The 283,348-nt window shown below is 40.1% G+C and overlaps 2 protein-coding genes and 1 pseudogene across 2 annotated transcripts; 1 reads left to right on the top strand and 2 right to left on the bottom strand.

Moving 5' to 3' along the window:
- Window positions 1-111,524: 111,524 nt before the first annotated feature.
- Window positions 111,525-111,999, bottom strand: LOC121150913 (annotated as a pseudogene).
- A 5,064-nt stretch (window positions 112,000-117,063) lies between these two features.
- On the top strand, window positions 117,064-232,899 carry AGPS (alkylglycerone phosphate synthase). The gene is made up of 20 exons (XM_040971783.1): window positions 117,064-117,461; window positions 142,916-143,005; window positions 146,525-146,615; window positions 148,196-148,316; window positions 148,416-148,490; window positions 152,585-152,656; window positions 154,452-154,531; window positions 158,565-158,645; window positions 163,721-163,846; window positions 164,458-164,566; window positions 172,104-172,231; window positions 182,429-182,480; window positions 190,882-190,958; window positions 192,709-192,821; window positions 198,124-198,193; window positions 202,064-202,125; window positions 204,260-204,349; window positions 210,358-210,457; window positions 212,126-212,183; window positions 227,358-232,899. The coding sequence occupies exons 1-20, from the start codon at window positions 117,124-117,126 to the stop codon at window positions 227,477-227,479; spliced, it is 2,055 nt and encodes a 684-aa protein (XP_040827717.1). The 5' UTR covers window positions 117,064-117,123; the 3' UTR covers window positions 227,480-232,899.
- Window positions 232,900-237,644: 4,745 nt separating this feature from the next.
- On the bottom strand, window positions 237,645-240,800 carry TTC30B (tetratricopeptide repeat domain 30B). Its single transcript, XM_040971784.1, has one exon. It carries the CDS (start codon window positions 240,740-240,742, stop codon window positions 238,745-238,747), a length of 1,998 nt encoding a protein of 665 aa, XP_040827718.1. The 5' UTR covers window positions 240,743-240,800; the 3' UTR covers window positions 237,645-238,744.
- Window positions 240,801-283,348: the final 42,548 nt, after the last annotated feature.

Consider the following 283,348-nt stretch of genomic DNA (forward strand, 5'->3'; position numbering starts at 1 on the left):
TCCCGGCGTTAGCCCGCCCGGCCGACCGCGGGTGGGAGGGACCGCGCTCTCGCCGGAGGGATTAGGGGTTGTTTGCCAAAGGGGCCTTGAGACAGTTTAAACAGTTGGAAACAAACACTGCTGCGGAGGCGCGGGCATCGGCGCAGCAGGACCTTGCTCCGCTTTATCGCACCGCGCCGCCTGCGAGTGGCGCCAGCCCGCGGGGCGGGAACAGAGCAAGGCTTGGCTGCGCCTGGGCGCAGCGCCGGCTGCCCTCTGGCCTTGGGGCCCCTCCGGGGCTGGGGCCCGACGCCCTGCCGGGGAGGTGTGGACCATGCGGGGAACTCGTGCTCGCGTTGACCCTGAACGGCCTCCACTTCCCCTCCTGCGCTTGCTCGGGTTGCCAAGGGCAAACGGCAGCAGAGGGGTCGGGATCGTCCGGACCGCATCGCCGGTCCGCGGTGGGATGCCACGATGTGCTGTAATCTATTTTTTTTTTTTTTCCTAGACGTGTCTGCGATGTTGTTAAAGGGGGACGCCACCGAGCTATACAATGCTGGGTACAGGAAGAGCCCATTTGATGAAAACATCTGCCCAGAGAAGCCGTAGGGTCGCGACTGATTTTTATCCTTCTGTTTGTGATTTCAAATGTTTTCCATTCCCAATGGACACATTTTCTACTTCAAGGCATTTTAAAATTAATCACTCGTCACAGAAAATCTCAAGAATTTGAAAACACGAATATTGTGAATTCTTTCATAAAAGATTTAGGAGGGTAGATTTTTATTTTTATTTTTTTGGTCACGCACGCGGTCTTAGGCGTTAGCAATCTTCCTCCAACCCTCTAAGACTCACTTTTTGACTTCTTGGAATTAGGCAAAACCAGGAGAAACCTGGGGGGTGGGGGGGAGAGGCAGATAAAAAACACCTCCAAACTGCAAAGAACTTACTTTTTCTTTTCTTTTCAGGATTTATTTTATTTGAAAGGTAGGGTTCCAGAGGTAAAACAAATCTTCCAAAAGCAGGTTACCCCCAAAAACCAAAAACTCAGAGTTGCAGTCTGAAGCCAGGAGCCAGGAGCTTCCTCTAGGTAGCTCTTGTGAGTAAAGAAACCCAAGCACTTGTATCATCCTCCACTACTTTCCCAGGCCATTAGCAGAGAGCTGGCTAGGTGGTGCAGGAGCCAGGACACTCACAGGTGCCACAGTGGTGGCTCTGTCGGTTGTGCCACAGTATCTTGGTGGCAGTCATGTAGTAATCCACAACTTACGTGTAAATCTTTGTGTTCAAATATTCCTTGACAATAGTGAAGCCAAAATAAAGAGTTGTGAAGGAAGCAGACTTCTTCAACTTGAATGAAATTGTGTTACAAGCCTGCAAAACGATCTGCAGGTTGAACTCAGGCTTGGGTGAAATTATGTACAATGAATCTGCCGTGAAAGATACAGAGGCAGTGTGGCGAAAGGATGTTCTGCCTCAAAGATGGAGACAGGAGTGTATTGGTCACAATTCTAGTTACTTATTAAAAACTGCCAGAGCAGGGAAGCAGACAGTCTCCTACCCGGCTTAGGAGAAGCCAGGGTCGTTTGTGATACGGCTACACTCCTCAAGGAGTTTATAACATATTTGACATTTCCTCGTTAAGCAACCCAAGTTTCATTGGCTCTAGACCGAGTGAAATAACGATTGCTTTTGCAAAACTGCAATTTACTGGGAGTATATTATTTCAGGCACCTGTAGAGTACATATTTTCAAAGGGAGGAGAGCAGTGATGATAAGAGTCTGGCCATGTTCAAGGAAAATAAACATTAGGGAGAAGCTGTGTGACATTGAACCATGGCTCGGTCAGCCCAGGGAAGCTCAGTCTCAGGCCATGCATTTGAAGGAGCTCTCTGGTTTTTGGAACCACTGAAATGCAGTGTTTTCCTGGAAGGGCTGGCCTGCCCCTGCCCTTTAAACTTGCAGATTGTGTTGTGGAAGGACAAACACTGCTAAGATATTGTTAAGAAGTTGGGGGTGGGGTTTGTAGCACAGCTGACCAGTTAAGTCCCCAGCTCCCTGCTGAAGTGCTTGGGAAAGCAGTGGAAAGCAGCTCTGGCTGTTGTAGCCATTTGAGGAATCAGAGCATGGAAGACTTCTCTGCCTTTCAAACAAATGAATAATTACAACTAAATTTTTAAAAAGTAGCCTCACAGGAGTAGGAGGCAAGATTTGCTCGCCTGTCCAGGAACTACGGGAGCCTAGTGACTACCAGGCTGTCCAAGCTGCTCTTCTTAATTAAAAAAGGTGGATTTACAGCGAGAAGGACAGGCAGGTCTTCCACCCACTGGTTCACCCCTCAAGTGGCTGCAATGGCTAGAGCTGGAACTGCCGAAGCCTGGAGCTTTCTCGGGGTCTCCTATAAGGGTGCAGGAGCCCAAAGCCATGAGCTATTCCCCACTGCTTTCCCAGGCCCATCAATAGGAGGTTGGATGGGAAGTGGAACAACTGGGACTTGAATTGGGTCCCATGTGGGATGCTAGCATTCCAATCTGAGTCTTAACCTACTACTCCACTCTGCTGGCCCCCAAGCTGTTTTTATTTTTCCCCACCTCTATTGTTTTCACATTCTACTGACTTGTGTACATTTTCACTGTTGTCTGTGTTCTTTGCTAAAGACAACCCCTGTCCTGGCTTGAGCTGTGTCCGGCTTGGAGCACCTTGTCCAGAGTTCCCAGTGGAGAAGCCTCCGGATGAGGCTGCGTGAATGCACACAGCTAGCAATGGGGATGCACTGATTCATCCCTGCGTCCTCCGAGACCTGAGAAAAGTATTGACTCCTTCAAAACCTCCACCACCTGAGGCTTCTTCCTCCTACTCCCACTTCCCCTTGATTTTCCTTGGTGTTGGGGCCAGAATGTGTTTAGAATCTTTTTCGATTACATTTGAAATCCTACCTTGTGCAGTCTGTTGGGTAGCAACTTACTAAAGGTGACACCCCCATGGAGTTGACCTCTGTATATACTAAGGTGTTTGTGTAGTCACTGCACATCCGATCAAGGCTGACCCTGTGGTTTAGTTTAGCATAAAGAAGGAGTTTTAAAAGTGGCACCCTTCCAGGTCTTAGCCAAAGCAGAAAAAATGCTGGACAGCTGTCCATGTTATACCCTTGGAGTGGACCAATCTTGAGAGATTCTGACTACTGCTTTTTTTTTTTTTAAGATTTTTTTTTTTTTACTGCAAAGTCAGATATACAGAGAGGAGGAGAGACAGAGAGGAAGATCTTTCGTCCAATGATTCACTCCCCAAGTGACCACAACGGCTGGTACTGTGCCGATCCGAAGCCAGGAGCCAGTAGTTCTTCCAGGTCTCCCACGCAGTTGCAGGGTCCCAAGACTTTGGCCCATCCTCCACTGCTTTCCCAGGCCACAAGCAGAGAGCTGGATGGGAAGAAGGGCTGCCAGGATTAGAACCGGTGCCCACATAGGAATCTGGTGCGTTCAAGGCGAGGACTTTAGCCGCTAGGCCACGCCATTGGGTCCTGGGCTACTCTTGATAGAAAGACTTTAGAAAGCAGCCAAGGAGGATGAAACTCTGAGTCCAGAGAGAGGGACTGTGTGAACCAGGTCACCAGACATGGGAATGAAAAGGCCATCTAGGAGCGCCTCTAACCAGGGCCCAGGAACCCCAAAACCAGGAGCTTTCAGGAACTACCTCTAAGGGACTCAAATAAGACCTACAAAAGATCTGAGCATTGTCAACCCAAAGAACTGTGGAAGCCTGCAGTTTACTTTCAGCTGCTTGGTTTCAGGGTGGTTTGTTTCATGGTGATGGATAACAATAACAGTATATGCTGACTGGCAAGGGACGTCTGGGAAGACATACAGGGCTGGCTCTCTGTGGTCTGATGCAGAGTTAACTTCTCAGGGAATGAGGAAGTTTTCTCCTGTGGAATATACTTACGGCCAAGTCAAAAGCGAATGACTTCAGCTCACCACACATCCGCTTCCTCCTCTTGGATGGTGCTGAGACAGTCTCCTTATCAAAAGACACTTAAGGCACACAGACATTTCATCTTAATTGCAGACGGAGGTAGAAATGCATACACAGGTCCTGACCCTGACATGACCCTATTTATATCCGCTATAGAAGATAGTTACTGAATATCTATGGAGGGAATTTGAACTTGGGGAGCTGCCTGCCCACTGGATAAACTAAACTCAGGCTCTGCACTGTTCAAATAATTGATGCAGACACACCCATAACCTTGGTCCCTTGGTTTGCACACCCCATTATGCAAACTGCTGGTACAAAGAGCTGTGTAGCTCCAATGCCAGTTTTAACTGGCATGGTTTCCTGCTCATAATAGTAACAGTGTCCTCTGGGGACAGCAAAGCAGTGAGAAACGGGGGGTTGGGAATATAGAAGTTAAAGAGTCCTTTTGAATGATGCTATCTTTTATACATAAATATTTATTTAAAAGAGTGAACATATATACTCTAAAATGTTAATAATTATAAATCAGATTATTTGGAGATTGATGATTTTGCCTTTCATATTTTTGCTTGTCTACTTTCCTAAACAAACAAAAGGTGGGGTGGGGAGGGTGTAGGGTAAGGAAGCAGTCCTTGCGTTTCTTCCAAGCCACTGGGTTTGTTTTATTGCCAAATTGGATTTTTAAAAAGATTTTTATTTATTTTTCTTGAAAAGGTAGATCTATTGAGCCTGGTGCGATAACCTAGAGGCATGCATCAGGATCCCATATGGGCTCCAGTTCTAATCCTAGTGGCCCTGCTTCCCATCCAGCTGTGGCCTGACGCCTGGGAAAGCAGTCAAGAACTACTCAAAGCCTTGGGACCCTGCACCCATGTGAGAGACCTGGAAGAAGCTCCTGGCTCCTGGCTTTGGATCGGCGCAGCTCTGGCCTTTGTGGCTACTTGGGTAGTAAATCAACAGACGGGCGATCTTCCTCTCTGTTTCTCCTTCTCTCTGTATATCTGCCTTCCCAATAAAAATAAGTAAATCTTAAAAAAAGGAAAGAAAAGTAATGAGAAAACTGGGGCCTGTAGAGGCTAGACAATTTTATTTAGCAGTTACTAAATAACTAAAGTCACTGACCTTAAGGTTCTTAAGCATAAAGATATGCTTTGTCTCATGGAGGATTAATTGGAGAATGGAGAACTGGATTATAAATGTCTTCTAGAATGTTTTGATAAAAAGCGTGCTGACATTTTGTTGTTCATTTAAAAAGCCACCAGTGAACATTGGGTTGGGGATATTTATTTATTTCACTATATTAGAAAAGCAGATTTACAGAGAGGACAGACAGAGAGAAAGATCTTCCATCTACTGGTCCACTCCCCAAGTGGTCACAATGCCTGGAGCTGAGCTGATCCAAAGCCAGGAGCCAGAAGCTCTTTCTCTGTCACACAGGTGCAGAAACCCAAGGCTTTGGGCTGTCCTCGACTGCTTACTCAGGCCACAAGCAGGGAGCTGGATGGGAAGTTGAGGAGCTGGGATATGAATAAGCGCTCATATGGGATCCCAGCATTTGCAAAGGGAGGATTAGCCAGTTTGAGCCATCACACTGGGCCATGAGCATGGGGATTGGAGTTGAACACACGAATGCACACTGGGGGCATTTGTGGGAAAACATGGCTGAACTAAGTACTGATTCTACCCTCAAGGTCTTTCAGTCCAGTGAAAAGCATCGCACTGCACACAGCCTGGAACTAGACAACGCTGCGAAAGAGCCCAGCAGATCTACTCACATTCAGCCTCCCATTACACGGCCAGGGTTTTTCCTTTCCTTTATTTTTATTTATTTATTTATTTATTGGTGAAATTGACACAATTTAAAAAAACCAGCTTTATTGAGGTGCAATTTTCAAACAATACATGACAAATGTTTAAAGCATCCAATTTTAACAATTTGACAAGTATATATATATAAACACACCCACAAAAACATCACCATAGTTGAGATAATAAACAATCATCATTCTAAATCGCTTGCTTTGGCCACAATTTATTCTAATCACCTGAGCTTTCACTCAACTGCAGTCAGGAATAGTGCTGGGTTGGTACTAAGTATTAGATTTTTTTTTTTTTTTAGATTTATTGATTGATTTTATTGGAAAGGCAGATTCACAGACAGAAGGAGAGATCTATCCACTGGTTCACCTCCCAAATGGTCACAGTGACCAGAACTGTACAAATCTGAAGCCAGGGGCCAGGAGTTTTTCTGGGTCCCCACACAGGTGCAGATTCCCAAGGCTTTGGTCTGTCTTCCACTGCTTTCCCAAGCATAGAGGTAGATGGGAAGTGAGTAGCTAAGACATGAATTGGTGCCCATATGGGATCCCGGTATGTGCAAGAGTATGATTAATTACTAGGCTATTGCTCTGGGCCCCCTACTTTTTTTTTTTTTAATTACAAAGGAAAGATCTTCCATCCGCTGATTCACTCCACATGTGACTGCAACGCACAGTGTTGAGCTGATCTTAAACCAGGAGCCAGGAGCTCTTCTGGGTCTCCCACATGAATGCAGGGTCCTAAGACTTTGGGCCATCCTCAACTGCCTTCCCAGGCCTCAAGCAGGGAGCTGGATGGGAAGCGGGGCAGCCAGGACTTAAACTGGCGCCCAAAGGGGATGCTGGCTCCACAGGCAAAAGATTAGCATGCTGTGCCACTGTTGTGCTCCTGGGACATGGGTTTCTTTTTCTTTTCTGGTTTTTTTTTTTTTTTTTTTTTTGTCTATGAGTTATTCATTTTTATTGGCAAGACAGATACAGAGATGAGGAGAGAGAGAGGGAAAAATGTTCTGTCTCATGGTTCTCCTCAAGAGGCTGCAATGACTGGAGCTGAGCCAATCCGAAGCCAGGAGCCAGGAGCTTCTTCCAGGTCTCCCATGCTTTCCCAGGCCAAAAGCAACTGGGAACTGGATGGGTAGTGGGGATGCCAGGACACGAATAGGTACCCATATGGGATCCCCAGCACATGCAAGGTGAGGACTTTAGCCGCTAGGCCACTGTGCTGGGCCTGGGACATGGGTTACTTAACCAGTAACTTAATCACTAGGCCCAAAGCCTACCCATTGTGTCTCAATTTTTTTTTTTTTTTAGAAAGATGTATTTATTTATTTGAAAGGCAGAGTGATAAAGAGTAGGAGAGCAAGACATCCTCCATCCACTGCTTCGCTTGCCAAATGACCGCAATGGCCAGGTCGGTGGTAGGAGCCCGGAACGTCTGTGAATTCAGCATTGTGGGTGGCAGCCGTCCAAGCGCTCGGGTCATCTACTGCGTTCCCAAGCGTGTGCACAGGGAACCGGGTTGGAAGTGGAGTAGCTGGCCTTGGCACATGTTTGCTGTGGACATGGGCACCACAAGCTGTGGCTTAACTGCTGTGTCCCTATGCCTCCATTTCAATGCTCATCTCCCTGTCTCATCCTCCCCCCTCCCTTTTTCTTAAAGGGTTATTCATTTTTATTTGAAAGGCAGATGTACAAAGGGACACAGAGAGAAACATCTTTCATCAGCTGGTTCACACCCCAAGTGGCTATCATGGCTGGAGCTGAGCTGATCCAAAGCTAGAAGCCAGGAGTTCCTAGTTCGCAATCTGCTCTCTGGGTACAGGGCCCCAAGGTCTTGTGCCATCCCATATGGAATGCTGGTGCCTGAGGACGAAGGCTTAACCTGTTGAGCCACTGCACCTGCCCCTTATGTCATATTTTCTATACACTGACTTGGTAGTGATACATCCCCGTAATGTGCCTCATTATGTTAGAAACTTGTGTTAAGAAAATATTAAGTACTGGTGAAATGTCATTAACATTCTAGAAAACATAAAATATGTATCTTAATTTTGAGTTCCTACAGAATTCAAATTTTTTACTTTCAACTGGTACCTCGAAATTTTCTGAGATGTGGTTATTTGTAAAGACATGTTTGTTGAGCTCAGTTTCGCAAGCTGTCAGTCCAAACAGCATAGTGACGGCTCCAGCGATGGCCTCCAGGACTGCATCACCTCAGCGCAAAGGGCAGCACAGTGGTGTAAGCACCCGTGGGAGAAAGAAGTCACGCGGTCACACGGGAGGCCAGGCAGCCACGCTGATACCTGGCTTAGGCCAGGGTCCCAGTGTTGTCTTCCTAGGGTAGGGCTTCTGTTGAACTAAACTCGGTCGTGTAAGCCCCGCCTCTTAAAGGGCCCACCACTTGGCCTGGCATCACACAGGAGACCAAGCTTCAAATGCAAGAGGGGCAAACATATGCAAGCCACAGCACCACACACAGTTTGACCCACTCATGGTTCTAAAATTGTACCGAGAAGCCAAGACTTATTACCTTTTGGGCCCAGTGCCGTAGACTAGCGGCTGAAGTCCTTGCCTTGAACACGCTGGGATCCCATATGGGTGCGGGTTCTATCGCGCTCACTTGAGGAGCATTGGAGGGAAAATCTTCCTCTCTGTCTCTTCACCTCTGACTTTGCAATAAAAATAAATAAATCTTTAAAAGAAAAGAAAAGGCTACTACCTCTTGATTTTTCCTCCTTGATCATTCTTCTTTTGAAATTCTACTTGTCATAAACTATTTAGATCAAATTAGTTAAAATCATCTATCATTTACCTTGACAAAGTTGCTGCAGTTTTGTTATTTTTTCTTTAAAAACCCTAAACACCAATAGATATATCAGCGTTTTGTGGCAATAGACATGGGTAAGATGAGGGTTTTTTTTTTTAAAAAGTCCATTTACTTCTCTATAAAAGAAAATTACAGAAGTATATATCCATATCTATAGACATAGATTTTTTTGGCTAAAGTTTATGCAATCTAGCTTCCTGGGGAATTAAGTGCTGCATCAACAGCAGGAAATGCTTCTTTCCTAATGTCTGCTCCTGTTGGAAGGTCAGACAGTAACAACACTTGATCTCCTTATAATCAATTTAATAAATAAAAATATTGTATATTCTATATGAAGTGTCCCATTTAAAACTTGAGTTTATTGAATACTGACTATTACAAAATTCTGCCTCCCAATACCTTCTATATGACATTACGAATCCTCCCAATAACCTGCAGGTGATAGGGCTGAATCCAATCTAGTTCACCAACTTGGCCAAGGGCACATAGCTCACTGATTCAAGAACTTGGCCAAGATTTCAGGTGAGAGCTGATGTCAAATCCTAGGTCTAGCTTGTTCCAAACCTTTGCTCTTTTCACTGGGCCAGGCTAGGCCCCAAGATACTTTCCAATGCTTTGTAAATGATTAAACACCATGATTTACAATATAGTTTGCCATGACCCTCATTTAAGGATATGATATAATTTGAAGGGTGAAGCATAATATTATGCACTTGAGATATAATAAAGCTGTATAAACCATGCCATGAAATTCAGTTTAAGATTTCCAAGTATGTCTATTTCACTGCTTTTGTTTTGTTTTTAAAGATTTATTTATTTTGTTGGAAAGGCAGATTTCCAGAAAGCAGAGACAGAGACAAAGATCATTGTCTGCAGATCTCCCCCCCCACCCCAGGAGGCCATCGCAGCTGAGCCAATCCAGAGCCGGAGCCAGTAGCTGCTTCGGGAGCTCCCAAGGCTCTGGGCCGTCTCCGCTGCTTTCCCAGGCCATAAGCAGGGAGCTGGATGGGAAGTGGAGCAGCTGGGATATGAACTGGCACCCATATGGGATCTCGGCAGATGCAAGGTGACGATGTAGCCACTGAGCCATTGTATCGAACCCTTTTGTTTTCTTCTTAATCTTCAAATGGCAACTGTGTGTGTGTGTGTGTGTGTGTGTCTGTGTGTGTGTGTGTGTGTGGCAAGCAGTTCTGAGTGCAGTAGGGGAACCACCTGTGCCTGAGGAGGGACTATATTGGAAGTGTCTCTGGAGTCCTTCCTTCTTTCCTTGCCTCCCTCCCTCCTTCCTTCCTTCCGTTTTCTCTCTCATTCTTTCTCTCTCTTTCTCTCGTTTGAAAGGCAGAGCAACAGAAAAGAGAGTTTCAGACACTGACTCATACCCTGAATGCCACAGCTGCCAGATCCTGATGAGGCTGGTGCCAGGAGTTAGCAACTCCATTCTGATATTCCCCGGAATAAGAGGAGAGGGGCTCAAGACTTGCGCCATGTTCCACTGCTTTCTCAGGCGCTTTAGCAGGGAGCTAGATTGAAAATGAAGCAGCTGGGACTTCAACCAGCACTCTTGTTACAAGAGGTTGGCATTGCAAACAAAAGTTTAACTGTCTGCATCTTTAAGATTTAGGTTTTTTTGGACTGATCTTTTTTTGGACTGATCTCTATGATCTTTTTGTGTTTTGTGCATCTTTCTCTGCCTTTCAAAGAAGTAGACAGTAAATAATTGAATTTCAACTTACTTCACAAAAAGAAATGAGATGTAGCTACACCACTACCAATCCAGTTTCCTGTTATGACCTGGTAAAGATGCAGAGGATGGTTCAAGTTCTTGGACCACTGCATCCATGTTAGAGACCCAGAAGAAGCTTCTGGGTCCTGGCTTCAGATGGATTCAGTTGTGGTTGTTGTGACCACTTGGGGAATGAACCAGCAGATGAAAGATCTTTCTCTCTGTCTCTCCTACTTTGTGTAAAATCAATCTTTTCGATAAAGTAAATCTTAAAAGGAAACATAATGGAAGAAAACAATAACTTCACTTGTACATTGATAATTTTAATTTAAAGCATTGTAGTTGCAAAAACCAATTGTCACCCAGTGTGATTTCACAGTTTTCATATATATATGAATATATATGAATATATATTATAAATATGAAGATATATATATATGACTCAGAAATATATATATATGAGGTTTGCAGAAGAAATACAGTGCGTCTAGAGTTTCAGGGTGCTGTTTTTCTAAAGAATTCTCTTTGAAGCAACTTGCATTTTCACCAAACAATCATGGGGAAGAATCTTTGGCAAGGGGTTACGACTTTGCTTGGGACATTCGAATTCTATATTGGAGTGCCTGGATTCAAGCCCCAGCATCACTTCCTGTTCTTGTTTCCTGCTAATGCATAACCTCATAGGCAGCAGGTGGCGGGTCACGCTTGTGGGGTTCTTGCCATCTGAGACCTGGGCTTCGAGCCTCAGTAAGGTCCAGCCCTGACTGTGGGGAGCTTCTGAGGAGTGGGCCACCCTCTGGAAAATCTCTCTCTCCCTGTCTAAATTTCTTTCTGTCTCTCCACCTTTCAAGTTAAAAAAAAAAATTCATATGTCATCACAAATAACAATCATGTTCTTAAAAAAGCTAATTTATTGGAAAGGCAGATTTGCTAAAGAAGGAAAGAGAGCGAGAGAAACATTTTCCCGGTTTGCTCCCCGAATGACTGCTATATGGCCAAAGCTGAGCCATTCCAAGCCCAGGAATCAGGTGCTTCTTCAAGAATGCCCACATGGGTACAGGATCCCAAGGACTTGGGTCTTCTTCTGATGCTTTTCCAGGCCACAGGAAGGGAGCTGGATGGAAAGTGGAGCAGCTGGGACATGAACCAGTGCCCATAAGGAATGCTTGTGCTTGAAGGTGGAACATTAGCTGGCTGAGCCATAGTGCAGGCACCACAATCATGTACTCTCAAAGTATTAATACAAGTGACAATTTATCCAACCTATATTTTCCAAAAATCCCACTGAGTACTATAACAGTACTGAGTGCTTTGGCATAGAGAATATTAGCACGAGACACAGGTAGATCTGGGTTCAGTTACTGTGTGATTGGCAAATTTGTTCAGTCTTATGGAAACTTTCCAGATCTGTAAAACGAGAGCTGTTCTTTAGCTTACTGGTGTTGTATTTTAAGTTACTGGTGAAGATGGAAAGCAGTCAGATCCTTTGAAGTGATCACCCCAACCCAAAACTCCACCCTGTGAAAAAGAGTGATATAGCACCAGATTGCTGATAATCTATCAATATGAAATGTTCAGCTTCTTTCTTTTTTTTTCCCCCCTATGAACTCATGATCTTGGTCAGAAGGAAAAAAAAAATGTATTGTGTGAACTTCAGAGACCTAGAGATTCTGCAGGAATTAAAAAGCTAAAGGAGTTGGCTTACACTTGAGCTCCTTGAGAACTGCAACAGCGTGCTCCTCAGCGTCTTAGCCCTGTCGCTTTCTGCTTTCCCTAATGTGCACGGGAGACACTGAATAAGCAACTGGGGACTGACTGACTGTGTGAGTAAACTTGTTGATTGCTAAGATTTCTTCCAATGTCAACATACTACTTTTATAAGAAGATGGGAAAGAGAACGAGCTATATAAACACTAGTTTCTGGTTTGGCAAGAGAGGTTGGTGTTTATGTTAAAATGGAGAGGCCATATATTTTCCTTTGTGTATCATTTTTTATTAATAAATATTTATGAGATTTTCTACTCATCAAAAATTTTTCTGAGACAGATGGACACACGTTTTGAGGTCTGTTTATTCCATTAGTGAGATTTTAGGTTCCATTTGGGAAATTTTTTTTAAGATTTATTTATTTATTGGAAAGTCAGATATACAGAGAGTAGGAGAGACAGAGAGGAAGATCTTCCGTTCGATGATTCACTCCCCAAGTGAGCACAATGGCTGATGCTATGCCAATCCGAAGCCAGGATCCAGGAACTTCTTCCAGGTCTCCCACATGGGTACAGGGTCCCAAGGCTTTGGGCCATACTCAACTGTTTTCCCAGTCCACAAGCAGGGAGCTGGATGGGAAGTGGGGCACTCGGGATTAGAACCGGTGTCCATATGGGATCCTGGCGTGTTCAAAGCGAGGACTTTATCTGCTAGGCCACACCGCTGGGCCCAGGGAAATATTTTTTAATAATAGTAGTGAAAAATAAGGCACAAATTTTAGCATGTTTTACAACTCTATGTTCATAGCTTAGGAGTCTTTCCTGGCTGAATCTATTAAACTATTGGCAAGAGTCTACAGATCATATAAGCATTTCATTTCCTGTAGTGCTTTATTATTATTATTTAATTTTTATTTGAAAGGAAGTGATATAAGAGACACAGAAGATACAGAACAATCACCTGCTGGTTCACTGCCCAGGCGGCCTCAGTGGCTGGAGCTGGGCTGGTCAGAAGATAGGGACCAGGAGCTTGCTTCGGGTATCTCACATAGGGGTAGGGGCCCAAGGACCCAGGCTCTGCTCTGCTGCCTTCTCAGGCCACCAGGGAGCTGGATGGGGAGTGAAGTCGGTGGCCACATGAAATGCCGGTGCCATAGGTGGAGGTGCAGCCTGCTGTGTCACACTGTCAGTCCCATTTGCTGAAATGTTAATGTTATAATTTAAAATCTATATATTACTTAATCATTAGATCTCTTGGTTTTTACCATTCACTTTTTTTTTTTAAGAGTTAAGGTTACCAAAAGTAACAGCGGTAACAGATAACTCTTTTTTTTTTTTTAAGATTTATTTATTTTTATTGAAAAGATGGATATACAGAGGAGGCGAGACAGAGAGGAAGATCTTCCATCCAAAGCCAGGAGCCAGGAGCTCTTCCGGGTCTCCCACATGGGTGGAGGGTCCCAAAGCTTTGTGCCATCCTTGACTGCTTTCCCAAGCAGGGAGCTGGATGGGAAGCAGCGCTGCTGGGATTAGAACTGGGATCCTGACACATGCAAGGAGAGGACTTTAACCACTACATTATCGCCCGGCCCTACCATTCACTTTTAAATAGCTGCCTAAGGGGCCATCACTGTGGCACGAGGGATTAAGCCACTATCTGCAGGGCCTGCATCTCATATTGGTATTGGTTTGTTCTCTAGATTATCCATTTCCTATTTAGCTCCTTGCCAATGTGCCTGGGGAATCAACAGAAGATGCCTCAATTCCTTGAGCACCTGCACGCACTTGCCAGATCCAGATGCAGTTCCTAGCTCCTTGTTTTGTTCTGGCCTAGCCCTGGCCACTGTGGCCATTTGGGGAGTTAACCAGCAGATGGAAGACCTCTCTTTTTTCCTTTCTGTATGTATTTTAACTTGCAAATAAATGAGATAAATCTTTTTTAAAAATTGCTACCTAATTTGTAATCTTTTCCTTGTCTTGTGGAACTGAACTCCTATGGAATTGCATGTGCTCTGTAAACCCAGTGAACCGCTGTGCGCGTCCAGAAGGAGGACATTTATCTCAGCTGCGTATCTTTTGTCTAAGTGGATTAGGCAGTGTCACAACCACATGACTGACCGGACCTGGATATTAGAGCCTTTCTTGCCTATTAAGTGTGTGTGTGTGTGTGTGTGTGTGTGTGTGTGTGTGTGTGTGTGTGTTTTAAGTCTCCTACATGATCCTCAAAGATAAAAAGTCCTCAGGGTATACCAGCAGACCGACTGCCAGCCTTGACTTATCTCTGAGAACTAGATTTAGGGATAAGGAACATACTTTCTATCTTGTGCATTTTTATTTTGCTTGATTTTTCTTTTGCAAAAGGGTGGGGGGTGCTGGCATGGGAAGAAAAGACAGAGAAAAAGATCAATTTTACATCTGTTGGTGTACTCTCCAAATGGCTGCGACAACTCTGAGCCAGACCTAATCCAGGAGGCAGCAAGTCTACCCCTGTCTCCTGCATGGATGGCAGGGGAAGAGAATGCTCGGGGTAATATAATACTGATGAAAATAATGCTAGGGGCCAACAGAAATAGCAAAGCAGCAGACAATCAAATTGCAAGTTACGTAAAATCCAATTAAAACCCCAAAATATCTGCTGTATTTATTCATTAGGTAACTTAATATGATAAAGTATTACAAATCAACTGGTAATTTCCAGTTATCAAAATTGTAGATTTTGAAATCAACTGGCGATTTTCAGTTATGAAAACTGTGGATTTTGCGTTTTGTATCCTTTTCTCAATCAAGACAAAAAACAAAACAAAAAAACTCCTGCTTTTGAATGTTACATAACATTCATATAAAACAAGATAGAAAAATACATTACAAGGCTCGGTGTGATAGCCTAGTGGCTAAATCCTCACCTTGAATCCACCGGGATCCCATGTAAGCACAGGTTTGTATCCTCCCGGTTGCTCCACTTCCCATCCAGCTCCCTGCTTGTGGCCTGGGAAAGCAGCTAAGGACAGCGCAAAGCCTTGGGACGCTGCACCTGTGTGGGAGACCTGGAAGAAGTTCCTGGCTTTAGATCAGCTCAGCTCCGGCCGTTGTGGTCACTTGGGGAGTGAATCATTGGATGGAAGATCTTCCTCTCTGTCTCTCCTTTCTCTGCATATATGCCTTCCCAATAGAAAAGAAATCTTTAAAAAAAAATTACTTCAAAGAAATACATTACAATAACTGCAAATACATTATCTTATGAGTTTTTCATAGGCAATAGGTCGGTTATGGTACATATACAGAGAAATCCACTAAGATAATAAAGAATGGGCAAAATATATGTTATCTGTATAGTAACATGCAAACGACACTTTCAGTTACCTAGGCTAACGAATAAATAATAGTGCCAGAAAAAAAAAAGACTTATTTTTATTGGAAAGTCAGATTTACAGAAAGAGAGACGGAGAGAAAGATTCTCCATCCACCGGTTCACTGCTCAAATGTCCGAATCACACATTTATTCAACTAAGCAAACAAAACCAAAATCAATATGGCACAGCATATATTGTAAATAAATCAAAACAATGGTATGCGCAACAGAAAGACAAAGCAGTGGTATATTCAGCCAAAGATAGCAGAATAGAAAACAAGGAATCTTTATTGCCTAGTAAATAAACCGAAAATAGCTTCTAAGTGAGACATGACGGTGGACAGGTCACCAGCAAGCTGCTGACGGAGCTTCCTGTTGACCTTGCCTGTGGAGATGTGGGAAGTCCGCGGCCACTGGAAATTTGCCATGTCTGGTACTGAGCAGCTAATAGTTATTCACCTGGTTTTTAGCTGGACACAAAATGCTTCAACTGCGTAAACTATGTAGCTGAACTTCGTGAGCCACTGAAGTGTACTAGAAGTGTTTCTAGAATGATGGTTACCTTTTAAATGCTGAGGAAGAGGGGAGCTTACTAAAACCAGCGAAGAGAGGGACAAATACAAGTTCTCTGATACTGGTATAAAGAAATGTGATGAAATTGGATTCATTTTAAAACATTGTTTTTCAAAATGAAAACTGCTATGATTCATTTTTATGTAAAAGTTTGCTGGTCATACTACTTTTCTCCAAGAAACAGAAAAAGACACCATGTCTACCCCTTCTTCAAATAAAATAACGCTGTGGTTTTGTCTGACAATTGATACTCAGATTATTTTGAGCAAACATTAGAGATTATCATAGCCAAAAAAACTGAATTGTGATTTTTAAAAGGATGATGTTTTAAAACATAACTAGTCAGACACTAGAAAACTTAGGAATTTTTTTCACAGCGTTGGATTTGTCAAATTTGCATCCAGGTAATGTGGCAACAATCATACAAATCAAGCCACCAGATCATCTGTCTGGCCTCTACTGGGTGACTGAGGAACATGCAGTAAGTTTTAGTGTGAGACTGTAATTGACCTTCTGCAAAACTTGACCAAATGACCATGAAAAAAATTGCTCCTTAAAGACAAAAAAACCTCCTTTGGTCTTTGGTTCTTGCCAATCACCAGAAAAAAAAAAAATCATTTAATGAAATAAAGGGTTTTTATTTTTTTATAACACTTGAAAGTACAACATGCCACAAGAATATTTATATATATTTTTCTGCACTAATACCCTTACATAATCTAATTTTGTTCATTTGTTTCTATGCACTACACTGTATTTATCCTAGTTCTCATATGTTTTTGAAGGAGATGTAAATATTCGGTAACTTTAACTCAGATGCTTACCTTTCTGAAAAGTGTTGCATTTTTTAAAAACTTTGCATTAATTTTTGAAGCTCCTGGTTATGTTTTCTTCCCATGACTCATTTTCTTCTAGCACTTCCAATGCTGGCGGGCTGCTCGCCTTTGAGGACTCTGCAGTGATGAAACAGTATATCAAATTTCGAGCCCTTGTTGAAACCACTTCACAGTGACATTCCTCACTGAAGGTTCATGTGTGATATGTCATCACACAGTTCATGCAGATAAAGTTTGACTTTACTAGGAGAATAAGAAGATTCCTGGAAGTCTGTCATAGTAACTGCGTCTCAGAATGGGGATGTTAAGAGGTGTTCGGTGCTGTTGGGACCTTACTGGTTTTGTATTGGTTGACTTTCCAATACATGCTCTTTGAATTTGGATAAGTAATACGTATTCATGATTCAAACACTTAGAAAAAAAAAAAGGTGAAGCCTCTTATCCCACCCTATTTTCATACAGTAAACTTCCCTTTTCTACCCTTCGGTCCTTGGAATTTCAAAATTGTCTATGTAATACAAGCAAATTATTGTATCTATTCTGTCTTCCTTCTCACATGAAAGGCAGCCAATGCTGTGTACTATTCTACACCTAGTGGCTTTTATTAGAAATATCTTGGGGGCAGATGTCTGTCTTAATGTTCAGATACTGTTTAAGACATCTGTGTCTCACATTGCAGTGCCTGGGTTCAATTCCCGGCTCCTGCCTAATGTTAGCTTCCTGCCAGTGTAGACATGGGAGGAAGCCGGTGATGGCTCAAGTATTCTATATGGATCTGGATAGAATTCTCAGCTTGATTCCAGACACTTCAGGCGTTTAGGAAATGAGCCAGTGATGGGAGTTTTGTTTCCATACCTGCCTCTTTGTCTCTCAAAATAATAAAAGAAAAAAGTCATGTTTTTTCCTCCCATAATCAATATAGTGCATACCTTCTCATCACTTTTATGCTAACTGAATAATTTTATTAATGAGTAAATCATCATTTATTTAAATTAGTTTCACATCAAGAATAGGTTGTTTCTAATCCTGCAACTTTAAATAATGAATAACCCATACCTAGGTCACTTTAACATTTTTTATTTGTAAAATAATATTTATTTATTTATCAATTTATGAGAAAACTGGAGTTACAGGGAGAGAGAGAGAGACACCTTCCTAGATGGCTGCAATGGAAAGAGCAGGGTCAGGCCAAAGCCAGGAGCCAGGATCTTCTTCCAGGTCTCCCACGTGAGCAGCAGGCCCAAGGACTGGGGCCATCTTCTGCTGTCTTTCCAGGCCATCAGCAGGAAGCTAGATTGTAAGTGAAGCAGCCAGGACACACACAGGTGCCCTTACAGGATGCTGGCAAATGCAGATGGCAGCTTCACTCACTACCCGAAATGCCAGTGTCTAAATTTTCATTTCTAATTGGCTAATAATAACTGTGCATATTTGTGGAGAATAATGAGATGTGCTATCTGTATACATTATGGTCTGATTAAATCAAGTTAATTAATAGCCACTTTATGTGTCAAGTAGGAATTGCTGAGTCAAGGATATATGTGTACTTAAAACATTTCTGGATTTAGCAAAATTTTCCTTCTTGGTATTTCATCAACTCACATTTCATTTCATAATTATTAACTTTTACATTTTGAAAATATGAATAAATATATTCATAGTTGTTGACAGCTTTTTAGTCAAGCTTCATTTTTAAAATCTTACTTCTAGTAGTGTTTTATATATGAGATCTTAATGCATTTTTTAAAAATTTGTTTTTATTGGAAGAAAGATCTTCCATCTGCTGGTTCACTCCCCAAGTGGCCGCAATAGCTGCAGCTGAACTGATCCAAAGCCAGGAGCTTCTTCCGAGTCTCCCACATGGGTGCAGGAACCCAAGGGCTTTGGGCCATCCTCGACTGCTTTCCCAGGCCACAAGCAGGGAGCTGAATGGGAAGTGAAGCAGCCAGGACAAGAACCAGTGACCATATGATGTCTTAGTACTTGCAAGGTGAGGATTTAGCCTTTGAGCCACCATGCCAGTCCCAGATGTGGTATTTTAACAGTTTCAAACTTTCCTGCCCAGGTATGTCTTTCTACTTAATCAAAGCTCTCTTGGATACTTTGGGTTTGTTTTAACGATTTCTACATTATAGGGCTTGGGCATTTCTTATGAATTCTATTCCTAGAGTTTTTCTTTTTTTGTTTTGTTGCTGCTGCTAATTTTAGTAAGGGCCTTTACCCTTGTAAATTTGAATAGGTTTTTATGTGCATATATGAAACTGATTGCTTCTAGATATTAATTTTACATTTTTAACTAAATTGTCATATAGTTTACAATAGTTTTTCAGTTGAGTCTGTTGTGTTTGAAAGCATACAGTCATATTCTCTGTAAATCACTAAAGTGCTTTTGTTCCTTTCCTAGCTTCATACTTCAAGTTTGTATCAGATCTAATTGCGATTGCTAGTAACTTCAGCAAAATTTACAATAATGATGGTGATTGTGAGTATTCTTGTTTTGTTCGTAAATTTTGCCGGCTGATTCTAGAATTTCTCCAGTATGCAGAATGCTGCTTGGATATGTTTTTTTTTTTCTTTTCAGGTTAAAGAAGAATTTATCTGTTGCTGTTTCCGTGAGTGCTTTTCATTAGCTGTTGAAACCTTGAACATTTTAGTAAACAGCAATGACAAAAGGACTCTTCCTCTGCCCTCCCTCGTCTCCTGCTCCTCTGCCATCGGCTGATCCTAGCCAGAACGCGAAGGGGTGGGAGGCGGAGGGGAGGGAGTCCCGGATGCTCAGCTTCCTAGAATTCGGAGCAGAGAAAGAATGGCAGGGAGGGGTTCTGGAAAAGTGAAAAGTCCAGAGCAGAAGTCAACAACAGATGGCAAAACAGCTTATCTCTTCATCAACTAAAAACCAAAAGGTTATTATGGGTGGCAACAAGCCGTGCTCTTGAGGTCAGCTGCATTGCTTTTGCTTGTTAAAACAACAACAATAAACCCAGAAAAAAAAAAATGGGAAAGACAAATGTGGGGTTCCAGTCTGAAGCACTTTGACAAGAAAAGCTATCAACCTGTACTACACCTCCCCGGAACAGACCCCTGAGTTTTATTTTCTGGTCATAAACTCAGGTTGAGGATAATATTCTGGGGCATCCTTTCCTCCACATGCACTACCGTGGTTTTTAAAGCCTTGCCACTCCTTCAGACCTAAAAATAAAGTTCTGATAGGTCAACTGTCAGCACCGGAAGCAGACACTTATCTTCTGGGGACAATCCAGCAGGACACGCCTGTTCCACTGGCATCTTGGCCAGTCTCCAGCAGTGTTCTGTCTAGGCCTGCCTTTGAATGCCCTTCCATCTGCAGGCCCAGCTTGGCGGGCAGTGGTTTCAGCGGACTGTACCACATGGTACCCACTCCGACAGGCTGGTTCCTTTCTGCCAACATTTAGAGACTGTTCCAAATGCCACAGCAATCCTGCACCTCTTCTGCGCAGACTCTGTGTGCAGAAGACGTCATGGGCCAAAGATAGAGTTGCCAGAGAAAACACAGGATGGGCAGTTCAGTTGGATTTTGGATAAGGACTAATTTTTAGTTTAAGTAGTGTGAAGTCCAAGCAATTCTGTATTTTTCTTTCTTTCTTAAGATTTGTTTATTTTTATTGGAAAGGAGGATTTTAAGAGAGAAGGAGAAATAACAAGAAAAATTTTCCATCCACTGGTTTACTCCTCAAATGACTACACAATGGCCAGAGATGAGTGGATCAGAAGCCAAGAGCCAGGAGCTTCTTATGGGTCTCCCTTGTGAGTGCAGGGTCTCAAGGCCTTCGGCCATCCTCTACTGCTTTCACAGGCCACAAGAGAGAGCTGGATGAGAAGGAGCAGCTGGGGCATGAAGTGGCACCCATATGAGATCCCAGCATTTGAAGGAGGAAGATTAGCCAATTGAGCCATGTGCCAGGCCCCTCTGGTATATTTCTTTACTAAATTTGGCAACCCTCATCACAGAGCTCTTCCCCAAATAACCCTCCACACTGCTTTCTGCCACTACCCACACACCTGATTTCACAATCCTGCCATCAGAACTGTGCTCCTGAAGTATTGCAGTAGCCTAGGAAGGGTGGTAACTACCAAGGTCACCACTGAGATTCTCTTCTGAAGCTTTTGCCCATGACTTTAGCCCTCACGGGCAGGGATTAGCTTACCAGATTGATAAATCTGGAACTGTCTCAGTGGGGATCGAGAAACAAGGGTGGTGGATCATGAAAAACTTAGACTCTAGCAGATGTGTTTGTGTGTGTGGGGGGGGAGGGGGTACCTGAAGGCAATCCATGCCAATGCTGCTGAGTTGTCCTGCCCCCAAAGCTTGAAACTCTAAAATTTCTTTTTTTGCTCTTTCTTTTCCTGAATTTCCCCTGTCTTGTGCCTTAACTGTGGGCTTAAGTCATGTCATTTTCTAAGTTCCTGCTTTTTTTTGGAGGTGGGGTGGGGAGAGCAGGGTCATACTCTGCTGGCCTGATTCCAAGCCACTCTAATCAGAACTTGCCTTGCCAGCATTTCCACATACCAGCTGTCTTCGATCTAATCCATTAAACTTTCCCCGGCTCTCCAGTCGGGGAGTCTGAGTGAGCCCTGCTCCTAATCTCTTGGCCGCCTCACAATAAACTGTAAAAGGTGGTGACTTCAGTGTTTGGCTTTCCCATGCCTCTGGGCAGACTCATCTTGGCTAGCTAAGAAGAATTTTGAAGAGAACTTAAAATCTGATCATTTTGTCCGGCTGGGATATTTGCATCATTTCATTCTTACCTCTCCTTTTCCCTCTTCCTTTATTCAAAACCCACCCACCCCCAGATAGAGTACTTGGGTCCCTACCAACCCCTATGTGAATTTGAGACTGGATCCCAACAGAGGCAAGTAGGAAGCTGGTGGAACAACTATCAACCAACCAAAGTCCGGGAGTGAAATCGTCTAGGGGGAGAAGTAAAACCAAGACAATGTTTAAAATTAGCTACTTGACATTTAAGGGGAAAAAGTCCAAAGTTAGCCAAGGATAACCACTTATTGCAGGATTCAAAAACCTCTGAAGGATAAAACTTCTGAAAAAGGAAGCGAGGGCAACACGGATCTCCTGCTGATCCATCTCAGTGGTCAAGAACTTCTCCATTCCCTACCTCAACGCAGCTGCAAGCACCAGAGCTGCAGCAAGGCACTCCTGTCACAGGTTGTCAGCCACATGATGTCTGCCGCCACAGCAGCTCTCTCTCTCTGGGAGGAGACCACAGCAGTTCGCAGCCCTACTTTCTAAGACTGATGCAGTGTGACCAGCTTTCTCAGATGCTGTAGCCCAAGAAGCTGCGGGTTTAGTCAGTGATGATGCAGGGTACAGCTGCTCCTATGTGACATCCAAGAACATGCCTAGAGACTGGTCAAATTGTGTTTGAGTTTATTTCCTTACCTGGCATTTAAAAAAATCCGTTTGTTATTTATTTTTATTTGAAAAGTAGAGAGATAAAGACAGATCCACAGTGAGAGCTCCCATCGGCTGGTATACTCCTCACATGCCCCCAATACTACGGTTTATCCAAGCTGAAGCTGGGGGTCCTAGAACTCAATCTGAGTCTCCCATATGGGTGGTAGGAATCCAAGAACAAACCATTGTCAATTGCCTTCCAGGATGCACATCCGCAGGAAGCTGAATTGGAAGCAGGGTTGGAACTAGAACCCAGATACTCTGACATGGTCTGCAGGTGTTCCGTGTGGCATCTATTTGGTTTGTTTCAGATTTATTTGAAATGCAGAGTTACAGAGAAGGAGAGAGAGAAATCTTCCATCTGCTGAATCTGCCCCAGTTGGTCACAACAACTGGGTTGGACCAGGCCAAAGCCAGGGTCCATTCTGAGTCTCCCCAGTTGTGGCAGGGACCCAGGTACTTGGGCCATCCTCCATGAACAGAAAACTAGATTGGAAGTTACCCGGCCAAGACTTGAACCAATCCCCATATGGAATTCCAGCATAGGAGACGGCAGCTTAACTTCCAGAGCCATCCTGTTTAAGCATTGCACCAGATGCCAGCCCTCTGCCTTTCCTGTTTGAGCATTATCGAGCAGTCTTGGGCCCTTACTGCAAGGATCCTGTTACTCAAGCCTGGCTTGTCCGAAGAAGCAAAGAGATTTGGGCTTCCAATCCAGGAGAGTCATCAAATCATTATGGTTTGGGACTTTCTTGCTTTGAAAAGTCCCATTTGCCAGGAAATCCCTCAGGCCCAGCCACAGAGGAGTTGTTGATCACCCTAAATTCGTGACACCTAGGTTCTGGCATTTGAATATCAGTTTCCTACTTTGTAAAATGCTTGGCCAGGGCAATCCAACTTCTAATGTTACCACCACATCTAAGAGTCTGTGACTCACCCTCATGCTCCTGACCTTACGCCTCCACAGCCCAGCTCTCAGACAAAATTCACTTGATCCAAGACCCAAGTTCATATAATCTGATTCATTAATCATCAGCATGTTAGTGGAAGATGATGATACAGTTCACAAATGACTTTCCACAATGTCTCTGGGAAGAAAGCACACAGCCAAGGTTGAGCGGCTCTAATGCTAAAAAAATTCGGCTGGGGAGATGGGCTGTATGGCTCTGTGCCACTCTTAGAGGAAGATCCTTTCAGGCAGATAGATTTTAAGAGGATCAGCCTGCAAGAGGTGGACGAGTGGGCTGGTTTCAGTTGAACACCAGCAAATGGCTACAGCCTGGGCAGTCTCATCTGACTTGAGCCAATGTTCACTATGACCTGAATATACACAGCAGATGAAACCAAAGACACAAAGAAACAAAATAGTCTGCTGATAGCAAAAGTTTTTTTGCAAATGGATTTGTTTGTTGTCCAAGTATGACACCTAAAATATAGGAATTCTGGGGAGCTGATTTCAAACTTTGATTTTTGAGAAAATTTGCTGTTGATATCTGACCCTTTTATTGTAAGAGCTGTATGTTAGGGTTGATGCTATGGCATAGTGGCTTAAGCCTCTGCCTGAGGCACCTGCATAGCCTAATGGGTGCCAGTTCAAGTCCTGGTTGCTCCATTTCCAATCTAGCTCCCTGCTAATGCTAATGCTCTGGAAAAACAGTCTTTGAACCTCTGCACCCACCCACATGAGACCGGAAGAAGCTCTAGGCACCTGGCTTTGGACTGGCCCAATTCCCATTGCAGTCATTTGGGAAATGAACCAGCAGATGGACAATCTCTGTCTCTACGCACTTCTTTCTCTCTGTAACTCTGCCTTTCAAATGAATAAAAATAAATATTAAAAAAAAAAAAAGACATCTTGTACCTGCTGGTTCACTCCCCAAATGGCCATAAAGGCAGAGGCTGGGCCAGGCTGAAATCAGGAGCCTTGAAATGCAACTAGATCTCCCACGTGGTTGGCAGGGCCCAGACTTGCTCTATCATCTACTGCTTTTTCAGGCATATTTAATAGGGAGCTGGAGCAGAAGCAGAGCAGCTGGGGCTTGAACCGGCACTCCCACTCTGCCACAATGCTAACCTTGATGGTTGGCTTCTTCTGATTAGCAAAGACTCTCTCTCACATGGTGTAACCTTATCTACTTCCTTTTCCTTAGTCTTGTCATATGTGTAATACAGACATATACTAAGCACAAGGAGGCTATTAATAAGAGAAACTGCAGGGTGGTCAAAGTTGTGCTCAGGGACACCAGCAATTCTGTTGCCACTATTATTACTAGTGAAGAAGCACTGGGGGGGGTGTGTCTTAGAATCCATCAACTGAACTGAGGGGGCCCAGATTCCTCCTGGGACATGGTATTGGAACAACTCAAAATTACAGGCAATGCATCTCAATTTTTACTCCAAGTTCTTAATACCAGAGAGATCCAAATACAAAGCAGAGTTATAAGTAAGGTGCATAGGGCCTGGCGCGGTGGCGCAGTGGTTAAGGTCCTCACCTTGCACGCCAGGATCCCATATGGGCACCGGTTCTAATCCCGGCAGCCCCGCTTCCCATCCAGCTCCCTGCTTGTGGCCCGGGAAAGCAGTCGAGGATGGCCCAAAGCTTTGGGACCCTGCACCTGCGTGGGAGACCTGGAGGAGTTTCCTGGATCCTGGCTTCGGATTGGCATAGCATCGGCCGTTGCGCTCACTTAGGGAGTGAATCATCGGACGGAAGATCTTCCTCTCTGTATATCCGCCTTTCCAACAAAATAAATAAATAAATAAATAAATCTTTAAATAAAAAAAACAAGTAAGGTGCATAGATGAGAGGAGAATCCATTCAATGTCAGAGTAAGAGAGTGAATATACATTTGCTGTGTGGGCGACTCCACATGGAGAGACACTTGCTGTGAGTGGGCCACACAGTTGCCTGAGCAAGGCTGGGCAGGGTTAGTATTTTGATGGGAGGAGAGAGCATGGGAGGTAGCCAAAGAAGAACCAATAAAGGCAGGAAACCAAAAGGCAAAGAGGTCATTGCCGTATGGCACAGTCCTTTCTATAGGGACTGTGTGTGGGGGGGGTGTCCTAATTGAATACAGAGACAGGGTGGATTTGGCAGAGTTTAGTGTGTTTGTGAGGGTTTCTGGGAATTTCATGGTACCTCTGTACCGTTTATTTTCCATGTGACCATCAAGGCATTTTCTCCTTCCTGTTTTAGGAGAATCAGGTGCATCATGGCAAAGCGAGTGTGCTGAATTGACATGTAAGTGAAAAAGTTACAATGCAAGGCCAGAGGTCAGAAATTGTGAGAAAAGTGTTTCAACTCAACTATTCCTATCTGCTTCCTGCCTATTTATCCCTTATCATTGCTATACTGGTTCCCTCAGCTCAAGTGTGGAACTTCAGGGTGAAAAAAAATAGGCTCTTACCACAGATTTCTTTTTAGGTCATTTTGAGAATGAAAAGTTTGTTTTCCCTCCCAGGGAAGACAATCAATTCCAATGCTCAGCAAATCACTTTTCCAACAGGCTTTTGCTCTAAGAACACCAGGCTCCATCTTTAACCTTCTGTCTGTCCATTTCAGTTTAATTACATATACACATACATGTACACAGGCATGGTGATGCAGACAAACAACTGAGACAGCATTATGATCAGAGTGCAAAAAGTTACATTGGAATTCTCTCAATAACTAACAGGAAACAAACAAAAAAATAGAGAGGAAATATAAAGCATAGTAGTATCATCATAATTACATAAAATTTATTGACCTACCCAGATTCACTTAGGCTTTTTATAGCTCAAGGATTCCAAGAAATCACGTAAGGGACTTGACTTTTCAAGTTCATTCCTTTGAGGCTAAAGCAATCTGTTTGTGAAAGAATTGGGTACACTGTGATTTTTAAGTCAAATGATAGCTGAGGAAACCATCTGACTCCAAGGCTAGCCCTTCCCTGTGAGGATCTCACAGTATGATGTCAGAAATGTGAAAAAGACAACAGCCTTGGTCCAGACTTGGCTGGAACGCTCTCTCAAGGGCTCTTTCAAATGTGACAAAGCTTAACTCTCAACATGTATTAACAAAAGGTGTTTACAACAGAATGCTTGGTTATGCCTAATAATGGTTCTTGCTTTTTGATTTAATTACTTCCTGGTGACAAAGGCTGGGCTTTTGAACTCCAGCGTATGACTAGGCAGGGCATTTCTGCTTGGCTTGGCTTTGTCATAAATGGGTAGAAAAGGCTCGGTTGAACACCTGGTATTTTGTGACCACTAATTATGCTACAATGGTTACTATACACATTACCAAAACTTCAGTTTTTCACCAAAGGCCAACTGTACTCTTTAAAACAAACATCTTTTGAAAGGCTAGGGTGCTCTGCAAATGACTTAAAAACCAACTTCAAAAGGTACAAATCAGTGTGTTTCGTAAAGTCAGATTTTTCTTTGAGTTCAACTCAGTCTCTTTGCTTGTTGTTTGGTCTGAACTCCACTCTTATAAAAGATTTTAAAAAGACTTATTTATTTGGAAGTCAGAGTTACGGAGAGAGAAAGAAGGAGAAGAGAGAGATATTTTTTACCTGCTGATTCATTGCCCACAGGGTCATAACGGACAGGGCTAGGCGAGGCTGAAGCTAGGAGCTTCATCCAGGTCTCTCATTTGGGTGGCAGGGGTCCAAGCACTTGGGACATATTACACTGCTTTTCCCAGACACATCAGCAGGCAGCTGGATCAGAAATGGAGTTCATACAGACGCTGGCATAGCCGGCAGCTGCTTTCTGCTTTCCCTGGTACATCATAACACCAACCCCAGATCCTTTACTGTTAGGCGGCAAGCAGCATGTACTCTTTTGTGCCTGTCTCTTCTTCCCTTCATCAGTTCACATGTACACAGATTTACTTTAGTGTGTGTTCTTGTAACTGAGGCAGGCAGTGGTCAACACTTTAAATAGCAAAACAAAACAAAACAAAAAAAATCATCTTTCCTTTACTGAGAAGGTCAATACATCAATTATGGTTAGACGTCTGGTTCCCAGACGTCTGAGAAGACTAGATTACCAACTTCGTTTTTTAATATATATTTTTCTCTTTTTGAGGGAAAAAGAGAAGGGGAGGAAGAGAGGGAGGATAAGAGTGAGAGAATCCACTGACCCGTTCCCCAAAAGCCTGTAACGGCCAGGGATGGACCAGATTGCAGCTAGGAGCTGGAAGCACCATGTAGGCTTCCTATGCAGCAGGAATTTAGCAGCTTGAACCATTACCACCTGATGCCTCCCAGGGACTGCATTAGCAGGAACCTCAAACTGGGAGGAGAGCTGGGACTTGAATTCACACAATCACATATAGATGCTAGAATTCTAACTAATATCATCATCTCCAAGCCAAATGCCACTCCACCACTTCCCCTCTTAATTGAAAATCTGACCACCAAGTTTGTGGGGTCGTCAAGGGTACATTGGCAGGGAATTAGGTGGATGACGTAGGGGACTAGTACATACTCATGAAACAGGAGTCTTAGGTTGGTTTCCAAGCCTAAGAAACCCCCTCCATGCCTCTTCCCTTCACTGTTAGTTTCAGAAAAATGACACAGATGATCACCTCCCAAGGATCTGGTGAAGTTAGCTATGACCCACATGTGGTTAAGGAACGCTTTTGTTCCCCCATGGCATCCCCTAACTCGTGTCCATGTTTCCACCCCCAGTCACAGACCCTCATTATACTGTACTACCTTAAGGGGAGAAAATGACATGACAGGGTGAAAAGCAAAACAAGAACAATGCAACTTCTGTGAGCCATGTTCACAGTTACAAAAACTCTCAGAAGACCAGAGAGGATTTCCAATATAGAGAAGATATTTGAAGAAAAAGCTGCGAGGAGAGAGGGCAATTCTAGAAACTTTCCTTTGCTGAGGTGGTGAGGAGGGACTGGTGAAAGATGAGAGGACAAACCACACTACATGTTTCAGAGAGGTAGCAAGCCTAGGGAGGAAAATTCTATGTGTTGGAGGTCTATAGAATCCTCCAGACTCTGGAATGGTCCTACCAGACCAGGGAGCTGCTGGATTCAATGAGCTTATGAACAGGAAGAAGAGCCAACCAATACATCAGGGCCAGGAAAGGAAGATGGGAAGGAGCTGTGGTGGCCATGTTGGTTGGGACTCCCTCAAAGAGCTGACTGAAGGCACAGCTGGATCTTCCAATACATAGGCACTACCTAACTCCCTTTGCAGGTACCCCACTCTCATCCCACTCCAAGCTTTGACACATCCTTAAAGGATGTGGAGTCATTGTTGGCATCTTCTAACAGAGAATGGGGGCTTGACATGTCAATCAGGTTGATTTAGAGAGGGGTAAAGATCTGTTCCTTACATCCTTGAGTTTGTACAAGGAGATCTGTGTGTTCTGTATGAACTTCTGGGAAGTGTGATGTGTGGAAAGATGTTGCTTTGAGAGCAAGAGAGGCGCTGTCACTTGCTAGTGTGTATTTCAGACAAGTCATGTGATTATTCTGAGTCTCAAAGACATGGCCTATACAACAAGGGTAATCAAACCTGTCTGGGATGACTCATAGCTGTGTTGTGAGCAAGGGAATGATTTTGGTGGATGTCACACAATACAGGATGAGATGGCAAGACAGCCTGCTTGGTATCAAATGCGAAACACAAGTTCAGAATGTGAGGTAGGAGCTGGCATCATGGTATAGTTGGTTAAACCTCTAACTTTGACGCTAACATCTCACATGGGTGCCAGTTCATGTTCTGGCTGCATCCCTTCTGATCCAGCTCCCTGCTGATGTGCTTGGGAAAGCAGCAAAGGATGCTTTTTAATTTGTTAAAGATGCATTTATTTATTTTAAATATTTATTTATTGTCATTTGAAAGGCAGATTTTAGAGAAAAAGCAGAGAGAGATACAGAGAAAGCTTTCATCTTCTGGGTCATTCCTCAAATGGCTGTCACAGTTAGAGCTGAGCTGATCCAAAATTGAGAGCCAGCAGCCTCCTCTGCATCTTCTACATGGGTGCAGAATCCCAAGATCTTGGGTCATTTTCCACCGCTTTCTCAGGCCAGCAGCAGAGAGCTGGATGGGAAGTGGAACAGTTGACACACAAACTGGGACCTACATGGGATGCCAGTGCCACAGGGTGGAGGATTAGCTTGATATGCCACTGCGCTAGCTGGCCCTTAGTTCAAGGTTCTCAGGTTCAGGTGGACCCAGCCCTGGTTGTTGTGGGCATTTGGGGAGTGAACTAGAGGAGTTCAGTCTCTATCTGTCTCTCTCTTGCTTTTTGAATAAGATGGAAACAAACAGAAATTTTACTAAAGCCATTGGTTTCCTTACTGCCTTGCAGTTAAGATGGGACCATGTGATTGGGTTCTGGATAATAGGATGTGGCAGAAGTCATGGAGAGTGCTTATAGATGTAGCCACACATCCTGTGGTGTGGCCTTATCACTATGTACTCTCCGCCCTCACTATGGCAACTGTTGAGGCCAAATTGTTAAAGATGCAGGCACTGCAAGATGAAAGGAGTCCCTGATACTCAAGTCACATTAAAGAGTCTTCTAGGAGATTCCGTGCCTGCCCTGGGTTCTGACATGTCACACAAACTTATCTTGTGATGCCATCAACATTTGGGGGTTTCTGTATCAATCTTACCTGTTCTAATACTGTATTATATAAAACATGATAATAATGGAGTATGTTATTAGAACAGAATATTTGTGAATCATGTATGTATTCAGGCATTGAGATTAGATTGAGATCTAATCTTCAAGATTGAGGTATCTTGAAGCATGAAGGAGTTACTCAGTCATTATTTTCTATATCATGAAGGGCATAGAAGCTCAATTTGCACCGTTCTTGGGAAACAATGTCACAAGCACACGTTGTGGTGACGTGCAGGTGTGTGGCTCACTGTGGAAGCCCATTCGCCCAGGAATCTGAGGAGCGTCTCTTGCCTGGGGCCGACAGATACGCAGCCGTCTGTATTACTCCATCTTAGATGCTTTTCCCTCGAGTGAGGTGTAGCCCAGTGTGCCCTCCCTCCTCAACTTCTCTGTTGACACTCAGTATTGCAAAAGAGAGAACCCAGGAGATGCTCTCAGATCCATGCAATGAGATAAACCTGTTCTATTAGGGAAGCACAGCTGTTACAAAACACCTCAAGGCAGTAGGTTTTGTGTAGCTTGCTTACAGCTAAGTCCATTCCCCAAATGGCTCTAGCATATGCTGATTGGCTGTTGAAATTCCACTTCAATCATCAGAGCAGTTGGTATGATTGGCTGTACTCAGAGACCAAAAACCTCACCACAGCCCTGCAGGCTGAACAACTGCAGACAGCGGAGCAGTGCCTTCCTCACAAACCATCATTTCTGCCCAGGGCTGGCAAGCCAGCCCAGGTATCTTCCAGCCCTGAGGCTTCAAATTATCTTCACCATGAGCCTGGTTTTCAGCCCAGGCTAAAGTTTTATTTTAATATCTTTTAACCAGGGGGAAGGATCCCTAGGGAGCAATGGGTACGTCATTCCTCCACTAACAGACTTTCATCTTTTCGCACAGGCAACTGATTTCAATCCATGGCAAAGACTCCTGCCCAGGAGACATGCAGACTTGGGCCCCGGTCACACAGGGCACGTGAGGAGCTATGAATACGATGAGAAATCTGTCAGCATGGCTGAACAGTTTCAGAGCTTCCATCTGGTTGCAGGCCAGTAAGAGCAGCTGCAGCATTATCCTCGAAGAAACGGTGCTGTCCTTCCAAAAAGAAAACACCCTACACCTGCTATGGTGCTATTCTCTTGCATTAAGAATTGCTGGTCTGAAAAATAAAGATTTTTTAAAAAGATTTATTTATTTTTATTACAAAGATATACAGAGAGGAGGAGAGACAGAGAGGAAGATCTTCCATCCGATGATTCACTCCCCAAGAGACTGCAACGGCCGGTACTGCGCCGATCCGAAGCCAGGGACCAGGAACCTCTCCCAGGTCTTCCACACGGGTGCAGAGTCCCAAAGCTTTGGGCCGTCCTAGACTGCTTTCCCAGGCCACAGGCAGGGAGCTGGATGGGAAGCAGAGCTGCCGGGACCAGAACCAGTGCCCATATGGGATTCTGGCGCGTTCAAGGAGAGGACTTTAGCTGCTAGGCTACTGTACCGGGCCCAAACAAAGATATTTTAACTGAACCCTGGGCCTTCTAAAATATAAAATTGATATATGCTCATTGTACTAAATTTGTAAAGTAAAGAGATTTACAGTATGCTTTAATAAGACATTTACCAGCTTCTGCTTGGTCTTGCAGCTAGCCATGGTTATGTCTAACTCCCTTTATGCATTCTCTTAAATGTTTATATTTTTATTAATATAAAGAGAACAGACTTCATGAGCAGAAATTATGGTTTCTGGGAGGGCTCTGCTCTGCTAGTGTCTGCAGACACCAGAATAGAATTCTAAGATAACCATACTTCCCTCCCTCTCTTTTTTTCTTAATCTTTTCTCCCTTTTTTCCTTTCATCTGTTTAAAAATTTATCTGTTTTTATTGAAAGTCAGATATACAGAAAGGAAGAGAGACAGAGAGGAAGATCTTCCAACAGTTGAGTCACTCCCTGAGCAGCCACAACAGCCAAAGCTGAGCTGATCTGAAACCAGGATCCTGGATCTTCGTCCGGGTCTCCCAAGTGGGTGCAGAGACCCAAGGCTTGGGCCATCCTCAAATGCTTTCCCAGGCCACAAGCAGGGATCTGGGTGGGAAGTGGAACATCTGGAATATGAGCCAGCACCCATATGGGATCCCTGCATGTGCAAGGTGAGTATTTTAGCCAATAGGCTACTGCGCCATGTCCTTTCCTTTAATTTTTGCAATAATGTATTTTCAATTTACTTTATCATCACAGGCTTAATACACCACCAGACATAATGTTCAATGAATAAACAGCAGCAAAGCAATTGTTCCACAGAAATACAGTGGGTTAAGTCACGTGACAGATCCGTTTGCAGATGAGGGCTGTAAGCAATCATCAGATGAGAAGATGCTAGTTTCAGGCCCGGCGCCGTGGCATAGCGGCCAAAGTCCTCGCCTTGAACGTGCTGGGATCCCATATGGGTGCTGGTTCTAATCCCAGCATCCCCACTTCCCATCCAGCTCCCTGCTTGTGGCCTGGGAGGGCAGTCTAGGACGGCCCAAAGCTTTGGGACCCTGCACCCGTGTGGGAGACTTGGAGGGGGTTCCTGACTCCTGGCTTCGGATCGGCGCAGTACCGGCCATTGTGGTACCTTGGGGAGTGAATCATTGGACAGAAGATCTTCCTTTCTGTCTCTCCTCTCTGTGTGTCTGATTTTGTAATAATAATAAAAAAATCTTAAAAGAAGATGCTAGTTTCATTCTAATACTTGGTTTTTATTCTATATTAACTACCACATAGTAGAGAAAAATATTTAATACATGTCTTTCTGGTACTGGCTTATGTCACTAAGCATAACAGTCTCCAGTTGTATCCATTTCATTGTAAATGACAGGATTTCATTCTTATTATGGCTGAGTAATAGTTATGGAATGTTATGAATATTTCATTCCATTGTGTATACATGCATTCCCTTTATCCAGTCATTAGTTGATGGACATCTGGGTTGATTCCATATCTTAGCTACTGTGACTCGAGCTGCTGTAAATGTAACTTTTTCAAATGCTTATTGCATTTCCTTTGGGTAAGTTTCCAGGAGTTGAGGGGGCTGAGTCATACGGTAGATCTATTTGCAGATTTCTGAGGAATCTCCATGCTGTCTTCCATCACGATTTACTAGCTCACACTGCTACCAACAGCAGATGAGGATACCTTTTTCTCCAGATCCTTACCAGATTTTTTTTTTTTAAATTTCTGTATGATAGCTATTCTAACTATGCTAAGGTTGTATCTATCCTTCCCTGATGGCTAGTGACGCTGAGCATTTTCCATCTGTCTGCTGGCTTTGAAAACCACCGGTTCTTGTTCTTTGTCTATTTTTAAACCAGATTGCTTGTTTTGTTGTTGCTGAATTTCCTGGGTTCATTATATATTGTGGCTATTACTTCTTTATCAATTGTATAACCTGCAAATATTTTCTTTCATTCTGTTGGTTGCTTCTTTACCTTGCTGAGTGTTTCTTTTGTGCTTTCTAACTTGATATAATTCCATTTGTCTATTTTTGCTTTTGTTACCTGCACTTCTGGGGTCTAATCCAAGAAGTATTTACCTATACCAATATCTTGCAGAGTTTTCCCAATGCTTTCCGCTAGTATTTGGGTAGTATCAGTTTGTAGATTTAGACTCATGATTGATTACGAGTTGATTTTTGTATAAAATGTAAGTTGGAAGTCTTGTTTTGTACTTTTGCATGTGGAGATCCAATTTTTCCCATGCCTTTTGGTAAAGACAGTATCCTGTCTTCAGTAAGTGATTTAAGCTCATTTATCAAAGATTAATTGGTTGTAGATGCTTGGATTAATTCCTGAGGTTCCTATTTTGTTCTGTTGGTTTGCATATCTTTTTGTGGCACCACCAGGATGTATTTTTTTAACTGCCCAGTAACATAACTTGAAATCTGGTATTCTGGTATTGTTATTCTTCCAGCATTTTTTTTAAAGATTTATTTATTTTTATTGGAAAAGCAGACTTACAGAGAAAAGGAGAGACAGAGAGAAAGGTCTTCCATCTGCAGGTTCACTTTCCAAGTGACTGCAATGGCTGGAACTGAGCTGACCTGAAGCCAGGAGCCAGGAGCTTCTTTTGGGCCTCCCATGTGCAGGGTCCCAAAGCCTTGGCCCATGTTTGCTGCTTTCCCAGGCCACAAGCAGGAAAGTGGGTGGAAAGTGGAGTAACGAGGACACAAACCTGAAACCATATGGGATCTTGGCACTTGCAAGGGGAGGATTTAGCCTACTGAGCCATGGCACCAGGTCCTCCAGCTTTTTTTTTTTTTTTTGTTCAAGATTGTTTTTAAAATTATTTGGGATCTCTTGTGTTCTACATGAAGTTTAGGATTATTGTTTCTGTATCTAAGAAGAATGTCCTAGGTGTTTGGGTTGGGATCACACTGAAACATAAATTTCTTTGGGTAGTATGGACATTTTGACGATATTAATTCTTCCAGTTCATAGACATGCAAGCTTTTACCTTTGTATACTCCTGAGAGAAGAAGTCACAGCAATTGTTCATCTTCATAAAGTTCACAGCATCTAGCAAAAACATGAGTGTCATGTAGTGAATTTAGAAAAATTATTTTTCTCACTAACATTATAAACTAGTCTTCCGGCCTGGCACAGTAGTCTAGCAGCTAAAGCCCTTGCCTTGCATGCACCAGGATCCCATATGGGCACTGGTTCTAATCCCAGCAGCCTCGCTTCCCATCCAGCTCCCTGCTTGTGGCCTGGGAAAGCAGTCAAAGGCAGCCCAAAGCCTTGGGACTCCGCACCCATGTGGGAGACCCAGTAGAGGCTCCTGGCTCCTGACTTTGTATGGCACAGCTCTGGCCATTGTGGCTGTTTGGGGAGTGAATCAACGGATGGAAGATTTTCTCGCTGTGTTTTCTCCTCTCTGTAAATCTGACTTTGCAATAGAAATAAATAAATCTTTTAAAAAAACTGCAGTCTTCAAGGTTGAAATAAGCATTTTTTAAAAATCATTGCATTTTATGTTCTATCCCAGATTAAGGAAAATAGTGTGCCAAAGGCAAACCAAACCAGACCAAACCAAACCAAACAGAACCAAACCAAACCAAACCAAACCAAACCAAACCAAACCAAACAAAACAAAACAAAACAAAACATGATCTGTGAAATAAAGAGTACCAGGTAAAGTGAAGCACAGAACAACAATTTTTATCTCTGACTATGCAGACAGACCGTTCTCCATTATCGCTGTGATTACAGGGATGGAGTTGGCCATGTGCAGAACTGATGATAATGAGTATGCAGATAACTACCAGGCAGCCAATGAGTGCTGAACACTACGAGCCAGGTGTTGCACACTTTATGGATTACTGTACCTGACTCCTACAACAACCCTGTGGTTGTGTGTTTGGTGTGCACCGGGTGCTGTTCTAAACCTTTTACACATGGAAACTTATTTCATTCCCACAACAAACCCATGAGATAAGTACTTATATTATCTCCATGTCATAAGTGATGAATTGTAGGATACAGAGGTTAGCTTACTTCCAGAAAGCTAGTGATAGTGGTTCATATTTTTAAACCAAATATGCCTTTTAAAAAAAAAAATCTCAGCAGTAGAAGGTTGAGTTACTCACACTCAGCCACAGTGCCCTTTCCTCAGCAGTCTCTTCAAGGCTCTTTGTTCTGCTTATCTCCCTATTGTATTTCTGCTTATTTGTCCTTCTTCTCATCCACTTCTCCAGAAGCAATCATTCTTTTTTATTTTTAACATTTATTTATTTTTATCGGAAAGTCAGATTTACAGAGAGTAGGAGACACAGAGACAAAGATCTTCTGTCTGCTGGTTCATTCCCCAAGTGGCCACAATGGTTGGAGCTGAGTTGAACAAAAGCCAAGAGTCAGGAGCTTCCTCTGGGTCTCCCATGTGGGTGTATGGGCCCAAGGCTTTGGGCTATCCTCAAATGCTTTCCCAGGCCACAAGCAGGGAGCTGGATGGGAAGTGGAACAGCCAGGACAGGAACTGGTGCCTATATGGGATCCCAGGTATTCATGGCTAGGATTTAACCACTGGGCCATTGCAGAAGCAATCAATTTGTTGTATTTAATTTAATGTGTATCTTTTTGTTTGTGTAAGTTGTACAACCTGTGTTAAACCCAGGTTGTGTTATGTTGTATGTAGTTTCTTTTTTTATTATTTAATTACATTTACAGTTAATGGATGTACAACATGATGTTTGGATTCATGTATACATGGTTTGATTTTCACTCTTTGAAGTCCTGCAAAGATCTGTGTGCAAGGCTATTGTTAATACTGGCCACCCTAAAATGTTGAAGCATACTACAAAGTTTAAATAATCCTTCTCTGGTCATCTTAGAAGTCAGTAAGTCTGAGAATGTGGAGATCACAAAGTCTTAATTCATTTCCAATGAACAGGTTTAGACTACTGTAGTTAAATCAGATCTTGAAAGCTGAGCAAGATGAAAGAATAAACTAGACACCAACAGAAGTCCAAGAATTGGTTGGGAGTCTGTCTTCCCCAACCACTCAGCTCCTCTAATTCTATGTTGATCTAAATAATAACAAACTGAAAAACTGATGATCTTGTTGTAAAACTTGCCTCCTACTTTCAATCAGATGAGTGGCCAGAGCTCCTTCAGGGGACTGGGTCCACCTACACTGGAACTTTAAGAGTCTCTAACTCATATGTCCAAGTCAATAACTGATGGTTAAAAAATTAATGCTCCTATGGGGTCAGCACTGTTGTTTAACAGGGTAATCCTACACCCTATGGGACTGGCATCCCATATAGGTGCCAGTTAGTGTTCTGAGTGCTCCAATTCCAATCCAGCTCTTTGTTTAAGGCCTGTGAGGGAAACAAGATGGCCAAGTCTATGAACCTCTGTACAGCTGTAGGAGACCCAGAAGAGGCTTCGGATCAGCTCAGTTTTGGCTAGTGCTGCCATTTGAAAAGTGAATCAGTGAGTGGAAGATCTTCTCTTTGTCTCTCCTTCTCTCTGTAAATCTGCCTTTCCAATGAAAAGAAATAAGGTTTATCCCTCTTGGATTACCACTCCCACCAGAGAGCACGAAAACCAGGACAGAGGCAGTGGTGGCTAGACAGAAAGGCACCTGCCAGTATGTATGTGGGCTGAATAGTAGGGTTGTTGGGTTGAAGTAGGCTTCAAGACCCATTGTTGTGTGCAAGAGCTAAATGGGATGTGAGACAGACTGAACCAGTCTGTGATACATAGTGGCAAGCATAGGAACCAAGGTAGGCAGGCCTGATGAGGGTTATGGGGAGTTGTCCCAACTAGGCTGCAGTTCCCACTAGTTTGTGTGAGGGCCAAGTATGAAGTGGGCAGGATCGGTCTGGACTGCAACAACCATTGGTTCACGTGGAAGACGGGGCTGGGAACAGAAGAGACCCAGCAATTGCAACCACCAGCATATGCATAAGCTGATTGGGGCAATGGACGGTGCTGGACCCTGAACTGGCAAGCACACACAAGAATCAGGACTGGGATCACCTCAGACCAAGTTTCTTTGGAGATCCCTCCAACTGAACTGCTGATCTCAGAACCCCAACCGTGAATAGACTATGTCAGCCAGTGAATTCTGAATAGATTTCATCATGCTTGGAATGGCGAGATTGGCAGCAATTCAGAACTGTTGAACTATCAAATTGGGGACCTGGGATGGGTAGGAGGCTGGGTAGGGCTTCTCCCTTTGTTTCTCTGCTGACCTCAGATACAGAGGGGGAAAATGATGATATTAGTGTGGAACAATGGTCTTACCCACTTTCCTGTAGCCCTTGGCCCTTTGTGTGCTAATCAACCATGTAAGATTATAAAAAAGAAAAGTTGAAATGGAAAAAAATATATTTTCTAATGAGAAAAAAAAATGATGCTCTAATGCTGGAAGCATAATTAAATGTCCAAACCAAAGAAAAAATATATGTTCAAAGCAATATAGCCATCCCAAACTCACACTCACTGGAGTGTGTTCAGAGGTATACTCTCCACTACTTGTCACTCTGATCAGCCACCATTACTCCCTGACTCCCCATATTTAATGCCTGTTTTTTATGTTATAGATTGAATTGTGTCCCCGAAAAGATACGTTAAAATCCTAATTCTCCGTATCTCAGAATATGACCTGACTGGGAATAGTGTCAATGCAGATGCAATTAGCTATGATGAGGTCATATTGGCTTCAGTAGGCCCTTAACCTAACATGCCTGATGTCCATATAAGAAGAGCATAAGACAGCAGGGAGCATGTCATGCAAAAACGGAAGCAGAGGTTAGAGTGATACATTGACAAGTCAAGGACCTCCAATACCTGCTACCTAGCACCAGAATCTAACAATAGTTTCTTTCTCAGAGACCTCAGAAGGATTCAATCCTGTCAACACATTGGTGCTGGATTTCTAGCCTTAAAAACTGACAGACGTTAGACTTTGGTTGTTTTAAGTTACTTGGTTTATGGCACATCATTTGGCATCCTAGGAAGCCAACACAAGACTGACAGCCTTTCTGAACCTGGACTCCACTGGGAGACATCGAGCAGGGCTTGGATCGGCATCCGTGATCCCTTCACTCCTGCTTCTTGGAGCCAGTTTTGCCAATCTCAACTGTAGACCAAACACACCATTTAATTCCTGTGGTCCCAGGCTGTCAAGATGATAGTGAAATTAGATGAATTGGTTACACCGAAAGTCACTGTCTTCAACCGTAATTTGCTCTTCTCTGAGCCTGAGCAATCTTTCACCATATGAATGAAGCTTCACAGATGGATTCTTTTTTTTTTTTTAAGATTTACTTGTTTTTATTGCAAAGTCAGATGTACAGAGAGAAGAGACACAGAGGAAGATCTTCCGTTTGATGATTCACTCCTCAAGTGAGCACAACAGCCAGTGCTTTGCCGATCTGGAACCAGGAGCCAAGAATCTCCTCCAGGTCTCCCATGTGGGTGCAGGGTCCCAAGGCCTTGGACCATCCTCTACTGCTTTCCCAGTCCACAAGCAGGGAGCTGGATGCGAAGTGGGCTGCCGGGATTAGAACCGGCACCCATATGGGATCCCGGTGTGTTCAAGGCAAGGACTTCAGCTGCTAGGCCACCATGCCGGGCCCCACAGATCGATTCTGAACTAGTGGAGGTAAAAAGGCTCATGATTTGACATCAAAGCCTTTTCATTGCCTTATTTAATTTGAAACATTCCGAATTCTTAAAAAACATTTAGGAAGTGGGAATGTTTATGTTTTGCAGAAGACCTAAAGTATAGGTCATATATGCTTTTGTCCATGGTCACTTCCCTGAGGTTAATAAGTAGGAAAACTTGGATCTGGATCCAAGTGTACCTGACCCCAGAAATTTCCCTGTGCATGCTGTTCCATTTTCAGCTTCTTGTCTCTTTAGTCCACCAAAGTTAATCTTTGAATGATCACGAATGGCCCTTCAGTTGCCCTAATGTTTTCCTCATTCCTTGTTAATTCCTTTGTAGCACTTGAAACTGACAGTCTCTTTCTTGGAGCAGTCTCTTCTGCACTGCTGCTGTTAAAACTCTAAAATATGTTTATTTGAGAGGTAGAGAGGGAGAGAAAGCACTATTATCCTACTATCCACTGGTTCATTTCCTAAAGGCCTTCAACATGGTTGGGGCCACATGAGAGCTGGATCAAAGGGTCTGAAACCAGAACTGTAGACTCGATCCAGGTCACCCACATGGCTATTTGAACCATCACCACTGCCTCTCCGGGTCTGCATTGGCAGGAAGCTAAAGTCAGGAGTGAGTTGGGAATGGAACTTTGGCGCATTGATGTGGCATCTGGGCATACTAGCTGGTATCCTAGCCACGAGTCTAAATGCCTGCCCTATTTTGCTCTTCGGAGACTTTCCTTTCATTGACCGTTTCTCCTCTGACTCTACTTCCTCTTCTCTTGCTCCTAAGTGTGCTCCAAGGTAATTTTTCATCCTGTTTTTGCTTTTCTTCCTTCTTTCCTTCCTTCCTTCTTTCCTTCCTCCCTCCCTCCCTCCCTCCCTTCTTTCTTTCTTTCTTTCTTTCTTTCTTTCTTTCTTTCTTTCTTTCTTTCTTTCTTTCTTTCTTTCTTTCTTTCTTTCTTTCTTTCTTTCTTTCTTTCTTTCTTTCTTTCTTTCTTTCTCTCTCTCTCTCTTTCTCTCCCTCCCTCCCTTCTTTCCTAATTTTCTTTTCCTTTTCCCTTCCTTATCCTCACCCTTCTATTCCCTCCCCTTCCCTTCCCACATTTTGAGATCAGGTGCGTTCAGGGTGGTATGGCCGTAGATGGCAACTCCTTCCCACATTTTGAAAGGGAGAAACAGAGAGATATCTTCCATCTGCTGGTTTATTCTCAAGGTAGTCCCAATGACCAGGGCTGGGTCATGCTGAAGCCAGGAGCCAGGATTTTTTTCCAGGTCTCGCCCATGGGTACTGGGTCCAAGAACTTGGGTGATCCTTTACTACTTTTCTCAGGCACATTATCAAAAGTAGAGCAGCCAGGACATAAACAGACACTCATTCAGGATTCAGCACTACAGGTGATGGCTTTATTTATTATGCCACAACATTGGCCAAACTCTGTTCAATTATTGGCATATACTTGCAAGACATCTGAAAGTATTTCTGGCCATGAGATTTTAACTCAAGATTCAATTTTGTTCCTGCTTCCTGGGCATCATTGTCTGATTGTCTTACTATTACTATTATTATTTTTCCTTTTGAAATTGAGCAAGTTGGGTCCATTGCTGGTTTTCATTGAGGAAGAATGCACTCTCTTGGGCACTAGGGTATGTCTCCTGAGGAGGGTATTAAAGGGCATTATGGAATTTGAACTTGGTTTAGATGATTGATGGGGTGAGTAAGGATGCAGGGCTTTGCTCTGGATTGGATGCCTCTAGGAAGCAGAAGCAATTCCGTCATGTGGGCATCTTAATAAATCTCATCTGGGGCGGGGGCAGAAGGTCAGAGTGAAACTAACATTGTAACTGATAAAGGAGCAGAAGTCACTTATAGGAGGTGATGGATGTCCAATCACTTTTGTGATTTGGGCGACGTTTACAGACATAGTTACCCAGTGCTCTTGATTTTGTCATGATCCATCAAGGCCAGAGAATGATCTTGTCTACTGTTTTGTGAAATTGTCTATGTTAAACAAAAGTATGCCACAGTCTGGCTGAGAGAGCCAGCCCAGTATTTAACAACATGATGATTTGATGATGGTGAGACTAGTGTCTGCACATTAGGGACTTTTCTTATTCTCAGTCCCCTTCTTATCTGAGGGTAGTTGGCACATATGATATTCAGATTTTCACCCCTGCTTAGTGCTGATCGAGATCAATGCCAGAATAAGTGCCCAGATAACACTACCTGTTCTCCTTCTGTCTTAGCATGAGTCACTGAATCATCTCAGATCACTGTACTGGAACAGTCAGGGATTGTGGACAGGATACACCAGCTAACCAATCAAAGCCACTCATGAAAGAAAGAAGTTTATTTTTGGCTCCTAGCTTTGAATGTTCACAGGGCAACACTGGGTGGACTCTATGGATTTGATTAGTGAGGCTGGAGAATGGCAGGGAGGGAGTGTGTGGAGAGGAAGGGTTCGAGGGTAGGCAAGGAAGCTGGGAAGGCTGTCTCATTTCTTTAAACTTAGTGTTAGCCACAAATTAACTTACCAGTTTCTCCCCTTACACTTGATAGGCCCTTACTTTTATCTTCTCAGTCATTCAACTCAGAAAATTCTTCCTCTGCCTTCTCCTGCACCTGCAATCCATGACTCAAGTTCAGTCAGTTCTAACCACACCATATATTCCTTTTTCCTTCTATTTCTCAGTTCTCACCATCACTTTTGCCTTTATTACTCACCGCACCAATAGATCAGTACACTTCGGCACCTGGTGGGAACTAAGCAAGTGACAGCTACTACTATTTTATTTCTTCCTCTTTACATGGTTGTTGAGTTCTGAAAGCGTGGTGTGAATAAACCTTCAGTAGCTTCCTACTGTACACAGTGTTAGGTTCAAAATCCATTGTCTGTGGCCTGGTGTGATAGCCTGGTGGCTAAAGTCCTTGCCTTGCACGCACCAGGAACCCATATGGACACCAGTTGTATCAAGGCTGCTCTATTTCCCATCCATCTCCCTGCTTGTGGCCTAGGAAAGCAGTTGAGGATGGCCCAAAGCCTTGGACCCTGTACCCATGTGGAAGAGCCAAAATAAGTTCCTGGCTCCTGGCTTTGAATCAGCTCAGCTCCGACTGTTGCAGCCACTTGGGAAGTAAACCAGCAGATGGTTCTCCTTCTCTCTGTAAATCTGCCTTTCCAATACAAATAAATAAATCTTAAAATTAAAAAAAAATTCATTGCCTCATAATCCCAACTGACCATTACAGCTAAAATTTTCATCATTCATTTTCCTTCAAGGACTCTTTGGACTAGCTTAATGGAACTATTTCCGAGCGCTCCAAATCTCCTCATCCCCTTTCCTATTGCTCTGCTTGCAGTCTGCCTTTCTGGACAACCTCCTTTCTCCTATCTCTGCTTTTCCAAATCTTACTCATCCTTCACAGCTCCAGCTCCTGTGCCACTTGCATATTTCCATGAATGGACTGCTCTGTCCCACATTCTAACCACAAGTGATTGCTCTAGCCTCGGAGTCTTCTTAGTTCTTTTTCTAGACCTCTTCTAACGTCATGTTTCTTTTGAGTATTGAAATTATCTGCATTAGCACCGGCTGTTGCAATCACTTGGGGAGTGAAACATTGGACGGAAGATCTTCCTCTCTGTTTCTCCTCCTCTCTGTATATCCGCCTTTCCAATAAAAATAAATCAATCTTAAAAAAAGAGAAATTATCTGCATTATAAAATATATTCTTTGTTAAGATCTTAATGTTTTTCTCATTTACTTCTGATTATTTTTTGAGATGTAATAGTATCCTCATTTTTTGGATTAGGATAGTGAGACATGGAGAGGTTAAATAACTTAACCAAGGGTGAGTGAGTAAAGGAGGCGGGGTTCAAATGAACAGAGTCCTTCTGCCTCCAGAGCACAGCCTCCTCATCACAATTACACAACACACTGTGCTTGTTTACTAGAGTGGAACTTACTACATAGCAAACACCCCAGGATGTGTAATCTTTCACCTTCCCAAATCCCTAGTGCAATATAAATGCATTGTAAAGCAAAGTAAAGACTCATGCAGTTGGGCAAATGCTTCGCTCACCAGTAGGTGGGTAAATGAGTGACTATTTATGATATTTGATGCAAATACTGTAGTTCCTCATCCCAACTGCTCCCTTCACTTTTCTTTCTTTTTGTCCTTTTATTGCCCTGCACCTGTGGAGAGCGCAGTGTGACTACAAAGGGCAGAGGCCCCGCCCCCTCTCCTACTCTGTGCGAACCTGCAGGGCTGCGGTGCTCTCCTGGGCAGCTCTCAAGGGCAGCTCTCTCTTTCCAGCTGGCAAACTTCTATAGCTTGCAACCTCTGGACAACGAAGCTCTCAAAACAAACACAAAGGAATGAGACCTTTGATTACCTCCAGATGGAGTTGTACAGCCTTGGGAACTGTTGACATAATTCTGCCATGTAGATCATACTTCTGTTATCTTACAAAGGGAAAAAAAAATTCCTTCCAGTGAAAAGTGATAAATTAGGTTGACTACAAAGCCAACTGAGATTAAATTCTGATTTCCCTCCCAAGCCCAGATTTTTCTGATTTTCTTCTAACTTTGCTTCTCTTCACTTTCACTTATTTTTTACACCAAAGAAAATTTACCTGTTTTTTTTTTTAAAGAGTTATTTATTTTTATTGGAAAGTAAGATTTACAGAAAAAAGGAGAGACACAGAGAAAGATCCTTTGTCCACTGGTTCAGTCCCCAAATGACCACAACAGCTGGAGCTGAGTCTGTCCAGAGTTAAGAGCCAGGAACCAGGAGCTTCCTGTGGTCTTCCACATGGGTTCAGGGTCCCAAGGCTTTGGGCCATCCTCAACTGCTTTCCCAGGCCACAGGCAGGGAGCTGGATGGGAAGTGGAACAGCCATGATACAAACTGGTGCCCATATGTGATCCTGCAGCATGCAAGGTAAGGACTTTAGCCTCTAGGCTATTGTGCTGGGACCAGAAAATTTGCCTTTTAATTAACTTTTTCTGTGAACTGCATTCCTCAACCCCACTCCCCACCCCCCCGCCCAGAGAGGCAGAGAAAGAGGGAGAGAGACAAAGTCCCCAATATGGGATCTTGGTGTGTTCAAGGATTTAGTCAGTGAACTATTGTGCCAGGCCCAGGATGAAGTCTTTTAAACGCTTAGGTCAAACGTTCATGTTTTCACCCATTAAAATAAGATAGGAACAGGCAGAATGGCATAGTGGCTGAAGATTCTGCCTGGGACACTTGCATTTCCCATTGGAGTGCTTGGTGTTAATTCCCAGCGTCTACATTTCTAATCTAGTTAGCTGCTAAGGCACATTGTGAGACACGGCAGATGCTGACTCTAGTCCTTGAGTGTCTGCCACCCACAGGGAGACCCAGAGTTCCTGCTTCCTGGCCTGGCTGTCGCAGGTATCTTGGAAGATCGCGCTCTCTCTCTCTCTCTCTCTCCTTAAAGATTTATTTATTTTTATTACAAAGTCAGATATACAGAGAGGAGGAGAGACTGAGAGGAAAAATCTTCCGTCCGATGATTCACTCCCCAAGTGACCACAACTGCCGGGGCTAGATAGATCCGAAGCCAGGAGCCAGGAATCTCCTCCAGGTCTCCCACACGGGTGCAGGGCCCCAAAGCTTTGGGCCATCCTCGACTGCTTTCCCAGGCCACAAGTAGGGAGCTGGATGGGAAGTGGAGCTGCCGGGATTAGAACCGGTGCCCATATGGGATCCCAACGTGTTCAAGGCGAGGACTTTAGCTGCTAGGCCACGCTGCCGGGCCCTTTCTCTACTTATTATACCCTCTTCCAACATACTACATAAATAAAACATCAAAAAAAATTTTGGCCAGATTGATGAACACACATGGACACACACAGACAAAAATCTAAAAATGTGATTTATGAATTACAATGCAGGATTTGGATTTTATTTTCATAACTGAGGATAAAATCTGCAAGTGGAAATACATGTTCTTTAGGGTGTTATAGAAAAAGAAGGCATGATTGAAGTTTTTTTTATAAGATTTTTTTTTTTTTAATTGGAAAGTCAGATATACAGAGAGGAAGAGAAACAGAGAGGAAGATCTTCCGTCTGATCATTCACTCCCCAAGTGCCCGCAATGGCTGGAGCTGAGCCAATCCAAAGCCAGGAGCCAGGAGTTTCTTCCAGGTCTCCCATGCAGGAGCAGGGTCCCAAGGCTTTGTGCCATCCTCAACTGCTTTCTCAAGCCACAAGCAGGGAGCTGGATGGCAAGCAGGGATGCAGTGATATGCATCAGTAGCTATATGGGATTCTGGGCACATGTAAGGCAAGGCTTTAGCCACTGGGCTACTGTGCCAGGCCCTAAACTTTTGTATAGTTGTTTTATTTTTACTTTATTAGTGGTAGTCAACTGAGTAACTTCCACCTAAAAGGAGATCAATAAATATTTACTGAACAAACACCACAAATACTTACAAATTGGGGATATAATAATATAAAATATAACTTAAGACTTGATGATGCCACCTATCAAATACTCACATGGTAAGATGTTTCATGCTTCCTAGTCATTTTATTTTTATTCTCAGAGAGATTATAAGAGTAATTAACTGAGGCTTCAGAAGGTACAAGGAACCAATATCTTCAATTGCATTGCTCTACTGAGTGCTTTGCAAGTGCTCAGCATTTTGGAGAATGTTCCAGGAGGGAAGCTATAAGCACTGCCTTCAAGAAGCAGTTCAGAGACTTACCTACTGAGAACTATTGAACAATACTACAGAATAATAAACAGCCTGACATTAAAATATATTATGTCCATTCTGCTTATTTTGACAGGTCTTCAAAGAGTTTGTGGAAAATGGATATTATGAAAAAAATGCATGAATTTAAATTTTTTGTACTTATAACCTTATCTTTCAATTCCATTTTTCTACAAACTTTTTGAAGTAGTGTCCATATTATTATATGATAATTGTACTTTCTGAGCCCACAGAGTAGGGATAAGTTTTTTTTTCTCATCACTCATTTCAGACCTAGTATAGCACAGTATCTAGCATTTAGTAGGTAATTCATATATACTAAAGAATAATTGAATAAGTCATGTCTTATGATTGGATACATGTGCATTATATAATATATTCAATAAAGATTGGCAAAACATGTTAGAAAATGCATGTCAACACAGGAAGTCCTATTGAGAACCTGTCAGGTCTGGAAAAATCCTTTATGGATTGGAACCCTAATAACAGATGTTGAAATCAGCAATGCAGGGAGACCACTTAAACAGCAGTGGATTTGAACTTGAGATGTGTGATTTCCTGTGCCAAACCACGATTTCTTCTCAGGTAAGGTCTGAGAAGCAAAAAGAAAAAGTGTATTCACTGCTTCTGAAATTCTTATTGGCAGGAGTAATAATTTCTGGAATATGCAAGTAGCCCAGAGAGATTTTTTATTTCATTTTTCCTGCCCTCCAACACAAATATTTCTCTACCATTTGATAGTATCTATCAAGAGTCATATCATATTAAGTGGTCATATCTTTTGATCCAATACTTTTTCTTTTAAGGAAGTTTGCTAAGAAAATAAAACTGTGAACAGACTATCTGAAACACACGGGAAAAAAATCTGTACTCAGTATGAAGATAGTTATATTTAAAAATTTTTATTTATGTAAGTTTTGTTAAAGATGTAATTCTTACATGATAATAAAAATCCCACAGCATTTTCTATCTATTGGTTATCCTTGAATAGAAGGATTACTATTGTTTTGACTTTACTATAAGAAAGCTTATGAAAATATAAAATTTAGTGGTTGTTCTGATTAGTTAATCCATTACAGTTATTTCTGCTTTCAACTGTCCCCAGTTACTCTTCGATTTCACAACTGTCTAGACAGAAAGCTTGGCATATTGAAAACAGAAAGTGCATAATTAGGTAAGTGATTCTGGTCCTGTCAATGCAAATGAATTTTGTCTGGTAAATAACACAAATATCCATAAATCAAATAGTTTAAACTGGCTATAGCATCTTGCCAGTTTTCTCATTGATTAATGAGTTAAAGTCTTAGACATGCATTCCTTCTCTGTTTATAAGAGTCATACTTCTAAAAACTCCTCTTTAAAAAAAAATGTATTTATTTTTATTGGAAAGGCAGATATACAGAAAGAAGGAGACACAGAAAGAAAGATCTTCCATCCATTGACTCACTCTCCAAATAGCTGCAATGTCTGCAGCTGAGCTGATCCGAAGCCAGGACCTTGGAGCTTCTTCTGGGTCTCCCACATGGGTGCAGGGTCCCAAGGCTTTGGGCCATCCTCGATTACTTTCCCAGGCCACAAGCAGGGAGCTGGATGGGAAGTGGAGCAGCTGGGACATGAACAGGGGGCCTATATGGCATCTTGGTGATGCAAGGCAAGAACTTCAGCCACTAGGCTACCGTGCCAGGCCCCAAAATTACACTTAAATACTATTTCCTATATTCTAGATTTTCCATAATAAACACATGTTACAAATTCTAGGGACCTAATAACAAAAACAAACAAACAATAAATAAATAAATAAACCAAAAACAAATTATAGGGACCTTTATAGGTATAATATCCACACACACACACACACACAAAATCTACGTTTTACAGCTCAATGAGTTTAGACAGAATTAACATTCTTCTGTAATCAGTACTCAGATCGCGGGGCAGGACATTATTGAAACTCCAGTGCTGGTTTTGTGCCTCCCTGCTGGTGGCTATTACCACCCTCTCCATCGGGTAAGCACTCCCCTGACTCACAGCACCATAGGTTCACCTTGTATGATGTTAAACTTCACATACATGGAATCATTTAGTGTGTTCTCATTTGTGTCTGGCTTCCTTCATTGATCATTAGTGAGAGTTATCTGTGTTGCTACACACAATGTCAGTTCCTCCATTCTACTTGCAGGGTAACATTCCATTATTCTAATAAATCACAATTTATATATTCTGCTGCTGCTGAATATTCAAACTGCTTTTTGTTTGGGACTGTTATGAATATGTTGTACTTTTTGGTGAAAATATAAATGCATTTTTGCTGACTAGAGCAGGTATTCATTTAAAATATGAAAAAAAATGCAATCTAAAATCAGAAATCAGCTTTCCTTTTTCTATATGTAGATCATTTCATGATTTTAATTAACAACTTACTTTAAAAAAACATTTTGTTATTCATTTGCTTACTTTATTTGAGAAAGAGAGAGAGAACACATCTTTAGTGGTTTACTTGCCAACTGATCACAATGGCTAGAGTTGGGCCACCCTGAAGCCTTGAACCATGGAAGCCACCACGTGTGCCATCACTGGCTGTCTCTCAGACTGCATTAGCAGGAAACTGGAACTAGAAGAGCCAGGTCTCATACCAAGGCATGCTGATATGGGATACAAGAGTCTTAAGTGCTAAGCCAAATACCTACCACAACAAATTGTTTAAATATAGTCCAGAAGAATTAATCCTCATTTACACCTTATTGTGATTTCTATAATCTGATAATGAGATTGACAGGCAGTTAAGAAGTTTCTATTGGCTCCAGAAGGATGCACAGAATACTGGTGGTGGTGAGAACGAAGTGGAAGCTTTGGATCTTATAGAAGGTAATGCATCTTGGGCCTTTGGGATGGAGCCTGGGAGAAGGAATTAGGATGTAGGAGACGTTCTGACTTCCAGTCACTCAATATCCTGGCTATTTCCCAGTAAAAATAACCACTCAAGTGATTGCAATGTGATTTATTTTAATAGTTTACAGTCGGCAAGGTGCTTTTGTATTCACTATGGCAGTTGATTTCACTCCCACTATGAGGATATTAGAATTTTCATAAACGCCCTTGTTATAGATGCTTAATACTTAAAGCTGGGTATCATAGACTGAGTTACGCTTACTTTCCCCTACTGTGACCAGGCTCCATATTCTAGATGTAACTAGCTCATCCTCTCCAGGTCAACTTGGGACCTCCCTAGACCATCCTCACCTCAGAAGTAGGGAAAGAAGAAGGAATGAATGAGTCCTAAGGCAGAGAATACGTCTTTATTGCCTCTTTTATTATCAAATAGTGAATAAACTCTGAGGGACATGTCAAAGGTCTACCACACATAATTAAAAAAAAAAGACTTATTTACATATTTGAAAAGGCAGACAGAGAAAAGAGAGAGAGAGGAAGAGAGAGAGAGAGAGAGAGAGAGAGAGAGATCTTGCATCTACTGGTTCACTTCCCAAAGGACCCAAAAGCCAAGGCTGGAATTTGGGAATCAAAAACTCCATTCCTGGTTTCCCACATTGGTGGCAGGGGTCCAAGCACCTGGTCATCACTCACTGCCTTTTTAGGAACAATAGCAGGAGCTGGATCTGAAGCAGAGTAGCTGATACAGAATGCTGGTGTCACAAGTGCCATCTTAATATGCTGCACCACAACACTGGTCCCCATGTGTAACCAAAAGCTAAAAAGAGGGAGTGAGAGCGAGCAGTGACTCAACAAAGCCCTGAAGTGGAGGGGAGTGGATGAGGATGATGTAGAGATTTATGACAGGCCCAAGACAAACTGTGAAGAAATTTTGCATACTTCAGAGTTCGTTGGAAAATGGTGCATGTTGAGTTTGGGGAATGTGAGTGGGATGTCAGATAAGGATGTGGTTGCTGCAGTGACTTCAGAGCAAGTCAGCTGGTGGAGGGGATGAACAAGGAGTCCTAGATTGGGTGGGATCCTGCATCTTTGTGGGTCTGAGGAGAGGTGGAGACTTTTTTCAAGGATCTAAACTGTGCTGGCTGAGGTCTCCTGAGCTGGGTTCAGCAGAGCACCTTGCCACAGCCTGGGCTGTCCTAACCTTGGATGACAGGGACTGTGCTCTTCAGGGGATGGCCAGGCAGGGAGCTGAGAAACCCTGACAGGTCCTCCCTCTGGCGTGCTTTGCCTCAGTGCTCCGGGAAAGGCTTCAGGCTGCTCTATGCCAGCTCTGTCAATGGGCTCCCTCAGGCTTGGCAAGTTTATTGTTGCTGACAGCTTCCCAAGTGTGTGTTTTCTTAGAGATGGATTCCATACAAGAAACTGCTATTCTTGTTGCCAAGGTATTAATTTAACAAACAAGTTGCAAAATGCTAAAGGAGATCATGAAGATGTTTCCAGGCTTCCCACTGGATGAATCCGGAACTGTCTGCCGGCTACTTCCCACAATGAAAAGGCTCAGCAATTGTGCCATAAACAGGGTGTATCTGATCCTTTTTTTTTTCTTACACCAAAGGACCACAAAACTGTACACACATAAGGAGTCTCTTCATTCAATTTGCAGGGATAAAGTCATATTTTCATTTCAAATCCGTAAAAATAAAGTCTTGAAATTAAAGGAATTGTTCTGCTTTACATAATAAGGCATTAAGTGGATTCCTAACCTGTAACTAAGAGTCCAGCCAAAGATCTCGCTTTTTAAAATAATTTTACTTTTGATGATGTTTACATAGTTAACAAGGATGCACACTCATGAGGCCCACTGATTGGGAGGCAGGGTGGAGGCATTGGGGAAGATCAAGGATCTATCTTTGAGAGAAAACACACACTTTCTATTGACTGGGAGCATAAACCTTGAAATCTTTCCAGGGTACCAGGGTAGACAAATTTCCACAAGTCTAGGTACCAATTAGGAAGCCCTCAGTTGCTTCTTATCCCCATCTTCAGCCAGATCCAAAGCATTAACCCCACAGACCTCTGAGAAATGCTTGATTGTCCCTCATGATTTCAAATTAGTTCCTTGGGGATAACCCAACCCTGATTGCTCAATTGTGTGGGCAGAATCACAGATTAATCACAAGTATGTGAGTTCCTTTTCTAAAACATCTGAAGTAACTTTTATGATTCCTTTTTAAGAAGTAGAGAGATCTCCCATTTGCTGGCTTCTGTCTCCAAATTCTCAGATGGCCCTTGGCTGGCGCTGAAGCCGGGAGTCAGGAACTAAGTCCAAGTCTCCACAAACAGCATTTTCTACATTTATTTCAAGTTCTGAAAAAAAAATTTCTTCCTTACAAAAGAATACACATTTGAGTTTCTTACGATTTCACGAAACACCTTACACAAGGAAGAAGAAAAAAACAAGGGTAGTTATGCATACTACTTGATACAGACTGGGATGGAGTGAGATTCGTGTCTCGTGAACATGAAGTCGTACTGCCACTAAAAGTGCTCCAAGTGAGATGGCTGTTAAAACAGAATTGAGAGAAGGTGGAATGGACTGATCTGTAGTCTTGTTTCTTTGGTGCCTTGTAATGACACCCCATTCTCCATTTTCCTTTTCTAGATCATTAATGGGCAGGATAAAATGAAAAAAATATATCTATAGAATTGAGCCATGAAATCATATTGCCTTAGAAAAGAGGAAAGTTGCTGGGTGACTATTAGCCAGATGAAGGTGGGATGGCAGTGATGGCTATTATTTCAAAGTATTGTTTTTTATTTTACGTTTTTGAAGGTCAGGTTAAACATCCCTAATTCAAAAATACAAAATTCAAGATGTTCCAAAATCCAACACTTTTTTTTAGCACGAGCATGATACAAATATTTCAAAAATTCACTTTCCAAGTGGCTTCAAAGACCAGAGATGAGCTGATCCAAAGCCAGGAACCAGAAACTTCTTTCTGGTCTCCTTTACGGGTGGAGGGTCCCGAGGTCTTGGGCTGCCCTTGACTGCTTTCCCAAACTACAATCAGGGAACTGGATGGGAAGCACAGCCGCCAGACCATGAACGAGATCCTGGCAGATGCAAGGTGAGGATTTAGCCATCAGGCGATTGGATTGAGCCCTCAAGCTTTCTCCTGCTCCCCAGAGTTCTGCCTGTTTCCAGAGATAGAGGTGAGACCCAGAGTTGGAGTTGAAGAGAAATCAGGAGGACTTCCTTCTTGTACTTTCATAAGTTATGTTATTTGTGACTATCTGTGTTTGTTTTTAAAATCATTTTAATGAGATTTTGAGAACAAAGAGAGATTAAATGCATATACACACACTCAATTTACTTGTACCAGAAATCGTTTAAGATTTATTTTTAGGGGTCAATGCTGTGGCATAGCAGGTTACATTTCTATCTATAGTGCTGGCATCCCCTTTGGATGCCAGTTTGAGTTCTGACTACTCCAATCTTGATCAAGCTCCCTCCTAGTGTGCCTGGGAAAGTAGTGGAGGATAGTTCAAGTGCTTGGGCCCCTGCAACCACATGGGAGAGGTTCCTGGCTTCAGACAGACCCAGCTCCAGCCATTGAAGCCATTTGGGGAGTAAACCAGGGATGAAAGATCTCTGTTTTTTGTTTGTTTGTTTGCTTTAGTTTTTCTCTCTCTAATTCTGCCTTTCAAAAACAAATAAATGTTTTTTTTTTAAGTTTTTTTAAAACCACACACTTACATTTTACCAAAGTGAAATCACTAAGGATATATTGGTTAGCTACCTATATTTATCCCTAGTAAATTTTGGACATCTTGGCACAATAATAAATATTCATATGTAATATTACTTTACATATAAGTAGTATATCATTATATGGATTGTACTTCAACTTCTGTGGTTGGACACTTGGGCTGCCTGATTCTTCTGTGTGATGAACATAGCTTAGATGATCTGCCTATTAGCTAAATCTTGTATATATGCTTAGTTATTTTGTAAAGAAAGAGTTAAAGAAGCTAAATTTGCTTGCCAAGCAATATGTGCAAGATAAGGACTGTGAGTACCTGAAGCATTTGCTGTTGTTATAATTTAATTGGGCCATCTAGAAGCTAACAAAGGACTCTGCTTCTTTTCTAGATTGGGACACTATTTCAAAAGCTTTCAAGTCAAGATCTGCCTCATCTTCCAAAGTGGGAGTTCCCAGCATCAGGCTTTGGGGGTGGAAGACTTAATCCTTCTCATTCTAAAGCCACAGTGACTCACTGTCAGCTTCCTTTCTCCACCCTCACTGCCTCCATTCACATCCCTGCCTTCTTCTTATTATTATTATTAAAGAGGTAGTATCCAGCTTAGAGGTTCCAATGGAGCGGAATTAGACGGTCAATTGTTCAGGTAAAATTTTTTAAAAAAAGATTTATCTTATTGATCTTAAAGGCAATGTGACAGAGAGAAAGATGGGGAAATATATTACACCTGCTTGTTCACTTCCCAAATGTCTACAACAGTGAGGGCTGCATCAGGAACACCAGGAGCCAGAAACTCCATTCACATCTTCAATCTTGGTGTCAAGGACTCTGGTGCATGCGCCACCATCCACTGCTTTCCCAACTACATTAGCAGGCAGCTGGATTGGACGTAGAAAAACCAGGGCTGGAGCAAGCACTTTGATAAGGGATGCTGGCTTTTCAGTCAGCTGCTTAACCTGATATTCCACAATGCTATTCTCCTCTAGGATATATTAATTCCAGAATGGGATATATTTTCTCTCTTAAAAAATGTTTATTTACTTGAAAGACAAAGTCATGTATTTAAAAGCGGCTCTATAACTTTTAAAAGAGAATCCAGAACATGGCATTCCAAGGGGCAAGGTGAGGAGGAAGAGGCAAGGTAGCTGCTGCAGATGGCTGGCTGCTACCAGGAAGCACAAAACATGGAAAATTACTATTGCATTTGAACAGTAGTCCAGATAAACCAACAATTTGGAGCTATTTGTTTTATAGCACAAAAATTCACATAAATTAACTCTTTAAGATACTGTCTCTAGAATTCTTCTCTACTCCATAGTGTTATCCAAATTGATTGGAAGGGTCAAAATTATATTTTCTACTTTTCACTGTACATAAAAGTCAATATCATGGATTTCTGTATCTAAATGTGAACAGTAAAACAGTAAGAATTTTACAAGAAAACACTGGAAAATACTCTCATGCTGGCAAGGATTTCTTAAATTGGACACATAAAACAAATGAATTATAAAGGAAAACAATTGATAAACTGAACTGCATAAAATAATTTTTTAAAAAACCCAGAAAAACAAACAAAATAAGCCTTGGAGATGCAAGATATTCTTGATATAAACACCCAACACAGGACTCATCTCCAGAATAAAAATCTACAAATAACAACAAAAAAGTCAGACAAGACAAAAGAAAATTGGGCAAAAGACGTGAACAGGCATTTCATGGAGGAAGGTACCCAAATGGCCAATAAATACATGACAAAGACATTGAGGGGAGGGTGGTAACTAAAAACACAGTGTGAATTCAATTAGCAATGGAACTTCTGTGATTGTATTAGCTTTCCAAAGCAATGGCTACAATAAGACAGAAAATACCAGGTTTCAGTAAGGGCATGGAACAACCGATTCCAATAAAACTACACTAGTCCCCTCTTATTTGCAGTTTTCCTTTCCACAATTTCAGTTATTGTAGTTCTCTGCAGTTCAAAATATTAAATGGAAAATTCCATAAATGAAAAATTCATAGGTTTTAAATCATATACTATCCAGAGTATCAAGATGAAATTCTGCACAGCCCCACACTGTTCTGCCCAGGAAGTGAATCATCCTCTTATCTACTGTACCCATGCAGTATATGCTACCTGCTTGTTAGTCACTTCACAGCCCTCTTGGTTATCAGCTCAACTGTCACAGTATCACAGTGCCTGTGTTCAAGTTACCCTGATTAATAATGGCACCAAAGCACAGGAACAGGAATGGTGACAATTGAGATATGCCAAAAAGAAGCTGTAAAATATTTCCTTTAAATAAAAAGGTGAAAGTTCTTGACTTGATAAGGAAAGAAAACATAAAATGCTGAGGTTGTCAAGATCTGTCGCGGTCATGAATTTTTATCTAGGAAATTGTTTAGAAGGAAAAAAGATATTCATAATAGTTTTACTGTTGTGCTTCAAGCTTCAAAAGTTACATCCATGGTGTGTGATAAGATGGAAACATTTGTGCATGTAAAAGAAAACATTTGTTCAGGAAAAGAAATTTTGTATATAGGATTTGTTTTTTTTTTAAGATTTATTTATTTTTTATTACAAAGTCAGATATACAGAAAGGAGGAGAGACAGAGAGGAAGATCTTCCGTCCGATGATTCACTCCCCAAGTGACCACAACTGCCGGGGCTAGACCGATCCGAAGCCAGGAGCCAGGAACCTCCTCCAGGTCTCCCATGTGGGTGCAGGGTCCCAATGCTTTGGGCCGTCCTCGACTGCTTTGCCAGGCCACAGGCAGGGAGCTGGATGGGAAATGGAGCAGCTGGGATTAGAACTGGCGCCCATATGGGATCCCAACGTGTTCAAGGCGAGGACTTTAGCCGCCAGTCCCGCATATAGGATTTGAAACTATCCTCTGACTTTAGGAATCCACTTGGAATCTTGGAATGCATCTCCTGCAGTTAAAGGGTGGCTACCACACAGCTGCTCCCACTAATGATAAACTTATTACAGGTTGAAAATATTCTAAGTAAAAAATATGTAATATAGCTATCCTACTGCTCATGATGCCTAGACCAGCCTATTTTAAATAAACTCAAAATACTCACACAAGCCTATGGTTGGGCCCAAATCATCTAACACATAGCCTATTTTACAATAAAGTACTGAATCTATTGTGTTGACTATTTTATTGAAAGTTAAAGGCAGAATTGTTGTATGGATACACTTTCACACCCTTATTAAGTTGAAAAATTAGAAGCTGAACCATTGTAAGCTACAGACTCCCTGTATTTGGGAAAATTGAACCTATGCATCAGAGACATTTATCCCCTATATGAAGAAACTTTAAAAGATTTATAGAAAGATTACAGGATAACTTTATTTTGCTATCCCTCAATTTTGAAATTCACAATAGTTTTTTTCACAATACACATTTCCATGAACCATTTGGAGATCCTTCATATATCCAACTGAACTGCATATGTAAGTTGACCAATGTTCTTATTTGTAATACCCCAAACTGGAAACAACCCTAATGCCCATCTGAAGGAAAAGGGATGAATTTTTGTGTTCCTATACTGGAATATTATACAGTGAGGAAGATGAATATATTATGACGGAACACAATATGGAAGGTTCTTACTAATTAGAGTGCTGAGTAAGAAAAGTCAGTCACAGAAGAGTACATACTTAATCATTCCACTTCATGTAAGGCTTAAAAGTGAGTAAGATTGGTCCATGGTGTTGGAAGTCAAGATTGTGATTAATTTGGTGGAAGATAATGCCTACGAAAGAGCATCAGGAGGACTTCTGGCATATTAGTAATTTCCATTTCCTGATCTGGGTGCTGGCTTCATGTGGGCCTGTTCACTTTATGAAAATCCAGCAACCTCTCTGATTATGATGTGTGCATTTTTGAACACATTAATCTTCAACAAAAACGAACTTAACAGTTACTAAAAAGCCCAGTAATTAAAACTCTTAGGCTGCCCTGTTAATAGGATTTTGTACATAACTGTGATTTTGCCAACCAGAGGTAATGGTAGATTTGGAAGGTAAAAGGAAGATGGAAGTTATTTCTCCTACCTGTTAGTGTTCCCCTCCTGGTTATTGGTACACACACTGAGTGTGATTTTTAGAGGTAAGACTGTGTACTTCTGTCACCAACTCCACCACTGAGCAGTGACTGATGTCAGCAGTAGTCACGCCAGCTTCTGGCTTCTAGACGGTTGCTCTGTGATCTGGACTGGAAGCCTAAGGACAGCCCACTCACTTTCAGCCCTTCTTGTGGTTTTGTCAGCATAGAATTCACAGTGTTCAACACCTAGACTGGTGTCTGCACTGAACCTGACTAACAGATCAACATAACTCATGGGCAGTGTAATAGGGCTAAGGTTGGTTTTCAGACTTTTTTTCCTCACCCCGAGGAATCCTATCACCTTGGCTCGTCATTGCCATGAGAAATTCTGCTTGTGTGTGAATCTTCGCTGGTGCAGTGTAAAGCATTCATTTCAGAAGACATGCTGGCTTCTGCAACCATCTGAAACTGACTTCTAAACCATCCTTTGTCTCTTCTTCACAAGCAAACAATAGCAAGGCTTTTAACTTTTCTTTACATGCTCTGTGGCTCTTCCCAGTTGTGGGTATTTGAATAAAGTATTCATCTAAGGATCGTCTATTCTGGCAGGATTAGCTGTTCCTTTCTTTTGGTTATACTCCCAAGTTCACACTTGCTTATCTAACCAAAGCTCTGTATTGCTGAGTCAAGGTTAGCTTATGGTCCCAGCCCAGTATTATATTTTTATTAGCTAAGATTTCTCTTGGATTGAGGTAGATTGTGGAAGATTGCTGGCCATGAGGTAGACTGACCTCCAAATACAAAACTAAATCTAATGCAACAGCTTATAAAGTGACAATCAGAAGTCTAAAGAAAATTAAGTTAACAAGCAACAAGGGATTATTATTGAATGCCAAACTTTAGAGTGGACCTTGGCAATGCCTGTAAATGCCAGGAAACTGAGCTCAGATGTATATGCAGAGTCAGGGGTGAACACTCTTGCTTCTAAAAGTTTGGCTCAGAACAGCTGTACTGGCACTGCCAGTTAGAAATGCAGGATCTCAGCTCCAAAACACGTAAAATCAGAATTCTATCTTAGCAAGACCCCCCCAAGTGATGTGTAAACATGCTAAAATCTAAGGACTAGAAGCAATGTACCACTAGGCGTTGTTTCACTATTGAATATCTTGTCTAAATTACATTTCACAGAAAACATGATCTCTTTTGGGCAAGGCTTGTATTATACAGGTCCTATAATAATAGACTATTAGAATAGCTGGATTAAAGAAAAAGAAAAACTAATGATCTTTGGAGAAAGAAGGTATCTCTTTGAGCTGCACTGGTTTTCATTGTATTCATTTAGATTTTAATCCACTGCAAAAATTAATAGGCTCTTTGGTAGTAGCATGTCTTGCAAAAATAAATGCAATAAAATTGAAAGTATTTAAATGGATATTTAAGCTATGCAGTCATCGGTGATTTAGTTTTCAATTACACAAAGGTAATTACACCACAATCCATCTCATTCAACCTTCCGTGAGAAAACGCTCGAGTGTTGTAATAAGCTGATGCTTTCAGGTAATGACTGATCTCCACTCCTTTTTGGCTGGGACCCGAATTCATTTGCTTTAAGCAGTTTAGGGTGTATGCTAAGAATACGAATGCTGGAAACACCCTTTCTGACCCTTCTCACAAATGAAGTCTTACACTGTTCAGGGTGCATGTGAGGACAGAGGTCCAGCTTCTCAGACCGGAAAGGCCTCACCCAGCCAGCAGATATGGTCTGTGAGCGAAAGGTGGGACCGTGGAGAAGGAGACTGCCACGGCAGCAGTTCTTAGAGCTTGCAGGCAAAGGAGGCTTTTGAACTGTTGCATATATACACATGTTTAATTTATGGAAATTCACTGAGATGTTCACTTACGTTAAAGATACTTTTAAAAATAATACGCTAGATTGCAACAAAAATTTTAAATGCAGAAAATTAGAGTACTTAAGAACAGATTTCCATGTTCTCTTCCTCCCATTCAGATACAGGTGGTCTGTGTCTCCTACTTTGACCAACACTGCTCAGAGCAACCTGGTAGGCTGGAATCAGGGAAAACTGATGGGTGAAATTCATTAGCACTTATCAATGGAAATCTACAAATAAAACCAAACAATTAATTTGTTTTGCACAGTGTACCATGCAGTAGTGGCTAGATAAGTATACACTAATTCTTCTGGGCTTTCTAACATCCTCATGAGGACACTATTTTCATTATACAAATTAGGCACAGGTACCTACAGAGAAGGTTGGAAGTCCATTGCCAGTCTATCAAAACCAAAGTCTGAGGTTCTGAGCTTGATGGCTCAATTAGCTAATCCTCCCCCTGCAAGTGCTGGGATCCTATCTGGGTGCCAATTCGTGTCCTGGCTGCTGCTCTTTGATCCAGCTCCCTGCTTGCAGCCTGGGAAAACAGCAGACGATGGCTCAAAGTCTTGAGACCCCTGGAGGAGGCTCCTGGCTTTGGATTGGATTGCTTGCAGCCACTGTGGCCATTTGGAGAGTGAACCAGCACATGGAAAATCTCTCTCACTGTCTCTCTCCTCTGTAAATCTACCTTTCCAATAAAAATAAATAAAATCTTAAACAACAACCAAAAAAGCCAAACCAAAGTCTACTGTATCTTCACTAGAGCCACAAATAGGAAACTTGAAGAAGCAAGTAAGTCCAGGACAGGCCCAGGCAATGTAAATGGACAGAGACAGTACCTCAGACTCCTGGTCAAGGCAGTAGATTGTCATTAAGGGCAGAATACAAATTATGTTTTTAGAATCTCCAGCAAGTAGACAGCAATTTCTCAGAGATAATGTCCTAAGGCCAAACCCATGAGAATTCAATCATCTGAAGAAAGTCATGGAATCTAGACATTCTGGATTATGTTTCAAATGTGGCTGGACAGAGTTACCTTGAGAAGACTTCCCAGGGGTCAAGATTTGGTAGTTTGAGGTTGAGCCTGAACAAGCTCTTTAAAACCCACTCAGAGAATTCTAACAAGTTGGGAAACACCACCCCATCCACACTGATCACATGAAAGATAGCGATCTGTATCCACCTTGATAGTTGTCCCTCGCAGCCCAGAGGAAAGCAAAGGCTTATTGTGGGCGTGGGCACCCTCAAATTAAATAAATGCAATCAGATGTCAAGCCAAGAAACGAATCAGAAGGAAAGGAAACTCTATCATGAGACAGAAACTTGTGGTTAGTCTAGGCCTGAAAATGAGAAGGCCAGCATCTGCTGTGTGCCAGTTTTTATGTTGAATTTTCTCTCCAGTCTGTTGGCAAGGAAATTCTGTAGTTTCTTATTCTTCTTTTTAAAGCATTATGAAAAGAAAGCATAGGTATCTAGATTTTCATTTGAAATCCAGGGTATTGGATGTTTTTACCTCAAAATTTGAGAATTTTTAATAAACCAAGATGGCCATTGCAAAATTTAAGGAGACAGTGTTGCAAAGTTAACAAGAACCAAGGGTAGCCTTTTCCCACTGCCGTCAAGCCTAAATGGATTATTCTAGACTTGAACTATGAACTTAAACAGCCTAGACTTCCATTTGACTCTGGTGTTCAACGGTGAAAGTACAGAGGTGATTATGTATAGTCAATAATGTCTCTATCTCATCTGTCAAGTAGAAAAATAGCTAAAACTGATAAGTTGGTAAAGTACCTTTTTTATTGGTGAGTTAATGACTTACTCTAAAGTAGACTTTAATTACTGGACCTTGCTAACAACTGACATACCAATTAATCACCCTAAGTCACTGCCAAGTTCAACCTTCATACAAATTTAAAGGAGAACTTCACAGTTCTCAAAACTAAAGGAAATATTAATAATAGAAATAATAGAATAAAATTAAGTCACTTATTCTTCAGCATAAATGAGAAAAAAAATACACTGACAACTAAAATATGCCCAGAATTGGAATCAACCAGGTTTACAGACACCATCTCAATCCAAAACATGTTCTCATCCTAAGTTTTTGTCTCATTTGAGGAAACAACCCTTTGCCTCACTTTTGAACTTATAATCCCATGTTCCTACTTTTGCTACATATAAAAATAGGGAAAGAAATCTTTCAGTTGAAAAATACATTATAGGCTCAACACTAGAGAGATTATCTATTTCCATGAATTTAAAACATTTTATTGATTTGGGAGACAGATAAAGAAGACAGAAACCTTCTACCTACTCTTCTCTTTTTTTTTTTTAAAGATTTATTTTTATTATTTTTTTATTGGAAAGGCGGATATACAGAGAGGAGAGACAGAGAGGAAGATCTTCCATCCGATGATTCACTCCCCAAGTGAGCGCAACAGGCCGATGCTATGCCGATCCGAAGCCAGGAGCCTCTTCCGGGTCTCCCACGCGGGTGCAGGTTCCCAAAGCTTTGGGCCGTCCTCGACTGCTTTCCCAGGCCACAGGGAGGGAGCTGGAAGGGAAGCGGGGCTGCCGGGATTAGAACCGGCGCCCATATGGGATCCTGGGCGTGCAAGGCGAGGACCTTAACCACTGCGCCACCGTGCCGGGCCCCTACCTACTCTTAAATGTCTCCATTAGTTAGGGTTGGGTCAAGCCAAAAACAAAAGCTTATAACTCAATCTGGGTTTCCCATGTGGGTAGCAGTGACTTAAACACTTGAGCTATCACTTGATGATCCCCACGGTATATTAGCAGGAATTCGGATGGAAAGTACAGCTGAGTCTTGGACACTCAGGGCCTCTGATATGGGATGGAGCCTATAGCTTACTCCTTTTAGAAAATAAATGGTAGATACTAGGGGCCAATGTCATGAAGTAGCAAGTAAAGCCAATGCCTACAGTGCCAGTCTCCCATACTGGCGCCAGTTCAGTTTCAGATGCTCCACTTGCCATCCAATTACTTGCTAATGTGCCTGGTAAAGCAGTGGAGGATGGCCCAAGTGCTTGGGCCCCTATGTCCACATGGAAGACCTGAGAAAACTCTGTTACCCTGGCTTTTGATCAGCTGTGGTGGCTATCTGGGGTAGTGAACCAGCATCTTAAAAACTGATAGAGCTTCGTGTCTGTGGTCAGTTAATTTTTGACAAGATTGCCAAGCTAATCCAGTGTGGAAAGAACAATCTTTTTGAACAAATGGTTTTGGTACAACTGGATATCCAGAAATCTATACAGAATAGATCAGTAACCCAAGTATAAGCTAAAATGGCTATATATATATATATAGAAGATATAAACATAAATCTTTGTCATCTTGGATTAGGCAATAGTTTTTAGAATATGACACCAAAAGCACAAACAACAAAAAGAAAACAATAAACTTGACTTCATCTACATTAAAACTTTTATGTTTCACATAACACCAGCAGTAAATGGGAGAAAATATTTGCAAGTCGTATTTTTAATATATTTAGTTACATACACGCTCCATAAAGAACACGTATATATATGACTTTTATTTGAAAGGCAAAGTGATAGAGAAGAGAGACACAGAGTTCAGCTTGTTCTCCAAATGGCCACAGCAGCTTAGGCTGGGCCAGGCTGAAGCTGAGGGCCATGAACTCTGTTTAGGCCTGCCACTGTTAAAAATGGGCAAAGGAGCTGAACAGACATTTATATTAAAAAAAGATACACAAATGAGCAATAAGTACGTGAAATCTGCTCAACAGCATCAGCTATCAGAAAAATGCAAATTAAAATCACACTGAAATACCACTGCATACCCAGCAGTATGACCAGAATCAAATGAAAACAAACAAACAAACAAACATAAAATTACATGTTGGTGAGGGTATGGAGAAATTGGAGCCTTTACACACTGAGGGTGAGAATATAATATGGTACAATCAATTTGGAAAATAGTCTGGTGGTAGTTTCTCAAAAGGTTAGATGCATACAGTTACTATTTGATCCAACAATTCCCCTCAGGTATATAACCAAGGGAATTGATTACAAATGCCCATACAAAAACCTGTATATAAATATTCACAGCATGTGAATAGTGGATATAACACAAATGTCCCTTAACTGATGAATGGATAAATAAAATATGTTTTATTCACACAGAGGAATATATTCAGTAATAAAAGGGAAACACTGATAGACACTACATCATAGATGGCAAACTTGGTGCTAAGTGAAAGGCAGCCGGCCCGAAGGACTACATACACACTGCATGTTTCCACGCCTTTGGCTGCTCTACTCTCAACTTGGTAGCAACCACATACATTTTTGTTTGGAGACTTATTAGTAGATTGTAAACTACTACTGGAAGTATTTTATCATAAATTCTCTCAGAAGTGACAGGCCCCAGAAGTGGGGTTGGGGTATTTGAGCAAGGAATTCTGAGATGGTCCAAGAGATTAAAGGGTGTGTTCTAGAACAGAGCAATGTGGGTCCAGAACAGGCACCTTCCCTTGGTCTCCTGGGGTGATGGGCATAGCTGCGGAGGTCAGAGCAAGGTCTTCTAAAAGCCCAAGGGCAGAAGCTGCAGCAGCCCTACTTTCTGGAATGCACTCATTAGCATAAGACACGCAATTCTGGCACACTCCTTAGGCCTGCTCCAGCAGGAGGAGAGAGGCCAGATCAAGCTTGTCCAGACAGGGAAGATGGATCATACCTTACTCGCCTGTCCCTGGGGTGGAGAGGGGTTATTCACAGAAGCTTATCAATTCTTGGCAAAGCAGAACAGCCCAACCTTGGAAACTCTGCCTGGATTTGAGGGCTGGTTTAGTTAATAATTTAAAGGGGCATTCACCTTTTCACTTGATGGAGAAAATGTGTGGAATTTTGAATCTGGTGTTACTTCTGTCAGGGACACTGAACTGTGCTTGTTCCCTTTGTTACAGCTTCTGTTCCCCGTCCAGTGCTGTTCTGGTCCTGCCTACTTTGTCTGTTATCCATGGTGAAAAATTTAGCAACCATCTTAGATTCCAACAGCAGCCCTCACTATGTTGGTCCTTCATTATTTCTCCTTTCCTAACATTCTCACCAAACAAAGTCCTCCGTGTACTTTCAAGTAGTGCTCCCAAGCAGAAGGCACTGCTGGAGAGAGTGTAAAAACCTGATCCAAGTCAGTGGTGACTGACTGCTCCCATCTGGGGTTTACTGCCAGGAAATTCCAAGGCTTTCCAAGACCATCCTCCCCACTAGATTCTCCACGGCTCCTTTTCTAAATCATCTTTACTCCACCTGTTAGAGTCCGGGCTAAAGCCCCCGGACATCAGGGTGCGAGCTAGTCAACCCCCAGAGAACGACAAAGAGTCTCACTGGTAGTGAAACAGCAAATAGAGTTTATTGCGCCAGTATGCTAGGGCCAGACCGCGCTTGGGGCACGCAGGCCAGCCAAGCTGGGCAGTCGGACCCCGAACAGCCCAAGACAGAAGCTTATATAGGCCCTTTTGGGCTGGGAAATACATCAAAAGTAACAACCTTAGACATGTTCATTTTTATGGCCTTCAGGCACAGACAGCCTGTTCTGTTCCCATACCCATTATCTGTATGGCTCACCCCATTCTCACACCCTTATCTTCCTCCTGTTCCTGGGACCGGAGAAGAATTGTGCCCTTGCCCCCCTGCACCTGGGTTCACAAAGTTGCAGGACAGCAAAGAACAGATTTATCACTGAAGCGGAATCCTCCCAAGCTCCAGGCGCCTCCTGGCCTAGCAAAGTAGCAGTTTTCTCTACATAAAGGAACCTCACACTGCCCAACAATAGCATTTTACCCACACTCTAACCCCTTCCCCCACCCACCCAAGCACACCTCTGTAACATGACTTTCTCCTTTTGCCTATCGGAAGAAACCAGGGTTTTCCTACGTGAGCTTCTTCTTTCCGTTTCTCCACTAAGGAAAACTTCAAAGATGGTATGCTTTTTTTCCATCTTCTGACTCATTTCAGAGGGGGAAGGGATGCTTTCCAGGGCTTCCTTTCCTCCTTGATCTTGGATTCCTGTCACCATCACACAGGGCGTGGCCTCTACTTCGATCTGCGCTGTCTGTTGGTATGCTTCTTTTCTTGCTTATTCCTTACTCTATCTTTGACTCCTCTGGACCCCTTCTTTTCTTGTTCCCTTTGTTATTCCCCCTGTCTCTAATCTGTCAGTATGTCAGTACCAGCTCACTCTTATCCCTATGGAATCTGGATGTCATTGTAAACATTTGTTACAACATCAGTATTCTTGCCCCTTCCTCCTTATGTCTTACCTTCTCCACGAATCCCAGATCTTGGCTCAATCCACTATTCATTTTCTCAGTTCTTAACACTGGAAGCCCAAGTGAACAAGAATGTGGACTGGTGTCCACACCAGCTTAGGTAGCCAACTTCAGACTCTCAGGGAGTGCTAGTTTTTGCGCTTGCCCTTCTTTGTTTAACCCACCTCCTGTCTCCCTTGGTAACGATTCTAACCATTTATCACAATCAGTACCACCCTGTCACTCATCAATTTTACAACAATCCCCTCTCCCTGTCTTACTCTTTCCTTCTCTTGTGTTCACCCAAACGTGGGAGGTGCCCTATCTTTCTCTTTCCTTTCAACTTCACCCCAATCCAATCAGCAGTCACATCTTGTTGATCTTCCTCTCCAGACATCTCCTGAGCCCATCCTCTTCTCTTCACGTTGTCATTTTATTAATGCAGGCCCTCATCTCTGCCTAGCCTCATTCAACTGTTAGTTGGCACTCTTGAGACTAGCATCACTTCTCACCAATTCATCTTCCACCATCCTCTGAGAGTGACATCTTGGCCAAGAAAGTAAAGCCTGAATTTGGGGAAGGGGAGCCCAACGAAAGTAGGGTCATAAAAGCAAGCTCTACGGGCTGACACAGCGGAGTACTAGGTTACCTGATGCACCAACCATCCCAATCGTGTTGTGTGTTTGTATTCTAGCTGCTCCATCTCTGATCTAGCTCCCTGTTTGTGGCCTGGGAAAGCAAAAACAGAAAGTAGCTCGCATCCTTGGGTCCCTACACCCACACAGGAGATCCAGAGGAAACTCCTGGCTCCTTGCTCCTGGCTTCTGGCTTTGGATCAACTCAGCTCTTGCCTTTGTGAGTATCTTTGGGGGTGAACCAGGAGATGGAAGATCTGTCTCTTCTCTCTGTAACTCCATCTTTCAAATAAAAAGAAAATAAATCTCTTAAGAAAGAGGACGCTGAAACATCTGGAAGCAAAAGAGAGATACTGAGAGAATAGAAATTTCTACCTTTAAATCCTTTCCTATGTGTCTCCATGGACTCTTTAGGCAAATCTGTATTATATCTGCTTCAAGGAGTTGATTTGCCTTCGGACAAACATAATAAAATATGGAGTCTCTCTATAAGGTAAAAGACATTACACATGAAGCCAACTAATATCTGGCTTGCACATTGTATTTATTTTCCATTTGTATACTTATTCTTTATCAAATATTTTTTGAGCACTTATCAGTTGTCATTACATGCTATCTACTGTAACACTGATAAAGACAGGCACAGTCTTGCCTTAAAAGCATTTACAGTCTAGAGGGAGAGCAAACAAATGAAAAAACAAAATAGGATAAGTTCTATTATAACAGAAGATTATAAGAGTGTATAGCAGGGAGAGAAGCGAGAGGAGGTCAAGGAGGACTTCCAGGGGAGAGGGTATTTAACCTGAGATCAGAAGACTAGGCAAGAATGAGCCAGACTAAGAACAAGCAATAGAAAATCTTCTAGGAATGTAAGAAAGCCCAAAGGCAAGAGCCCACGGGTTTGAAAGAAGAGGGAAATTGTGGGAAATGAGGTGGGTGTGGTAATCTACAGACAGATCTTAACTTGTAAATCAAGTTTAAAAGTTTATGCTTTGTCCCTGAAGGCAGTGAGAAGTTACATATGGCTTTAAGCAGGTGAATGACCTAATCAGATTTGTGATTTAGAAAGAACATGGGACAAGGTGATGTGGGAAGTATGAATAGACCATATTCTCTTATCTCTGTCCTCAGGCCCTAGCTTCCCCACCCCCAGATTCTTGTCAAGACAGTGGAAAGCTCGTTAATTATTCCAGAATTTTCTCCTGAGAAACTAAAACTCTACGTTAAAATTGCAATTAAAAAATATTTATTTGAGCAGCAGCAGCAGCAGCAGCAGCAGCAAAGGGAGTGTGCAGGAGACAGAGATAGTTAGGCAGAGAGGGGAGGGAGAGAGAAATTGCTATGGTTCACACGCCAAATAATGCAAGGAATTGCTTGAACACCACCAAGCAATTTGCCTTTCCGGGTTTACATGGTCAGGAAGCTGGAGTCCGGAACCAGAGCCAGGAACCAAACTGGGAACTCTGAAGGGAGACACGAATGTCTTACTGGCTGGGCTAAACCACCTACCTCTAAATTACAGGATTCAAATACTTGAACTCAGAGGGGAAACCAATACACACATAGGTATACCTGTGAATTAGTTTCCCCTCTTTTTGACATGAGGGGAGAAGAAATGGCCTGGGGAGAGATGTGCTGGGCAAAAGAAAGGAATGTTCCTGGATTGTTTCCTGAGATTGCAGGGCACATGGCTGCCCCTCTGAGAGAGGAAGCTATAGTACATGGCACCTGCACAGGCACCCAGCCAGCCCAGCCCCATGTGATTGAGCAAGCAAGAGTCAATATCCTGGAGAGCACACTGGGCTCTGCCTCTGTTGAGAGCAGAGACAAAAATGATGCCAGATAAGCTTTAGGATCACCCCGATGAGACTGGAGTCACAACTGTCCCGCAACTTTCCAATCACAACATGGAGTCTCCGTCTTCTTCCCCATTTCTGCTGAACAGTTTGCCCAGGAGCCTCAAGAATAAGAGGCACAAAGAGGGGAGGAATGTTTGAAAGTGAATTCTGACCTGAAACATTCATACTTACATAATCTCAGTTGACAAATAATCATTGAATTCACTTGAAAGAATATACATTAAATTGTTGTAGTTGCATATCAGACTAATTCTCTGCCTGTGGCATGCACCAGCATCCCACGTGGGTGCTTGTTTGTGTCCTGGCAGCTCCAGTTCCAAGCAAGCTCCCTGCTTATGGTCTAGGTCAGAAGGTGGCTCAAGTCCTTGGGACCCCGTACCTACATGGGAGACCAAGAGGAAGACGCATGCTCCTGGCTTCAGATCACTTCAGCTCTGGCCTTTGATGTCATGTGGGGAATGAGTCAGTGGATGGGAGAGCTTTCTCTTTCTGTCTTGCCTTCTTTCTTGGTAAAATCTGCCTTTCAAATAACAACAAAAAACAATTTGCTAGGAAGAAGGCCCAAGGGTCAGATTTAGAAATCATATTTACCACAAGAAGAACTGATCTATTTCTGGATAGCTGCAGGTGTATGTGGACCCTTGTATTTGTGACATTCCTTGCCCAATACAGCCATCCAACTATGGCACGAGAAAGGGGTAAAGAGAAGGACTGAAAGCAGAGGTTCTGGTTAGGAATGAGGGTCAGGCAGGAGATAAGCAAAAGAGGAGAAGAATTTACAGGTGACAAAACTGGACATGAGAGATGATGAAGAGACAAACATCAGGGATGACACCCAAGTCCCTAGCTGTGAAAATGAGATCATGGTAGTGAACGGCACTTAGACTGGGGAGCTCAAGAGAAGGCATAGGATTGCAGAGCAAATGAATGAAGATGCCTTTGGAACCTACAGAGTTTGAAGCTCAAGAGAAGATTCAGAGCTAGAGAGACTTATTTGGGAGCAGGTGGATGGCATCATAGATGCTTGGTGAAAAGAATGTATCGACAGAAAGGAAGATCAATGGAATAGAATAGAAGCACCAAAAGGGAACCCACACAAATACAGCCAATTAATCTTTGACAAAAAGACCAATGACAACTCAAGCAAGTGGGAAGGCCTCTTTAGTAAATGTTGTTGGGACAACTGGCTGATAGCCTGTAGAAACAAAAAGATAGACTCACATCTATCACCATACATCAAGATCCAATCTACATGGATAAAAGACCTAAACCTACATCCAGAAACCTTCAAACTCTTGCAGGAAAATGTAGGAAATACCCTGCAAGACCTAGGAGTAGGTTCCGACTTTCTAAGAAGGACACCAAAAGCAATAGCAGTTGAGAACAGAATAAACAAATGGGACCTCATCAAACTAAGAAGCTTCTGTACAGCAAGGGAAACAATCAACAAAGTAAAAAAGCAACCCACAGAGTGGGAGAAGATCTTTGCACACGATATAGGCGATAGGGGGCTAATTTCCAGGATATACAAAGAACTTCAAAACAACCAAAAAACCAAAACGAACAAGCCACTCAAGAAATGGGCACGGGAAATGGGCAAACATTTCACAAAGGAACAAGTCCAAATGGCAAACAAACATATGAAAAAATGTTCTAGCTCCCTAGCAATAAGGGAAATCCAAATTAAAACATCGATGAGGTACCACCTAACACCAGCAAGATTGGCCCACATAAACAAGAACACCAACGACGCTTGCTGGCGAGGATGCGGGGAAAAGGGAACCCTACTCCACTGCTGGTGGAGCTGCAAATTGGTACAGCCTCTATGGAAATCAGTCTGGAGAACACTCAAACAACTCAAAATCTGCATACCATATGACCCAGCAATAGCACTCCTAGGAATATATCCAAAACACCTGTTTTACGACAAACCAACATGCATCCCTATGTTCATTGCAGCACAATCAGTAATTGCAAAAACATGGAAGCAACCGAAATGCCCATCAGCAGAAGATTGGATAAGAAAGCTTTGGTTCATCTACTCCATGGAATACTACTCAGCTATTAAAAAAAACAAAATGCAGTTCTTTTTGGCTAAATGGGCACAACTGGAAACTATAATGCTAAGGGAAATGAGTGAATCCCAAAAGATTAGATACCACATGTTTGCCTTGATTTAACCTGTAATTTTTGTATGGTTGTTTGTTATTTTTTGAACCTGTCATTGATACTGTCCCAACCCAGATGTTTCGAAGAAGGGAACTTGCATTATTTTTAACATATTGTTTACCCAATACTATGTCAATTAATTCCATAATGTTGTATATTGATACTGAGGCCTTGTTGGGGCTTTTAACTGACCGGATCTTTACTCTGTTAGACCTATCTTCAGACCATAGAAGGTCTCCCCAAGAGGCCACTGAACTTATCTGGACAATAAGACGCTGAACTTCATGCTAGGCATGTGTTTGCAAGCAATGAATCTCAACTGAACTTGAACTATGGTTATGCAACAAGGTGGAGGAATCCACCATGGGGGGAGGGGTATGGGAGGGGTGGAGGGAATCCCCAGTGCCTATAAAACTGTACTACATAATACAATGTAAGCAACAATAAAAAAAAAAAAAAAAAAAGAATGTATCAAGGAGAGGGACATATAAAAAGCTACTCTATAGGGCCCAAAGTGGTAGCCTAGTGGCTAAAGTCTTCGCCCTACATGCGCAAGTATCCCATATGGGCACCGGTTCTAATCCTGACAGCCTCGCTTCCCATCCAGCTCCCTGCTTGTGGCCTGGGAAAGCAGTCAAAGAAGGCCCAATGCCTTGGGACACTGCACCCATGTGGGAGACCTGGAAGAAGCTCCTGGCTCCTGGCTCCTGGCTCCTGGTTTTGGATCAGCTCAGCTCTGGCCATTGTGGCTGCTTGGGGAGTGATTCAACGGATGGAAGATCTTTCTCTCTGTCTTTCCTCCTCTCTGTAAATCTTTCTCAATGAAAAATTTTTAAAAAGTGCTCATTAAATTTTGTTACATGGAGTGAGCACTTATCCTAGCAGTTAGGATATCTACATTCACAGCAGAGTGCCTGAGTTGGATGCTCAGCTCTGACTCCTGGCTCCAGCTTTCTGTCAGTGCAGTCTCTGGGAGATGGAGTACCTGGCTCAAGTACCTGGGTTCCTGATACCCATGTAGGAGACTTGGATTGCATTCCTGACTGCTAATTTTGGTCTTGGTACTGTGGATTCACAGAGCTGAGATTCCTTGATGACAAGGTCTCGGGGTGGCCATGGGACTGTGTGATTAAAGCAGAATGGTACAGGTAATCAGAGAGGGAATAAAAAAGCTGAGAAGTTAAGTATGTCCTGTGGACACATCAAATACAGCACACTGTTGGCAAAACTTGGAATGAAAAGGGATACTGTGGGCCTATTACCACGGTCTTCAAAAAAGAAGGTACTCTGATCATGCCAGAACTTCCAAGGGTTTTAGGAGCTGTGTGTCAGGATCAGGGTGGAGAGTAAAGGCATGTTCCTTATTATATCAAAATATCACAGAGAGGAATAGGATACTGAGTGAACTACCCAAGAGAGAGTTCATAAGGGGATAACCCATTGGAAGGGGCTCCAGTGTGGGTCTACATCAAGAATATTAAATGCCTCAAGGGTGGTAGATCAGGCAGGCAGCATACATGTAGAAGTTCATGAGAGAGGGAGAATGTTCAGGCTTCTCAGGATTCAGCTTTGCTCCTCACCCCGAGCATTAACTCCAGGGACAGGCTCAGATCTGCAGGCTGTGACTAACTGTGGTCCTCGTGAGGGATGCATGCTGTGGCTGAATGATGCTCAACAGCCTGTCTTCCTTCATTGCCTCATACACTGCACTAACTGCTGCTTCTTTGCCAGTTCATTGTATCCTATTAATCGATTTCAACCATGCTACGATTAAAGGTACTCATTCGGGGAAAGATGTGGTGTTTAGAGAAAATTCCGGAATGATTGCTTTCATCAAAACAATTCAAGAGTAGAAACAGAATTTGAAAGTCCTCTGATAAACACCAAATGTTCCTCCTTCAATGTGGGAGCTAAAATTTAAAAATAACAATAATAAAAGGGAAAAAGAAAGAAATGTCTATGTGTATTAATATTGCTGTAAATATTGTTTTGCAAAACTGTGATTTATATCTTTGTCAAACCAATAGTTAAGAATGCTGAATTACCACAGTTTTAATGAACTGTGATTATTTTAAAATTTACTGAATATGGGTGAAAAGGTCAATTTTAAGTGCCCTTATCTAGCCCCACTAAATTGGGGTATTTTGTTTTTCACTTGTTATACTTCTTATTCACTTAAGTATTAAGCTTTTTTTTACTGTAATATAAATGTAAAATGTTATCTCAAAAATTTAAAAATAAGATGGGACTGTAAGAAGGAAGACTCTGTGTTCTATCATCTCTCATGTCCAGTTTTGTCACCTGTAAATTCTTCTCCCTCTCTTTTACTTATCTCCTGACCTTCACTCCTAACCAGAACATGCAATTCCATGTTCATAGAATTTTATCTATAAATTATATTGACTCTGTTAAGAACTAAAAACTAAAATCAGAAATTAAGAAAATAAAAAGTAAAAATGTTCTGATATATTGCAGTTTGAACCAGGATCTTAGTTTCATATTTCGACCTCAGGTTTTTACACTTATGCACCGTATTCTTCCTCTCTATGGTGATTTTTGTGTTGTGGCTGGTTAAAAGGCCCAGGTCACATTTTAGCTTCTGTCCAGTTCATTTCGCATGAACAATTTAGTATTCTTGGGAGCACTCCTGAGCCCTTAAAATGTCACACTGCAGAGGACAGCTCCCTTAGGTTCTCCCTGTCAGCAGGTTTTGTGGAGGACATCTTGCTGGTAGATCCCATTTTATTGTTTAATGAAGAGATTCAATGAGCCACTGAAGGGTAAGGTTAAAAAAAAAAAAACAACCCTAGTGGGGCTTTGCTTTTGCTCCCCAGTCCTGTTCTGCTGCCTTTCTCTCACATTCAACCATGAATTGCACACTTTTACTGAAGTGCTGCCTTCATGCTAAGTTCCTGAGCTTCAGTGTGGCATCTGGTGACAAGGGGATGACTTTACAGTAGGCTCAAAGCATCAGCTGACGGGAAGGCCAGTGGAGAGCACTGCTAATAGATCTTCAACGCATCCAATACTCAGAGCAACCCAGGCTTGGGGTTCAGCCGTATCACGTGTCCTGTGTAACAATGCTAACGACCATGTTTATAGGACACTCTGGACAGCTCAGTGACAATACTTGACATTATGCTTAAGAAAACAGAAAATACCTAAACATAGGGGAGATGCAGAAAGGAGTCCTTTACTCGCTGATATCAATTTGTCATTAATTCTCTGCATCCTATTAACCGATTAAATCTATCTGGGGGAAGGTACCTTCTTTAGGTTCTGTTTCTTTGAAAAAGTAAACAGGAGGCATGGGGCAGAAAGGGGTGACTTCGAGGAAGGCCGCTGATGGCAGTTTCCCGCTGCAGAAATCGTCTGGCATTTTCTCATCTGTGCTGCCATCTAGAGAGGAAAACTGAAAATGCACAAAAATAAATGACAAGCAGCAAGATGGAGTTGAGAGAAAATGAATACTGTATGTGTGTGTATTTGTAGGACACTATAAGAAACATCCATGAGGTTAGGTGGCTCTAATTTTATGTTTTTTTCTTCTTTCTCCCTGCAGATTCTACTTACAAAGCAGGCTCTGGGTGTCTGTTTATCGGTTTTGGTGACAACATTCCAGGCATTGGTAGGAAGCCATTTCCTGGATTCAAACAGATCTCTTGCCTTCTATGTGAAGATTCAATTGTGTAAACTTTCTTGGACCTCTGGGTTGTTCGGCTGTGGGCTCATTTTCCTACATTCAAAACACTGCTAGAAAACTGCTTACACTTCCAGTCCTGCAGGATGTGGTGGGGAAACCATGGTGTTTGTGAATGAATGAAGGACGGCCTTTTAGCGTGGCAGGGAGTCTCCCAAAGGCTGTGTGTCGCACTGCACCAATTGGTCCATGAGTAAAATGGGGCTCAAATACACTGGAAGACCGTTGGTACACAAGAGGTAAAAAGATTTCATGATAGCCTTACCCATGTACACTGCGGATTTGAAAGCAGGGGAAATGCACGCAAACTTTCTCAGAGGTATTTGACCTTGAAATCCTGGGCTTTTTACAGGACTGGGGTTCTGTGGTGCACACTTTCAGAAATATGGCAACAATGAAAAGAAGCTGATCTGCTGTGCACACATCCAGACTTCCTCCCCTGCACTGTCTCATTCTTTCTGTGTCTACATACTTTGCAGAGTTTTGTTTTGTTTGAGTAGAGACTGAGGAATTTAGCAATTTGTTTTTATCTCTCAGGAATGTAATTGCTGCTTCCAGGCCAGACACAGTAAGACAGCTCAGGGTGGATCTCCTCAGTCCTCTCCGCTGACCTATCAGTGGCACTTACTGAGATGGTCATTTGAATCATCATGCACTTGATGTGCTCTGGTTTGGCTAAGGGACCACTGGGAGAGAACAGAGCCAAGCAGACGTGGTCACTGGCTCTCTATAATCACTAAACAGGTGGAGTGTTAAACACACACGTGATTACTAAATTCTTAGATAAAGGGATGGTCCAGCCAGATTTACTCACCACAATTAAAATAAGTGTGTTTTGCTCCTGTGGAACAAGGCCAAGTTTATTGATGCCAAAAAGGAAAGAGAGAAAGACTATTTAGCAGCATCCATTAGAGCATTTCATTAATTTTTAAAAATTTCCAATGGGGGTGCAGCACAGTGGCATAGCTGTGGTGCCAGCATCCCATATGGTTGTAGGTTTGAGTTCCAGCTGTTTCATTTCTAATTTAGCTCCTGGCTAATAAGCTTGGGGAAGCAGTGGAAGATGGCTCAGGTGTTTGAGATCCTGTACCCAACTGGGAGACCTGGAAGAAACTCCTGGAGTCTGGTTTCGCATTGGCCCAGCTCCAGCTGCTGTGGCTGTTTGGGGAGTGAACCAGCGAATGGAAGATCTCTGAACTTCTCGTTTCTCTGTAACTCTGCCATTCAAATAAAAACAATCAATAAGCAAAACCTTAAAACAAAAAAATCTTCCAATGTCACTGGCCATGACTATCCATGTTAATTCTGAGAAATGGCATTCTCGGTGGAACTAAGTGAACAGAGTTAGTACTTCTCTTTCGGCAATTTTTCTGCATTTTAGGAATGGAATATATAACTCCAGTGGAATACACAAATAGGTTTAGCCAGTTTGTTGTGTACCAGCTCCACTTCTGCTCCAGGTTCCTGCTAATGTGCCTGGAAAAGCAGTGGGAGACAGTTGGGACATCTGAATGCTACCTATGTGGGAAACCTGGATTGAGTTCCAGGCTCCTGGCCTTGGCCTGGTATAACCTGGGCTGTTTTAGCTATCTGGGGAGTGAAGCAGTGGATAAAGCACCTCTCTCTTTGTCTTTTTCTGTTTCTCCTATGTTACTCTGCCTTTCAAATGAGATAAATACATTTTAAAAAAAATTTAAAAAGATTTATTTATTTGAAGGCAGAATGCTAGAGACAGGGAGAGGGGATGGGAGATGCAGAGAGAGATTACCAGTTCACTCCCCCAGATCGTTAGCTAACAGCCAGTTCGGCTGGGTCAGGCTGCGTGGCAGGGACCCAAAGACTTGGGCCTTCTTCCACTCCCTTCACAGGCATGCAATAGAGAGCTGGCCTGGAAACAGAGCAGGGAGGACTTGAACAACTTTCTGGTTGCTGATGTTGCAAGCGATGGCTCAACTTGCTGTGCCACAATGCTGGCCCCAAATCTCGTGTTTTTGACTCAAGTTGTAACGATTAATATATTATAAGGATAAGGATAAAATATCATCCCTTTAAAGGGATACATACTACTTTTGTTTTATAGAAACAATTGAGATCCAGAGAAACTGATTCGTCTAACAGCTTGTAAAAGGCAGGCTTAGACTTTCTCTTCTCTCCAGTCTGGCCCTAAACCCCTATTTGTTTTCCTTATGGCTGGGCAGCATACATTTAGGAAATATTCGCATACCCGTGGAGTTCTGTAATCTAAGAAGAGGACTTGCCAAAGCGAAATGGAAAAAACAGTTTTTGTGGGGTTTAAAAATTACACAAGCATACATAGGAGACCGTGATCTTTGGCAGAACAGACACAGTGGAACCACAGCTGTTCTGTTCGACCTACTAAATCCAGTGTTTAACACACGCCTGGCACAAAGGTCCTCAGTAATGCTGTGCTCAGTGAGGTACACGCAGAGCCTACTGTGTGCAAGTAGGTGGTGAGCACAGCCAAACACCTCTGGCCATCTTTGGCAAGATAATTCAGTTATGACTTTGGAAAGGGGAGATTAAAGCTAGTGTAGTCTGAGGTTGGTCAGAGGTGGTTTGCATATTTGCAAATATATTTTTTCTATGTACATCACAACAATTAATTCATCACATAGCAAGTGGATGATGGTTAAAACTTACTCCGACACAGTTGTTTGGTTCCCAAAAGATTTCATTAAAAAATGGATTTAAAAGATGGGCTTGAAAGAAAACTAGAATTAAAGAGAAAAACTAAATGTAACTGTATGCCTAGTCTCCTGATCCCTAGTGTATCTTACAAAGAAACCAGCGGGATGTAGGTGGAAGAAAAGGAATGAACAAGTGTTGGATCTCACCCTTTGATTGACTATATTAATTGAACCAATCATTTCTCCCTTTTGTTCCTCAGTTTCCTTACTTGGAAATGAGTCATAGATAATGACCCAGTTAACCACTAAGGCACCTTCCGACTTTAACTTGCTGTTGACTACATTGAGGTCATTCTTGGTATAAACAAGACCATGCTATATTATCTCCACAAGGGGGCACTGTAGTACCAATGCAGTGGTCTCTAACTTAAAATTTATCCAATTCTGTTGACAGTTTTTTCCTGAATTTATTAAGCAGAAAAACACTATATTAAAAGGTATAAGATTTAATTAAGTAATATGGGGCTGTCTTGTCAGTTCAACTGGCTAATCGTCCTTTTCTAAGCACTGGCATCCTATATGGGTGTCAGATACTGTCCTGCCTTCTCTACTTCCAATCCAGCTCCCTACTTACGGCCTGGGAAAGCAGTAAAGGAAGACTCAAGTTTTTTGGAACCCTGCTTCCATGTGGGACTTGTGAAAAGCTCCTGGCTCCTGATGGCTCAGCTATAGCCATTGCAGTCATTTGGGGATTGGGCATGAATCAGCAGGTGGAAGACTTTTCTCTCTGTTTCTCCTTTTCTCTAGATTTTCCTTTCCAGTAAAAGTAAAATAAATCTTAAAAAAAAAATTTAGTTCAGTAATGGAAGCTGAATAAATCTATGAAGAATTTAGGTCAGGGCCCGGCGCAGTAGCCTAGTGGCTAAAGTCCTCGCTTTGCATCTGCCGGGATCCCATGTGGGCACTGGTTTGTGTCCTGCTGCTCCACTTCCCATCCAGCTCCCTGCTTGTGGCCTAGGAAATCAGTCAAGAATGGCCCAAAGCCTTGGTACCCTGCATTTGTGTGGGAGACCCAGAAGAAATTTCTGGCTCCCGGCTTTGGATCAGCTCAGCTCCAGCTGCTATGCCCTCTTGGGGAGTGAACCAGTGAATGGAAGATCTTTCTCTCTGTCTCTTCTTCTGTAAATCTGACTTTCCAATAAAAATAAACAATCTTTTTTTAAAAAAAGAAGTTACATTTACATAGATTAATTATGGGAATCAGACTCAGAGCCATTTGGGTAGTAGGATTATAAAATGTGAAAGGAGATTATGAGATGTAAAAGATTTAAAAGGAGGGCCTTGGAATTTTTTATTAAGGAAAATAAAGTGGAACAAATTCTAGTTACCATAATAACAAAAACCAAACTTAAGAAGTGTGTCAAATTTATCTGAAGACAATTATACTAAGAGTAGAAAAGAAGGCCTAAAGGGAGATATACTATATTGTTGGATAAGAATTTTCAAATTATCCCCAATATATCCACAAATATAATTCAATTATCATCAAAACTCTAATGAGATATTTTGGAAACTTTAGAATTCTAAAATATATATAAAAAAAGAATTCTAAAATATATTTGAAAAATCAAGCAAAACGAGTCAAGAAAAAAAAAAGATTAAACCTTTTAAGACTAAAGGGTTTTGAAAAGAAATGATATAAAATGACTGAAATTAAAACAGCATAATAGGGCCACAAAGTAAACAGATCAAAAATATGTCCAGAAACATGCTTCCATGCACGAGGTTCTGACTCAGGTCTGTCTTTCTTACCCTTCCGTGTGTGTGTGTGTGTGTGTGTGTGTGTATGTGTGGTGTGTGGTGTGTGTGTGTGTGGTATGTGGTGTGTGTGTGTGGTGTGTGTGTGGTGTGTGTGTGGTATGTGGTGTGTGTGTGTGGTGTGTGTGTGTGGTGTGTGTGGTGTATGTGTGTGTGTGTATGTGTGTGGTGTGTGTGTGTGTGGTGTGTGTGTGGTGTATGTGTGTGTGTGTGGTGTGTGTGGTGTATGTGTGGTGTGTGGTGTGTGGTGTGTGTGTGGTGTGTGGTGTGTGGTGTGTGTGTGTGGTGTATGTGTGTGTGGTGTGTGTGTGGTATGTGTGTGTGTGTGGTGTGTGTGTGTGGTGTGTGTGTGTGTGGTGTATGTGTGTGTGGTGTGTGTGTGGTGTGTGTGTGTCTGTGTGGTGTGTGTGTGTGTGTGGTGTATGTGTGTGTGGTGTATGTGTGGTGTGTGTGTGTGTGTGTGTGTGTGTGGTGTGTGTGTGGTGTATGTGTGTGTGGTGTGTGTGTGTATGTGTGTGGTGTGTGTGGTGTGTGTGGTATGTGTGTGTGTGGTATGTTTGTGTGTGTGGTGTGTGTTGGCAACACAGTCTGTCAACACTCCTTCCAGTACTAAAACTAAAGAGAGGCAAATGTTTCCTTTTCTAGACAGCAAGCACATCAGCCCATAACTGAAGTAAGTGCATTGGGATTCTGATGGTGAATCCATAAGGAATTCAGAGGTACAAGGGTCATGGAGCTATCTACAGAGATGGTAATATGAATAACATTCGGGAGAATACCGGAGAGGGCGTTGTCCCTGATGCATGCTGTCTAAATGCTTCCTGCAAGAGTTCCCTCTAAGATCTGGTAGCATTCTAACCAGAGAGCGGTTTGGGGCAGGGTGGTCTGCGCCAGCCTCCTCTGGTGCCCTTTCCTGAGTTTGGTTTTTAAAGTTCCCATAGATGCTGTGAGCTTCTCCCTAATGCATTGAATCTACCCAGAAGTGGTTACTAGTGTTTGCAACAAGGGAAACTGACTTGTTTGGTCGCGGGTAACTGGGAGTCAGTTACAAACGGAAGGCTCGTTAAGGAAATGAGAGAATCTGGTTATTCAAAGAAGATAATAAACTCTGATTACTGTTCAGAGATGGAACTCTGGAAGATGAGATCCTATCGCAGTGAGACAGCTGACGAAGTTCATGCCTGTGAACACTGGGACTGAGTTAGGCACTGCAGACTAGCCTGTGGGGCACGAAGCAGCTGTGTTCTTTGTTAAGGTCACTTGCTTAAGTTGAGAGATCAACAAGTGAAAAATTAAAGTCTTATTTTAACAAATGAACGGGAACCCAAAGTGCGAATTTGTTAAAAACAATTTCTCAGAGCTCCAGGATTGAGCTAACTATAAATTGATATTTACAAATCTGTTGAATACCTCTTCTTGTCAGAGTTTGTGTATGAACATAATTAAGTCACTAACCTAGAGAGACTAGGATTTAAAAAACTGAAATTTCATAGAAGGGAGAACTTGGGAAACTGAGGAAAAACTCCAATCCCCAAATGTAAAGACTTCTTGACAGCTTAAATTTTTGCTTAGAAAGTTCTTGCTCCTTTGACAACATTGAAACTCCCTACTGGGAGGGGCCTACCTTCTAAGAGGAGGTCAGTTCTCCCAACCTGTACTATCTCTGATCTACAATTAGTGCCAGATTCTAGTATGTTCCAGAAGGTCAACTATAAAGTTGGGAGGCTGGGTGCAGCTTCTCTCCTTATCTGCCCCCTTGTCTGAGAAACAGGAGGAAGAAAAGGAAAATTTGGAAGCAGTTGTCTCACCCACTTTCCCCTAATCCTAGATCCTAGCCACCCTGATCAACTATGTAAACAACATCAAAGTTAAAAAAAAAATTGATTCTTTAATATTCATGAAGATAAATTTAAAAATACTTTTATACTTCCAATGGTTTCTAAATGTATGGCCTCTAGAAAATATAAAATTATACAAAATTATACACGTAGTTTATTTGATATTTTTATTCATCAGTGCTGATGTAAGGGATTTAGCATAGGAATACAAGTCAAATCAGTAGGAACTGGTCAGTTTTTCCTGGAGCGCGTTAGTGTCAGAATTCTGAAGAAGGCAGTTACTTCACAAGGATATGAGCTGCTGAGCTTTCACTTTCATCAAAACCACCATCCACAAATTGGAATTTCATGCATTCCACAAAATATCAAAATAACAGTGCACTGTCTTGCCTGGGCAATCACAGGAGGAAGTTTCATTGCTTGTGTTGGGTAATTATGCTTTACCAATTAGATGGCTAAGAGTTTTTCAGTCAGTTCCTCAGTGAAGTACAAACAGGCCATCTGGTGGGTTGGTTTGAGCACAAATACTTTGGAAATGTGAACTACGTATCATCTTATCATATTCTTTATTTCACCATAAAATTTTAATTCCTCTATCTTTCACTGTACAGGTGGAAGAAGAGTATAACGAATCAATTATATCCTATATATGTGGTACGTAAATTTTTAAATCAGCTAAAATTACTTTTAATTATATTCATTAAATCAAAGGTTTCTACCAGACCAATACATACCAACATGACAAAAATCACAGATAATCAGACACAAGTATAAATTATACTTGTATAAGTTATACAAGTATAAATTAAGTCTCTCAAATTAATGCCTTCCTTAGCATTCTACGTTGCAGGGGAATTCCAATAAGTACAAATAAGCTGTCAGGATATGATCAAAGAATAACTCTTCAAAATGACAGAGAATGTGAGTGCTGCAGCAGGACACCCTACCTTTCAGCAATCATACCTGCTAACACGTAGCATTGAGAGGTGTGGTGATGCAACTTTGTTCCCCTCCTTATTTGGTGTTGACAATATCTCTAAGGATTCACAGTCATTTTCTATTTCCTCACTATCACCACCTATGCCCCAATGGTCACTTGTTGGCACCAATTTTACTTTCTGTCACCCAATCTTTTCAGGGTACATTTGAGTCCCTCAGGTTTGCCATGGATGCCTGGAATATCTTTTTTCTAAAAGACGAGTTGTCATTTATTTATTTTTATTTGAAAGAGATACAGAAAGAGAGGCACTCGTGTGAATGTGTGCGAGAGTGTGTGCACATACACACCATGAGAGAGATCTCCCAGTGACCAATCCACTCCCCACAATGTCTTCAACAGCTTGGGCTGAGCCAAGCTGAAGCTCGGAGCATGGTACTCAATCTTGGTTTCCCACATGGGCATCAGGGACTCAAGTACGTGGACCACCACCTCCTGCCTCCTAGGGTGTACATTAGTAGGAAGCTGCAATCAGGAATGGAGCTGGAACTTGAACCCAGATAACTCAACATGAGTGGACACCTGAAGTGGCATCTTATCCCCTGCACCAAAGCCCGCCCTAGGTTAACCTTTAAGTGATTAGTTTTCTAGTTAGGGTAGTTATGAACTCTTTTTGTTTCCTTGCCATGTTACAGAAGTTCCACACTGGGAGCAGAATTACCTAACTAAACTATTCTAAAGAGCCAAGCATACCATTATACTGCTTTAAACATCACAAATGGATCCAGACTTGGTAACAAGACATTTATGACCTAATATCAATTTATCCTAGACTTACCTTCTGCCTCTCCCACCATACTATGAGTATTCAAGTTTCAAAATGAAACAAAACAAAACAAAACCCATAGGCTAGTCCGATCGCATAGCACATTAGACAGATTAAACCTGCAACTCTGTTATTTCATACAGGCTCTGTTTCTGTGTCTTGTTACTCCATTTCCAATCCGGCTCCCTGCTAACAGCCTAGGAAAAGCAGTGTAAGATGGCCCAAGTGTCTGTCCAGTCACCTACATGGGAAACAGATCAAATTCATGGTTCCTGGTTTTGGCCTGGCCTATTCCCGGGCCACTGTGGCCATCTGGGGAGGCAACGAGTTAATGAAAGATCTTCCTCTGTCTTTTCCTCTCTGTAACTCTGACTTGCAAATAAACCAATCTTTACAAAAATGTAATAAAATTCATTACCTCTTCTAAGTTTTTATAAATTGGTAACAGTGGGGGAATTGAGAAAATTAGTGTAAATTAATAATAGACATTACTCAAAGATACATCTGTTACTTAAAAAAGTTTATTCTGTGCATTTCCTTTTGGTTCCAAGCAACAGAACTCTAATTTGAATTAATTCTGGCAATGATTAGTGGAAATGCTACAAAACTAGCACAAGACACAGCTCAGTTGTTGGGCTTTAAGAATAACTTCAGGGGCCCGGCATGATGGCACAGTGGTTAAGGTCCTCACCTTGCACGCCCGGGATCCCATATGGGCACTGGTTCTAGTCCCGGCAGCCCCGCTTCCCTTCCAGCTCCCTGCCTGTGGCCTAGGAAAGCAGTCGAGGATGGCCCAAAGCTTTGGGACCCTGCACCTGCTTGGGAGACCCGGAAAAGGCTCCTGGCTTCAGACCGGCATAGCATCAGCTGTTGTGCTCACTTGGGGAGTGAATCATCGGATGGAAGATCTTCCTCTCTATCTCTCCTCTCTGTATATCCACCTTTCCAATAAAAATAAAATAAATTAAAAAAAAAAAGAATAACTTCAGGAACTCCATGGCCCCAAAACTGAGTCAGTTGCATTAGTTCCCCCCTATATGCCAGCTTTTTCCATTGCCGCTGAACACAGAATTTTCTCTCAACACAGAAAACATGGACACTAATGGCCTTCTGGGTCGCTGTCCTTTAACAACCATGTGTGTGCCTCATTTTTTTGACTCCAACTTAAAAAATTGGGAGGAAGGCCCATGATTTTACTGGTGTAGCTTAGGTACCTGCCTGTTGGTTTAGAAAGTGTAACCAGGGTAGTGGGGTGCTATAAGCACAACAAAGGGCTGGCAACAGTCGCGTGATCTCAAGAGTGAAATGTGGGGGAAGGCAGACAGTATCACAGACATCTGTCATAGGAGGTAATTCTTAAGAATTTCAGTGGAATTAAATTTATAAGAGCTAAAAATTACACAATTTTACTTAACTACAATTATAATCACTAACTCATCCATGTTTTTGATTGTTGGCTCCACCACAGTGAATTTTTAGGCCTGTTGGGCCTACAAGTTGGTACATATAATTTGCTTATTTTACCTTTTTATTTGTTTTGTTTCATGGTTTGAATCATATTGGTTCCATGTACTGACAGTATTGTTTCTTAATAGTCATAACTTATGCTTGGCTTATTTGGTTAGCCAGAACTTCTAGAATCATATAAGATAATATTGTTCTTGTAAAGTGTTCAGACATGTGTGTGTACAAAGGCTGGTGGGGGGAAGAAATGAAAAACCATATCTTAATCGGATGAATCTAAAAATTCTTGTTGGAGCTAAACAGAATTTAAAACATCCTCTACCAGAGTGGTAGAGAAATGTTGTTAAGGGCGAAGGAAGGCACTTGTCCCTTTGTGGAACCAGGTGTTGTCAGAAGTCCTCTGAATTTCTGTGTGTAAGGTTCAAGTTCATGTTCAGAACCAGAAATCCACACAGAATAGCGTTCAGCCTAAAACAATCTTTATTGGGAGCGCTGCCGGGTGAGGTTGACAGGTCCCATACAGACGATGGGCCAGGAAAGTCTTACCCAGGAGACATGAGCAGTTGTTTCTACTAGGGGGCTGTAAAGGTGGGGGTTGAGGGACAAAGGAAAGCGCTTTATGCAGTGCTAGACTGCTATAGGCTGTCTTTGACCTTGGTAAACCAGAAGGTCACTGCTGGCAGAGGAGGGAGTCGCCTTCTCCTGGTGTGGCATTATCAGCCTCCCTTCTCAGCCTCCTCCTAGGCCGCCCCTCACCCACCCCGGCTAGGCCTTACACTGTGCAAGCTTCTATCCTAGTCTCTGGCAGGAGAATTTGTTCAGAACTTCTAAACAGGTCTGTGTCTCCAGAGGCACAGTTATTTGTACTTTGCAGGGGCAAGCAAAGAAGGCCCATGTGGCCGGCCTTTCTGAAGACATCAAGGTGAGAGCTATCCTTGCTAAACATGTTAACAATTACACCAAGATATCCAGCTAACATCCTGCACATGAGGAGAATCTGCAGGACTCCACTGTGATGGGAACCATCCCGCATTTCATCCTCAGTAATAATAGTAATAATAATAATAATAATAAAATTCCTCGCATTATTGGTAACTTTGAAAGCTATGTTTTTTCCCCTTGGAATCAAATAGATGATTGTCAATAAAAAATAGGGGATCAAAATCAGGTATTACCATTTTTTCCCATTTTATTTGTGCATGAATTTTCATGTAAGTGCAGGCACATAAAGCATTAGCACATGGTAAATATTTCAGTGAAAAAACTTTCAGCAGCTTAACTTTATAACACAAATCAGCCTGTTAAAGTTTCCTGGACATTTCAGAATGTTGAATTAAAAATTTTTTCCTACTGATAGTGACTAATTGGTATTAGTAGTATTTTTATTATATTATAGATTTTTATTATATTATATATTACTGTTCTGAATTATGGTGCATGCAAGTACATGCTTTTATTGTTTCTGTGTTATTTCTATAAGTCTGCTATTAAAATACACTAAATTGCTAGAAAATATGAATATATAAATGCTGAAGATTTGATATTAAGAAATAATTGTTAATATTTTAAGTATGCTAGCATACTGTGGTTATATTTTCAAAAATGTTGCCATTGTTCAGAAAAATTGAATAAATTTTTATTTATAGCTATTATAAAGCTAAACTGCTGAAATGTGTTCACTAAAACTCTTGGCTTTCCTGAATGCTTTATGGCCATGCATTTTTAAAATTAAAGATCTTTGCACAAATGAAAATGGAAGAATTGCCAGTACATAATTTTTGTCCCTTAATTTTTTTCTTTCATGACAAATATTGACACAATGTTTGTAGAACAAAATAATGTATCTGGACTTTTCCCACAGTGACCCAGAGGCAGTGGGGATGCACAGAGGAGTGGGTGGGAGGGATGAAACAAGGGCTGCTGTGAGCTGCTGACTGCTGTGGTGGGGGCACAGGTTACTGCATGTGTAAAATTGCTCCTAGCAAGACAGCAACTTAGTTATATTTATTTAATATTGCCTTTGGAGGTCACATACTTAAATCTTCTAATTTTACAGTTGAAGAGAAATTGAGATCTAAAGAATTCAGTGTTTGAGAAGAGCAAGGCATCTGGAAGCTCACTTATTGTGCCAGTCATGTGATGTGTGACTCATGACAGGTGGCTCTCTGTTTCCACAGCTTCTGCTCTTGTGGATTCAACCAACTGCAATTTGTTAATGTTTGAAAAGGGGGAAAAAAACCTGCCTTGAACATGCACAGACTTGTTATTATTCTTTAACAACTCTTACATTGTAGTAGGTATTATACATAACATATACATAGAGCACAGAAAGTATAAGAGAGAAAAGGAATACCCAGTTGGTATGCAAAAACTACCCCATTTTATAAAAAGGTTTGAGCATCTGCAGTTTCATTGTCTTGAAATCAGTCCCTCCCAGATACAGAGGGAAAGTGATGAGTGCACTTAACATCTCTGTGCCCGTTTTAGGCATCTGTAGAGAGAGGCTAATGCCACTGATTACAAGCAGTTCTGTGAGAGTTTAAGAGAGTTTCAGTAACATGTGTAGCACAGCGAGCAGAGTTGGGTCTAATGTGCAGCAGCTGTTACCTGTCAGAGCGACAGCGCGGCTTGCAGCAGCACAGCCAGCTCTAGAGCACCGGCCTCCCCAGGAGCCTTGTTGCCCTATGGTATTACTGGAACAACAGGATTTTGGTCTGTCAAGGAAATAATGACAAGCATTTAGAGAGCTTTTATGGCTTCTAGGATCAGGCAAGGCTTCCTTGAAACACAGTTAGCATTCTGATGGGCTGAGTAGAAAGGGAGCAAGAGACAATTTTACTCACAGAGATGGAAAAAAACAGAAAGAGTGTGAATCTGTCATTTGACAGTTTTGTTTTTGTTTTTTTGTAAGGCTAGCAATAAGGAGCAAACAGCAAAAAAAAAAAATAAATAATAATTAGTGGTTAGCAACAGATCATTGCAGATTATCTGTTTTGTTTAAGGACTAAGGCAGAAGAAACTTCTTATTATGCCAACAAGAACTGGCCTGTTTGGGAAATCTTAATATTATTATTTTTTTATTGGAAGGCGGATATAGAGAGAGGAGAGACAGAGAGGAAGATCTTCCATCCGATGATTCACTCCCCAAGTGAGCGCAAGGCCAATGCTATGCCGGGACCGAAGCCAGGAGCCTTTTCCGGGTCCCCCACATGGGTGCAGGGTCCCAAAGCTTTGGGCCGTCCTCGACTGCTTTCCTAGGCCACAGGCAGGGAGCTGGAAGGGAAGCAGGGCTGCCGGGATAGAACAGGCACCCATATGGGATCCCGGGCGTGCAAGGTGAGGACCTTAACCATTGCGCCATCGCGCCGGGCCCCACCCCCAACTCTTGAGCCAACCAGCAGGACTTATATTTCCACAGGGTTGGGCCCACACTTCCCCCACCTAATCTATCCCCGGACCTGGTTCTCTAGCACGCTGGTTAGTGTCATGGCCCTGCCTAATGTGACCCGTCCCCTGATCTAGCCCTACTAGACATGCCCCCAGCCTTAGCTTTCACATTACTGGTGTGTGGTGGTCAGCACTGTTCTGTGGTAACAAGTCCTACACAGGACTCACATGTAGGCTGGTGTATCAATCTGACCCATACAGATTGTCCAACCTCATCCCTCCAGTACATTAATTTTAGATGTATATGCATTATGGAAGATGATTTCCTTCTCAAAGAATACAATGCCCAGTATCGTGCTTCTTCCAAGAATCAACAATAAGATACTTTCAAGTATTATAGGGACTGTTGCTTTTCTTCTTTCATCTTTATCTATCTATTTATTAATTTTTTCCTTTGGATATGGTTGATTTATATTTTTAAAAGATTTTATTTTCTTTTTATTAGCGTTTACATTATTCAGACGGGTACACATTCATGTGGACCTCTGATTAGGGTTGGGAAGGTCGGGCATGAAAGAAGTTGGGTGGACCGAATTTTTTCTCCTGTGTCCACAGTGGGGAAGAGAGAGGGAGCTGCTCCTTGCTGTCAAACTACATCAGCACTTGGGGATGGGGGACTGTAACTTGATGAGGCCTCAGAGATGCTGATGTGGAGAAGAGGGTTCCTAGGATGTTACTGGATTGGTTTTGATAGCTCTGAGAAGTTGTTGGTGTCATTGCTCTAGGGTTGAGAGAATATTTCCAGGGTGTATTAGTTGACCAGGTCCACTTTAGTGCATCCACAGACCCAGGAAATATGATTCAAAGTTTGGTTAAGAGACTTGTCCAAACTGTTCTGCTTTCTGTCCTCTGCTGAGGCATTTGATGTCCCCTGCTGCCCTAGATGAGCTGGCTGTCATGTCTCCCATGTACATATGGACATTCTGTCCACTGCACAGGCATCAGCAACTGAGGGGGCCTAGTCCTGATACATGCCTTCCAAGGTTGGACCACATATCCTATGATTCTTCCCTAGGAGTCAGAGTCCAGTGGTGCAGTTGGGGAATCCCACAAGAAACCTGGGGTAACCTCAGAGTTGACTCTTGCGTGCACCAGTCAGTGTAGGGTCAGGTTCAGTTTGTCACTGCACCAGCCAATGTACATACTGGTGGATGCAGCTGCCAGGTTAGTTCTGTGCTTAGCCCCGTACCACACTCATATCAGCAGGTATCAGGGCCGAATAGGGGTGACCCCCAATAACTTCTAGCAGGCCCATCACCAGCCCTGAATTTTGCACATGCCAGCCTCTACTGCAGTCTAGCCCAGCCCAGCCCACATCCCATCTGACTCTTGTGCATACCAATAGGTAGTGAGGCTCAGCTTAGCTGCCCTGTTCTCCACCCTCCCCAACTCCCCGCCCTGGCCCTCAAAAATGCTGAAAGGTGCTGCCGCCTTGTCCAGCCTGGCCTGTCCCCAGCCTTGATTTTATCTTTATTTGTTTACTTGAAGTGTAAGTATCAGCAGTTTCTGTCTCCCAAAGTACTCTTGGCATTTTACACTTTGGATCTGAGGAAAAGCCAATCAGCTTGAAATATACACCACACCCAATGTGTGCGTTGGCATTCCTTGGTTTGTTCCTTTTTTTTTTTTAATAAGCCTTCCTACTTCTTTATTCTTTCTCAGAATTTTGAAAACATTTATATATTGGGCAACAAGGACAGAATGTGTCTTTTTTCTGTACTTCTTGGTCAAAGTGAGGGAGAATATGTTATGAAATTGAACAGGAATAATAAAGAACTCTACTACAGTTTCAATAAGAATTCAATTTTATTTAAAAAATACCCCATGCTGAGATAAAAGCTGAGGACACAAAAGGGACTCAAGTAAAACACCAGTTGAGTCCATGGACTGTGGTGATCAGAGTTTAGCAGCTACGGTGGAGGTGCCAAAGCAACTATAGTCAGAAGTCAAGCCGTAACTGCTAAGTATGTGAAGAAACAAAGTGCTTTGGCAAGAGGAGAGAAGCTCTGGGAAGAGCGAGGCTTTCAGAGAGAGGCATGAGATGGTGGCTTTTAGGGAACATAATTCAATAGAGAGAATGTAAGACTTGTCATTCCAAGACTGTTGGTGCTTCCAGTACACAAAGGAAATGGGAAAGGACAAATGCGTCCTGAGGACACTGGCATGGCTGCAATTGCTGACGGCGCTTCCATCTGTGAGCTCCTTCTCATCTTTCAAAAATAACACAGTATATACACAGAAGACAATGATCCAAAAGCAAAGTTAAATGACTAATAATACAGTGATCATGCTCCAGAACAGGATAGGCTGTCTGCTCCAGGAACCATGTGTCAAAGAAGAGCCAACATGATGATCTACAATGAAAATGCAGCCCTTCCCCCCGCCCCCCAAGTTTTACCAAGCCCCACCTTGCTCTGGGCACTGGGAGAAAGCAGTGACTGAATTTATAGTATCTGAGTGCATTAACTTTATATTCTCACTAGAGAGTCACTTGTCAAGTAACAAGTGATTGCACAGTCCCAACCGCGATAAACACTGGGAAGAAATGAAGATGGTGTGGAGTTAGAGAGCAGTCTCTTTTGAAAAAGAGACACTGAGTTGAACACTGAAGGAAAAATAGGGGTCCTGGGATTGGGGTTCAGGCTGGTGGTGGCCCCCAATTGGATGAAGATGAGAAAGCTAAGGAGGTGAGTGAAACTCATTTTGTGTCTGGCCATATAAGCCCCATTCATTATGTACCCATTACCATTGCACACCAGGAAGGAATAACTTTTTTGAAAGTTCACATTAAATACAAATAGAGTAAGGCTCAAAGTTAGATGGAAACAGGTAAGAAAAGACCAGTCTGAAGACTACCGACACCTGTCCAGATCAAAGAAAAGAGGGGGACTTATATTAGGGTGGAGACTGTGGTGATGGAAGAGAGCATGTAGGGTCAGCTGGGTGGCCGCTCATGCACATGCATATGTGTGTTCCAGAGCAGATTATCTTCAGAGCCCAGATTTTATAATAACAACTTCATATCATTTTAGTTACATGCTCTTTTTTTTTTTTTTAGACCAGAATCCACACACTCTCAAACTAGGCCATATCAGACCAGAATTTCAAGAATCATCATATTTTTCCTAATCCCCATGTGCTGTACAAGATTAGGCTTGTGGGGTCACACCCTAAGAGTTTTCAATCTTTTCCCAGGACTGTGTACTCAACTTTGAACAGAGACAACAGAAGAGGATATAAGTCACACAGAAGAGGAAACTTATAATTAGTTAAAAAGAAAAGGAAGCTGAGCAAATATGGACTAATTGTGGGAGTTACATAAATACACGAAGACGCGTTCCCCACGCTTTCCTGTCTGGGTGCAGATGAAATAACACTCAGGAGAGAATCTTAGCTGCAACTGTTTGAAGCTCTTATCCATTGGAGACAACACCTAGTGGTAAGGCTCGGACACGGAGTCACTTTGTGAACATTTGCTGAATTGACACACAAGTGGAATACAATGTAAGGCAGGGCTATTCCAAGGGACCTAGCCATTCTCAGCATAAACGTAGAGTCTCCTACTTCCATCCTTTCGTTATGTAAAGAAGGATCCAGGGAAAAAAAGAGGAGGTTTGGCTGCTCTGGAAGCAGGAACTTCATGGCAAATACAGTAAACCTGGGCCAAGAGCACACGTAGCAATTGGCTGACCCTTGACAAGTGTCTTTGTTTCCTGAATTTAAAAGCAGAGAGGAATTTCTTTAATAGGGGTTCTTAGTGCAACTTTTGGGGCAAAATGGTACAGAAAGAGAGGCCCAAAGGCTTAAAGAGCTTGGAGTTGGGAAAAGAAAAGCAAGCGGGCCAATTACTGAAGGCAACAGAGATCCTTCTCTGCCACGTGTCAAAGACTTTTAAACTGTGACAGGATCCAAGTGGATTCCTTGCTCTGGGCTTCTGCCTAGGAACTGATTACTACCACCTGTTTTTATTCATACCAGCATCAGTTGTTATTGTCTCAAAAAACCATTTTGCCTTCACTGCAGTGCTTGTTCTGAGACCAGAGAGAGATATGACCACTGCAGCAGAATTGATCTAATTAGGAGTCTATTGAAACTCGCCAGCTGACTGTCCTCTGCTGAATTGCAGGAGGAACGGCCCTGAGCTGTGTCTTTGCAGGGCAAAGTTTTCAGAGCAGGATCACAAAGATCAGTTTCTCATGAAATATCATCAGTTTTAGTTTTTCTTTCAGAAATTGTATATCTGGGAACAGAGGGGACTTTCAGATATGGCCTGCCTACACATGATAAGCTGAAGATAAGCTGACACAATGGAGTCTTTAAAAATTTCCATCTCATGACATCCTCAGTTTCCTAACAACCATTACCCTTGCCAAAGGCTTCTACACATTTCTGTAATCCCAGTTTCCTTTGGTAAGACAGTGAAACCCTGGGACCTCTTTTCCACACCCCTCAGTATTCTAAAAGAGGGGGAAATTTTTTCTAGCTCTACAAACAATTGTAATGGTATAGCTTCTAATTAATTCTGTTCTTTCCATGTGCCAATGAAGGTAGATATGGGGAGGCTGGTCAGAGATCTCTGCATATCTGCTCTTAAAAGCAGTGCCTTTACAGTGAGTGGAACTTGTTGGATTTCAGGCTAGAAGAAATACAACATGGAAACAACCCAGATGCCCACTGAAAGAGGAATGGATAAAGAGACTGTAGTACATCTGCTCTATGCAATATTAGTCAGCCATTAAAAAGAATGAAATTATAGGGCCTAGCGCAGTGGCCTAGTGGCTAAAGTCCTCGCCTTGAATATGCCAGGATCCCATATGGCCACTAGTTCTAATCCCGGCAGCCTCGCTTTCCATCCAGTTCCCTGCTTGTGACTTCGGAAAGCAGTTGAGAACAGCCCAAAGCCTTGGGTTCCTGCATCCGCGTGGGAGACCTGCAGGAGGTTCCTGGCTCCTGGCTTTGGATCGGCACAGCACCGGCCGTTGCAGTCACTTGGGGAGTGAATCATTGGATGGAAGATTTTCCTCTCTGTGAGGGATGTGTGGGCCACATCCTGTGAAAATTCTAGCCCCACTGATTATCTGAAGAGTTGTGGTGGTGATGGACTAAGTTAGGTGTGACCAAGGAACCTGCCATCAATCACAGGTAAAGGAACCGACAACAGTCTGGACTGGTCAGGGCAGCACCCGAATGTGCATCCTGATTAAGGTGTGGGGTGGGCCAGGCTGCAACGTTCACCAGCTCATACAAGGCCAAATGGAAGGCCAGACTGCGCTGGGCACTGGCCTAAACCCAATGGCATGTATGAGAACTGGGTCTGGGAGTGGATTAAGTGGAGAAAAACTGGACAACCACGCCGAACAAACGATGACAGCAAAAAATCTTGGTGAAAGGAGCCAATGCACATTGGGAGGGTGGCTTCATCTTTGGATTGGGGAAAATGGCAGCATTTCAGAACTATCCAAACCACCTGGAAAGAACCTTTGGAATATGTATACATTGAGACTCTGAGTTGATATAAGTTGATATAAGGTTCCTCATCCCTGGGTACTGAGATGTGTGGAAAGTCATGAGTGGTTTCTTCTTTGTCTCTCCTCTTCCCTCAGAAACAACAAGAAGAAATGGCAAATTTGGAAGCCATGAGTTCATCCAAGTTTCCCTAAACTTTGACCCTTTCCACCCTGATCAATCATGTAATCATTATTAAAAATAAAATAAAATAAATTAATGAAAATCTGAAGCTCAGTCTTTGAATTTCAAGTGCTTATTAACTGCAGCGGGTTAGTGACTATTTATTGGACAGCAAGGTATAGAACATTCCCACAAAAACAGAAGAATTTTCATCAGGTTATTAGTTATAAAATTTTAGCCCACTTGGAGGAAATACCTAATTTGTAAATTATATTGATCACTTTCTAAGAGTTTTTCATAGGAGATGGAAGAGAAAATTCCAAGTGTTGTGTTTCTGGATTAAGATAGAACAGGTTGGGAAGAGAAGACTTAGAACGAAAAGGCTTTGGAGGAAGAATAAGTTTTTATTGCTTATTTTTGGAAAAAGTTTGCCTTTGGTATTTAGGGAATGTAAAGTTGTGACATAGTACGCAGCTGTTTATGTACTGAATACAGCATGAGAATGATCAAAACTGGTATGGGGTTCTATCTTGAAGACACATTCACCTTGTGATGACACTAAATTACAGGATTTTAGAGTCTAGGAAACTGAGTAGCATCTTCACTCCACTTAGCCAAGAATTTGCAAACAATCTTCTGTTACACTGCAGAGTACATTTTAAGGTTATCACAGCATTTTACCTTCATTTTCATTTACAAGGTGCAAACTCCACATCTGGCTACAAACTTCTCACCTGACATCTGCGGTCTCTAGCACAGAGCAAAATATGTTGTAATATTTGTGGAACTGCTGTGGGTGTTCAACTGTGGGGGCTCAGATGAAAGGAGTGTGGCGGCTGTGGAGAGTACTCGAGCCAGGCTGGACCCAATCCTTGTGACTCGACCCATGGACACTGTTGCCACATGGTAAGCGAGTCCTGGCTGCTGGGAGGCCAGTGTGCCCAATGGGCGCCAGGCTCTGCCTGCTGGCTACCTGGCGGCAAGCTCTAGGGTTTTTTGGGTATGTAATTGCTGCCTAAAGACATCAATGAATAAGGCCAATGTGAGTGTAGGTGAGGGGTGAATCCTGTGTGACTCCCAGCAACAGGGTACCGAACTTGCTGGCACACTTGGGGACTGAGACCTGGCTATTCAGAGGAGGAGAATCCATATGATCTGTTTGGGTAAGATTGATTCACCAACCTACATGGGAGTTCTGAGATGGGCTATTAGCATAGAACATCGCTGACTGCCATACGCTAGTCCACACAAAAGGTATGGCTGAGCACATGTCTGGCAGGGTGAGATCCCGGTCCCTGAATGAGTGTCGAAATAGGGGTGAGTCACATCAGGAAGGGTCATGACACCAACCAGCACAGGAGAAAACCAGGTCCAGAGGTAGATTCTGCAGGGGATAAATAGACCCAACCCTGTGGAAATACGAGACCCGCTGGTTAGCATAACAGTTGGGGTGGCGATGGGGTGAGCTAGGAATGACTATGGAAATCACCGACACTGATGGGTGCTGGGGCTGGAAACAGCCTGGGCAGGTCCAGGCTGCAGCATCCACATGTGCATCCTACCACAGGGTGTGTGGCCAGGCCACAGTATCCTTCAGCTCTTACAATGCCAAGATAAAGTGGCCATCTATCCCGGGCTAGGACCTAGCACCTGCTGGAGCATGTGAGCTCAGATCTACAAAAAAAAAAAAAAACAAAAAAAAACCGTGGAAACAATGGTCTTACCGTTTTCCTATAGCCCTTTATCCTTTGTTTGTTAATCAACTATGTAAAGATTATCAAAATAAAATAATAAATAATAAAAAAGTTTGTGGAACTACTGAGCTGCAGTTTCCTATTTTATATAACTGATGAATCAGTTGGGGGGGATGTGAGAGAGACAGAAAGGAAGAAATTTTCCACCCACTGACTCACCCACCAAATGCCTGTGATGCTTCCTCAGAATCTACTGGAGAGAGTAGCAAGAAGTTAGGAATTGAATCCAAGTACTCCAATATGGGACACGGTCATCTTCAACACTACGCCAAATGCTGTCCTGAATTCCTATTTTAAAGATGAGGAAAGCAAAGCTTGGAGAGGGAAAACAACTTCCTGAACATCAGAGTGAGGCAGCTGCCAGTGCATGACAGACTCTTCTGTGCGTGCTTCCCACTGCATTCTGCTGATTCCCCACATCTGCTTGCTTTCTTCTGCTACTCACTTGTGGAGGCTGGTACATCTTCCCACAGCAAATGCATGCAGTTATTGTTTTTCCTGCTCTGTCACTTTTTTTTTTTTTGATGGTGTCTTTCACTTTGTGTGCTAAAAGCATCAAATCTCAGTATTTTCTCATACTAAGCAGAGACAGTACAGAATTAAAGGGAAAAAATACATTTTACGAGCATATCTTTCGGTGATGAAATCTTGAACTGCTTTTATTTTCTTACTCTTTTTTGTATGCTCTAAATTTGCTATACTGAACATTAATTTTTAAGAACTCATGTTCTTAGAGTGTGGGGTGAGAACAGGGAGGATGGGAACAGGGAGAGGGTGGAAGGGGAAATTCCTGAGCTTATGGAATGGTATTACAGAAATAAAAAACTCACTTTGTTATTAACTACTTTATAATCAGACGAGATCGGGCGCGTTCAGGGTGGTATGGCCATAGACTATTAACTACTTTATAATCAGAATGCTATGATATATATGATTACCGTTTCTGTTTCCATTGCTTGAATGGATCTCCCTTCAGCTGTATAGAGTGCAGCAGTGGATTCCTATTAAGCAGGGTGAAGGGCACATTAATTATCCTACAAATATCTTGGACAGTAGTGGAGGACTCTCATTCGTGCCATTCCATTGCCCGTATCTGCAGCTGAATGAGCCCATTCCTAGGCAGTGCCTTCTCACTTTTGATGAGTGTACAGCCATGTTTCATTCTCAGCAATCTATTGATTTTCATTCTCTTGCTCTCTCTCTTCACTTTCCCAAATAATTCAAGACAACAACAGCAACAAAACCCCATACACTATCAATTGTAGGGCTAGATTTTCTACTTCACTAAGTTATTAAGGTAATCTCCTAAGTATAGCATTTTCCTTTTTATAAAATATTTGTTTTTATTTATTTGAAATGCAGAGTTACGGGGGAAAACAGTGAGAAAGAAGAAGAAGAAGAAGAGAGAGAGAGAGAGAAATATGGATTAGCAGCCTGGGTATGTTTTAAAGTGTTTTTTTTTTTTTGCATTTATCAAAAAACACAAAGGATAGTCTAATGAAATCCTATGGAATATAAACCCTCCATTTCTTTCAAAAGAGAATATAGAAATTTGGAAACTCTCAACTTCTGTTTGATGCATTGTGTGTTTTCTTTCTCTTTTTTAGCTTTCTACTCCTTCCCTGAACTCCAGCCACTTTCACCATGAAACTCCCCAATGCTGATAATCAAAATCAAAATCAAAATCAACCCACAAACTGCTTCTGCTTCTCTACTCTTCAGCTATACCCAGATATTAAAAATTGCCTAAGAAGCTGTGCCAATTTGCTCATTGACATTTTTCTATTTAATAAAACAGATAATATGGATCACAAAAATATGTACATTTCTCCCCTGGAGATTAGATAAAAGAAAATGATTTCATCTAAACTTTAAATAAAATGCTTCCATAAACATTTTCCCCAAAGTTAGTTCTCATGAAAAACAATGGCTCACCACTAAGCCAGACATTTCCTTGCTCATTTTTTGAAACATTTCGTTTTGCCATTAAAAGTGCTTTCTTTGTTGTCTCATTCCCTAATGGCCATCATGAACAAAGCCAACAGGATGGACAGCAGCTTATTTTAGCTCAGTTAGTGTTTTCAACGATCTCTTGTGGAAACAACCCTTATGACACCCCATTTGGTGACTGTAACCAAGGAGCTTTCAGGAGGACACAGGTGGCCAACTGCAGGCCATCTTTTCCTTTGTGTGCTTTTGCCCTGATTTGCCCCTAGTTCTCCATATGCTGTCTCCCTTCCTCTTTCTTGCCATTTTTTTCTTTCTTAAGTTTGAAAACAATTTTAAAAAAATTATTTAAGAAGTAGAGAGAGAGAGAGGGAGAGGCAAAAAGAGAAACAGAGAGGGAGAAAAAAAATCTTTCATCTGTGCCTGGTGCAGCGGCGCAGTGGCGCAGTGGTTAAGGTCCTCCCCTTGCACGCCTGGATCCCATATGGGCGCTGGTTCTAATCCCGTCAGCCCTGCTTCCCATCCAGCTCCCTGCTTGTGGCCTGGGAAAGCAGTTGAGGACGGCCAGAGCCTGTGAAAGTATGTCATAAAACAAAATCAAATTAAAAAAATAATAAGTGGTGCTGGACTAGCAGTTGGTAATGCATTTGGCAGACATAACTGAAAGCTAACTTTTGCTTAGTCTTACTTTCAGAGCTTATTCATAAATTATTATTTGGTTGTTCTTCATATTTAGATTTTAAGGTTTAAGTCCAAGATGTAACATTATACAATGTATGTAGAATATGTGACTTACTACAAAAAAGTAAAAATACTTTTCTTTAAGAAATTTGGATTTCTCTACATTTAAAATAGATTTTGGGAGCAAAAAGGCAGTGTCAGCAGGAGTGGCAGAGCGCTGAACAATGAAGACATCAGGAAGATTAGGGGAAATGTAAGAAGTGAGCATCAGTTCCTCAGGACCTTGCCCAGTCATCTTCACCTTGCTAATGAACCCAGACTGTTTCTGTTTTAATCTCTTGCAAGACTGGATCCAGATAAGCTCATGAAAGAAAAACAAAAAAACAAAACCACCCCCAAAAAAAAAAAAACAAAAACAAACGTAAGTGAACTCTGATTTTGTAATTCCTCCCAAGTGTCACCTCTAATCTTAAATCCTTTTTTGGCCTCTCTTGTGATCTCTTAATCACTCCAAAGGATCATCTATATTGATAGCTCTCTCTACCCACTCCCTTCCCTGAAGGCAACCCAGATTTTTCCTTCTACTGTCCTAGTTTCATTGCTGTCAATTCTACTGTGGTGGCTACTGTCACAACACTTCTGTTCTGAACATAATCAGGTGACCATATTATCTTTCTTGCCTTATCTGTAATAATCTCTGGGACAGCCTTCTGATATCGTTTACAGTATGCTGACAATTTGGTGTTTGATATTTGAACTCTTCCCCTTAGGTGACAACTTCCAAATTGCAACATTTCTGTGTAGTACAACTGTAGGTATCTCAACACTAAGTCCGAAAAACGAAACTTACAGTTTTCCTACTTTTGTGTTATTAATTTACATTTTAGATGAAGCTTGAAAACTACCCACATTTCATACTGTAAGGTCTAGCTGAAACCTTCCTCATATCCTCAGATTTCTCTATGTCGCTCCAGTAGATTGCGTGGTCCCTGTCTCTCTTGGCAGCCCTTTCCTTATGCCTAGAATCAACCAACACCTTATATATACTGGGGGTCACCTCTGAGGATGCACAAGGTCCATGAAAAATAGAATTAAAACACAAGTTCGTTTTGGTGCTCCAAATACTGAAATCCATGCATACATAGCATACATTTTCTATGGATGTTTTGAAGATCCTGCATATGGGCCTCTTCTCAAAGAGTCTAACCAGTCTTAATCGCCCCTTTCCTTGCTTCTTATTGAGACACGGACATGGTGGATGGGGAAGGTGTGGCAGGGTATTATAAACTATGGGAATTTAAGTTTCTATTGAAGTATGCACCTCACTTTGAGTTAGACTCTCAAATTAGTCTTTAGTGAACACTCACAGTCTGCTGAACAGCTAGCTATTCTAATCTCTCTGTTTCTCAAACACCCTTCCCTTGGCATCTCCCTGCCTCACTCTCTAGAAAGAATTTTACCTCTTGCTTCAATAGGAAAAACTGGGAACACCAAGGAAAATGGCCCTCTCAAGAGTATATTCGATTTTTGATTGACTTGAATCCTGAGCTCATTAGTCCTATTACCATTTCTCTGTATAACTGAAATACAGCCTTCTCTAAAGGGTTACTGTAAAAAATAAATGGTACAACCAATGTACTGAGCTGAGCACTGTGTGTAGTTGCCAATCCCAGGAGAATTTGCTTCTGCCCCTTTCATTTGAATGTCAGAGTCAACAAGGAAAACACAATGCAGGGCAGAACCTGATGGCATATGGCTTTAGTGTTTGGGAGTCAGGTCAGAACCGGTCTGTTTCAGTAGTGAGCCCTAGTTCCCCTATGCCTGGAGGCAATTTTTTTTTTTAACCTACACCTCTCTTATGCTGCAAAAGGGCGAGCCTGGCCCTCAGCCTGTAAAGTCTAAAGTACTAAACCCTGGGGATGGATTCACATATCTGAGCAGAGGGGGGCCATTTATAATGTATAAAACATAAGAGGTGGTCAGCTAGGAACAGGCCATTGGGCTCCTCATTTCTGAGGAAGGTACCACACTGCAAGGGCCATCTTGATGTAGTTAAGCAGGAGTGTACAGAGATATGTGACAGCTCCCCTTTTTCTTTATTTTGATAATCTTACATAGTTGATTAGCACACAAAGGGCCAAGGGTTACAGGAACGTGGGTAAGACCATTGTTCCACACTAATACTATTTTTTTTCTGTATCTGGGGTAAGAGGAGAAACAAAGGGAGAAACCTCACCCAGTCTCCCACCCATCCCAGGTCCTCGATGTGGGGTATGCTCTGAGGGTCCTGCTCAAGCAGTTTTGATAGTTACAGTTCTGAATTGCTGCCAATCTCACCATTCCAAGCATGATGAAATCTATTCAGAATTCACTGGCTTACATAGTCTCTTCACGGTTGGGGTTCTGAGATCAGCAGTTCAGTTGGAGGGATCTCCAAAGAAACTTGGTCTGAGGTGATCCCAGTCCTGATTCTTGTGTATGCTTGCCAATTCAAGGTCCGGCACTGTCCGTTGCCCCAGTCAGCTTATGCATATGCTGGTGGTTGCAATTGCTGGGTCAGTTCTGTTTCCAGCCCTATCTTCCACATGAACCAATGGTTGTTGCAGTCCAACCCAATCCTGCCCAGCACACACTATGCCCTCATGCAAACCAGAAGCCTAGTTGGGGTGACTCCCCATAATCCCCACCAGGCCTGTCCCCTACCCTGATGCCACTGTGTAACAGACTGGTTCAGTCTGTCCCACATTTCATTTAGCTCTCATACATGTCAATGCATTGAAGCCTAGTTCAACCCAACCAGCCCTACTCTCCAGCCAACACACATACTGGCAGGTGCCTTTCTGTCTAGCCACCACTGCCTCAGTCCTGGTTTTCACACTCGGCTGTGGGAGTGGCAACCCAAGAGGGAGGAGCCCACTATTTCCCTACTAGACCACTACCACTCCCAGATCATGCACTCTCTAGGTGGTTCTGCAGTTTAACTTGACAGAATTAGCCCCCAGTGCCAACTTCTACCAAATGATGCTGCGGCTAAGCCCAACCAGCCCTCATCCATTCTAATTTTTGCTTGCACCAGTCAGAACAGTTAGCTCAGCCCGGCTTTTCCCTGATCTAGCTCACATGAGGCCCACAGGTGTTGTAGCCCTGCCTGGTCTGGTCTGCCCCATCCTAACTTACCCTCTCCAGTGGGAGTGGCTGTCCAGCAGAGGAGCGCACATTCCCCTTGCTGGCTTTGCCCCCTCTCTTCCTAGTTCTCACATGTGCTGGTTGGGCACTGTGGCACATCTGGTACAGCTCACCTCACCTTGATTTCCAAAATGTGCACTGGTTTGTGTCACGACTCAACTTGTCCCAACCCATACTCTATTCTGGTGCTTGGATTCTCCAGCAGGTGAACTGGTTCAGTGTGGTCTGCTCCCAACCTATGCCAAATGTATGCTGGTGGATATCTTTCTCTGGCCTGATCTGGATTGTTCCCTGTTGTGGTTCTTGTACTCACCTGCCGGGACTGTGTCCAGACAGGAGTTTCCCAGGCTTCTCCATCAGAACCTCTTCTTATGCCAGATTTGTGCCTACCAGTAGGTCCATGGGCCAGCCCTACTTAGTCCACCTCCTATCATGGCAGAAACAGTGGCCTTTCCTTGCTGGCCTTCAATCCATTCTGGTTTTTACTGTTGGATGTTTCAGCCCAGCCAAGGCTCGTTCATACCCAGACACGGCTCACACATGGCTCAGTAGGGGCAGAGACCTAGCCTAGTCTGTCCTACATCTAGGTCCAGATTCTCTAGAGCCCCAGATGGTGTAGAGTCTAGCTCAGCTTGGCGCACCCGGCCCCAGTCCACACTTGTGCCAAGGAGGTACACTGCAGCCATATTCAGACAGAATGCAGCCCAGACTGCAGCCCCTGCACTCACTAGTGGGGACCCCAACCCAGCAAGGGTGTACTCTCACAGCTCCCCACTGGGCCTATTCCCAGCTCTAGATTACGTGCATACCAGAGGTTGCTCTGACCCAGTAGGCTTACCCCCTTACCTTTACCTTTACCTTTGCCTTTACCTTCGATGCTGTGGCCTAATATCCCTGGCTCATGCAGTCCAGTCAGAGTAATAGCCTAGCTTGGCCATGACCTGTGCTCCATTTTGATTTCTGTTCTTCCTTGAGTTGAGGTTTGTTTGGCCCTGCCTGGTCTGCCCCCTTCCAGTTGCAGCTCAGCCCATTCCATATCCTATTTTAGGATGCATATTCGGTTACTGCTGCCTTGACCTGCCCAGACTGTTGTTGGTTCCTTTATTCATAAGTGAAGGCAGGTTCCATGGTCACACCTAGCTCAGCCCATCACCACCCCAACTCTTACGCTAACCAGTGGGACTTGTATTTCCACAGGGTTGGGCCCACACTTCCCCTATCTAATCTATCCCCTGCTTCTTTTGTGTGCTGGTTGGTGTCCTGACTCTGCCAAGTGTGACCCATTCCCTGTTCCAACACTCAGTCAGGTACTGGTACCTAGCCATGCCCGACAGGCCCTCAGCCACAGCTTTCATGTGGACTGGTGTGTGGGAGTCAGTGGTGCTCTATGCTAACAGCCTATCTCAGGATTCCCATTTGGGTTGGAGAATCAGTCTGGCTCAAATAGATCTTGTGGACTCTCCCCTCCAAACCACCAGGTCTCAGTCCCCATGTATGCCAGAAAGTTCTGTGAACCCACTGCTGGGAATCACCCAAAATTCATCCCTCACCTACACTCACACTGGCTTTATTCATGGATGTCCCTAGGCAGCAATTGCTAGCCTAAAAATCCTAGAGTTCACTGCCAGGCAGCCAGCAGGCACAGCCTGGTACCATATAGGCGCATTGTCCACCCAAAACCTAGGACTCAGTCACCGCATGGCGGCAGTGACCATGGCCTGAGTCCCCAGCATGGGTCCTGCATGGCTACACCTCCCAGAGCCACCACACAGCAGAAGGCTCCATGACAGCCCTTTCCAATACTAAGTACCTCATTTAGAACAATACAAATGTTCCTCAGAAGTTTAGTGATATTATTACTAAGAACTTTCCCACCATCTACGACTGCATCTCTCTTATCTTTTTTTCCCTGCCTGCTCAGTGGGAAAGGTTACTCCCTGTCTACAGCGAATCCACTTTACTAGGATTTGCCAATCCCTACCCCTTTTCTTTTTTCTTAAGCTTTCTAACCTTATAATTGCACACTTCACCCTGCTTGCAGATTTTTTTTTTTTTTATCTTCATCTGTCATATTTGGTTCTTTACCCTCAACAGACAAAGGGATTCAGATTGGGGCTAGCTCAATAGCCCAGTGGCTAAAGTCCTTGCCTTGGGCCTGGTGTGACTGCCTAGCGGCTAAAGTCCTCACCTTGTACACAACAAGATCCCATATGGGCACTGGTTCTAACCCCTGCGGCCCCGCTTCCCATCCAGCTCTCAGCCTGTGACCTGGGAAAGCAGTGGAGGGCAGGTCAAAGCCTTGGGACCCTGCACCTGCCTGGGAGACCCGGAAGAGGCTCCAGATTCCTGGATTTGGATCAGTGCAGCAACAGCTGTTGCAGTAACTTGGGGAGTGAATCAGCAGATAGAAGATCTTCCTCTCTGTCTCTCCTCCTCTCTGTATATCTGATTTTCCAATAAAAATAAATAAATCTTAAAAAACAAGTTAAGTCCTTGCCTTGCACGTTCTGGGATCCATTATGGGCGCCAGTTCGTGTCCCAGCTGCTTCACTTCCTAACTGCCTCCTGCCTCTGGCCTGGGAAAGCAGTGGAGTATGGGTCAAAGACTTGGGACCCTGCACCCATGTGGGAGACCTGGAATAAGCTCCTGACTCCTGGCTTCAGATTAGCTCAGCTCTGACCATTGCGGCCACTTGGGGAGTGAAACAGCAGACAGAAGATCTTTCTCTCTGTCTCTCCTTCTCTCTGTAAATATATAACTTTCCAATAAAAATAAATCTTAAAGGGGTTCAGCTCTCATGGTAAAATAACCTTCCTTTAACATCACACACATCTCCTTGTTTCTTTCTAGATTAATTTCCTTCACAGCCACATTTCTCACAGGTTCGTCCGTAATAACACATTCACTTCCTGACAGCCGCAGCCTACTGCAGCCTATTCCCTCCAAACATTGCCAGTACCACTCTCAGCCCCTAACTACCTCCTGATTCTCAAATCCAGGGAATATACAAACTAACTCACACAGCATAGCACAGAATATTCTATGGCACATTTAGAGTAGTCCTCATTTAGTAGAAATTGAATTTTTGTTTTTTTTTTTTTGAGGATCTGAACTTCTGTCAAGAAAGACAAAATGAACTTAAATGAAACAGTTGAAGAACACTTACCTGTCAGGCTCTCTGGCTGTAACGCCAAGTACTGTAAGTACTCTCACTTTGTGGAGGTCACAGTGATCTGCAGCACTTAGATTTACTGGAGGATATACTAAGTGGTGCTTCCGCAAGATGTCTCTGCAGAGATGTATATAAGTATAATTATAAAGAGAGGATTTGAAGAAGGTGTAATTGGCTAGGATTGAACATCAGGTGCAATCAGATGCGAGTTACACAAAAGTGAACAGTGTGGAAAAGATGATTCTGATTCTGGAGAAACTTTATGACAGCTGGAATAGACGAAGAAGGTAGGACATAAGTCACAGAGGGTTTTCAGATTTTTTTTAAAGATTCATTTTTTTTTTTTAATTGAAAAGTCGGATATACAGAGAGGAGGAGAAACAGAGGAAGATCTTCTATCTGCTGATTCTCTCCCCGGCGAGTGCAATAGCTGGAGCTGTGCCGACCTGAAGCCAGGAATTTGGAGCCTCTTTCGGGTCTCCCGAGTGGGTGCAGGGTCCCAAGGATTTCGGCCATCTTCTACTGACTTCCTAGGCCGCAAGCAGGGAACTGGATGGGAAGTGGGGCCACAGGGATTAGCACTGGCACCCACAGGGGATCCTAGTGTGTACAAGGTGAGGGTTTTAGCTGCTAGGCTACTGCACCAGGCCCTGAGATTTCTTTCTGAAACTGGAAGAACAGTGGTAGCATGAGCATATTTAGGGGAATTAGTTATTATAGATGCATTCAACTCTAGTCAAGTCAAATCATGATTCTATATTCTGGGAAGACTACATACCAAAGTCCTGACCAAATTACAGATTATACAGAAACTGGAAATTCATCAGATGTATGCAACTAGTGAACTAATCTCAATGACTTGATAAGGCCTGTAGCTAATGATGACTAATAACCTACAGGAAATTTAGGCTAAGCTTGCTAAAAAAGTCATACATGACAAATCATGAAAACAGTAAAGAGAAGTCTGTGACTTCACAGAAATGAGTAGTATTTCATTTTGAGATCCACTAATCCTTCCATTTGTAGTAATATCTCTTTTTTCTTCCCATGCAAGGGAGTTTAAGTTAAACCATGTCTTTGTACATGTCTTTAATAATTTTTTTGTATTTCCGTGTAATTTCAGACAATGAGATTTGCTGGCACTAGAAGCCAAAGCATAATGGAATAACTCAAATAAAACATTTCAAGGAAACAAAATCAATATGCTTAAAAATCCAGGCACAGGTTCAAAATAATACAAACGAAATCTGGTTTTACTGGAATTTAAGACTCCCTGGTTGTGGCTACATGTTTGGAGCAGGGATTGAAGTTGCCACTTGGGACACCCATATTCCATACTGGATTGTTTGGTTGAGTATGGCTCCTCTATTTCTGATCCAACTTTTTGCTAATGTGTACCTTAGGAGGCAGTAGATGATGATGGCTCAAATGGTTGGGTCCTTGTCGCCCAAGTGGGACCTAGATAGTTCTGGGATCCAGGCTTTGGCCTGGCACAACCCCAGATGAAACAGATAACTAGGAGAATGAACCAGCAGATGGGAGACCTGCCTTCATTTTTTTTTTAAGATTTATTTATTTATTTATTGGAAAGTCAGATATACAGAGAGGAGGAGAGGCAGAGAGGAAGATCTTCCGTCTGATGATTCACTCTCCAAGTGAGCGCAACGGCTGATACTATGCCGGTCCGAAGCCAGGAGCCAGGAACTTCTTCCGGGTATCCCACATGGGTGCAGGGTCCCAAGGCTTTTGGGCCGTCCTCAACTGCTCTCCCAGGCCACAAGCAGGGAGCTGGATGTGAAGTGGAGCTGCCGGGATTAGAACCGGTTCCCATATGGGATCCTGGCGTGTTCAAGGTGAGGACTTTAGCCACTAGGCCATGCCGCCAGGCCCCCTGTCTACATTTTTGTCTCCATGGCTTTCCAATAAAATGGAAAATAAATGGTAAGAATATGCTCCCATTATCTTCCTCTGGGACTTTAAAAAGGCAGTAACTCGAGCTTTGGACAACTTTGGGTCATGATTCACAGTGTGATAGAGTTATTAGTGATTAATGATCCTTTGGGCTCTGGCCTTAGGCAGACTGAGAAACACACATATATGTAGACACACACATATGCACATACACGGGGGATGTGGCAGGGAGTGGGGTGGAATGGGTGGGAGAGAGATGGAAAAACACTCCCACCAGCTAATTCATTTCGAAAATGCCTGCAATAGCTAAGGTTTTGTCAAGCAGAAGCTGGGAGCTGGTAATTCAACGTGGGTCTCCCATGTGGGTGCCAGTGTCTTAAACACCAGAGTCATTAACTGCTGACATCCAGGGTGGACACTGGCAAGAAAGTACAATCAAGAGTGAGGTGGGAACTTAAATAAATTGATTTCAATGTGGGATATGGTAATCCCAACAAAATGCTAATCACTAGGCCAACCACCTATCACAGATTAATATCTTGAGCACATCTCCAGATTCTTATAATTTAAACAAATTTATTCCACACATATACAAACAGATGTTAAGAAAAAATCATGCCATAGTTGAACACAATTACACAAGGCTATGCGGAATTTTCAGAACATTTGAAAATGGATAATGAAATCTATGAATAGACACTTTGACTTTACAAGGGGGCAAGGTTAGAGTGGGAAGTGATCCCCAAATTCATCTTATAGTAGAACCACAAAAACATGCTCTGTCCCCACAACCATGCTACATATAAAGTTTGGGAAACTGCAGTGTGACTAAATTTCCTAAGTTTTAGATTACTGCAATCCACCTTCTCGTTTTCTCTTCACCCTAAGGGAACAGTGTAAGCTATTCATAATATTCCACAGACCTTGGGAAATGCCCACCTGCTTCTCCACCTCTTGCAACTCTTGCCTTCTACAAGCATTCTAACAGGTAAGGCATTCAGATGTGCAAATAACACAGTTGCCTAAGATGTGGCTCCTGTCTTCTAAAGGTTGCTGGAATAGAAGGTGTGAAAACATCTTCATTCATACAGTTTGAATCAATCCTAGCAATACCGAGAAACACAGAGGGAAGAAATAAAAGCTGAATAAATGAGGAGACATTAGGAAGGAGGGTTTTTCCCTATATGACAGAATGGCTGGATTGTACCCCTTTTTGTGAGGGGGAATAGTGTATTAAAAGTCTTCAAAGGTAGTTTGGGACCAAATTGTGAATAATTTTAAAAAGGCTAGAAGACGAGGTGCCTTGTGTAGGAACCAGAGACTGTCTCTTGAACTATGGGAATAATTGTACAATTAGGTTTTTTTAAAATAAGCAAATGATGAAAGGAGTTTTGTTGAGTTGACAATAGTTTGAAAATTATAAGATGGAGGAGAATTTGAAGCATTCATTTCAACTTCCTCTGGAAGTCATTCAGTGAAGTCCTCCTTCTGACAGCACTCAAGCAGAGAGACAGATGACTGTCGATCTTGAATATTAGAAATATTCTGTCTGACCTCCCCCGATCCCCTTCTAAATGCCTAGTGTTCTCAGTGTCTCCATTCCTGGCCCATCAAACCTTGCTTTGAAATCAAGTGTTTATTCTGTTGCTGGTTACGACCTAGTATTTCAGGTTCCTCACACATGTTGTATAAAACAAGATTTGTTTTCTATCTTCTCATTACTGCTTCCTAAAACACATACAGACACAAATCACATTGCTTTCTATGGCTAAGACCAAGCAAGTCTGTGCGAGTTCCTTGGAAATAAACACATCAGAAAGGAATTAGACCTACTGCTATGATCAATAACAATGTTCTTCTCTGGGAAAAAGTGTCTGCTAAAGTGAGACCCAGAAAGAAAATCCACACAGTGTGGCATGTAAATACAGTAACTCATAGATAATGAAACAGAAGAAAAACTCCCTTAATCCTACACTTTTTATTCTCTGCAAAGGATAAGAGATTAATTTTAATTTTTGAATGGATGTTGTACAAGGACTTTACCTTTTACAATGATACAAAAAAATTTCCTTTGAAGAGGTACCAGTGCATTTCTTAACAAGAAAACACTTGGCAACACTGTAACTCAACATATTCTGATAACATCAAGAGAGGACTAAAAAAGTGATCTGTACTTCCGAACTGTAGGATATTGAGAGTACTGTGGGATTGGGAGAGGTAAGGATTGATAGTAACTATTAGACTCAGAAGGAATGGTCATATTCATCAGACTCTTTCCACTAAAGACAGCTAATTTATCATCCTACCAATTGCAAAATTCAATGATTAAATTTCTCTTTTACTGGAACTGGTGTGGTAGCCTAGTAGCTAGTCCTCACTTTGCACACACCGGGATCCCATATGGGTGCTGGTTTGTGTCCCAGATATCCCACTTCCTATCCAGCCTGTGGCTTGGGAAAGCATTTAAGGATAGCCCAGAGCCTGGGACCCTGCACCTGCATGGGAGATCAGGAAGAAACTCCTGGCTCCTAGTTTTGAATCGGCGCAGCTCTGGCATTGCGGCTACTTGGGGAATGAATAAACGGACAGAAGATCTTCCCCTCTGTCTCTGCTTCCCTCTGTATATCTGATTTTCCAATAAAATAAATAAATCTTTAAAATAAATAAATAAATTTCTCTTCTATCAACCAGTAAAATCATAAAGATCGTGGCTTTCAGGATATCTATTATTAAAGTGAAAGGGTATCAGTCATTGTCCTCTTTATGTGTAAATAATCATTATTTGTTTTTCATATTTTTCTATATTTAGGCATACTTTTGAGTATGTCATTAGTTTCTGCTTTAGGTGGTATAACATCAACTTTTCATAAATGCCGCAGTCTGTTACAATCTGATCAATATCATGGTTGAACAGCTATGACTCTTCTGGTGGATTGTGAACTTTATCTATCTATAGACTGGTTCATTCACATCAATTGCTAAGTTATTGGCCTGAAGCTGTATAAGTCAGATTTTTGTACTGCACTAATATCTTGCATTCTGAATGTATGGTAGGAAGCTCAAAAATATTCCTCAAAACCACTCTCGCTATAATTAAATAAAAATTTGGTTTTATGCAGGAATATAGACAAAGAGACTGAAATGTAACTTTAATTTGTTCTGTGTAACTTGAGGATTAAGGATGATTAGAATCTGTCAATGTACAAACTTCCTCATGTTTTTTCCAATGTCACCAGTTGTGGCCATGAGAGATTATTTCATTTTTTTTTTTAAGATTTATTTATTTTCTTAATTGCAAAGTCAGGTATATAGAAAGGAGGAGAAACAGAGAGGAAAATCTTCCGTCCATTGGTTCACTCCCCAAGTGACCGCAACGGCCAGTTCTGTGCTGATCTGAAGCCAGGATCCAGGAACTTCTTCCAGATCTCCCATGTGGGTGCAGGGTCCCAAGTCCTTGGGCCGTCCTTGACTGTTATCCCAGGCCACAAGCAGGGAGCTGAATGGGAAGTGGGGCTGCTGGGATTACAAGCAATGGCCTTACGGGATCCTGATGCATGCAAGGCAAGAACTTTAGCTGCTAGGCTACTGTGCTGGGCCCGAGATCATTATCTCTTCAATCCAACTGCACATGCTGCTTAGACTCAAAACACACAATTCTCCAGAGACCATATGGGATCCCAGTGCATTCAAGGCAATGACTTTTGCCTGTTAGACCACCACACTGGGCCCTATTATTTCCTTCTTGATTTGAAATTTTAAATTTGTTGAAGGCAGAGATTAAATGCTGTATTTTCTTTCTCTTCTATTTGATTTCTTGATTGGATGAATAAGATCATGAATCAATCAAAAAGTCAGGTTAAGCATACGTCCCAAGTCCAGCTGAAGACCACTGTGAATGACACTAGAAGCTTGATATGAGTTTAGCCCTGTCTAACAGCTTGACTTTAATTTCTTGAGGGATTAAAAGCATAACAACAAACTTGGGCTGCCCTTACACAGATGGTGTGAGATAACAAATGTTCGTTGTTTTAAGTTAATAGATTTTGAGATGATTTGTTACCTAGCCAATGTATCTTTGTCATATAGAAACGTGAAATATTGGTCTTATGGTTAGATTGAAGAAATGACTTCTCTAACCCAGAGAAGTTCATCTGTGCTTATCAAGGTGTTTTGCAAAAGCACTGTAGATGCCAATTGATATGATGATGTCTTGCTTCCTTGGAAGAGTTCATTCAGCTTGTAGAGAGTGAACAGATTACTTTAAAGTACTTAAGCATAGATACCTATGACTTACCACTGAATTCGACCTCCCAATGTGTTTTGTAATTGTTTTTCTCATTTCTCACTTTCACAAATCAGTCAGTACTGGAGAAAAAATGGCATTAAAGTGAACAACTAACTTAGGTCATCAGTATGATGAATTTACATTTATAGAGTGATGTTATTAGATATTTAATAACTGAACATTGGATAAGGTCATGCATGCTAAAAATTTATTCCTTCTTTATATTTTATTATCCTTTCTGGATTTCTTACAAGCTGTGTTGATTTCAAAATAGTAACTTTAAGGCAGCCTAGAGGCCAACTTTTTATTATGGTACTGGGTAAAGCTGCCACCAACACCACCAGCATCCCATATGGCTGACAGTTTTGGTTCCTATTCTTCCAATTCTGACCCAGTTCCCTGCCTGGGAAAAGCAGAGGAAGATGTTCCAAATGCTTGGGCCCCGTCTTCCAAGTGGGAGACCTGGAAAAAGCTCTGGGTTTCTGGTTCCTAGATTGTCTACTCTCAGGGCTACCTGGAGAGTGAATCATCAAATGGAAGATCTTTATGTGGAAGATCTCTGTGTTGCTCCTTTCTCTCTGTGAGTCTTTCAAATAAATACACAAATCATCTTTTAAAAGGCAGTTTAAGTTACATTTTAAATATACTTGCTAAACTTTTTATTATGGAAAAAGTTGAAACATAAACGGAAGTAGATTATGCGAAATCTCACGTACTCATCACTCAAATTTATAAGGCCAATCTCATTTTTTTCTATTTTCCAATCCACTTTCTGTGTCCCCTGCTCCCTATTCACATTGCATGATCTGACACAAAGCCTAAATATCATATTTTTCCATATTTTTCCATAAAGCAAGGCAATCTTTTCCTTTTAAAAAAAATGTATTTATTTTTATTTGAGAAGCAGAGTTATAGAGAGGAGGGCCAGAGAGACAGATCTTCCATTTGCTGGGTCGCTCCCCCCAAATTGCTGCCACAGACAGAGCTAGGCTGGTCCAAAGCTGGAAGCCAGAATTTCTTCCAAATCTCCCCCGTGGTTGCAGGGACCCAAGGACTGGGGCCATCCTCTGCTGCCTTCCCAGGCCATTAGCAGGAAGTTGGATCAGAAGTTGAGCAGACAGAACTCAAACTGGCACTCATCCAGGAAGCCAGTGTCACAGGTGACACAGGTGAAGGATTAGCTTGCTATACTACTGCACTGGCCTGGAGACAAGGTTATCAATTGCATTTAAAAACTGGGAAGCAGGAGCTTTCCATTTCCCCTCCCCCCCCAAACTTACTAGTTCTAAAGAAAATGAAACTTAGCCAAAATATGTTTATATTTTAGGCAGGTCATCGACCTGTGTTTTGTGGTTTCTTCTAAGATAAAAACCAAACTTTTTACCTACTTTAATGCTAATGTTAGTAGCTTACATTCTGATTTCTGGATTTAATGGCAAGTGAGAATTTTTCCCTGACATTTTAAGATTCACCAAAAAGCTGGAAGATGCACTGATTGGCTAAATTCACTCCCTTAGTGATGGCATGGTAGAAAATCAGAGTTAAATCTTAGAATGGTGCTTCCCATTGACTATAACTGTACTTGAAACTCAGCAAAAAGACAGATCAGCTAGGAGCTGATGAATGCTGATTTTCCCAACTTCTAGTACTTTGTAAGTGCTACCTGAGAACTAGCACACAAAGTGATTCATTTACAAAGCCCCAGTTGCTGTGGGGTCTGAAACCCTTCATGATTATTATTGCATGTGGTTTCATGTTTTTTCAGGTGCTGCACTGCTTCCCCCTGAGAAGTGTCTTGATGTTCACCCCGCTACTGACCCCCCATCTGCACAGAGGGGGTTCATTCTATAACCCCACTCTGTACAGGCAACCTCTTCTAACCTGTGCTATGATTAAATGTAGAAGTTTAAAAGCTGTTTATGGATCATATAATCCCTCATAAAGAAACAGTGTTATAACTGAATATAATTAAAATTTCAGTTACACAAATTTCAATTCCTCTTCCTACCCAATACCACATACAAGAAAAGTAGAATACTGCTTTTGATGCAACAACTTTGGCATGTTTTGAAAAGATCTTTGATATTGCTGTTATTATTCTTCATTTTTATCGGAAAGGCAGACTTACAGAGAGCAGGGAATATCGAAAGATCTTTCATCTGCTGGTTAACTCCCCAAATGGCTACAACAGCTGGAATCAAGCCAATCTGAAGCCAGGAGCCAGGAGCTTCTTCCAGGTCTCCCACGTGGGTGCAGGGTCCCAAGGCTTTGTGCCATCGTCTGCTGCTTTCCCAGGCCACGGGCAGAGAGGCAGTTAGGAAGTGAAGCAGCTGGGACTTGAACTAGTGTCCATACAGGATCCCGACACTTGCAGAGGGAGGGCCAACTGAGTCACTGAGGCAGGCAGAGCTTTGGCATATCATTAACAAAAAATGAAATGAATGTACTGCTAATTCTTGATAATTGAAATATTTTCAAAACAAAAATAAAAACATAACACACAACATTTTCAAGCCTACAATTATTTTGAATGGGAATATAAAATAAGCTGGATCAAAGATACATTTTTGAGGGCTATATTCAAAACCTTAGACAATATGCTTAGATAGCACACCAAAAAAACCCTATTTTCCCCCCAGAATCTGTGGGCTGCTAGTGACCATCCTCTTATTTCTTTCTTGCATTCTACTTATCAGCGGTTCTATTTGGGGCTCTATTTTGGAATGTGTTCTCTGCTTTGCTTTCTCCTAGGGAATCTTCTGGTATTAGCTGTGACTGTCTTCCCTTTCCTTTGTCTCTTGGCTGGTGGACCAATCTGAATGCTCATTTTCCTACCTCTCTTTAGGCGTGCATATTGATTCAAATTCAAAAAACAAAAACAACAAAAAAAGGAAAGTATGAGTATACGTCACCCACTTCGCAGCAGAAACCAGGAGGTCATGCCACCCTAGTGTAAACAAGTGAGAAATCATCTCAAACCAAACAGTGATGGTTCACTGTCTTCTGACAAGTCAACAAGACATCAAGAAGGAGGAAACAGCTCCTTTCTGATAAATCCACAGCAAATCCAATGGCTGGGGTCACAATACTGGGTGACACAATACTAGGCCCTCAGTTTCCTGATGTGAAGGTTACTACTGCAAGGAGTCTGTCAAGCTCAAGAAGAATTTTGAGGCTTCTTTTTGTCATGGCCCATGAACTCTGGTTCTTCAATGGGAATCTCCTTCTCCTTGAGTGCTTTCTGAACACTGTAGTATTTGAAGAAATCAGTGCCTGTGTTCCTGAGCCGTCCCCTTTGAGGAACTGCTCAGCAAACCAGCCAGTGAAGCACTGGTTATATTCATGTTTCATGTTCGTACAAGCCTTCCCAATGCTGTTCATGCTAAAGGCTGCTTCGCTTCTGATCAAGTTCCTGGTAACAGTCTGGGAAAGCAGTCCAGGATGTTCTCAGCATTTGGGCCCCTGCACCCATGTGGACCTGGGAGACTAGCTTAGGCCTGGTCCACATCTGGCAGTTGCAGCAATTTGCGGCTTGAAACAACTTCCAAATCAGTCAATATAAATTTCTTTCTTTTTTTTTTTTAAAGGGCCAAGTGTCTCAGAACTCAGAAAGAGCAGTTTAACTGAGATGCCCTTCTGCATGTGATATTTACAGAGGTTTCAATTTTTCTGGGAATCACAAGCATTTCAGTGTACCTGGCTTTATGTGAAATAGCAATTTCTTCCAGGTAGCATAAGTAAACAGGGCACTTTGGGCTCTGCTATTATATGGACAGGCAGTAGGAAATCCTTCAGTAAGGCCTTTTTATTGTACCTACTCCACTGAATAGTGTCACAGAATTTTCCTACATATAAGTCCTGGCTTCTGAGAAGGTGTTAAATACTTTTGTATCTCATAGCATCTAATAATGAATTAGGTATAAACAAAATCTCAACAAATGCTTTTGCTATCTATATATTTCATGACTGCACACACATTAACATATTTATATTATACATACACACACACACACACACATATATGCAGTTTTTCCTGTGGTACACAGTTTTGGCTTATAAAACATTTCATTTCCTAGGAGAAAGCTTTTGCTTTTTCTGTTGATATCTGCAAAACTTGTAAATTTTGCCTTCTGAGAGATGACAAGAACCATACCTGTCCCTGCTTCAGTTTGGACAAGACAGAGGAAGTTAGGTAGCTACATTTACACCTAAAGTATGCTAGTAATTTTGGATTGAGCTCTCTAGGAAGTCAGGAAAAAAGTTAATGGACCCATCTCACTGCAAAAATAATCTGAGGTCATTGTGGCTCAGACAACATTTTGGCAGGAAATCTCGAAATTCTGCATGATTGCAAGCAAAAGGGCTAATTGGTGTTTTACACTATTTTGGTAATCTTTGGAAAGGGTGTGAGAAGCTTGAAACCTGGAGTTACTGGACTGTCAAGCAACAGAAACCTTTCTTCCTTGAGCAGTTCACTCACCCTCCTGTTCCTTTTCCTCATAAAGAGTTCATGTGAAATAGCTGATGGCTTCTTCTAGGAACAGTGTAATGACTTGAAGCAGCAGTTAAACAGGAGCTGGGCTCAGGGATCTAGAACAGCACTAGATATACAATGATGAGCTCCCTTTCAGATCTAGAGACTGAGCATGCAAATCAAATCTCCTTCATTATTATTTTTATTTTCCCAGAATCTCTAAATAGTTCTTTTGCATTAAATAACTCTTGGAATGCCTTAACTATTTCTCATGAACAGTATTAGAAAGGAGGTTGTTCATCAGAAAAGAGGTAATTTCACTGGACTGGGAATCTTTGTAGCAATCCTTTCTCTTACTATCACCAAGATTTATCTTTGAAAAGTACAGAGTAATGACCTAGAGTCTTAGGTTATTATGCAAGAAGACAAACATTTCTCCTTGAATATTCCTCTTCCTCATATACTATTCTGGGGGGAAAAGAGAAGGGCTGAGTTGATATTTCTCTTAATTTTTAAAAATATTTATTTTAATTTCATTGGAAAGGCAGATCTACACAGAGAAGGAGAGACAGACAGAAAGATATTCCATTCACTGGTTTACTCCCCAAGTGACAGAAACAGCTAGAGCTGAGCTGGTCCAAAGCCAGGAGCCAGGAGTTTCTTCTGGGTCTCCTACATGAATGCGGGGTCCCTTCACTGCCTTTCCAAGCTATAAGGTGGACAGGAAGTGGAGCAGCTGGGCACAAACTGGCACCCACATGGAATCCCAGTGGCTACAAGGTGAAGATTTAGCCACTAGGCCATTGCACCAGGCCCCAAGTTGATATTTCTAGGCACCAATAACTTACTAATTCTTTGGAATTGTGTTACAGTTCCAACAGAATCATGTGGCTATCTATGTTTAAATTAATTAAAATATAAAAATCTCGCTTCCTAAGTCATCTTAATCAAGTATCATGTTCATGGCTACATGTGACCAGTAGTGACATCAATACAACACTTTCACCACGGAAAGTGTTGGTCTATTAGTCACTAGTTAAGCATTTGCACTTGAGAGAAGGCAGGACACAGCTTCTATAACACTGCGGCTCCAGTCTTTCTCCTAGAATTCCAAGTTTGTGAAGCACTTACAACTTAAATATAAATCTAAGATTTTTAAAAAGGGTATCAATTCTGTCTTCATGGAATTGATGGTCTATTTGGAGAAACAGATATTTGCAAATGAAAAGTTAATTAACAAATAAAGGAAGGACATTAGAAACCATGAGGGAACAAGTTCTTAGGAAAATAATAGGTTAAAGAGACACACAGGTTCCTGTATTGCTGATGTATTTGGGTATATGTGGCAAAAGAAGCTCAAAGAGTCCTAGAAGAGATGGGGTAGGACAACAGTGATGTCACTGGAGGACAATTGGGAAATGTAAAAGCAAGGAGGAAAATAAGCCCAGTTTCTGCCCTATTCAAGGAAGCTCAGGGAGAACTGGCAGAATTAAACTCTTGGAAAAGCGAAGGATGATCCATGGTGCCCAAGGCTGTAGGACCCTCCAATATCAGACAGATCTAGACTAGTTTTGTTATTATTTCTGTTTCCAGTATCACCAGTTAAATCGCATCTGAGATTGAATTACAGAGATAAAGAAGGTAGGACACAAGCAAATGGAGGTAAGGCCTAGATAAACTGAAGGGACAGTACTCAGGAGCAACTTCTGGTTCATTAATGTCTGATTTGAACCTTTTCACCTGCTCTGGTGACTTATCAAGTCAAAGGACAGGAGTCTGACTTTTTCCATATTGTGCAAGACAATTTGTGACAATGGAAGCCACAGTGTGTCTTGACCTTTTGAAATAAGAGTCTAATTCTCTAGTAGTGAAGTTAAGTCAAGCAGTAACAGCTGTTATCAAACATGCAGGAGGTATACATACCCACATTTTTGTTTGACTATCCCCCCAAAATGCAATGCCAATAACAAACAGGCTTGCTGTGTGTAAAGATATGCAACAAAACAGGGCCCATTTATGCAATATTCAGAAACCAGTCACTTCCAAGCTTTGATACTTAATTATTTAAACCTAACTGAAGATTCTCTTTCTTGGTTATAAATACTTAGGAAAGTACTATATTGGTCTCATGTTCCTGCATCTCACAAACGAGGTCTTGACAACTGGGTGGCAATCACTGAAATTCTTTTTGGAAACTCAGTCCTTCAGAACTAGCAGCACAGTTTATTTGTAGAGTAAATATTCATTTTAGGAAATTCAACTTTAGACTTTACCAAAAACAAAAACAAAAAGCCCTCAAGCCTTATGTAGGGCTTTACAGTGTTAATGCCCCAAAAAGTAAATGGTGGAATAGTCATATGAAATAGATGGCATTTAATATAGTTAATTCAGAAAAAGCTTTTACACTTATTCTATAAAATAAGTTTTTAGCCTTCATCTATAAAATAATGATAATAAAATCTATGTCATTGTGTTGTTGCAAACAGTAGCAACATTTTGGATTATGGTAATTTTTTAGTATTTGACAAATTCATAAGCATTTCCCAAGTTTCCAAAATTGTACTAAATTAATAGCTACAAATACTTTACCATATCAATATAATTCACTTAACCACTTCTTTGTTGGTTAACATTTGCTTTGTTTTCAGTGTGGCTTGGTATCTCTTTGTATATAAATCTCAGAGTCCATAATATCTGGAAAGCTCTGATAACGTATCTTAGGACTTGTGGGGCCATATATTGCATACTCTGTTTATTTCTTCTTTTTAAAATCAAATAAGTTCAACCCTCATAACAGTAGATCAAGGATAGACACCAGGATGCAGTTGGCTCTGCTATAACAACTTGCCTACCTAGCTAATGGTTTTTAGTCAATCTTTGCCACTTTGGAAGTTCACTGTAAGGTTGTCAACTCAGCTGTAGGTATTAGTAAGATTCTACAGGTCAGTAGTTAACGGACGTCAGGGTTTTGGTGTTCTTTAGATCCCTTTGCCAATGGTTTTCCTTTTGGGGTCAGCTGTGTGACCTCCTGCCTTGTTGGTGTCCCAAAAAGGCACCAGTTCAAGTTCCTGCCATTTCACTTCCAATTCAGCTTCCTGCTAAGACAGCAGGAGATGGCCCAAGTGCTTGGACCCCCTCGCCTGTTACCCAAGTGGGAACAGCTCGAAAAGTGTCTTGCTTCCTCCTGGCTCAGCCCCCCACTGCAGAAGATTTGTCTCCCGTTCTCTGTAATTTTTTCAAATAAATAAATCTTTCTAAAAGAAAGCATAACGTGAAGGTGTTGATGCCAGGGAGACAATGGCCAATGGCATTGTGAATGTCTGTTTAAGCTAATCCTTACGTTAGACACCAAGTGCCATTCTCAAGAAATTAAGTCAACTTGGAAATATTTGAGTAGTCTAAGAGTAGCTGTTGAGTAGTTTTATATACAGCAATTAAAACAAAATGCCTGCACTGGTGTTTAGGAATCAATGGAAATTCAGCAGTCAATGGAAAGAGAACTCAAGTTGCAACTCGAAGCTCCTAAGCAAGCTGGATGTCTCTGAGCCACAGTTTTCATCTGTAAAATGGGGATTATATGAGATACATCAGGAAGCACAGGCTCATAACAGTTATGAGAAATAAGAGGAAGACGAAGCCATTTGCTTTAGTGGTCAGAGGCAATGGGTGTTTGTTTTGACCCACTTCAGTGACCCCACAACTCGCCCACCTCGGTAGAGTGCAGAGGAGCCACATTAGTGTTTCTATGGGTACAGGTTTTGTCTTTAGGTCCTAGCAATACCTCTCACTCCTACTCAAGTGTCTGTCTCCAGAAGCGCCTCAGGAGGCCCAGGCCACACCCAAAGACAACCTCCCAGGATTCCAGAACTATCGCGGGGGCGCTTGTGGTTTGGCTCCCGGACCAGCTCAAACTGGCTGAAGCAATCCCGGGGTCGGCTCAAACTCACCTGCCAGGCAGGTGCGCGCGGCCGAGGCGTGACCAGGCCCGGAGGGCGGGCGCGGTGGGCGGGGGCAGAGAATGCGAAGCTCCAGGCGCATGGCACCCGCCGCCCAGCCGCCGCGGTGGCTGCCGGGATGCGCTGCAGCGAATGGTCGCGCCGGGCGCCGCTTGGAGTGACCTTTCACCCGCGCCCAGCGGTCCCGGGCGGCGGCACAAGGCGGAAGCCATGGCGGAGGCGGCGGCTGCAGCGGGCGGGACAGGCGCGGGCGCGAGCTCCGGTTCTGGAACGGTTCGAGATCGCGACCCGGATCGCGCCGGGCGACGGCTGCGGGTTCTCTCGGGGCATCTGCTGGGTCGGCCGCAGGAGACTCTGAGTACCCATGAGTGCAGAGCGCGGAGAGCCGCGACTACGGCCACGGCCACGACCACGGCGGCGCCCACGACCACTCCCGCCGTGCAGGAGTCAGGCACCATTCCCAAGAAGCGGTGAGGAACGGTCAGGGCAAGGGACTGGAGGGGAGGCACCAGGCCTGGCCTGTGTGGCAAGATTGCTCTGGGGAAGGGGGCACGGGAGATGACAGGAGTGGGCAGAACGCATCCCGGTTGCCCCAAGTGCGGACCCACCTCCCTTTCCAGACTGGACTCTGCCAGGAAGGGGGCGGGAAAGGATGTGGATTGTGGTCACTGTTTATGGGTGACAGACCCCAGGTGTCCTTTCGGGGAAACATTTTGAGTCGATCCTTCCCATGGGTTCTTAATGCCAAGAATTTCTTCTCTTTCTTGAATGAACACTTGAAGACTAAGGGTTTAGAATGAGTAACAGGGGTTCTACTATGCTTTTCCGAGGAGATTTTTTTAAAGTTAGTACTAGCTGATTACAGGATTCTCTTTTCATTCATGAAAGACTGGGTGTTGGATTTGGGAGGGGGGGAATGTTGGTTCTCTGGAAAAAGGTACCCTCTGATTTCTGAGGTGGGGGTCGGGGGGGTACAGTCTTCTGCTTGCTAAGGGCATGGCTGACTTTGAGGGAGGAAACCAGAGAGTGAGTAAGAAGCAATAAACTGCAAACAGTGGTTGGCGAGGGAGGGTGTGGTGGCACAGCTGTTGAGTTCTGTGTAACCAGCAGCTAAAAGTCAAGGGTCTTTGCATGAGGTCAGTTTCCAACAGATCTTTTTTGTGTGACTTCTTGGGGGCGGGGGTGGAATTCTGAGATCTGATGAAGATGATGGGAGATGCTGTTCACTGCAATGTGACTTTGTCAGAGTGCATAAACTCTGGAGAGAAGATGTTGCTGATGTGGACGTGCAAAGTGTCACAAATGTGCTAAATTCATCGTTTCTATGACTGCTTCCCCAGCCATGAGAGAGGTATGGTTCTATTCCATTTTACAGACGAAGAAACCAAAAAATAGAATCAAGAAACCTGCTGTTGGCTGAGCAGATACACCCTGTGACAATTTAGAAATGGAAAAGCATGTCAAATGTACTTCAGTGTCAAGTTCTTAAGTTAGGCTGCTTCTAACGAATTCGTTAATTCAATACACACAAGTCTTACTTTACTGGTAACTATAGCACACATTTGTATAAAGTTTTCTGTTTCTGTTGTTAGCATAAAGACTTTGCAGAATTAGCATTAGCTGAGTAAGTCATGAAGCTGGCATTAGACATAGGTTTCCAAAGCAGAGGGATGTTCTTGGCAAATAAATAGTACGTTCACGGTCAAAGACAAATGAGGAAACAAATGGCTGCTGACAGTTAGGTTTGGCAGGAACCTGTGAGAATGATAAGGGATGAAGGCTGCAGAGGTGAGTCTTGCTTGCAGGATTTTATGTGGTATGAAACATGATTAGGCTTACCTTTTGCAAAAGTTGCTGGCACCAAACTGAAAAAGGTTGAACAAGTTAGCAATATAATGCTCGATGTGAGTTTGAATTTCTACTGCAACGCAGTTTAAGCTGTGTGACCCTGGGGAAGTCACTTAACCTCTCTTGGAGGCTTAGTCCCCTCATTTATGACCATAGAGACAATCACTTCTTCTTTACAGTACAGCTGTGAAAATAAAAAAAAATACAGAATTAAGTGATTGAGTGCTCAGTACAGTGCCTGCTACACAGCCCCTCTGCAAGTGGTAGTTACAATTTTCATTGTGTCCGAAGACAGAGAGCCACTAGGAGACTGTTGGTCCAATGAGAAATGCTGGGATTCTGAACTAAGGCAACCTATTACTCAAAAGGTCAGGAAGTCGATATTCTAGAACTTGATTATTGAGTGGTGTGGGAAGAAGGAATCAAGGACCATATCTTGACCTCTGGCTTCACTTGGAGTTATGTTAAGCTTCATTGGGCTTTAATTTTTTAACTTTTTAAATGGCTTCATATACATCTCTATCATCTATGTGTGAAGGCATATTTATATGCGCTTTCACATTTTAGGAACCAACATGGCTGATTTTCCTTATGGCAGGATTTAGGTTCACTGCATTCAGGGAAGAATAGAAATGTTTGTAATGCAAACTACTAAATGATGGTTTGTGGTTTCTCAGGGCTGAAGAGGACTGCTTCTAAGGTGTGGCTGCTGCAAGGACGGTAGATGTCAATAGCTCAGGCACAAATGTCGCATAGGTGGCAGTTGCTCATTTGGATTAGGGTTAGATGGATAGAGGTGAGGTCTAGTCCTGTGCATGTATTAAGGAGAGAGACAGAAAAAGAAAAGAATGAGAAAATGAGAATGAGTACTTTCCTTCACTGATTTACTCTCCAAACAGACTCAAAAACAGCTGGGCCAGGCAGGAGCCAAGAACTCCATCCAGCTCTCCCACGTGGCTGGCAGGGGCTCAGATACTGCAGAGTCATTATCTGCTGCCTCCCGGGCACATTAGCAAGGAACTGGATTGGAAGTAGAATAGCCAGAACTCTAATTGGCATTCTGAAATGAAATATGAGTGACAGCTTCACTCATCGTGCCACATTGCCTGCCCAGGAACTGAGTTGCTCAAGTCATCAGCAATCCCTTCTTGAGTGTGCATTAGCAGGAGGCTGGATGGAGTCATGAGCTGGATCTGGGAAGCGAACCAGGTCCTCATATGTGAGCATCACTGTCTGCAGGAGTGAGCTCTTAAAATTTCATGTTTTCATATCTCTTACAGAATAACTTTGTGCCCATGGATTTATTCAGCATTTTTAGAATTTTTTGCTTTATAAGAGATACTGTTTTAGGCACTGAAGGTAAAGAAATGAATAAATAGTCCTTAGTCTAAGAATTCATAATCTAAGGAGGGAAATACACATTCTAGAAGCTTAATTAGAGTCATTGTAGACATAGGCACCATAGGCACACAAAGGAAAGAAAGCATTATCTGCTTTATCTATGGGGGGCGAAGTCAAGGGAAACTTTCTGGAGAAGGATTTAAAATATTGGTGATAGTTTGTCAGATTGATTAGATGGTAAAGACAGTTTGTGTTTCAGGTGGAGGTGACAACAGAGGGCGTGCTGTGTTAGATAACTAAAGAACTCAGTAGAGGTAGGAGGAATGTGAAAAGAGCAGGGCCATAACAGGTCATGGAAGCCACCTGCCTGAAAGTCCTGAGTCCGCTCATTCATATGCTCCTTCATGCACATAGCATATAGGCGTGAAAATACACTCTACCCTTACGGAGCTTACATTCTCCTTGGAGTGGATACAGGGAGCAAGCATGTAATATATAGTATGTTAGATGGTGATACATATAATAAAAGGAAATGAGGCAGCTTGGGAGGGTGGGGCAGTGCTAGGAGACGGAGCACCCTTGAAGGAGTTAAGCTGGAAGGAGACATTCTTGAATTGAGTTTGCCCTGAGAGAAGTTCCTCTAGCTGCAGTGTTAGGAGTGGAACGGACAAGAGTATGGATGGACATGCGGAGATCAGATGGGGGAGCATGTTGTAGGACAACAGGTGAGACATAATGAAAGATTGAGGAAAGATGATGGCAGTGCAAATGGGGAGCAAAGGATGAGTTAGAAAGTTGGAGAACTTAATTACAGTAAGTGACAGTTTTAAAATTATGGAGCTAACGTATGCAATGGGAGATTATAGACTGAGGAAAGTATAACTGACTAATTGGGGCTTATTTGTCGTGTGGTCTCCAGTGAGTTGGTTCCATTTACTCCTAAACAGGAACATAAGTTCTTGATTTTTGAAATTGGTGAGCAGAGTTTTGAGGGTGATGGCTAATTTTCAAACCCTCTGTGTTTCTTTTAAAGTACATGTTACTCCATGAGTAGATTTTGAATTTGCTTCTAAGCTTAGAATTCATAATAAATGAATTATGCATTGATTTTTCAAATTTTCTAATTTAAAGAAAAAGATTTCTTTATCAAAAAGTCAAAGTTTGAGAGAGAAGCAGAGAAAGTGACATCTTCGATTCACTGGTTCACTCCCTAGACGGCCACAAGGGGCAGGGCTGGGCCAGGCTAAAGCTAGGAGCTAGGATCTTCATCTAGGTGTCCTGTATGGATGGTAGGAACCCAAACTTGGGCCATCCTCCACTGCTTTTCTCAGGCCATTGGCAGGGTGCTGAATCAGAAGTGGAGCAGCTGGGACATGAACTGGTGCCCGAATGGAATGTCAATATCAGGTTGGTAGCTTTACACACTAAGTCACAACACTGGTTCCAATTTCTTTTTTTTTTAAAAGATATTGTAACATAATAGAAAAGGTAAGAAAAATATTCTTTGTTGACTTCCATTCCAGTGTTAACTACTTTCCCTGTTATAACTTTGGCTCGAATCTCATTGTGGTTTGTATTATTAGTCAGAATTGCTCTGCGGCTATTTTTACAGAGGTTGTTAATTCTTCTGATGCAGCTCAAAGGAATAGCTGGTGAAGAATGCTTCTGGGTAACTTACTTGCTTATAATTCAGGTCTTTCAAAAGCAATGTATTATTTACCATCTAGCAGAAGCTTTGGTAGATGTTTTCCAGGGGGAAAAGTATTCTGTCTTTCGCAAATGTTTTCAGGAGAGCCTTCTGCAACCTGTAAGGGCTGTTGTGTTTCTGCAACAAATATTTGCACAGGTGAGCTGAGTTTGACTAACATCATTTGACAAAATTTGAGCTCATTTTGGTAGTTACAGACAATGAAAAGACTAATCTAGTTGGAGTTGCTGGCTAGGAATTTCAGTGATAATAGTAATAGGAGTTTTAATTTGAATATGTCAAATTTGCCAGGAACCAGGCTGAAGTTTGTTCATGTTGTCTCTTAAAATTCTCTTACAGCTCTGCCAGCTAGCTGATGCTGTATATACATTATAGGTGAAGTAGAGGGGCCTCAGAGAAGTTGATGTCTGGATCACGCAGCTATGAAATGAAAGAGATGCCTTTCACCTTTGCTGTAATCCCAGAGCCCATGCTTTTTCCTGTATGCTGTGTTGCTAGTCTTGAAGTTGTTTTGTGGAGAAAAGTTACCTGCTTATTATTTATCAAGTTACTCTTTGTCATTGCCAGGTTTCAGATCTTTTTTGGTTAAATTGGTCATGATCAGATACTATGTCATGCAATTCAGAAGGCATTAGTTTATGTTATACTTACTGAGAACATTAAAAAAAATTATCTTATGAAAGTGCAATTCACGAGTTAAAAAAATATAATGCATTGGGCCTGGTGTGATGATGCAGTGGTTAAGGTCCTTGCCTTGCACGCCCGGGATACCATGTGGGCGCCGGTTCTAATCCCGGCAGCCCTGCTTCCCATCCGGCTCCCTGCCTGTGGCCCGGGAAGGCAGTCAAGTACAGCCCAAAGCTTTGGGACCCTGCGCCCGTGTGGGAGGCCTGGAAGAGATTCCTGGCTTCAGAACGGCTCAGCTCCAGCCGTTGCAGCGGCTTGGGGAGTGAATCATCGGACGGAAGATTTTCCTTTCTTTTCTATCTCTCCTCTCTGTATATCCGCCTTTCCAATAAGAATAAAATAAATCTTAAAAAAAAAGGAAAAAAAATATAATGCATTATTTAAAGTGACCAGACTTGGCTTTTTGTTTGTTGTTTATTTTTTTGTGAACAAATTTTGTTTTGGAGCCCAATGCAATGACTCAATGACTAAATCCTCACTTTGCAACCACTGGGAACTCAAATGGGCACTGGTTGTTCCAGGATACCCCTCTTTCCTACCAGCTCCCTGCTTATGGCCCGGGAAAGCAGTACATGATGACTCAAAGCCTTGGGAATCTGCACCTGTGTGGGAGACCTGGAAGAAGCTCCTGGCATCAGATAGCTTCAGTTCCAGCCACTGGAGTCATCTGAGGAGTGAATCAGTGGATGAAAGATTTTTCTGTCTCTCCTTCTCTCTGTAAATCTGATCTGCCTTTCTAAAAAAATAAATAAGTTTTAAAAAATTTGCTATTTAACTTGTGAGAGAACACAGAGTTGGAATAAAAGTGAACCAGGTGGAAGAATGTGGAAGACCCAAGGTGTACAGAAAAAGGGAAGGAAAAAGAAAGACCAGGGAGGAGGTAGTGCCTGGCTGTTAGCTCGCTAGCAGAACTCTGAATGAACATCATCATTAAGATTATTTGGTGTCATATTCTTAGATTGCATTTCTAGATGGGCCAGGCTTTCTCTACGTAGGCTTAAGCATTTCTGGAAGATACTTACTGGGAAACCATCTACCCTGTGGTCAGTTAATAAAAATATCAGGGAATAAATGAAACGATCTTTTTAGGCTGCAGGAAAGTATGCTGTTGCAGTCAGATGGTTGCTTTAGGGAACACTTCAAAAGTGAGTACTATGCAAATATACTCCTTTTGGTTTTATTTCCTTGTTGAGAACATAATTTTTGCTCATCAGATTGGTATGTTAATTTCAACCTATATCACATCAGAGGTGTTTTGCAAATGCTTGCTGCCTTCCTCAGAATTCACTGACCGGTTAAATTGTTGAAGTCTTTACATATTGGAAATTAGAATCTGGACAACAGGAGTATGGTTGGAATGTCTTTTGAGAGGTTAGGGGAAAGGACTGAAATTTTGGTGATATATGAGCAGTTCCTCGTTAGCATTTGTGATCCCTATTGCCTGCTGAGTACCTAACAAAATCCTCCGGGAGGATTTCTTCTAATCATCTCTTCCAAAGCAGTCTCTTTGTTCAACGATTCCTTTTTTTGAGTTCAAGGGTGTACAACAGAATTATTGTTATTTTCAGGTCATGCTTTTCCTTCCCCATCCTCTTTCTTTGATATGTTAGAATTTCTCAAATTACAGTATGTATAGTCTGGTGGTCCTGGCATGATTTGGGCATGTTATGGATATATTTATTAAGCTTTGTTGGTCTGTTGGATTATTTGCTTCAAAAATAAGTGATGAAGTTCTTGGGCTTAACCCCAGTGTAGTGGATGGGAGGTCTGTCTCTCTTTGCTCTATCTGTGGTTAAAAAACAAAACAAAAAAGCAAAACAAAACAAAAAACAGAACAAAGTAAATGTCTCAGACTTAAATTTTGCAAAGTAAATGATTAATGTTTACATTAGGAGACTGCATTATCAGTACCCAGGAGTCTGCTTCATGTTCCTTCCAGTGACTCCTCCCACAAGGATAACCACTACCTTGATTTCAGGCACTATAATTTAGATTTCTTTGTTTGAACTTCATATAATTGGAATTATATGATGATGGGATCTGACATTGTGTTTTCTTTTGCATATGACTTTCTTGTTAGTGTTATGTTTGTGATATTCATCTGTGTTATGTTTTCTACTTGTATTTTGTGTATTGTCTTTGAATAGTAGTGTATTGAATGAATAGGTAACACAGTTAATCCATCTTGTTACCAATGAGCATTTAAATGATTAGTTTTTGGTTTGATTATTTTAGTATCAAGTACATATCAAGTTTGAGTTTTTTTTTTTTAACAAATATAAGTATTGTTGCAAGGAGGAGATTTTAATACAGACTTTAGTGTTTAATGTATTAAATTTTCTTAAGTATATCAATTATATGAACTAATTAACAAAATGCTCTCCATTTCGAAGTTATTAATTTTTTTAAAAATAAAGATTCTTTTTTGTATATGTTTGAAAGACAGGGTTACAAAGATAGGAAGAGAGAAACACAGAGGAAGATCTATCTATCTATATAGATTTCTGTATCTATCCATCTATATAGAGAGATATTCCCATGCACTTCTTCACTCCCCAGATTGTCAGAAGAGCTGGAACTAAGCTCTTCTGCAAAGCTAGGAACCCAGAGCTGCCTTTTCCAGGTCTCACATGTGGATGAGTGGGCCTATGCACTTGGGTTATCCTCCACTGCTTTCCCAAGTACATTAACAGGGAGCTGAGACAGAAATAGAAGAATTGGAACTCAAACCAGCTTAAATACGGGTCCTGATGTCACAGATGGAGCCTTAATTTGCTTGCCACAACACCAACCCCAAATTATTGTAATGAATATACTAAGTTGAGTTTTTAAATGTAGTGACCTCAGAGTCTTTCCAGTGTTCAATTTTTTAAAATGAATTTTCAGGATTTTGGCCTAAAAATCATAGGTATATATTTATTATTTGGTTAAGTGAGTTGTAAATCAGTTGTTCTTATTGACCAGATTCTCTTAAATTTTGCCAGTACACATATAAATGATGTTTTTTTTTTTTTCAAATGAAAGTAGGAGTATCTGCTTTTATTTTTTTTTTTAAAGATTTAGTTATTTTTATTTGAAAGGCAGATTTACAGAGAGGAGAGACAGAGAGAAAGATCTTCTGTGTTGGTTCACTACTCAAATGGTTGCAGTGGCCAGAGCTCAGTTAATTCAATGGCAGGAGCCAGGAGCTTCTTCCTGGTCTCCCACACCAGTACAGGGTCCCAAGGCTTTGGGTCATTCTCTGCTGCTTTCTCATGCCATAAGTAGGAGCCGGATCAGAAGTGGAGTAGGGAGGACATGAATTGCTGCTCCTGGGGGTGCTGGCGCTGCAAAGTGGAGGATTAGCCTATTGAGCCGCAGTGCCTGTCCCATTGCCTTTGTTTTTCTTAAGCACTTGCTTATCAGTCCTAGATCTGGTAGTTGAAATATACCTACTTATTAAGGAAGATTGCTATCATCTCAATAACTGCAGTTGCTTCTGCTAAGAGAATATTGCCTTCTGGGTGAGATTTGGAACTATAGCTTGCATCTTGTTACTCACCATGTACACTCTGGAGTGATTGTAGATAATATTTGGTTTTGCCAGCAAGTTCAAAGTTATTAACCAGAAGATTCGGCCAGGATGCTGACCAAGTCTTTTTAGCAACTAGCTGGGATTTGCTAAATTCTGTTTATACTTACTGTGTCAGAGACCTGATACTATGAAGTAGAAGAGTGTTCATGTATCCTTTGAGTAAAGTAATATGAATTATTTAATTCCTTGTATTCACAGTTTCTCACTCAGATTGGTTGCTTGGAAGGATTTTACATTTCCTGTAAATTCACTTTGTGGGAATCCAGCAACAGATGTATTAAAATGCAGTTCATATAAATTCTCGTAGAACTTTAAGTAGTTGGATCTGGCACCATGATTTGGTAGGCTAGGCCTCCATCTGTGGTGCCAGCATTGCATATCGGCACCTGTTCAAGTTCTGGTGGCTCTACTTCTTACCCAACTTCCTCTTATGGCCTGGGAAAGCAGCAGAAGATGCCCCAAAGCCTTGGGCCCCTGAACCCATGTGGGGCCCTCAAAGAAGCTCCTGGTTCCTGGTTTTGAACTGACCTACCTTCAGCCATTGCAGCCATTTAGGTAGTGAGCCAGTGGATGGAATCTCTCTGTATATATCTCTCCTTTTCTCTGTAACTGCTTTTTTTTTAATAACATTGTATTATGTGACACAGTTTTATAGGTACTGGGATTCCCACCACTCCTCCCATAACCCTCCCCCATGGTGGATTCCTCCACCTTGTTGTGTGACCACAGTTCAAGTTCAGTTGATGTAACTGGCTTTTAAATAAAAATTATATACGTACACACACACACATATATGTTTTTGAAAGAACTTTAATCACAGATTCTACTTACTGGGTATTTTGCTGTCAGCTTAAATTTTATAACTTAATAGTGTCTAATGAAGTTACTGTCACAGAAGTGTTGTTTAATTTGTATAATCTGTATTGTTCATTATGGTAACCACTAACTGTGTGGTCATTCAATATGTAAAATATGGCTAGTGTGAAGAATTGAATATTTAGTTTTGTTAAATCTTTTAATTAAACTTAGACACATGTTTTTACTAATATCATATTGAACAGGATAGTTATAGATTAGAACCTAACTCATTATGTATTCTTTTTCTTTCCCAATTGAAGTTACCTTTCTTGGTTTTATTAATTCTAGCCCTAAATCACATCCCTTAAGCCTTAAATTTGAATTTTTTTTCCCTTTAAGGTTAACTAATTCAAACTAAGACTTCTACAGTTAATCTGTAGATTCATGTCATCTGATCTTCACAACTCCCCATTTCACAGATCAGAAACTGAAGTTCAGGGACACTTGGTAGAAAATAGTTGTTTTCTAGCTTGTGAGTGGTAGAGCTTAGATTTGAATTTTTAGATAATTTATCTCAAGTCTAAAGCTTTCCTATTGATATTATTTTGACATCACCAAATCCTATTCTTTTTACTTCATAGTCTTACATTTCTTTTTTTTTTCAATTGTTACTCTTTTTAAAATTTGTTTATTTTTATTGGAAAGGCAGATTTACAGAGAAGAGCCACAGAGGCAAAGCGCTATCCTGCGGATTCCCTCCTCAAGTGGCTGCAGCAGCCAGAGCTAAGCCAGTCCGAAGTCAGGAGCTTCTTCCGGGTCTCCCATGTGGGTGCAGGGTCCCAAGGCTTTGGGCTATCCTCCATTAATTTTCCAGACCACAAGCAGAGAGCTGGATAGAAAGTGGAGTAACTGAGGCACGAACTGGTGCCCGTATGGGATTCTGGTGCTTGAATGGGGGAGGATTAGTCAATTGAGTGATTGCACCAGGCCCAGTCTTTCATATTTTTTGCACATTAGGTGTTATGTGGCACCTGTTGCTTCTGCACTTGGTCTGCACCAGTGGGCACAATGGGCAAAAATCTCTGCCCTCTTGGACCTTATAAGTTGAAATGTGAACTGAATAACCAACTAACTGTAGTAAAGAAAGAAAATATTAAGTGCATTAAAATGTGATGAATGTTTGGAAAAAAGAAAAAGGGTGACGAGTTAGGGTTCGGATTTTAAATGGGATGTCCCTGGGTTCAGTGCAGTAGCCTAGCAGCTAAAGTACTCGCCTTGAACTCCCCAGAATCCCATATGGGTGCTGGTTGTAATCCCGGCTGCCTCACTTCCCATCCAGCTCCCTGCTTGTGGCCTGGGAAAGCAGTCAAGGAGAGCCCAAAGCCTTGGGACCCTGCACCTGCACGTGGGAGACCTGGAAGAGGCTCCTGGCTTCAGATTGGCTCAGCTCTGGCTGTTGCAGTCACTTGGGAAGTAAACCATCGGATGGAAGATTTTCCTCTCTGTCTTTTCTCCTCCCTCTATATCTGCCTTTCCAGTAAAAATAAATAAATCTCTAAAAGCAAATGCGATGTGCCTGACAGTGTGACACTTGAACAAGTATTTGAAGATCAGAGGTTAGCCATGTGGATTGTAGGTAAATGAGTGTTCCTAGTGGAAGAAAAGTGTGTGCAGTTACCGTAAGGGGAAATGGACATGTGGCATTTAGCAGAGTAACTAGACTAGTATGGGTGGAGTCAGTTTACTTCCTTACTCTCACCACTGTTTAAAGTCTGTACCTATTATTTTTGTAAGAGGAATGTCCCTACAGTTTACTTTCTTATGTTTTGTGTAGTTTTTATTATTTGGAGGGCTGAGACAAGCAATGAGTGAGTAAATAAAAGATATCTCATCCATTGGTTCACTCAAGTGTCTACAACAGCTGAAGCTGGGTCAGGCCGAGCCAGGAGCTGTCAATTCTTTTTTTTTTTTTTTTTCACTTTGTATTTTTTTAAAAAATATTTTGATAATTTTTAGAAGCTTTCAATTCTATCCATGTTTCCATTGTGTGAGACAGAGACCTATGCTTCAGTGTCATGTGTTGCTTTCTCAGGGTGCGAATTTTTTTTATATGTAAGTTTTGCCAGTCTTTTTTTTTTTAAGATTTATTTATTTTTATTGGAAACTCAGATATAATAGAGAGGAAGAGAGACAGAGAAGAAAATCTTCTGTCCGCTGTTTCACTCCCCAAGTGGTCGCAATGGCCAGAACTGAACCGACCTGAAGCCAAGAGCTTGGAGCTTCTGGTTCTCTCATTTGGGTGCAGGATCCCCAGGCTTTGGGCTGTCCTTGACTGCTTTCCCAGGCCACAAGCAAGGAGCTGGATGGGAGGAGAGGCTGCTGGGATTAGAACTGGCACTCATCTGGGATCCTGGCACATGCAAGGTGAGGACTTTGCTGCTAAACTACTGTGCTGGGCCCCTCTGGGTGAACATTAACAGGAAGCTGAAATTGGGAGTAAAGCTAGACTGCAACTGTTGGGGGTTCAGTGAAATCGAGCGAGATTCCTAGGAGAAAGAAATGATTTTAATTTTACATCCAAGCATGTGAAATGATTTTAATTTCCAGTCCAGGGCAACCTTTTTCCATGAGCAAGAGGTACCTTGAACAGAATAAGTGTGGGGTTTTTATAGCAAGTATCTATGGGAAAATCAATAGCTACATGATATTGGGTAAATACATAATGGGGAGTTGTTTTGTGACATAGAGCAGGTAAAAATTTACAGTGTCTTGATTGCGATCCAATTACTTCAATAAAGATTTGTATTACAAAAGCTCAGGATTCCAATCCTGTCACTTTAATGTAGACAGTAAACAGCATGCCACAAAAGGAACTTGTCCTTCTTAGGAATTCTAAAAACCCCCAAATCATTCCTAGCTTCTGCCTGCTTCCTGGTGTTTCAGAAAGCAAGGTTTTCCCCATGATAAGATGCAGGTGTTTCTTAGGAAATTCCAGAGTTCCAGAAATACATTCATCTTGATAATTAACCCTGTCAGCAACCCATTGACTCTGATATGGGGATTCCAACTCAATTGGCATTTTAACTGTTGTGCCAAACGTCTATCCCATGAAATCTGTAACCTGGGTTTCTAATGTACCTGTTACTGTTTCAGGTAAGAGTTCTTGTTCATACTGTATTTTTCACCTTCCACAGCTTTACCTATTCCTTTTAAAAAAATATTATTCATTGTGTTTTTATTTTTTGCATTAAAATTTTTTTTTCATGATACAATGCAGAGGCTCAGGGATTTCTCCTCCCACCCTCTCCATTTCCCCTTTCTGTCACTGCTTTTCACCATATTATTACAATAGTGTAGTCCTTCATCAACAGGCACAAATCCGTTGTTCTGCTACTCAAGTGTATTCTGACATGGCAGATATAGACAATGGTAGAAAGCCTAGCATCCTATTGTTAAGATATATTTAACAGTTTCGTTGGGAGTTCTTCTCTTATTCAGGAGTAGAGATGCCTTCTGCATTGTATCTTTACTTCTTAGTATGCTAGTCTCCAATCTGCAGCTCCTCTAGGTGAATATATGTACATCTATTGATCTTGTATTTTACCTGAAGGTTGCTTTATATTGAGAGAGCACGTATGATATTTGACCTTTTGGGATTGGCTTATTCCACTGAGCATAATGATCTCTAGTTGGGATCATTTGGTTGTAAATGATAGAATTTCATTATTTTTAATGGCTGAGTAATATTGCATAGAGTAGATGTACCACAGTTTCCTTATTCATTACTTTTTCAATGGGCATCTGGGTTGTTTCCATGTCTTTGCTATTGTGGATTGTGGTGCTGTAAATAGAGGCTTAGAAGTCACTTCCTCATGCGGATTTCATTTCCTTTGAATACATTGTCAGGAGTGGGAAGTCTGTGTCATACAGTAGATGAGTTTTCAAGTTGTTTTAGTAGTCTCTATATTGACTTCCATAGTGACTGTACTAACCTACTTTTCCACCAACAGTGAAGGAGGGTACCTTCCTACACACATCCATGCCAACAGGGTTGTTAGTAGGGTTCTGAATATAGGCCAGTCTCACTGGAGTTGCGGGGAATTTCAATGTAGTTTTTAGTTGTATTTCCCTCAGCTAGGGAGTCTGAACATTTTTTCATATGTCTATTAGCTATCTGAATGTGTTCCTTTGAAAAACACCTGCTCATTTCCTTTGTCCATTTCTTCACAGGGTTGTTTGTTTTGCTGTCATTGAGTTTCTGAAGCTCCCTGTGAATGCTGGATATTAGTCCCCTGTTTGGGTAGTGTTCCAAGATTTTTTCCCATTCTGTTGGTTGCTTCTTTGATTTCTTGATTGTTTCCTTTGTTGTACAGAAGCTTTTTAGTTTGATGTATTCCCATTTGTTTATTTTGGCTTTGACTGTGCTTTTGGTGATTTTTCTAAGATGTCTTTACCAATGCCTATATCTAACAGAGTACTTCCTATGTTTTCCTCTAATAGTTTGGTAATTTCCGGGTGAAGATTTAGGTCTCCTTGATCCATTTTCAGCTGATTTTTGTATGAGGTGAGAGGTAGGGGGTCTTGCTTCTTAATTCTACAGGCTGCTCTCTAGTTGTCCCAACAGCATTTGTTGAAGAGACGAACCTTTTTCCCTTGAAGATTAATTGGCTGTACATGTGTGGGCTCCTTCTGGAGTTTCTATTCTCTTCCATTGATCTTCTCTGAATCTGTGTCAGTACCAGACTGTTTTGATTATCACTCCCCTATAGTATGTCTTGAGGTCTGGAATTGTGATTCTTCCAGCTTTATTTTCATTCTTCAGGATAGCTTTGGCTGTTCATGGTGTCTTGTTTCCAGATGAATTTTTATATCGTTTTTTTCTATTTCTGAGAAGAATGCTGTTGGGATTTTGGTTTGGATGCATTGAATCTATACATTGTTTTCTTTTTAAAGATCTTTCTTCTTTTTCTTAAGATTTATTTTATTTTTATTGGAAAGTCAGATATACAGAAAGGAGGAGAGATAGAGAGGAAGATTTTCCATCTGTTGATTCACTCCCCAAGCAGCCGCGGTGGCCGGATCTGTGCTGATCTGAAGCCAAGATCCTGAAGCCTCTTCCAGGTCTCCCACATGCAGGTGCAGGGTCCCAAGGGTTTGTGCTGTCCTTGACTGCTTTCCTAAGCCACAAGCAGGGAGCTGGATGGGAAGGAAGCAGGGCTGCCAGGATTAGAACCGGCACCCATATGGGAACTTGGTGCGTGCAAGACAAGGACTTTAGCCACTAGGCTACTGCGCTGGGCCAAATCTTTGTTCTTTTGTAAGTTCTTTGCTAACTGACACCAGGTTTCAGGGTCTATTGATTTTGGGATCTCCTCTTACTAATTTTGAGACCTGAGGATGCATTGGCCCATATCTCTTACCTTTTCTTAATGCTTTCTCTGGTTATAAACAACAATTGTAAAATTATTTTCAATGCTCAAGGTGATTGTAATGTAATACTTAGCTATGATACTTTTAATTCATTTAATTAGCTACAGGCTCTTCTGCCACCTCCCTTTGAAATTCAGCTGGCAGAGTTTGTTGACAGTTTATTCAATATCTTCAACTTGCTAAACACTAGGGAGGAAAAACCTACAATGTTTTGCCTTCTAGAACAAATAGATGTACTAGGGAAGACTGATATGCCTTCTATTACTACAGGATGCCAAGTGTTATAGCAGAGACACAGGAAGAAGTGATGACATGTGCATAAATTGAAAGGGCAGTTTCAGCTGAAAAAAGCTGAAAGAGTGCTATTATATTAAGATGCTTTGCAGAAATTCTTAAATCTGAGAAAGTAAATACTGAAAGCTTTTGTATGAGAACAGAATCAGAAGACTTGGGGTGGGAAAATGTGAATATAATAATGTTCATAATGCCAGTGTGGCAGTTGGCTGTAGCAATAATAGGGGCCTGCAGCCATCTGGATAGCATTTAGAAACCTTACTCTGCCAGCAGCAGAGTGTCTGGTAGCCATTGCTTGATGATAAGAAAGTGGAAGGCTAAGTAATTTTGTTATTTTGAAACATTATTTTATTGAAGAAAAAAAATAGAAATAATGGGTAGTCAAAATGAACACAAAGATTGAAACTAAGAGATAACCATCTTGACATAATCTTTAGATATAAGCATGTGTGCTTGAAACCACCATTTTAACTTACTACCATGTATATCGTTTTTCATGAATACTTAATATTAATGTATAGCATCATTTTCAGTGACTTAAAAAGTATTACATTATAGATAGGTACCATGATTTATTTAATCAGTACAATATTACATTTATTTGCTTCCAGTTTTCCCTGTTATAGAAAATGCTGTGAAACATTTTACAATAAAATCCTTTATAGTTTTTAGTATACAAATTTTTTTTTTAGGACACAATTTTAAAAAGAGAATTGTATTATATCATTTGTTCATCTGTTGAGCATAAGCAAAAATAAAGGAAAACTGTGGACTAAATTTGATCCAGCATAAAAAAATTTTAAAAAAATTACAGTCCTTGGGAAAAGACTATAATGTTTCAGCAGATTTGTAGCATTAAAGCTTTCCATAAATTCAGCTAGATAGGAGATGAAATGTTTCAGCCTGAATTTCTAAGAAACCGGAAGAACCCAGGATTCTTGGAAGCAATGGTTAGCCCTGCCCAGGTCTTGAGGTGATGATGAGAAGGAGGAAGTGCTGAGGCAGCTGGCTTAGATATCCCGTTCATGCCACATCCTGCTGTTGCTAAACAGTGTACATGCCAAGTGTAATGAGATGGCTTCTGTGTTCTGTTGAGGCAGATCCCATTATAGGAAGGGATATGCTTTTAGGGTAATGGTGACAGCAGCTGCTGTTTCCCTCTCGGCATTTGATTTTGAAAAAGTTATACCAACCAGCTAGATTGTACCATTAACATTTTCCTGCGCTTGTCCGTCTCATATCTGTCCATTCTTTCCTCCATCTGAATGAATCCGTGTTATTTTCAATGTATCTTAAAGTAAATTGGCAGTTTCTTCTTGAAGTAAAATCTTCAAAAACTTATTTATTTTTTCATATTGGTTGATCTTGATTTCCAGAGAGTATTTGCTTTGTATTCATACAGTATTTGTGATTTCACAACTGCTCATCTAATTTTGGTTATATTTACGAGTTTTACTGACATTTGCTTTTTTTTTTCGGAAAGTATATCTAGTTTGTCATGTCTTCCCTTAGATTTTACAGTATTCATAACTTTTTAAAAAGGAATTCTTATATATTTGGTACATGTATTAATCAGGACCACTGTCTTTCCATATTAATTGACTATCAGTGTTAATTAGGACTGTTGGTTGTAAATTAAAGCAGAAAAGGGAATTTATTGTAAGAGTACAAGGGCACCAAAGAAAGTGGTGTGTTTTGAAGAGATGAAACTAAAAACAAAAATATCAAAACCCATGAGATGTAGCACAAAGAGTATTGAAAGGGCTACTGATTTTGTGTTTTGCCTGTTTTTACTTAAAAATAAAAATAATGCACCTCTTTATAAAAATAAAGTAGAAGAAGCTACTATCAACTACTTTGGTTTAACAACTTCTTTTAAAAAGATTTATTTATTTTTATTGGAAAGTTAGGTATACAGAAAGGAGGAGAGACAGAGAGGAAGATCTTCTGTCCATTGACTCACTCCTCAAGAGGCCACAGTGGCCAGAGCTGTGCTGATCCAAAGCCTGAAGCCTCCTCTGGGTCTCCCACATGGGCGCAGGGTCTCAAGACCTCTGGCAGTCCTCTACTGCTTTACCAAGCCACAAGTAGGGAGCTGGATGGGAAGTGGGGCTGCCAGGATTAGAACTGGCGCCCTTATGGGATCCTGGTACATTCAAGGCAAGCACTTTAGCCACTAGTCTACAGCGCCAAGCCCTTTAAATAGGAATACTGTACACATTAAGCAGGTACGGATTTCAGTTTTGACCTTTTTAGGTATTGGTTGACTGTTCCCAAAGAATAGCTGAGAGAGAATTGAGGACTGGTTTCTCTAGTAAAATGACATGCCGATGTTTGGAGATTCATATTTTCCTGTATTCAGTTTTGTAATTTCTGCATAAATGTAACACTGTATCAGAAATGGTGTTTGATCACTTATAAGTTGGTCATTATGGAAAAGCTTGTGATCTAGTGCCCTTTCCAGTTACTAGTACACTGAGAAGGAGCAGTGAAAATGTGTGGTCATTTTTCTAATAGATGGTAGAGAGAGTCTGGATTTGGGTGCCAAAATGGCACATTGGGTGCCAAAATAGTCATATAGATTACAAGACTGTGAAGGGACAAATTGTGAAATGTAAAAAAATATAGTCTAGAGAGTACATACAAGTATCCTTCGAAAAGCTCATAAAATGGAATTAAAAGATAAGTTTATTTTGATACAAAAACATTTGTAGTCCATGCATATTTTTTTTTTCCTATATATGTACTTGATTATTTATATTTTTATACTTGAAAAGCAGAGAGAGCCAACCAACCAGAGAGGTCTTCATCTTCTGCTGGTTCATGTCTGCTGGCTCCATTCTCCAGACAAAGGCCCTCAACAGCTAGAGCTGGGACAGGCTGAAGCCAGGAGCCTGGAGCTCAGGAAGGCATTACTTGAGCCAGACCTACAGTCTCATGTACACAGTAGCAGGAACCAGAACTGAAAACAGCCAGGACTGAGACCCAGTCCTCTGGGTTGGGGTGTGCACTTCCTAAGCAGTATCTTAATTGCTGTGCTAAAAACCTGCTCCTGATTTTTTTTTTTAGCAATACATAGCTTTCATGAACTTTCTGAGGACTCTTCACATACATAGTTTTCAAATTCTTTTTGGTATCAAAATAAAAAATTTTTTTGCTTATATGAGGTGAACATATTTTATGTATTTCACCATACAGATTTAGGAGCGCAATGATTCTTCCCACACTACCCTCCCTCCCACAACCCCGCCCCTTTTTCTCTTCTCTTCTGTTCTAATCTTGTTCATAGCCACAGACTTAATCCTCCTTTAGGTAATGCTGTTTTTTTTTTAATTAAGATATATATTTATTTATTTATTTATTTGAAAGGTACAGTGATAGAGGGGGAGGGAGTGAAGGAGAAACAGAAATTTTCAAGCCACTGATTCAAATTCCAAATGCGTGCAACAGTCAGAGCCAGGCCAAAGGAAAGCCAGGAGCCATAAACTCTATCTGGATCTCCTGTGTAAGTGGCTGGGATTCAGGTACTTGAACCATCATTTGTGTCTTTTATATATGTTAGCAGGAAGCTGTCTCAGAAACAGTAGCTCGGACTTAGAGGCACTTTGACATGGGGTGTCGTAAGTAGGTGGCAAATGAACATGCTTCACTAACATACCTGCCCCTATATCCAAGTATGTGTTTTGTGAAATATTCAGTGGTTTTTAGTGTATTGGAATGACTATTTATTATTTGTTTAAAAGGAAGGGAGAGAAAAAAAGAGATACTGCTGTTCGCAGTGACTGAGTCTGGGCTTGGACAAGAGGCAGGAGCTGGGAATGCCAGCCAGGTTTACATGTGGATGGCAGGAACCAAACTACTTGAGCCATCAGTGCAGCCTTCCAGGATCTGCATTGTCAGAAAGGTGGAGTCAGGAGCCAGAGTCAAGAACTGAGCACCACATATCTGTACGCGACTGTCTTAACTGTTGACTAAGTGCCTGTGCCAAGTGTGTATGTATTTTTAAATATGTTTGAACGTTGTCATATTATGGCTGTTGTCGTTTCCTTTGTGTTCAGCCTTGTTTTAAAATGCCCTGATGTTTCTGCATGTCTATCTACCTTATTGCTTTTGATGACTGGATAATGCTCGTGTTTCACAGAATTGATTTTCTACTTTTCTTATCAATTATTGTGGTGACACTTCCATCTTATAAATAATGCTTGAGGAGTTGGGTATGAATTTCTGTGCAGCATATGCCCATGAACTATATAACTGGGCTACAAATTTATACTACATGTAGAAGTTTATAGCATTTTTCTGTTGAGTGACTTACCACTAGTGCGTGTTGGTTCCTGTTCTTAATGTTCTTGGTAACAATTTTCCATGTTCCTAAATCTCTTACAGTTAAGTCGCTTTGCTCATCACATTGGCAAGGATCAGCTTACTGTATTGAAGGGCCAAATTTTTATTAGGGCAACTGACATTAAAAGTCTAGAATGGTATTTTGAGGGGAAATTAGAAATTGTGTTGAAGTTTAAAATGCCACATGATTGCATGCAAATTTTGTAGGTGAAAGCTATCTTCTGGTAGGCGGGGAGATCACCTTGTTGATCTATGTAGAAACTTGATCTTGTCAGAGTCCTTGAGTCGTTCTTATTAGATAGACTGATTTTTGTTAACTGTCCTCACCACTTACCAAAGTTAGCATTCAACACTAATTCATGATGAAAAAATAAAATTTTTGAACCTCATGCCATTTCAGTTGGCCTTCTCATGGAGGTAGTCAAAGTATAACAGATGAATGTAACTTGGTGAGTTTTATATGAAGCCTAGAAGAAAGAATTTATGCCTTAAGCTTTTGATACTGTCACACTGTCAAAGCCTGATACCATTCATTGTTTTTCAGTTCAAATATAGTGGCACTCACTGGGAACTGGGAGATTAGTAACAGTATTGCTTTTTTTTTTTTTTTTTTTTTTTTTTTTTTTAGGGAAGAGGAAGAGACTTTTTTTAAGTGCATGTACTTTTTTTTTTTTGCTAATAACTAAGTTACTTGGATAAATTCACATACTTGAGAAGGCATTGATTGCACTGTCATATTCAGACAGTATATATCGTAAATACTTTTCTGCTTCACTGATGAATTTAGAAATTATTTTGTAGGACCAGTATACTGTATAGAAACACAATTTTAAGCTTATTTTAAAGCTGATCTGAGGTCAGGAGCCAGGGGATTCTTCTACATCTCCCACATGAGTACAGGGTCCCAAGACTCTGGGCTGTCCTCTGCTGTTTTCCATCCACAAGCAGGGAGCTGGATGGAAGTGGAGGAGCCGGGACATAAACTGGCATTTATATGGGATCCTAGTGTGTGCAAGATGAGGATTTAGCTGCTGAGCCATTGCACCGGGCCCCCTAGCCTTATTTTTGTTCTTCAGGATAGCATTGGCTATTTGTGGTCTTTTGTGTTTCCAGATAAATTTTTGTATCATCTTTTCTATTTCTGGGGAGAATGGTGTTGGGATTTTTATTGGGATCATATTGAATCTATATATTACTTTTGGTAATGAATCATGGATTAAAAAAAAAGATTTATATTGTGGCATTGGCGTCATGGTGTATCAAGTTAAGCTGCTCCTGTTGATGCTAGCATCCCATATGAGCGCTGGTTCAAGTTCCAGCTGCCCCACTTCCAGTTCAGCTCCCTAATAATGTGCCTGGGAAGGCAGCAAAGGATGGCCCTAAGTATTTGGGCCCCCTGTATTCAGGTGGGAGACATAGATGAAGCTCCTAGCATTGTGGCCAGCAGGTGAAAAGAACTCTGTCTCTCTCTTTCTGTGTAACTCTTGATTTCTAACTAATAGACCTTTTTGGGTCAGAATCCAGGATCCAGGAGCTTCATCGCAGATTCACACTTGGGTGGTAGAGACCTAAGTATCGGGGACATCTTGCTCTGCTTTCTCAGACTTTGTCTTCATCAGGGAGTTGAATTAGAAGTGAAATGGTCAGGACATGAAAGGATGGCTCCCGAGTGGTGGTTTTACTTCTGTGTTACATCGCTGGACCTATGAATTTCTTTTTAAATTTGTGTGTGTTGTTCTGCATGTGTAATTTATTTCAATTTAACTGATACTCTAGTTGATTAGCTGAAAATATAGCACTGGAACACAGGTTTCATACTTAACAACTTTTTTTTTTTAAGCTAGCTGAACTTCTTTTGCTAATCCAGAATGAAAGTAGGCTAAATAGTTTCTTCTATTCCTTATTTTCTAGTGAAAAATATCATAATTAGAAATAGTAAGTGTAGAAACCAGGCATATATATGCTTTCTACTAGTAAAGAAATAGTAATCTGATTAATTTATGTGTGACTAGAGGAATGTGAAAAATTTTACTTAATGAATAAATGAAAGTTTTGTGGTCTTTTTAATAGTAAAGCTAAGTGAATATTTTAGCTTGAGATTACGCCAGTAGTAATCTTGGGAATTGCAAAATACTGAGTATGTACTTAGTATATATCAGGAGAATACTGCCATCTTGTGTATATGTGATGTTATTTTACAAATTTATATTTTCTTTTGCTAAACCACTTAGCAGTGCTTTTGTACCATTTGATATTGTGGGCATATGTTAAATTCATAAAACATTCACTTTTTTATGCAGAAATATTTTTAAAATATTTTTTTGTGGTGAAGGGAGGAGGAGGGCTTTTGTTTTGTTAGCACCAAGAGTGGGAATACCTAAGAGATTGTATTGGCTGATTGACGTCGGTACTAGTTGATAATTGAATCCATTTTTCTGACTTTTATGGAAGGTTGGTGATTCTTTGATCATGCTTCATTTCAGTACTTGCAGTGATCTGGAATCACACCGAGTGGTGGGATTCACTACCCCGTAGAAGGTGTTAAGGCATTTGATTTACCTTGATTTTGAACTTTTTCTTCTGGTCAAGTTTAAAAGAACGATTACAAAAAAAAAAAAAAGATGACATAATGCTCAGTATAATATTGATGTGCTATAAAAGAGGGGTTCCTTTACATAATTTTGGGTATTTGAGAGCATAACTATTTTCATGGGCTTCAGATTATTTCAGATTATTGTGGGTTTCAGAATATTGCCTCTCTAAAAAGGAAGATTGATGAGACCAAGAATTAGCTTTCTGAAACTGCAACATTTTTTTACTCTGTGGGTTTGGCTAAATTTGAATGCAGTTTATTTGTCTGAAAAATGAGCAGTTGATCTGGGTGGTTTCTAAGCTTTACTGTGATTTTAAAATGTTAATGCTGTGACGCCCTTCAGTGTACCTTTTGTACAATTATTTTTGTAATATGTCATTCAAAATTTTAATCACATAGTTCTTAACTGTTTTAGTACATATTAGCAATTTGAGAGAATACCTATGTGTAAAAGTTTAAAACTAAAGATGACAAAATTTGCTTACTTTAACACGTTAGTACTTGAAGCTGTCTGAAGATTGGCTTATGGGTAACTGATATTTTAATTTTTATACTGTTTAAGTGACAATACTGATCACCAAATGTATCCCAAATGCCTACATTTCAACTTCTGAGAAGACACTAAAGTTTGATTTAAATAAGATAAGCTCATATCATAAGATTTTTCTAACTAGTATTGCAAGAGAGAAGGTACGTTAGCTTACACTTGGAAGCTTGGTAGTTCTCTAGGATATTATTCTACTTGCAAATTTAAGACCCAAGATGGCATATAAATCTCTTCATTATTAGTGTGTGTGTAACAGCAAATCTTTCCTGTTTACTTTGATTCATTTGCTTGTGCTAAGAGTGAGCCTGCATAACCAGCTTTAGCTTTTTTCTTTGGGGCCATCTGGGGATAATTTTCATTTTTTAAGTTCAGGAATTGAATTTAGGGAAAATTGTTATTATTGGTAAACTTTATAAGAGTAGAAAACTTAGTATCTGTACTGAAATGATTTCCCACTACCTACTGGTTGTAGTATAAGGGCAAAATGATTATGTTGGCCTTTTTGAATTTATTTTGTGTAAAGATTATTATTTTGTGGAGTACAGAATTCATGAGAATGTTTATATTCACTAATAAAATTCATTCACAGGTACAAATTTATGTGTATATTAAGTTACACATTAACCTTCCAATGAAATTATTAATGAAATATAAAATATTATGTGAATTAAAATTTATGAAGTGAAGAGAATTTAAGCATGAAAAAAGTAAAATGAAGGACAAATTAACTTGGTTTTAGAAAGTATAGCCTTAAGGAAATGAGTATATCAATCATTACACAATCATAAGGCTTTCCAGTTGAGATTTTTGCAAAATTTCTGTTCCAGAACTTCCCTCTATAGTGAAGTAGGGATGTTGTGAGATTAGAGATAAATATTGTGTTTAGTTGGAAACTTATTCATCTACAAAAAGTAGCCTATGTATGAATGCTTTTGAGATATTTTGAAGGTGTTTTTTTTTTTTTAACTAGAGATATAGTTTTTGTTGGTAGCAAGCTGTAATTTTAAGCAGAATCATGTGGAGTGTGCCTTGTGTTGCAGTAGGTTAAGTTGTTGCTTGGGATACCTGCATCGTGTATCAAAGTGCCAGTGACTGTGTTTCTGATCCAATTTCTGCCAATGCCGCCTGAGGGGGCAGCAAGTAGTTGGAGTCCTGCCACTGCATGGGAGACTCAGGTGGAGGTCCTGGCTTCAGCTAGATGTTTCTCTAGCATTTGGAAGTGCAATAGCCCATGGAAATCTTTCTACCCTTCTTGCTTTCTTCTCTCTCTCTGTTTCTTTCTTACTCTCCTTTTGCTCTGGCATTCTGCCTTTCAAGTAAATAAATTTAATAATAATAATAAAAGATAAACAGAGCCTTGTTAGTTTCAATTTTGTGAAGATGGAGATTTCAATACAGCTATAATTACTTGTATGCAACTCTTTTTGTTTTATGTTCATTTCATGTTCCACTTGTTTGGAAAGCCTTTGAATTAGGGTAAGAATTATGATTGTAATGAAAAACTTGCTAATCATGTACCATTTTCTCTTTCTTTGAGAATCAAGGACAATTAAACATTTTCTGAGTGTATCTTGATTTTTCTTAAAGTTTTATTGTAACAAATAACTTTCCAGGTAGAGAAGTTTTCAACAAGTTATTATTATTTTTTATCATAAATTGTAATTTTGAGTTTGTAGTAAGAAGCTCATCTCCAGTTTATTTAGTAGCCAAGATCACATTTGAGAACCACATGAAATTGTTGACTACAGTTTAGCCTAGCAGTTAAGATACCTATGTCCCACATTAAGTTCCTGACTTTAATCAGCTGTGTCTCTTGTCTCCAGCTTCCCGACAGTGCAGACTTGGGAAGCATCAGAGATGACCCGAGTAGTTGAGTTGTTGCCACTTTTGTGAGAAACCTCGATTGCTCTAACTATGTCCCATTCTAGCCATTGTGGACACTGAGGGAGTGTGCAAAAAGGAACTCTCTGCCTCTTGCTATCTTAAATAAATGCATAATACATTTTTTTTTTTATAAATCTTGTGATAAAAATTGACACAATGTTTTAGTACTTTGGCTTATTGTATTATACATAGGCTCAACTCTTCATATGTGATACACAAAATTGAATGAGTGAGCCATTGATTTTAATGAAATTATTTTAAAATAGTGGTATTTTGGCAATTACAAATCGAATTTTTTTAATGCTAAAAACTGATGAACTGTTATGCTGTATAGGTTAAGGTAGAAATTGGTAGCCATGTGGAAGTGGAAGAATTTAGAATATTTGTGAACTCTGAGGCTTTCACCTGTACTTTATTAAAAGACTACTGTAAATGACTAAATCTTGTAAACCAGTTTTTCCTTCGTAGTAAATGCATTCTTGGTTCTGTTTGCAAAAATTTTTTAGCCCAACCTACAATATAGACTCATCGATGTTAAAAAATGAAAAATAATCTAGGCATGTCTTATTTTTTTTCACTCTTTTTTCCTGTGAATCCATTAGATTTATTGGTTATAGTTCTCTGTGAAGCAGTCACTGTGCACCAGAAAGATTCTTCATATACTTAAAGATACTAATATATAGAAGTTTTAGTATATACTAATGTAAGCAAATATATTAGGGGGAACAGAGTCTACTTTTATTACTTTTTTTAGCTTTTGAAAACATTTTTAAAATATGTCTTTTAAATGACTTTAAGGATTAAGAGTAATATATTGTTCAGTTTTGAGAACTTTAGCAAAAGTCTCATTAGTATCTTTTTTTCCCTTCTTGTTAGGCAAGAAGTCATGAAATGGAATGGATGGGGATACAATGATTCCAAGTTCTTCTTCAATAAGAAGGGCCAAGCTGAATTGACTGGGAAAAGGTAATCTTGATTTGTTCCTTTTCACTTTAGGTTATATGAAAAATTTAAAGCATGCCTAAAAATAAAGGACGTCACATTGATCCTGCCTGCAATATAAAAATTATGAACACTTGTCACAATTGCTTTCTTTTCTGTAATATTTTGAATTGTGATGTCATCGTATCACCTTTCAATATTTATGTATGTATCTCTTAAAAATAAGGAGCTGTGAAGGGCATTTGGTGAAGAGTTTAGGTATCTTTATATGCACCTGTATCCCTTAACAGGGTGCCTGAAGTTAAATCCTGTCTCTCTTCCTGGTTCCAGCTTCCTGCTGTTGTGTACTTGGGGAGGTAGCCCAAAGGGGTGGGTTTCTAGCACTCTCATTGGAGACCTGGATTAAGTTCCAGGTTCTCAGCTTTTGCCTGACTCACCTCTGGCTGCTGTGTACGTTTAGGGAGTGAACCAGTGGGTGGGAGGTCCCTATTTACATTTCTGTCTTTGCTTTTCAAGTAAAATAAATACACAATTTTTTTTTAAAAGGACCTAACAGAACTTATTATCTGTTATCACTATTATACTTCCAAAATAGGAAAAAATTATATAGTACCTAATTATCCAACCCATATTTATCTTCTCTTCAGTTATCTTTCCAGTGCCATTTATGGGTTGTTTATTTAACTCAGGATCCAAATCAGGTCTGCAGCCATTCCTCCATCTCATTCTCATGCCATTGATTTGTTGAAAGTAACCTCGTATTTCTTTCTTCCTTTCTTCCTTTCTTTCTTTCTTTCTTTCTTTCTTTCTTTCTTTCTTTCTTTCTTTCTTTCTTTCTTTCTTTCTTTCTTTTAATGCATCGGAAAGATTATTTATTTGGATCAAGTGGGATTTTTCCCTGGCATACAAGGTTGCTTTATTTTTTTTTCACATTTTATTATTATTGCTATCATTTTACGATACAGTTCCATATTCCCCTATCCCCTCCCCAATTCCCTCCCCCCCCCTAGTTCCTTTATATCATTACTAACATATAGTTCTTCATACTCAGTCATATGTTCATCATTGAGGGCATGGACAATGGCAGGGAGTCCAGAATCCTATTGTCAAAATATAATATAAACAGTTTCACTGTAAGTCCATCTTTGTCTTTAATGGAAACAGAGATGCCGACCACACTGCATCCTCACATCTGGTTGTTAGTCTCCATTACATAACTACTGTACATTCCTTAAATGAAAAGTCATGATACAGAATCAACAATAGAAAGAAAAATAGAAATTTACAATGTCATGATATTAAATGACATGTTACTAGATATGACAGTCTCCATTACACAACTACTTTACCTTCCCTTAAATGAAGAGCCACAAAACAAAATCCATAGTAAAGAAAAGCTAAAAGAATTTGCCTCTTCCAAACCTGCTCTACAAATGATACTTCAAGATGTTCTCTTGACAGAGAAGAGGAATAGCACCTACCAAAAACAAAGGCAAACGGGAAGAACATCACAGTAAAATGACAACAGAAGACTAAATCAATGAACAACCCATTCCTAAAATGACAGGACCAAAGTACCACCTATGTATATTTAACTCTGAATGTAAATTGCTTAAGCTCAATCAAACATCATAGATTAGTAGACTGGATTAAAAAACAAAACCCATCTGTTTATTGTGGGGAGGAGACACACTCCAACAAAGATCAGTGGAAACTATATCACATGGGTTTTGTTGTTTTCTGTTGGTTTCATCTCTTCAAAACACTTTCTTCTGATTAAATCATTCAGTGACTTGTAGATCATGCAATGGCATCATTTTCTTCAAGAAGGTTCTTGATTTTCACTTCTTCAGCTACACGTTGGACATTTAATAGCATGTTGTTTAACTTCTTGGTGTTGTTAATTTCTTTTTTCTTCCGGAAGTTGATTTCTTTCTTTCTTTTTTTTTTTAAGATTTATTTTTATTATTTTTTTATTGGAAAGGCGGATATACAGAAAGGAGAGACAGAGAGGAAGATCTTCCGTCCGATGATTCACTCCCTAAGTGAGCGCAATGGCCGATGCTATGCCAATCCGAAGCCAGGAGCCTCTTCCGGGTCTCCCATGTGGGTGCAGGATCCCAAAGCTTTGGGCCGTCCTCGACTGCTTTCCTGGGCCACAGGCAGGAAGCTGGAAGGGACATGGATCCCGGGAATTGTAACGAGATACCAACAGAATGCCTAAGTTTAAAGTATAGAATTTCTATTTTTTTTTTCTTTTTTAGTTTCTATTTCTCCAGTAATCCTTTTTGTTATTCATGGGGAGCGTATTTTTTTTCCCCTTCATCCTTAGATAATTGTAAAAGCTGCTTTAAAATTATTTCCAGTATCTTGGATTATCTAGGGGTCAATCAGTAGCTACCCTTTCTCTTCATTTAGGGTTATGTTTTTATTTGTTTTTGTCTAGTAATTTTGGAGTATATCTTGGACATTGTTAATGTATGTAATTGAAACTATGGATGGTGTTATATTCTAAAGAAGTTTTTGTTGGTAGTGCTTTTGTTGTGCTTTTTAAAATCAAGCAATCGGCTTGGGTGATCTTAAACTCTGATTTCTGTTGCTCTGTGGTGGTGGGTGAGCAGTTGAGTTCTGTGTTCAGCGTTTTTAGTTTCTACAAGCTGTTTGAAAGACTTCACTACATACTCCGCACCTGTGTACTTCAGGATCAACCAGACGTCTGGACTGAGCTGTTGTATAGATCCTTCTCTTAGGTGGTTTCTTTGTGTGCTTTTCAAATGCTGTGTTCATTTCAAACACTATCCTGTGGTCCTCAAGCCTGGAAGCTGTAAGTTTTTGGTATTTTTTATTACTCTTTGCTGCACCAGCTAGGCTTTTCCTCAGGTTGGAACCTGTTGGAACAAGCAAAGCAAAGTGTGGCATTTGGTGCAGTGGTTAAGCTGCTGCTGGAATGCTTCAATCTCTTTGAGTCTAGACTCCATTATCCCATTCCAGCTTCCTGCTTGTCTTCACTCTGGGAGACAGCAAATGTTGACTCAGGTGATCAGGTCCCGGCCACACAAATGAGACCTGAGTTGAGTTCCTCGCTTTTGGCTTTATCTGGCTCATCTGCAGCTATTCTGGGTGTTTGAGGAATGAATCAACAGATTGGAGTCTCTTTCTCTCTTCTTCTCTTCATTCTCTCCCTTTGTTTCTCTCCTTCTCTGCTTTTCATGTAAATAGAATAAATTAATAAAAACTAAAATAGAGAAAAACTAAATATCATCTGAGTATTCTCTAAGTATAACACACCCTGTTCCGTTGTTTTTTGTCGTTATTTTTGTTTGTTTGTTGTTGTTGCTTTTGCCTGATTTTGGCTCCTCGATTCTGCATTGCCATAGTTGGGTTTCATTTGTTTCAGTTCGGTTTTGTGTAGAGTTCAGTTATATTTATATGTGGGAGAGTTGGTTTAGTAGGAGCTGCTTAGCCATTACCTGAAGAAGAACTATACCTTTACATGGAAATGAAAATACTTTGCTCTAATCTTTTACCTTCTTTGTGCCTTAGGTATCCTCTTAGTGGCATGGTTTTACCAACTTTTAAAGAATGGATCCAAAACACCCTTGGAGTAAGTCTGGAGCATAAAACTACCTCTAAAGTAAGCAAATAAGAATGATAACTTAGTGCTTAAGTGTGTTTCTTCTATCTCCAAATCTTAATAATTTACTATATTTGCTTTAGTGTAGTTTTTTTTTTTTTCTTTTTCTTGAATCATGAGGCTTATTAGTTTTATTGGTCTTGTTATGGTTTTAGGGTCGATTTTTTAGGGTCACAATTTTAGATTCTAATTTTAGAATTTATCCAGCAAGTTTTTTTATCCTCTCTGAGCTTTGGTTATTTTTATTTGAGTAACTTCTTGTTCTGTGTCTTACAGAGGAGTAGTGTAGTGAAAGTGTTAATTCTTTGGAAAGCAGTTTGTAACAAAATATAAATAAAAAAATAAAATAAAACATCAAAATAAGTTGCTGTTACTTTTAGACTAGTAAACTTACAGTAATCAATCATTAATGCAGAATAATTTAAAATAAAAGGTGATATTTAATGTTAGAATGTTTACTGAACATTTTAATAGGTGATACAGAATTTTAGTTTATGTGGTTTTGCTCTTCTGAAAGTAGGATTCGAAAACTTTATATGTGAAACTAATGAAATCTGTAGCATTTTAAAATCCATTTAAAATTTTTGTATTATTTGCATCAGCATGGTGTTTTGCATGTCTCTTTGGGTGTAAAGTCTGTAACTACAGGGACTATGTCTTGGGGTGTATTCTCTATTTGATTCAACTTGTTATTAAGTTGTGTAGGTATTCAGTGAGTGCTTGTTAGATTTACTTATACAGCCACATTGTTTTATTCTAGTTGGTAAATTAACAACTAATTCCCTTATTCTTTCCATACTATGCCTTTTACTTTTCTTACAGGTCTCTTGTTATCTGAAGTTTCTTAGTTCTCTTGATTATTTGTAATTAATTTTTTTTCTCTCTCTTTCCCTCTCCCCCTTTTTCTTTCTTCCTTTTTTTTTCTGGTGGGCCCAGAGAGATTTATTGCAAAGGCGAGGACGGGGGACAGAAGGGTCGCTCAGTCCTTGGCAGCAGCCAGCCTCCTGGTGGCCAGCATGCTGCTCAGCTCCTCCCACTTCCTCTTGACCAAGATGAGTGTGTGTACCTTCTTGATGAACTTGAGCACTGCTCATCCTTGGAGACCTTGAGGAGCTTCATGGCACGGTGGTGCACCTAGAGGGCGAAGGCCGCACACCTCTCAGGTCATATCCCACATGACACGAACTCAGGCTACTCAGGCTCCCGCAGTCGTGGTGGTATTTGGACTTTCCTGCGTTCTTGGTTACTTTGTGACCGTTGTTAAGACCCAGGGTGTTGGGGTAGCACAGAGAGCCATGGCTGCTCATTCGGAAGAATTACTTTTCTTTGATACTGATAAATCCACATGCCATATTCAGAAATTTTATCAGGTTTTGATGTGTTACTTTTAGCTACTGTTGATCCCTTTTCTATTTTATTTGCAAGGCAGAGAAAGATAATTACTTGGTATTACTTGCCACTCTTCTATGCTTTTATCTTGAGATGTAAAAATATATGTATATTAAAGTCATTCTTCCTAACAGATGTATTCAAAATTTGTTTTCTAGAACTAAGTTGAAGATTTTAATTCTCTTTTTTAGGCATCTTTAAATCCTAGTGATACACCTCCTTCTATTGTAAATGAAGACTTTCTTCGTGAACTTAAAGAAACTAATATTTCATATTCACAAGAAGCAGAAGATCGGGTATTTAGAGCTCATGGTAACTTACTTTATATTAATACTATTTATTTATCTAGCTACATAAATTTTCTGTAATTTAAGGTGTTTTTAAATTTATCTCTTTTAAATCACAAAACAGGTCATTGTCTTCATGAGATATTTTTGCTCAGGGAAGGAATGTTTCAGCGAATTCCTGATATAGTTTTATGGCCAAGTAAGTTTGTTTTCTTTTTTGTATCAATTCAGTATTGCTAAATCTTAAGTAAATTCAGTGGTAGAGATAGGTATTTCTTAACATATGAATTGTGAAGAGTACAAAAGGCTATATTTTAAGAGAGTTTACCAAAAATCATGAAGTCCTTTATTTTTTCATTTTTCAAAACATTTATTTATTTTTGAGGGAGATATCAGAGAGCTAGGGAGAAAGAAAGGCAGAAAACCAGCCACTCCTATCTAGTAATTCACTCTCATGAGGAGGCTGAGAGCTAGGAATTCAATCTAGGCCTTCCCACATGGGTGTCCCAACTACTTGAACCATAATCTACAGGCTCTCAAAATTTTATCAGGAAGCTGGAATGAGAAGCAGAGCTACAGCCCAAGCCCAGTTGTTCCAATAAGGGATTCAAGCTTCTTAAGTGCAGTTACTGCTGGGTCACATGCTTGCCCTGGAAGTATTTTTGATCTGATCATATTGAAGTGTTTGTTAGGCTTTAAAGACTGATTTTATTGTTAATGATGAAGTCTTTATTTTAAAGGTAAATAATTATATTGAGAGGTTAGTAGAAAAATGAATTTCTTGGTAATGTTTTAGAAGCTTAATGAAATCATTGGCAATCATTGATATAGTCATATGTTTGGAAATAATTAAAATAGCTGATAACCACTACTTAATAATAGTTTGTTGACAACAGCTAGTATGCTGAAAAGATGTAAAATTTACATGCCTTTGAAATGAATTGAATTTTGAGAGATTATTTGGGTTTGATTTGGGTATTTTTTTCCCCAAAAATTTGTGTATCTGAAAGGCAGTGTTATAGAGATAAAGGGAGAGACACAGATCTTCCATCTGCTAGTTTACTCCACAGATGGCCACAACAGCCAGAGGTGGGTTGGTCCACGGCAGGAGCCAGAAACTTTTTCCGGGTCTCCCACGTGGGTGCAGGGACTTAAGCACTTGGACCATCTTCCATGGCTTTCACAGGCACATTAGCAGGAAGCTGGATTGGAAATGGAACAACCAGGACTTGAACTGGGATGCTTGTGCTGCAGGTGGCAGCTTTACCTGATATGCCAAAGCACCACTCCCCTCTTTTTAAAAAGAATTATATGTATTGAAGGGCAGAGTTAACAGAAATGGAGAAGAGGGAGAGAGACTGTTGGTTCTTCTTCAGATAGCTGCTGCAGCAAGGCCAGGATGAAGCCCAGAACAAGACCTTCATCTAGGTCTCTGCTTGCATGCAAGGGCCATTTTCTGCTGCTTTAGCCAGACAGCTAGCTGGGAGCTGGATTGAAAATGGAGCAGTGGGGACAAGAACAAGCATCCACATAGGATACCAGCAATGCAGGCAGTGGCTTTACCCTTTCTGCCACAGTGCTGGCCCCCACCTGAGCTGTATCTTGAGAATTTCCTTCAAGTGTGCTTTTTAAATACTTTTCTCCCCATGTGTTTGACTATTTAAAAACTAAGAGAATATCATATTGGGAAAAAAAATGCCTTGCTTTAAGAAATACTGCGCAGATTAGGAAACAGAGTCAGTCAGCTATTGAACAAGTTTTCTTACTTGGTAAAGTACTTCCCATTAGGTTGGTTCTCTTCTAAGAGGGTAGAATGAGAAAGAGTAGATGGTGAGATGGGCGTGTGCTGTTTTAGATAATAAGGTCAGGGAAGGATTTTGATTGAGTGACTTTGTTAGTTAATACTTTAAAGGAAGTTTTGCCTTTCTAAAGTTTTTGAACAGACATATTAATGTGTTTTATTGATCTTTACTTAATTAGTATTACATTTAGTAAAAATTTTTACCACAAATAGTTTTTTTTTAAGATTTATTTCATTTTATTGGAAATTCAGATATACAGAGAGCAGGAGAGATAGAGAGGAAGATCTTCTATCCGTTGTTTTACTCCCTAAGCAGCTGCAATGGCTGAAACTGCACCAATTCGAAGTCAGGAACCAGGAGCTTCTTTTGGGTCTCCCACCCATGTTCAGGGTCCCAAGGCTTTGGGCCGTCCTCGACTGCTTTCCCAGGCTACAGTCAGGGAGCTGTACAGGAAACGGCTGCCAGGACACAAACTGGTGCCCAAATGGGATCCCAGTGTGTGTAAGGTGAGGACTTTAGCTGCTAGGCCATCATGCAGGGCCAAGACAAATAGTAAGCTTTATAAGCTTAATCTGAAAGCTTAAAAATGAGATTTTATTAAAAATTGGAATGACAGGGCCTGGTGTGATCGCCTACTGGCTTAATCACCTTGCATAAGCTGGGATCCCATGTGTGCACTGGTTCGTATCCCAGATATTCCACTTTCCTTCCAATTCCTTGCTTGTGGTCTGGGAAAGCAATAGAAGATGACCCAGAACCTTGGGACCTTGCACCCATTTGGAAGACTTGGAAGACACTCCTGGCTTCTGGCTTCAGATTGGCTCATCTCTGGCTGTTGCAGTCACTTTGGGAGTGAGCCAGTTGGCAGAAGATCTTTCTCTCTGTCTCTCCTTTCTGTCAATCTGATTTTCCAGTAAAAATACATAAACCTTTTAAAAAAAATTGGAATGACAAAAATTACATGTTAGTAGCTTTAAGCAAACCTGTCTGGGGTTTTCTGAGCAGTAGGCCCCTAAAACCGCTGAGAGGGTGAGGCGATGGTGTTCAGCAGCAGCCCAGACCACCTGAGACAGTCTGGGGGAACATGTCTGTTTATTATCAAACAAGCACAAATTTATATAGACTAAGAAAGGGGAAGGCAGATGGGCACCTTCTGACAGTCCTCCCACCCAGTAATGACACTGTGATTGGCTAGAATCACATCGATCTTTCTGGAGTCACAGGTCATATACAACATGCACAGCTGACAGGTGTGCCTCAGATCACATTCACCGTGTGTGACTGGCAGGTAGGCTGTGGGTCGCCATTGACTTGTGAGAGCTGCTTATCACGGAAGTCCCAGCACAGCTTGTTCAAGGACAGAGAAGAGAGACTGAAGTGGAACCTACTGTTCTCACCTGTAAGGCCAGTAGTCATGCTAGACTGAGGTCTTTTAAGATCTTAGCACTTAACATTAAATACTTGCTGAGATTTTTTTACCTTAAGTTTTTTTCCTGCATGATAACTCATATTCTGTCAGATCTAGCGAAAGATCTATTTTTCTAAAACAATCTCTTTGCCATGTTGTTCTCTTCACTAATGTCCTGCTGCCAGTCAGTTTGAGTCTTAGCAGTGTTTTATTTTGCATTTAAGACCATCATATCCAAAGTTTTTGTTACTTATGTAACTGTTGTATTGATGAATCCCCCAGTTATGTGCAATTAAAAGGAATTCATGTGCAGTAAAGCTTGTATTTTAATATTTATTTAAACAGTAAAGGTTATTCATGGTGCTAAAATTAGTGAGTGAAAATATAATGTGAAATTATGTTTATATAGTCTGTCTCCCACAAGACACTAATTTCAACAGGAAATATCTACACTTCCTAACAGGATGATAAAAATTAACATTGCAAGAAATGAATCATATCTGCATTATGTGCTTCCTGATACAATACAATGAGAAAGGCACAAAATCTGTTTTTTGTGAAATTACCATTAGAATGTTCATACTAAACTTACTCATAAGGAAATACACAAAACCTAGTTGAGGAACAGTCTATGAAATAACTGACCAGTGTTGCTCAAAAGTATCATGATTTTGAAAATTAAAGATAGACTGAGGAAATGTCTGTTTTCAAAGAAGATGCGAGGCATGATAGTTAAATGTAATGTGTGATCCTAAATTTATTCCTGGTCTAGAAAGGAGGATATTAATGGGACAGTTGACAAAATCTGAGTAAAGTGTGTAGATTGTTAATTGTTTGATTTGGATAATTGCAGTATTGTTAGGTAAAATATTGTCTGGTGTATGTGATGAAAGAAATTCTTGCTATTTTTGTGGCTTTTTTATAAATCTGAGGTTTACAATGACAAGTTTTATTTTGATATGATTGTTTAAAGTGTTAATTGAATAAATTAAGTTTTAGACATTGAAGCACTTTGTTAGACATTTATTTTATAGTTACCCACGTTTTATTCATGTCCCTGTGATTAACTTTACTTTTTTACAGCATGTCATGATGATGTAGTTAAGATTGTGAATCTAGCGTGCAAATATAACCTTTGTATCATACCAATTGGTGGTAAGTAATATGGTTTTTAAATTTTGATATGATATAAATTTGTTCTTTTCATTTAAACTGTTCTTATTTTAAATATTTGTGTCATTCTGCTAAGAACAGACATTCTTATAGTTGTGGTTATGTTGCTTCTGAGTCCGTTCTAAGCCTACTTAAACTGTTTGCTACATGAAATACCCTTTAGATCATAACTTTTGTCATTTGAATTCCATTTGGGTACTAAATAAAAAATGTTAGTACTTTAGTCATTATTTCTGACATGTATGTTTATGGAAAGAATTTTGTTTGTTAAAATCTAATGTGAATATACCCAAGCATAAAGCTTTGAGAAACAGAGTAAGCACAGAGCACTGTCTACTGGATCAGTCAATATAGGGGTGGCCGAATCAAGAATATCTTTTGATACGGAATTGAACGGTGTTTAGCAGTAAAACAAATTTGATTTTTTGAGGTCATTTATTGATTGCAGTATTTTAACATCTTTCATGAGCCAAAGGAAATTACCATGACTGATCGAATTGCCATTGATGGAATGGAAATGGGATCCTTTACGACTCCAGAAGCTCCAGATGGTCTCTTCAGCTGAGACTTTCTTGGAAATCATGCCCAAAAAAGGCATTATATTGCCATTTACTATGAAATATTTTTCTGATTTCTGTTAACTATGATAAATAGTGATAATTGACCACAAGATCATGCTGTTAACTGACAGCTCATGGTTTCACCTCGTTAAATTAAACTGAACATTACCGATCAACAGACTGTTTCTGTGGAAGATAAGTTGCATATGTTTTCTTCCATGCAAAATGTTTGAAAATATCAATTAAAACATTTTTAATATAATGAAATGATAGAGATCTAGATAAGAACTAAGAGCATTGTATTATCCTTTATTGATGTCAAGAAAGCATTTTCATTTGGAAACAGATGTTAAGAGAAAAAATGGCAGTATACTTTTAAAAGTTTTATTTGTTCTACAATAAAATCAGTTTTCACTGATAAACCTAAAAATTATTTTATAAGTATTGTTCAGTCTGGAAATTTCTGGTTTGTTTTTATCCTGACTTCTTAGTTTCGGAGCTTATGAGATATTATTTTAAATGATAACTCATAATTATGCTACAAAGGAAGTAATGGTGTCCCTGGGATGAAATTTAGTAATCATTAGCTTACAGCTTTTCTTATTTTAAAGGTTTATTTACTTATTATTATTAATAATATTTAAGAGGCAGAGTTAATGCAAAGAAGGAGAGACAGAGAAATCTTCCGTCCACTAGTTCACTCCCCAGATGGCCACAACAGCCAGAGGTGAGCCAATCTGGAACCAGGAGCTAGGAGCTTCTTGTGGGCCGCCCTTGTGGTGCAGGGGCCTAAGGTCTTGAGCGCTCCTCTGTTGCTTTCCCAGGCCATAAATAGGGAGCTGGATTGGAAGTGGAGTAGCCATGACACAAACTATCCCTGTATAGTATGCCAGTACCACAGGCAGAGAATTAGCTTAATTCTATGTACCAATTGTGTGCCAGCCCAGAACTTTTCTATTTGTGGTGTGGAGTTCACAGATTACTAGTGGCTTGACTTAATTGTGTGTGTACAGGTGTTGCAGTTCTATAATTTATTTCATTTTGGTACACAGCATGAAGTAAAGATGGATTTGCTTTTTAGTATGTTCGCATTTGCATACTGCATTTTGTAAAATAGAAATAGGCATTACTGTCCTAGTGGACCTATTTGTATACTTTATATTAGGAATTTGCCTTAGAAGTGCAAAATATTCTAAATTTGTTTTCTATTTTGGCAGGAGGAACAAGTGTTTCGTATGGCTTAATGTGTCCTGCTGATGAGACAAGAACGATTATTTCTTTGGACACTTCACAAATGGTATATGATAATTGAAAATGTAACTGAAAGTTGCTTCTGTTTAAATATTTTTAGGACTCTGCCTTAGTCACTTAAAAAAAATCTGTTCCAGACAGGAAACAGTCATCTTGGACTCACATATACCTTACTAGGTAGGACACAAAAATTAGTTACTCCTCACTAAGGTATTGAAGATTTCCCTGCACACCCCTCCTAAAACTGTTCTGCTCCTCAATTGTTAATATATGCCTAGTTAGGGTTATAAGCCTGATTGGACTAGCCTAAAATTCACGAAGTTCAGTAGAAAACACGCTTGAATACTATAAGCTGCTAGATATAAAAATGAGGCAGTTGAATAGTACCCTATAACCATTTTAAGGCATATAACAGCCAGTTGTGTATAAACTAAAATTGAAATGTCAATGAAGTAGTCACAGGATGTAGTTAAGAACTTGCATTTTCTAACATATTGGTCACTTACTACCATGTCAATTAACTTCATGATGTTGTAAATTGTTGTTGAAGTTGTGTAGTGGCTTTTCATTGGATGGGGTGATACTCTGCCAGCTCTACTTTCAGACCAGGGATGGTCTCCCAATGAAACTGTTGAATTTATCTGGACAATAAGGTGCCGGACATTCTGAATGGTACATGCTTGCAATGAAGGAATCATGACTGGATATGAAGCATACTACTACAACAATATGGAGGAATTCAATGTGAGGGGAGGGTTTTTTTTTTTAGGTTGGGAAAATCCCAGAGCCTATGAAACTGTGTCATAAAATGAAATTTAAAAAATAATAAATTAAAAAAAAGAAATCCACACACACAAAAAAAGAGATCTGTTCCTTATTTTGTTTTAAATGTATTTCATCTTCAGAATTGACCTTTGTCTTCTGGTATGTGAAAGCCAAAATCATTGTTGCACTTAAGTGTGTATTTTGATATTGTTCTGTTATTTTGAGAAGTCATCAACATGCTATATGACTTGACTTTTAGTATTAAAAAAGGAACGGACTATTAGTAACCATCAAAGTTTATTTGTCCCCAAATTTATACTAATGCTGCTGCATTTTTTCCTCGGTGAGAATGGCAGGGTCAGCTAATGTTAACAGTAGGATGACTTTCTGAAGTTTTGTCCCATGGTAGTACAAGAGTTAAACATTGTGCCATGTTAAGGTTTTAGTTAGTTTGATCTTTATTGTCATATAGTCAATAAAATTCCTGGTTACACATATTCCTTGACTGTAATGAAAGTGATTAAAAATTTGTTTTTGCCCAAGATATTCACAGCAACTTTATTCATGATCGAGGAAACTAGAAACAGCCCGATCATCCATTAGTTGTTCCCCCAACATCAGCTGCACGCCTAACAAGTTATGGGTTAAGTTGTGGCATAGCCATACCATGCAGTACTACTCAGTAATGAACAGAGAGCTGCAACATATAGGTGTATTTCAAAACATACTGAGTGAATGAAATGTGTACAGGGTTATCTACAATGACTATGTGGTCTAGAGTAAGCAAAGCTAAACTTTGGTGAGCAAAATCCTAAGAGTGGTTTCCTCCCAAGGAATGGCAGAAATTTGATATGATTGAGGATCTTCAGTAGCTTTCTAGGGATTTGAGTTATATAGGTATACATCAAAATTCATCAAATGGTATACTTAGCATTTGTTCATATTGTTATGTACTTCTAGGGAAAAAAGCCCTCATGACCTGTACAGGGAATCTTCAGAAACTTTATGAAAAATATGTGTTACTATTGCTGAAGTTGATGAGCAATTGCAAATGGTGTATATTTTACTATGAAATTCCTCATCACTTTCTTCTAGTCCCAAATTTAAGATTTCCTACAGGAAATAGACTTGGGAATATATAGGAATTTCTGTCTCTTTATCTTACTATGTGTAAATTTACCTTTAATTCTGTTACTGATTCTATAAAGCAGAGACAGTTGTACCGCAAAATGGTATTGTGCAGATTAAATGAGATGTGTTCATTGAACAAATCCATAAAATTTTTAAATAACTTATTTTTATTATAAAGAAAGTAGGTTTTATGTAATTCATAGAAAAAATTCTAAGAATATAAGATTCTGTTTCCTCTCTGCCCCTTCTCCTTCCTTTCTTTGTGTTACAGTTTTTGTGGTAATATATTTTTTATTTATAGTCACAGACTTAATGTTCCACCAAATAAAGAGTTCAAAAAGTATAAATAAAACTAGCAGGACCACGGATCTGTAAAATATAGACCAGGACTGTGAAGAGAAATGAGTCTTTTGTATGCTATCTACTGTCACAAATCAGTGAAATTGTCTGACTTATTTCAATAATAATGATGATTTCCATTTGCATCCATTCTGTTGCAAAACGCAGAAATTCAAACTTTTTTTTTTGTGGCTGAGCAGCATTTCATTGTGTATATTTATCACATTTTCTTCATCCAGTTATTTGTTGATGGACATCTAGGTTGATTCTTAATCTTGGTATTGTGAATAGAGCTGATGTAAACATGAGGGTACAGGTATCTCTTATATGTTGATTTCATTTCCTTTGTGTATATACCCAGGAATTGGATGGCTGGGCCATATGCTAGATTTTTTTTTCAGATTTCTGAGGAGTCCTCATATTGTCTTCCACAGTGGTTGCACCAGATTACATTCTAACCAACTGTATATTAGGGTATCTTTTTCTCCATATGTTTAGCAATATTTATTTATTTATTTATTTTGGTGGTAGCCATTTTAACCGGGATGAAGCAGTACTTCACTGTGGTTTTTGTTGGATTTCTTCGTGGCATGCGCATCCCTTATGGGTGTTGGCTCAAGTTTTGGCTGCTCCACTTATAATCAAGCTGCCTGCTAATAAGCCTGGGAAAGCAAAAGAGGGCGGCCCAAGTCCTCAGTGCCTGCAGCCAGAAGAGAGAGCTGGAAGAGGTTCTTTGTTTCGGATTGGCTCATTTCTGGCTGTTGTGGCTATTTGGGGGATGAACTATTGCTTAGAGGATCTTTTTTTTTTTTTCTCTCTCTCTCTCCCTGCCCTGTCTTTTTAAGTCTGCCTTTGAAAAAAAAACCAGGGTCTGGTGTGATAGCCTAGTGGTTAAATTCTCATTTTATAGTTTGTATCCTGGCTGCTCTACTTCCATCCAGTCCCCTGCCTTGTGGTCTATTGGGAGAGCAGCGGAGGATGGCCCAAAGCCTTGGAACTCTGTATTCAAATGGGAGAGGATGCTGGCTCCTGGTTTCAGATTGGTTTAGCTGCAGATGCTGAGGCCACTTGGGGAGTGAAACAGCAGATGATCTTCCTGTCTGTGTATCCTTCTCTCTGTATATCTGCCTTTCCAATAAAAATAAATAAATCTTAAAAAAAAACTAAAAAAAAAAGATATATATATATATGTATGTTTTTAAAAGTTTCTAATGGTTAAATCAAAAAAATTTTTTAGTTGTCATTAATACATTTGGTCAATTTAGTTGAGTTCCAAAAGTTTTATCATTTCCATTGGAGCATGAGTTAGATGTACTTTTTGTTTTCTCCATTGGGCTTGCTATTCTATATCAAGTTGAACAGATGAGGGGGTACACTTATTCAGGTGTCTTTTTAGGGTTTTTTTTTTTTCCCATTTTCTAATTTTATGGCCATTTTCTCATATTCTTTAATTCAATTTGTTAGTGCTTACAAAATGCCAGGTTCTATATGTGGTAAGTTTCTTATGTTCAGTCCCTCATTTAACTCTTAGAGAAACATTATATGTATACAAATGAGGGAAATAGTCATCTTTGGCAAGTAAATAAGTTGTTATAAGATGGAATTTCATTCAGATTAAATCTAAATAGAGACAGACTCTGTGTAACATAACTTCCTTATTACTATCTTTGTCATGTTGTGGAGCAAGACATTCAGTGGAACTGGCTTCCAATGTGGCTTGTGGTTGGAGAGTATCCTACTCATTTAATTACTGTCTTGTCACTGTTGCTTTGAATAAGTAGTTGTATTTCCAAAAAAATGTCAGCAGCTGATGGAGATCAAATTTCTTTCTTCCTTTGCAACAGAATCGAATCCTCTGGGTTGATGAGAACAATCTGACAGCTCATGTAGAGGCTGGTATTACAGGACAAGAGTTGGAAAGACAGGTATGTTATTTCCTTAATTAAGATTTTCAAATGGCTGTACCCTTTTTTGGATGAAGCACCTTTCACAATACAGTTATACACCTAACAAATCTGTTGAGTTTCTATTATGAATCAGGTGTTGAGCTGAATGCTAAGGACACAGTAGAGATGAATGCATTGCTCCCTAGCTTCACAGAACTTCTATTAGGGCAAAAAAGTTAGATGAATGTTAGAAAATTGGTAACTTAGAGTTAGAAATGCCATCTGGAGACTAAAGGAAACATGAAATGTGGCTAGGTGGAAAGGAATTGGATGAGGAAGATTATCACAGAGGAAGTGACATTTAAAATGAGACTTCAGGATGGGTCATAATTACTACAAATATGAGATGAGGTGGGAAGAAAGATCTGGTCAGGGGAAGGACTATGCAGAGGTTTTAAATTGGCTGTTGCCTTTGGAGACTGCAGATATCTAAGTATGATTGAAGAGTGCGATGGGAAAACATACTTTTCTTGTTTTATATTTTGGGTTGGAGTGTGTATGACAGTAGTAAAAGATGAAACAGGAAAATAAAGTAGTCACATCATAAAAGGGCCTTGTAAAGAGCCTTGTAGAAGATAAACATTTCTTTTGTCTTTAGATAGCTTTGGCTACTGTGTGAAGGATGGATGGGGCATGTTAGGCTGGTTGAAACCTGATGCAAAAGTATCAGCAAAATCTGATTGTGTCCTAAAATGAGGTACTAGCAGCAGAGCAGAACAAATTGAGCATCCACATTTCACATCTTGATAAATTCCGTCAGCCAAGTAGACACTGGCACCTGTATTTAGTATTTGTTACACTTTTCAAAGTGCATTTTTGTTAACAGGTGCTTATCTCCTGAATTACTGGAATTCTTGTAGTATGTTTAGCACCTTCTGAGGATCCTTTTCTTTCTTGAAAAATTGATTGAATTTGGTCTGTTCCCAACCAGGAGGGAAATGAAACATGTTGAAACAAATTGATTTATATTGTGTTTATTTGCTACTTAATGCAGAAACATGCAAAAAAAAAAAAAAAACGGATAAAGAAGAATTTACTTAAGGTAGTATTAAATACTTGCAGTCAGTCAGTATATTTTAAAAATCAAAATAAGGAGTTTTAAATTACTGAACTTCAGAAGACTGAATAATAGTATTTAATGAAAAAGTCATGTATTAGTCTCTCATTTGCCTGAATCGTACATTAAATTATCACCATAGCATTTTTTAAAAATTATTTTGCTTTTAATATTGTTTACATAGTTCAGAGGGATGCATGCCCATGTGGATCTCTGATTTGGGTAGAGAGGTTCCAGCTATAAAGGATGGAGGATGAGACAAATGTTTCCATTTTTTTCCCCTGTGTCTGCAGGAGGGAAGGGAAAGGGCCACTTCTTACTGTCAAACTACATCAGCACCTGGGGTTGGTGGACAGGTATTTGATGACACCCCCAATGTAGTAAAGACTATTCCAAGTATGTTACTGGAGTGGTCTTGAAAGTTCTGAGACATTATCAGCTTCGATACACTGTAGTTGAGAAAATCTTTCCAAGGTCTGTTGGCTGAAAAATCTACCTTAGTGCAGCCACAGACTCTGACACTTGGTGCAAAAGCTTGGCCAGGAACGTTGTCTAAACTGTATTTTCCATCCTCTGTCAAGGCACTTGATGTCCCTGCTGGGCTAGATGATCTGGCTGTCATGTCTTTTGTGCACATCTGAGCGTATTGTCGACTGCACGGGCATCAGCAACTGAGGAGGGCCCAGTCCCGACATGCACTCTAAGCTTGGACCATGGATTCTGTGAATTTTTCCCCTGGGAGTCAGAGTCCAATGGTGCAGTTAGGGAATTCCCCAATAAACCTCTCCTGGGGTGACTTCAGAGTTGATTCTTGTGTGCATCGGCCAGTGCAGGGTTGGGTTTGGTGCAATACCTGCACCAGCCAATGCACATACCAATGGGAGCACACTGATGGGAGCTGCTGCCTTGCCAAGTCCAGCCCACCACCAGCCCTGGCTCTTGTGCTCACCAGCGAGAGCTACACCTAGCAGAAGAATGCCCACAGTTGCCCTATTAGGCCCACTCTTGAATCTTGTACTTTCCAGGGGGGTACTGTGGTCCACTTGCCAGTGGGTACTAAGGCTTAGTGCAAATAGCCCGCACCTCACCCAGCTCTTACTTGCAGGTGCAGCAGCCTAATCCAGCCAGCTCCCCTCAGCAAACCTCACCCTGCCCCCCGCCCCCGACCCACCATGTGAAGCGGCAGGTGTTATCCAGCCTGGCCTGGCTTACACCCCATCTTGGCTCTTGTTTATGCCAGTGTGTGCTGTGGACTGGCCCAGCTGGCTCTCTCCCAGCCCTGGCTCCCATGAGTGTCAGGTGAGTTCTGTGGTCCACCTTGGTTCAGCCTGTTGCCACTCTAGCTCTCGTGCGAATCAGCAGGTGTTGCAGTCTCACAGAAGTGAGCCCACAAGTCCCCTACAGAATCTGCCCTCAGATCTGGTTTTTCTCACATTCTATTGAGTGTCAACTCCTCTTCTCAGACATTCGCTGGCAGGTACTGCAGCCTAGACTAATCAGGAATGTCCCCTAATCCCAGCTTTCATGTTTACCAGTGGGTAAAAGGTGATGCTACTTCTCCCAGCCCAGGTCTCCCACGTGAGCAGGGCCCTGGCCTGACCCAGACGTGCACTTTGGTTTCCCTCCTCTAAACCACTCCATCTCAGATTCATTGCCTACTTGTAAGTGCAGTGTCCAGGTCTTGGAGGCTCCCAGAAATCATTCTCCTGTCAAATGTGCCCTCAGCCTCTTCTCCTCCAAAGCATCCGCAAACCCCTTTGCCAGGGCAATCTGCAGCTCCCCAACACCTGGGATGGTATGGCCCGGCCCATGGTCCTTGCCTTCCCACAATTGTTTAAAAAAAAAAAAAGAAATATAATACGCAACTATGCTGGCACACTGGTATAGTTAACACAAATTTGGCGTTTAACCAGGCTGAGAATGCTTGCCAAGTATTGGCTGTTATTCTCCCAGCAGTGTAACACTTGCCTAGGTACATGGCAACCTAGGCAGTTGAACATTTTTTTAAAGTAACAAATAATGACTTTTATGTCTGTAATTTTATATCTTTTATTATAGGATTTGATGTATTATCTTAACCTTCTAAAACATTTTTAAAGGTTAGAATTAAAATTCAGAGACATAATTCTTTGAAATCTGAATGCTGTTTTCCTAGACTAGAAAATTCTTGTATTTTACCTCCTTGTTTGTTTCCCTAAGTGCCAATAAGGACTTTCTTTTTTGCTTTCAGTAACTATAATGCTATTTTTATCCTAAGTTCTTCCTCATTAAACCTCTGTGTCCTTCAGGTTCTGCTTTGGCTGAGGTAACCACATTAAAATGTCCTATTTTTCTCTCCTATAAGTTTTAAAATGACAGGAACACAGTAAATCAGTAGTGGATTTAAATCTATTTAACTTGTAAATTGCATTGATATTATTGTGTATAAAATTTAAAGGAAGCCACAAGTGTCAGTTAATTGATTCAGACAGATTTTTTTCCAAGTTTATTTAATCTTTGCTACTTTATTAGTGGTCTGGGGATGTGTGACTCTAATGATTTTTTTCTGTAAGTGGATAAAGGATTAACATTATCACATTGTCTTTACTTCCTTCTGATAGCTAATTAAATCTTGTTATTAAACTCAAATATACCTCCTAGCTATGTCACCTTGGGCAAGTTACTAACCCGTATGCCTCAGTTTCTTCATTTATAAAATGGTAATAATATTTTCTACTTAAGTTTTTTGTTAAGGTGAAGTAAATTAGTAAAATACATAAAATTTGTCCAATTTTTAGATTGTGTTACAATCCAACCTCAGTTGGATTTTTACTCAATTTGATAGTTCTGTATGTATTTTGTAATATGCAAATTTTGCATCCTTTAGCTACTAGGAAGTTATATTTTTAACAAGGAAGCAGATTTGTATTAGTGAACTTGGTAGAGCTCCTTCAGCATAGGACTGTCTTTGGTGTTATTATTTTCATTGCTTCACACAGTTGACATGTAATATGGATTGTTTGGGGATGGTCTTAGGGAAGAAATATAATCTAATAATCTTAGCCTGGTTAGCCATGCTTATTTGTGATCGGGTATTAAATTCTTAAAATTAAATATTAGAGAGGAAAAAAACCTCATGTCCTGTGAATATCTTTTCAAATCCTGTTTTCCTAGCAGTAAAATTTGAGACAAATATCTTGCAATGATAATGTTGAAAAATTAGCAAATTATGTTTCACCTAACAGACTATATTAACCACACTTAAATACACAGATACAAGCATAGCTGACATATTCAGCACCTCTGCATGGCTTGCTTGAAAAATACAAATAGTTGCTTTACTGGATGACTATCAAAATGGTCAACACAGATTGATGGGCTTGAGTACAGTAGACAGTAGGTATGCAGATGGTGGCGTCTGTACCATTTGACAGGAAATGGCTGGGTCTTTAAAATGATTTCAGTGAGATGGCTTTGGTGTTGTTGCAATAAAGGGCATCCATTCAACCTCAGGTGCTGTGCAGATGGCAAAGCCAAGCTAATGTAGAAAAATGAGAGACAAGTGACTATTTAATGTACAGGAATGCATGATCTGCATCACAAATAAATGACGGTATTATATGCAGGAAACCTAGCCAGATGGCTGTACATTAAAACACATGACTCCTTGAGAGAATTAAGTACAGGCAATTTGCTCAGAGTTTCTGCAGGCCTGCTGCATATTAAACTAAGGTGGGGAGAACAAGAGATTAAACACTTTATTTATTGAAAGTGTTTAGGTGAAATTGGCAGTTATTTAAGCAAAATCTGATCTTCTCAAGAGTTTTAATTGTTGGGGATAAAAAAGCTGGGAAGGGACAGCTGGCTATAGGCAAAGCTGAATTGTTTCTTTTTTTATACAGATTTTAATGAATATAAATAGTAAAGTGGAAATTTAAGGTGGGAAGAGTTAATGAGTTGAGTGCTGTTTGTAAAGGGACCATTTTCTCTAGTAAAATGTTGCATTTTTGTGTTTTAGCTTAAGGAAAGTGGTTATTGTACAGGTCATGAACCAGACTCCTTGGAATTCAGCACTGTGGGAGGATGGATTTCAACTCGGGCTTCTGGCATGAAGAAGAATATATATGGCAATATTGAGGACCTGGTAAATTGCTTTCTAGTTGTAACAACTGATTAATGTACAGACATTGTTATAGTATGTATGATTTAAAAGCTTTTACACATTGAGAATTGGAAAAAAATTGAGAATTGGATGGTAGACCTGTTTAAAAGTATACCCCTTTGATTAAAGTAAGATAATCAAATATAAAAGAGGCACTAAAAGATAAAAATGAAGTTGTTATTTAAGGATTTCTGTTCAGGTCACTAATGTTTAGGCTTTGTCCATCTTGTTTCACAGATCTGATATGTGATTTTTGCTTATTTTTTTAGTCCTTTAGTTCTTGCCATATGAATAACCCTAGACTAAATTTGGTTTAAAGGTATATATTTTTCCATTCCTTAGGTTATTAAGGTATCTAAAGTAGTTAAAATCAAGAGATGTACAAACTTGGAATGATTTTTCTTTTTTTCAGGTTGTGTACAAATTTACTTTAAGTCTGAGATTGGTAAAAAGTATGATTCAGAAGGGCATCACAATTTAATGCTTAACCCAATATTTTAAAAGTAGTGTTTTATGAATATGTGTGTGTACAAAGACACACACAAACTCACTGACAGATGTCTAGAATTTATATCGTGCATTGTATTTAACAGGTGGTTCATATAAAAATGGTAACACCTAGAGGTACAATAGAAAAAAGCTGTCAAGGACCTCGTATGTCAACAGGCCCTGACATCCATCACTTCATCATGGGATCTGAAGGTAAATACAACGCCAAATTTATTATGAAAAAAATACAGCTCCATGACTTACTTTTGTGAAAATCTATGATACTGTTGCATCAGATCTTTGAAAGAAAAACATGTTTTATATATTAAAGGAATGGCGAATTTTAAAAGAGTTAATTTTAATTTAGTGCTTCATAAAATTTTTATTATGAGAACATCTTATTAAACTTCCTCTTTTGGTTTTCAATATTTCAGTGGAAAACTTGGTCTTCAGAATTTTTTCTGCTAGGAGTGTTTTCATTGCATTTTTTAAAAGGTAGTTGTTAGGGCTTGAAGTGGTTTATTTGGCAATTTGTATTCCTTATTTCCATAAAGGACTGAATAAAGGTCAAAGGACTAAATGAAGTATTTATTTTTTTCTATAGTTACATTTGTTGTTTAAATTTTTAGAAGTAGAATTTAAAATTCCACTGATTCACACATCCTTTTTCCTTTTTTTTTTTTTAACATTATTATCATTTTATAATAAAGTTCCATAGGCCCTGGGATTTCCCCTGCCCCCTCCTCAAATCCCCTGCACTCTCTGAGTTCTCCCATATCATTACAACAGCATAGTTCCTCATAAACAGTCATAAATCCATCATTGTGGGCATGGACAATGGCAGAGAGTCCAATATCCCATTGTCAACACACATCCAACAGTTTCACTGGGACTCCATCCTCAATCCACAAGTAGAGATGCACACTGCACCGAATCCTCACATCTGGACATGTCAGTCTCCACTACCCAGTCACTGTAAATCCCCCCAAGTGAAAAGCCGCAAAACAAAATCAACAACAGGAAGAAAAGCAAATTTATAATGCCATAAAGTTAAGCAAATGCCACTGGATGTGATAGTCTTCTTTTAAACTTTAGTTTTTATGATCTTTTTTATGCACATAGTATTCTGTTTTTGGCTAGTACTAGACTGAGTAGAATGTAGTTCTTCTTGTCACCCTAAACATGTAAATTCCTCACAGATCAGATGAAAATTAACTTTGCCCCTTCTGTTTTAGCAAAATAACTGTTCTGTAAGCAAGGTGAATTGCAGGACAAGGTGATCACTTGCTCCTTTCAGTTCTTTGGATGGGAGGGATATTCGGGATATTCCTTACATTGAGTGAAATAAAGTAATTTAAAACAAGAAGTTGTTTCTAAGTTAGCAGAACTACTCATTACTTATGTTAGAATGTGCTCCAAGCTGAAAAAGATACATTTGAAAACAGGCTACATTCAATAATAAGTTTAGATTTTAGGGGATAAATTCTGAATCTTGGCAGAAAGAAGTAGGCAGAAAGTAAACTGTGCACCTCAGTGATGTGACAGAGGTGAGCTGTTGGGCTGAAGACCTGTGGTTTTAGCTTACATCAAAAGATGTAATAATAAAAATATTGTTGGCAAATGATAACCAGTGATGGAGGTTTGTCACACCCTGTCACCAGTTTACTCAGTTTATTCTTTTTCTCATCAGCATTCTCTTAAGGAGAAAAAAAAAATGGAAGAATGCTTTTTATTTCTTTTTTTTTTTTTTCACTACTGAATAAATGCAATTTATTTACAAATGGGAATAACTTAGCAGTGAGCAGTGTTTCAGACATCCAAAAACGGGTCACTGACAGCACTAGGACTCAGCCTTTTCTCTTCTTCAGGTTCTGAGGTGGTGGTGGTGGGGTGTGTGTGCGTGTGTGTTTTAAATATATAAAAAGGAGGAGTCAGTCTTACAACCTAAAATATTCACTCATTAAAACTGTAATTAAGGGGCCCGGCACCGTGGCCTAGTGGCTAAAGCCCTCGCCTTGAACGCCCCGGGATCCCATATGGGCGCTGATTCTAATTCCGGCAGCTCCACGTCCCATCCAGCTCCCTGCTTGTTGCCTGGGAAAGCAGTTGAGGATGGCCCAAAGCTTTGGGACCCTGCACCCATGTGGGAGACCTGGAGGAGGTTCCTGGATCCTGGTTCCTGGTTTCTGGCTCCTGGCTCCTGGTCCGGATCGGCGCAGTACCAGCCGTTGCACACACTTGGGGAGTGAATCATCAGACGGAAAATCTTCCTCTCTCTCTCCTCCTCTTTGATATCTGACTTTGTAATAAAAATAAATAAATCTTTTTAAAAAACTATATTAAGACTTTAATAAACTATACAGAAAAATGAGACAGACATCAGAGTTTATGGAACTGCAGCTCAGCCAGGCCAGATCCCTGCAGGGGGAGTTCCCAGCCTGATGTCATTCGTCTGTGAGGTCACAGGGTGGTTCTGGTGGGGTGCACGCATCCATCCAGGCAGCCGGCTTGGCCAGCTCTGTCTCCAGATGGTCTCCTTTCTGCCGCGGATGTGCACATCCACACACCCAGTCGTCTGCTTGTTAGAGCAGATGTTTACCGCTGATCCACCATTCTTGGGGTGCGGGGAGACTGGAACCGTGCAGATGATTGATTCGGCCCATTCTTCCTGGAGGGTTTTCTGGCGGCCCTCTTCCATCATCATATCTGGAGTCGAACGAGCTTCCGTAGCCACCTCTTTCAACATTTTGCTGAAGCAAAGTTTTGAAAAACAAAGCCACACACTCTGCTATTCCCCAGAAGAAATCTGTTCTCAGAGATAATCCTGGGGACTGACTCTGGCTGTCTAACACTTGTCCGTTTGAAATGTAGACCATTTTGTCTTGGGGAGTGGGGGGTCCTCCACTTTTATTTCTTAGGTTTATTTGATTTATCTGAAAATCAGAGAGAGAGAGAGAGAGACAAACAGAGAGAAGAGAGATGTCTTCCATGCACTGGTTCATTCCCTAGATGGCTGCATTGGCTAACATTGGACCAGACCAAAGCTAGGAATCAGGTTTTTCTTCCAGGTTTTCAGGTGGGTGCAGAGGCCCAAGCACTTGCACTATTTTCTGCTGCTTTCTGGGCACATTCTGAAGGAGCTGGATAGGAAATGGAGTTACTGGACTTGAACGCTGGCCCCAAAAAATTCTCTTAGTAAAAGTGAAGTGGAAAAAGTCAGTCTTCCACATGTATGGGACTTACCATTGAGCAATTACCTGGTGCCTCCAAGGTGACAGACGTTACTAGGTTACACACATTGCTAGGAAGCTGGAATTGAGGGTAGAGTCAGGACTTGAACCAAGTCACTTTGGTATGGAATGCAAATACCCAAAGTGGTGTATTGACTACTGCAGCGAATGTTTGCCCCTCAATTCAAACTATAAAAAACAGTTTATTCGAGAGAGCACACATGTATGTACCCATCCATTAATTGATCCCTTTAATGTCCACGGTGACTGGATTAGGCTGATAACTGTGAGCTGGGAACTCACTTCATGTTTCCTTCATGAATAGCAGGAGCCTAATTACTTAGGCCTGACTGCTATTTCCCAGGATTTACATCAGCTTAAAGCTGGAGTCAAGATCTGGAGCTGTTAGACTAAACGGCTGCTCTGGAACTCATGCTACTCTCATAAGTCTCAATTATCTTTTGAAGGAACTACATACAACTTTTTAAAAACTTTCCATCAATATTTTAAAAATTCTGATTGCTATGCATTGTGCTAGTACACTTATAGACACAAATAGCAGTAGACTATTATACTGTAGTATGATAACTTCTCTGATTGAAGTAAATGCAGGAAAAGTATGGAAAAGGTTTTCCTTAAGAGCTCATGCCTAAGGTGGTCTGTGAAAGTTAATAAGGAGAAAATAATTCTAGGTCAAGTATATGGAAGAGTGCGGGGACTTGTCCTGCAGAGTAAACAGCAGTAATGTAGGCTTAGAAACAAGAGAAGGTCTTGAGTGTCTCGTGTAGTTGCCAGTTTTTCAGTTAAACAAATTAAAGTTTGTGCAATGGGACAGTCTAGGGGCAGAGTGATAGAGGAGATAATTTGATCTTAGCTGCCTTTATCTTAAAGACTGATTATCTCTGTCCACAGTCAATTATTGGATGGTCTGAGGAAGATACTCTTTACAAAGCCCAAAAGTATGATTTGTAAGAAATACACATAATGTAATAAGTTGCTACATAATTAGATGTAAAATGGCACATTATGAACCATGAAGTCTGTCAGATCTGGACTCTATTCTGATTCTGCCACTTATATTTCTGTGACTTTCTGTAAGTGAGGAAATTCTGTATGCCCAATGTCCTCGACCCTAAAATGCAAGTATCATTCTGCTTAAGTTTATTGTGAAGATTCAGTGAGATTATACTAAGTAGTTCATGGGTATATGATAAGTACTCAGCAAATGTTAATTTTATTATTATTGCTGTAGCTGTTACTCAGCATTATTGATCATTACAGCCTACAGTCTTTCACCTACTTTTCAGCTTCTATCATTTAAATGCCAAAGCGTGTTCGGTGTGATGAAAATTATAGTATTTGAAGCATTTGAAATTCTGTATATGTAGTTTACTGATTTTTTTATTTGAGAAAGTTATAAGTACACTTTTTAAAATGACCATGATTTCTTGTGTTTGACTTTACTGTTGTCATTAAGTAAATGGGATACTTAGAATCAGTGCTTTCTTCAAGTTTCACTAATCATGCTTTGGTTAAAAAAAAAATAAGTTGACTTTTGAATATTCTCTGAGTTTTAAAAAACTATTTACTTTTATTTTCTTAAGGCTTTATTACTTAAAGGACAGTTTGAGTGGATATATCTTTGGGTGACACTTCCTTTCCTTAAATCTCTTGAAAATGCCCCACCACTGTTACTCTGATGCTTTGCTTACTCACTCCCAGTTGTCTATCAGTTCCAGTCCCAAGTCCTCAGTTACTCACTGTTTTCTGATATAGTCTTTTAAACCTTTGCTTACTCACTTCTGACATAGACGAGCTTGTCACAGGTGGAAGACTGCAGGGGGTGTGTTGGATTGTTTTTCCTCTTTTTATTTCTAGTTAGAGGTAATTAGAAGGTGACGGTGCTTTTTGCTTCCTAACAATACTGACATTGCAGGTGCTGTGTAGCTTTGTTTTCCTATTGATTTTTTTCTTTTTTAATGCATAATGGTCCAGGGCATTTCCCTTTCTGTTTTTCAGAAGCAGTTTCAGATCTGTAGTACTACAATTCCTGTGAACTGCATACATGTTTCTCTTTTGTAGTTTCATTCCTTTCCCCCTGTTTTTATGGTATTATATGTATTACTTATACAGAAGTCACAAACCGAACAATATACTGCTGCAGTTACTACTTTGTGTAAGATTGTATGTCTTTTTAAGAATTCGACTGAAGAAATGAAACAGAATAATTAAACTTTGTTATGAATCATTTTATTGACAATTTATGGTTTTATTGATTTGTTCTTGTTGAATCAGATTGCTGTCTGGAATCACATTCAGCCCATTGGAGGTTTGCTGTTAACTGCCCTTGGTTTTTTTTCTGTTTTTTTGTTTTGTTTTGTTTTTCTTTTTTATTGTTTTTGTCAACCGCCCTTGTGCTGTAATTGATCGGTAATTTTAAAAAAATACGAGTATGTGTATATATATATATAGCTTTATATTTTTGTTAAGTATGAGAAGAGGAAATACACATTATGCTATTTTTTGCAGTTATATAATTTCTATTTTTAAAAAAAGTTTTACATATTCTTATTTACAGAGAGAAGGAGAGATACAGAGAAAGATCTTCTGTCCGCTGGTTCTCTCCCCAAGTGGCCACAGTGGCCAGAGCTGAGCCAATCCAAAGCCAGGAGCCAGGAGCTTCCTCTGGATTTCCCACACTGATGCAGGGTCTCAGGCGTTGGACTGTCCTCTACTGCTTTCCCATGTCACTAGTGGGGAGCTGAATGGGAAGTGGAACAGCCAGTATAGAAATGTTATTCATTAGGGATCCTGGCATATGCAAGGCAAGGCTATCACACCAGGCCTACACAGTTTATTTTACTGGCAGTGTGTGTGTGTTAATTTGAGTTATTATCTGGGGCAAAGAGTTATCTGCTTTCCATTTCAAAAAATTCGTTTTGAGGCTTATGTGTGACATAATGGGTGCCTCCTGTGATACCATCATCATATTTGGGCACTTTTTCATGTTCTAACTGCTTCTGTTCCAATCCAATTCCTTGCTCGTGTCCTGGTGAAAGCAGTGAAAGATGGCCTAAGTGCTTGGCCTGCACTACCCATGTAGGAGACCTTGATGGAGCTCTTGACTCCTGGCTTCTGGCTCCACTATGATTCAGTACTGGCCAGTGCTGCTATCTGGAGAGTGAACCTGAATGATTTCTTTCTTTTTCTGTGTCTCCCCCCCTCTTTCTCTAATCTGATTATTAAGTAAATAATTATTAGAGCTTCCTTTGGTACTAAGTGTAAACCTGGTCTCTCAGCAACAAAGTATCTCCAGTTATGCTTATCTGGTAATGTCTTCATTTTGATTTGATTTTTGAAATATCTTAGTTAGATGGAAGATTCTTAGTTAGCAAATCTTTTCCCATGAGTACTTTGAATATGTTATGCTATGCTTCTGCTTCCATTGTTTCTGCTGGTAAGTCAGCTGAAGGCAGGAACCAGGAACTCCATTCTGGCTTCCCATGACGAAAGCAGGATCCCAAGTAATTTGAACCAATTTCTATTGCCTTACCAAGTGTATTAGCTGAAACCTGGATCAGAAGCAGAAAAGCCAGGAGCTAAGTTTGGACCCCAGTGTGGGGTGTCTACATTTAATATGCCATTCTACAGCAATGGCTATTGATCACAGCCATTCTAGTTGGAATGAGATGATACTTATTGTGATTTGATTTTGATTTCCCTGAGGATAATGATGTTAAATGTTAAATGCTTTTTCTTTTTTTTTCTTTCTTTTTTTTTTTTGGTAAATTTGTTGATCATTTGAAATTTTTGTTTTGAGAAGTCTGTGTTCATGTTTCAGCTTAGTAAGTAATTTTTGTAGTCAAAAATAGGCACAAATGTAAAAATAGTTTTGTCTAAACATATGAGATGTAACAAAAGTTTTTTTTCTTTTAATAAGCTATAATTTTATAAAGACTAGAAATCTTTGAAAAAGGTTACTTTAAAATATTTTAAAATATTTATATAAATCTGATGAAAACATACACTAAATCTTTTTAAAGTTATAAATAAGTTTATGTATTTAAAAGACAGAGTTAAGGAAAGGAGAGAAAAAGAGATCTTTTGTCTGCTGGTTCATTCCCCAAATGGCCATAGCACTGGGGCTGGGCCATAACCAAAGCCAGGAGCCAGGAAATTCCCATGGCCCTGGAACCTCCACTGCTGTTCTCCCAGGCACATCAGCAGGGAGCTGGATTAGAAACAGAGCAGCCAGACTTGAACTGGTACTTATATGGGATGTTAGAGCATCATAGGTAGTGGCATTATATGCAATGCTACAATGCTGGCCTCCCAAAGATATTTTTGTTTGTTTGAAATTATAAAATATGATCGTTTTCCTCAAAAGACTTGAGTAGGCATTATTTTCCAAATAGATTAAATTGAGTAATAGAGTGAATTAATAAAGAGATTAAATGGATTTAAATATGATTGTTAAAATTGTCATGTATTAGATTATTCTCCCCCCTTTTGTTTTTCAGGAACTCTTGGTGTAATAACAGAAGCCACAATAAAAATCAGACCAGTTCCGGAATACCAAAAGTATGGTTCAGTAGCTTTCCCTAATTTTGAACAAGGAGTGGCCTGTTTAAGAGAAATTGCAAAACAGGTAAAAATGAAATTATACATATACATATTATATTTAATAGTCTACGTAATTGTGATATATTATAAATAAATAATGTTCATATTTCGTTGTGTTATAGTTGTGAGGTTTTTTTTTTACCCAGTTCTATATGAAAAAGAAGTGTTATAAAACTATTCCTATGAGTTCCTGTTTCAATCAGTAATTTCTTTTAGACTTAATTCTTGGTTTAAACACAGCTATATAAGTTTAAGCCAAGGTCAGATGGATTGATGGCTTGTGACAATCTGCCCTTATTGAGTATTATGTGACTTTTTAAGGTAAGGTATGTTTGTGACTCATTAAAGTGATATTTTATCTTAAGTTTTTTTTTTTTTTTTAGGCATCTTAGGAGGTTTATTCCAGCAGGGCAGGAACAGGGGAAGGGGAAGCGAGGAAGGGAGGCCAGGAGAGAGAGAGAGAGAGAGAGAGCAAAGAAGAGAGAGCCGCACCTGGGGGCCTTTTTGTCTGCCAGGTGTGGGGGGTGGGGATTGGGAGGGATTGAGGTCAAGGCCCCAGGGGATTGACAACTGCAGGTGAATACCTAAGGATGATTGGTAAGGGGGCAGGATTGGGGAAGGGGCTGGAGGATTGGGGGTGGAATTCTCAGGTGGAATGCCAGGTTACATCTGATTGGTGGATGGCTGGACTGGCATGAATTTGTGAGCTGTGAGGAAGAAGAAATGGCGCCGGGCCCAGGGTGGGATATTCAAATAACTCCTTACATTCCTGCTCTTAAGATATTTTATAATTAAAAATAATAGCTAGATAGCACTGATCCCAAAATTTAGAAGTTAAATTTTGGGTCATCAACTTTATCAATTCATAGAATGTTCTCCTAGGATCCACTTTGGTTTAAATAATTTAAGTAGTATAATATTGTATAGCATTTACAATGTGTTTAGCTGTAATCTTTTAAAAATGAATTTCATTTTCTTGAAACTCCTTTTTAAAAATTTGATCAGTTTTTTTAATACTAGATAATGTCAAGTAGTTTTACTGAAGTGTTTACTTCTGTATATCATTGGGGAAAGTCCTGCTTTGCTTTAGACATTTGGTTCATTGTTTACGCTACAGTGGTTTATGAACAAATCTTATTTCATTATTTCTTAGCAGGAAGGAAATCAAGGGAATAAAGTCTAGCCCCCTTCTTCTTGTTTTCCTGAAACTACTGGAATTCTTTAATCCTTCCCATCAGTTACATCTGAATAGGCTCATATGGGAGGGAGTTATTTGCTATGAGCCATTTAGTTTGGTTTTCCCAGTCCCCAAAGCTGAAAGGAAGGACATTCTGATGAGACAAAGGCAAAATACCTAGCAAGCCACTCTTACTCATTTTGGATGGCTCCAGTGGAAAATGGCAAGAAGTCTTTCCAGCATTTGAGACAACTAGATTTTTTTAAATGATTATTTAGCAGGTAGCTAGATTGGAAATGGAGTAGGCAGAACTCAAACTGATGCCCACACGATATCTCCATGTCACAATTTGTGGCTTGGTGTGCCACAACACCAACCCAAGACAGCTAATATCAGTGTCTCACAGAAATCTAAATTGAGACAAAAATATTTGGTGCCCATAAATATATAACAGTCCCAGTGCTCTTTATTTTAGGTACTCAACTTTTTTTCTGAGATGGTCTGACAGTCTTTCTTTTTCTTTTCTTCCTTTCTCTCTCTTTTTCATAGGAGAGATTTATTTGAAAGGCAGAATTACAGAGAGGTGGGAGGAGATAGAGAACTTACATGCCCTGGTTCACTCCTCATGTAGCTGTGAGAAACTGGGAGCCAGGAACTTCATCGAGTCTTCCTGTACATAGTTACCGGGAACTCAGGTCTTGAGTCATCCTCTATTGCTTTTCCAGGTGTATTAGCGGGGAGCTGAATACAAGTGGTGTAGCCTGGAGTTGAACAGGCATCACATGGGATGCTGGTGTTGTGGTTTATGGCTTTGCCTGTTCTGCCACACACTGGCCACAACAGTGTCTCAGTTCAGAAAGAGGGGCTCTTCGATTGCCTGATTTAAATAGTTGACAAAGGTATATTTTGCAATTTTTAAAGTAGCTTCAGTTATGTGTCTGTTAAATTGCTAGATTTAAAACAGGCCCGTTAATCTTGAATGTCTTAATTCTGGGGTAGGAAGAGGCTTCAGAAAGAAAGATGGATTCTGGAATGAACTTTCTTGGGACTAATGGTGGATTACTTTGTTGATATTATTGGCAAAAATTACAGTTAAAATCTTCATATAAGAGCTTCTAATTCATTAGGACTTTGAGGAGTGAAGATAAGTTTTAGAACTAAATACCTTTTTTATATATAATAAAATAAAATCTGAGCATTGAGCGGTAAAATTTGGATGTGTTCCGATAGTTATTTCTAAAAACTTTGGGTCTCCAACATTGAAGAAAATTATAAGTATATTCAAATTTAAGGTGAGCTGTGTATTAGGAAGGCTTTACAGAGCCTGTAGTTTGTTCATGAGCTAATACACTGAAGAGGGAGGGGGGGGATTTTCTTGCTATTTTTTTTAAGAAAATAATCAGAAATTCAGCAACTAAAACATAAAATATTTTCTTAAATAGCTCATATTTCTCGGTAATTTCATATTTTTAAATGACCAACTTATTATTCAGGTGTCTTTACTTCATATTGTAATTTATCTTATTTGTTAAGCATTTTATTTTTCCCTTATCTTTATCACACTTGATTATTTCCTATCCAAAAAGGCATATTAAAATATTTTACATTTTTTGACTGCCCCATCTACTTTTCCATATTGCAGACACTTCATCTGTAACATTGTCTTATGTTTTGCCCATGAAAAATGGTGTCCAACTGGATCAAAAACCATAACTTTATCATTTCATCAGAGTAGAAATGCTGGATTCAAGCATAAATATTTCACATAGTCTGAGGCAGTTTTGTTATGTTATGATTTGATTTGAATGTGATAGAAACGATTAGAGAAAATGGTGCTATTGAAAAGTACAAGACGTCATTTTCCTTCATCCTTACATAAATCCCTAATCCTTTCAGTTACTTAAAATTTTGGGGGGGGGTAGTCACCTAGTGTCAATTCTAAATTGATTATACAAGCTCTGTTGAATACATATCATGGAATCAATAAAGGCAATGTTTGATCAAATGTGGCAGTATGTGATTATAAAGCAAATGAAAATGAAAGCTCCTTTCTAGTCTATGATCATAACAGTATGGCTCTCTGTACCTAGTGGTGTGTAATTTCTAGAGATGTAAATACTGTGGATTAGAAAGCTTGCCTTTCTTGAAACTAACTTAGAAGTCTGGATTGATAATATTATGAATGAAACAGTTGCTAGGAATGATTATTTCTGTTTGGAGAAACCACACCATTTGAGGAAACCTACATATTTTACTTCTAGTATAATACACAGAGAGGTATTATTGTTTACCTTTTAAATGGATAAAAAATTGTACATTGTTTTGTATTGTCTAGAGACAGTTAGAATTCGGAATGCACAAGTCTTATATCAAGAGCAGTGTTTATATTTCTTAAAACACTGTTCTCAGGCAGAAAAATTAAGGAAATTATCACATTTTGGCTCTAATCCTTATCCAATTTGGTGTTTGGAATTTCACCTGATAGCAGAGAATTAAGCTCCATTAACGTAGATGGTACAGAGTTTATGATTGTGCCAAATTTCTTGATTGAATAATGAATTGGCTGCTTTTGTAATTTTTCACTGTTATCCCATGGCACCTTCATTTTTGCAGTATTTTCAGACTTGGTTTCTTATGAATGGGAAACTATTTTGGATGAGTACCTTTTGAAAAGGGGCATACATGATTGTTCTTGAATAGCAAAATGGGTTCTGTGTATACATTCATTGCCATTCTAACAGAAGCCACTGATTAAGCGAGCTTATGCTGACAGCAGCAGGATCCTACTCAGGTCTCTTCTGATTTCTGTCCATATGAGGAATTGTCCTCTTGCAGTATTTCACTGCTCTGTGAGAAACTAGAAGGGAAGATTTAGTGGAAGATTAATGTGATTCTCTCTTGTAAGTGGCAGTCCAGTACAGTCTCCAACTTTATTTGGTATATGGGTAAGTGATTTTTAAGACTTTCTTGGAAAATAGATTTCCTTTGGTAGCCTCTTGAGAGGACAGATAGTGTTTTTTTTTAACCAGAAAACATGTGTCAAGTAAAACATTTTATTATTATCTTTTATTGTTTACCTGCAAGTGACAATATCCTCGTAAGGTTTCAAGGGAAAATTGAATATTAGAACAAGTTTAAAAGCAATTTTCAAAATTTAGGGTTTCTAATTTGTGTTTTCAGTGAAAACTAGGAGTTATATATTATGATACCAAGAAGGGATATTTGTTGCAATAAAGGAAAAAAAAAACCTGAATGTTTGGGATGAATTAGTTATTATTGCTCTGGAAACTTTTTCAGCATCAGAATTATGTTACTAGGACTTTAAAATGAAAAGCAGCTTTTTCTCACACAAATTTTCACAAGCGGTGGCTATTTCTGCTGTCACTTTGATTTTAAATGGCTTAAACTGATAACTTTTTTTTAGTAAATTTATATTATAATTTGAGAAGAAATAGGTCATTCATGAGCTATTCTTTTAAAAGTGAATTTATCCTGCGGGAGTTCAATTAAATTGAAAGAAGTCAAGTGCAGTATTTGCCTTACTAAAACACTGCAAGTTTCTTATATTCAGCAGTAGATCTCGAGAAGGTTTGTTAAATACAGAAAATAGAGATGTCATTTTAAATCATCTTTTAGTGACATACAGAAGAGGCAGAGAGAATAACCCTGGTCAGTTTTTGGTATAGTTGAACTCTGTTGTTGTGTGACCTAAGAAAAGGAGGCTAAGTAATAACACATGTTCACCCCCAGAGCCTACTCAAAGGGAGTTGTTTTACCTGCATTAAACTGAAAGTACGTAAAATTAGGAGACTGTTTAGGATTCACTTTGGCTTCCTTAGTATAAGTGGGACGATATATCCACTGGGTATTGTATTGTTCCCAGAATACAAAGAATTCTTGGTTTCTCTAAAACCAAGAAATAATTATTTTGGGGCTGGGGAGTTTCTTGCATTTACATTGTAGATTCCTAGCTGTAAACTAGTGTGTCCTTTCCAATATGATTGAGTAATAATACCAATGGCCTTTTAAATAGTGTGTGATTTTTTAATATATATTTTAGGGGTGTTTTTTTGTTTTTGTTGTTAAATTTTTATTTTGAACTTTCGAATTTTATGGTACAATTTTGTAGACTGGAATTCCCTCCCCAAACTTCCACCTCCTGTCAGATTTTCTCCACGTTGCTACAACAGTATAGTCCTTCATTAAGGAGTCATGATTCCAGTCTGTTATTTAAGTTTTGTGATATGAACTCTGGCTTAGTTATGTCTACATTTTGAGTTTTTGCATATATAAACTTAAGTTTAATGGATTTCTCTTCTTTGAATCTTAAAGCCTTTCATTATTAAATTTAACTTTTGTTTTTCATATGACGTGTTGTGCTCTTCACAGCCAACACAGTGCTATAAAGTTACTGTCTCTTTGCACTCATTTAGGGATATTGCTTATTATGATAAATTCTGTTTTAATTTTTGTGTAGCATTGCTCATAAGGTTTAGAATTAAAGCATTTCCATCTGATATGTGATTAGTAGATGATCTTCAGTATATTCTCTAGTCCTAAAAATGTGTACTGTTTTAGAAGCTGCACAACATAACTGGTTATCCCTTGAAGTGATATCTCCACAAGAACCTACTCAAAGGGAGTTTATAAAATAAACCTTTTAGTTAAAAGAGGTTTCATTGCTTGGCTATAGTACCAGACATGTTAGACCATTCAATCTTTACATGTTTTGATTTATTCTTAAGGAGTTAGAATAGTAGAAACCCTATAGATATTTGAAATACGTGTTAATATTGCGCTTCTATTGCCAGGAACTAGTTAAAGAGACTTCTTGTCAAATGTATCATCAGAAGCACAAGTTCTGATTTTTCTCAGTGAAAAATAAAACTATGACTTAGTTCCAGAAAAACAGATTCTGCAGAAATCTTTAAATGTGTTTGTTACAGGGGCTGTGTTTTAGATTGAGAATTTTACACTTTTTGTTGGTGTAGGGAACTACTAAATAAATCAGTTTTGTATTTTGTATTATATTTTGTGTTTTCCAGCTTGTATGAGAATGCTTCAAAAAGTCCTGGGAAAAATGGAATTAGAAGTAGTTCATTGTGGTGTATGTTTGTTTTTGAAGTCCATGTGTATTTTCTCATATGCATTTTCCATGAACCTTTGAAAGACCTCTCAAACACATCAATTTCAGTTTGTTTTTGCACAAAATAAGCTTATGGTTTAATTCTATTAGCCATTTAGCACTTTGAAGTATCTTTTTATATTTAAATAAGTAAGTTTTCCATTGTAGCATACATAGAAATTACCAGCAATTTTACTAAAATTGTCTTTCATGTACATTTTGAGTTCATTATGGTTATTTATTTCCTCATTGCTCAAGGAAAACAGTGGTAGTGATAGTTACTAATTAGCACTAAAGTTTTTCATGTCTTTACAGTTTACCTGAGAGATAAGTGCACTTGTCTACAGGTTATGCGATATAAGATACTCTAGTAAGAACACATACTTACTTTCACTGACTCTAGTAGCAGTGATTGTGTTTGAATCTACTAAATTCTCTGAACTATCATTAACATACCATGAAAATTGGTTAAGATGTGTCATCTCCCTCTCGGGTTGATTCTAATCACCTGCCAGCAGGGGTCACTTTAACTTAAGGACCTCTCATGCCTTTTCCTGTAACAATGGGATACAGTTCTGTTACCCAGCATGCCTGAATTGCACAGGAATGAACTTAGAGCTGAAGTCTCAGAATATGTGCTGTCTCTAACTTTCAGAACAATGTTGTGAGATTTTTTAAAAATGTACAAAATTAAATTTTAATAATGGAAACAATCTCAACTATAGCTGTGGTCACTCAGATTGAATTTTACTGTAAGTTGGTGTTTGGTGTTACAAACTTTAATTGGTTTGAGTAGAACTTTTTTTTACAGGAATGTTGACTGCATTAAAAAATTATTTTAAAGACTTACTTATTTGAAAGAGATTGAGACAGATCTCCCATCATTTGCTTCACTGTTGAAATATCCACAACAGCTGAGACTAACGCAGGCCAAAATCAGGTGCCAGGAGCTCAGTCTGAGTTGGTTGTGTGCATGGCAGGGATTCAGATATTTGAGCCATTACCTGTTGCTTCCCAACTCGTGTGTGAACAGGAAGCTGGAATTGGGAGTGGAGTAGACTTGAACTCAGTACTTTAATATGGGATGTGGGCATTTCATATCGTGTTTTAGCTGCTGTGTCAGACATTCTCACATGCAGTAATAACTTTTGCTTACTTCAGGTTCCAAATTAATGTTTTGTATACGTACAGTGATGTACAATAATTAACAAACTATTGTCAAGAACTCATAAACTAGGCTGGATTCTGTTTTGAGATTTGAATGCTTTACTTATGAGAATTTACTTATAACCATACTGAAAAACTATTTGGACTTTAAAAAATTTAGCAATATTAAAATATGAGACTTTAAAGCTGCTAGTTTGAATTTGAAAATTTCAGAAAAAAACATTAAAAATTAATATCTAGAATAAAAAACTTTCTTTCATCGGGCCTTTTTCAATAGTATTATTTTATTTCTACTACCTAAGTCTCCTCAATATAAATAGGAGTAATGAATTAATTAAAACTATGATTTGCCTGTCAATTTAAAATCACATTCCATTTAGGAAATACTAATTACTATATAATATAGCAATTCTAAAGGTTTAAGATTTAATTTCAAGCATTTGTATTTGCTTGAAATTAAATATCAATTGACATTTCCTATACTAAATACTGCATACTATAGTATACTTGCCTCTAATTTTCTGAGGTATTTTTACTTATGGTTGTTGTTTTCATTAATAATGTCTGCCAGTGATATAGGTAAAGTTAATCAGGCTGGACGTAGGAGACTGAATTAATACGTTGTTTGTAAGAATTTAAAACGTTTCTTCGATAAGAATGACAGCATGCTCTGAATTCTCGTATTTTACTGATGTGCTTAAGCTAAAAAATATGCATACATATGTTTAATGAATATTCTCTTTTATGAGGAAAGGGCGTTTGATCTAACTAGACTCTACATGGTTTGTTAGAAAGCATTGTGCCCACTCTAGTTTGTCAATGTGAGCAAATTGATTTTTCTTTAGCATTTTGGAAACTGGTAACATATTTAGAAGCATTAACACACTAAAAAGAAAAGTTTTTTATACCAAAATTTAAAATTATCCAGCTTGTACATTTTTAGTTTTATTTTATAGCTGTTATAATTTGAATAAGACCACAAAGTAGCAAATAAGAAAATTTAATATAGTTTTTGTTTCCAGTATGGCTTTGAGGCTGTGTGTGTATGTTGTAGGTGATTTTTTGGAGACTTTCTGGTGTAACTGAAATCTTACATTTTAGTCAGGAAGTCTTGTTCTTCCTTCTGTCTTTGCTATTCGATAGTCATCTGACCTTGGTCCTTCAATCTTGCTGATTTTTGTGCTCTCCTCTGTTCAGCGGTGATAATACCAGCTCTGTTCCCCTGCCAGAGTTGTTTGTTATATCAAATACAGACGTGTGAAAGCTTTGGAAACTATATGATTCCTTAAAATGTCAGGTTATTGGTTATTGTTATGTTATGGATATAAAATTGCCTAATACTGCTTCTTTAGACATGGAAGTGGCTTTTTAAATAGAGATTGAATGGTCTCATCTTTAGTACCAAAGGTGAATAAATTGTGTAGTCCTCAGAATAAAAATCTGGCTAGTCATTTCAGTGGGTGCATGAATTTGTGTTTTTATAACAAGTTAAATATTCAACTGAAAACAAATCTACCAAAGATGCTGGAATGCATGGTTAAAGTGTGTGTGTTGAATTTTGTTCTTTTGAGTGAGTCTCAATAGTTTGTCAATATAAACTATTAATAAGTACTATTGGGAATCAAGTATTTAAAAAGTTTATGTCATTTGTCAAAATGTTGTGATCTCAAGGCAGATTCTTGATAGAAGCTTATCTATATTTTAAAAATTGTATAGAAAAAAACTTCATCTGGGGACCAACTCATATTAGGCTTAAGTAGAAACTGTACCCGTTTGTACTTTGTTATGTTTTATCATCTAAAATTACTATGAACATAAGTTTAGCATTCTTATTTGAAATGCTTTGGGCTAGAGGTGTTTTAGATCTTGGTATTTTCAGATTTTGAAATGTTTTCAAGGATATTATCCATTGAACATGCTTATTCCAGAAATCTGAAATCCATAATGCTTCAAAATCTACCTTTGAGTGTCGTATTAGTGTTAAAGAAGTTTCATATTTTGGAAAATTGGGGGTTTTGGATTTTTAAATTAGAATACTCAACTTGTATCTGTTTTCCTTCTAAATTTTAATGTGTACTTGAATAGCTGCAACTAACACTGTTACAGTTTTAGACACATAATTTTATGTTTCAGCGTTTCATACAAGGTCCTAGAAATCTTGGAAATGGGTGGTTTTTCTATTAATGTGCATTGGGAGAAAGAATTAAAATAGTTTCTACAGTTGTGTATGAATACATTGCAGATAATTTTTTAAAGTGTTCTAGCACATGCAAATTTCCATCACCAGTTTGTTTTAGAACCTTATTAAGAACATGTCACAGTATAGTCATAAATGACACAATGCTCAAATCTGTGATTTTAGTTGTAAAAATTTCTATTTCTTTTGAAATAATCTACATTGAAATCTGATGTTCTCACAGGTCTTTGCAAGCATTAAACAAATCTTGTTCTCCTTAAATTAAAGCTTTGGTAACTTGTGTATGTCTGTATTTATATATTACACATGTTGAATTCTCCTTACTAAATACTTTATGAAACGACAAGTATTTTGTTTTCATAATGTTAGACAGTGAAAAGTCTATGTATCCTTAGGGGTATATATATATATATATATGTATATATATGTATATATATATATATCCTTAGGCACTGAACTCCCAAGTGCTTAAATATGGGAAGATAATACTCATGTTCTAATTATCTAGTTTCTTACTGTATTAAATTTGCAACACGTTGTCTTCTGTCTTAAACAGAGATGTGCTCCTGCATCCATTCGCCTCATGGACAACCAGCAATTTCAGTTTGGTAAGTGAAGAGTGGTAGCTTCATTTTTTTATTTTTATTTTTTTGAAATTGAGAGGCTTTTTAAACATTAAAAATAGATCTGGTGTGAGCAGCTCCTTTTCATAAAGAATTTAGTAGGTACTTGAGACTCCAAGCTTGGTGTTGAGCGTGTAACAATGTCTCCTTGCACATGTTCTCACTTGAAATGACATAGCTGGATCCCTTCCTCGATCCAGCTCTACCCCCATATACCCTCTTCATTTTCAACAGTTTTGAGGCATGTCAGTTAATTAACATTAAAAAAAGATTCTTTGAAGCAGCAGCATTATTTTGTGTAACAGATTGGGTAAGAAGTGGGGTCCTTCAAAGAGGGCAATTTTAAAGTCTGTTCATGGTGCCGCCAAAAAAATAAACAAAAACAAAAAAAGCCACAATAGGAATTGTACTGTGTGCTGAGGAAGGAAAATGAATGTCATGATTCCTGTCCTTCAAGAAGCTCTCAGCACGGAGGTAGATAGTAGCGTAAATGAGTAAGTGTAGCAGCGTTGCGACTGTAACAGAAAGCTGCTCTAGGGACCATAGGTCACACGTGTGAGAGTGACTGATTCTGCTTGATTTCCCTTGCCATGTGGGTCAAGGGCCAGAAAAGAATTTTAAAGGAAGTTGATAATTGAGCTAAATCTTTAAAGGTGAGCAGAACTTTGCTTCAAATCTTCTAATCTTTTGTTCATGTCAGCAAAAGAATCCTCAGTGTCTCGGCGCAATTCAAGTAGTTCTGTGTGGTTGAAGTAGAGGATGGGCAATTGGCCTGGGTTTTGCAGGATTGATTTGGGTTTTTTTCTTGTCAGTTGTAGTAGGATTTCTTCATAGAAGGAGTAAAATCAGTCAGCTTTATATCTTTGAAAGCTCATTCTGGTTGTATTTTGCAAGATGGAATAAAAAGGCACAGGTGTGGAGGAAGGAAAATAGGTTGAAACAGTTCAAAAACCAAATTTGGGGGGACTTCATGCTGAGGCAGCAATAATGGAGATAGCAGAGAATGGATTTTGAAAAAAATTAGTTTGTCAAGTGGTTGTAAAAGGTTAAATGAAAGTGAAGAGTTGAGGACAGCTGTAGATTTGATTGATTGAAGAGATTAAATAGCAGTGATGGAAGAATGATTTTAGGGAAAAGTACTGTAACTAGTGGTACTTATGATATCATTGGAATATTTGGGTGAATAATCCAGTAGGCAGTTGTGTCTGAAACTTTTTTTTTCTTCTTTCGAATTCCTTAATAGTTTGTCCTAAGTATTAAGCATCTGGTTAAATTATCACCTTTTTAATTCTAGTTTCATTACTTCTGCATATTTTTCATATGCTGAAATTTAACTTAAGTTGTAGAATTTAAATACCCTCAGAACAGCCCCTGAAATTAAGAAAGTGATTGTTCAATAATAAACACTAAGGGCTAAGTTAGGCAGACTTTTATTTATCATATCTAGGAGTAGTTTAGACCTTGATATGCAGTAAAGTGATGATAATTACATAGGAGCTTAACTAAGGAAGTCAAATTCATAACGTGGGAAGGGTTATTTTTTAAATTAGATTCTTCTCATAATTGTTTTTTTTTTTTACTTTTTAAAAAAATTGTATTTTGACAATCATTACATAGTTAATTAGGGTAAAAAGGTTCAAGGGCTACAGGAAAGTGGGTAAGACTATTATTTTTCCCATATTGTTTCCTTCATGTTTAAAGGGGGTCTTAAGGGAGAAGGCCCACCCAATTTCCCACCCTCTCCAGGTCCTGGATGTAGGGTATGCTCTGAGGTTCTTGCTCAAGTGGTTTTGATATTTCAACAATTATGAATCGCTGCCAATCTTGCTACTCCAAGCACTATGAGGTCTTTGAAGAGTCCACTGATTGACATAATCCATCATAGAGTCTCTGTTTGCCCTGTATTTCGCTGCCAAGGTATAGCTGAGATGGTTGGTTGACCTGTTCTGTCTTCCATCTTTTCATGGTTAGGGTTCTGAGTCCGGCATTTCGAATGGGAAGATCTCCAAAGAAACTTTGTCTGAGGTGTTCCCAGACCAGAGTCTTGTATGTACTAGCAAGCACAGGGCCCGGCACAGTCCATGGCCCCGATCAGCAGGTGGTTGCAATTGGTGGGTTGGTTCTGTTTTCACTCCCGACTTCCACTGGAACAATGGGTGTTGCAGTCCAGCCTGGTTCTGCCCAGCACATACTCGGCCCTCACATAAACCAGTGGGAGCTGCAGCCTAATAGGAGCGACCCACAATAACCCCCAGCAGGCCTGCCCCCTACCCTGGTTTGCTAGTATGTGTAGCAGACCAGTCCAGTCTGTCCCACATCCCCCTTGGCTCTTGTACATGGCAGTTGGCATTGAAGCTTAGATCCATCTAACCAGCTTGACAATCAAGCCCTCATGGGTGTTGTTGAGTTCCTGTCTAGCCACCCCAGCCCCTGTCCTAGTTTTTGTGCCCTCCCATGGGAGTGGTAACCCAGGAGGGGGAACCCACTATTTCCCTCCCAGGTCTCTCACTCCCAGATTGTGCACTTTCCAGGTGGCTCTGCCATTTAACTTGACAGAATTAGCCCCCAGTGCCAGTTTCTGCCAGCTGATGCTGCGGCTATGCCCAAACAACCCTCACCCACTCTAATTGTAGATTGCACCAGTAGGAATCATCAGCCCAGCCTGGCTTTTGCCTGATCTAGTCCACATGAGGCGTACAAGTGTTGTAGCCCTGCTTAGTCTGGTCTGCCCCCATCCCAGTTCATGCTCTCCAGTCGGAGTAGCTGTCCAGCAGAGGAACCCCCCTTAGTCCCCTGCTGGCTCTGCCCCCTCCCTTCCTTGTTCTCACGCTTGCTGGTCGGGTGGTGCGGTCACTTCCGGTACAGGCAACCTCACCTTAGCATTCCGTATTGTGCGCTAGTCCTTGTTGCGACCAAACCTGGCTCGACCCACACTGTTCTGGTGCTTGGATTTGCCAGTGGATGACGTGGACAGATTCAGCCTGGTCTGCCCCCGACCCATGCCAAATGTATGCCAGTGGGTAACTTTCCATAGCCTGTTCTGGGCTGTTTCCTGTCATGTTTCTTGCGCTTACCTGCTGGGTCTGTGTCCTGCCAGAGGAGTTGCCCAGGCTCCTCCATTGGCACCTCTCCCAATGCCAGGTTTCACGCTTACCAGTGGTTCCATGAGCCAGCCCTACTCAGTCCACCTACTGTCCTAGCAGGAACAGTGGCTTTTCCTAACTGGCCTTTGTCCATAACCACATATGGCTCACACATGGCTCAGTAGGGGGTTGAGACCTTGCCTAGTTCATCGCACATCTATCCCGGTCCTCCAGGACACCAGAGGGTGTTGGGGTCTGGCCCAGCTCGGTGCATCCAATCCCAGTCCACACTTGTGCCAAGGGAGACTACAGCCGTTTCCAGATCAGAACGCAGCCCCCATTCCAGGTCACACGCCCCTTGGTGGGAACCTCAACCCAGCTAGGGTTGTCTCCTTAGCTCCCCAACCAGGCCTGTTCCCAGCCGTAGATCTCATACATGCCAGTGTTGCTCTGACTCAGCTTGGCACAGCCCCTCTCCTGTCCCGACCTCTGCCTTAGACACTGTGGCTTAGCATTCCGTCTCACACAGACCAGTAGGTGCAAGAGCCTAGCTCAGCATAACCTGTGCTCTGTCCTGGTTTCTAATTTTGCTTGTGGGCTAAGGTTTGCTCAGTCCTGCCTGATATACCCTGTTCCATTAGCAATTGACACATTTGCCAGCTGTTGGAGCTGCTTTGCCCAGCTTGTCCGATCCCCAGGTCTGGACCACATGTTCACCAGCGGGAGCTAGGACTTGCCAGGGGAGTTTCCCAAGTTCCTCCACATAATCCACTCCCAGACCCAGTTCTCATACATGCCATTTGGTTTTGGCCAGTGCCCGGCATAGTCTGGCCTTCCATTTGGCCTTGTATGAGCTGGTGAACGTTGCAGCCTGGCCCACCCCACACCCTAATCAGGATGCACATTTGGGTGCTGCTGCCCTGACCAGTCCAGACTGTTGGGGGTTCCTTAACCTGTGATTGATGGCAGGCTCCTTGGTCACACCTAGCTTAGTCCATCACCACCCCAACTCTTGAGATAATCAGTGGGGCTAGAATTTCCACAGGATGTGGCCCACACATCCCTCACAAAATTTACCCCTGGTTATGGTTCTTGAGTGCTAGTTAATGTAATTGCTTGCTTAATGTGACCTTTCTCCTGATCCATCATCATGTCAGGTAACATGATGTAATTATATAGGACAAGGCCCAAGCCATAACTTTTGCATGGACTTGTATTAGGTGGTCAGCATTGTTTAGTGATTACAAGTTCTTCAAAGAGTTACTGCCAATGGGAATCTTTACGAATGCTTCACGTCCTAGAAGCAAAATGGGTTCAATCTGGAGCTAACTAAGCAGCAACTCAAAGAAACAAAACCCCAGAGCTCCTGGCCGGGCAGCCAGCAGGCGGTGCCTGGCACCAAATGGCACACCAGGCAGGCCCGGGGACAGCTCACCCTGTGCACATGGTGGCTGTCGTCTGGGATCCAGGCATGAGACGCCCGTCCTGAGACCCACCTCTTCTCATAATTGTTTATTTCTTTAAATAAATTACTTTCAAATTACTATACTACTGATAAAATTTAAAATAATTGTGTTCCATTAGTAATGTAACAGTTAAACCAAGTGAAAATCAAGCTCCCTGTTTTGGTCTGCATTTAGACATCTAGGTGTAATGAGAGACACAGATGTAACTAATAAGACTATGTTACCCTTTTACGTGTCATCATCGGTTTTTAAAGAAAACACCCTCGGACGGTCGTCTCTGTTTCCATTTCATTGCTACACCTAGAAACGTATGTCCAGCTTTGTGATTGAGCATATTTTCTGTAAGATTTTTTTTCCCTTCTTAAAAATATATTATTTTATTTGAGAACCAGGTAGAGAAAGAGAGATTGTGAGAGAAATCTTCTATCTGCTGGTTCACTCACTGAATGACTGTAACATCAGATTGGGCCAGGCCAAAGACAGGAACCTAGAACTCCATCTGGGTTTCAAGTGCTTGGGCCGTCTTCTGCTGCTTGCTGCTTTGTCAGGCATGTTAGCAGAGATCTGGGTCAGAGGTGCTACAGCTGGGACTTAAAGTGGTGCTTACTGGAAGCGAAACTAAACTCACTGTGCCAAAATGCCTGCCTCCAGTCTTGACTGTGTCTCAAATCCTTTTGTCTTTTACTCAGCCACCACAATAGTCTTTTTGAAAAATACAGATTTGGGTCCGGTGGCGTGGCCTAGTGGCTAAGGTCCTCGCCTTGAACACGCCAGAATCCCATATGGGCGCTGGTTCTAATCCTGGCAGCTCCACTTCCCATCCAGCTCCCTGCTTGTGGCCTGGGAAAGCAGACAAGGATGACCCAAAATTTTGGGACCCTACACCCATGTGGAATAGCCAGAAGAAGTTCCTGGAACCTGGCTTCGGATCGGCATAGCATCGGCCATTGCGCTCACTTGGGGAGTGAATCATTGGATGGAAGATCTTCCTCTCTGTCTCTCTTCCTCTCTGTATATCTGACTTTCCAATAAAAATAAATAAATCTTTAAAAAAGAAAAATACAGATTTGCTCTGCTTTTTGACTGACTGTACTCTTTTTGAAGGTTCCATTTAAACATTTCACCTGTCTATACTGGCATGGTGTAATGAGTAAGCAACTTAAAGGAGCGGTCCTTAGCACCCAAGGAGGTTCCAGGATCGTGTATTAGCCATATAGCTGGTCAGGATTTGTGTCATTTTGATTGTTAACAAAACATAAGTCATGTTTATGTTTGGTAATATTTTTAATATCACTCTACTTCTGGCACAGAAACTTTTACTATATTACATTAAATTAAATTTAATTTTCAGTATATTAAAATTATCTATAGATTTCCCTGGAGGTAATGTTTCTCAGTGTTCAGGACTGTTTCTTAGTCCTTTTTATATCTCCTAATACCACATAATAGGCAGTTAAATGATGGCTAAATTCATCATTGAGCTGGCAAAAGAAGGTGAATAGATCCTAAAAAGCATTGGTCTGAGAACATTATCAATTCCATAGTTTATCGGATTTCTCCTCAAAGCTATTCTTCAGTGATGTATTGCCATTTTTTTTTAAAGATTTATTTTTATTATTTTTCATTGGAAAGGCGGATATACAGAGAGGAGAGACAGAGAGGAAGATCTTCCGTCCGATGATTCACTCCCCAAGTGAGCGCAATGGCCGATACTATGCCGAACTGAAGCCAGGAGCCTCTTCCGGGTCTCCCACGTGGGTGCAGGTTCCCAAAGCTTTGGGCCGTCCTCTACTGCTTTCCCAGGCCACAGGCAGGGAGCTGGAAGGGAAGCGGGGCTGCCGGGATTAGAACCGGCGCCCATATGGGATCCCGGGCGTGCAAGGCGAGGACCTTTAACCACTTGCGCCACCGCGTCGGGCCCCGATGTATTGCTATTTTACAAATGACTCAGAGGCTAAACATTTTTCCTGAATCCATAGGTCTTATGTAGTACAGCTTGAGTTAAACCCAAAAGCTCAAAACTTTTTTCATTGTGTCAAAACACTTATTTGAAACATACATATTTAGTTAATCCTCTTAAGTTACTTAATTAACCTTGTAAAAACACAAAAGTTCACTAGTCAGACTGCCCAGGTAGTAAGTTTAGAGTGAGTTTAGTATAATAGATAACATGTGTTATCTGGAATATATTTGGAATGCAATTAATTTGATAGGCAACATTAATTTAAGAAAAAATAAAAGGTAACAATGACCTCTAGTTAATACTGATAATACCTGACTCACTTAAAAGTCAATAATGTATGTAATACTTTATTTTTAAAAGCTATTATCTCAACTCAATACTAGAGATATGTCATTAGTGCTAATTAAAATTGTAATGTAAATGTCATTGAGTAAAGATGAATATTTGCCCTTGTGGATTATTTCACACATGAACTTAGACAAAATACTGAGAAGTGCTAAGGATTATTTCCTACCATGGTACCATTTAGAGTCCTCGTGTAGTGTACAGAGCCACGTGAATTGACCTTTGTGTACACAGTTCCAGCTGCTTGCAGGAAAACAATAGCCACACTCAACGCAGACACTCATGGATATATTTCCAGTTGTTAATACAGGATGAGATTCATTTGGGATGTTGTTTCTGAATTTATACATATTAAATATTGTATCTTTTAAATAAATACTATTTTTGCTAGAGAAATATATCTGATAAGTTATAATAAAATAAAAAATAATCCACAATTCTTATTAATGATTCAGGTGCACAAAAATTTTTTACTAGATATCTAATTTACATTTTGTGTTGCTTGCTTGTTTTAAATTTTGTTTTACTCAGTTCCATCTTGATAGCTAACTTTTAAAATCTGGTAAATACTTTCACTACTGGATCCTATATGTGACACAGTTCTCTTAATAATCAGCAAAAATGTAATTAGTGTATGTTAGAGATTCAGATTCCTGCTTCAGAAGTTAGAAGATTAATGTAAAATACTATTAGTCTTGTTCATATTTGTTTTAAAGAAAGGCTTTTAACAAAAACTCTAAAACCTTAACTCCTTTAAAAAAAATAACTTTTATCTATAGATAATTTTAGTGCTAGAAATTTACTAATTTTTTAATAAAATTCTGTTTAAATGATATGCCACAGTTTTCTGAATTGGGCTCATGACATTAACCCCGGATGTATGACCCTCAAATGTTAGCAGTAATGGGAGTCGAGAAGTTGCTGCTCTGAAAACAATGAGAAAACAGTAAAAGGTTTTCACTCAATTAAGCTTAATTCTCAGGCGAAGATGTTAATTTAACAGACTCTGAGACACCATTTATGTTATTTTGGCAATTTCAATTCTATGGGTGTAATTAAGGGAGCAGTTGCTAGTTTTATGCCAAGGAATCTGGGTGAATTAAGAATTAATTAAGAAACAACTTGAAACTTGGCTTTGGTTTGGTTATGTTTCTGAATGGTTTTTGTATAATTAAAAAAATAAAAATAAAAACCAGCCTCCATTGGATATTTTTAATGAAATAAAAAGTAATGAAGTAGTTTTAGTGTGTATAAAGTGTACCATTGAAGGGTAGCCTAAACTATGTGTAGTATTAATTACATATAGTAATTTGACTTAAAAACAAACCAAGAATCAGTTTTGTTAATAAAATGTTTGTAACTTTTAAAAGGAGATTAAGATAAAAGCTGAAGATACACACACAGAGGGAAATTTAGGTTTAAAGTGATAAAAACTTTATGAGATATTTGTCTAGGATACTTAAATGAAGTAGGTTGTTTCTCAGAAGCCACAGAACTTGTCATTAAATATAAACTTTTTCTCTTCTTAGGTCATGCTCTTAAACCTCAGGTTTCCTCTATTTTTACATCATTTTTGGATGGATTAAAAAAGTTTTATATCACAAAGGTAAGAATTTGTATAGAATTCTGAAATTTTAAAATGCTTATTAGGTTGTTAGTTTCCTGTCTTGTTCCCTTCACTGACAACAACTGTAGGATGTTTTGCTATATATGCATGTATATTTCATAATTATTTTCATTTTGGAAAAAGTATTTCACCAAAAAAATTACCCATATAATTCTGGACATTTTAAAATTCTCTTCTAATTTATAAGTTTATGAAAAGAAGGCTGTATCTGTTTAATGCTTCCAACATTTTTTTAACTTTGAATTTTTCTCTTTATAGTAGATATCCGTGGGTAAAATAAGCATGAATGTGTGTGTGTGTTTTGGCTTCAGATTGCTGAATTTCTTTTCTAAAGGGTTATGCCAGCTTACACTATCAACAATGATATGTCTATAATTTCTTGTTGTATTCTTGTTGTTGTACGTAGAATTTTGTTTATATTTTATGTTTACCAGAAAGAAAGCTTGGCGTTTCTTGGTACTACAGAGACATCAACAGTTCCTTGTATTTTCTACGTGTAATTTTTGTGAATTATAAATAACTGGGAATGACTGTTACGCCAGGAGTGACAGCTTCATTTCTTGTGTGTGTGTGTGTGTGTGTGTGTGTGTGTGTGTGTGTGTGTGTGTGTGTATGTGTGTGTGTGTGTGTGCTTTGATGGTTGTCCTTTGAGTAATGAAATCATTAAATGCCATTTGTCACAAATGTTGTAAATAATTTTTCTAGTCTCTTTTAGTGAAGGTTTTGCTAAAATTTCAATTTTTTTTTTCTTTCCTTGTGGTTATTTAATTACTGCTTAGCTTAGAAAAGCCTATCTTTTCCCAGAAATATGGTCAGGGCCATTTTATTCTCTACCTCTCTGTCTCTCTCTCACTCTCTCTTTAACAGGAAAGTCTTAAAAAAAAAAACCTGTTTTTTATTTCAATTTTCTGTGTGAGATAAAATCAACATTGATCTTCACCTCCCACTTCCCCATTACTTACTAGTGTCAACACCATTAGCTATCCCTGCTTTTCTCTCATCTTACATAGCACTTATCTGAGAATTTCTAGTTTTCCCTCTTATTTTCCTTAAAAATTTTTTTTCCTTAGTACCACTTCCTGTTGCTTATTATTCTAGAAAATTGTTGGAAACTCTTACTTTTAAGAAGTCCATTGGGGTTTTGTTTGAATTGGAGTAAGCTAGTATTTGAATTTGGGTGCACATTGACAGGTTTATAATGTGTTGTTTATGCATTCAAGAATACAGATCTTTCTCATCGTTTTAAGACATGTTTTCCTAATGCAGTTATTTATATTATTTTTAAGATTTTAGTAGATACCCATTTAATTTTATGCCTAAGATCTCTCTTGAAAATATATAATGAGAAATTGTTTTTAGCAAATAAGGATGTTGTTAGGTTTTATTCTTCATCTTTAAATCTAGCTACTTTATCATTTTGTAGTTTAATTCTTTTTTATTCTTTACTACTGTTACAATTTGATAAATTGCATGTGATGTTTACCTACCAGTATATGTCATTCTGACTAATACTATAGCATAATTTGGAATGTAGTTTTATTATGTTATAATGACCTGAGTAGGTATATTAAGCATTCTTCTTGTATGATACATTAAGTTCCAAAGTTCAGTTTTTAGGAAGTTGATGCATTTGAGCCTAGGTTAGCAATAAGAAATCAAAATGTATTTCAGTTTACTATTTTGTAGACTTAAAATTTATGATCTTAACATTTTATGTTATCTTTTGCAGTTTAAAGGATTTGATCCGAATCAGCTAAGTATAGCTACATTGCTGTTTGAGGGGGACCGTGAGAAAGTTCTTCAACATGAAAAACAAGTTTATGACATTGCTGCAAAATTTGGGTATGACTTTAAGTTCGTAATGCCAAGAGAAAATTTAGTGAAAATTCCAGTATTTTCTAACAGTTATTAATGTGGTAGGCATTAACTTCCATGAGTAGATGTGTTTCAAGATGTTATTAATCTAAATTTAATATATTACAAATACATTAATAAATTATGATAGTAAATTATTTCTAGTAATTGTTTTTCTTTATTTCTAAAATGTGTAAGTTAGATTTATATACTACTCAATTTGTCTAATCCTATGTATATTGTATTTCTTTTAGATTTTTATATTAATGACAATTTTGTGGGTTTTATTTCTTGTGCTATAGTAAAATAGAGAAAAATTCATTGTCATGTTACCCTTTAGTTACAATAATGCATGTATAAACCATGTGATACTTATGTTTTTAAAAGGAAATTTTGTTTAATCAAAGGCATTTGATAAATTATTTTTACTCCACTCCTGTCACTTATTGTTTTGTGCTAGTATAAAGAAACAGAAAACATTTCACATCTAAAACCAACTGAATAATGATGGGGTGGTTTCTGTCTGTCAGCTTGATGGATTATAAGACTGATCGATGAGAACCACAGTGAAAATGCCATTTATCAGGACTCACTTTTTTTCTTTCCTTTTTAAGTGCATAAACTAAGAGCTTTCTGGAGCTCTTTGTTTTTAGTTTTTTTTTTTTTTTTTTTAGAGATTATAGCATATACGTTATGCTTAGCCTGAGTTTTTGACAAATATTTTCTTTTATTATTTTGCTATTTTTAAAGAAAGCTAATGAACACTTAATTGTAGAGCCATGTTGTTAAAATCCCACTTTTATGTAATTTTTCCACATATGTCAGCCCTTTATCCTTAGAACTGTCTGAACTTAATATTAAAATGCAATATAATTTGTGGAGGAAATGTTTTGATCATAAACTTAATCTTAGTTTACTCTTATAACTGTTCTTGAGTATTAAAATTTAGTTCCTTTTTATCATTTTCTAAAGTTTGCTAGTGGAAATTCTTTAAAAAGATAGTTTATAACTTTCGCTTTTTCTCCTCTGTTAATACTTTTGGCAGAATTACTGGTATTTTAAATAAGTTAGTTCAAAATATTAATGTCTAAAAGGGTTCAATTTCAGATCTTCTCATTTTGATCTGGAATTTTTGGAACATATATGCTTCTCTTTCTAGAAGGAATTTAAATCTATGTGTTAACCTGCTTTTAGGTTTCTGTGTTGTATATAATTTAGAGTGGTTTTTTTCCCTTAAAACTGAAGAGGTTTAATAAGAAATCTTTTATATCTGTTCTAACCTTAAATATTAGAAACTTTAAAATTGTTTTTTAAATTTTTAATTGGGATTGTAAAGTATTTTATGTAATGGAAGAAGTGAAAATTATGTCCAACTAGAATCACTGTATACAGTGTTAAATTTGGCGACTAGGGTTAAATTTGCTTAGATGCAGCCACACATACATACAAATTTTATTTTGTAGAATCTGTGGTCATAATTGCAATCCAGAGTGGCTAGCAAATATTTAGGAGTTAGTTCTGGACCATGTTTCCTGTTGGACTGTGGTAGATTGTTTGTCTTACCTCCCCCGTAAGTTTTATAGTTCATGACCTGTCTTCTTGGGCATCAGTGTTGGTGTCTGTTGTATGTTAGATGCTTGGTTAAATATTTTTGCAGTTAATTAACTAAAGTGAAGACTACAGTGTGCTTGATATGGTTTATTCTCCTTAATTTATGCCTAATTATTATGCTAACAGTTAAGCATTGTAATTCCATTTTTAGGTCTTTGCAGAGCTATTTGTCAGTTTTACTTAAGCTGTCCCCAATCATGAAGCCCAGTAAGAGTTGTTTTTCAAACACAAGATCCAGTGGTCTTCACATTCTGATCCTGGAGCTCCATAACTGTTGGTTTAACTCTAGCAATGTTTACTCTCAACAAAACTTTTATCAAATTCATCCATTAAAAATAGATGATAGTAAATGAAATATCAAACCTTGGTAATGATTGAGGCCTCACTGTTGCTTGTTATTGCTCTGTCATAGTTAACTTTTTAATGTGCTTTCATTTTGGCTTCTTCCATTTAAATAGAGAAAGCAACACAGATTATGCTTAGGCAGATGAGTTAGAAATATTTTGATTTTTTTTCAATATTTGCAATTACCTTCTTTTGGTTTTCTAGTAGGTATCCTGCAAGTTGCCTGTATGTACTATTTTTTGTCCTCATTACTGGGGATTTGGGCACATTTTTCTTATTTAAAATGTCATTCTATCCCCAAACCTCAGTTTTTTCCCCTTTTACATAACAAGCGAGAGGAAAGCACAGCTGGTTTATCTAATGTTAAACCTTTCATATGTTGGTATAGACCATTATTTTATTTTGAGTGATGGGATTATTAATTCATCATTTGCTTCCTCTTTTTATCTTCAGTTCTGATCACTTCATTAGTTTGAGATTATTTTTAATGAAGAAGCTCCTAAAATGCATTTTAATGTGCTAGCCATTTTTTCCTTGCCTTCTATTCCCACTACAACCTTCTTGGATGCCATTGAACGCATGTAATCCAACAAAATATAGTAGCCACACAATGAACAGTCATCCTGGGTTGTTTATCCACGTTGGCTAGTGATGCACTGTAACTTCTCTTAATAGCTGAGCAGAATAGACATTCCCTGTCAGCACTCCTGACCAATATTTTGACAGATACCATAGAGCTGAAGGTAATAAGTTACAATTATTTTTTAAATGTGCCCAAGTTGTTTAATGTAATTCAGCCTGAGAGTAATTCAGTTCACAGATGGTCCTTTTGTAAAAGGATTGTCTCTCATTTCTCTTTCCTTAATCTTCCCCACCCTTCCTCATGAAGCAGCTTTCTTACTGCTCAGAAACTTTACAAATTGATGTTGAAGTTTGTGACGAGAGCAGAAAATGGAAGATGGATGTTGCTACTCTAACATAAAGCATTTTGAATCTCAGTGTAGTTGTAGTTTTTTTTTTTTTTTTTAAATAGTGGTTACTAGAATAGCAGTTTAGAGGCATTTAAGTTTTAGCCAACATGGTATTGACTGGTTGTTGTATGTAAGATATTAATTCTGGCTAGTCCTATATTAGGACTTTCTTCAACATAACGGAAACCAGCCTACTAAATGCTCGTTCCTTTCTGTTAAATCCGAGCACTGATCTCTTAAATCTTTCGCTAATCAACGCCTTCGTTCCTTCTCACCATCAGGTCTAGGGCAGACTGTTTCCTAGGGCTTTGTTTTCTTTCTCTTCAACTCAGAATCTGACTTGATTTCATATCTACCTGAGTTACGGACTTGGCTATTTTCCTCCAGGCTCTTGCCGTGATCATTTGCTGGCTTGTCTCCTTTTTGTTTTAGAGTTTTATTTGTTTTTGTAGGTCTATCTCCAGTCTTACTCTAAATCCAGAATGCCTTCTGTCTCGTCTTATTTTTCACTTTCACCTGCTTGACCTAAGTTTTGTCTTTGTTCATGAATGTTCCATCTATACAGTTCTCTTCAAGTACACCACAACTGCTTCTTTCAAGTCATTGCCACACCTTCTAGTATATGTGCTGCTGAGGTGAGCACGCTACACCTTCTAAATGACAATAATTTTGCAAATAATTAAGTATAATAGTGTCAGAAAATTCTGATGTAGCGTGTGTTTTCTAGCCTGAAATTGCCTTATGGTATTGGTATAGAATGGAGAATACTTCTAGACTGCATTGTTTACTTACCACGGAATCTGGTAAAACCTCAGCAAACAAAGGATTCAATTGAAAGCTGTTGGTTGAGACCATAAAAAATTTTGGTTCTTTACTTGACTTAAATGAGTTAAAACTTCATTTCTGTCTGATAATGTAAAAAATGTAACTAAATACCTACTAAAGCTGTACTTGTTTATTTCCTATTCAAATAAGAGTAATGTTCACCAGCTAGAGTACTTGAAGTGAATTATATGATATATGAGATTAATTATAACTGGAATATCAAATACAGTAATTTCTTGGAAAAAATTGCTTTCAAATTGAAAGGGGTAGTATATATGTCCTAGCAATAAGACCTTACTTATTTTCTTGCAATTATCTATGCACTGCTTTATAAACTATTTCCTTGAAGACTTATTTTGTCTCCTTTAAATAATAAACTCCTTACAGTAAGCATGATGTCTAAAACCCCAAAAATTGTCTACTTAAGTGTTTCACAAACTTTTTGGATTTGGGAATTCCTAGTCAGTTATCACAGTTCTTTGTATTTGAACAATGGAATATAATAACAGTTTAATAAAAACTAAACATCCTTTATGCAAAGTGCTTAGGACTCAGTGGATTTTGTATATTTTTGTTTGTGTGTTTTGGAATATTTGCATGCACATAGTAGGCTGTCTTGGCAACAGGATCTTAGTCCAAATATGAACTACACTGGTTTCATGTACACATTATAAACATAGCCTGAAGGTAATTTTATACAGTATTTTAGTGCACATGCATTTTGATTGCAACTCATCATGTGCAGTCCATAGAATTTTCCACTTGTAATGTTCTGCTGGTTCTTAAAATGTTTCACATTTTGGAGTATTTCAAATTTGAATTTTCAGAGTCAGGAAATTCAACCTGTATGAGTAGGATATGGGTATTTTAAGTATGTTGTTACACTTGTATAGATTATTTCATGTTATTTAAACTTGTTTCTCATGGCCAATTCTTTCACCGTTTCATTTTTATGTGAAGATTTTTATCTGTTTGAAAGGAACAGTTAGAGAGAAAGACAGAGGTCTTCCAACCTGTGATTCACTCCCCAAAAGGCCACGGCAGCCAAAGCTGGGCTAGTCTGAAGACAGGAGCTCCTTGTAGGTGCAAGGTCCGAAGCATTTGGTCATCTTTTCTTGCTTTCCCAGGAGAATTAGCAAGGAGCTGGAACAAGCAGGACTCCACTCTTCACTCATATGGGCTGCCTGCTTTGCACAGCATGTGTAACCTTCTTACAAGTAGCCCATTCATTGCTCTTTTGAACATATGGGGAGAAGTAGCTGAGTTCAAATGAGTCAGTTTTGTTTGGTGGATTGAAGTTTGAGATTAATGACTAAACTGAAATGTTAAAAGTATTTTCAGATTTTTCTTCTGCAAACTTAATCTCTTGACAGTTTTTTGATGTGGTTAAAATAAATGAGATTAAGATAAAAATGGGTTGCTTTGTGATATGTATTAAACTGCTAAGCAGTTATGGTGAGGTATTTTATCAATTTGCATAGTTTATATGTTTTATTGGTTCATTTGGCATGTATTGATAGTTTGTTCTTTAATCACAGTGGGTTGGCTGCTGGAGAAGATAATGGTCAGAGAGGTTATTTACTTACATATGTCATTGCATACATTCGAGTAAGTTATATCTTATTTGCCTTGCTATTTACTTTTGTGAATCAATACCTTTACTTTGTATGAGTGAAGTTGTCTTTATTTCCTTAAGCTCTGAGCTTTTCTATTTTCACACATCATTTTCACATGCAATCTAGATTCTCTGGAATCTTCAAAGGCACATTTCAACATTCAGTATATGCTTTTGAGGAACTTAAGATTATTTAATATGTCTTTCTAGTATTTAAAAAAAAAATGAAGCCTGAAAGTTGGGAAAAATTCTATTCCCAACATTATTTAGTCAGAATCAACGTATTTTTAAAGTACCATTTCTTATTTGATTTAAAATCAGATCCAAGATTCATAACTCATTAACTGGGTCTTTAAAATATGCTATTTAACTTGATTACAAGTAGCTGTTACTTCACTGGTCATAGTTACAATAGAGAATCTAAAAAATAATTCACGTGCCCTTGCACTAAAATTTTCCTAATTGTAGATTTTCTACTTAAGAGAAACTTTATGAGTCATATTAATCTCAAGTCTTTTACCATCTTTCACACTTAGCAGTAGAAAATTGTTCTTTTGAAATTTTGTTTTCTTTCTTTAGTTTTGTTTTAGTTCTTTGGCTATAACAAACTCAGGTTTCTCAGTTTTGTGCTGAGTGTGGTGCTACTTTTTGAAAATTTTTAAAAATTAACCTTTTATGTACTTGAATGATATTCTTAAAGAATTTTTCTCAGATATCCTACTGAGAATTTGCCTTTCTCAAATACTAAACTCTAATTTTTCACTTTGCAATTGTTTTGTCTTATAACCCTTATATGTATAATTTGTTTTTACTTTTAAGAAAGCTCAAATCAATGTGTTTTTACTCTATAAATAATTTAGACTTAAATTTTAAGTTGCAATGAATTTGAAGTATCTAGTCCTTTCCCTTCTTCCTGTTTTCTTTAACAATGATGATAGTGAAAAATATATTTATTACCAGCTTGCTGCATTAGAAATTGTGATCAAGTGATCTATAGCTCATGAAAGGTAATTGGTGATTTTAGAGCTTATAAATAATGTCTGCTAATGAACTTAGTGTTCCAACTTGCTCAGTAGTAATCTTTTTGAGCATATACAAAATTTGGTTTTAGACAATTTCTCTGAGATTGACTATTTTCCCATAATATTTAATTCACAATTCCAGAAAAGTAAATACAATTGTGACAGATACGGCATAGACACAATTTTGGGAATATTTATTAATTTTTAGAGTTCCATTTAATATTAAAGCTGACTCAAAAGCAACTTGGGGATTTTTTCAGGCCTGGGGTTATTTATTTTTTTTTTTTTTAATTGCAGTGCCTGAAGGTTAAGAAGCGACTTTGTATGCCTGCATCCCACATCAAATTGCTGGGACTAGTGGTAGCTCCACTCCTGTTTATAGCTTCCTGCTAACCTGCACCTGGTGAAGTGTCATGTGATGCTTTATATAGTTGGCTTCCTGCTGAGATGGAATTTCTAGCTCTCAGCTTCAACCTGGCCCATCCCTAGCTCCCTTTGTGCTTCCCTTCCTGTTTGTTTCTTCTTTTGTTTCTTCCTTCCTACCTCCCTTCCTTTCTTTTTTCATTCCTTCCTTCCCTTTTTCTTCCCCCACACCCTCCTATCTCCCCTCCTTCCCTCTTCCTGCCTTCCTTAAGACTGACTTATTTATTAGAAAGGCAGAATGACAGAGTCAGAAAGATCTTCCTCCATTGATTTACTCCCCAAGGGGCTGCAGTTGTCTCAGCTCAGCCAGGCGGAAGCCAGGAGCAAGGAACTGCATCTGGATTTCCCACATGGGTGGCAGGGGCCCAAGTCCTTGGGCCGTCTTCCATTGCCCACCCAGGTGCATTAGGTGGGAGCTGGATGAAATAGGAGCAGCTAGGACTTGATCTGGTGCTTTGATATGGGATGCTGATGGCATTGGAAGCTGTGGGGATGCCAGAGTTGCCACATCAGCTCCATATCTATTCTTTGAAATCTTTGTGCTTCTTTGATTCTTCCTATTTTTGTTAGTAAAACAAGCATGCTATTGATAAACAAATAATGTTTTTTTTTATTTTGAATTTTTAAATTTTATGGTACAATTTCGTAGAGACTGGGATTCCCCTCCCCAAACCAACCCCCCCACCCCCGACAGATTTTCCCCACATTGTTACAATAGTGCAGTCTTTCATAAGGAATCATGATTCCATCATCTTGATGTTTAAGTATGTCCTGACATTGCTGTACAAACAGTGTCAGACAATACAGTATCCCGTTGTCTACACATTTCCAGCAGTTTCATTGGGAGAAGTATTTTATGGTGTAGAATATCTTTGTAGCAAATTTACTTTAAGATGTTCTACCTATTCTGTCTCCTCAAAGATAAGCACTAGGGCCAGAGCCATGGCTAAATGGCTAAATCCTCACCTTGCAAGTGCCACGATAATGGATGCCAGTTAATGTCCCAGCTCCTCCACTTCCCATCCAACTTCATGCTTGTGGCCTGGTAAAGCCGTGGAGGACAACCCAAAGCCTTGGGACTCTGTACTCATGTGGGAGACCCAGATGAAGCTCCTGGCTCCTGGCTTTGGATTGGCTCAGCTCTGGCCATTGTGGCCATTTGGGGAATAAACCAGCAGATCTTTTTTTGTCTCTCCTTCTCTCTATAAATCTGATCTGCCTTTCCAATAAAAATACATTTTGAAAAAAGATAAACACTGTATTCTCTAAATTTATTCTTAAAGAAAAGGTAATTTTAAAAAGCAAAAATATCTTTTTTCTTTTTCAAAAAGATTTATTTAAAGACAGATTTAGAAAGAGAGGGAGAGAAAGATAAAGAGAAATTCCATCTCTTGGTTTATTCCCCAAATGGCTACAAAGGCCAGTGCTGAACCAATCTGAAGCCAGGAGCCTGGAGCTTCCTGCTGATGTCTGATGTAGGTTCAGGGGCCAACCACTTGAGCCATCCTCCCTTGCTTTCTCAGGTCATAAGGAGGAACTGGATTGGAAATGGACCAGCCAGCATACAAACCAGTGCACATCGAGATACTGGTGCCACAGGCAAATGATTAGCTTGTTAGGCCACTGTGCCACCCCCAATATCTTATTTTTTTAACTCTGCTTTTATCCTCCACTTGTCTTTCTTTTTTCTTTTATTAGTTTATTGAATTTATTTAAAAGGCATTATTATAGACTAATAGGGAGAGAAAGAGAAGGGGAGAGGGTTTTCTATCCACACATTTTCTCTCAAAATAGCTGCAACAGCCAGGGCTGGGCCAGGCCAAAGCCAGGAACTGGGAGTTTTTTCCAGGTCCTCCATAGTGAGTTCACTGACCCAAGCACTTGGGCCATCTTCTGCTGCTTTCCCATGCACATTAGAAGGGAGCAGAATGGGAAGTCGAGCAGCTGAGACCCAACTCAGTACCCATATGGGATGCCAGCACTGCAGGCTAAAGCTTTATCCACCTACCACATTTTTTACCTTTCTGCTTCTTCAATCTTGATGACCGATTTTTGGTATTTGCTTATTTGCTATTTAGGCTATTAGATGGTTCTGCTAGTATTTATAAGTACATAGATTGTTTCTCAATAGAGGGTCTATTCATTGGAAACACATTTGAGTTCTTACCATATGCCATGCACTGCACCTAATGCTCAGGACACAGGGAGAGTAAAGTGGATGTGGAGATTGTATGTTACTCTTAGGGTTCCTTCCTGGTGCTCTTGGGAAACGACTGAAAAAGCCACTGAGGATAAATTACAAGCTTTTAATGCTCATAATTATATGAAGACGTAACAGTGTATATTGAAAACTAATGATATTACTGATCCTTTTTCTATCCTTGTAGCTTCTTGACTTTTATATGTATGTCTTAACAGGACTTGGGCTTGGAATACTATGTATTAGGAGAATCTTTTGAAACTTCTGCTCCTTGGGACAGGTAAAATAGTATAAAACGCGTGATGTTCACATGTGGTTTCTTAGAGCTGCTAAAGTCATATGTCTCTGATGTGTGAACATTAAAATTTTTAGGAAGGAATGCTGGATCAAGGTAGCTACTGTTGTTTAACCTAGTGTCTTCATCATCAGACTGCTGTGCTTTCAAGCCACCATATTGGATACACAAGCCACGTGTAGTGTGTGTGGCGGGGGCTGGGGGCTGGGGGCAGGGATGAAGGGAATGGTATTTGGGGTCAGTTTTCAACTCAGAACAAAGGTATTGTTGGAAATTTACAGCTTGATGAATCTCTTGGCTACTAAATGCTGCTATGTGATTTTATTTAGCTTTAATTAAAAATTTTGAGTGACTAATATGCTTATTCTCAAAAGAGTTCTCCAGAATTATAAAACTTGTTGATCTTTTGTAACTTAAGTAATTGCTGATAGAAATTTAATTTAAGAAATACACAATGTATATTTTTACCTCTAAGCAAAATTCTAACACTGAAACATATATAGAAAATATCTCAAAATAAATGGAAATATGTTTTAGAGGATTTTCTCTAATGGAAAAACACAAATACTTGTTAGCATATTAATAATAAAAGCTGATGAGGAAATGTGAGTGGTTCTATTTTAAATGGACTTGTGAGTTGTTAACTCATTCAGGAATTTAAAAGTTCTTAAGAAGAGACAGACATGCCGGGGAACCCCACATCCAGTATCAAAGTTACCCACATTTAAGTTCTGGTTCCACTCTTCCAACTGCACCCACCCACATGGGAGACATGGATTAAGTTGAGATTAGAGAGATTTTTTCTGTCCACTAGATCACTCTCCAAATTCCCACTGTAGCCAGGATTGGACGAGACCAAACACAAGAGCCTGGAACTCTCTGTGTCGTAATATCCCTAACAGCACTTTCACTATTACAGCAAACTCTTGCTGTAACAGCTGTATTACTGGATATATGCATGGCTGTAAACTACATGGCTTAGTCTATATAATCTTACTGTTTTTTTATTAAATAGATTCTCATACTCAGTTTGTGACTAGCACCACACCTGCCTTTTGATTTTCTTTGGCGATCTCTTCAGTTCTTTCTCAAGATTTATTTTTTTATCGGAAAGGCAGATTAGATTTATGGAAAGACAGAGAAAGATCTCCCATCCACTGGTTTAGTCTGCAAATGGCACAATGGCCAGCACTGTCCCAATCTAAAGCCAGGAGCTTCCCCTGGATCTCCACATTGGTGCAGGGTCCCAAGATTTTGGACAATCCTCCATAGTTTTCCCAGTCCATAAGCAGGGAGCTGGTTGGGAAGCAGAACAGCCCAGGACATGAACCAGCACCCATATGGGATACTGGCGTTTGAAGGTGGAAGACTATCGAATTGAGCCATCACATTGGCCCCTATCTTTTCAGTTCTTGGGTTGCTAAATGGACCATGGCTTAAAACATAAAACTTATTAGGTTATCACCAGGGAATAAAATAGTTTATCCATACCTTAAAGGGTTTTTTTTTCCAGGTGAAACAAAATTGGTAGTTATAATTAATTTTTTAAAATAATACTTTTAAAGCATATTAATATCATTAAATATTTTCAGACCTCCTTTCCCTTTAGGATTACTACTGTCTCTCCCTTGCTCCTTTGAGTTAATTCAGTATAGCACAGTACTCCCAGCATTTTATGCAAGCATTTTAGTCTGATTGAATTTTGGCTTGAGAATAGGCTATGGAACATTTACTCTACTATGATGCTTATTAGTTTAGTTATTTTAAAATAAATAAATACATTGGCAGTCATATAATAAATTTTTCACTAATGAGTTCTTTAAAGCTTTTTTTTTTTTAAGTTAAGATCTAGTAATTACATTTGCTTTGAATTTGGGGCCTGCTTAAATGTAGGAAACTGCACTTTTTATGACTTCTGTTTTTCCTAGGGCTTAAAAAAAAAAAGAAAGAATTTTGGTCCTTAAAGTTATGAATGGAGGACTAACTTTGCCTGACAAGGTTATTGGTTGTTCTTGAAATGATGACTAAAAGCTTTAATTGAGATAACTTCAGACTTGAAAGACACCAGCAATTTGCTAGAATTTGTGTAGTTTCCTAAATATTATTATATCTCTTCCAGGGTTGTAGATCTTTGCAGAAATGTAAAAGAAAGAATAAGAAGGGAGTGCAAAGAGAGGGGTGTTCAGTTTGCTCCTCTTTCCACATGCAGGTGAGTATTTTTTTTATTATTCTTTTACTTATTCTGATAAACTTTTTTTCTTATTCAGTAGAGGAAAATATAAGTTACCAGCTGGAGAAAAGCTTCAGGCTATTCCTTTTGGCAAGCTTTCCTGACTTCTCTTAGCACATTGAGGATGGTGTCACTATGATTTCAGAGCCATGTGGAGTACTTCAAGATCTTCCTTACATGAGTCAGTCTTCTACCCTGTCTAGGCTCCTGGATAAAAAGGGCTACTTCATTCACTGAAATTATAAATTACAGATTCAGTCAAGAAACCATAAGTTGTATAAATACTTTATTTTAGCTATTTTTTGTTGAATAAAGGTAGAATAAAGAATAAGAGTAAAATATTGTCAATTAACTTGATGTATTCCAGTAATAGCTTTCTTTAATAATTGGAATTATTCCATATCTATACTGTTGAATACTGACTGTAGTCACAAGCCACATATCACATTTGAGTAATTGAAATGTAAGCTTTTACATTTTATTAATTTTTTAAATAATTTAAATTTGAAATGTCAGGCATGGCTAATATCTTCTGTACTGATAATGCATGGAACCCAAAAAAATTTTCTTGAGAAGAGGCACTTTGTATTCAGGCTTTTGATATTAATTTTATGTGAAAATGCCAGGCAATTGAATGCATCAAGAATGAGTTGAACATTTGACATCTTAAAAAGTTACAGAGTTAATTTGAGTGGAGAATGGAAATCAGAACAAATTATGAATGAGGGACCTCAAAATAAATAATGCAGTAGTTATCTAACGTTCTGTATTTTATTACTACCTCACTAGTTTCTGTGCTCATATGTGGTTTTCAAGAACACGTCTCCAAGATGTGTTAGGGAAACAAACAACTTAATATTAAAATAAGTGAAAGTATTCTTAGAAGCAATGTGATAACTCAATTAAGTGCACTTAAAATTAAATTTCTAAAATACTTTATAATTAAACACAACAGCAGTTTTTATGTTTGAGATACTTGCTAGCTTACATTGGTTTGACCTAGATTTTTTTGAGTTTATGATGTCCCACCAGCATTCTATTTTTCTCTTATATAGTATTACAGTATTCAATAAATTGAAATATTTGATACTTTATTATGAAAAAAGGATTTATGATAAATTATTTTGTCCAGCTTTAGGCTAGCGTAAGATAGTCTAGGCTAAGCTGTGATGTTCAAGTAGGTTAGGTGTATTGTGTGTACCTGGGACATTTCAACATAAAATATTTTCATATTAGTGTGAATTGGTTGGAACATGACCCCACTGAAAGTCAAGAAGGATCTGTTTTTCTGTTCGTGATGCTTGTTCTTCTGATTTTCCTAGAGCTATTTAATGCTATCTATGAAGTCAGACCTGAGCCTCTTCCATTTCAGAAACTGTTTTCTGAAAAACTTAGATGAGAAAGAATTGCTAATCATTGATTTTGACACAAAGAAAGTGCTGCAACAGTGTGTAACCACATAATTTTTTTAATAATGAAAGAATAATGTAGTGCGTTTTTCAACCACACAGTTACTTGTTTGGGTGATTTAAGTCTCTTAAGAAAAAGGATTGATCTGTTTTAAAAGGTATTAGAACTTAGTCACTTCTGAAGTGGACTCAAATGGAGGTTTCCAAAATTATTTTTTTGTTATTATCTCTTATGAATGCTATATATTTACTCATCTCATTTATCAAATTTCATTTGATTGTGGTTATCTGTAATGCTCATAATTAAAATGGTTTTCCAATTTTTCTTCAGCTTTCTAAGTCTGGTTTGAAATGTAAATATTCAAGTGATTTTTTAAATGAGTGAATTAACACTAGGAGAAAACACAGCTGGAAAATGGACAGCGGCATTATTAAACAGTTCATTTCTTCTGTTCTGAGGCAGCTAACATTTGGCCTACAACACCTTTTAAATTAGATGCTATTTGTATTGTATAATAAAAAGAGTATTTCCTCTATATTTGCTCCTCTGTTAAATTCTTTGTGAGAACCTTTGTGAGTGCATTTGGAGATATTACCATGGTTACCTTGGCTTCCTTTAAACTGCTTTTCTAATTGTGTTTTGGAAGCCCAGATACATGTGTGTGTGTGTGTGTGTTTACATATGACCCAGTTAAGGACTTCTAATATGTTTAGTTATATGCATACATGCACACAAACAATGTGATTTAATGATCCAAAATTCTTCATATGTACACTTATAACTGTGAATACGTATGGTCTGACAGATACTATTTCAACGTATTATATTCCAAGCATCCAGTTCTGTAAATATTTCAACCATATAATTATTTCAGTTATCACAAGTAGTATACTTGTTGCTCAACTTAAGTCTTATAAAGACACCTACAAGGTGTCATGTGTGGCAATGGGACATAATGAGTTAAGGTCATGCCTCTACATCTTGATATGATCAATTTGTTTCGTAAATATTTACTTTTTTTTTTTTTTTAAGATTTACTTACTTTATTTGAATGACAGAGTAACAGAGCATTCTTGTTTATACTGGTTCACTCCCCCTTGGAACTAGGCTTTGTCGGAGCCAGGAGCCAGGAGCTAGGGATTCCATCCAGGTCTCCCATGTGGGTGGAGGGGAAGTCCAACTGTCTGAGCCATCGTCAGCTGCCTCCCAGGTTCGGTAGCAGGAAGCTGGACTGGCAGTGTGCAGTAACTGGCGTTTATACCAGCACTCTGATATGAGATGCAAGAGTCCAAGGCAGTGGCTTAATCTACTGCCCTTTTAGGGAAGATAATGTATTTCACCCAGTCAGATTGTATTTGATATTTGTACATTTCTCCTATTTTTCAGGGAGTTTTAAATGCTCGTACTTAGTTCTGTTAATTTTGAGATCGTTTGGAACACTTTGAAGATTCACCAGGTTTGATCTTGCCTGGATAAAGTCTTTTTTTGTGTGTGTGATGAGGTTTTATTTCTTACTAATTGAGAAATAGTTACATCGCTTTTAAATTTTTAATACAAGGTGATGGTAATGATCCAGACTTTTAAGAAAACGGATGCAAAAACTGGGACCAGTAGTTCATAGACCTTTTGTCATCTTCCCCTAGTGTTCATATCTCATGTTATTATAGATAATCATCAAAAGAGGAAGTTGAGGTTACAACATTATTAACTAATCTACAAGCCTTTCTTTACCATTCATCCCAGTGCTGTCTTTTTTTTTTTTTTTTTTCTGGTTCAGGATCCAATCCAGAATGACATAATATGCTTAGTTACTGTGTTTCTTCTGGGAAAATTCCTCCATTGTTATTTTCATGGCCTTCTTATTTTAGAAAAATACTACTATTTATTTTATAAAATGTCCCTCAAATTGGATTTGTCTGGTATTTGCTTAGGATTGAATTCAAATTATACTTTTTTTTGATGTTCATTCTATTTGAAAGACAAAGACTGAATCTTCCATCTGCTTGTTTACTTTTTCAAAGGATTTATTTATTTCCATTGGAAAGTCAGATATACAGAGAGGAGGACAGTTAGAGAGGAAGATCTTCTGTCCACTGATTCACTCCCCAAGTGGACACAACGGCCGGAGCTCAGCCAGTTCGAAGCCAGGAGCCGCTTCAGGGTCTCCCACATGGGTGCAGGGTCCCAAGGCTTTGGACCGTCCTTGTCTGCTTTCCCAGGCCACAAGCAGGGAGCTGGATGGGAAGTGGAGCTGCCAGGATTAGAACCAGTGCCCATATGGGATCCCAGTGTGTGCAAGGCAAGGACTTAGGCTATGGCGCCAGGCCCCTGGTTTACTCCTTAACTGGCTGCAGCAGCCAGGCCGTCTGTCTGTGCAGCAGAGACCGATATACTTGAGACATCACATCCTGCCTTCCAGAGTGGGCATTAACAGGAAGCTGGAATCAGGCAGAGTTGGAGTCGAACAGGCATTCAAGCAGCTCCTAACTGCTGTGCTAAATGCCTGCCCCATGTTGTTTTGTTTCTTACACCTGAAGTTAGAGTTGTCACTTCCAGGTTATCCTTCATTTCTTTTTTCCTCATTTTTTTCCTCGTCTGTTTGTTCTATTATCTTTCAGTTGATTTTGCCTATACAGTGATACAACTGCATCTTTCTTACCTAAAGAGATAGCTTGGCTTTTCTGTAATTCTCCATTGAGGGATCCCTCGCTCTAGCACCTTTCCCAGTTGGTTTTCTTAATATTTGCGTTATGATTTTATTACCTTAGCATTTTCCATCTGCAAAGATGTATCTACATTGAATTTCTTAAGGGTTTACAGTGCTCTTGTTAACAGTTATTCTTGGTCACTTTAGATAGAGTAAAACAGTTTTTTGCCATCAGCAACCTTGACCTTGGTAATCCCCTTCACATTCTTTGTTCTTGCATTCCCTGTTGTTTTCTTGAGGTATTTTAATTCTCATGCAGGCCATGTTTTAGAAGCTTTGCTTTGTGTAATCCAGGAGATTACCATTGTCTTGCCAACAAATAGCCAAATACATTCCAAATCCAGACTCAGACATAGCCTGTGGTGTGGTCTTGTATGGCTAGTCTTTCCCAAACTTCTTAGGCATTGTTGCCATCCATGATGGAGGACATCAGAGAGCATTTGTTTTTATGGAATAGACAGTTGGTCATTAATACTTGCCAATCTGGATAGCTACTGTGTGGTTCAGAGTGGCATTCAGTCCTCAGGCAGCCAGGAAGAAGAGGGCCACTTTGTTCCTGTTTTTTAAATCACATACAGCTCTTGATGTTTTCTGTATATTTATTCTCTGTATAAAGGAATCTAGTCCCTCATTAGATAACTTAATAAACTGAACCTAGAACTGTCACCATTTTGCAGCACTGTTGGTTATTCTATATCCTGAAGCTGGATAATGTTTTTCTTAGAGAATTTAGAAATGTTTCTCTTAATGCATTTAAGTGATCTGTATAGGAAGAAAAATGTTACTGATATTTATCTCATTGTTGTTTACTTTTTAAATTATAGCCATGACAACAGTCTTTCTTATCACCTCCAGTATAGTGACACTTTTTTTCTACACAGAATCTTTAAGTCCCTTGAGCCAGAGGAATCCAAATAATTAGTGTACAGTATTTGTTGTCAGTGCATTTAATATGGATGAGGACTTATAGCCTCCCCGTGTTTTACCAGCGTGGATTTTTAAGATAATTAAAATTTATTTTCATCACTGTTGACATGTTCATATGTGTACCCATATACTTTACGTTTCTGTTTTTAGCAGTAACTGGGCCAAAGAATGGGACAAAGTTTTTGTTTTCAGTCTTGTGTTGTCTTTCTCTTAGGGCAGATGTTTTCCTTCATGTCTGCGTACTGTGGCCTCACAGAATGTAATCAGCCTCTGCATGCCTGGACCTCTTTGCATGGCCCAGGATGATTTTGAAAAACGTTACAGCTGTGCCATTATATTAAATATCATCTTATACCAGCCATACGAAGAACTAGTTATGAATTGCTGGTTGAATTGGGAAAAATAGAAGAAAGTTACGTTGTTCTTTTTATTAAGATATGTGCACTTTTAACACTTTAGGGTCATGCTTTTTGTTAAGTGCTGTTTTTGTGTGATTTAAAGAAGACGATCTGTGTATCACATGTGCTTTCACACTTGGTGCTTATAACTCCATTATTTCTAGATAACAAGACAATTTAAATAAGATCACCAAGAAAATAATAAAACACTATTGAAATGTGCAAGCATTTTTATTTTCTTTCTCAATAGAAATTTTAGTAGCATGGGACATGGACATGCAGACAAGGAAGAGATGGAATCTGTACTTGTAATACTGAATAAAGTGGCACTTAAGTCCATTTGTTTCCAATTGCATCCTTAATTCACCTGTTTTATCAGCCTCTCTAAAAAGATAACGAGTCGACATTCCTTCTGTAACTCAGGGTGCGGGTAGAAAATGAGACTGTGGCTTAAGCTGATTCAGTGATCTGGACTTCAAGTTGCTAGACGTAATATCTGTTTCCTCTTAACCCAAGCCCTTGTGGAAATTGTGTCTGTTTTTCAGGGTGACTCAGACTTACGACGCAGGTGCATGCATCTACTTCTATTTTGCCTTTAACTACAGGGGAATTAGTGACCCACTAGCCGTGTTTGAACAGACTGAGGTAATTATGCACACATGCATTTTGCTTTTATATTAATGTAAACAGATTTTATTCTCACTTCAGTAATTTTTGTTTAAGGATTTGCTTATTTTTATTGGGAAGTTAGATTTACAGAGAGAAGGCGGGACAGAGAAAAAGATATTTCGTCTGCTGGTTTACTCCGCATGTGGCCACAATGACCAGAGCTAAGCCAGTCTGAAGCCAGGAGCTTCTTCTGGGTCTCTCACACAGGTGTGGGGTCCCAAGGTTTTGGGCCATCCTCTGTCTCTTTCCCAGGCCACAAGCAGAGAGCCGGATGGGAAGTGGAGCAACTGAAACATAAACCTACGTAATCATCACCCCAGTCAAAATGATAAATATATTTGTTATTTCCAAAAGTTTGTGTACTTTTTTAATCGCCTTAGCCTTCAGTGCTCTGTGCTCTCTCCAGTTACCAGAAACCCCTTCCTTGTAGGACTACAGTAGCATTGCTTCTTCTCTCCTGATCCAAACTGCCATTCTGTAAATGCTGCTGGTTTCAGATGTTTTTGCTTTACTTGAAGTAATTTGTTGGAATTTAAGTTCTTAGAACAGGAGCTAGCATATTTCTATTTCATTTGGAAAAACTCTAAATCTTAGGTAATGAGAGTTCTTATTCTAATTTTTTTATGAAGTTATGATTAACATGTGATACTTTACAGGGTGCAGGGTAATTCTTCAGTGGGTAAATACAGGGTACCCCAGTTGCAGCCTGCATCCAGCCTTTCATTATTTCTTATCCTTTCTTACCCTGAGTTGGAGCCTAACAGCTTCTTCCAGCTGGTTTTTTATAAAGTACATGAGAGCTAGTTGTTCTCAATGGGAGATCTTAGAGATTACTTGCAAGGAGGTTTGACCCACCTGCCCCACCTGGACCCTCTTTGTCTCAGCCTAACTCATAGTTTATATGTTTTTAATTAATCCTGAGAGACTCAAAATGTTGTGAATAGTCCACTTCATAGCCATTACATGTTCATGAGCCATTGGGAATTGAAGGTCATTCCAGTTTCAATTAACCTTTTTCATTCCAAACTTTAGTCATTCTATTTTTTTGTTGGATTTTTCTTTGTAACTTGGATGCTAGATGTGGAGCTTAGTCAACATCTGACATGTTAGGAAGGTTAAAGCATGGAAAACAAAATTTTTCCAACACTTCAGTATCCATAGGATTCCCAGGTAATTTGTCTCAAGTCATGGACCTTAAGCAGTGGTCTCCATAAGCTCTTTTGTTGTTCTCAACTTTGTAAGCACTCTTGGCTGTAATACCCATTGACATTAGGCAAGTAATTTGACTAAGTTCATTTCTTAATTGCAATTATTCTATAAGGCTACAGAGAAACAAATGAAATATACCAATCCAATTGCTTGGTACTTCCAGGATGTGCAGCATTCGGTAAATGTATGTCACTAATGATTATTGGGTTAATGAGGTATTCAGTTCCAACCAGAATGTTTTTTCCCCAGAATCTCCATGTCTCAACATTGTCTTTTTAGGCATTGTAATTGTTTACTAGGAAAAGAACTTGTAAAGCTAGGTTGCAAATTTTAATTGCTTCTTAAACACAGATAATGTGAAAGGGAAAATTGGCTGACTTTTCCACTGCAAAGTGATATTTAAGTCGAAATGACTTGTGTTGTTTCCAAATACAGGCAGCTGCTAGAGATGAAATCCTTGCTAATGGAGGGAGCCTGTCGCATCATCATGGAGGTATTCTTTTTTGAAAGTACAGTTACTAATAATCTATTTTTGAAAATATTTGATTTAATAAAATGTTGGGTAAAGTTATAAAATGAGTGATTTGAGAGCCTGTCCAGATATGAGACCTTGCTAACCTGCTAAGTTCTTATGGATATCATGTTCACCAGAGAATAATCAAGTTTGCCAGGAGGTATTTGACCATTACAGCTATCACTTTTAAGGAAGAAAAACAGCAACAATAAAACCCTATATAAATGTTTTCAGCCACTGTTGAATTGCAACTGGACATATTAAAGAGCTGTTTGTTACATTAAAGAACTGTTTGTTTTGCGCACTGAAAATCTCAGTAAATTAAGGCAGGATATGAAAACAAATCTTTTTCAAAGTTTTCATACTATGTTGTTATGAGTTGCTGATCATTTTAATATCAAGTTTTAGTATCAGAATTTATCACATCTTTAATAAAAATTGTTATTCTAGCAAGCATAGGAAATTAATATGAGACAGCCTTTAAAAATTAAATAATAGCTAATCTGTGATTAAATTTGTGAATGTTGAGGATATTAATCCACTTTCTATAATAAATATTTGTTCATAATATGTTCTTAGATATCTGGTGCTTAGGAAGAAATGGATAGATTTATAAAATTTAAATATTCTTAAGGGAGGAACATGAGGATAAATGATAACTCAGTTTAAAAATTCAACTTCTTCTGGATCAAGGATAGACTCTCAGTGAAACTGTTGGATGTGTCCTGACATTGGGATGCTGGACTCTCTGCCATTGTCCATGCCGATAATGAACTCATGACTGTTTATGAGGAACTATGCTGTTATAATAATATAGGAGAACTCATGGGAGGGGGAGAGTTAGGAGAGGAGGTAGGGCAAATCCCAAGGTCTATGAAGCTTACCATAAAATAATAATTATATAATAATAATAAAAAAGGAAAAAAAGCCCCCAAAAATTCAACTTCTCCACTTTCCCTGTACTGTACATATCCTTCTTTTTTTGGTAGCTTGTCATGAGATAATGCGCCATATACTTGTACTTTTCACAGTTCCCTCTTTCTCCCTGCTAGAAAGTGAAGGTCTCTGAGAAAGGATTTTGTTCATTGCTGTATACTAGCAGCTGCAGCAGTGCTTGGCCCCAGTGGGTCTTCTGTGCTTTTGTGCAGAATGAGTGAACAAATCTTGGTACCAAAAGTAGACTATAAAATAAAGTCTATGTTGGGCAACATTCTTACAGCCAGACTTGAAGAAGATTGCTAATATGAATGAACAAAATAGAAAGGTAATTCCCTTTATAGTTGTGTTAATTTAATATTTTGCTTTGAATTTAGTTTTTTCCTTAATCCCCACAAATAAATTTTTAATTTAGTTGACTGCTAAACATTAAAGTGAATGAATTTGCTCTTTCTCCCCTTTCTCCTTCTGTTGGTGGGCCTAGGATCATGTCCTGCAGAGCTCTACCTTCCTTCCGGCTTCCTGCTAATGTGCCTGGGAAGCAACAGATTGGCTTCCTGACGCTCATGTGAGAAGCTTGCGTGGAATTCTGGCTCCTGGCTTCACCATGACCCAGCCCTGTTGTTGGGACATTTGGCAGAAAATCCTTTTCTATCTCACTCTGTCTTTTTAAAAATACATATGTGAAAAAAATTTTTTTCTTTTTAAAAATATGAAACCTTTAATTTATACATAGTCTGATTACTTGCCATATTTTAGATGAACAGAAGTGAATGAAATTTTTTAGTTTCCTCATCGTAGATGTTTTCTTTATTATCTCAGGTCTTGCCCCTGAGTCAGTTTTACATTCTGGTTCTTTTTATGCTTGCTGATTGTGGACTGATCCACAACATGCTGGCGATCTCAGGTTATGAAACAAATGCAGGTCAGATCATGTTAACGGTAAAACTACTTGTTTAGGTTATGCGTTTTTTCAGGTGTTAGGCTTATAGGACTTTGAAGATTCCAAATTTATGGAAGTTCTTTTATTGTAGAAATTATTAGCTTGATAATGAATGTAGTTAGGTTTAATCACATAATTTATTGAGAAACTGCCTCATTGATATATGAGCTGTTTATTTCTATCCTGTTTCTCATATTTTTTCACGTTCCTATGTGGCCAAAAATATGACTACATGGAAAGAAATTGTGGACTAGTATTTTTAGTTAGTGCTTAGAAAAAGAAACCAGGTGGGTCTGAATACAAAATGTGGTTCACGTGGGCTAATATGAAGGTGCTTTCCCTTTTCCAATTGTTGCATTTCTAAACAGCTAATGTCAGAGTACCCCCAGCAGCTTCCAGCCTTTCATTCTTCCATGCAAGTTCACTCAGTCAGTGATAAACTCGGTTACATGCTGTGACTGCCAGGTGACAAAGACATATATCTGCCAGCATCACCTTCCTTCCGGTCACTGTCTTCCCCTGCTGAGACTGCCACAGTACACTCCTAACTGGTCTGTTTGCCCTTTGCTCCCCTACTCATCACTCTTGCTGCCAGATAATTAAAAATATATATATATCAGTGCGTTTCTTCACAAACTCTTTATCAGTGCCTTCAAACATATGTGAGAACACTTTAGAAATTACATGAAAAATGTGTCCTGTGCAGGTGGTTTGTTCCACCAAAAGTGCAATTCCGTTTCCTGTGAACTTTCTGAAGGACCTCCCCTGAGGCCTCGGTCCGTCTCTCTCGTGACTCTTTCCCTCTAGCAGCACTGGCCTTCTTGCTGTCCCCGAGATGTACCCACTTTCCTTCAAGCACTTTCCCAATTGTTCCTTCTTTTTGTAATGTTCTTCCCCTTCAGATATTTGCATGTCTTATTTTTCCTCATCATTTAGGTCTCTGATGGAAGTGTCACCTTCTTAGAGGTGTCCTCCCGGATCCTTTGTGTAGTTCCTGCGTCCTTTGAATTGTTCAGTGAAGTTGCTGAAGTTTTGTCCTCTTTATTATTATATTCCCTAGTCTTCCTAACAGCGTGATTGGCTGCTGTACCTTGTAGAGCCTCGCTGATAGTATATTAAGTGCTGAGTGCAAGCCCAAGTACTCAGAATTTCATATTAAAATGGGAGTAGTGTTTTCTTATTTAATTCCAAACATTTAATAACCAGGCCTTGCTGGACTATAGGAGCATATTTAATCATAGAAAGGCTCAACTAATTACCTATTTCTGGGAAAATGCTAGTAGACGCAGTTACTCAATGGAGAAGAGTACATTTTTCTGAAACTCCACACCACCACTAGCCATTTGACGCTTTTCCACAGATGCCTAGTTTATCTGAGGTTCCATCCAAATTTTATCTTAAAACAAGTATGTTGAGGGTCTGAGATACAGAAGAAAAGAACTATGGCTTTGAAAAAGTTTTTTGTTGAAATCATTGCTTAGAACTATGTTCTGAGGTGACCTTAGAGAACTAATTTTTTGTCTTCAGTTTCTTTACCTGCACGATGGGAATACTAGCTCCTATCTCATAGCTTTATTGTAAGACTTTTTAAAAGATTTATTTATTTATTTATTAGAAAGGTAGATTTACAGAGAGAAGGAGACACAGAGACAAAGATCTTCTATCCTCTGGTTCACTTCCCAAGTGGCCACAGTGGCCGGAGCCAAGCTGATCTGGAGCCAGGAGGCTGTACCTTTTTCTGGGTCTCGTGTGTAGAGGGTCCCAAGGCTTTCGGCTATCCTCTACTGCTTTCCCAGGCCACAGGCAGGGAGCTGGATGCAAAGTGGAGTAGCCGGGACACCAACCAGTGCCCATATGGGATCCCAGCACATGGGACTTTAGTCATTAGGCTATCACGCTGGGCCCTCTTTTAAGACTTAACTGTGATGACATATGTCAATCTGAGATGCCATAATAGGTGCTTAGGGAACAGGAGTGTATTTCTTTCTTCTCTTCCCCCTCCACCTCTTATGGCTTCTTCTTTGTAGTAGCAGCAGGAGTGTCATGTGAAACTTTCATATTTTAAACTTTTGTTCTGATCATTGAGAAGAAGGCTGTAATTTATTTGAGAAAAGATCTGTACCTCCTAAGATATGATTCAAAATAATCGTAACTATGAATCTTATTCTCTGTAGAAAGCTCTCTTACAGTCTATATGAAAAATAAATTGCATTCACACTTTTGCTGTAGAAAAATTGTGTTTTAATACTAGTTTCTTTAATTTGTAAATTTCAAATGTCACTGCTATTCAGAATAGGTTCATAAGGTGGAAATCCTTTCAATATAAATTTTAATTAGTGTATTCATTTGCCCTGCTGATCCTACTGAATGTTAGAACTTTTGAGAGATTAGTTATTTTTACATGCAGAGTAGAATCTCTTTGATTTGTATCCTGATTTTAAAATCCAAGTTGACCTCATAGTGGCATCTTTATTGACCTTCAGGCAGTGTTGTCAAACACACACACACACACACACACACACACCACACCCCACACGGTTTTTGAGCTCCACAGTTGAAGGGCTGGTGGTTGGAAGAATATTGATGCAATTTCTCTTAGAGGAGTTGGCCTGTAATTGTGATTAATAACAGTTGCTTTCACTATCTGGAAACAGACAGGCTGGTTTGTCTGCCTACAATCATGCTGTGATAAATGGAGCTGTTTTAACTCTGGTTTTGTGTATCAAAGAAAACAGATGTAGTCTGGAACTGGAGGCTATAGGAAATATAAAGCCTGCTTAACTTAATTTTCATTGTGCTTGTTTTTACAACTGATGAGCTGGTCAGTTGAAGCAGCAGAGTTTATGTCATCCAGTATTTAGTTTCAGTTTATGACTTAAGTTTTTAAATGGTTCATCTGCTAAAATTATGCCTGAGTCCTTTTGGGGAAGTTAAAAAAATAAAAAACCTGATTAAGTTGCAGTTTAAATATTAGTGTCTTGATCTAAGCAAAGTTATTTATTACAACCTCAGGCAGCTGCTGTTAGTCTTTTATTTACTTATTTATTTTGCTGGTGGTATTTACAGAATTTAATACTAATAGAAGCTTTTGAAGTAAAATGAGGTTATTATAAATGTGAACAAAAGGTCAGCTTGGGCCACTTATTAAAAACATGTAGTGTTAAATGAAATAACAGCAATATAGATTGGAAAGACAGAAATACAACCATCCCTCTTTGTAGATGATGTGATTGTCTATGTAGAAAGCCGTAAGGGAATCTAGAAAAAAAACCAGAGTCAGAAACATTATAGAATACAGATCACACATAAATGTTTGCATTTATGTGCATTAATAGTGAATATATACAAACCAAAATTTAAAACTATAGTATTTACAATTACTTCAAAGAAAATAAAGTAGACATTAAAATGTATGTACTGGGGGCCTGGTGCAGTAGCCTAGTGGTTAAAGTCCTCACTTTGCATGCTCCAGGATCCCACGTGGGTGTCAGTTCTAATCCTGGCAGTCCTGCTTCCCATCCAGCTCCCTGCTTGTGGCCTGGGAAAACAGTGGAGTATGGCCCAGGGCCTTGAGACTCTGCACCTGTGTGGGAGACCCTGAAGCGGCTCCACGCTTGGCTTCAGATTGGCTCAGCTCCAGCTGTTGTGTGGCCACTTGGGGAGTGAATCAACGGATGGAAGATCTTCCTCTCTGCCTCTCCTCATCTCTGTATATCTGACTTTCTAATAAAAATACAATAAATCTTTTTAAATAATGTATGTACTGGGCTCAGTCAGTGCAATAACATGGTAGCTAAAGTCCTTACTCTGCATGCACTTGACCCCATATGGGCACCGGTTCATGTGCCAACTGCTCTACTTCCCATCCAGTTCCCTGCATGTGGCTTGGGAAAGCAGTTGAGGAAAACCCAAAGCTTTGGGACCATGCACTCTTGTTGGAGACCCTGAGGAAGCTTCTGACCTGGTTCAGACTGACTTAGCTCCAGTCATTGTGGCCATTTGGGAAGTAAGCCAGCAGATGGAAGAGCTTTCTCTCTGTGAATCTGCCTTTCCAATAATAAAAATAAATCTGTTAAAAAATGTATGTACTTAGGTATAAATCTGACAAAATTTATACAGGTCCTCTATATTTTCTTTTATCAAACTTATTTATTTTTATTGGAAAATCAGATTTACAGAGAAAAATACAAAGTGAAGGAGAGACAGAGAGAAAGATCTTCTTTCCGTTGGTTTACTCCCTAAATGGCCACAATGGCCAGAGCTGAGCTGATCCAAAGACAGGAGCCAGGAGCCTCTACTGGGTTTCCAGTGTGGGTGTAGAATCCCTTGCTGCTTTCCCAGGCTGTAAGCAGGGAGCTGGATCAGAAGTGGATAGCTGGGACATGAACCAGCATCAATTTGGGATGCTGGTGCTTATTGGTGGGGGTTAGCCTGTTGAGCCATGGCACTCCAGAATCTTAGTAAAAAGACTCGAATAAATAAAGGGATGTGTAGTGCTTGTGGGTTGTTTTAAAACTCACTCTAGTAAAGATGTTAGTTCTCTCCATATTAATTTATATGTTTAATTCATTTCTTAATCAAGAGTTTAACAAGTTTTTTGTGTTATAAAAAGGAGTACTCCCATTTTTTATGGGGAGGCAAGCGAACTTAATGACTAAAGCAATTTTGAAAAAAAAAAAAGTGGAGGGAGAATAATCAATGTACCTGGTTCTTGAGACTTAATATGGCCACAATAGCCAAGGCTGTGTGCAGCATTGCAGGAAAACATCTGGATTAATGCAACAGAAGAGTGAGCCCAGGAAACAGTTGCGTCCAACTGGTTTTGACAGAAGCACAAGAGTAATCTCACAGATGGGGCTGCAGCAGTCAGACATCCCTTGGCACGAAAGAGTCATCTTGAACTCTGCCTCACAGCTGTACAAAAATTAATTTAAAAATGGATAATGAGCTTAAATGTAAATCTAAAACTTTTAGCAAAATAACGTAAGCAAAAAATTTTCAGGTTTCTGGAACTAAACAGAGTTCTTAGGTTGGACACCAAAAGTATAGTGCATAAAAGAAAAAATTGGTAATCTGGATTTCATGAAAATTAAAAATTTTGCTTTGTGAAGGACTGTAGTAGAAGAATGAGAAGATAGGCTACAGAGTGGGAGAAAATATGTGCAACGGATATGCCCAACAAAAGGTAAATTAAGGAATTCTGAAAACTTGGTACCAAACAGCAAGCAGTTATTTGGGGAAATGGGCAATAGACATGAAGAAACATTTCATTGCAGAGGATAAACAGATGGCATTTAATCACAAGGGAAGTTGTTCTGCATCATTAACTGTTAGGAAGATGCAAATTAAAACAAGAGATATTACTATGACTTACAGAGTGGCTAAAATAAAAACTCTGACACTATTAGTTTCTGGCAAAGATATAGAGAAAGTGAATCACCAGTCAGAGAATAGAGCAGCATGGTCATTCTGGGAAGATTTGACAGTTTCTTATAAACCACACAAACAGCTACCACTTGGCCCAGCAGTTGTACCATTTGGCATGTGTGCCAAAGAAATGAAAGCTTATGTTTACATAAAAACCTGTATTTGTTCATAGTAGCCACACTTGGGAGCAACCCTGATGTCTTTCAACTGGTGAATGGCTGTACAAATTGTAATACTTCCTTATTATGGATTGCTGTTCAGCAATGGCAAAGAACAAACTGTTGATACATGCAACAACTTGCATGATTCTTTGGGAAACCAAGTTGAGTGTCTAAAAGCCAATTCCGAAAGGGTTTCGTTCCATGAAATTTTATTTCTGTAACATTTTGAATGACAGAATTATAAAAATGGAGAATAGAAGAGTGGTTTCCAGGAGCTGGAGTGTTGTGGGGGCATGGCGACTAGTAGGCAACAGGGACTTCCTCGTGGTGATGGAGTTGTTTTATGTCTTTGTTGGTGTCAATGTCCTGTTCACTACCAGCACATGCAGCTGTTCCAACAGTAACTTTTTAAGATTACCTTGAGATGCAGAAAATTTCTTTGCCTTTTATTTTTTTCAGTTTCTTTGTGACTCACTTTTTCTTGTAAAACTCTTTATTGCATTATTTGCCCATTAAAGCAGTGTTTATAAATAGGTAAAATTCTAAGCAAAGACAGCAAAAGCCTAATTATCCCATAATTTAGCTACACCTTAATTTATTTTAGCTGTTTCCTAAATTAAACAGATTTGAGAGCTTGACAGAAAATCTGTAGCGGGAGTATGGTGATCCCATCCCTTCCCTCATGAATTGCAGGTAGTCTGGTCTGAGACACAAAGGGTCAGGCACAACAGTGCATTTTCTGTGTCCTACAGTCTTCTTCTTCTTCTTTTTAATTCTTCTATTTTGGTAATCTTTACATAGTTGATTAGGGCACAAAATGTTAAGGGCTACAGGAAAGTGGGTAAGACCATTGTTTCCACATTAATATTATTATTTTTTTTTTTTTCTGTATGTAGGGTAAGGAAAGAGATAAAAGGAAAAGCCCCACCCAGACTCCCACCCATCCTAGGTTTCCGACGTGGGGATCTGAGGGTCCTGCTCTTGCAGTTTTGATAGTTCAACCCTACAGTGTTCTATAACGTTAGTAGCCCCCGCCTCAAGTGTATCACCCAGAGAAAAGAGGTGGCTTGGATAATAACACTTCTTTTTGGATTTTTGTTTAATTCAGAGAAAAATAAGCTTTAATCTACAATGAATGGCAGATTACACAATAGAAAGCATTTTTATAGTTTTCCATACTAGTGGAAAAATGTCTACTAAGTGGAAACAGCCATAAAATTATATTCACAAATATAGTACTCTGTCTCAAAGCATTTACAATACTAAAACAGTAAGATCAGTCACCCTGTCACAAGGTTTTTCTTTAAATTTTTACTTATTTATGTGTCTGGGACTCTTACAAGTTGTATGTTAGTCTGAGAACATGCCCGTGCCCATACGTTATGTTTTGTGTTTTTTTTTTTTTTTACAAAATTCATAATGTTTTACAGTTAGTTTCACATGGTTACAGTTAATACTATTACATATTTTTAAGCATAAAGTCTGTCAAAAATGACATTAGTTAAAATTTATTTTTCACATTATTCTGTGACTGTGTCGGAAGTCTGTATGGATGGCTTAAACTTAATTTAAATGAAATAAAATTGAAAATTCACTTTTTTGGTTGCTCTGTTCACATTTCAAGTGCTCTATATCAACATGTGGTTTGTGGCTGCTGAACAGTACAGATATAAAACATTTCTGTTATCCCAAGAACATCCTATTAGACGGCGCTGTGAAATTTCGTTTCATATATATTTTCACTCCTTTGTTAGAAAAGTCGTCCCCAAAATATAACTCCAACTTTTTCATATAGACTTTCTTTAAATGCTAACATTTGAAATGGCCTATGTCATTAATCCTTGATCTTCTTGTGGTAACTTCTGCCATTTTTTCAAGATTTTCTCGCAATTGATCAATAGCTTCACATTTAGAGCAAGTTGACTTTACAAATGGCGATAAACATTTGCCACTAATGCAGTCAGTTGTAGCAGAGAACATGTGTTACCTTTATGTAAGTTGTTTGGACTCCTGGGAGGAACCTTGAGATCAGACAGGCACCAGTGGTTCTCAATGTTAGCGTTGTTGACATTGTTGCTCAGATAACTCTCGGGTGTTTGTGTGTGAAGTTGTCTGTTCTGTGCATTATAGGGCATGCAACAGCAGCCTGAGCCTACATGTAGCATAAGCTGATAACATTGACTCAGTTGTAACAACCAATACTGTCTCCCGATTTTGGCAAATGTCTCCTCAGGGACAAAATTACTCTAGTGGAGAATGACTTATACAGTCTAGAAGTCCTAGAGATACTGAAGGGAATAAGAATCTGAAGTCCTCCCCACACCTCCTTTTTTCTGGCATACTTGTTCTGTAGTATTGCATATCTGTACGTATCTAAGAAGTCATGTCAGTATGGACAATACAATGCAGATGAAGGAAACCTAAATTGCCCTTCATAGGTATTTGAATCCATACTCTGTATGTGAAGTGGTTTATGAATAACTATAATTCAGCACATTTCTTTCACCAAACATCTATTGAATACGTCCTGTGTGGCAGCTATTTGTTATGCAACAGGAGTGCAAAGATGAATGAGTAAAACATGACCTTCAACAGATGTGTTGTTTCCTTTTCTCCTGTTCTCTTCTTCCTGTTCACTTGCATTTGAGATCATTTGATTGCTGCTTCGGTTTACATCTCAAGTGGACATACAGTAGTGTTAGTACTTGGTTGTAGTTCTGAAGACAAGTTGAATCTGGCTGTTGTGATCTAGCATCATCTTTTTTTTTTTTTTAAGATTTATTTATTTATTGGAAAGGCAGACGTACAGAGAGGAGGCGAGACAGAGAGGATGATCTTCCATCCCTGAGTGGCATGTGCTGCACTCATCCAGAGCCAGGAGCCAGGAACTTCTTTCCGGGTCTCCCACGCGGGTGCAGGGTCCCAAGGCTTTGGGCTGTCCTCGACTGCTTTTCCAGGCCACAAGCAGGGAGCTGGATGGGAAGTGGAGCTGTAGGGATTAGAACCGGCACCCATATGGGATCCCGGGGCGTTCAAGGTGAGGACCTTAACCATTATGCTATTGCGCCGGGCCCTGATCTAGCATCATCTTAACAAAGACTTTTTGTTTTATAATCTCTAAAGACCCATTCAAGAGTGTAAGTGCTTAGAGCTTTTGGATAAACCATATAGATAAAATTTTAACGTGAAGAAAACTGACATTTTAAAATAATGACGGCAAAAGAAAAATCAGATAGCAACATTGGATTTTGATCACTTTATGAAAGTCCATGATACCCTTTTTCATCATGCTATCAGAAGCTTCATTAGTGGAAAATAAACCAGATAATGTAATAAAGAAACCAAATATGACTTTTAGTACCTGCTGAGCATGAATTTTATCTTTTGTGGAATGTGAGTAGTTGTGATCACATTTTATATTTCATTTAAGGCTAGGGGCTAGCATCCCTGAGCTGAAGATTAATACAGAAATTAAAAGCAGAAATGTGCTTTTTGGACAGCACAGGCAATCAGGCTTAGGAATCATCTTTTCAGGTCACAATTCCCTTTTGAAGAAGCAAATCACCCTCTAAGTCAAAGAATGGAATTTCCCATTATCCTTATGTTCTTGCCAGTATTGAACAAGTTCTGTACTGCAGGAACCTCATCTGACAAGATTGATTGTGCCCAAGTAGTGGTTTTTGTACACATTCCCCTAGTAGTTTGGACAGAACGATTAAATTTCCATGTGCAAAGGAAGTGCTCAGGTCACTCATACATGCAGTTAAGTCTAGATTTTCTTTTTAACATCTGAAATGTAGAATTGTGTTAAAAACGATCCCAGGATGCTTAAACTAGATTTTTTTTAAATTGGAAAGTCAGATTTAGAGAAAGAAGGAGAGAGAGAAGAAAGATCTTCCATCTGCCGATTCACTCCTCAAGCAACCACAACTGCCAGAGAGGTGACCTGGAGCCAGGAGCCAGGAGCTTCTTCCAAGTCTCCCATGCAGGTGCAGGGTCCCAAAGCTTTGGGCCCTCCTTGACTGCTTTCCCAGGCTGTAAACAGGAAGCTGAAAGGGAAGTGGAGCAGCTGGGATACAAACTGGTACCCAAATGGGATCCTGGCCCATGTAAGGCAGAGACTTTAGACACAAAGCTGTCGCACCAGGCCCTCAGAGTAGAACTTTAAAAAAAATGTATTTGTGACCTGGATTGAGTTCCAGGTTCCCAGTTCTTGCTAATGACAGACTTTTGAGGAGTAAACTAGCAGATGGAAGATCTCTCTGTCTCCATGCCTTTCAAATAAAATGAAAACAGATTTTTTTAAAACAGGTTTTTAAAATACCTATATATATTTTATATATGTATATATAATATATACACATATGTGTGTATATAAAATACATATATATAACATATGTATATGTTATACAAACACACATAAAATGGAAGTAACTTTTATTTTAGCTAAATTCTACTAAACTTGAGTTTCAGGATCTCTAAGTGTATGATCTATATCATAGTTTATTTTTAATAATTCTGTGATAAATCACTTTTGTGTTAAAATCCATAATTGAAAAGCTAATCTAACCAGAGACTTTTGTGGCCAGCAGACCCTGGATTTACTGCATTTGAGGTGGGACCGTGTGGTAATAAGCTTCTGCTAAGTCAGCATTCTCTTAAGCCACAAAGAGCAGTTCTAGGTCATATTCAGTGGTTAGGCTATCGAAAGTTTCTGATTTCTGTATTCTAAAATATTTTTTAATGTGCTATGTATACATATTGTAGAAGAATTAAAAAAACTTGTTTTTATCTACTCTGTACATTCTAATACTTTGTTAGAGATTAAACTGTGAAAATAGCAAACTATTTTCACCAGAAAAAAAATCCTGTCTTTCTCATTTTTCTCTAATGTTTAGTATTTGGCGCATCTGTCTTGTAAACATCTGTGATTCCTCTATGCCTAGCTTACATAACTTGATATGTAATGGCATATGCATGGAGTAATAGCGAGTTGTAGAATATTTCAGGATTCCTAGCTGGCTTTCAGAGGCGGGGAGCATGACTTTTTGTGGCATTGGTGTTTACTTTTAGGCTGGATTAATACTTTGGAGAATTGGAAGTCAAAGGAATGTAATTGGGTCCATGTCCATATTGAATGATCTAGGTCTAGAGCGAGAATAAGTTTCAGTGGCTAAATATCACTTTTGTGGTGCTCATTTATTCTCCCCTAATCCTATACATGTTGTGCTACATAAAAGACAAGCTATCACTTTTTTCCTTTTTTGTTAAAAGTTTTATAGATATTTAAGCCACCGCTGTATGGCTGTGTATGGATTGCGTTACACTTGTACAGATCAGTATAATCAGCTAATTTCTGAATAGCTAGCAATGCAAGTAAGGATTGTACACATTTTTCTCCTTATGCTTCAAATATTTGACTTAAACTGTTAAGTAAAAACAATGATTTTTGATTTTTTTTTTAAGTGCATAAGCCAAGATTGCTGGCGCAGTTTAAATTTTGTTATCGATAGCAGAGAAGCCGACAAACCCCTGCCACCAAGGAGTTAAATTGTTTCATCAAGTATGTTTTTGAGGATCCACAGCTATGTTGGCCTATCCTGCCTTTTTTTTTTCTCTTTTAACTTTCTAGTTCACTAATCAAATATATGTTAGATTGATTATTATAAAAGTGTAAACCATAGAAAATTTGACAAGATAGATGTGTAAATTATCCTTCTGACAGGACTAATGATGCACTCCAAGCACCTTCTGTTTTCCAGCGCTTGGTGAGCGACTTCATTAAATATGCAGTGACTGTTGGGTGCTTCTCAGATGATGGTTCAGTTCCTTGTGGGATTGCATTATTACAAGAAGCGTAAAACCAGGCAGACAAGCTAGCTGTTGGGCATCCTGCTGAGGTTCTAATGTGCTCCATCTTGTTGGAGCAGTTGTTTGCAGTCTTTTCAGGACAATTACACCCATACCCACAGGAAGCAGCCAGTGAAACTATATTACAGATAACAGTGGAGACTGGCTTTGCTGGCTCTTCATCCCTCTGCTCCAGCTGCCTCAGTGTGGGTAGCTTTCAGCGATAAAGTACTGCTGCTATACCACTCACAGCACACGTGCTGGGTTTTTTAATCCTGAAAAGTAAACCTGGAAATTTTTAAACCATACAATATTAAGAGTTAAAAGGACTTTTTAGATCCTATATCCATTTGTACATGAGAAAATTGAGGCAGAAGCAGAGTTCCCTGAGGGAGACAGAAGGTTTTGGCTGAGCATTTCTTTAAGTGGTGTAGATTGCATAAGTAAGAATTTGTACTGTTGAGCTTCTCTTTTAAAGGTTTATTTTAGCAATTTCCTTAGTTTTGAATTTAAGATGTTTTTCTTCTTTTTTTGAACTGCATTTTCCCTCTTTTTAATACAATAGGTTGTTTGTTTCTAAAACCCACACAGAAATATTCTGCTTTTTGAGAATATCATAGTTTATTATTTTGATGGCAGTTGGATAGTTTCTTGGCAAGCTGGACACAAAAGATGGTGTGGGCTGAGCTTGAACTGGCAGTTAAGGTTTCTGAAAGGCAGATGCTGTGCTGCGTCACTGCAGCCTGATAAATGGGATTGCATTTTAGAGTGACAGCTTGAGCACTTTAATGAAAAAGCCCTCCTACTTCAGTTGGCCAATTAAATTACTGTTGGCGACTTTGGATCATTAATGAACCTTTGTGGAAAATGACCATTTGAATTCAGTTATTGTAATAATGCATTTATTTGAGAAATGCTAACTGTGAGAACTTCTAGCTCTTAATTTAAAAATGTACCCATTTTGCCTTAAGTCAGTCAGCATAGTACTTTGGTTTTTATTGGTAAATCAAGTTGACAACTCAGAATTCTTTTACAAATTAATATATATCCTTTCTTAGAAAAAATTATATCTGGAGAAGTTAGATTTTGAATGAATGTCTTTTAAAATATGATTTACACTACTAACCATATGCGCTTCACTATTCTTAGAATAAATTAGCAAGAATTAGAAACCAAGAATGGGGACATTATGTAGTATTTAAGAACAAACTATTAAGTTTAAGATGGATTAGGTTTATAATTCATTTAGTGCCAAAAAAAAAATCTGTAATCTGTTAAAGCAATTGGGAGGAGGTAGTACTTGAGAACATGCAAATTTGTTTAAAAATACAGTGTAAAGAGAACTGAAATGGAAATCTTTGTAACTAGATTGTTCACGTCTTACCTTAAAGCTTTTGTGCTCCTTTAAATAGTTAGTGGTACTATATTCTGTAATTTTTGCTCTCCTTACCCACCAGTTTGGTGTTAAGATTTCTTAAGCTCATTTTCTTTGAAAGTTAGGCATATTCGATAGTTAAGAAGGGGTGGCTTTGCAAATGCTTGTTTTTCTCCTCTTATTTGTAAAATGGGCTATAATCTCAGTGCAAGCTTCTTTCAATCTCCATGTCATAGTTTACAGAGAAAGGAGACAGCGTGGAGCATAGACTTCCCCTGGGAATACGTTGAGCTTAATGAGCTTGATAGTCTGGTGGGCTCAATAAATCAAATAAAGCAAAACATTTCTCATTTTTGAATAAAAGCATTTATCACACAGTGTTTGTTCACTCGTGGTCACAAGATTGATTGGTTCCCAGCATCCTGGTGTATATTGAAGCATTTTTGATTTTGTTTTTCCAGTGGGCAAGTTACGGAAGCAGTGGCTAAAGGAAAGCATCTCTGACGTCGGCTTTGGGATGCTGAAGTCTGTCAAGGAGTACGTGGACCCCAATAACATCTTTGGAAACAGAAACCTTTTATAAAATCATTAGAATCATTATAAAAATGTCATTTTTTTTTTAAGTCTTCAACTATGGTTATACCAGTAATCAAATATATCATGGACTATATTTTGGCTACATTCGTTTGTTGGTTTAAAATAAGTTTGTTTTCATTCTGTAGTTTGTTTTGTTTCCACATCTGCGGATTGACAGGTGGTATTCCTAAGTCTCTCATTGTAGGTGCATCAGTTTACAGCCAACTGGTTGTCATTTCAAACATTAAGCAGCTCAACGCTGCCAGTGATTTCAGAGAAAGTTGCTACCAGCTCTTTTGTATTGAAGCTTCTTCTTGGGGAACAAAGGCAGATTTTTATATCATCTGTTGCTTATCTGGCCTCTTAGAAAAACGTTTCTAGAAGCAGGTACATAAGGAAGGATTCCACTGAGGAATGTTATGTGTGTAACTCTGTGTGTGTGTGTGTGTGTGTGTGTGTGTGTGTGTGTGTGTGTGTGTGTGCGCGCGCGTGCATGCACAAATTGTCGTGTGAGTACAGTTCAGGGAGGATGTTGATGAAAAAACATAGGCAACCTATTGTTTAGGACTCAATTAGTTCTGTAAGGTGCTTGGCCTACAGTTTTCTTTGAAATAGTATACACTTATAAATCAACAGTGTACTAATTACTCTGTTCTCCTAAGTTCTGTTGCTACTGATGGGAATGGCTGTATTTGTATCACTGAGATAACCCAGGATCATATCCTACTTCACTCATGCTGTATTTCGTGAGAGAAGCTGACTTACCATCATTGTCTGTGAAGGGCAGGTTTACCATGAAGTGAATGCCCCCAGTTAAGCTAGCATCTTCATGTTCCTGATTTTCCTTTCTTGTTGCTGAACTGCAAAAGCAGCTATCACAGGAGCACAAGGAAGAGCCCTTACACTTAACGTCTCCAGCTGAAAAAATTGTTTGGCTAAAGAACAGTTGTTGTTCAGTTATTAATTTTGAAAGCCTAGACAATTTCAATAACAAAAATCTTTTTTTCAATTAATCCAAACAGCATGATACATTTTAACATAAAAGTTTCAATTTAGTTTTTAATAATGATTGAATACCTTTTTTGAATTACTGGTTTAACCTAAACTTTAAAAAAATGTAATGTATTAATGCATATACCATAATCAAAAGTTTGAAATATCCTGTTTCTTAAAATAAGAACATTAATCACATTTAGCAAACATTTTTACATCCAAACCTGGATATTAAAATAAGTCAAATGATTACTTTGAATCACTGTCTGTCAGAGTTCATGATTCACATTTTGAGATGGGTTCTTTTCTTAATGCAATACCTAACTTTTGATAATTTTTTAAAATTAATATTTGATCAGTCAAAATGCAGACAAGCCTTTTAAAGGATGCAACGTCTGTCTATGTAGCAACAGCTCCAAAGTCTTTTTGGGCCGTTTGATACCTTTTGTATTTAAAGTAGCCTTAACCAGAAAAGTAAAAATTTAAAATTGACCAAGCGATATTTTTAAGACTTCAAAAGGATAATTTTTAATCATTAAAATTGGCCTCAAGCTAATAAACTTAAATCTGTGAGCAAATCAAAATTAAATATTAATCTAGCAACAAAAACTAAATATTTTATTTTTTAGATGCTGCCTCTCTTCATTGATGATTTATTTTTAATTATAAAATGTCCAGCAAATCTTTGCTTAAAGCCCTTGATATTTGAAATCATTTGACACTTGATGAGGAAATTGCCTATAGAATTCTAGAATTCTCATCTTTCTAAATTCATCTATTTATGAAGGTATTTTCTCTAAATGGTGATCAAAATGTAAAATGTCACAAGGTACTAATATCTCACTGAAAGTGTGTACGTGTTTTTGAGTAGCTTTTTTTTTTAATAAAACAAATTCATAAGCAGATCCATCCTTTGCATGTGATTGTTCCATTCTTTCCCAGGGAGTTCAGATTTCAATGACCTCAGCAATCTGTTTTTAATATCAGGAAGCTGAAATCCTTGTGTTCACTGTTGTTCAGGAATTATGGAAATTGCTTATTTTCCGTAATTTCCTTGTGGAAATTACTGCTTTAGGTCTATTTTTTTCCCCATGTAAGCAGGACTCACCAACTTGGATTTTATAGAGGTGACTACATTTTATAGTTAAAATCATTTCTACAGGGATCACTTTGAAACACAAGAACATTCATCTGTACTGTTTTCACTCTGATTTAGTAAATCAGAAAGCCTTTCCCACTTTCACACACCTACTTCTAGGAGGTGCCTCGGTATAGACTTATTGTCTGTGGAGGACTGAGCTCATGAATATGCACAGAAGCACTTAAACCACGCCTCTGACTTCTAAAGCATGTGATAATGGCTTCAGAAAAATTAAAACCAAGAGAACGCTGTTTATGTGAGGCTTCTTAACTCACATTGAATGTGTTTATTTAAAATTTTTAAAGTTGTAGCCTATTTAGTTTTGAGTGTTGTATAACACTGACTTTCTTAAATTGTCATATTTATAATATTTTACTTAAATTGATGATGTCACATTTGGGTTGGGGTTTCCCTGGGAACGGGGACTTGCTGCTAGTGATAAATGATTTTGAATACTAAAGACAATATGAACAGGCTTTATTGACCCCTAGAGAAACTGTTGCCTTAATGTTTGGTGCAATTTATAGTAAGTAGTACGTAAGTGAATTTTTACTAACTTGGGCAAAGTAACTTGAGCTTTTTTAGTTTAGTAAGAAAGAGTTATGAGAAGCCACATGGTTATTGTGCTCAGGATTGTACCACAAGCAAAGAGGATTAAATTCTTTCCTCTTCTGAGGATTTGGGAGCTTTTTTTTTTTTTTTTCCTTCTGAAAGTGTTTACCTATTAGAGTACTGTTACTTAAACATGGTTATGAAATTGGAAGCCTTCTAGCGTGCATAAGTTAATACATTTGGGAAAACAAGCACAGTAAAGGATGAGCTTCCATCAGTGTATTATACCAGACAGATGGTTGCAAGGACACCTTTTTATTGTCCCACAATACTGTACAAATAATTGCTAAATCCTTGGTAGCAATTTTGAAAATGCCTTTCAGCATGTCAGCCCCAAGAGATTTTCTGTTACTGTATTCTTTCACAGCTTCTTAATCATGGTTGATCAGAGAAGCTCTGTGATCCTTTGGCCTTTCAGATGATGCTGGTTTTGATTGAGCTTACTAACCGTGGGTTGATTCACAAACTCCATGTGCTGGAGTTTGAGGCAGTCACATGGGATATTGCGAGAGGCATATCTGTATTTTAAAAACCACTGAGATAGGAAATAAGGACAGGTTTGATTACTTTTGGTTTACCATCTAATCTTTAGCAGCTTTGGTTGTAATCAGGGCTTGACAATTACCAGTTGTGGATTAGACTCTGTACTGTTCCTCCTTCAGCTTCATGAGCTATGGAAGTGTGGCTTTGCTCAAGGCTTCTTAATCCCTAATGAGCCATATGTCAATCTAGTCATTCAGTTCTCACTAACTTGTTTCCTAAAGTGGAAACAATTTACACATTCATGTTGAAATCCAGAAAGTGTAAAAGGTTTACTTTTAATGTTGAAATATGGTGTCTGATATGAAGGATGTAAGTTTACCCAGCTTTCTGTTCCCTAAGCCAAACAGTGTTTGTCTTCAGTGTGAACTTTAACTGTACAAATTACTTGTAATGTCAAGAGATTATAGAAACATTCTTAATAAAATGGACCTGGGTCTAAAAATTCTTTTTCCTTTAAAGGGAGTGTGAAGCGGTTTATTATTCTCTTTGTATATGGGCTTTTCTTTCAACTTCAGTTTTTCATCTTCCTGTTTCCATTGATTTGAAAGTAGAAAATTATTTTTATAATTTTATTGATGTAGTGTAAACAAATACAACTTATAAATCCCTTTGATTCTGTCAACTGAAAATATTGTTCACCAGGTTTTATCAGTTTCTAAATATTTTTAAAGTCAATATTATATTCCCAGGAGCTGTTTAGTCTTCTATGAATCTGAAGCATTTCCTTTTAAACCTTGGAAGATCCTGAAAGAACAGCACTATTGTGCCCTTCGAACCACAGCAACTCATTTCTGAAACAAGAGTAAGAACCCCTGATATACAGAACATTCAAACCAAAGAATTGTCACAGACTTCAGTAACTTCACTTCTGTCAACATGAAAAATGTTTTTCCGTTTCCAAGGGAGATTGTTTTATATTTTTTTTTCATTTGAAGAAAAATAATATATCATTAAGAACATTTCAGGAACCCTGAATTTTCAATCTGAAAGGGAAGGAAAAAGAGTTTGTTTACACATACCATGTTTTTAAGGCATCATAGTGTTTTTCATGAATATCACACGTGTCGCATGAAACATGTTTTTAATTCTTAAAAGAATCTGACATATCCCAAAAGGATATAATACTTATACTGCTTTACAGTTTCCATAGTTGGTTAATTTTTGAGCAAACTTTAACAATATCTCCATGCCCCCCCCCCCCCCAAAAAAAAGAACTCACAGTGCCTTGATGGGATTTTCTTGCTTTCTTCCATGAATTAGCAATTTTAAATGGGTAGCGGAGGATAAGTCTCTACAGACAGTTATCAGTTCATGGCTATTCCTCTTTTAGAACATATTAGGAATTAAGTAGTTGTTTGCAGAAACGATGATAAGCCTTTCCACAATGTTGATTTGGATCCTCTTCTAACGTATCCAACTCCTTGTGTCGTTGACTTGCACCTGTGGAATTTGTACCTGTTTGCATTCCTGCATTTTCATTTCCTACCCAGCCTCATGGTCCTGAGGTGTGGCCGGGTGGATGTGGCACACTCACCAAGCACTGAGACGTTGTCCCCCTGCTTCTGGAGATGGGCTCCCGCTGCCCCCACCCCATGGAGCACAGCCTGGAAGCAGAGGTTCCAATCCTTATCTTGTGTGTCAGTCCTTTTTTGTGTGTGATGGTGCCTTCAGAATAATGAATATTTCTGTTCCTGGATAGTGATCAATAGTAGGAGATATTTGTGTAGGTGATACTAACTTTTGTCCTTTTAAGCCTGTGAAATACTTGGTCTCTGATACAACTTGAGTAATGTCTTATCCTGAGTCTTCCTCTAAGGCAGTACATACCCCTGCCAGTACTGTAGTAATCTTTTGGGAACTGCACATGGGTAAGCTCTTGTATGTAAGCCATGTACTGCTGTAACTGATGCATACAAACAATTCTCTTTACATTTACAGGCTAAAAGTGACATGTGGTAGGAAGGAAAATTCCTCAGAGATTCAAGCATAGCTTTGTCAATTAAGACTGAGCCATACTGTTTTCCACAAGGGCTCAACATAGTCTCTATTCTGTGCTTTCTGTGTATGTAGGATTCTGATTTTACTGGTTTTCGTAGACTGTTGTCTATTAAGCAAATGCCCATGTGTGATTTTTAAGATGTGCTGGGAACAAATAAAGCAGTACCAAAACCAGTCTTTGTTACAGAAATGGGTGTTTATTTCATCTTGATTCCCTTTTGTCTTTGTTGATACATCATGGTGGAGTCTGAGAAAATGGCATACACTCTGTACTCGTGAGTAGCCTCTCTGATAGTGAAAGGACTTACCTGCCTGCGGCTCCCATACTGGAAGGAAGGTTACATCCATCCCACCTCTGAAACAACTGAAGGCCCGGCCTTTGAATTCTGTCTTGCATAATATATTTTGATAATCACTAGCAACACTAAGTTTTTAGCTTTTCTATTAAAAAAAAAAAAAGCAGTTTCCTGGCCAGCTCATATAAGCTTAAACTTAATGAACCTTAGAGATCATCACGTTCTATTTCTGCTTTTTTCATAATTGCTGCCTAACAGTCCCTGTCCTCTGGCCACAGACACATAACCAGCTCTCTGAGTATTTGTTATGATCAACTGAGAATTGACTGCCTTTGCAGGAAGCTTCTTCGACTTGCAAGATCTTCAGGAATTAATACTTTTTTAGAAAATTAGACTGATTTCTGTTTCTTATTTCTAAATATAAATACAACTTCTGCTCTCTGCAGTCATAAGGAATTGTCCCATTGCTTGGATGGTAGGCAGTCCTTCAGGTATTTAAAGATGTGTCTCTTGGTCCCCTGGATCCTTCCCAGTCAAATTTTGTGTCCATCATTTCTACACCCTCCTGCATTCTCATCCTCTGTATATACCTGTTTGATGTTTTACAAGTGAGAAGTACAAGCCTTCAGGAAGCACCCATGCCCAGTCTGGTCACTACCAAAGGCTTGTTTGGTGGGCCATTGCATTGTTACACTAAAGTTGAATGTAACAAAGATAGTCTCTTCTGTGTGTGACGTTTTGAGCATATATCCCCAGATGCTGATTTTTAAAAATTATCCATTTGAAAAACAGAGTCACAGAGATGTAGAGAGATCTTTGATTCCTGTTTCACTTCCCAAATGACCACAGTAGCTGTGACAAACAGGCTGAAGCTGATAGCCCAGACTTATCTGGGTCTCACATGTGGTTGATTGGAACCCAAGCACTTGGGCCATCCTCTACAGCCTTCCCAGGAACATTAACAGGGAGCTGGATCAGAAGTATAGCAACCAGTACTTGAACATGTGCCCACATGGAATACCACTATCACAGGCAGCAGCTTAATCCACTGTGCCACAGTGCCCCTCACCCCCTCTTGAGGATGATTTATTAAAAGCCTCCATTTTGTCTAGTTGTCTTTACTAAAATTTATTTCTCAGGTTTAGTGCCTGATTTCTTAAATTTTAGGGTATTGATTCTTGGTACTGAATTCAGTAATACCCCTGGAGCCAGGAGCTTCACTGAGCCACACTGCTTGTGCTCTGTAGCCATTAAGTTTACAACATTTCTGCTTTTTAAAGATTATTAGTATCTTTTACAAAATGGCACAAATGGGAAAATCAAGTCTTCTCCAATCACAAAGTGAGAGCTGCTGTCTTTGTGCCTTAGCACTACAGCAATGCCAGAGTGCCAGAGATGCTTTTATCTTAAACACTGTCTTTCCTGCAGATGTTTAAGCCAAAATGACCTGCACTGATGAGTTTTTAAATAAAACTCATAATGGAAGCACCTTATCTGATGGACCTAATAAATTTGCACTTTAGGACACCTAGAAGACAACCTATTTCTGTAAGTCATACATCATCTGTAAAGAGACTGGCAATCGAAAGAACTATTTTAAAAGTTTTAAAACATTTTATTATAAGCTAACGACAAAGTCTTTGAGGAATTACGGTGCCATATAAAAATTAAGGTCTGCTGAAGGATTTTGGACTGCATTAGGGAATTCTAACAGTTGTATTTGTGAGGTTGAAGTCTAACATTAGTGAAAATAAGTTCAAAGATTATGCACATTTTCCATAAACCTTTTTAAGTCGTAGCTTATATTTAAAGTTTAAAATCTTGGTGGTAAAAATTTGGTTATGTAGCCAAGTAAAAACCAAGTTCTGGCTCATTAGAGAAATTTGCTGTTTGGCTACAAAATACCCACATGTCATTTTAGTCCTAGAGCAGGTCTAGATGAGAAACACTGAATGGTGATACAGTCTGCAAGTCACACTATTGGCAGGAAGTTCCTGGGACAGCAGGGCAGAGAATACCCTCAGAAAGCACAACCTCTCAAATACTTCCAGATTGCCATTAACATGAAGGAATCTAAAACTAAAAGCAATCTGAAGATGTTGATGTTCACCTGAAATGAAAGATACTTCTTGGTGATGTTGGCTTTTTACAGTTAGGTTCTTTAGATTAGCCACACTTTTCCTGGAGTCAGGCTCTCAACACTAACTCTTAATGTAGAAATGAGCGCAGGCAAGGACCATGGGGCAAAGCACTGAGAGACATAACTGCCTCAGAACTTCTCCCCAATGCATTCATGCTTTACTGAATCTCACATTCCTTAATCAGTTTATTTATTTAGGCATCTATCTCATAGCCCTGAATAAACAAATCATTCAAACCTTGAGCAAAAGCTATCTCAGTTCTTTGTGGCTTCTGTGTCAGGAGCTCCTCCAAATCTAGTATATGTGGATGTCTGGAAAGGAAGCTCCCATGATTACTGCTGTCTCACTGCAGATGACCCGACTCCATCCCCACCCAGTCCTGCTGGTTCCTGGTTGTTTGTTATCTTAACCACTTCTCATTGATGGGATTAAGGCCAAGATCATGCCAAAGCTGAGGTGAGATTCCAAAAGGAACAATCATGAGGAATATAAATTCCTTGGCAGGGTGTCATGCCACTGATAAGAGTATCTGTTTGGTGGTTCTACTTATTAGGATCAAATTCTTTGAGAAAACAGATACAGTTTCTGTGTACAAACACAAGCTCATGTTCTCTCTCTATATAAATATATATATATATACGTGCATGCATGCATGTAGACCAAGGGGTTGTCTAAAATTATGAAATACTGGGTTTAGTATTTGATCCATTAAGGTTTTTTTGATACTAAGAAATTTAATAGTAAAAAGCTTTAGAAATATAAAAACTCAATTGAAGGTCAAATTATTTTGAGCAATTAATGCAATAGGATAGGGATGATGATGAACTTTTTCTCTGCCAAGGGTCATTTGGATAGTTATAATATCATTTACAGATACTACTAAATTAATAATTTAAAAATTAACTTGCTATGGATTTATTGCATTCCAGCCCTACCTATTGTTTGCCTTGGCAGGGCCAGACCAAATACCACTTGCAGACTGAATGCTCTTCATCCCTGCTCGGGGATGATGCAACAAGGCTTACCATCAGAAATGTTAAGATAGAAATTTCATTCAGAAAACAAAATAGGGGGTCATTCTAAAGCCACTTACTATTTTGAATCAAGAAGCAGAGTACTTTGAATATGAACTTTTAGAAAGATGTGTATCCTGAAAGTAAAGGATGGTCAGTGCCTGAGGAGCTATAAGTGCCTTACTTGGGACCAACATGCTGGTTTAGCAACCTAATCTTCCACCTACAATACCAGTATCCCATATGGGCAGCAGTTTCAGTTCCAGCTATTGCAATTCCAACTCAATTACCTGTCAAAGGCTTGGGAAAGCAGAGGGGGATGGCTCAAGACCTTGGGCCCCTGAACCCATGTGGGAGACTCAAAAGAAGCTCTCGAGTCACAGCCTTGGACAAGTTTAATCATGGCCATTAGTGGCCATTTGAGGAGTGAGCCAGAGCAAAGAAGCTCCCTCTCTCCTTACCTCCCATTATTCTTTCAAGAAAATTTTAAAAAGAAAAAGAGAAATAGAAATGCCTTCACTGTCTTAGCCAGGTTCCTCAGGGCTCGGCACAAGGCCTGTAGACTCCGTGTGTGGCTCAGGAGACTTTGCTGTTGCCAAAAGCCATCTGAATCCGGGTGGAGAGCCAGGAACGAGTGCCCTTTGTTCCTGCATTCAGTGGTAGCAGCGGTCGGGATTTCCTGGTGCATACTAATGGCAGGAAAACCCCAACTGCCCAGCAGCAAAGGGTTAAAAACTATTCTGGAAAGCATCTCATGTTCTGAGAAGCTAAATTACATATATATACACATACAAATAAACTACAACTACATAGCACCTGGGTAAACAAATTGTGGCCAAACAAAGGCCACACCATTTGCAAAAGGGAATCTAGAAAACATTTGCTTTTGGGAAGTTTGTATTACTTTTACTTTTTTTTTTTTTTTAAACAAAGTAGTTTGGTTCGAAGGAAATAGGAACAAAATACAATATTAATGTGGTTGTTGAAAATGAGATTTCAGTTCTTCTCAGAAGCAAAGGAGTTATAGAGACAGAGGGACATAGAGCTACTACAGCATCATTTTTAGTTCAGAAGTTAACACTTTCCAGAAAAAAATGTGGCTCTGGGATACACTGAAAATTTAACATTGATTGTTTTCCCTCTATGGGGTTAAAGCATCACTAGTGATGGTAGTTCAGAAGCTCTTGAATTCCAAGCCATTATAAGCCATATTTTCTAATCCAACTGAACAACCAGAAAGGCATGCTACAGAGGAACTATGCCAAACATACTTCACCTGGGTATTGTGTGGCTAAATGGCTTCTCCCTGCAGGCAAAACATCATGACATTAGGGCTGTGGGTCCCTATAATTTAGAGGAAATCTATTAAGTTGGAATCACAGAACTTTTCAGTTTTTAGGTAAAAACTTATATAATCAGAAACTAATCATTCAAGCCAGTATTTTTTATTTTTTCTAAGTGAGATCAAGCTGGGATTCCATGCACAAAGTGAAAGGAGTGAGGAGCAGAGACACAAATATTAAAGCTCTGGCAGAAAACAAAATGCCTGACTACAATGAGTGAGGTTCCCAGTGTAAACAGAAAAAATAAAAATAACAAACAAAAAACTGAAATTGCAGTTCAGAAACTAATCTTGACTAAGAGATAATGACCTTTTTGTTAATTATAGCATAGGGAAAATATCAGGTGGGGTAAGAGTAATGTAGCCACTGGATTACAATTCAGAAACAATTGTAGCATACCCTAAATTACAGAAAAACATAAGATACCAGCTTTTAGTGCCTGCGTTATTAGTCACTATTAAAAATACATGCAAATCAAATTATGAAAAACACCAATAGCACTTCTTACTTGTATATTCAAACTTACTAACAAATGCAGCAAAAGAAACCCATGGAATTATGTTTTTGTGATAATTGTTTTCTCTGTTTATAACTTTGTTAAGGATATACAATTTCCCAATCAATCCTGCACATTAAAAAATTCATTTATAGCCTAAAGAATCTTGATGACATAAAGAATTATATTGCACTGGAAATGCTACCAAATATTGTAAACCCATATAAAGCATATGCATTGAAAATTAGCATATGAATGAGGGTGATCGTTTAGAACACACACTCCCTGAAATAATTATTAAACACCAAAGTCTTATGCATTATTTACTACTGATTTCTGGACCTGGTGATATCCACTACCAACTGGTGTCATCCTTGTGCAAGGGCCCTTTAAAAGATGAGTGAATGAAAGCATAAATGGAAACAAAGGAGGGGCCGTAAGAATCACAAGTACTATCAGAAACAACATTCTTTATCAGTTTTGAATATTTCATAGCTCCAGCTGGAGAAAAATTTGTACAATATTTCAATGTGTTCTGTACTTAAAACTCAAACTTTTATCTAACATTTTTGTTATAATGCTAATGAGTACAAAATGCAACATATAACAAATATAAAGATGCCACAAGCTAAGTACAAATAATATAGTGCAAGATTTACAAAACAGAAGCATAATAAAAGCCATTATTATCCATTACTAAGTATTCCAGCCTATGATCTCATAAATCAAAGCTCTTAGCTGCCTGGATTCATATGTGACTGTGTTCTTTCCAATATGCATTCTTTCTTCTTCCAGGGGTTGTTCTATAACAGCAGGTATGTTTCTACCGTAAAGTTCACAGTTCTCTAGAAACTGAACACATTCTTGAATGACACTGTCGCGTAGCATGATTGTGTGTTTTGACATGTTTTCTAATAAAGACAAGAAACATCTCTTAGCATAATACCAGGTATCAGTGCCCAGTTTTTTATTATAAGGTTCTAAGCTTTTGATCACTCGAGAAATGCCAAAATCGTAATTTCCTTTGGCACAATACAGTGTTCCTATCACCAGATTCACAATGCACAGATGATAGGTTTTCTTATCTGGGTCATCATAGGAGAGCTGCTCTTCCTCTTTCTCAATCTTCCTCATCAACTCTTCAGCCTCCTCATTTTGACTTGTCATAATGTAGGAAACACACAGGTTCGCTAATACAACAGCGCTGACATTGAGGATGTTATCGTAATGCTTCTTGACTATGGGCTCATAAAACCCGATGGCTTCTTTGTACTTGTTTTCCTGCATGAACAGAACATGAGCGACATTCAGCTTCCACACGTCGTGGTCGTTACAGAACTCCACAGATTTGCGGAAGATCTTCTCCACCATCGAGTAATTCTCAAGGTTCCAGTAGATTTTTGCCTGAGCCATCAGCACGGGGATGTACTTCTCCAAGGTGTCGTCGTACTCATTCACTGCCTTTTTGATCCCTTCATCGTCTCTGCTGTGTCTTGCTTCCTGTACTTGTATGGTGAGTTTGCGGAGCTGCTCTGTCAGCATCCCTGCCAGCCCGTCTAGCTTAACGAAGGCTTCATCGGGAGCTGTCTGGCAAGTGATCATGGCATCTAAAAAGTCAAAGAGATAGGGCGTGAGGAACTTGTAGGTCAGATGGGCATTTTCTGCCAGGACATCTGCAGCCAGGTCAAAATACTCGTATTTACAGTAGAGCAGCAGCAGGTTGCCGAAAGTCTCTGGCGGGAAGGGGTTCTGTTGAAGCAAAAACTGGAGCTTCTCAAAGCCTTCTGTGGGCTTGGCATCCATGTTCATTAGTGCCTGGTTGTGCAAGGTCACAGGGTCTAACTCCTCCTCTGACCTGGGGGGCATGTCGGTGAGGGCTTCCTGAGCAGCCTCATAGTTTCTCAGCTGGTATTCAATGGCTGCCTTGAGGTTGAAGGCTTCCACCAGGGCAGTCTGGTGCAGGACTAACGTGTTTCCAACACTGCGGACATCAATGCCCTCAGTGGTCATGCCCACACCTAGCTCTGGGTGCTGGCGGATGCCATGCTCAATAATGTCGGCGATATGTTTTAGGGCTGAGGCATACTGCCGGCTGCTGTAATAAGCCAAGGCCAGGTTGTAGGAAAGGTCAGGCCGATAGCCCGAGGCCTGCAGGGCAGCAAAGAACTTGGAAGACGCAGCTTCGTACTGTCCCTCCTTGTAGAGCAAACAGCCCAGGTTGACCTGGCCATCGGGATCATTCTCTCCGCCCCCGTCTTCTCCACCCTCACCACTGAGCAGCTGCTCCACCAGGCTCCTGGCGCCAGGCAGGTCGCCCTCGCTGTACTTGATGGCAGCTTGCAGCCGGAGCACCCGGTTGTGGTAGGTGGGGTTGTCCAGCAGGAGGAAGGCGACCCGGGTGGCCTCTGGGAAGAGGCAGGCCTTGTACAGGGCCTGGGCCTGGTACAGGCGGTACTGCTCGAGCTCTGGGTGCAGCTGGCTGAGCTGCTCATAGCACTCGGCGGCCAGCGCGAACTCCTGCAGGCGGTAGTAGCAGTAGCCCAGCAGGGAGAGGCCGGCGCGGCTCTTGGGGCAGCGCTGCAGCTCTCCGCCCAGCAGCTGCACGGCCTCGGCATACCGGGCATCCCGGATGAGCCGGTACACGACCGCCGTGAACTCCCCATCCGGAATCTGCGAGCTGCTCAGCCCCGCCATCTTTGCCAAACTGTCTGCTGTAACTCGTTACCGCGGCAACGCGGCCACCGGAAGCGGAAGTCTTTTCTGAATTGAATTTACCGCGAACGGAATCCCGTAAGAGAGAAAAAAAAAATTAACTGGCGTTGTCTCTCAGTTCCTGCTTTTTGTTACTTCGAAAAAAAAAAACTTGTTAGTACTGCGGGGTGGTGTCAGTCATACAAGGAAAGGAAACTCTTCCGGGACCTACCTTCCGGCTGGCGCCGTGCCCATGGTGGTGCCGGGGGGGGGGGGCGGTCCTGGCCGCGCAGCCTGCTGGGAGTTGTAGTCTCTGCCTCACAGACCTCAGAGCTTTGTGGAAAATGGGGCCTCACTCAGGTCCTGTTCGCGAGGAGGTCCATTAGCCTTTTCTCGCGTGTCTTTTTGGTCCCTCGTGCGGTGGGAAGAAAGTGAAACGACCAGTGCGGTAAAGCGGATTTTTTCCTTGGAACTAATCTAGAATTAGGGTCAGTTCTCTTCATGCTGTGCTTTGGGCACACTTTCTTAGAATGGAAGGACGCAGCACCAAGAATATTAATTATATTCGTTTCTAGAAGTTGAAGTAAAGGGGAAGGTGTTGTCAGGCTTAGCCAGGACTGGCAGAGAATGGGTCCCCTCCCCGCCCCCCTAGGGTCCCTTAACAACCAATGCCCCTGAGCAAAGGCAGGCTTTTCAAGTTAGTCCTGTGTGCTGCCTTGGTACTGCTGCCTTCAGGACCAGGTAGGAAAGGTGGAAAACGCCCGACCTTGTCTTTTCCAAAGTGAGGGTAAAGCACAGCTAAAATAGACTCCTTGACTGGATTAGTAGCCTGAGCTGGATGGGTCTGTGAGAGACTCACCCACTCACCCTCTGCCTGAAGGCTGTCACGTGTTTGGATATCACTGAGCTGACAAACATGGATTTGCTTTTGATTAAAAACAAATTTCAACTTCGGAGTTTAAAGATCCTAACGGAGACTTACCAGACTGTTAAACAAAATTCAGTTTGGTTTCCTACTCAACATGAATTTGGATTTCATGTGTTCTGGAAGTATTTTTACACAAAGTCTCTTAAATTTAGTAATGGTTATTAAGGAGCAATGAAAACCAAGAGACTTAAGTAAAAAAACAAAACAAACAAACAAAAAAACCTGTATTGAATCTCCAACAAACAATTAGTCATAGATTAGACTGACCTAGAGGGCATAGAATTTGTAGCAGTTAACTAAATTTTTTCAGTCGAGAATCGTAGAAATAGATAAGATAGCAAAACACAAAACTTTTGATCCCAGTGAGGTACAGCTATATTGTGTGTTAAAGATAATCATAATTTTTTGAGCATTTGTCATATTCTGGTAACATGAGGGAATACAGCATCTTTCATAGTCATCCATTATGTACACTGGAGTTGTTTCCACTGATGACCATTCCATCCCACATCCAAGAATGTCTTATTTGTGAAGTTACACACTTGAATCTATGAATTCTTTGGTAATATCGCTGCCCTTCCGTATTTTCTATATGTCTACTTCTAAAAGGTTTAATTATTTAAAAAGCAGAATGATAGAGGGTGGGAGGGTAAGAGAGAAAAAAGTGCTTCCATCTGCCGGTTCACTCCCTAAATGCTTCAGAGGCTATTGCTAGGTCAGCTCAGGACCAGAAACCAGGAACTCATGCAAGTCTCCCACGTGGTCCTTGAGTCATGATCCACAGCCTCCCAGGTGCAATAGTCAGCAGCTAGATTGAAAATATAAAGACGCTGGGCCCGGTGCAGTAGTCTAGTGACTAAAACTCTCGTATGCACCGGGATCCCATATGGGTACTGTTTTGTCCTGGCTATTCCACTTCCCATCCAGCTCCCTGCTTGTGGGCTGGGAAAGCAGTATAGGATGGCCCAAAGCCTTGGGACCCTGATCCTGTGTGGGAGACCCGGAAGAAGCTCCAGGCTCTTGGCTTTAGAATTGCTCAGCCCCTCCCATTGAGGCCACTTGGAGAGTGAATCAGCAAACAGAAGATCTTTCTCTCTGAATCTCCTTCTCTCTATATATCTGCCTTTCCAATTAAAATAAATAATTTTTTTTTAAAGTATAAAGATGGTGAGACTTAATACAAACATTCCAGTGTGCAATAAGGCCATGTCTGAAGGGGTGCCTTCTCCCTCTGTGCCACGGGGCCCACCCCTTTGTACATGAAAGAGCCACCAGCAATCCATGCAAGGTACTCTGTTGTACAACTTACATACGATATGTATAATCTTAATAACCATCTTGTAAGCTGCATGTTGCAGATGGCGAGCTTGTGACTCAGAAAGGTCAGTTAGCTTGCCCAGTATTGCACAGCTTAATGTAAAGCATCATAACTATGATAAGTTCAGTAAGAAACGGTAACTGATGAATTAACTTGATCTTTGTTTTATGTGTGAGTCCAATTTTGATGGCCTATTAGTGTCTTGCTTGGAGATGGGGGGAAGGAGCGGGAAATTGTTATTTTCTTGTTAAAATGAACAAGCAGTTTGGTATGAGTAGTAGAAATGTGAACTTCCTGGCTGAATTGTAGCTATGAACAGGTGTTAGAAGTGATTAGTGGGGGATGGCCTAAGTCCTAAGCATCTGTTTTGCCTAGAGACTTCAGTAGGCATCTAAATGCTGAACTAAAAAGCAACAAATATCCCACATTTAAACAGCCTCCATTGCTGAGAATTTTCTGCAGCTGTGTTCTTCTGAGTTGGACCAGAAAGAGAATCTCCTTCCAGAGAGATACCAGTAAATGACAAACTGCACTCAGTTCAGAGAAGTTGAGAATAGCTTTGGACATGCAAGTAGCAGAGAAAGTAGTTAAGACCTCCATAGCCATCCCATATGCCATGGCTTCTTTCCATTCTGTATCCACTTAGACCTCTTTCTAGGCTTCAACCCCGGGATCTGTGTAGGCTGAAGGATGTTGGTCAGTGCTGATCAATAAGTGGGAATTATAAGGATCTTCTTCACTATGCCTGCCTGACGGGCACTTGCTCATTGGAAACCATTAATATTCAAAAGGCTGAATATTGACAAATCCTTACATATTGAACTAAAAATTTGGATCTGTTGTTATTAAAACAGCCAGATCACAGCAAAGGGATATTGTTCTTTATATCTCTAGTCAGATTCTCTGTTTGACAGAATTGTATTTGCATTATGGAAACATTTGCATTCAAATGACTTATTGAACATATCTAAAAGTGAAAGGACTTTTACTGCTCTACCAAAATGTCTGTGATTGCTTTAGGCATCTTGGTATTGACCTGTTTGTGAGCATGGCAACTGAAGTTGGCAGGAGAAGCCTGGCTTGACAAAAGCAGGGCATTCAGCTTAGCAGATGGAAGGCAGGGTCATTTTCAAAAGGAAATGAGTGCACAAATCACACTGTGGAGTTGGCATGTCCATCATGGCTGCTGTGATCAAGCGACTTTTATTTGGTCTCCAACAGGTATTTGGGGAATAGCTTAGATTTCCATTTGGGATGGGGGGGGTAATTGGAAATGAGATAATTTAATTAATGATAGAAAATCTGCAAAGCAGTGAACAGGATGGAATAGTATAAAGTATCATCAAGGATCATATTAATTGCAATATAATCTTGAAAACCTGCAGCATGAATCAGAAAGTAAGTCCAGACTCTTGCCAGTAATAAGAAAACATTTGGTATTTGCAAATAAAATAATATAGTGCCTCAGTGAAAGGAATTAGGCTCTCAGGAAATGGTTTAGGACTCAAGTGGATTTTGCAGAAAAGGGGGAAGCATATGTACTGCATAGAATTCCATGTAGGCACAGGATATATGAGTTAGAAGCATGATGTTTGATATGTAGCACATTTAAGTTTCTTCCTGCCAAAATTTGAGATGACCAAATCCCATGTCAATTCTATTGTGCAGCCTCTTCCAAAACAAGTTGGAAATGATTGTTTCTTATTTGTTTTGTAACAATAGCTACTGCTTGTTGGTAGCATTATTTATGAATAACTCAGCCATAGCCAAGGTCATATCCTTATCCTTGGTAAAGGTTGGTCTTCTGTAAAAATTATGTTCTGGTTATTATTTTTGTTTCCACTTCATTCTAAGTCATTTTATTTGGGATATCTCATTTGTGAGTCTGCATTTCCTTGCTGTCTCTGGACCAGGTTGAGTTTTGCCTCTGTGCATCTATAAATGATGATAGGACTACTACCACCTACTTCAACCTATACAATAGAATGGTCTGTAAAAAGGAGTTCGTAGTGCAAACACGGTTGTGGGTAATAGCACTGACATATTTATTCTCAGACTTAGGAGGAGTAGAGCTCTGATGGAGCTGTTACCCAAAATGACTTTATTTGAGCAGTTTCGATTGTCATTTCCAAGAGGCAAGAAATATTGAATTACCAGTTTTTTCCTTAAACACTGGTAGCTTTCATATCTGGTCTATGTCTGTTCTCATTTCTGCAATAAAACTGTGACCATAAACACATTATATGGTAGAGGTGTTTGACGCAAGTCCATAGTCAAAAATGAGATTCTGCCTCTGAACACATTTTCTGGCTTCAATGCTTCTACACTCTTTTTCCATAACAACAGCCACATATCCACCATGCCTTTGTGACCAGTCATTTCCCATTGTTTGAAATTACCTAGATTTTCATTTGGCTGTTGCCTAAGATGTTATCAGATCTGGTCTGTTTTCTCCTTTAGCCGTGAACAGTGACAACAGATTAAAATTATCTGGTAAAAGTTAATGACAGTGTTAGTTCCCTCTAGATAAGACCAGAATACAAGCTGGATGGTTAGTGCAGTCTAATTTCTGTACTGGATTTGGAGGCATTCTCAGGGCCTGTGGTGATGGAGACCAAGCCAGAGAGCAAACCTGGCTTTCAGACCTCCTGCCCCTTTGTACCTCATCTCTGACCAATGCAGTTCTGACAGTTCTGCTTCTGAAAAATGTCAACTTCGTTTACATGTCTCCAGTCTCTACTATGACTTCTGTGGGTTCTGCCACCATCCTCTCTGTCCTGGACAAATGTCTATCCTGCAACTCTTCCTAGTATCTTTCCAAAAATGGCAAAGTGCTTGCTTTCCTTTCTTGATTTAGGATTTTTACTTTAGGGACTTCACTAAGCCTTCAGGTGTATTTTACCATTTCGAGTTCACTAGGTCTTGCAAAAAGTGGAATTCCCAGCGATCTTGCTCCCTATGCCAGGGGTAGTGCCCTCTGGGTAAAAAACGTTGTTGTTTAGCCCAGTGATTCTCACTGCCAGGGTAGATGAGACTGTGTTAGGCCTGCAACCTCAAATGGCTTTGAAGGAATGATTTCTGCATGTGGCAACAGAATTGAAGGTAGTGTAGAGAACTAACATTCTTTAAGGACTTTCTTCTTCTAAAGACTTTAATAAACATTGTTTTGTGAGCACATTCCTTTTTTTACCTTTGGATCTTGATGCCATGGAAGGATTCCTTAGTGATTTCTCAAGTAGAACTCCGTCTGAAAAAAAATCTCTAAAAACAAAACAGAAAAATGGGCCTGACACCTTGACCTAGCAGCTAAAGTTCTCTCCTTGCATGGGAGATCCCCTATGGTCACTGGTTCTAATCCTGGCAGCCCCCTTCCCATCCAGCTCCATGCTTGTGTCCTGGGAAAGCAGTGGAACATGGCCCAAAGCCAGGGTCCCAAAGCCTTGGGACCTTGGGTCCCTGCAGTCTTGGGTCCTTGTAGCCACGTAGAAGACCTGGAAGAGGATCTGGGCTCCTGGCTTCGGATCCGCATAGCACCGGCCTTTGTGGTCACTTGGGAAGTGAATAATCGGATAGAAGATATTTCTCTCTGTCTCTTCTCCTCTCTGTATATATCTGACTTTGCAATAAAAATATATAAATCTTTAAAAAAAAACCCACAAAAATCAATCTGGACACCAAAATGTTCACAGATAGTACAACATATTTGAAATAGGCTAGTTCAGCGTGAACCCACCTAATTTCAAGTTTTTGTTCTGCCATCATCAACAATGTGGTCATGGGAGTTTCTTAAACTTAAATGAATTTGCAGTTCTCTTATTGGTAAAATAGGAACAAAAATGATGTAAATTTATTATGAGAGCTCATGAAAATATAAAGCACTTGGCCTCTGGTATTATACTTAACACATTTGAACTACTTTTACTGCATAAAGAGAGCTATTAAGCTGCTCAGGAATCTTATTAAACTGTCCTAGCCTTCATCAGCTGTGGGCCAAACTTACTGAGCCAATCCTTTTCCATCCAGGAGTAATGGTCTTCTAACACATCAGATGCTACATTTGTAACAATGACTGACAAGCTCCGGAAAGTAAAAAGGAAATTATCTGAAATAATTAAATCTCCTTCTCTAAGAAATGAAAGTTTCAAGTTAAATAGTTTTATTTTGTATATTCAACAAATTTTTAAGCATTTATTCCAACCAAGCTGTTGTGAATTGTGGAAGAAACAGGGAAATTTTGTAAATTTTGGAAATTTACAACTCAAAGCAGGTACTACAAGTACACTAAAAAAAAAAGTCATGATCTCAATAATATGTGTAGAACCTATGGGCAATGCAAACAGTACAAAGCTTCAGAATTATGATTAACAATAAATCCCCACTTGACTAGAACAGTAGCTTGTATCCAGATTAGATCCCTTGCTCTCTCTTTTATAAAAAATATTTTCTAGGGTGATATATGCTATATAAACTATATTTTCAATGTCTTATTTTCCATTTTATATTATCTCTGCATCTCTGAATTTCTTGAGCATATATAACTATTTTTAAAAGTTTTATTTATTTGAAGAGATGGAGAAGAGATGGGGAGAGAGAAAAGACAAAGAGAAAAAGAAAAAGAAAAAAAGAAGAAAGATTGTCCAGTTGATGGCTCATTTCCCACATAGTCATAACAGCCCAGGGCTGGGTCCAGAATTTCCCTCCTAGTTTCCAGTATGGATGGCAGGGTTCCAGGTACTTGGGCCATTGTTTTTGTTGCCTTGGCAGGCACATTATCAATGAAAGGATTTTACACAGCATATATTTAATGTTGTTCATCTCTATTGTTGTACATGTCATTGTGGTTCACTGGTTTCAGCTATTATATCTTATACCATTGTGTGAATATAGCATTATTTACTTACCTGCTATTGTGTCATTGAACATTTGGGTTGTTTCTATGTTTTTGTTGCTGTTCAATGTGCTGCTGTGCAGTTTTATATATAACTGGTAGTGTACATGTTTAAGAGTTTTTCTTCGGATGCAATCCTAGTTTGTGTATGCCTAAAGTAAAATTATTGTTTCATCATTTGAATGTTTCACGTTAGTATATAAAGCCAAACTGTTTTCTGCAGTAGCTGCCCTAATTTACATTCTCATCAGCAGTGAAAAGAGATTCTATAAATGCACATCTTCTTTAACACATGTATTGTCAGAATTCATGTTTATTAACCACAGATGCTTTTTTCTTTTGTGAAAAGCCTGCACTTATTTTCTGATCACCTCTGTTGACTTGTTAGTAATTTCCTTAACATTTTGTGCTTTATTTACTCTTTATGCTAGGCTTTTATCAGTTACTCATATGTGAATTATTAAATATCTTCTTTCAACTTGTAATTTCTAGCTTTGAGTTAGTTTTAAAAATATATTATTATTTAAAGGTGTATTTACTTATTTTGAAAGGCACAGTTGCAGAGATTTTACCTACCAGTTCACTCCCCGATGGCTGCAGTGACCAGTATGGACTTGGCCAATAGAGGAGTCAGGAACTTCATCTGGGTTTCCCAAGTTAGTGTCAAGGGCCCAAACACTTTGGCCACCTTCTGCTGATTTCCTCAGGCCATTAGCAGAGGGCTGGATCAAAAGTGGAGCAGCCAGGGACAGGAACTGGGACCTATACGTGATGTCAGCATCGCAGGTGGTATCTTTATCCACTAATCCACTGTGCCAACCCCTTTGTTTCTTCGTCTACACCTAATTTTTTAAAAATCCATATAATGCCTCTTCTGCAATATAAAGAATAATAAAAGGCACTGACTTAGAGTAAAACAGAATGTAGTTTCACACATAAGGGTTAGGTCATGACAACTCTGGAAAACCATCTTCAGGAGTATTTCACATACCTCCTAGCAGTGTAGTTCCCTTAGTACCTGATAGGGTAGAGATCTGGAGCGATACTGTAGTGAAGGCAGCTTATCAGTTGAGCCTTACAAGATGGGTAGTCTTAAAACTGGCACACCTGTGACAGATAAAATTTCAGCACCAAGTGTAGGCTTAAGTTGTATCGCTAGAACATGGAAAGATTTTCTTTTTTAATTCTTTGCGGAGTGATGGTGCAGGTCACGGTTAGCTAATACCTATATAACATCCTCTTAAGCTGTTGCACTCCAACACAGAAGCTGACCCACCTGTTTGCTTTCAGGAAAATCATGTAGGGACCATAAATTAAGTTCTGAGAAATACACCAATAACCCAAAGCAGTAAACCCAGACTTAGTAAAAATGAAACAAGTTCCCCACATTTCATTGTAAGCTGGAGCTCTATTAAGTACATTTACATTGTATGTATTTTTATAATACATTCGTAATAACTTTTTTCTTCAATGGACAAATATTTCCTATAGCTTTATTTTTCTTCTTTGGGTGAATTAATTATTTTTAAAATAAGATTTGAACATCTAAAAGCATGGTTTTGGTTGTTAGTTGGACAGTGGGGAAAACATCCCAACTTGATATGAGGACTAGACTGGCCTCGTGAGAATTGCCGTCTTTCTTAGATACAGCCCCTAGGCTGTGTTTCACTTTGTGTAGGGAATGGGGAGGGAGGGATTGTCTTCTGTCCGCTCATTAGTTGCTCTGTAAGTTTAAAGATCTAACTTGAAGTTTCCTTTAAAAATGAAGTAGCTAATTCTTTAGTCAGTTGGCAAGACAGTAGTGTTTGGATCGCCTCGGAGATTTCATAGTCACTTTTGATTTTGAAGGAGGGTGTTACTTGTTTCATGCCTATACATTCCATGTCGTTTAAATGGCAGAAAGTTAAACATGTAACTATTACTAAGGGAGTACACTACTGTGGTATTACTGGAGAAAATGATGGGAGACAAAAAATGGTGGGATGGGAAGAAAGTGGAGGGATGAACCTTTATATCTAAAAAAGTGTATCATAGAAAGCAATAATAATGTTATCACGTGGGTGAACATTGGCACAGTACTGAAGTTGCTGCTTGTGATGTCCGTATCCCCTCTCAGCGAGCCTGGATGGCATCCTAGTTTCTCTGCTTGAGAGCTAGCTTCCTGCTGATGCACAGAGGATGATGCCTAAAATGCTTGGGTCCCTGTCACCCACTTTGGAGACCCCAATGGAGTTCTGTGCCCTTGGCTTCCACCTGGTTGCAGGCATTTGGTTTGTAAACCAACAGATGGGGAAACTCAGTGTCTCTGTCACTCTCTGCATGTCTCACTGCCTTTCAAATAAAATGAGAATAAATAAATAGGCAGAAACATTGTTTTTACACAATCCTGTCTGTGAAATAAGCTTATAAGAGACTCTAAACCTGATTCTAAACACAACACTCTGAAACTATATAATCTGAATCAGATATTCACTGTATACAAGTCATGCTCTGTGCTATTGGAATTTTTTTAAAAAAAATATTTATTGCTAACATATCCCAGCATTTTTCATAACACAGCTCATAACCCAGGATCATCAGGTTATCCAAATAACCTATCATATTCTAACCAAACATCATATCACATCCAAGTATCCTAACATAACCCAACCCAGGGTTGTCAGGTTACCCAAATAAAACTCCAAGATGTCTGTTATAGTTAGAATAAGCATGTTTGGATGCTTTCACTTAAAGAAAATCATTTTTGTTTTTTCTGAACCTCAAGTTCACATGGACATCCTGTATTTATATTTGTCAGGCAACCTTAGAACACTCTGGTATTTCATTCTCATATCCCTTGCACTGAATTTCTGATTTATTTCACATCTCATTTTTTTGTTTAAATTTATTTATTTTTATTTGAAAGACACATTTTTACAGAGAGAGAAGGAAAGACAGAGAAAGTTGAGCTGGCTCAAAGCCCGGAACCAGGAACTTCCTCTGGATTTTCCGTGTACATGCAGGAGCCAAAGAACTTGAGCTTTTCTCCACTGCTTTGCTAGGCCATAGTAGGGAGCTGAATTGGAAGTAAAAGAGCTAGCACATGAACTGACACCCATATGGATACTGGTCTCAGAGGATTAGCCTGATATGCTGGCCCTTCACATCTCACTTCTTGTAACATATCCCCTCTGTGGTCATTTTTAAAAAAAATTTGTTGTTGCTTGAAAGTTAGACCTACAGAGAGAAGGAGAGACACACACACAAAGAATTTTCCTTTTGTTAGGTCACCTCCCAAATGGCCACAATGGCCAGAGCCAAGTTCTCAGAGCTGGGAGCCAGAAGCTTCTTCTGGGCCTCCTGTGTCGATTCAGAGGCCCAGGCACTTAGGTCATCCTCTGTTGCTTTCCCAGACAATGAACAGGGAGCCAGATTGGAAATGGAACAGCCAGCCTGGCATGGTAGCCTAGTAAGTTAAAGTCCTCACCTTGCATGCCCAGGATCCCATATGGGCGCCAGTTTGTGTCCTGGCTGTTCCGCTTACCTTCCAGCTCCCTGCCTGTGACCTGGGAGAGCTGTAGAGGATGACCTAATGCTTTGGGCCCCTGCATCCAACCTGGAATAACCAGAAGAAGCTTCTGGCTCCTGACTTTGGATCAGCTCAGCTTCGATTGTTGCGGCCACTTCAGGAGTGAACCAGTGGATGGAAGATCTTTCTGTCTTTCTCTCTGTCTATCCTCCACTCTGTAAATGTGACTTTCCCTCAGAATCTTAAAACTAAAAAGATTATGGGTGATATTCCCTTTCCTTCCTTTATTCTACATAGTGTTACTAGAAATTGTGTAGGATTAACCACTGAGGTGAGGGAGGGACAAGAGGGAGTGTATAAATGAGAATAATGTTGAAGAAAAGCTATGGAAATCATTACATCATCCCAGGTAACATATGTAGCTGCATTTTCATTCAGGTGTTTATCTGTGTAGCACATTCCGATATTGAACTAACAAATGATGATATTCATGAAATCATAGTGGTCCTCATTATTTTTAAACCTAGCAGAATACAAGCCTTATGCTGGAAATATTAGGCAATAATACTTTAAAGAGCCCATTTGTTACATCCTACACTACAAATTTCTCATTTTCTCTTCTCCTTGGGTCATGGAATCCCCACTGTCCTAATAGGCAATCTCTTCTTACCACTTCTCATCTGTCTTAATTTATCTGCATTCCCAGACACCACCTCTTTCACTGAACACCTCCTGCCACTTTCAAAACCTTCACATTGTGTAAGCAATCTTATTTTATCTAGCCAACACCTGAAGGATCATCTTTTGTTAGCCAGAGTGGCTTGTGAACAAAACACAAGGCTCCATCAGGTAAATCTTGCTGCCAGTTCCTAAAACAGTATTTCCCTCTGCCCTGTTATCACTAAAGGAAAGAGTGATACAGAGACCACCAACCAGCCTAACCAAGAAGATGGACTGGGGGACTCTCTGTGGTACCTTAGATAATGTGGAAGGAAGGATGCAGATCACAAGATGATGGAGCTGCTCGAGAGAAACTTGGGCCTGGATAGAGCTACCTGAGCGAGATGACCAGGCAAGGTTATGAGGGGGCAGGAAGAAGACTGTTCCTACCTTTCCTAACCTTGCTTTTGGTTCCTTGATCTGAGGGAACCTTGCTGAGATAGGAGGGACAGATGCTGGTATTCTTCCATCAAACCATAGCCTCTTCAGTCTGAGTTGTGCACAACTAGAAAGAAATCTCTACAGCAGAAGGACAAGAGACTGCTCTTAACAAGTTTGTCTATGGGAACCCATGTAGCTGCCTTTTGTGTCTCCCATGAATAGTTAGGGAACACTCTGGCAAGTGATGAAAGAAAGATCAAGGGGGAGATCACATCTGTCTATTTGGTCCATGGAAGAGACATTAGTTACCTGATTCTTGAAGGATTACTGAATAGGCATCCTCACTTTAAGAATGGCACCTATTATCTTGAGAGACATGTATGAATGTGTGATGTTTTAAAATTGTCAAATGCCTTCTACTGGATGCCAGCATTTAAATCCAAGTCCTCCACTTGGATAGCAGGAACCCTGTGCTTGAACCTTTGCCTCCCAGGGTCTGCATTAACAGTAATCTAGAGTCAAGAGGCATAGCCAGGTATCATACTCAGGTACTCCTGTTTGGGATGCAAGCATCGCTTTATATATGTGTATATATATGTTGTGTATGTGTGTATATATACACAGCTTTATTTACTATGCTTTAACACTAGTCCTGGTTGCAAACATCTTAACTTGGTTAACACTCTGTTGGACTCCTGTCCCTTTCCCTCTATTTTCAGCAGTTAGGTAAGTAATACTGGCAGCTTACAAACAAGAAATGAGAACACTTGGGAAAAATATCAAGGTCAGACTATCCAATGAAGGCAAGTACTATGACTTGTGTTGATTCGTCCCAACTTCACGGCAAAGAGGTGCACACTCTTTTAAAAACACAACTCCTGAAGAAGCAAAAATAGAACACAAACAAATTTAACTATCACCAGTGTAGAAAAAAAATCAACCAAGACCTGTCTGTGGGAGTCACGGAGAGTCTGTTTCTGCTGCCCTGGAAGCCACATTGGTTACAGCTCATCAGGGTGATGCCCACCCCAAGCCTAGACCCTTAACAAGCTGTGTGAAGGCAAAAACTGCCAGCTCTGGGTGGTCATATGAGAAGCAAATCCATTTGGTGGATGGACATTTTTAAAACCTACCACATATGTTAGCTATTTCATGGCAATTAAATTGTTAGGGGAATCTGTGTGGTGAATGTGCAATAAAACTTTTCACAATAAACCATGTGGAAAATCATCTAATCCGACTCCTGGAGGTCAAAAGCCACGGAAACATGGTGTTTTATACCAGGGAGAAGAATTCAGACCCTTTCAGACAGCTTGCTTTTTCCTTTTTGCTTTATAGCTGGTGCTCCAGATTTGGTTGGAAGGTGAACAGTGTGAAGTAGCATTTGCAGAAGTGAAGGAGGATAGGGGAGTCTCCTTTGTCAAATGGAACCCAGAATGTTCTTTACCAGTAACTACTAAAGCACAGTGTTTCTCTGACACCCTTTCAGCACTCTCAGGGGGTAGGTATTCCAACAAGATGGAAAAAAAAAGAAGTAAGGAAATGGTTACTTGGTGCTTTATTTAATAACAAAGAAGTCTAAGTCATAACAGGATTTCACAGTGAAAGGGCTTGGGGTTTAGGAGGTGTAAAATAGACGTTATGATCATGTTTATTGCATCATATGTACCGAGCACTCAACTCTCAGAACACTGGGGAACCTTTCATATTCTCCTAAGAAAATGCAATGGTATAATTTAAAAGAAATGTTTCTGAGAGTTCAAGATGCATTCTTATTAATTTGCACTGTGAGAACTTAAGCATAAATTATTTAGCTATTTGAGAGCCTAGAAAGTCATTAGAGTTGAAAAGAAGTTTCCAGGCCTAAAGAAAAGAACCAGCAACCAGAACTCATTTGAAGTTTTGCAGCAACTTCTGAAAAATGGATGATTAAGTTTGTTTATCTCCATTTGAAATTCCTTGTGAAAACATGTCATTATGAATGTAATTTCTAAAATGCATTTCCAGTGAGGTCAGAATTCTATTGAGTTCTTTTTACCTTTAATCCTTTCTACCTAGTTGTTTTAAAATATGAGATTTAGATTTACTCGGGAGGGCATGAAATGCATGATTAAAACTTCTAAAAAGAAGAGGATTGATGTTAACAGTTGGAATACCTTCAGGTCTCAAAGAACCAAAAAATTATCACTATCCAGTGGGCTAAGGTCTATGTGAAGAATGACATGGGCATGAGCCACACTTAGTGATCTCAGATTCTAAACCAGGCCAACTCTGGATGGTACATGCACAAGCGTTTCTACCCACCTGATTCATTTTTTAAATATTTATTCATTAAAATTTTTTTTAATTTTGAATTTTTGAATTATGTGGTACAATTTTGTATAGACTGGGATTCCCCACCCCCCAACTCCCACCTCCAATAGAATTTTTCCCATTTTGCTATAGTCCTTTGTAAGGAATCATAATTCCATCAGTCTCTTATTTAAGTGTACTCCAACATTACTGTTACAGATAATACGGACAGTCCAACATCCCTTTGTCTACACATTTCCAACTGTTTCATTGGGAATTCAGCTTTAGTCTGGAAGCAGGGATGCATCTTATATGAGCCAGCAATGAATTCGACAAGAGAAAAGAAAGTATCTGGAATAAATAAAGTGAAATTTAAAAAACATCAAAACAAAGATTTACAGAGAGAAGGAAAGACAGAGAGAAATATCTTCCATCCACTGATTCTCTCCCCAAGTGGCCACAACGACCCGAGCTGAGCTGATCTAAAGCCAGGAACCGGGAACTTCTTCCAGGTCTGCCACATGGGTGCAGGGTCCCAAGGCTTTGGGCTGTTCTTGATTACTTTCCCAGGCCACAAGCAGGAAGCTGGATGGGAAGTAGAACAGCTGGGACATGAATTGGTGCCCATGCTGGATCCCAGTGCATGCAAGGCGAGGATTTTAGCCACTAGGCTATTGCACTGATCCCATATGCTTCTGATTCTTTAAGGATGCTTTCTGATCTATAGAGGACTTGGAAATGAAACAACTGGTCAGTGAGTCAAAATTTCACTTCTTGGTTGATTGTTGAGTGTGACTCTAGGGACCTGAAGTGTGCCATTGTCAGAACAAGCCACCACAATGTTGATCACACACACAGATCTTTCCTTTTGCAGATGACAAAACCAATGTTCAGAGAAGTCGAGGTGACAGTCCTGTTCAGCAAACTGAGGAAGGAACCAAGTTCCACTGAATTCAGATCCTGGGTTGTCCATGAAATTGTTGTGTGATTTGGGCAGATAGGCTTCTTCTATAAAATAGGATGTTAAGTAAAAGAGTTAATGAATGAAGAATGCGTCCCCCCTGAAACTCAGGTGGAAACCATAGTCCCTAATGTGATGCTAATGATAATTGGAGAATGGGACCTAGTTAGGTGAGATCATGAAGATGGGTGCCCACATAATAGAGTTAAGGCCATTCATTGTAGGAAGGACCTCCCATGTAAGGAAGCAGTAAGAAGTCTGCAAGCCAGGAAAGGAGATCTCACCAGAACTTGGTAACAGTGGAACCTGGCTCTTGACTCCCAGCATCCAGAATTAGGAGAAGCATATGCTGCTGTTTAAGCCACCAGCTCTGGTTAAGACAGGTGGACATTTCTTTCCAAGATTCCAAACTTAGCAAAAGCCAAGACATAAATAGCAGAAAGCAAGGAGGAGCTTGGTGGCTGTCAAAAAAGAAAAAAAAAGTTGAAAAGATTAGTTAAGGATGCATCTAAGGTTTTTGTGTAAATTTCCTGAGAAGAAGGTTTGTTATAAAGGAAGCTTGAAGTGGCATCTCAAGGGGATAGAATTACCTTGGGACTTATGGGAATGGTCTAAAGGTTAAGCAGGCCAGGAGAATTAAGGACTTGGCCTCAAGCTGGTATTTCCAGTGCCTATAGTCTCTTTTTAAAAAATATTTATTTTTATTGGAAAAGCAAATATACAGAGAGGAGGAGAGGCAGATCTTCTGTCCGATGGTCACAACAGCTGGAGCTGAGCCAATCCAAAGCCAGGAGCGTATTCCAGGTCTTCCACGTGGGTGCAGGGTCCCAAGACTTTGAGTCGTCCTCGACTGCTTTCCCAGATCATAAGTAAGGAACTGAAAGGGGAGTGGAACCACCAGGATTAGAACCAGTGCCCATATGAGATCCTGGCGCATTCAAGGCAGGAACTTTAGCCGCTATGCCATTGTGCTGGGCCTGCCTATAGCCTCTTTAACAAGGAGGGTATTCAAATGTTCTCAGCTCACAGATCAGTTGGATTTCATGTAACTTAGCTGCAAAGAGAAAAAATGAACATCTCTAAATAGTAGTTTACTTAACATCAACCTTGTTAGACATGCAAGGAATTCATGTATCAAATAAATGGAAACAGAATACTGTTTAACTTTAAGGTTGGCAGTAAAAGCAAGTGCTTCGGGGCCACAGCAGGACATGTTAGGTTTAACACCTAATGAATCCCTTATTCCAGAGAGAGAAGTCACTATTTGCATCATGATTTCTGACTTGGAGAATAATCAGAGGAAGTAAGTTAAGAAAATTCTTCATTTCCCATTGAACATCTTCTGGCGAACTTTTTTTTATTGCCTCAATTCTAGCTATTCCCTATCTTGATGTCTTCACAACAACAAAGCCTCCCTCCTTCCAAGTCTTGTCTAATTCTTTCATAATTCAGGATCACAGAGCCACTGTTAAAAACCCAGCCTCAATGCTGTGCTTATTCCGTGTGCTTGGCAGAGCAAGCAATTCCATTTACCAGCACTCTGGCAACCATGGAGTAATAAATAAAGCTGCCATACTCTGCCTGCCCACTGTATTTAAAGTGACATATTGGACAAGTGGCCTCTATTGCCTTCACTTTTTTCATGAAAAGACTTAAAAATGGTCTGTGAATGCAGTAAATCTTAATTTCTAATATAAACTCCAAATACATGAAGGGTGGGGAATCGGAGACCAGGCTAGACTGAAGTGAATTTGCTGATCATACGGTAAGGGCTTGAATTTCAGTAGCCACTTGCTTGTGTGGGTTTTTTCTTTCCTGTAGCGAGCTTGTCTTCTCATAATCCAACTATACAAATGCAGGCAGAGCCAAGTCAACATTTTAAAATGCTACACTTCCAAATACAGTACCCTGGAATTAAAAAAAAATTCCTACATTTATGATCACTCATAGCAATATTAGCTTCTATTAAATAGTTACTATGTTCCAATTTAGTAACTATGTTTTTTCCTGTATTATTTCTTTGAACTTCTCAGAATCTGTGTCTTTTATTTTTATTTTTTTAAATTTTTTTAAAGATTTATTTATTTATATTGGAAAGGCAGATATACAGAGAGGAGGAGAGACAGAAAGATCTCCCGTCCAATGTTTCACTCCCCAAGTGGTCGTACCAGCTGGAGCTGAGCCAATCTGAAGCCAGGAGCCAGGAGCTCTTCCGGGTCTCCCATGTGAGTGCAGGGTCCCAAGGCTTTGGACTGTCCTCAACTGCTTTCCCAGGCCACAGGCAGGGAGCGGGATGGGAAGTGGGGCTGCTGGGATTAGAATTGATGCCCGTATGGGATCCTGGTGCCTGCAAGGCGAGGACTTTATCCACTAATCTATCACACTGGGCCCGGCTTTTATTTTTAGATTTGCCACTCTGAAGTCAAGTGTGTTCTTGCTCCATAACCATTAACAGGAGAATTGTATTAGCATAATGAGATGTTCACTGGCCTCCAAGATGAATGAGTCAATGTTAAACCATATGATTGATCTACATAATAGATTCCTTTGCCTATGGAGTTGTTCTATGTTTTGTACCAACCTACTTATGAACCCTGTTTCCAACCCTATTCCTGCATCTACTCTGCTCCAAATTTATATTACTGTGTTCTCTGTCATGTCCTTTTCCCACTCCTGTTACTTTTTTCTAGGTCAGTCATATGCCTTGATTACCTGCCTTACCACATTCCCATACCCAGCCATTAAGTCCAGCTCAAATTTCAGCCTTCCTTGATGCTTCTCCCCAAAGTAGAAATCATCTTCCTTTTTCTGGCCATCCAGTGCTTCTTATTACATTAAAATAAAATCTGCCTTTCCAAGGATGTTCATATCAGAATGGTCATCCCTGTAAAAATGGGAAGCAACAAAAATGCTCACTGATACCTGTTAGTTAAATAAGTTATTACATTCTTAACTATGCTGAAGAAGAATTCAGTGATTAGCCATGGTGCTATAGATCTATATAGTTACAAACTGGAAAGATGCTACAATAATTATAAATAAAAATTCTATCATTTTCTTTTTAAAATCAAAGGTGATTTAAATATGACCTGCTTTAATTTTCAATAACTAAACTCCTGATTACCAGCTGAAGCAGAACTTCAGAAGTGGCCAGTGGTTGTGGCTGAAATCTCAAGGGGCAGGAGGAGAGGCAACCCATAGCTGTAATCATTCCGCTGTATCTGCTCCTGAAGGTGCTCTAAAAAGGTCCACTTTCTGATGGAGCCCCTTTATGGGAAGGATGTTGATATGCCCCAAGCCATCATTGGGTGAGCTGGCACTGGGTTCCACCTAGTGCTGCATTCTTCCAGACCCACCTTCCTCCTCCATTCCCTGTGATTAGAGTCTGTGGCGTATCAACCACTGAGACACAAGATCAACAGGACATGAGCCCTGTCCTGAGAAGGCTGTAAGACTGCCCAGGACTCCACTCTTGTTGGGAGCCGAATACTATAGCCATACTGAAGCCATTTTGAATATAGATCTAGGTCAGTGGAAAGTACCAGCTAGCAAAGTGCAAGAGAAACCAGGTCTTAAGACACCCTGCGGTTTACAAGTCATCTAGCAACCTACCCTGTTCTGACCACCCTTGGTGCTCATGACAGGATGTTTGCTTCTGCCCTACCTGCCAGCATCCTTTTGTGAGCATAAGGGGGTTTGGAAAATAGCTACCCAGAAAGAGTTGTGAAGCCATGCCCACCTCTGGCAAGCATAAGGGGCTTTTAGAGATAGCTATCCAGAAAAGAGCTGTGAAACCATATCCCGGACCTTGCTTCCTCTTTCCCGTCACCCATAGATCCTGTTTTGCAGAGTATAAAGCTTGTGTGTGAAAATAAAACTTTGGTCAGCTTGATCAGTCTTGCTGTCCATTCTTAGTGTCTCTTGTCCCCCATTCTCTCCTAGATTGGCTGCGACCCCCGTTGCAGGCTGCACGGGACACATTCTGATCCTACTTGGAAGTTGCTTCAAAGTTATAGCATCATAGTACACTGCACCAGGGTAGGCCCATAGACAGAGAGCTGACTAAGAAGACCTTGTTTCAAATCTCAGCTCCATCACTTACTAGCTTGCCATCTTTGGCAAATCATTCTTGCTGTGGCAGTTTTCTTTTTCTTTTCTTTTCTTCCTTCCTTCGTTTGTTCGTTCCTTCCTTTCTTTTTTCTTTTTTGGATTTATTTATTTTCATTGGGAAGGCAGATTTATGGAGAGAAGGAGAGAACAAAAGGAAAGATTTTCATCTGCTGGTTTATTCTCCAAATGATTACAGCAGCTGGAGCTGATCCAAAGCTAGGGGCCAGGAGCATCTTCCTAGTCTCCCACACAGGTACAGGGTCCAAAGGACTGAGCTATCCTTCACTGCCTTCCCAGACCACAGGCAGAGAGCTGGATTGGAAGTGGAACCTGGGATATAAAACCTCTGCCCATGAGGGATCCTGACATTTGCAAGGTGAGGATTTGGACAACTGAATTGCACTAGACCCTGAGGCACAGTTTCTTTCAGTAAAATGACAGTGACAGTATTACCAACTAGCTTTGTGGTGAAAAATAAATGAGATGTGTATATCAAAGTTCTTCATCATAAAAAAAATCTCTCACAAAAGCATTATTAAACACACTTCACATTCTGCTTCTCCTTCTCTAATGAATATTAGGACACCTGCTGATCCATGTGACTTTTGAGAATTTTAAGATCTAGTTCTTTAAAAAAAATAACTTTTAAAAAGCCTGGGATGGGTACAGAGCTTGAATTCACAGATCTGACCTACAGTTGCTCTCTGAACATGAAAAGCCTGACATCAGTGACTGCCAGAGTCAAAATGTTTATCACCTTGCTAGAAGAATCTCAAGGGATAGCAGCTCAGTAGATCCAACACCTCTTGATAGGACCTCACAGCCCATTCTCACGTTCTCATTCATCTGAGGCAGGATCTCAAAAACCATCATCTTGCATGTCAAACAGGACCATTTTGCTATAACAAAATACATGCTACTGGCTCACTTATAAAGGCAAAGAAATTTTTTTTCAGCTCATGATTCTAGGGGTTTGGAAGCTCCAGAACATGGCACTGACACCTGGTGAGGACCAAGTGCTGCTTCATACTACAACAGAAGGGCAAGCTGGCCTGTGTTGAGCAGACAATATATGAGGTTTGGCTTCTCTGTGGAACAACTTGCCCTCTCAGTGACTAATTCAGTCCTGTCAGTGTGAGAACTCATTTATTCCAGCAAGAATTAACCCCATGTTGTGATCACTGTGTTAAGCCCTCTTAACAACCAATCACATCTTAGAACTTTCACTGTCTCTCAATACATTTCACCAGGAATCTAATTCAAATGGTAGCAGAATTCTTGGCTGAAATATAAAAATAAAATGTATATTCCTGGGAAACTGAGGATTTGGCCAGACAAGTCCACACTCAGGCATGTTGAAGAACTTAAAGGAATTGCCCACATTTTCTCATTTCTTCACTGCCAAGTCTTTCTGGAAGAACTGTGAGATCTTCCTACAAAGACCACTATCACTTTTCAGAGTATGGATTGTGGAGCGTTTCCTCTGTGGAGTGGATTCTTTGGAGGTCTTCATTGTAGTTGCAAGTGCAAGAATCGTCACTTCAAATGGAAGGTACTAGATTTTGATCTTTGGCTGTGGTTCCAGTTATTCTGTCTCCTCCCCCTGACTCCCTGCTTATATTCTATTCAGTTAAACCTGTTGGCTCCTAACTCTAGTTTTCTTATTTGTTTGTTTCTTTGTTTTTATATACAATCATTGCCTTTTTGCCTTTTTTTGTTGTTGTTGTTCTGGAGACAGCATGTTCTTTGCATTAATGGAGAAGTTGGTGTTGATGGGAAAACCTGCTATATTTAAACTTTGTGCAGTTTTCACCCCCTTATCCTGGGAGTCAACAAGAACTGGATGAGTCCTTAAGTAGTTGACTTTAAAAATATCTTCATGTGAATGTTTTTCAATTAATTCCATATCCCCAAGTGTACTCAAATGCTTCTTCATAAGCTTGTTCTGAGGCCAAATGTGGTAGGAGTTCTTGCTGATTGCTTTTCACCATAATAACCCTTAGAATCATCATGGGCAACTCTGTTGATAAACAATCTCTCTCTCTCTATCTCTCTCTCTCTCTCTCTCTCTCTCTCTCTCTCTCTCGGCTTTGGTTTCAGCACCATGGTGAAATATTAGTAACATCTGCTGGATGATGGCTTTCAATGGCATGACTTCCCTTGCTTCAGAGAACCATGAAGGATTTATTTGGAGAGATTCATAGCAGCCCAGGGTATATGCATGCATATACAAATGCAAATAAATGCACAAAAATCATAGGTACTCTTCTGGTGCTACTTCAGGTGATATTTATTGGATTCCTCAGAAGTAAACTTATTGCCTACTTCTTGTGTAGTTTTAGTACTCTACTTGTCCCGCACTAGGTGCCTGTCACAGTGAGGGTAATCAATGGTTGTTGAATGAGTGACATACCTTTGGACTGAGGTAGAAAAGAAGATAAACCAGAACAGAACCACATAACATTCTTTGGGTTATTGTTTGGAACCATTATTTTAGCTATTTTGCAATAGCAGAAATCAATCCAGCTTTTCCCGCATGAGTTCAAACCCATGACAAAATGTGGACCTGATATTCCCCACCCCCCCACCTCCTGCATATTGTCAAAAACACAGCACACATTGTAGCAATCATATTGCACAAGCTTTACAGCATGCATAAATTGAAAACTCCTGCCTCTGACAGCTGTGGTCTGTGTCAACACCAGATCACATTGATTCTTCTGGAATGTGTTTGCAAATGCACTATACCTACCTTGGAAGCTGTTGACATCCAGGCTTAAGTTAATTAAATGTGCACAGGCAGCTGCATTCTCTCCATGCTTTCATGTAGTAGAAAGAGAAAGCTCTGGTATCTTGTCTTATCTTTCTAAATGCACCAGCATAGTAGGGTTAGGACAGAACCCTTATGCCCTCAACAACCTTTGCTGACTCCTCTAAGACCCTGTATTCAAATACAGTCCCACAAGAGATCAGGGATTCAGCAGATGAATCTCAGGGTGCACAGTTCTGACTTCAGGTGATATGAGGAGATACTCCTTTTGCCTGCTCTATTACAGTTGGTGGGCAGTTATACTTCCAAACAAACAAACAAATGAAAACCCAAAAACTTAACATGAAAGCTGCAAAGTACCCCAGCTGTAGGCACCTGAATAGGTTGCATTGCACCTAGGCAGGTGTTATACTGCCAGGAGAAAAGCAGCTAATAACTATCAGACAGGACCCCAAGCTGGCACATCATGTCACCAGAGGACCAGGCAGGAGGCCTGTGGATTGCTCAGGGAATTAGGTCTGGAGATGTGTGGGAGAGAGGACTGCTGAGGGAGAATGTGATAGGTAAGGAATGACTTTTGGGGGACTTCTACCAACCTGGCTATTGTACTTGAATGTAAATGAAGGGGCTGAGACAAGATGATTTATAGGAGGGAAACTGGGGGACCTGTTGGGGCAAAACCACCCAACCACTTAGGAGACCTAAGCTGGGCTTGTTGGTATCAGCCACCACCTTCTGACACACACAAAGACCATGGTTGGGGGGCCTACCTGGCAGAGTTCAACCACAGTACCTGCCAGTGAGTGTTGGAATAGGGGGTGGACCATGTTAGGCTGGGCCATGACACTAACCAGCTCATGAGAGAACTGGTCTGGGAGCAGATTCTGTAGGGGATCATGGGCTCACCCCTGTGAGACTGCCATACCAGCTAATTTGCTGAGGGGTTGGGGTGGTGACAGGCTGAGCTAGGCATGATCATGGAACACAACATTCAAGATTGCAAGGGTTGGGAGCAGGCTGAACTGATCTAGCCTGTAGCACCTGTAGGCACACCCAAGAATTGGGTGTGGGGAGGGTTGGGCTGCAATATCCACTAGCACACACAAAGGCCAACAGCAGGGAGCAGACTGTTGGGTAAGTAGGGGTCCAGTACCTGCTAGCATGTTTGAGATCTGAGTCTGAGAAAGGGCTTGGTGGGAGAACTTGGGGAAATCTCGTGGTGAGCTATCACTCCCACTGGTGAGCTCATGAGCCAGGGCTGGGTGTTGGTCAGGCCAGGCAGGGCTGCTTCACTTTCGGCAGGTATGTGCCTGGTTCTGTAGCAGGCAGACCGGGCAGGGCCAGGCAAAATCATAGGACATTGGCATGCGATGTGTGGGAGCCAGGATGGGGTGAGGGCATGCTGAGCTAGGCTAGGCTGTCATCCATACCAGTTAGTATGAAAGCCAGGGATGGGGGCAGGCTGGGAATCCACCAGCGAGAGTTGGGACTAGGGGCTGGCCAGGCCAGGCCAGACCAGGCTGTAGCATCTGATGACAAAGACCAAGCTGGGTGATGGGTTGTGTTGGGCTGAGTCAGGGCAACCACTGATATGTGCAATATCTGTGGTTAGGAGTGAGCCTGGTTGGGAAGCTAAGAGGATACCCTTTAGCTCTGGTTCCCACTAGTGAACACAGGAGCAATATGGGTTGGGCATGGCTGAAGCATCCCTCGGCATGGGCGTGGACTGAGTCTGAGGAATGCCAGACTGGGCCAGGCTCAAGTACCCACTGGCGCTCACAAGAGCCGGGATGGGTATAGAACAGATTGGGCTAAGTCTCCACACCTGCTGAACTATGCCAGATCTGGATCTGGGGCAGGGCCAGGCATGGCTAAGCTTTAGCACCCAACAATAAAAGACAGAATGGGTGTGGGCTGTTTGGGCAAGGCCACTGTTCCTGCCAGGACAGGAGGTGACTTGGTGAGCCAAATCAGGCTGGGCCAAGGACCAGATGGTGTATACAAGATCTGCCACTCAGAGGAGACCTGATAGAGGAGCTTGGGGGAACTCCTCTGTCAGCACGCAGTCCTTGCAGGTGAGCATAAGAACCAAGTCTGGGAACAGCCTAGACCAAGCCAGGTTACCAGCCAGCATGCATGTGGGTCAGGTCTGGGGCCGGGCCAGGCTTGGCCAGTTCATAGTACCCATTGGCAGACATGAGAATCAGGATGGGGTGCAGGATGGGCCAGGTTGGATCACAACGCCAGACAGTGGTCTGTCTGTAGCACCCACTGATGGAGGTGAGTGAGCCGTGCACCCACCAGCACACATAAGACCTAGGATGAGAGGTGAGTCCTGTAAGGGAACTGCAGGGACTCCCCTGCTAGGCCACTGCTCCTGCTGGTAAGTATGAGAACTGGGACTGGGAGCAGACTAGGTTAACATGGCTACAACACCCATTAACCTGCATGTGAGCTGGGTTAGGGGGAGAGGTTGTGATAAGTGACCAAATCCACTGGAACAGGCATGTACCAGAGTTAATTGCAGGTTGGTTGGGCCTTGCTACAGCAAAGGCTGGGACTAGGGACAAACACTGTCAAGCTAGGCTCCAGAACTGCCTAGAAATTGCAAGACCTGGCACTGGGAGTGGGCCTTGTAGGGAAATTGTGGGCACCTCTCTGATGGGCTGCAACTCCCATTGGTGAGCATGAGAACCAAAGCTGACTGGACAGGTTGGTGGCACCCACTGGCATGAGTGTGGGCTAGATAATGAGGTCAATTGGACTAAGCTAAAATCCAGCCCTCATTGATGTGTACAAGATCTGAATGGGATGTGGGACAGACTGGACCAATTTTCTGAACATTCTGGCATGTGCTGGAACCAGGGCTGGGGGTGGGCCTGGTAGGAGTTATTGGGGATCGTTCTGATTATAGGCTACAGTTCCCACTGGTGTGTGTGAAGGCCAAGTGTGTGGTGGGTACGGTTGAGCTGGACTATAGCATCCATTAGTGTGTGTGTATGAGATGGGTTGGGGACAGAACTGACCAAGTGACTACAGCCACACAGTGTATAGGCTAATGTGGGTGATGGACTGAACCAGACCCCACCCTGGCTGGCACACATTGGAATTAGGTTGGGGTCACCTCTGGTGAGCTTTTTTGGGCTGGACCTCCCAACTGGATCACTAGACTCAGAACTCCAACCACAGGGAAAATCACAGGAACTGTGGTTTGACCATGGAGTGCATGTATCAGAACTGGGTCTCCTCAGTTGTTGAAGATGGTGCAGTGGACAGTGTGACCAGATGCACATGGGGGACATGACAACCAGTTCATTGAGGCCTGCAGAGGACATTTAGTATCGTGGAGGGCAGAACAAATTGGACAACTCTCCTAGACAAGTATCTGGGTGAATTGAAACTCTGGGGTGGACTGTGTCAGTCAGTGGGCCTTGGAACGACTTTCTAAACCTTGAAGCAATGAAATTAATCTGATTTTGTTCAGCTCATTTGGTTCCATCAGAGTCACCAGGAATTCTGAATAAGCTTGACCCTGAGGCAGCAGATATCCTAAAGGGGTGTCCTCTACTGTGTGGTCTGTTATCTTGATTCCAAGCCTTTCTTTTTTCCTTCTAAGATGAAGGTATTTACTGTTCTTCTGAGATTGTGAAAGACTATATTATTTCAATAAATTCTATTTTTATTTTGTTTCTTATTTTCTTGATTTTTAAATTTTTAGTTATTTGTAATTTGAATTTTTAACAAATTCAAGTTTAAAGAAACATCTTTATATACTTATTCAGAGCAATAGAACCCCATCTGCTGCTTCACTTCCAAATTCCTCAATGGCTAGGACTGAAACTGTGAGCTGAGAACTCAAACCAGATCACCCTGTGGATGGCAGGGACTCAATTACCTGAGCCATCACCTACTGCCTCTCAGGATCTTTACTGACATAAAGCTGGAGTCAGAAGCCAGAGCTGGGATTTGAACCCAGGGGCTAATATAGGATATAGGCATTTAAATCACTTGGCTGAACACCTGCTCTTTGCTTTTTAACCTAACACAAGTAGTTTATGATATTTGCATCTAAGGAGCTGTGACTTAGTTCTAGAAGGTGTCAGGAAAAGCCAAATATCTGACAGCTATCTCTGTTGAGCCTGCCTTTGGCTATAGCATCAGGAACCCCAAGAGCACTCCCACTTCCCTATTATGGCCTCACATGCTCTACTGAGACCTCTCTGTTCCTCTGTGACAGGAAGTTGGGTGTGTCCTCTTCACACTGAAGCCATCTTCTGTTGTACCCTAGACTTGGCTGACAGCCTTTATGGGAATTGCTTCAGCTGCCTTGTCCAGCTGTCAGACTGAGCAGGAGCGGGGGCTGTGGGGGAATCATGCTCAGGACTGCCCCCAGTGAGGGCATGGAACAGATGAGAGAAGATGAGAGTGCAGAACCATTAAGGAAGCAGACAACAGATGGAGGTGGCCTCAGGTAAGCTTTGCCAAGGCCACATTAACTTACTCCACATTGTTTTAGAGGTATTATTTCCAAGATTCTGCTGCCAGAACTTTCTGAAACGCCAAGACTGCGTGCCAGGGCAGGCTGGAAATCTAGCCAGCCTGGGTGTGCCAGGAGATCACACACACAGCCACTAATAGCAGCTTGCCTGATAGCCCAGTGTTTTATTTCTGCCAAATTGATATGGCCATCAAGGTAATCTTTCAGGCCTGGAAGAGCCAGCACAGAACTCTGAAGCTGGCCTCTGGCCAAGGCTTAGAGGCTTGAAAACATAGTCCTTTTTGTCACATTCAGAGAGTTCTGTATGTTCTGTATTCACCTAGGAATCTCAGCTCTCAGTATCTCTTGCAGCCAGGAGCAATTCTAGAACATCTGTTGGTAGCTGGGTTAGGACTCACATCTCCCTTTCTATAATCAGCTTCCTTTCAACAAAAATTCCCATTTCCTTTCCCCTCACCCTGTCCTTCCAAAAGTCAGTTGTCAAATGGCTTTGATACACAGATGTTTGTGTTTTTATATTTATATAAAGAAATATCAAAGAACTATAATGGAAGAATTGCCTTGAGCAGGCAACTACTATCTATCTATCCTGTAAGCATTTTGACCTAAAATATCAGGCAACTGATACCCTTAGGTCTAAATTTTCCTTATCATTTATTGGAATCTATTATGTCTCAGGCATTGTGTTAGGCATTATCCTGGAATCCCTCAAGGAAGTTGGTTATTTATCTAATAGAGGACAAGGACAAGATCACTAGTGAATCAACCTCAGGTATAGGTTTAGCTCAGAACATCGACACTGTTGGGAAGAACCGATTTTAAGTTATTCTGCTCCATATTGAACACTGTATGCTATCAGGGAGTGTCTAAGCCACTCTCTGGTACTTCTTATATCCTCCTTGGATGGTCAGTTCTCCTTGTAGTTAAAAGAATGTCTCTCCAATTACAGGAAAAGGCAGAGACTCAGTTTTGCCCTCATGCCTCGGTGCTTAGCTCCTTGTAGACTTCAAAGTTCAAGGCAAGGCATGATCAACTGTTACATCACTTACCAGGTAAGTGTACCCAATCTCTTTCTAAAATGATTTAATTAATTTATTTGAAAGGCAGAGTTAGAGAGAGAGAGATAGAGGTCTTCTGTCTGCTGACTCCCTACATATCCACAATAAGCCAGGCTTGGGCCAGGTGAAAGGTAAGAGCTAGGAGATTATTCCAGATGACCCTCATGGGTGGAAGGGGCCCAAGCACATGGGACATTCTCCACTTCTTTCCCAGAAACATTTGTAGAGAGCTGGATCAGAAATGGAGCAGCTGGGACAAGAACATGTCCATATGGGATGCCAACATTGAAGATGGCAGCTTAATTCACTATGCCACAACATCAGCTCTAGCCATCCCAATCTTAAGAAAGCAAAAGCATGAAAATTATATTAATATTAGTATAGTATTACTGTTCATCATTTGAAGTTATGATACTGTGTAGCTTATTCTCACAAAATGCCTGTGAAGTAGGAATTGTACTTTCCATTTGTTAATTGTGAAAGTTGGACTTGAACAAAAGTGAAAGGTGAGTGACGGTGCTGTGCCATGAGCTCTTGTGTGCCTGATTCCATCGTAGTGGTTTTTTTTTTTTTTCCCACTGTGCTGTATTGTGAAGGTGCTATATTGTGCATTGGGAAGGTGAAGAGTTCTCTAAGCAGCCATCTCACAGATCTCAGCTGGGTGGACAAAGAACCTTCCAGATACCAGTTCCTTCTTTCCCAAAGCTTGTAGAAAGGTTATAGTACTCTTGGATGTGTGACATGGAGTTAGTAGAGAGGAAAAGTTTGGGGGAAGACTCTAGAATGGCTAGGAGTAGGAATGGGTGGAATAGGGGCCACTTGTGCTGGCAGCAAGTGTGTATGCCCCATTCTGTGACTGATGATGTGGCACAGGAACTGTGCAGGAAGGCAGGGAGAAGTGAAGTGCTCACCTGTGGGAGAGAAAGGATGAGGAGATGATGAAGTCAGCACCAGGTGGGACTTCCTAGAGACTCCACAGGCAGTTGAAGCTCTCTGGGTTGCAAGGTATTTGCTGCAGAGCCCTGAGTAACCTGTTTGCTTAAGCTTCTGAGGCTCAATTTATTCATCTATAAAACATGAATTAAAATACTTTCTTTGCAAGATAATTGTGATTATTTAAATAAAAACATCCAAAATGATGTAATTATTCATTCACCAAACATTGCACATTGATTGTGTGTGAAGCAGCATTCCAGACACCAAAAGATGCTTTGAATATGAATGTAAAATGGCACTTGCCACATATGGACTTCAGTCTAGAAGAGGTTGAAAACAACAAATTCATTAAACCAGGTGATGAATGTAATAATGAAATATGTACCAAGTACTCTGGTGTCAAAAGAATAGGAGTACAACTCAGAATTCAGAAATTACTATACAAACTGTGTTTTTTAAAAATAAGGTTCTATTAGTTATGGGCTGGCAATATTTATGTACATAAATATTTAAAATATATAAATATATAAGCATAAAATACGTATTTTAGGTTTTACTTTTATTGGACAGATATTTATAAAGACAAAGATTTTCATCTGTTCGTTCACTCCCCAAGTGGCTGCAATGGCCAGAGCTGAGTCAATCCTGAAGAGCTGAGCCACTCCTGAAACTCCAGGAGCCAGGAGCTGTTTCAAGGTCTCCCTCATGGGTGCGGGGCCTCTCTCATGGGTACAGGGTCTCCCTCATGGGTGCAGGGTCCCAAGGCCTTGGGCCATCCTCTGCTGTTTTCCCAGGCCACAAGCAGGAAGCTGGAAAAGAAAAGAGCAGCCGGGATGTGATCTGACACCCATACTATTTTGTCAGGATGATTTCTTTCTGCTGATTTGCTGATTATACTTTATTCTTTTAATCCATGAACAATTTAGCTTCTATGTAAAGGCCAGAAAAGCCCTTTTCTCAATCTGTTTGTCTCTGCTGTGGTTGGAATTAGCATTACCTGTAGCCTTGTGACCTGCAGCAGCCGCTTAATTCATATTTCTGCCTCTATATTCGTCCACTACGCTCCTTTTAGCCCTTAGGTCCTTTTTGATTCAGTGTTCCTCTGATTCACAAACCCTTCCAAATATCACACCTACACTGGTCCTCGTTACAACCAAATAAGGTTTGTATGAAAGACATCATTGATGATTTTAAAGGGAAGTGGGGGTCTTAAAAATCAATTGACTGGGGCCCAGTGCAATAGCCTAGTGGCTAAATCCTCACCTTGTTTGCACTGGGATCCCATATGAGTGCAGGTTTGTATCCTAGCTGCTCCATTTCCCTTCCAGCTCCCTACTTGTGGCCTGGGAAAGCAGACAAGGATGACCCAAAGCCTTGCAACCTGCACCTGTGTGGTAGACGTGGAGGAAGCTCCTGGTGCCTGGCTTTAGATCAAATCAGATGAGTTCTTCTTAGCTATATCTTGGCAGCGAAATACAGGGCAAACAGAGACTCTATGATGGACTATGTCAATCAGTGGATTCTTCAAGGCCCTCATAGTGCTTGGAGTGGCAAGATTGGCAGCGATTCATAACTGTTGAAATATCAAAACCACTTGAGCAAGAACCTCAGAGCATACCCTACATCCGGGACCTGGAGAAGGTGGGAAATTGGGTGGGCCTTCTCCCTTAATACCCCCCTTTAAACATGAAGGAAACAATATGGAAAAAATAATAGTCTTATCCACACACACAAAAAAATCGGATGAGTTCCAACCATTGCGGCCACTTGGGATGAATCAGTGGATGGACGATCTTTGTCTCTCCATCTCTCTGTCATTCTGCCTTTCTAATAAAAATAAGAAAATCTTAAAAAAGAAAGAAAGAAATCAAGTGACTGGTTTAAGGTCAAACTCAAATTCACTCTTCCTGAATTCAAGCCCAGTATTTTCTCTTCCTTGTTTCTCAAAGGGCTTGGATCCTTAGACAGTATTATGGCTTCTTATTCTTTAACATACTTGACAACTTGGTTGGTTGTTAAAGTTCAGGAGAAGCATTTGTTTGACTAGAGCTTCTTGGCGCCCCCAGTCATTTTTGCCAAACTGGAGGTTAATTAAGGAGAGTAACTAAAGCTCTCTCTCGTGTTCACACTGCCTCTTGAATTGAACTGCTTTGTTTGGCATAGGGCAATGTTCACAGTCAGAAGGGAGTTCCGTGTGAAACCCCTGGCATATGGGGTTTTTCCATTCCACAGCTCATGCTTTGAGGGGGTGACCTATGTGAGAGAGGACTGTGGTATAGGAGCATGGGAGTGTGCCAGATACAGCCCTGGTTCAAGACAGCTGCTGAGCAGGGCCTGGATTCTGTCTTTTCCTGGTGTTAGAATAATTGTCTTCTGAGTAGCACTTGCTTCTGCTTAATTAATTTCATATGTTCAGTTATTCATCCATCCATTAGTGCAACATATATGAAACAGTGCATAGGTGTTTCAGATACAAGCAAGAATAGGTAGGACACTGCCTTTCCTGCTCTCTGGGGAGGTTTCCTGGTCAAATCAGTCACATGCCTATTTCACTGACCACGCCCCTTAGGGAAACAGTATGTTAACATCCCTGTGAACAAGGTAGCCAACTGGGAACCATGTGACCTTCTCCAGTAGCCCAGGCTGAGTGAACTGTGGCTGGGCACCTTGCACAGAACAGACATGCAGTTTGCTGATCCAGGCTGTGGCCTGCCGGGAGATACAAGTTGCATCATTCAGAGCTGTGTTCCTGGAAATATAATATGGCTTGGGAATGATGGAGTGATGGAAATAAGCCAGGAGCACAATCTGTTGGGCTGACTGACTTAAAGCTGAGGTTTGGGCTATAGCTGAATGAAACCGTGCATATTTATAGCCCTAAACTTTCATCATTTGCTTATGTTGAGTACATTTAAAACCCTGCTTTCTGACTATTTAGAAATCCACAATGGATTATTAACTGTGTTCACCCCACTCACTATATACAGTAGAATACCAAAACTAATTCCGTTCTTTTGGACTTTAACTTTCTACCCATTGAACCACATCTCCCTATCCCATACACTCTTCAAGCCTGTTGTGACCACTTTTTATTCTCAAGTGCCATGCGATCAATTTTTTAATATTCCACAAATGAGTGAGATTACATGAAACAAGTCTTTCTGTGCCAGGATTGTCTTTTGAATTGGCCAACAGTCAGGGGCAAGAAATTTCAGTGGCTCCCAGGGAACGTGGATCCGAATAAGAGGTCTACAGAACCTTATCCAGATGTATAACTGGAGGGAAATAGCAAGGATTGTACATTTGTGGTTACAAGTAATGAGATCCAGCACACATGAAACAATTACCAAAACCACGTGAACCAACCATACTCGATTTCAGTGCCTATGAGTGCCACTGCACTGTATTGTCAGGGTCAAAATCAGAAGAGCTGAAGTAGAGACCCAGGAGGTAAGGTAGCAGTTAAAAATCTCGGGAGGGCTTCTGTGTAGTGGGTTGTTGGCCTATTTGTGAGAGCCAAGTATATGAGATATCTTACACACACACACACACACACACAAGTTTATTACATGTTCTCACTCCTGTGGGTGGGGTGTTTTGAAGGAAAGAAAACAATTACATAAATATGTTTTAAAGATTTATTTTTTATTGGAAACACAGAGTTATATAGATAGGAGAGACACAGAGCTCTTCCTTCCACTGCTTTGCTTCCCAGATGGCCACAATGGCCAGAGCTGGTCCAGTTGGAAGTTGGGAGCTAGAAACTTCCTCCAGGTTTCTCACATAGGTGCAGGGACCTAAGCATTTGCACCAGTCTCCATTGCTTGCCCAGACCATAAGCAAGGAGCTGGATTGGAAACGGAGCAGCTGGGACTTGAACCAGCACCCGGGACTTGAACCAGCACCCATATGAGGTGTTGGTGTCACAGTCAGAGGCTTGGTCACTGTGCCAGCAATTAGATAAATATTCTTAAAAGAAAAATAATAGCCCTTGTGCAAGTCCCTTGCTTCAGAGTAGTTGTCCTAGCTGCCTATCTACCCCTGTATGTGCCCAAGTCCTGAAGGAACACTGCTATCATTAGCCCAAGACATTTTTACCTCTTTCCTACCCATACATGTCAGTGAAAAGAAGGAGTTTGAAGCCTCATTTGAACCAGTTACCTGTGTAAAGAATTTGGGATACATGAAGGTAAGATTAACACAGGCCAAGGCTTTTAATTTTACAATGCTGGGTTATAAGCAGGGAAGTTTCTACTTAATCATGTTCACATCTAGGATGCAGAGAGGGCAGACAGCCACTAAGGGTATGCCAGCCTGGGCTGCTCCCAAGTACTTAGTTCTTGGAGCTGTTACGTGAGCAGTTGGTAACCAGGATCCCACCTTTTTTTAAAGGATGGGCAGTTTGGAACAAAGTGTTTCTGGGTGTAAAAACCCAGAGGATCATCCCTGAGAATGGCTGCCCATTAGGTTGCATTCTTGGGATGTGTGGGACTGTATGGGAACCTGCAGATGAGTCTATTGGGTTTCCATTAGAGCGCCAAAGTCTCAAAGAGGCCAACAAGTCAGACTGGCTGCTATATTGACTTCATGAAATGCTACCATCGTCTGCCCAGAGATAAGCCAGAATGCTGCCTTGTCATCTGTTTGAGGGCCAGGCGTGACAAAATGCTGTCTGCTCTGGGTCTTTAGCCACTCGAAGGTCTTGTATGTGAGCAGAGACTTTTCAATTTGATCTTGAAAGGGGTTATCTGTGTCTGTCTGAAGGCTGTGTAGAAAAGAGGTCAGTGATACTATGGAACCCATAAAGGTCAGAGTCAAAGAGTGCCTAAGCTCTCAGAGCTGTCTGTGTCTTGGGACTGTGTGATGGTTCTTTCTAGGCTGTACTGTCCTCTCTGGGTCAGACTGCAGCCACCTCCAATGTGTGCAGCACCACCATCTGACTCTAGACATTGTTTGTTGTACAGGAAACTGTATTGATAAGCCATGATTGTCAAAGCAATATCAAGCTCCCTTTCCTCCCTTTTACTGATGAGTTATGGTAGTGATTATTATTCTGCCACTACCTTAGCTGGAATTAATTTACTTGAATTCCACCTCTCTGGAATTCAACAAGGTCAACAAGGTCTGAGTTCTAGAGGATGTTCCTGCTAAATTCTGTCCTAGTCATTTTTAAAACATTGGAGATAACTCAGAACTGGGCCTCTGCTCAGCTTTTTCCATTATCAGATATCAAATTCTCTTTACCCACTAAGGTTTGGTCATTGTCTTATTCTTTCATTCTTTATCATTTTTGTTTTTCACTTTCATTAGTTTTCAGACCTTTAACTTCATGTGTTGAAAACGGAGCCGTTAATACCTCATTAATGTTCATAATATTTGCCACTCCTCCCTGAACTGTCTTCATTTGTTTACGCTGCTGTGATGAAATAAAATAGATGGAGTAATTCATAAAGAATAGCTTTCTATTTCTCACAGCTCTGGAGACTGGGAAGTCAGAGATGGAGGCAGCCATGGTTTGTGCATCTGGGGTGACTGCTCTGTGCTTCCCAGAGGGCATCTTGCTGCAGTGTCCTCCAGAGGGGAGGGGCTCTGTGCTCTTACATGGCAGAAGTTGAAAGGGCAAGCAAACCAAATGCTACATGAAGCTCTTCTCTAAGAACCTTAAACTCATTTGTGAGGGAGGAGTCCATGTGGCCTAATAACCTGTTAATTTCATCACATGGCCACTAAGTTTGCACATTTGAGTTTGGGAAGATATCCAGTCAAATCATAGCATAAACCTGATTACTCTCAGACATGGCTGATTTTCTTGGTCAACACGGCATGATCAGAAGTGACATTTAATTCCAAGTAGAAGGATTTAGGGATATTGTGTGGCTTTGCTGTGGTTTCACTCTGTTTTGTTTCTCCTTTGCTGGGTGATCTTCAATATTGTGTACTAGAACTGCTTTGTCAGATTGGCTCCTGGAAGGAAAATAAAGTGTGAAATTGCTACTGCTGACTTGAGTAAGAAGATAAAGCTTGTTCTCATATGCCAGTTTTTTTGTTTGTTTGTTTGTTTTTTGCAGAAAAACTTACAGCCTGACATGACTAATAACAGTTCCATTAACTATTAAGAGTGTACTCTGGAATTATTTCCTTTCTATTCAAAACAAAATCTTTGTGACTATTACATTATATACCTTGGTGAAGGTTCAATGTTAGTGTCTATGGAACTGTGGTCTTCTGTTTCCTTGTAACTATTGACCATCACCCTAGCTCACACAGAACTCACTTTGTCTCAGTCAGTAATAACAAAAGCTGTCATTTACTGGTTGTCTAGATATCAAAGTCTGGGGTTATGCAATCTTCAAACATCATCCCTGCTAGTTATGTAAAATCATCATCATTTTGCAGTTGAGATAACCAGAATTCCAAGAGATCAAATAACCTTCTCAGGATCGAGGGATGGTAAGTGGCAAACCAGATTCCAACTGAGGTCTGTTTAAGTCTTTCCACCACACCACACTGAGGAGGAAAAAAGGAACAGTACTCTTGTCAAAGCAAAGTACCTTGGATGAAAACTTTCTGGGGGGATCAAGCATCTGAATTCTATTTCTGGGCATTGCCAACTGAAATGAAAATTATAGAAGGAAAATGATAACAGAGACAAATGACTCAAAGATACCCAGTTGAGCTCTGTGGTTTAATCATAAATGTAGAATTCAGATTTTGTGCCCAACGACATCTGTAACATCTGTAAAGGAGGGCTGGAAGGCTCAGTGGCAGATACTGCTTACATTGCTGGTTGTGGTCACTGGAAAGCCACTTTATACAGCTAAGCTATTTCATATATTTGGCTATGAGGTGGGACTTGTGGCACAATGAGTTAAGCTGCTGCTTGGAATGCCCACCTTGGAATACTGGTCTGAGTTCTGGTTTTCCACTTTGGAGTCAGCTGCCTGTTAATGCAATCTGAGAGGCAGTGATTCATGGCTTAAGCTATCAGGCCTAAACTGGAGACCAACGTACAGTTCCTGGCTCTTGGCTTTGGCCTGGCCCAGCTCTTCCTGTTGTGAGCATTTGGAGTGTGAACTAGTAGAAGCAAAATCTCTTTCTGCCTTTTAAGTAGACGAAAAGATGAAAATAGATAAATATTAATATTTAAAATATACATGGCTAGTCTTAGAACTAGGAACATATTTAGACAAGTTTTATATTTGTACAACAGATAAAAATTTTTTGTTAAATTTTACTCCCAAATTCCAGATTTAACATTGTGCTAAGAGACCAGTTCTCTTTCTGCAGGAAAAAACTGAAAGCCTGGAACAAATGGTAGTTTGGTCATACAGATGCGACTACCTCAGCTCCTGGGGCCTCTAACTGGGACTCATGTTACTTACTGAAGAGCAAAATCTGTCATAACATGGGGTGGGGTCCTGACTCTGCTCCTAAGTGTACAGCCCTGAGATTAAGTGCCGTGGAGGTGATCACTCAAATAATTGGGTCCCTGTGACCCATGTGGGAAGATCCAAATTGAGTTACCCCGTCTGCTTGCTTTGGCCTGGTGCTGCTCCACCCAGCCAGTATAGGCACTGGGGAAAGTTAACCAGCAGATGGAAAAGCTCTTTATTCCTAAAGGTTACTTATTTTTTGAAAAGCAAAAGTAGAGAGAGAGAGAGAGAGAGAGAGAAAGAGACACAAATACAGAAGAGATCTTCCTTCTGTTATTTAATTCCAAAAATGACCCCAACAGCCAGGGCTGGGCCAGGCTATAGCCAGAAGCCCACAGCTTCCTGTGAGTCTCATATGTGGGTGTGATAGCGGCCTAAGCGATTGGAACATGTTCCATTGCTTTCTAGGCCCATTAATTAAAAAAAACTGGATTAGAAGTGAAACAGACACGACTTGAACCCATTGGCATAGCTGACACTGCACATGGCAGCTGAATGTGTTTTACCATAGTGTCTACCCCCATCTTTGCCCTTAAAATAAATAAATAAATAAACAAATAAACAAACGGACAGACAGGTAGATAAAATGATTACAATTGTCAATCCAAATGACCCACCAGTACTGGGTTCTTAGTATGAAAGGCTTGCTGCAAGTTATTTATTAAGAAGTGTGGAAAATTCATCAACAAAATTTTAAAATTAAGTGAAAGTAAACATTTAATATTATTTTGCACACAAAAATTTATTCATTTGCTTATGATACCAAGCAATATCTTTTTATTTTAAAATATTTATTTTTATTGGACAGGCAGATTTACAGAGAGAAGGGCAGATTTACAAAGAGAAGGAGAGACACAGAGAAAGATCTTCTGTCCGCTAGTTCACTTTCCAAGTGGCCACAATGGCTGGAGCTGAGCTGATCCGAAGCCAGGAGCTAGGAGCTTCTTCCAGGTCTCCCACGTGGGTGCAGGGTTTTCTGCTGCTTTCTCAGGCCCCAAACAGGGAACTGAGTGGGAAGTAGAGCAGCCGGGACATGAAATGCTGCCCATATGGGATACTGGTGCACACAAAGGCAAGGATTTAGCCATTAGGCTATCACAAAGGGCCCAAAGAGATGTCTTGGTTCGTAAAGATATAAGTGATAAGCATACATTTTTATATTATGATTAAACTTATTGGTACCTGGGTTTGCTATTTGTTTACCATTCTGTTTCCACACCCACCGCACCCTGTTCTTCCCTTGGAACTGGTGCTTTGAAGTCCTGACCCATGTGGACTTGAGTCCTTCTTGCCAGCTTCAGCTCACTGCAATAAAGCTCTCTGTAGCATACACTTTACAATGACCCTGAAGGTCTGGCCAGTTGAATTCCTATAATTTCCTTCAGTCTTGCTGACACGCAGGGAACCTGCCTGGGGTCCACTGGGGTCCCTCCTTTTCCAGGAGGGATCTAAGACTTCTTCCACTGAATCTAGATTAGCCCTTGTGACAGGGAAAGGTGAACTAAAGATTTATAACACTGACAGGTAAAGTGGGCTGGGAGTGCTTATGGTGAAGGTATCATGTTACTGAGGTAGAAAGTAGGGAAAAGTAGGTTTGGAATAGGAGAGCCAGTCAAGTTAACTGATATCCAAACAGTATTAGAGTAATAATACCAGTAATTCTGTATATAAAGGCACACAGTGTACCAAATATCAGAAAACTGAAAACATATATGGCAAGGTTGATCTTTCATGACTTTTTAATTTAAAATTTTTATTATTTAATCAAGAACCAGTAGATAATTTAGGGAGAAACTCATCTGTTGGCTCAAACCAAATGCCTGTGATATCCTTGGCTGAGGCCAAAGTTGGGAGCTGGGGAAATAGGGTAAGGACATGTTTAAACAGACAAAGAAATATTAGCCAGTGTGAAGCAGAGAGGGCACATTACAGGAAATATAAGAGTACAGAACAACAGCAGAGGGGCACCTGGAAACTGACAGACACAGGAAAGCAGCAGACACAATGGTGTGGTGTTGCAGTGACTGATACCCCAGCAGCATTCAGCGAGTGGAGATTTGAATTGCACCAGCAAACAGAATTCCACCAGCAACCAGGTGGGAAGGAATTTTGATCAGGGGAGCTCATGAGGTGAACCCAGGCAAAGAACTGTCTGTTCTGCTGGTCTGTTTGATTTGATCAGGAGCAGAAACAGAGCAGCAGATCCCAGACAAGCAGTGCAGAAACAGTGTGGATTTCAAAGCCCAGTCCGACCCCTAGAGCTGAATCGGGCACCATTTTGTTTACGGAGGCAAGGGTTATGGACAGTACTGTATATGCACTGGGCTGGGAAGGAATTCAGTAAGCTGCAACAATGTGGCATCCTACAGGTTCCACCCAAGATAGGTCCAGGCAGCCCTCAGACCTGATGGCCAGCAGATCAAGAACTACCAGTGTTGCATCAGGAACCATTTTGTACAGTGTGGCAAATAATTTAAGACTGCAGGGGACAGCAATGAGCTGTGCATGCACTGAGCTCAGCAAGAACTTGATGAGTTCCGTGCATTGCACTGATCCCACAGGAAAATAATACCAAGTATGGCATTGTATGGGTCAAAATAGGTCTGTGTAGCCCTCAGATCTAACAACCAACAGGTTCTGGCAAGATCAGCACCACCAACAAAGTAGCTATGTAGGATACCTGGTGTCTCCTTAATCCTGGGACCTACTCTAACTACAAGTGGGACAAAGGTTGTACAGACAAAGGTGCATCCTCAGCATAGTATCACAGGAGGTGGAGAGTACTGAGCCAGGAGCTGGGGCTACACACACCATGGTGGAAATCTAACATAAGAACCCAGACCTGACCTAGAACTTGCTGGAGGAAGTGGCACAAGTGACTGCAAACAAGGAGCCTTGTGCCAACTGCAGTAAGTAAAATCAAACTGCAGATCTGGGGTGACAGAGCTTAAAAACCTGCCCCAAGCAGAAGAATCTACCTCAACCAGAAGTACAATGACCAAGAGCAAAAGAAGAGACAGAGTCACAATGAATATTATTGAAGACTCCCCTGCAAAGGAGCAAAACCGTATGCCAACCTCAGAGTTAACTGAGGAAGACATAGAAAAAATGCGGGATACAGAATTCAAAACACTTGTTATAAAGCTTCTTATCAACAACAAGAAGTACATAAAGCAGGCACTCAAGGAATTTAAGGAATATGTCACAATGGAAATGAATCAAATGAAAGCTGATATATCAGAAATGAACGGGCCCGGCGCGGTGGCGCAAGTGGTTAAAGGTCCTCGCCTTGCACGCCCGGGATCCCATATGGGCGCCGGTTCTAATCCCGGCAGCCCCACTTCCCTTCCAGCTCCCTGCCTGTGGCCTGGGAAAGCAGTCGAGGACAGCCCAAAGCTTTGGGACCCTGCACCCGCGTGGGAGACCCGGAAGAGGCTCCTGGCTTTGGATCGGCATAGTATCGGCCCGTTGCGCTCACTTGGGGAGTGAATCATCGGACGGAAGATCTTCCTCTCTGTCTCTCCTCTCTGTATATCCGCCTTTCCAATGAAAAAATAATAAAAATAAATCTTTAAAAAAAAAAAAAAAGAAATGAAGAATACAGTGGAGCAAAATAAAAGTACAGTGGAGACTATCCAAAATAGAATGAAGGAGGCAGAAGAAAGAATCTCAAAATGAGAAGATATTTCCTGTCACCAGGGGGAAACAAACAAAAAGCTGGAAGCAGAGCTGGATCAGGCAAAAAAAAAAAAAAAGTATTCAAGAATTGAAGGACACAATTAAAAGGCCAAATATGAGTTATGGGTGGTGCAGAAGGTCCAGAAAGAGAAGCTGAGTTTTAAAAATGTATTTAATGAAATAATAAGGAAAAATTTCCCTAATCTAGAGAAAGAATTGGGAAAAAACATCCAGGAGGGGCCCAGAACTCCCAACAGGGCTGACCAAAAGCGATCTTCACCAAGACACATGATCATCAAGCTCTCTTCAGTCGAACATAAGGAAAAGATCCTTAAATGTGCACATGAAAAACCCAACCAACACATAAAGGAATGCCAATTAAACCCACAGGAGACCTCACACAGGAAACTCTACAGGCCAGAAGAGAATGGAGCAGCACATTCCAGATTCTAAAAGAAAAAATTGTTGGCCCAGGATAATGTACCCTGCAAATTTTTCCTTTTTCTTTGAAAATGAAATAAACTTCTTCCACTGTCAAGAAAAGTTAAAAGAATATGCCTCTTCCAAACCTGCTCTACAAATGATACCTAAAGATGTTCTGTTGACAGAGAAAAGGAATAATGCCCACCGAAACCACAGGCAAATGCAAAAAAAACTTCCTAGTAAAATAACAACAGAAGACTGAATCAAATGAATGAACCATTGCTAAAATGACAGAACCAAATTACCATCTATTCATATTTACCCTGAATGTAAATGGCCTAAACTCATCAGTCAACCATCATGGATTAGTAGTCTGGATTAAAAAACAAAACCCATCTATTTGTTTCCTATAGGAGACAGATTTCACCAACAAAGATCAGCAGAAACAGTATCATGGTTTTTGAAGTTTTTTGTTAGTTTCATCTCTTCAAAACATTTTCTTCTAATTAAATTATTCAATGACTCATAATCATACATTAGCATAAACAAATAAAAAACAAACAAATTTGGGAGCTGGGAGCTCAGTTCAGTTCTCCCATGTCAGTGGTAAGGACACAATTACAATTTTGAGCCAACATTGCATCCTCCCAGTGTCTGCATTAACAGAAACCTGAAGTCAGGAGCTACAGGTGGTATTTCATCCAAGTGCTACTCTATGGAAATCGGGCCTGTTACCTAGTCTTAGCAATGAGACTGAATGCCAGCTTACTATTGTTAATGGTACACAGGGACAACCTCCATAGATCTAATCAAGCCTTTGTTCCTAATTTTTTTTTCTCCTTTCCAGTCAGATGGTAGCTGATTCAGATTCCATCCCAGAAAAAAAAAGTTTGTGAAAGCAGAAGAGGAGAGGTGTTGGTGAGGATGTGGTTCCAGAAGTCTAGGCTAAAAGAAGCCAAGCTGGCCAAGACAATGGTCAGGCTTCCCTGAAACTGTGTCTGGCAGCTTGTGCCAAGCCAGAAGGGAACTTCCAGTTGGATGGGGAGCAGGCACTTTGATGAGAGCCAAAGATTCCCCAAAGGCAGATGTTTTTGCCTTTTGACAGCCTACCAAGTGGAGAGATGGACCGGAGTGCCTCTGACCCTGTGGTGAAACTGGCCCAGCCAGGACTTTGGATGTGTTGAGGTGGCTTCCTAGTTTAGTTGCCTTCATGAAAGCTGCAAGTTTCATTTGTCTGTGAGTGCATTGATGCTTCTCAGTGATCTGGCCTACAGTTGTACCCAACACAAAAGAATTTGAATACAGTCCACCTAAAGAACCCTGGCCGAATACGTTACGACTCCAAGTTCCTGAAATTGGTATCTATCTTATTATCACAATTCCCATAAATGTCCATGACATGGACTCAAAATGCCCTGTTCACATAAAAACTGAATACTGCAAGACATCTCAGTAACATGAGATCAAGGTGAAATGTCATTTCAGCTGATTCTGAAAGTCTGTGTGTTTAGACATCTGTGTAAAATATAACCACAGGCCAGTGTGCTTATATTTAAACATGTGGATATCATTACTGCACTTGTACTCTGGATTGGTAAGAAATAACAGCAATGGGCCTGGCATCATAGCGTAGCAGCTAAATTTTTTGCCTTGTATGTACCAGGATCCCATATGAGCGCCATTTCTAATCCCAGCAGCCCCACTTCCCATCCAGCTTGCTGCTTGTGGCCTGGGAAAGCAGTTGAGGACGCCCAAAGCCTTGGGACCCTGCACCCCGCATGGGAGACCTGGAAGGTGCTTCTGTCTCCTGGCTTTGGATTGGCTTAGCTCTGGCCATTCCAGCTACTTAGAGATTGAATCAACGGACAGAAGATCTTCCCCTCTGTCTCTCCACCTCTCTGTATGTCTGACTTTCCAAGAATAAATAAATCTTAAAAAAAAAAAAAAGAAATAAGAAATAACAGCAGTGAGCCACCTGAAATTTCAGTAAACAAGAAATTTGTCTATGAAGTTTTACAACTGTGGGACAGAATATTGTAAAAGGTAGGTTCCATTTTTTAAAATGAGGAAATAATTTATGTCAGATAGTTGAGTAGTTTTGTCAGTTGGTATACTTAGTTATCATCTGTTTCTAGAAGATTCTGTTCCCACTATGAAATAGGGTAGGAATTGGAAAAATATTAATCACTTCAACATTTATAGCCATCCTTTTGTATTTGTACAACCAAAATAACATTTCTGAAGGCTTTAGAGTGTAAAAGTAACACATTTCTGTTCATGACTTTTTGGATTTGGGTTGTGAGTCTCTAGGCCCATTAGTTTCTCTCTTGATCATGCACCGCACCAGACTCATCTAAATGGAGCAAATTGCATTCAGATCCTGGACTACTAAAGCACCTTGACTTTTCATTCTAAATTTAGTTCCTCTGGGAATCAAGCTGAGATCCAGAAGACATGAATGAAACCAAATGCTTTGGGAGACAATTTTGGGAATGATTTAAATGACAGTCTGCCATCTTGAGAGCCGTTGATAGCACAGAGCCTCCTCTACCGTGGCAGCTACTGTATTCAATGCACCGAGTGACTCTTCATATTTGTAGGGTTTCCAAAAAAGTCAAGAAATAAAATGAAAGGAAGAGGGCAATATATTTCACTTAACTAATTCAATAGCATTCTCAAAGTTATTTCTTTTTAAATAGCTCAAGAA

Source organism: Ochotona curzoniae, unplaced genomic scaffold, assembly GCF_017591425.1.
Source record: "Ochotona curzoniae isolate NIBS_2020 unplaced genomic scaffold, NIBS_Ocur_1.0 contig_2210, whole genome shotgun sequence".
In the NCBI taxonomy this organism is placed as follows: Eukaryota; Metazoa; Chordata; class Mammalia; order Lagomorpha; family Ochotonidae; genus Ochotona; species Ochotona curzoniae.

Coding starts and splice junctions, on each gene's coding strand:
- TTC30B (XM_040971784.1), bottom strand. CDS start 240,742: ATGGCGGGGCTGAGCAGCTCGCAGATTCCGGATGGGGAGTTCACGGCG.
- AGPS (XM_040971783.1), top strand. CDS start 117,124: ATGGTCGCGCCGGGCGCCGCTTGGAGTGACCTTTCACCCGCGCCCAGC. Junction 154,532..158,564: donor CTTTGGACACTTCACAAATG/GTATATGATAAT, acceptor CCTTTGCAACAG/AATCGAATCCTCTGGGTTGA. Junction 212,184..227,357: donor CCTGTCGCATCATCATGGAG/GTATTCTTTTTT, acceptor TTGTTTTTCCAG/TGGGCAAGTTACGGAAGCAG.